The 288,358-nt window shown below is 40.9% G+C and overlaps 1 protein-coding gene, 1 long non-coding RNA gene and 1 pseudogene across 4 annotated transcripts; 2 read left to right on the plus strand and 1 right to left on the minus strand.

Annotated features, from left to right (window-relative positions):
* The first annotated feature begins 42,070 nt into the window (after window positions 1–42,070).
* Wdr72 (WD repeat domain 72) lies at window positions 42,071–225,302 on the plus strand. Of its 3 annotated transcripts, none has more exons than XM_039081139.2 (20): window positions 42,071–42,441; window positions 63,594–63,773; window positions 68,734–68,840; window positions 72,295–72,373; window positions 73,763–73,937; window positions 74,668–74,744; window positions 75,739–75,858; window positions 76,987–77,132; window positions 77,511–77,607; window positions 80,391–80,532; window positions 81,228–81,476; window positions 83,714–83,934; window positions 86,183–86,378; window positions 106,207–106,409; window positions 136,327–137,141; window positions 139,691–139,782; window positions 143,575–143,654; window positions 144,904–145,099; window positions 216,023–216,127; window positions 221,806–225,302. In XM_039081139.2, the coding sequence occupies exons 2-20, from the start codon at window positions 63,621–63,623 to the stop codon at window positions 221,859–221,861; spliced, it is 3,309 nt and encodes a 1,102-aa protein (XP_038937067.1). In that variant the 5' UTR covers window positions 42,071–42,441; window positions 63,594–63,620; the 3' UTR covers window positions 221,862–225,302. The 3 variants fall into 3 exon arrangements, with proteins under 3 accessions (XP_038937067.1, XP_063121247.1, NP_001129191.1); NM_001135719.1 differs by lacking the exon at window positions 42,071–42,441 and adding an exon at window positions 78,672–78,677 and having other exon boundaries at window positions 63,621–63,773; window positions 221,806–221,961; XM_063265177.1 differs by lacking the exon at window positions 216,023–216,127.
* Window positions 137,787–145,239, minus strand: LOC120094209 (uncharacterized). Its single transcript, XR_005488308.2, has 4 exons — window positions 145,121–145,239; window positions 144,003–144,120; window positions 140,760–140,858; window positions 137,787–139,772 (listed from the first exon to the last, which is right to left on the minus strand). It is a non-coding gene; the product is annotated as an uncharacterized LOC120094209 (long non-coding RNA).
* Window positions 225,303–240,460: 15,158 nt separating the features above from the next.
* On the plus strand, window positions 240,461–241,343 carry Npm1-ps4 (nucleophosmin 1, pseudogene 4; annotated as a pseudogene).
* The last annotated feature ends 47,015 nt before the right edge of the window (window positions 241,344–288,358 follow it).

The raw sequence follows: 288,358 nt of genomic DNA on the forward strand, positions 1-288,358 counted from the left end.
AGCCCACTCCCACAATCCCCTTCACTGAAACCCACTCCCACAATCCCCTTCACTGAAGCCCACTCCCACAATCCCCTTCACTGAAGCCCACTCCCACAATCCCCTTCACTGAAGCCCATTCCCACAACCCCCTTCAATGAAGCCCACTCTCACAATCCCCTTCACTGAAGCCCACTCCCACAATCCCCTTCACTGAAACCCACTCTCACAATCCCCTTCACTGAAACCCACTCTCACAATCCCCTTCACTGAAGCCCACTCCCACAGTCCCCTTCACTGAAACCCACTCCCACAGTCCCCTTCACTGAAACCCACTCCCACAATCCCCTTCACTGAAACCCACTCCCACAATCCCCTTCACTGAAACCCACTCTCACAATCCCCTTCACTGAAGCCCACTCCCACAATCCCCTTCACTGGAACCCACTCCCACAATCCCCTTCACTGAAACCCACTCTCACAATCCCCTTCACTGAAGCCCACTCCCACAATCCCCTTCACTGGAACCCACTCCCACAATCCCCTTCACTGAAGTCTATTCACACAAGCTCCTTTGCTGAAGGTCACTGTGAGAGAAACTTTTCCCTGGAGAATAAAATTTATCAGGGTCAAAGGGATGTGACATTCAGAAGTTATAAAGCCCTTGCTGCAGACCAGAATGGAATATCTGGGATCCAGAATTTTTTATTTTAGAAGCTGCACTCCTGATTTCAAAACCTGAAGAAAGCACCCAAGAAGACCTCAGCCTACTGCCTCCAATTCATGCACAAAAGCACAGACAGAAAGGATTTGGTCCAGGGTCCAGGGCAGACCTTTGTCAAAGTTTAAAAGAAGTATCAATTACTATGAACATTATAGCTGATAATTGACCCCTAGTAAAATTAAACTTACTTTATGCAACTGATAATAGCATGTTTTATCCAGACCTATTGAAATTTATGGCCCCTTGATAAATACACTGCCATTCTTCCCTGTTAAGAAAACCTGAGCGCCAGTGGTAGAGCGCTGGCCTAGCAAGCGCAAGGCCCTGGGTTCGGTCCTCAGCTCCGGGGGAAAAAAAAAGATTTAAACATCACTGGGGATTTTTGATCAGTCTGTCAAATGTAAGATGTCCAATGAATGACTCTACCTATGATTCAGCATGAGTATAAAATAATCAATTAATTTAATGAGATAAGTGGGTGTGTAAAAAAAAAGTATTACTAAAAAAAAACCCAGTAAGTTCAAAATCCAAAGTAAAGCTCTGTGTATAGGAGAGTTTCTCAATGTTCCTAAGTGAAAAAAATATCAGGAGAAAATGCTGAGGATTTACCATATTGTTTGGGGCACTGAAATGCGATTGAAATCTGTCAGTGAGATGGGGAAAACATTTGCTCAATACAATTCTTACCAAAATAATCTCACTATTTTCAATAATTGTATTTTAGCATTTTACCTTTAAACTGTTCCTACAAATGTATTTTTCATAAAATAAATCATGTTCTTCTATATGACATGCTTTAAATGACACCTGCATTTAACTTTATGGAATGTAAATTTGTTTTTTTAAGATAAGTGTGTATCTCATTAACAATCTTGTTTTTTCACACTCAAAGATTATTTTGTAAATTAAAGAAAGCCTGTGAGGCTCCTGAAACTTCAAGAACATATTGGGTCCTCACATTTTCCAGGCAGTATACAGTAAGTCTGACATACTCTTCCATATCTCTGGATATTGATGTATCACCATTGAAAAGAACACTCTATAACTTCGAGGCCAGCAAACTAAACCAAGTCACCTTAATTGTTGATGTTCCAGATCAGAGGCCTTTGAAAGAACAGTGAATCAGATATCACTCTATGCTAGTAAAGAGGAAAGGGGGTTCTATAAAGCTAAATGATTGTTTTAATTTAGAAATTAACTCTTTATTTTATTTTTGAGAGTAAAATGTGATTCAATTATTTTCCCACTTCTTTTTCTCTTTCTAAACCTTCCTATATCTTTATCCTTGTTCTCTTTCAAATCCCTGACCATCTGGTAGAAATAAAAAGCTGATTTACAACAACAACAACAACAAAAAAGAAAACCTGAGCACAATGACCACTTTTCTGTCATTAGGGAGTCCACGGGGACCTTTCTATCTGCTCTCAGCTGTACACATTATGAACCAGATACACAGGTGGTCTTCTCAAAAATCATATCATTCTTTTAATGAGATAGATTATTATTGAATATGCATACAATTCAACTGGTGTTCATTAGGTATCTACATTAGACACCCCTTAGTATTTCCAAGACCAGCTCATTAATCTTCGTTAATTCAGATGCAAGCTTCAATAAATAAAATCTGCTAAACTTATATGACTTCATTGTGCAGAAAATGTTACACACAATAATAATGTAACAGGCAACTTGAGACACTTCTATGTAGTTTGCCCATTTTTTATTCTTTTTATAAAATTCTCTCTAATTTTTAAAGAATAAATAGATGGCATAGAATGATATGTAAAGCATACCAACTCAGCCTTGGGAGGGAGACAGGAAGCGGTTAATGGACATAGGTTAATGGATGGTGAGATAGAAGGAATTGGATGAAAGTAACAGAAAGGTTAAGTCAAATGTTCCTTTGGAGTTGAGATGGCTCAGTGGTTAAAGCTCTTGTCATGTAAGCATGAGGGCCAGGATGATCTCCAGAACCCAGCAAATATCAGGTGGGCATGGTACCCTACCTGTACTTCCAGCCTTAGAAGGCAGAGACAGGAGCTCCACAGAGCTAGCTTTCTAGGGAGACCAACTGCTCAAGGGTTGGTGGAGAAAGCCTGCTTCAATGGATAAGGTAGAAAGGACAGAAGATGATACCTGACTTGAACCTTGGACTTCCACATGCATGCTCACACAAATGTGTGCCCATACCACGAGAGAACATGTATACAACACACACACACACACACACACACACACACACACACACACACACACACACACACGGGGAAAGAGAAAAAAGGTTAAAAATGCTGACTTGCCAACTATAGTAGACCAGAACCTTGTGTTTTCAACCAAAAGGGAGTGCCATGTTCTTGTCCCTTGTTATTGCTCTAAGAACATCCCAGTCTGTTTCTTCGACTCTGTACAGTACAGTGTGTTGGCTGTCAAGTTCAGAATGGCAGTGAAGAGACAAACTCCTCTTTACCATTAGGAGACAACGAGCGGGCTCCTCCAAGACTGCAGATACAGAGGAGACCAAATGCTTGCCTCACATGCACAGAGCCCTGAGTTCTGGTCTCTGCACCACACAGAAAGGCCTAGAAAGAAGCAAGAATGTCCTGACACAGTCCATCACAGATGCCTGTCTCTTCTGGTACATGTGGAAATGAAGCTATGAAGGGAAATATGGGGCTTCATAACATAGACTGGGGCAGGCGTATACCTTAGGATTAACTTCAAATGACCATGACATATCCAGTTAAGTGTGAATGGCTAGGACCCATGTCGATCTGTACTCAATCCATAGTGTTTCTTATCAGTTTATCATTATTAAAAATTCTATTGATCTGTTGAGAAAAATAGGAAATCTTTGAAATAATTTGATTGGTAGACTCTTGGAGTGTTAAACTATTCGATATGTATATACAGACAGTTTATCTGTTGTTTGTCTGTTAGGGTTTTTTATTTTGATTTTTGTTTGTTTGATTGATTGAGTGATTGATTGATTGAGACAGGGTTTCTTTGTGTAGCCCATGCTGTCCTGGAACTAGCTCTGTAGAGCATTCTGGCCTTGTACTCATAGAGATCTGCCTTCCTTTGCCTTCTGAGTGCTGGGATTAAAGGTATGCAATATCACCACCCAGCTGTCAGGTTTTCTTCTCACCAGTATGTATGTATGTATGTATGTATGCATGCATGTATGCATGTATTTATTCTGTGTGTGTGTGTGTGTGTGTGTGTGTGCCTGATCTAGTGTCATCTGTGTGCCTTAGCATATCTACTGCATATCTACTGAGGTTAGAGGATAATTTATTGGAGTTCATTCTCCTCTTTGCCGCATGTAGGTCCTTTAGTCAAATTCAACTCACTGGACTTGGCATAAAGTGTCTTTGCTCACTAAGCTTTCTGCCATCTGTATTTTTATGGTTGTTTTGTTTTTTATTATTATTGTTTGTTTGTGTGAGGTGGAATCTCATTATGTAGACCAGGCTGGCCTTGATAGAGATAAGTCTTCCCCAGCCTTCAAAGTGTTAGGATTAAAAGTGTGTGCCAACAAACCTAGCCTACTTTTGGTTTGCTTGTACTTTAGCCAGGATCTGTAGCCCAGGCAGACACTGAACTCATGAGCTTCCTGTCTATGCTCTAAGTATTGCTAGTATTATGGTTCCATGCCAAATGCCAGACAAAGGCATTGAAGTTTCTGAAGAGCAGGGTTCAAATACCAAACCCAGTACAATCTGTGGCACATAGTAGGTGTTCTTCAAATGTTTCCTAATGGCAGGATACTAAGTGTTTAACAAAATAGGGAGATTACCTTCTTTTGCATGAATGGACCAGGGCTATGTAGTCACTTGATCACAAACTCGACCTCCCTGAATTCCTTCTCACTCAGGAAAAATGTGGGTGCCTTCTGGTGTTTCACAGAGTTCCAGAGCTTCCTGCCTGGGCAGGGGACTTCTAGGAGGTTTAATCTGGTGTTAGAGTAACTGATGATTGAGGAATGGGGCTGTTGCCTGTGGATTTTACCTTACAGATCTATTGGTGAAGCAGCTAGAATGCAAATGCCTTTACAGGGTCTACAGGAGATGCATTGTGGGTAAGAACTTGTCTTCTTTCTGTGGCTCTGACAAAACATTCTAACTAAAAGCAATTTAGGGCAGGAAAGGATTTATTTGGCTTTCACTTCCAGGTCACATGCATCTTTAAGAGAAGTTGGAGCAGGAACTTGAAGAAGAACCCACAGAGGAACGGTACATACTGGCTTGCCAGACAGGCTCATGCTCAGCCAGCTTTCTTAGATAGACAGGACCACCTTCCCAGGGAATGGTATTATCAACAAACGGGGTGAGCACTTCCAGTTCAATTATCAATCAAATACTCCCCCCACCCCCGCCACATGCCCATGGATCCATCTGATCTGGGCAATCCCTCAATTAAAACCTTCTGTTTGGTGACTCTAGGCTGCATCAAGTCCACAGCTAAAGCAAACTAGAACAGCTGTCTCCAGGATGTCTTCTCACAGACAGGGGTAGCTTCTCCATGGGGTTTGGATGGGAGTTCTAAGACAAGAGCAAACAAAATGTTTGGCTTTATATGTTATCTACCACTTTTTTAAAGAATATTTTTTTAAAAATCCAGTCATAAAAATCAACATTGTTAAAATAAAATTTGAAAGCAAGAAAATGCAGGGCTGGAGAGATGGCAGGTGGTAGTGATTTCCCTGCTGTCATAGAACTTACCCTGGGACCGGAAGCTGAGGTAGAGCCCTTTCGTGCCCACGTTGCCTTTGTAGGAATATTTCATCATGATGACGGAGTGGGTGTGGATCTGGTCTCCGAATCACCACCTAGAATGTGATGCCTAAAGCAGAGGTGGCCAGTTCTGACTGCTAAGGGCAAGCTCCTCCCCCTCACGTAGACTGTGTTGTTTCATGCAATTGTACATTTAATAGCATTTACCAATAAAGCATAATTAAAAACAATCATACAGAGTAATCCCCAGAAGTTTGCCTCCATAGCAATCTTATTGAGATAGATGTGGACAGCCAGTATAATTGGTGTTTGGTTATACAATACAAACAGAAAGGCAAACGAAACAAAACCCCAGGTGGGCAGTATCCATCAGAAGCATCTGACCCTTGAACCCTGGCTTATTCTAGCTATAAAATTGCTCATATAGTTTAGTTTTTTTTCAAGTGCTTTTTAGCTCATTAGATGATTCTGCAAAATAATTTCTCCTACCATACTTAATAATTAATCTAACAAGTATAGAAGAGATATGCAAACTTTTTATTTTAAAACACTGATAATTCTGAAGACAAGGAACTTTCCTCCAATATCCGTTCTCAGTTGACCATTTTTAAATGTCTGGGGCATTAGAACCAAAAGTGAGAGGATTCCAGTAAGTGATTTTTTAATTTATTCTGAGTCATTGGAAAAGGCTTGATGCTTTATCTTACAAGTTCTGCGTTTAAAAGATTCATTCCTTTTATGTTTTTTACATATAAAAATGTATGGTGGCTCTATGGGGCAGAGAAGAAGTGAGAGAGAAAAAGAAGAGCTTCGTTACAAGTCTTCCTGAGAGTGGGAGAGGTTTGGAGTAAGGAGCTAGCTATAAGAACTGAAGAAGGAGATGTCAAGCTTACAGTAGTAACCAATCAGCCTTGCTATGGGCTTGCAATGGCCCCTGCAGGTGGGTGACTCTTAGGCATTCTGTTTTCTGTCACTTTATTTTCTTTTGTCTTGTGTTTTGGTTAGAACTGAACGGATAATAACCACATTGTCTCACTTAAGCAGCTTGGCAATCGAAATGAGGACATTAGCATTTCTAGCTCCCCATTTCTGGGCAGTGGTTATCAGCTGTTCCAATTGCTTTCAAGTAGTCTACAGTGTATAAAATGCTGGGGCTTACAGGAGCAAGCAGAGCTAAGACATATATTTGGATTAATTGGTCAGCAGCATTTAATTCCACAGAGCTGGGAGAGATGGAGACAGTGAGGGTAAAGACAACACCTGCTCCATCCAGCTGCTTCTGGGGTCAAGAAGAGGAGGATGGTCTGATAGAGACCAAGAGGCAGCATCCAGGGGAGGAGAAGACCCAGGAGAGCACAGCATAGCAGGAAGTGAGAGAAGAGAGATTTCCAGAATATTCATTGAAGTCATCTCCAAGCTGTACTCAGTTTGATTTTTGTTTGTTTGGTTTATTTTTCTCTGTTTGGAGTGAGAATGTGTTATGAAGCCCAGTCTAGCATCAAACACATGATCTTTGGGCTGACAGAAGACTTGAAGGCCTATACCAGATATAAGCCATTTATAGGAAAGACAAACAGTTTTAAGACATACGCAATAGCAAATAATTATTTTAAGGAAGAAAGTAAGAAATAAAGGCAAGGAATCTGATTCAAGGGAATTCAATCCTTTTAACTATTAAAGAATAACAATGGACCCTAAGCCTCTAGCTGTACAAGCTCTGAATCCAGAATCAACTATCATATTTGCTTTATATCACTATGATAAGATAGACTTCATGGCCAGTACAACTTATAAAAGACAATCTATAATTTGGGGCTCAAGGTTTCAGAAGGTTAGGGTCCATGACCATCATGCTGGGGAGCCTGGCTGAAGGCAGGCAGGCATGATGCTAGAGCAGTAGCTGAGAGATTACATCTTGATCCATATGCGTTAGGCAGTTAACTGGGAAGGGTGTGGGCTTTGGAAACCTCAAAGCTGCCTCCAATGAGCCACCTCCTCCAACAAGGCCACACCTCCTAATCCTTCCCAAATAGATCCACCAACTGGGGACCAAGTGTTTATTTATTTGTTTACCTATTTATTTACATTTTAATTAACTAATTATTTTATTTATTTACATTCCAAATGTTGTCCCCTTCCTAAACCCCCTCATAGAGTCCTTTCTCCCTCCCCATCCCCTTCATCGATGACAGGTTTTCCCCCACCTGGGGCTTCAGATCTCTACAGGATTAGTTCTCAGTATATCAAATTGACATAAAACTATCCAGTACAGTAGGGGCTAGAGAAGTATTCGCAAATAATCACATTTCTTCGGACAAGGTTTTCAGGATCATCATTGGCATTATCTCTGGGTACCATATTGGAAATGCTTTAGTACTAAGAGATAATTTAAAGTCCTGGAGACATGCAGTCAGGTACCAGTACATTATGGTAAATAACTGTAGAAATAGTTTTTGGTTATTTTACTGATATTTATAAAGTCTCTAAAGCTTTAGATATAAACTATAGTACAAAAATAAATGGTAAAATAGGATGTCTATGATTTGTTTAAAATATTTTAGAGAGAAGCTGAGGCTGAAGAGAGGGCTTCGTGGTTAAAAACACTGACTGCACTTCCAGAAGACCTGGGTTTAGTTCCCAAGACCCATGTGATGGCTCACAACCACCTGTAGTTTCATTTTTCAGGGAAATTGGTGCCCCCTTCTGGCTTTCACAGGCACTGTATACATTTATATGCAGTCAAACATTCATTCTTATGAAATAAAAATGAAAAATCTCTAAAACAATAATCCAGAGTTGGTGACGTGAAAGTCAGTGTATAGAAAATTAAACATTGGGGGCTGGTAAAGGCTCAGTAAGTAAAGATGGTTGCCACAAAACTGTAATGAGCCAAGTCCAATCTGTGGATCCAGGAAGACTAGCAAAGGCTCCATGAAGCTGTTCTTAAACTTCAACACAAGTGTTATAGCACGAGCAGTAATTTCAAATTAATTAAAAAGATTAAGCAGTTGTTAATACGTATCACCGTGGATCAAGTCTATCCTTTCTGGTACATGAGTCCATGTTGAATATTTTAGAATTACCAAAGTTCACACATCACCTTACTTCTTCAAAGGAGAATTATTCAAGAGTGAATAATCTTTATAGCGTTTCCATCTTGGACCTAAGATAATGAATTAAGAACTATATATCGTGTTTAATTTGATAGGCTAGGCTACTGAAAATGAAGACTAATCATGTAACTGTTTTGAACTTAACATTTTTATTTCTGATGTTTTTCCTCAGGTAGAATGTTTTTTTCCCCCCACAAAGACCATCTAAGCAAGCTTTCTCCTACTGCTGCTAAGAGTGGAAATCATGAAAATATATTAATGATTTCATCTGTAGTTTGTAAATATGTCTCCATATAGGCTCATGTTTCTTTATGACTACTTTTTAATTCCAAACTTTACATAATCATATACTGACATTTAAAAAATACTGAAGATATTTATAGGAACTTTTTTTGTAATCCTTGTGTTATTTCCAACAATCCAGGTATCTTTTATTTTCTCAGTGCAAATAGTTCCAATGTGCTTTCCATGCTCATATAAGCTCAAGGACCTTCAAATGTAATGCTAGTTTATTTCATTTTAAGCATTCAGAGTCAAACTGGAAATGATGGCAGCCTGTACCCCATCCCCCCAGCAGCAACACATGGTTCATTTTCTTATTAAAGACATTTTTCTCACTATGCTTCCTTTATTGTTTTTCATGCCCTCTAACCTTAATATGGAGCTGATAACCAGTTAATGGCTTCAGTAAGGTAAGGTAGGACATGGGCGAGTCATTAGAGCTTTGGGGTGTTCTCACGGGCATCATAAAGAACTCATACATGTTTATGACTTTAAAAACTTAATTGAAGAACATGCATCAAAACTGGGGTTACTCTGTATATAAACTTTTTTTAAGGTGTGTATAATTCTTTAATCTCCTTTTAACTAGGAGCGTTGTCTAGCCCTTTTTTGTCCTGCACAACATTAACCCTTCCAGGACCCTGGTTGGTGGTCTTCACAAACGTTCCCTTCCTTCATCACAGATGTATCTGACTGTTGCAGTGTAACATCATGCTGGATATTTCAAGCATGGCTTTCACACAGGCTCTGTGGTATCCCTGTTGGTATGGGTCAGTTTGCACCTATGTCAGGGATACTGAAGTTTCCTCACTTACCTTGCTTATAATTAATAATCAGCCAGTGGGTTAATGTTTTATTCTCCAACACACTTTGACCCAATGGTTTAATGACTTCTTGTTGTTCGTAGTGTTGGGTACAGAACTTGACAAGTAGACAAATGCTCCCTCCAGCCTCTGGGGAGAGTTAGCGTCCTGAAATTGGTGTTATTAAGCTGGTTGAGGTTTCCAGCTTCTGTTAGAACATCTGCATTTTTTTTGGCTAACACCTTTTATGGAAAAGAGCACTCAATCCTTCCCCTCTTAGCTTTGTTTTTATTGTAATGGTATTATTATGAACTTGTGAATTCTTTCTGATCATCAGTGTGTTGTTACTGGTTTTTGCCATTCCACCCTGGAATTCTCCATCCACCCCCCCCCATGCCTTTGAGCTTGTGTCTTTTTGACATCTATGAATTACTTCTTGAGCACTACCATGATGTCTATAACAAGGTGCAGACATTTTTTTTTGTACTTTCTCTGTCACTGCCCTGAAATCCACACCTTTCTATAAAGAGTCCTAGATTCTCTATAGAGAGGAATAATCCTTGTGTGACAAGAATATATCACAGCCATATGTGAAATTGTTGAACAATAGATTAACCAAAAACTGATACCGTGATACTGTGCTTGGATATTGCTGAGTAAGCTGTCATTGCTTCAATCTGTTGTTGAGTTCTGCTGCCACTTTCACATGTGGTATTATGTCCAAGCTCACCAAACTGTAGGCATGATGTGCTGTTTTTTTTTTTTATCAATTATAACTCAAAAAAGCTTAAAGAAAGGGCAAGTAGGAAGGTAGAAGAAAGAAAATAAGGCAGATAGGAAGGAAGGAAAGAAAGAAGGAAGGAAAAAGGAAGGAAGGAAAGAAAGAAGGAAGGAAAGAAGGAAGGAAGGAAGGAAGGAAAGAAAGAAGGAAGGAAAGAAGGAAGGAAGGAAAGAAGGAAGGAAGGAAGGAAGGAAAGAAGGATAGAAAGAAAGGAGGAAAAAGAGTGGTGGTTTGAATAGGTTTGGTCCCCATAACTTCATATCACAGGGAGTGGTACTCTGAGGAGGTGGGATCTGTTGAAGTAGGTGGTGTGGCCTTGTTAGAGGAAGTGTGTCACTGTGGTGGTGGGGGTTTGAAGTCGCATATTTATGTTCCAGTCTGGCCAATGATCAGAGCCTTTCCCTGGCTGCCTTTGCATCAAGATGTAGAACTCTCGGTTCCTGTCTGCCTGGATGCTGCCATGCTTCCTACCATGATGATAACGGACTGAATCTCTGAAACTGTAACTCAGCCCCAGTGAAGTGTTTGCCTTTATAAGCATTGCCTTGGTCATAGTATCTCTTCACAGTAATGAAACCCTTACTAAGACAAGTAAAGGAGGGAGAAAGAGAAGGAGAGAGGAAGGGACCACCACTCCCTTACCCCATCATAAGTATTTGAATAGGTATTATTATTACTTTATGAGACTTTTCTATGGGTCTTATACAAACTGAAGGAAACTAAAAAGACTTTCAGCCTTATTTTGCTTGTACACAGAAAGCACAAGGCATATGATAATTCTACGTAAGTATGAATTGCATATTGTATTACCTCTTTTAATAAAGAACTTGAAATAAACTAACCCTTATCATCTTCTATGAAAACTCAGACAATTCATTTTTAAGAGTTAAACTGTTAAAGAGCAAACTTTGGAAGATAGCAGAAGACATCTGATGCAGACAACAGTTTAAATTTGTCATACACACAGGATGAAAACTCCTAGATAAGATTTTGAAGAAGGGACAATTAAGCACCATAGTGGAGAATTATGATTGCTTGCAGTTGGACATATTATTCAGAAATACAGAGGCAAAAATCACTGAAACACAGGCTTCTCCATTTGGAGATGGTGTAGTGTCTGACTTGATAGTGAAGTTGACCTTTCCACAAATTACCAGCATGTAGAAATTGGTTCTGCTTAGGAGTAAGAGGATCCCTACACGCTTACAAAATGACCAGGTATTTTAGGATTTAAAAAAAATGTTTTGTTATTAAATTATGGTTGGACAAAGAGGCCATGTTAATAACTGTGTCAAAACCACTTCATAGGAGAAAAGTCCACTGCACCATTCAGTTAGCCGGCATGAAATGAAATAGAAAGACCTGGATTGATTTCCACTCCTGCCTTACCAAATCCTGTTTTGAGTCTTAAAATATTGCTGGTTTAGGCATGAACTATCTTAAGCAGCGTGCCCATGGAGGAGCAGTTGGCTCTTTTGTTTAGAGGAATCCTAAAGGCCAGGGTGACATCTGGTGGTCATAGACACATCCTTATGTGAGATGGTATAAATTTCAGCCAATCACGAACTAGGTGAAATTTCATGAAGGCATTTGTATCTTGACTGATGCTGTTTAACCTCCAATATCAGCTATGAAGGTCGATCCTTATAAATGAGGAACCAGATCTTAAGCGATATAAGAGTACAGTTCTCAACATTAATAATGTGACAACCCTTTAATGCAGTTCCTCATGCTGCGATGATCTACAACTATAAAATTATTTTTATTGCTACTTCATAACTGTAATTTTGCTACTGTTACGTAAATATCTGACTTTCGGGATGGTCTTAGGTGAATCTTGTAAGAAGATCATTCAACCCCCAAAGGGTCACCACCCACAGGTTGAGAACCACTGCTAAGGAAAAGGTGTAACTGGAGAAGATGCATACTCTGCCATGCCTAAGGGCAGTGCTTGACAGACACTGTGGTTCCAATTATAATAGTAAATAGATGCTCGTGAAATATTTTTATTTCATTCATTACCTAAATATAAAGACAGTGAAATGAGCAAAAATACAATTTATTTTCTCTGTTCATAAAACTGCCAACAGCTGCTTGTGACTGAAGGTGCATGCTGAGGATATGGAAAGAAAAGTCTATTTGCAGGCAACTGAAGCCCAGTGATGAAAAGAACCTTCTAGGCTGACATCAGAGCTTAGACACATTTCTCTAGGTCCTATGGAGCCTTTGTAGGACCTTAAGCAGAAATCCTCACAACCCACCTGTGACATAAAAACAATCAAGCAGCCTAGAGAGGAATGGGGGAGTTAGAGGAAGAAAGAATGGAAATATAGTACCCATATATGAAACGCTTGGAGGAGGAGGAGCAGGAGGACAAGGGAGAAGAGGAGGAGAAGGAAGCAGGAAGGGGGAAGAAGAAAGAGGAAAGAAGGGGAAGGGAGGAAGAGGAGAAGGAAAGGGAAAGGAGGAAGGGAGGGCGAGGGAAAGGAGGAGGAGCTGAGGCACAAGGAAGAACTCATCTCAAAGGAAAGACAGAAAGTCATACAAAGGAAAATAAGCTCTTGGGGAAAAAAAAAAGAAAATCAAAAGCTTAGATGTCAGGCAGCCAAGAGAATCTAACAATGTTTTGAATGGGAACACCTTACAGGATTTGTTTTCTTCTTGATTCCTTTACAAATAACCTTCATTTCTACCAAAGAAGAGTTTGAAATCCTCAGGAAAAGCTAGAGTTTCTCTTTCTGAGCTAAGAAAAAGAATGTCTAGTACTGTTTCCCCCTCAAGTGGAGACATGGAGGAACTGCACAGATGGACGAGGGTTTTCTCCTCTGTTGTGGTAAAACACACTGTTGTTTGGAAGAAAAAACCCAAAACTAGCTAGAGTAGGCTCAGCTAAGATCGCACTTGCATTGAGAGGCAGAGAAAGAACACAAAGCAGGTGTCTCCTTCAGACTGTGCTGTCCCGTCGGTCCTATCCTCTCACACAGGCTGTAAACTTAGATACAAGGCATCGCTCAAAGAACTTCAGGATCACCACATCAACCCCTAGTTTGCTTTGTTTATAAAGAAAAAAAGTTGTGATCTGGGTTCATTAACTAGACCCAGTGTTTCAATTTCAGTTATTTTGGGACTGACAAGCAGGAATGATAAGTGTCCCATAAGTTTGTAAAAAATGAACAAATTAGTGTTGTAACGATGTTTTTAAAAACAGTTCAGTGTCTATAGAATAGAAATTAAGGACTAATGGACAGGTCCCATCTGAGTCATGTTCACATTTCTTGTGGACAATGGTGGGCAGCTGGGGCAAATGAAGCTACCCTCAAATTGCAGTTTTAAAATGTTTAAGGAAACTTACTGGAAATCAGGAAAAAGTAAAAACTAGATGGACATCGATCTACTCTGGAAAAGCAGGGATTGCACTTAGTCCTATTGAGGGACTATTCTCTCCTTGCCTGGAGACAGTCACTCATTTACATAACAGATAAGCAGTGGACCCCTCAGGCTTTGAAGCAGAGAATGTCAGGTTTCAACACCCAGAGAGCAGCAGGACAGCTTGGAAGGGAGGAGTCACATAGGTGATGACTCCCCAAGTAAGTGACTAATGTCTGGGCAAAATGTTGGCTAATCATCAACTCCAACCCACGGAAAAGGTCCAGAGAGAAAGCACTGAAGCATTGGTTGTAAACCAAACATCTAAAGAAAACTGTCAGCTGTTGATGACAGGGTCACAGACGACATAGTTTGAGCCCAGTGGGGTTAATTATTGGTTGCAATAAAAGTCACTCTTTATGTGTTTGATTTGTATCATTCTGAATGTCAGGGATGCAATCACAGCTCAGTAGATTGACAAGAAGCCAGTGTGTAACCTGCCTTGAGAGAACGTACTGGATAATCCACCAACTTGTGGACCGAGTGGGACTCTCTTGTAGGACTTCTGCGACCATTGCTCATACTTAGCACAAACTCAACAGTAGACACAACACAAATGTATCCTCTCCTTCTCTTATAGGCAAGACATTTGAAATCAGGTTGGCTAGGGAGTTTGGAGGTGGAGCAAGCTCATCTGTATCTGGAGACACAGCTCTCCTAGCTTCCAGATACCTTCCCACCACTATTATCAACTTCTCTCTGACTCAGATCTGCTTCCGCCGCCTTCTCCAGAGGCTGCGCGGTGGTTACCCGGCAAATGTCCTGCCTACAATGCACCCGCTGGACAGTCAACCTGACTTCTTGTACTTAGGAATAAGATCACGTTCTGTCTGCCATTTTTTTCTCATGATCTGATTGTGACTTCCTCTGACCAATGAATAATATTCCTTTGAACTTATTGATCACTGTGTGTAGCAATCTCTCACCTACAGAGGGGTGTCTTGGTTGTGGTTAGATGGGGTGATTATGCTTGAAGTACCTATTTTTTTTAACCCAGTTTAAATGAGCAACGAGTTACAGTTTTTAAGCCATCCACACAGTGCCATGCCGTGATCTGGGCTTGTGATAGACGCACAGCTTCTCTTAACTGCTGCACCATCGCTTCAACCTCAGAAGTTCCGGTTTTAATGAAGTGCAATTTATTCAGCATTTTCATGGACAATATCATCTTGAAAATCATTAATAAATCGAAGAATTTTCTCACCTTGTAGCTACTTTTTAATTTTGTGCTTCATCTTTAGTTCCATGATTCATTTTTGTTACTACTGCAGAAAACATAAGCGTGTGTCTGGACTTTACTTTTTGAGGACCCTGTCCTTGCTTGTTGGGGCCATCTTTGATACTCTGTCAAAGATGAGTTGACAGTATTTGTGGGCTCTGTTTCTGGGTTCTCCTTCTGTTTCATCTATCTATTTACCTGCTCACTAGCAGTCCATGCCATCGTAATCACTGTATGCTCTGACGCAGTACTGAGCTAATTCTTTGGGATCTTTAAGACTGGTTTATTGGTAGTTGCAAAACAAATCACTAGTGCTTTATTTGGAAGGGTACTGAATGTGTCCATTGCATTTTCAAAGAAGGGACAATATTGACGCTCCCTGTTCATGAACATGGAATATCTATTTATTTGCATCTATTTTATTTGCTCCAAGAAAGCTTTTGTTTATTTTTTTACATTAATAGAAATGGCATTATGCTATTAATTTTAAATTTTTGTGTTTCATTGTTCATTTTAGAAAAGCAGTAGACTTTCTTCTATCTTTATTCTTATACCCTTATATCCCATGACCTTGACTTTATCAGTTTTTAGGTTTTTTTTTAATCAATTCATTAAGATTTTGAAAGATAGAGCATCATTTCACGTGAATACTAAAATAATTTTATTTCTCTTATCTTTTATTGAATGTTCTTATGTTATTTTATTCTCTGTGACCGTTATTACAGTATCAAATAAGAATGCCTAAGAGATCATATAAGAGCTTTCATCCCTCTTCGATTGTGGAAAATGCTCAATTTCTCACCAATAAATTTGAGATGAGCCATAGGCTTATAAAATGTTCTATCCTGTGTTCAGAAACCAGTCTAAACTGCCTATGGATAGTTTGTGTTATGGATGAAGACTGAACCTAGCCAAATGCTTCAGCGTCTTTAACAGAATCATCTCACTTATTTTCCTAGGCTGCTGAAGCGGTTGGTACACTGATCGATTCAGTGGTAGTCGCAGATTCACACCCCTGAAGGACTTTCCGTGTGGTCAGAGTGAACCTGTTTAATGTATTCCTGTGATCAACTGCTATTTGTTGGGGACTTTTTTTTTTTGGTAGCTACAATTATGAAATTAGCTGTTGGTTCTCTATGTCTTTCTTGCCTCGGTGTTAATATAATAAAAGGCTGTGAGAATCAGCTAGGAACTGCTCCTGGTGTCTTATCTTTCTGAGGCTGGACAGTGTCCCTGCCATCATTTTTTCTTAAATACTTTGTTGCATTCATTTATAAAACCACCTTAACTGATGTGTTATTTTGAAGGTTATCAATTCTTTGTTTATTTATTTAATTAACAACACCCTATTCAGTGTGTCAGTTTCTCTTTCTTCTTATAGCTTTCAAGTAAGCAACTGAGTTTACCTAAGGTATCAAAACTGTGGACACAAAACTGTTTATAAATCATTTGTTATACACTTAATATTCATGATACCAGTACTAATAATTCTTTCATTTATTATATTAATTTTTCTTCACTCCCTCTTATTAGCTAATCTGACAAGAGTTTTATCTGTAATCAATTCAAAGAATTAGCTGTAGGTATTGTTGGCTTTGTTCCCATATTTGGTTTCTTTGATTTCTACTCTACTATTTAATATTTTCTTTATCGTGTGTAAATATCTCTTATCATGTACTTCCAAATGGAAGCTTAAGTTTAGCTCATATATGTACAAAACATGTTATATTTCTCTCTAAGCCATGTTTTCACTGTATTATATAAAATTCATGAGTTCTCTTTCCATTTACTTTGAAATATTTTCATTTTGAAACTTTTTACTGAAAACATATTACTTAGTATGTGGGAATTAATCTAGAGCTATTTCTGTGAGGTTTTGTCTAGTTTAATTCTGTGTGTGGCTCTGAGATTATACTTTTTATTTTTATATAGTTTAAAGTTTTTATGGTATAGCTTGTCACCTACAACATGATCAATCTTTGTGATTGCCCAATGTGAGCTTCAGAACATTTATTCTGCTATAGTTTAATGAAATATTGTCTAAAAGGCAATTAGACACAGTTGATTGGTAGTATTGGTCAGTTCATTACACACACACACACACACACACACACACACACACACCCCACACTGTTTTTATTTCCCTGGTGGATCTATAAATTCCTGAAAGAGGGTTTCTTCAAATATCTAAAATAGTGATATTCATCCATTTATCCATGGCAACTTTGTCAGGTTTTGCCTTACATATTTTGATGCTCTATTGTTGGTTGTGAGCATATTAAGGATACATACTACATACATACAAATATCCTACAGCCTGCACTAATTCTCCTTGCCATGAATTCTGTTTGGTGACTCTTACAGAGGTTTTCCAGCTCTCTTCTGATTAACATTAGCACGCACATTGGAGCTGTACCTGAAAATCTTACTCACATTTGAATCTATAAATCTCCTCTTGTTTTCACTCCTTCAGTGGAACAGAAGTGGACGTTGGGAATAACGCTATGGATTCTCACTCTGAAATGGGCTGGTTGATCCCTATGCCACATTTTCTGCTCTCTTCTGGATCTTATATTATCTTTAAAACTAGATAATTGATCAGATTCAGCTAAGACTTGTGGGATTGCTATTCTGCAGGACTGCAATGTATTTCTGTTAATAGACACATAATTTGTAGTTCTGTCTTACATTCTATATATGTTTTAAAGACTAGGAGGCTGGTTTGCAACTGTCAGCTTGACCTGCTGTTTTAAATCTCTTTATCAGCAACACACTTAATGGTTTTACTAGTCATGGATGACTCTGGCCCCAGTGCATCAATTCCACAGAAGTTAGGTGACAGAATGCCAGTTTTGCAGTAGCTGCTGCATATATTTACTGAAAAAAATTAATATCTCTTATGAATTCACAACCTGGTAACCTGCAATGCTATTTATACAAGATTATATCACTTAATTTACTAGTTCCAGAATCGATGATATCTCTGCAGCACATCCCCAAGGTGACCAATGAGAGATCGCAATGGTAAGTGCCATTAGGAAGTGATGTGGTTTAGCATAGCCACAGTGTCTCAGTTGATTACCACTGCTTTTCTTTTTCCTAGCTAATGCTATCTCACCTTTGCCCAGTTCACTTTCCTTCCAACGGGCGATGGTGTTCTTGTTAAAAGGACATTTACCCAGCTGTCTGGTTGGGAGCATAGCATGAAGGTCCTTGCCCACAGAGAAATCTGGGATGTTGAGCACACCAGGTTGTCTTTTCAATGGGAAAGAGAAAGAACCTGTTCTTCCACCCAGAAAGTTGAGAATTGGAGTTGGAAGTGATTAGTGACTGGGTGATCTGCATTATCTATTGGGCCAGGCCATATCAAGCTCCTACAAGCAAGACCGGAAATGGCCAGTAATCTAAATGGCCCTTATAGCAAGAGGCTCATACAACCAGGACCAGAGGTGGAAAATAACCCAAATGACCTCTATGCTATCTGTATTACTGAGACCAGGTCAGATCCTTAGGCTCCTAAGCTAGTACCGGTAGCACATCTCTAGAGATCTTCTTGGAAGAAATGACATGTACCCTGAGTTGAGTCTTAATGTAAGTACATTTCCTTGTGCAGTGTATCTCACCGGGAAACTTTTTTCCTAATTATGCTTGGATTAAATACATTGGAAATAAACCACCTCTTATTAGATTCCCTGAAGTCTGATCAAGGTCGACAAAGTCAATCTGCACCACATTTTCATTCTTATCTCTTCACTGGGTTCACTTTCCTGTATGACATGTGTAGGGCCTCATCTAATGGCCTGCTCACCTTTCAATATGGCAGGCTATTCCTATACATTGCATATATTTCCTAGTTGAGATTTAGAATAAGTGATTTCTCCAGGGATACCTACACCCTCAAGATTTACCTCAACCTTTCCTTTACCTCAACCATGAATGCAAGGCAGTTGAGTTATTCACAATAGGCATCAACTAAGATTTGATTCCATCCTGTTGGCTGTGTGCTTTGAACCATACTCAGAGTGCTTACCATGGCAACACGGATCATTACTGAAGGCACTTCTTTGAAGCACAGGTCATGTCTCAGTCAACAATTGTCATTGTTTTAAGATAAAATGTCCCCCACAGGCTTGTGCATTTGAACAGTTGGCACCCAGCTGGTGACTCTACTTAGGAAGGTTATAGAACCTTTAGGTATTTGGCCTTGCTGAAGGAACTGGTTGCTAGGGGAGGATCTTGACAAGTTTTAGCATAGCTCTCACTTCCTGTTCACCATCTTCTCCCTGACTGTGGATATCATGTGATCAGCTGCCTCACACCCCTGCTGTAATTCCTTCCCCGACTCCTGCCCTGACTTCCCTGTCTTGGAAAGATCCAATAGAAATGTAAGTCAGAATAAGCCTTTAGGCCACGAAATAGCTATTGAGAATATCTAGCATTGAGACTTTGGCAAGGTATTTGGTCTTTGCAATGAGAAAGGAAGATCATCCAATGATGTACTTGTTATAGTAGCTTTTCGTGCACTGTGGCTTCACAGTACCAAAACAGTTCTTTGTCTCTGGAAACTCCTTTGGTATAGGATAATTCTGGGGGCTATTCAAGTGTGTAATATTATTCATTCTTCCAACTTCCCGTTTCAAATCTACCTTTCCAATGGCACGCCTCTCCCTATTTAGATCTTCATCTCATTTCAACTCCATGTAACGATCCAACGCTTTCCTGGATGGATGAAATTCTCAATGCTAGATAACTTTTAACATTTGGTAATGTCTGTATTCCCATCGCAATCTAGCACTGTCCCATAATGAGCCCATGGCCTATTCAAAGCACATACACAGCAGCGATTTGTCCTCACCCACCCCTCATCATTTCTGCCCATCCTTTGAACCCTGCTTGTCAGCTATTACTTTGTCAAAGCATTACCCACATCCTTTAAAGCAGAAATTCTTCTTTAGTATTTCTCTTGTGGGACCCTGCCTCAAACAACACCAATAGCAACAGTAACAACAACATACTCAAAAAAATCTAAATAGCAGATTGCTCCACCAGTTTCCCATTCTACAGGAACGATGAGGCTCTTCGGAGTTGGTAGGAGCTAATTACCAAGTTGGGTTGTTATCAGGTGGGGAAGGGAAGAGAGAATCCCAGTCAAATCCAGTTCAGAGTAAGAGTGTAATTTGCAGATTATTTGAGATTCGTTTGATACTGTTTAACAGCTTAGTCAAGCATGTGGTTTGCAGCCAGTGAATATAACCCATTAAAGCCCTTATCTCCAGAAACCAGTAATTTATTCCAATATCCCAATCACCTGTCTTTTTCTTAAGACCATTTGATATTTAGTTATTTCTCTCAAAATAAAACTTAAACTCCTGTTCTGTCCTATAACGTCTTTTTGCACAGGTGTCCCCTTGCTTCTCTTGTCTCCTGAGCTCCAATTCTTTAAAGTTCATTTCATGTTTCTGTCAAACTATACCATGGGCTTCTTCATAAATGTAACACATTTGTCTTTTACACCAAAACTTCATGGATTCTCCTCTTTCCCTGGGAAAAGTGGTGTCTCATTTGTGTGACACCATTTCCTTCTTATAGCTCCTGGACCACTTATCCCTTCAATTCCCAGTGCAACGTCTTACCTTCTGATGGCCATGGTACAGTTCAGAGACCTCTGTCTGCATTCTATCCTGCCCCCAACCATTGCTGTTGGACTTCTGTTTTCTGTCCTGTATTGAAAAGAGCTTTGTGGGGAGAGTCCAAGACTCCTTTCTTAACATTGTATTGTTTGTGATGTCTTGAATTTAACACAACACCTACCACACAGTGCACCTATAGTGTTATACTTTAACTAAGAACTGCCTGTATATTCCTCTTTCCCTCCCCACCCTCCTCTCTCTCTCTCTCTCTCTCTCTCTCTCTCTCTCTCTCTCTCTCTCTGTGTGTGTGTGCATGTGTGCGCGTGTGTGTGTGTGCATGTGTGTGTGTGTGTGTGTGTGTGTGTGTGTGTGTGTGTGTGAGATTCAGACATTTGGATCTAGGCTTGAATTTCTAAGACAACCAAGAGCTAACTAGATTAAGTAATATATGTGATCAAATCTTTGTCTCCCCCACTCCAACACACACACACACTTTTTTTTTTCTTTTTTTGGTGAGGGAAAGACAACGGCATCACTCCTTCTTCCCTTCAAATGATGATACACTGAGTGTGATTTTACAGGTATCTCAGAAAGCCACTCCCACGGAAGGATTTGAAATGTGAGAAATGACATCTGAAGAATATGAGAATTTCCAACCTGAAAAAAATGAGTGGCCCCAATGGAGAAGCAAACCCCAAATCTGAGCTTTAGGATCCACCTCCCAGCTCTGGAAATAGCTGAGCTCCTCTAGTAATTTTTTTCCCTTAAGAAAAGCCTGATGGAAGCATTGTGGAGTCATGGGCCCTGGCACTGAATGTCAGCAGTCACTTCAGGCTCTGAGACAACTCAGAATGCCGCTGGGTGGTGTCTATGAGGCCCTACACCTTTCTAAGTAGCAATTGACAGTTAATGGTTGTCCAAGGAGGGGTCACATTTTCTTCAGTGCTGTAGCCACCAGTGAGTGTCGCTGTGCCAGCAAACAGCCCTGGCTTCCCACTCTACTCATACAAGCAGTCATAATTAACATCAATTCACTAAAAAAAAAAAGTCATAAAAGAAGGAAGAGGATGAACTGGGACAGAGTGTGTGTGTGTGTGTGTGTGTGTGTGTGTGTGTGTGTGTGTGGCTAGTTTGTTCTGTCAACTTGAAGAAAGAGGGTTTCTTAAAGCATATAGTAAATATTTTAAAATAAAATAGAATAAATATTTTTCAATTATCATGTTATTTGCTCCCACAAGGAGGAAGAGAGTAAGACAGTTAGACTCTCATCAGACTCCCCTTCCAGATGAGGATCTGTCTCGTGATGCAAGTTCTGTTACTGCGGGTGAGGATTCACTGCTCTCTCCTTTGAGGGGAAGGGTGGATTGAGCTTGAGTTCTAGTATATGCCATGTTACTCCTGCACAATACCCAAATACCCTCATTTTGATTCTTAATTTCAGTTTAGACATCGACATTGCAGTGTTCCTGTCACAAATCTGCAGTAGCCTCAATTTACTGTCACAAGTTGGTATGGGTAGAAAAGAAAAAAAATCCAAAAATCCCAAACCAGAGTTTGATAATTAAAGTATTCCCCCTCCTCCCCCAAAGAAAGAGAAAATGATACACAGTGATCAGATTGTGCTCCAGCTAAAGAGGCTCTAATATTCTTCTAAGAGATTAATTAATCTTCAATACAGCTGTCCTGTCTTGTGCCAGGTAATGAAGAATAAATAATAAAAAAATAAAACACAAAAGAGGGGCAGGATTGGGAGTTCATAAGATGAGGTTGACCAAGAAGAGATTCTGATGTGCACACTCTTGGTGTGGAAGGAGGCAGATGTCTCAGTGTGCAGGGCACTGGGGAGCTCTTAACAAGTGCACATTGCAATTTTGTCAGTACCTGAAAATGTAATAGGTGTCCATTAACTCTTTGATGAGCAAATAATGAAAGTCTAAACATGTCTTGGTTATCGTATTAGGTATACACAGCCCAAGGGGTAACCCGCCAGAAACTACTGGCTTCTCCAGGCTAACTAGCCAAATTAGGCCAAAAAGCCACCTCTGACAAAATGGGAGTCAGGAAGGACAGAGGTAGGAGGAAGGATGCGCTTAGGGAAATAAGGAGTTGAGGAGAAAACCAGCATAAAAGAGCAGCTGGAGCGTCTCTGTGACATGGCCTCACCTGCATTAGCCATTTACATTTATTACATCCAGAGCTGTGTGGAAGGAATTCTGCCACTCTCTGGTGACCATGGAGATCTCGATTGCTGTCAGTATGTCTTTCCTGGTGGACCACACTGATGTGTCCCACCAGTTGGGGAATCTTGCAGATCAATATACCAAGTATAACCTTCGAGCTGGGCAGATGCAGCTGGGATCCAATAAGAGCGTGCATCCCCAGTTTCTTTCCCCCACCTCCTTGACATCTGTTCCCCTCCTACTACTGTGTGGCCAGAGCTAGCAATACTAATTAGAAGAAGTCAGTGAGTCAGGGTGAAGCAGCTTGTTGTTTCTGTGCTTGGCTTTTCTCTTGATGAAAAATGTAAAGTATTATTTACAATGGCTTTAGAAAACTAAGACTTTGTATATAATACACCCCCGCACACACACATTTATTTTCTCAAGTGCTATCTTGAGTTAGCATGGTGTTTTCTATCTTATTTTTTCTCCCTTAAGGATATCAGCTAGAGGTGTTGTATGCCATACTTATTTTAGATGTATACCTCCATGGCTTAGGCCCAATCTCCTCACTCTAAACACCTTTCCTTATTTTTCAAGTAGGAGTTGGTACTTGTCAGGCTCTCCTCCAAACATTCTATCCTGCACTGGCTAATCCATGAAACCTTTCCAGGACTCTTGTACCCTATTCTGGAAATTTCATAAAAGAAGACACCAGCATCCCAGTTGAAGAGCCTTGCACCAAACTGTAGGACTGGAGTAGGGGGATTCCGATCCAGTCGGGGTATTAGGAGAGATGATTAAAGGTTTGGATTCAATTAACCATGGGCATCATTGCTTCTTGGTTGTTTATTTGTGCTGAATTACTTATGTTTTGCAAACTCTCCTTTTCTCACCTTTAAAATAAGATAATAAGGAGCAATCCTTAGAGTTGTCATGAGAAGTCAGACAGAGCCTCCCTCTATATGGTGTGCCTGTGCTGGTGAACTGAGACAAGGAAGCCATTGCCGGTGTGCAGCATCATGTTATCTGGCTCCTTCACTTCCACCGAGAGAGAGAGAGAGAGAGAGAGAGAGAGAGAGAGAGAGAGAGAGAGAGAATGCTACATTGAAATATTTGTAGCTGAAAGTTGCTCTTTACATAAAATCAGTCAAAGCACACATGTTGCTTCAAGTATGTATTTACATAATCTAAAAGCAATGTGTTAATGGGCCCTTAAATGAAGATATATAAGAATGGATGTGCTTTCTCTGTTTCCCCAGATGCAATCTCATCTGTAACAGAACACCATCTACATACAGCCTTTCTTCCTTTCTGCCTACATTTCCTGTGGACCCCACGGTCTATACCTTTCTAACCTCTTCCCCTGACTTGCTTTCTTTATCCCAGGCCCCAACTCCAGCAAGCACCCACTGCTAACCCAACAGTAGCTCTTTCCAGGGCAACAAACAGGCTGAAGGCAGACCCCACACCTCTCCTACTACTCCAGAAAATCTCATCCCTTTCAAGCCCATCACCAGCTTTAGAGTAGGAAACCCTGTGCTTTCCCCTTCCTATTTGACCCCAATCCTAAGAGATCACAAAGACCTTCTTTACCAACCTCACTTACCCCAACTCATCCCAGTATCCCAGCCTCCAATACCAGCAGGCATTCCTTGTGAACACACTAGTTGAGGCAGGCCAGTAAAACAGGCAACACACAGCCATCACATTCTCCATAAATCCAGAGAGGAAACAGAAACCAAAGAAGAAAACACACACCCAACAGAGACAAAAACAGAAATCAGCACCTAGACCTATAATCAATCATCCCAAACCCAGATGCCTAAACACTAGTGTAAGAACATAATCAAAATGTGTGAATGCTTCACTCCTTCTTTAAATGAGGAAAAAGAATACCCTTGGCAGGGAAGGGAGAGGCAAAGATTAAAACAGAGACTGAAGGAACACCCATTCAGAGCCTGCCCCACATGTGGCCCATACATATACAGCCACCCAATTAGACAAGATGGATGAAGCAAAGAAGTGCAGACCGACAGGAGCCGGATGTAGATCGCTCCTGAGAGACACAGCCAGAATACAGCAAATATAGAGGCGAATGCCAGCAGCAAACCACTGAACTGAGAATAGGTCCCCTATTGAAGGAATCAGAGAAAGAACTGGAAGAGCTTGAAGGGGCTCGAGACCCCAAAAGTACAACAATGCCAAGCAACCAGAGCTTCCAGGGACTAAGCCACTACCTAAAGACTATACATGGACTGACCCTGGACTCTGACCCCATAGGTAGCAATGAATATCCTAGTAAGAGCACCAGTGGAAGGGGAAGCCCTGGGTCCTGCTAAGACTGAACCCCCAGTGAACTAGTCTATGGGGGGAGGGTGGCAATGGGGGGAGGGTTGGGAACACCCATAAGGAAGGGGAGGGGGGAGGGGGATGTTTGCCCGGAAACCGGGAAAGGGAATAACACTCGAAATGTATATAAGAAATACTCAAGTTAATAAAAAAAATATATAACCAAAAAAAAAAAAAAGAACATAATCAAAAACAGACAGGGAAAATGTGTTTGCATTTTCACAGCAGTCCCTGAATACTCCAACATAGCTGAAGCACAAGGAGAACCAACTATATAAACATAATAGAGAAAATGAATAAACAAATGAATTTCAAAGAAATTCAGGAAAACATAAACAAACAATTGGGCAAAATTAGTAAATCCCTTAAAGAAAGCCAAGAAAATAGAAAACAAACAGTGGATAGAAACAAATAAAACCATTCAAGACCTGAAAATGGAAATAGAAGCAATAAAGTACAAACTGAGAAAATTCTAGAAATGAAAAATTAAGAAGCTCAAACAGAAGTAAACTTTACCAAGAGAATACAAGAAATGGGGAAGAGAATCTCACACAATGAAGATATAATAAAGAAATGGATACACTGGTTAAAGAAAATGAATATTAAATCTAAAAAGTCCCTAACACAAAACAACCAGGGAATTATCTGCAACATTATGAAAAGACCAAACCTAAGACTAATAGGAATAGAGGAAGGAGTAGAATCCCAGCTCAAAAACCCAGAAAATATTTTTGACAAAAATCATAGAAGAAAAAATTTTCTAACCTAACAAAAAGAGGGTCTATGATGGTGCAAGAAGCACACAGAACACCACATAGATTGGACCAGAAAAGAAAATCCCCTCACCACATAATACTTAAAACACTAAGCATACAGAACAAAGAAAGAATATTAATAGCTGCAATGGAAAAAGACCAAGAAACATATAGAGGCAGATCTATTAGAATTACACCAAACTTCTCAATAGAGACTCTAAAATCCAGAAAGGCATGGGCAGATGTCTTGCAGACTCTAAGAGACCACAGATGCCAGCCCAGACTACTATGCTTAGCAAAACTTTCAATCACCATAGATGAAGAAAACAGCAAAATTTGAACAATATTCATCTACAAATCTAGCCCTACAGAAAGTGCTAGAAGAAAAACTCCAACCTAAAGAAGTTAACTATACACATGAAAACATAGGAAATAAATAATGTCACACCAGCAAAGTAAAAAAAGAAATACACACACACACACACACACACACACACACACACACACACACACACACACACTCACATACACATACACATGTATCACTACCACCAACAACAAAATAATAGGAATCAACAATCATTGGTCATTAATGTCTCTCGATATTAGTGACCTCAGTTCCTTAATAAAAAGTCACAGACTAACAGACTGAATGTGAAACCAGGATCCATTTTTCTGCTGCATCCAGGAAACAACATCAACACCAAGGATAGACATTATCTCAAGGTAAAGAGCTAGAAAAAGATATTCCAAGCAAATAGACCTAAGAAGCAAGCTGGTGTAGCCATTTTAGTGTCTTACAAAATAGACATCAAACCAAAACCAATCAAAAGAAATAGGAAGGACAGTAGATATTCATCAAAGACAAAATTCCACCAAAATGCCATTTCACTTCTTAACATCTGTATTCCCAAACACAAGGGTACCACCCAAATTTGGAAAAGAAAGACCACTAGAGCTAAATCACATATTGACCCTCACACATTGATCGTGGGAGACTTCAATAGCTCACTCTCACCAACGGACAGGTCATCCATACAAAACCTAAACAGAGAAATACTGGGCCTAACAGATTTTATAAGCCAAATGGACCTAACAGAAATTTACAGACCATTTTACCCAAACACAAAAGAATATACCTCCCTCTCTGCACCTCATAGAACTTTCTCCAAAATTGACCACATACTTGTACACAAAGCAAGTCTTAACAGTGATAAGAAAGTTGAAATAGCTTCTTGTATCCTATCAGACCACTACAGATTAAAGCTAGATATTACAACAAAAACAACAGAAATCTTATAAATGCATGGAAACTGAACAACTTTCTACTGACTTAAAAATGTGTCAAGACAGAAAGATATAAATTCAGTAAAAATGAACATACAACATACCCAAACATATGGGACACAATGAAAGGAGTTCTAAGAGGCAAATTCATAGCACTAAGTGTCTACACTACAAAAAAATGGAGACATTTCATATAGTAACTTAACAGCACACCTGAAAACTCTAGAACAAAAAGAAGTAAGGACACCCAGGAGAAGTAAATAGCAAGAAATAAAGTGAGGGCTGAAATCAATAAAATAGAAACAAAGAGAATAATACAAAAAAAATCAATGAAACAAAGAGATGCCTCTTTAAGAAAATCATCAAGATAGACAAATTCTTACCCAACTAAACTAACTAAAAGGCAGAGAAAGAATATTCAAGTTAACAAAATCAGAAACAAAAGGGAGGACATAAGAGCAAACACTGGGGAAATCCAGAGAGTCACAAGGACATACTTTAAAAACCTGTATTCCACCAAATTAAAAAATCTAAAAAGAAATGCATAATTTTCCTGATATGTACTACCTACCAAAGTAAAATAAACATCAGGTAAACAATTTAAATAAATCTATAGCTTCTAGTGAAATAAAAGCAATTGTTAAAGGTATCTCAACTAAAAAGAATTCTGTGTCTGGTTTTGACACAGAATTCTACCAGACTTCCAATGAAGAGTTAGTGCCAATACTCTTCAAATTATTCCACAAAATAGAAACAGAAGGAACATTGCCGTATTTGTTTTATGAGACCTCAGTTATCCTGATACCCAAACCACATAAATACTCAACAAAGAAAATTAAAGACTATTTTTCTTTGTAAACATAGATGTAAAAAATCTTCAATGAAATACTTGCAAGCTGAATCCAAGAATATGTCAAAAAGGTAATCCACCATGATCAAGTAAGCTTTATCTCAGAGGTGCAGGGATCGTTCAATAGATGAAGATTAGGAAATGTAACCCACCATATAAACAAGCTGAAAGAAAAACAGTACATGATTATCTCACTGAATACAGGAAAAGCCTGTGACAAAAATCCAACACCCCTTTGTGATAAAAGTCATGGAAATATCAGGGATACAAGGAATATACCTAAATGTGATACAGGTAATTTATAACAAGCATATAGTCAACATCAACTTACATGGTAAGAAACTCTAAGCAATTACACTAAAGTCAGCGACAAGGTTGTCTACTTTCTTCATATCTACTCAGTACAGTAATTTAAATCACAGCTATATCAGTAAAACCATTGAAGGAGATCAGAGAAATACAAATTTGAAAGGAAGAAGGCAAAATATTGTTATTTGGAAATGATATGACAGTATACATAAGTGACCCTAAAAATTCCACCAAGGATCTCCTATAGGTGAGAAACATTTTCAGCAAGATAGCTGGATACAAGATTAATTTTAAAAAAGAGAGAGAAAGAAATCAGGGAAATAAGATCTTTTGTAATAAACTCCAATAGTACAAAATATCTTGGGGTAATTCTAACCAAATAAGTGCAAGAATCGTATGGTAAAAACTTCAAGTATTTGAAGAAAGAAATTGAAAAGGGCATCAGAAGACAAGAAGACCTCTCATTCTCATGGATTAGTTAACATAATGAATGTGGTCATACTATCAAAAATAATCTACATATTCAATGCAATCCCCATCAAAATTCCAACACAGCTCTTCATAGGTCTGGAAATGACAGTTACCAACATCAACACCCACCCCACCCCCCGCAGGAAAGATAGCTAAAACAATTCTAATCACCAAAAAACTGCTGTATGAGAAAGGATTCTATCTTCAATAAAAGGTAAAAATGAAAATAAAAAAGACAATTCCTGGGCATGCAAGGAGTTGATGTCAATCTGTTATATTTTGGCTGGCTACTTGAAATAAACTTCAGCTAAGGTCTGTTCTAATTTAGTATTTCACTCTTCCTGGTGTCAGGTGGGCTTTGGATGTATTATCCTGAGTTAAATGGCTGCTTATTTTCTTTTTTCACCTTAAAATAGGGATGTTGGTTTTAATACTAAATATTAAGGTTTAATTTAAATGTCAATAATTAACATCTAATTAAGACAGAATTTAGTGTTCAAATTGATAATACCAATGTCAGTGATGTTTAATAGTTAATATTTGATTTTTAATGACTTCCTTTGTTTATTATCAGATAGTTTTTCAACAACAGACACTGTGCTGTTTATGGAAATACAACTGAGTGTGGCTAAATTTCTGTATACAATCTCTTGAGTGACTTCCAGTTTTAGCTCTGACTCCATGCTCCCCATTGATGCCTGTGACTCAGGCTTTCCATGGCAGCAGCAGGTAGTTACCAAACTGTTTTAGTTGTTCATTATTTCAAATGCCAACTATTTTATGTCTTGGGTTCAGGGGTTGACTGGGGTCAGTAAGGTAGGTCTCCTGTCCTGTGGCTTTGCTTGGACTCTGTCCAGGACACCATCAGGTGGCTGCCCAGGCTTGTGTGGAAGCTTAAAGCAGATGCTGATTTTCTTCTTCTCCCCTCCAGAATCTGGAACTGCTTTGTGACTGCTGAACTGTGAGTGCCAGCATTCGGGAGACCTGACAGGGGATGTTTCACCTGTACCCTGTAGGGACTCCAGCCTTGCTGTGTAAGAAACCTGACTATTAGGTTCCAGAAGAGCACATGGGGTAGTCCCATGGGAAGGAGAGACCCTGAGCTTACTACTAGGCGGCATTTTCAATAATGAACAACTAAAATGCAGGTTAGTAACTACTTGAAGCTGCCATGGAAAACTTAAGCCATGGGTGTCAGTGGGAGCATGGGCCCAGAGCTAGAAGGGGAAGGAACTCACAGAGATTCCAAATGTGGACTTAGCCACACTCAGAGGAGTGGGGTAGGAGTTGGGCAGATGAAAGAATCAGAAGAGAAATTGGGTGAGGAGCTGGGCAGACACCAACCAGAGGCAATGAGGTATTTACTCTGAGGAGCTGATGATATGGAGTTGATCCAATCTGTCTAGAGAGAATTTCTTTTGTACTGCATGGAATACATGTACCTTTCAATAAAAAGCTGATGACCTATTAGCAAAAGGCAGAAAAAGGAAGGTGGGGGTTCCTGTAGAGAGAGATAGGAACGTTGGGAGTTAGTCAGGTGGGGGAGATTAGACATCTGACCTCAGACAAATGAATCTGAGGAGAGGAAACGAGCCACGTGACTGAACTCAGGTTACAACAAACGGGATAATGAGTTGAGGGTTGGTCAGGAAACCAGCCTAGCTTAAGGCCTAGGCATTTGTTATCGATTAACAAACCTCTGAGTCATTATTCCATGGCCTGGGTGGAAAAGCCCTTGGTTACAGATCTGTGGTAGCACAGACTGAATTCACAGAGAGGACCAGGGATCATGGTTTAGTCTCAGCTCTACTGTTGTAATAAATACCTGACCAAGAACAACTTAGGGGAGAAAGGGTTTATTTGTGCTCACCGTTCCTGGGAAGTTTATCACAGCAGGTAAGTCAAGGCAGGAAATTAAAACAGATGATCTTAATCATGCTCAGTCAAAAGCAGTGAAGCCACACATCCATGCTCCCTGCTCACCTAGCTTTCTCTACTACACACTGGCCAAGGCCCCAAACCAGAAATAGTGGCGCCCCATTTCAGGCAGTCTCTCTACATCAGTCAAGGCAATTAAACCAATCTGTCACAGGCATGCCACAAGCCATCATAATGAAGACAGTCTCTCTCTCACTGAGATTGGTTTCCCGGGTGATTCCAGGCTGTGTTAAATGGACGAGTAACCATCACAGATGACAACCAGTGCTATTCTCAAAATGACTATGTGCTGTAGAGTTGCTAGAAAGCCATGCTGAGTCAAAAGCAAAGGGCTTTCAGTTTCATCCAGTCTTATCTGTGTACATGCCCTTCTCTTTAGGTGAGAAAAATATGTCTAAGAGCCCGTTACTGAAACCATCCAAACGTTAGGCTTGTTGCAATCATAAATCCAAGTTCCACGAGAGCACTCAAATTGATTTTTCTCAGGCTCACTGATCAAGAACTAGGCCTCATCCATAGAACACTCTGCTCCTTAACCCTTTCTGAGATATTAATACAATTAACTTCTGGAAATTAACTTCCCTTCATGTCAAAGTGTGCTAGAATCTATGGGGTAGTTTTTCTTCTGAAAACTTCCAGTTGCTACCATTGAAGGAAGCAAGGCTACAATTGTTCATTCCGTCAACAGAGAAGTCATGCCCACTGCAGTCATAACTGTATCTAGAGTGTCTATCCTCTTATACTATCCCCAATAATTAGTCTGCTCCATGAATTCAGAGCAGGGAGAGTAGATTATACTTGAAGAAATTATCCAGCGTTCACCCTTATTAAGACTCGGAATTCTCTCATTTAAAAATGTATTGACTTTTATTTTTTCATTTTTCTTTCAATGTATAAATGTCTACAACATGATGAAAAATGAATTTGATCTTGAAATCAAGTACTAGAAAGATAGTGTGTCTAACTATTACTTTTCACCAAAAATAGGACTGCTGTTCAGTGTTTCTGCTATAGTCAAGAACCTACCATCATTTTTTTTTATTAACGTGAGTATTTCTTATTTACATTTCAAATGTTATTCCCTTTCCCGGTTTCTAGGCCAACATCCCCCTAACTCTTCCCCCTCCCTTTCTATATGGTTGTTCCCCTCCCTATCCTCCCCCCATTACCGCCATCCCCCCAACAATCACCTTCACTGGGGGTTCAGTCTTAGCAGGACCAAGGACTTCCCCTTCCACTGGTGCTCTTACTAGGCTATTCATTGCTACCTATGAGGTTGGAGCTCAGGATCAGTCCATGTATAGTCTTTGGGTAGTAGCTTAGTCCCTGGAAGCTCTGGTTGCTTGGCATTGTTGTTCATATGGGGTCTCGAGCCCCTTCAAGCTCTTCCAGTCCTTTCTCTGATTCCTTCAACAGGGGTCCTGTTCTCAGTTCAGTGGTTTGCTGCTGGCATTCACCTATGTATTTGCTGTATTCTGGCTGTGTCTCTCAGGAGAGATCTACATCCGGTTCCTGTCGGCCTGCACTTCTTTGCTTCATCCATCTTGTCTAATTGGGTGGCTGTATATGTATGGGCCACATGTGGGGAAGGCTCTGAATGGGTGTTCCTTCTGCCTCTGTTTTAATCTTTGCCTCCGTATTCCCTGCCAAGGGTATTCTTGTTCCCCTTTTAAAGAAGGAGTGAAGCATTTGCATTTTGATCATCCGTCTTGAGTTTCATGTGTTCTGTGCATCTAGGGTAGTTCAAGCATTTGGGCTAATAGCCACTTATCAATGAGTGCATACCATGTGTGTTTTTCTGTGATTGGGTTACCTCACTCAGGATGATATTTTCCAGTTCCCTCCATTTGCCTATGAATTTCATAAAGTCATTGTTTTTGATAGCTGAGTAATATTCCATTGTGTAGATGTACCACATTTTCTGTATCCATTCCTCTGTTGAAGAGCATCTGGGTTCTTTCCAGCTTCTGGCTATTATAAATAAGGCTGCTATGAACATAGTGGAGCACGTATCTTTTTTTATATGTTGGGGCATCTTTTGGGTATATGCCCAAGAGAGGTATAGCTGGGTCCTCAGGTAGTTTAATGTCCAATTTTCTGAGGAACCTCCAGACTGATTTCCTGAATGGTTGTACCAGTCTGCAATTCCACCAACAATGGAGGAGTGTTCCTCTTTCTCCACATCCTCGCCAGCATTTGCTGTCACCTGAGTTTTTGATCTTAGCCATTCTCACTGGTGTGAGGTGAAATCTCACACCAGTTGTTTTGATTTGCATTTCCCTTATGACTAAAGATGTTGAACATTTCTTTAGGTGTTTCTCAGCCATTCGGCATTCCTCAGCTGTGAATTCTTTGTTTAGCTCTGAACCTCATTTTTTAATAGGGTTATTTGTCTCCCTGCGGTCTAACTTCTTGAGTTCTTTGTATATTTTGGATATAAGCCCTCTATCTGTCCTACCATCATTTTTAAAAGTCTAACTTACACAGGCTTTTAACTTCTTTAGATATTAGCTCAAGTTTCTTGGGTCTCACTGTCAATTAAAAAAATGTTCACACATGCTCACATGTGTAGCCCCAAAGAGTTCAATTGTTTTGTATCCCCCAAAAATGTTTTTTAAAACTCTGTATTTATCAAAACACCAAATATTCTAGCTACTCAAAAGACTGAGGTAGGAGGATCATGAATTCAAGGCTGGCTAGGTAATTTGCCAAGAGTGCTCCAGATTGAAAAGTAAACATGGGGCTGGGGGTATAGCATAAACAGAAGAGTGTCTACCAAGCATGCATTACGTCTTGACCTATCCTTAGCACAGCACAAAACAACACCAGCAAATACTAAGGTTCCCTCAGTAGATTGCTCCAAGAGTCTGAGATCCTGAGCCAAAGCCACAAATATCTGACAATCTTATAAGATTGTCAGTTTAGGCAATAATTTTGTGTAAACTGTCATTGTTATTTGTTCTATTTATTCTTTTAAATAATGCCAAATAATTGTGTTTCTTCAAAATTTTCGGTGTTAGTGTTCAAGAAGAACACTCAAATGTCTATCAAGTATTTCCTAAAGAGTTGTATATTTTAGGCTATTTCTGCTATTTTTTCTCTCTCTCCTAGAGAAAATCTCCTGCCCTCCCTTGGTTCTCCTAGGTAGATGGCTACTGTCAGGCTTTGATTGCATATCTCAGATTGGATTTTCCCTTCACCATATTCTTACAGGGATTCCCTGAATAAATTTACTTGTTTTTGCTAAAAATGCACATCTTAATCTTCTTTAAAACACATGAATGTAATATAAGTTTTTTCTTACATATTTTAGAAGAAAATGTGTTATGATTGGTTGATAATTTAGCTAGATAATATAGTAGAAAATATTTTTTAAAATCCTGGCCTGGAACTTCTACCTTGCTTTGAACATTGAGTTCCTGGATGAAAGACACACACGGCCTTATATTTTTAATGGGCAGCACAGTAGCTGGGCAGCTGCCTGTCTTCCATGCTGTTAGAATCTACTTTTCTATCAATATCCCCATGTTACAACTTACTATTTACTGTGTTCCGTCTGGGCTGCTCTTAACTCCAGTTGGTCAGCCCTCTGGACCACATTCCCTTGGCCCTTAGCCCATGGAAGCTCTCTATCTCCCTCCTGCATGTTCTTCTTCTTCCACAGTGACTTCTTCCTGCTTCTTCCATCCTCATGGTCCTCTCTCTCCAAGCCCTCGAAACCTCAACCCCTACCTATGTCTCTTCTGCCCAACTATTAGCTGTCAGCATCTTTATTCACCAATTAGGATTAACTTGGGGGACAGGGTCTCAGGGGCTATCTGTAGACTCCAGGTGTTGGGGGAGCCTGCACTTAGCATTACAATAGACAGTAAAAGACAAAACTTCAACAGGATATAGCATTTTATTCTGAAGATTCTTCTTCTCTTCAAGATTGTGTAGGCATCAACGTTTTAGCCTCGCATTCTGTATGGCTGCTGTAAAGAACAATGGCCTTCCACTGCCACTAAGTGACCTTTAGTCTTCTCTCTCTTGTTGACTCTTAGGCCTGTCTTTTCTCTCTAAAAGATTCTAGAAGTTTTTATTATCCACATCACTCTGTAATTTCATAGTAGTGAAGATATAGTATGATTTTTTTGCTTAAAGATTTTTCAGTTATTTTATTCTTTAAAAAGTTCTAATTATGTTTCTTTGTGGCTATGTGTGCTGCAGGTGGACAGGGGCTGTGTGTGCCATGGTTTGCTCATGAAGCTAAGCAGACAACTAGGAGTAGTACACTCTCTTCTTCTACAATGTGGGTCCCATAGATCCAGCTCAAGTATTGGTAGTAAGTGCCCTTCCTGACGGAGACATCTTGCCATCCCCATTTATTTTATTCTTAATGGTAATAATTGGCAAAATAGAACCCGGCAGTTTGTGTTCATTCCCCTACATTTTCTTTGTAATTTTATTTAGAACTTTGAATTATTTTTTGCTGAGACAAGATAGTTATATATCCATGTGGGACAGATTGTGGCATTTCTGTAATGTATACAAGGCTGATGGAGTACTACACATTTCTTCTCTGTACGTATTCCCCACTTTGAGGTGTTGGGAGTTCCAGACACTGTGGTTTACCAACAGTTCAATACCAGGCTAAAGAATCTCAGATCTATGAAATCTTAGAGTTTGGCAACTGTTTGGAACCAGGATCCATAGCAGTCCTCGGTCTCAATGCTAAGGTGAAAATTCACACACACAAACACACACACACACACACACACACACACACACACACACACACACACACACACAATCCTTCAAAGCTTTACAGACAAACCAGAAGATCTCCCCTGAAGAGGAGTTATCTCCTTTCAGGCATGCGTGTAGTTCTGCAGAAGCCAGATCCTACTGCAACAGTGTCTACTGACTCATTGTCACTTTTTGAGAGAGAAGGGGAAAGAAGGGAAGAATGGAGACAGAGTTAGAGGAGATGACAGAGAAACTCCATGTCTATCTGCCCTTCTGTAGGGACAGAATTATGTCAGTCATTTTCAGGTCTCCTATGTGCCTGTGTCTTGCACTTCACAGAGGATTCCCTTGCAGGCAAAATGATCATTGGTTTAAAGATTGTCTGGTTTATTTATAGTTACTTAGCCTATGGCAGGCTAGAATTCACAGATCATTTATCTGACTTTTCTTGAATCCCAAGTATTCTCAGAATTTAAAAAAGGGAGACCCAAGACCCTGCTTTAAAAGACCGAGTTTAATTCCAGACACAGAACTGCAAATGGTTTAACAAAGCAGGTGTGTTTTCCGCTGTCTGCGACCTGTCATCTTGCTATAGCATTCCTTAAAATAGCACTGGTGTGTTGGATATTCTTCGGGGAAATTTATAATTTGTGGGAATAAACACACTCTATTCTCTCTGTTTAGTTCTACACAATTACACGAAATTTTCTTCAGTTTCTAGGAACTCTTCAAAATGCACACACAGTGAAGTCCATCTCTGTTGAAATGTAGTCCTATGAAGAATAGTGACAGACAGATAGCCATGTAGCCAGAAACACATTAAAAGTACAGAAGAGTCTGACTGCCCCAGTTAGTTCACATGTGTGCCAACCACCAACTTGTTCTGTGTCACTGTAGACATATTTTCTCAGAGTAACATAGACGTGGAGTCAGATGCTATGCAGCCTCTTAGGTCTGGTTGGTTTCATTTACAAAGGGCATATGAGGTCCAGACACGTGTCCGTGTGGGTCGGTAACTTGTTCCTATTTATTACTGGGTAGCACTCCAGCCTGCAGACACACTAGACTTGGCTTATTTGCCTGCCTGCTAGAGTTGTTTCTGGAAGAGATGACTCAGTGGCCAAGAGCACTGTCTGTTTCCAGAGGAACCAGGTTTGAATCTCAGCACCCACACAGTGGTTCAGAAATGCCTGTAATTTAAAATCTGGAGGAATCCAATCTGTGTGATCCAGTCCCCTGCACTGGATTCCCTTTTGGAGGATCTTGGTTAAGTTTCCAGCACCCACATAGCAGCTCACAGATACCTAAACATAAACACACATATCCATAAATAAGAATACAAATAATCTTAAAGAAAGGGAAAACAATATATTCCACATTCAACGGGAGGGAGGGGGTTCAAGCTCCTCTGAAGGAGTGCCAAGGAATCTTTGGAAACATACTGAACCACCATGTTGTTGCTTTTTTTTTCTTCAAAACTTGGCCAAAATTACTTCCTCAAGCAATATCTCCAGTCACCTTTAAATTATAATACATGGGAAATAAAATTACCATACACCCAGATAAAGTTCATGAAGCCTGGCAAAAACAAACACAAAACAAAAAAAAAAACGAAAACAAAAACAAAAACAAGAACCCAAGCAAAACAAACAAGCCAAGTCTCAGAGCTTAAATAGAGCGTAAAGCATTCTGGCCTTGTTAACTCCATTTATAAAGTAGAGGGAAAGGGAAGGGGTATCTTTGTAAGTAACTGTGTTGTAGACCCATGCCTGCAGGCACACACATGGGATCCTGACATCTTATGAGGGACAGGGAAGCAATTATGTGTTTGAGACACTCTTTCAAATAAAAAGAGACACAAATGTGAACATATTAGGTAGCCAAAAAGGCCTCTGACATTTAATTTCAACTTTAAAATAATAAATTACTGGGGCTAGAGAGAGATGGTCCAGCAGTTCACTGCACTGAATGCTTTTTGAGGGATCTTGATTTAGTTTCCAGCACCCACCCATGTGTGGAACTCCGGGCCCAGGGGATCTGATGCCTTCTGGTCTTCACAGGTATCACACACGTGTGGTGCCTAGATATATATGCAGTCAAAACAACCATATCCACAAAACAATGCAGTTTCAAATAATAATAATAATAAAATATAATTGAGGAAGGAGTTAGGGGATGAGAAAACTCCCTCTGGGTAGAGTTAATAGTCATTTATCATATCATATTATGAAACATTTTAATCCCAGGGCCGAGAAGGGGAGAATTATTCCACAAACTCATGAAGAAACAATAAAGAGACAAAGCCACATCCAACAGTGATCACCTTGATGTAGCGATTCTGTTGCTGAAATCTTCTCTAAGACAATATCCAACACAGCACACTTTATGCAAAAACTAAAAGCCAATGTCCAGCAAGCAGAAAGCAGCCCTACCACAGTCTATCGGTTTAGTAGTTTTACACCATCATGAAGGATGAGGAGACAAAGACAACCCGGATGTAAAGTAACCCTTCTGGTTGGCATATTTTGGAATATTCTTCTCTCCTTCCTAGTCTGTATATTTCTTTTAATGCACTGCCTTTTAGAAAATCAGTTGATAGCAAGGGTCAATGAGATGGTTCAGCAGGCAAAGGTGCTTGCTGCCAATCCTGACAACCTGACTTCAGTCTCGAGGACCCATGTGGTGTATGGAGGGAACAGACTCCTGAAAGTCATTCTCTGACCCCTATATGCACATCCCTGTGCATGTGCACACACAAATAAATGAATATTAAATAAATAAAGGTGGCACAATGTACTTAATACTAAAAATATACCCAAGTGAATGTTTCCAAGAAAATTTAGGGAAATCTTGAAATGTTCATATGAAAGAGAAATAATATTGTTTATCACATGGACCATGGTTCAGAACTTATCGAGCTGTACCTTAGTTATGATATCTTAAACGAGGAGTCAGAAATCAGGAGAGAAGAGGAGGGCATGCTATGACGAGAGCCACACAGTACTGTGTCATGAGCACAGACTTACATTCAGCCCAAGGCCTGAGCAAACAGTGTGATCATAGTAGGGACTTTCACTTTTACTGTGGGGGTAGGGGCTCTTCACCCACCAATCAGGCCTGCGAACTGCTTTGAACCAACCATCTGTAGAGGCAGTCATAGATAAATTACGTGCATATCAAATAAGACAGTTTGTTCTGTTGGTTGCTAACTACTGAGAAAATTTTGACCCTAATCTTCCAACCTCTCAAATGTTGGAGAGGAGAGGTCTCTTTTAGGGAAGCTTCAGCAGTTCTTCAGAGTAGATCAAGAAGAACTAGAGGCAAAAGAGAAGTCTATTCCCAGAGAGGCTAGAAGCAGGGTTGTGTGATGGTTTGGGCTGAGCTCGAGAGCCAAGAAGGGACACAGAAGTCTAATTAAAATATGGTAACCTGAAAGAAATAGATCCTATTTTCAAAATTGGTCAGTCAGTACAAAAATATCCAGTTAACCATTTATGGTAGAACAAATGGTGGTTTGGAGAACTCTTGTCCAGCCTGCTCATGAATCATCTAGAACAGCATCAGCCACACTTCCTCAAGCCTTTCGGGAAGGTGCTCCCTGCAAACTCTCTAGAACACAGTTTTACAGGTTTCTTTGCATTTTTCTGTTGCTGCCTTCCAGGGTCACAGGGTTCAGATAAATCCAACACTGTCACCAGCTATACTCGTAGAAATGCTACTAAACAGGCTGGGTGTGGTAGCAGTACAAGCTTGACATCTCAGCTTGAAGGTTCAGATTGGAGGGACCTGAGTTTGAGACCAGACTGGGCTACTAAAGAAGCTCTTGTTTCAAATGAAGGGGAAAGAGCAACAGACCAGTCATGGAAGCAGGACTGGGAATGGGAGCGAGACACAATGGAGTCATGTGATAAACCCCTGGAAACCAGACTTCGAAGACCAGCATCAGGTTGCCAATCCGAGCACTGCATACGCTTATATACAGTATTTGAGCCAATCCCAAGCCTCTAAATCCTTGGTCAATTACATCTCCCCATGCCGTAACTCAGGTGGGGGAGGAGCATCATCACCTGTTAGGACTTCAGTGAAAGATGGGAAGGCAGTGGAAGCAGCCACTACTCTGGCCTCCTTTAGGTTTTTTGCTGTCTCACGGGTGTCCCGAGAGCCATCTTAGATCTAATGCCATGCATGGCAGATCAGGACCCTGAGGAGTCCCAGGAGTCTGTGCTGCCTCATTTTCCATCCCACTTTTTCCTTCACAAGTTGAGTTCCGCATCCCCCACAGGTCCCCCTTCTGTTTTTATTTCAAGGCTAAGGACTTCCCAGAGGAGCAACTTGGTGCACAATTGTTGAGTCTTGAAAGTTTGAGGGACAGGAAATGTCCCATTTATCCCCTACATAGACCCATTGATAAGTGTCTGTTGGAGTTCTCCTTTGGAGGGCAGTGAAGGGAAAGCATACTGGACTGGAAATCCCAACTATCAGGGAGAAAAATGGAAGGATTCTTAACAGCAGCCCACAGCATACCAGTGATATGGTATACCATGATAGTACACACCGATAGGAAAAGGTATATGGCCATATTTCACGTCCTTCCGGAGACATTCTCTGTGCCTGGTTTACAAGAGCCTTGAGGTTGCTCCAGTCACCATGTTGTTAGCTGGGGATGACCTTGCCACTGGCATTGTCACTGTGGGCCTCCTTCTGTCCTTCGGTAGGCCGTCAGGAGAGTGCTGCTCTGTGACTGGTAGTTACCTCTCCTCTTCCTCATCTGACTCATTCAGTGAGAGGTTCTGCAAGGCTGTCCTCAGGGACTCCATCAGCTCCATCTAGACCTTCCACGGTCCTGGGCTTGATGAATCTGACAGGGATGCAACTAGGCTTATCTGATCTATCTGGAAAACCACAAACTCTACACCCACAGTTAGCAGACAGGTTGAGCCCTTCCAGGTCTGATCTATAGGGTCTCTCAAATAGACCAAGGGCAAAGGTATATTGGCAGCATAGCTCCCAGTGTTTACATGAAGGGGAAAGACCATGTTTGCCAACATTTTAAAAATTTATCCTGGGGTCAAGTTCCCATGATGCTACATTTTTACAATACTTTTTTTCAACCCCAAAGCTTCTCCTCTCTAGACCCTGTTCACTGTTGGTTTTGAAAGCAGCATGAACTAGGCACTGGACCTAATAGAGTAAGACCCAGAACAGCAGGCTGGTATATAAAACCCCAGGTTACTAGGACTGATTCCTTACTAAGCAACTAAGTCCTGAGTTGTTCCCGCACTCAGATCCCTGTGAAAACTACAGCCTCTGCCCGGGAGGTTGAAGGGAGTTTCAGGGACCAGGCATATGTGAACATGTGAAGTTCCTAACTTCCATGCATACGTAGGCGTCAGAACTTGTGATGGAAAGTCACTGGGGCTTTGAAGAGAGGAGACTGGGGTTCTTGCCAGTGACTGGCATGACTTCCTTCACCAAGGATTGAGGTATCTACTGTGGGCTCCATATCCTGTTTAGGGCCACAGTCTGGCAGAGGACGCCAAGTGAGGGAAGTGGCAATAGGCTACGGTAACTGTTAGGATACAAAAGAAGGAATTCTGTGAATGGCCAGTGGGACAGCATCCTCTGGGAGGGGAAGTGAGGCTCCGGTTGGGGCAAAATAGGCAGCTACCAAGGCAGCAGAGAAAGCAAGAGCAGATATGGGGACAGCAAGGTCCTTGCTAGGGGGTCTATAACCTTGGAATCAGTCGTCCTGGGCAGGACACCATGTCCTGAAGCACTTGAGGAGCCAGACATTATTGAGTGGGGTGGGGGTGGGGCACTAAAACCTCTCTGCACCTATTTGGAGGGGTCTTCTAATCCAGAGACCTCATGTTTGAAGGATGAAAGATCTAGGTGACCCCAGAATGGCAGAGGGCTCCTCCCTTTTTTTCCAATCCACCTGTTAATTAAAGTACTTGTGACCACCTTCATAGCCAAAGCTCAGAGGGATACTGGTTAGGAGACTGAAACTCCTATCTCTCTCTCTCTCTCTCTCTCTCTCTCTCTCTCTCTCTCTCTCTCTCTCTCTCTCTCTCTCTCTCTCTCTCTCTCTCTCTCTGTGTGTGTGTGTGTGTGTGTGTGTGTGTGTGTATTTTGAGACAAGGTCTCCCATAGCCTGGAGCATGGGGATTCAGCTAGGTTGCTGGCCTCAGGGATTAGCCTGTTTGCCCCTCCCCAGAACTGGTATTGCCTTCAAGTCAGGCATTTTTACTGGCTTCAGGACCCATACTTGGGAGGTGAGCATTTTACTGCCTGAGCTTTTTTCTTAGCCCTCTTGACAGTGCAACCCCGTTCTCCAGGCTCACAGGGAAACTCCCACCCCTCATCAAAGTTCTTAGTGCCCTGGCACCTGGGCCCCTAGCTCTGGCTGCAGAGTCTCAGAGTCAGAGGCAGGCAAGTCTAATGCAGGAGGGCGGTGGGAAGCAGGCGGGATCAGAGCCAGTTGGGCCAGCCCCGGTCTGGGCGGGGGCAGGCAGAGGCTGGTGGAGGCGGATCCGGACTTGAGGCCTGACGCCGGCCCTGTCACCTGTGGGTTTGGTTCAGCTCCGGGAAGGCGCCGGCGCCTCCCTCAATGGAAATCTGAATATCCGTGGTGGTGGGCTGCGGTCAGCTGCTTGTAGGTCCCCCACTTTGGGTTCTGCTGGGGAACTGCTCCCGGATGCTTTGGGAGACTTGCTTTTCCCTTCCTGTGGAGAGAGTTTCTCGGACTTTACAACTAGCTCCGCAGCAGGAGGAAGGACCCGGTGGAGGTGAGCTCTTACTGGCTGTGACAGCTGAAGGCTGCTGCCAACACAGGGCTAAGGAAAGCCCCTGCTCCCTCCTGTCGCCAAGACAGCCAAGAAGACCTGTTCAGTCAATCTCTTGTAAGTTTGGACCAGGGAGAGGCTGGAGCACAAGTAGGTGGGGGATGCCTGTTCTAAGAGAACTGGGTAAGGTGACTTGCTAGCAAGACTCCCTCCAGGGCAGTGATTCCAGTCCAGCAGGAATCATTCCTTCCAGCTCGTTTGTGTACTGTTAACAATGGTCTGCACTGAGCCCGGCTCTGCCTTAAAATCTTTCTTCCTCCTCCTGGAGGTCATCTGTCCAAGGAGTTCAAGGTCAGTTATTGGATACTAGGCCAATTTGGGGGAATATATTTCAGCTGAGGTAAACATTTTGAATCTTTCATCTCTCTTTTCTGTCTGCCTCTGCCCCTGTGCGCATAGAAGGTTTTGGCTTTCTCTATCTTCCCAACTCTTGCCCCCGCCTTTAAGTTGTACTTTCCCTATACAATATTTTTTTATTAATTCTTTGAAAAATTTATATGTGCATACAATTATTTGCATCATTCATATTCACTTCCACCCTGTCCCCTAACTCCACCCAAATCCACTTATACCATGGCACTCCCCCTTCCCCACATCAAGTTGGTTTTTGTTGTTGTCCTTGTTGTTTTGTTTTTAAATAATCCAGAGTCCGATTTGTGCTGCCCATTTAGCATGAGTTAGAGCCCTCCACTGAAGCATGGTCCATCTAGCAGGGCCACACCCTTAAAACTGCCCCTTCCTGTCCTTTAAGTCATCAGCTGTTGGTAGCTCCTGAGCAAGGGGTGGGGGCCTGTGAGCCCCTCCTTACTTTCTAGGAATCTCAAGAACCTGGAAGAGGAAAATAAGCTCTTTTTCTAACAAGTGCTATGCATACTTGGAGATCTTCTTCTTCTCCCTCTCCCTCTCACCTCTCCCTCTCCCTCTCACCTCTCCCTCTCACCTCTCCCTCTCCCTCTCACCTCTCCCTCTCCCTCTACCTCTCCCTCTGTCCATCTCCTGTTCCTGTTCCTTCATTTCCTTTAAGTCCTTTAGTACTAACATCCCTCGAAAGAGTATTCAAGAATAAACTAAGGGAGAAGGGAAGTGGACCTCCCTATGACACTCTAAAAGGAGGATGGATGATTTTAAAAACCACAGAAGTTCATATTATAGAATATAGAATATTGCTACTTCTTTAGAACATTTGTAAATTGGAACTTCTTTCTCAAGATAATGTCAGCTTCCAGGCTTCACCATATGTAAAGGAGCTTCTACTGTCTTTAACTAAGAGGGGACATAAGAAATCTGGGAGTCTGGTGTCTCACTGAGAAAGAGTATGTTTAAATTCTGAGATATTTTGAGGTACCTTGAAAGTATTGGTGTGGGGCATTCCAGGGTTTTTAGGCTGCTGCTTTCAGTTATCCCAACAGCTTGACGATTTGCTTATTTCTGTTAAATAATAATAATAATAATAATAATAATAACAATAATAATCATATAATGCTTACAGTCACTCACAGTGGCAGCCCCTGTAACTGCTCTGCCAGCTCACTGTAGGTGGGACTTCTCTGAATCACTTTTTAAATGTAGTTATTTTTTTAAACCCATTTTTAAGATATTCTACTAGGCAGAATCAGAGGGCAGAGGTTACAAGTGGACAAGTGGGAAGCTGGTAGAAACAATTGAACTGTGTTCTGAATTTTAGTTACAGCTCAATCTTGAAGTCCCAGTGAGTCCCTTATTGATTCTGTAGTCTCCAAAAGTCCTCCATGTGGTGTGTGTGTGTGTGTGTGTGTGTGTGTGTGTGTGTGTGTGTGTGTGCGCTGTGTGCACATGAACACACTTGAGTGCAGCCTCCACCCCTGGCACGTTTCCCCCGCTCCCACACCACATTTTCTCTTAATTTTCAGGATGTGGACTTAGCAGGAAGAATATTTGAACTCTTCTTAGCATGCTGATACTTATATCTAGAGGTGGGGAGCACTGCTCTGCAGAATTTGGACTGTGGACTTTCCTCTTGGTTCCAGAAAGTGTTCTGGCATTCTGGACATCTTGGCAGCTGACTAAGAGCATGAAGTTCAGGACTGGTGGGACCTTAGACAGACTACTTTCGCTCTACATGTCTCATTTCCTATGTCTCGAGCAGTTAATACTCTAGGATATTGTGCAGAGTATTGAAGGAATGCCTAACACGAACAGTACAAGGGCCGCAGTCAGTACTCATTCAACAAATGGGAGTAATTTCTTCAATGTTCTTTTTCTTACAATTGAGAGCATTTACTGCTCTTCCAGAGGATCAAAGTTCAGCTCCCAGCACACAAGTCAGGCAACTCATAACTGCTGCCCATACGACCAGCACCAACGGTTCTCACACTCTCTTTAGGTCTTCATACACACATGGCATACATGGCTACACATACACATATATGTAAGAATATTTTTTAAAAGGAGACCAAGAACGTATTAGCTGGCATAATTTGGAATAAAGTCTAAAATTATGTTTACTATTATTGCTACTCTCCTTTTCTCTGAACACTCGTAGGCTGTCCTTTAACCAGGGTGTGTGTGCCCTTAGTCTGAAATGTGAGGAAGGCCCTCCCACTCTGCATGCGAGCTCTCTTATCACAAAAATAATCTGCATTCCAACCTGATCCTGATGATATCTCTAGTCCGAGCTCTACTCATGGTTTCCTTCTGAGCTATTTAAGTGAATGTTAGGAAAAAATGTTATGGAAGAGGTATTGGGGATAGATTTATTCTTTTGGAGCACAAAACGCTAACTGGATTTTTTGAAAAGAAGCTCTTATAGAATCTTACCATCTTGATTTCTTCTTGGTATTATTAGCTTTCAAAATTACTTTTTAAATACAGAAGTCTTTCCCTTTAAATTCTAACACGTATACACAGAGTTCATTCCCTCTCTCCCAAACGTTGGGCAAGCTGGCTGAATCAATGAATGCCTAGAATCGCCCCTTTCTGCCTCTTAAATTCAAAGACTACATAAATTCAAAGAGTTTTGTTACAGTGCCCTGCAAAGTGTGGAAAAATTCTACGGACTGTGTAGGTATCCACTAGACAGAAAAAGGAATTTAATTACTTTAGATTTTGTTCGCTGTAGAGAAAAATTGTTCTACATGGTGCAGATTAGCCCTGTTGGTTACTGAAAGCCTAGAGCAGGTGAGGTCTCCATTCCCATCAAAGCATAATTACCTGGCATAAGATATTAGGTAAAAACAAATTTTGGTGGGGGCGGGATTCATTCCCTTTCTTTATTTTCTTTGATTTAGTCAATTAACTTGAACACTGGTTCATTGTGCTGATGATATACATAAGGTTCAGACAGAATCAAGTGGAGGTCCCGTCAAGCTGCTTAGCTTAAGTGTAAATGTCCTTGGAGTCCTCATCTACGTTCTGATTCCTGGACTCATCCTGAGAGGTTCAACCCGGTGGGAAGCTCCAGGCATCTTTATTTGAACAGAATTCGAAGGAGATGCTGAACTCATGGAAAGCATCATTTTGTAAATGTGGTACACTTGCGTGTGTGTGTGTGTGTGTGTGTGTGTGTGTGTGTGTGTGTGTACTGGTGCCTGTGTGGAGGAGGCTAGACATCAACATCAGCTGTCTTCCCTGATTGCCTTTCACTTTCTCACTGAACCTGGAACTTGCTAATAAGACCAGGCTGGCTGGCTCGAGAGCCTTAGGAGTGAGGCTGCCTGTCTCTACCTCTCCGGCACTGGGAATATAAGCATACTGCTATTCCCAGCATTTTAAAAGTGGGTGGGTTCAGAAAACCAAACTCAGATCTCTGTGTGCTTGCATGGTAAATAAACACTTTAATAAATGAGCCAGGTCTCCCGATTCTCCTCTTCCTCCCCCTCCTGCTCTTCCCCCCCCTCCTCTCTAGCATATCTGAGACTCTGTTACATATAGGCATACATCATACGAGTGTGCATACATGCACGTGCACATGTGTATGGAGACCAGAAATCAGCGTCAGGTTGATTTTTTTATGTTTCTTCCTGTCTTATATTTTGAGGCAGGGTTTTTCGCTGAGACCAGACCTCACTAATTATCTAGTCTGGCTGAACAGGGTTTGCCTTAGTGTGATCCCTTTTTTCTATTTTTTTTTTCTTTTCTTTTTTTCGGAGCTGGGGACCGAACCCAGGGCTTTGTGCTTGCTAGGCAAGCGGTCTCCCACTGAGCTAAGTCCCCAACCCCTCTTTTTTCTAGTTTTAATACTAGAGAAAGTGTCACCCAAAAGAGTTTTCTCTGAGCACTTGCAGACAAAGGTTCTTAGGCTGTCAGGAATTGCAATAGGCGAATGAGTTCAGGACTGGGAAGGTGGGGCTCAGCTTAGTTATCGAGTATTTTATTAGATTGATCCATATTTTCTCTCAACGCTAGCTATAAAAGCTCATGTCAGTATTTGACTTGGCCCTTCCCCTGAGACTCCTCCTCATTCCCCATGTAGGCAAATTCACCCAGTGTCCAACATCCCATGTGTCTTTTGGAAACCAGGCTGCAGTTCTTATCCCTCAGGGGACACAGGTTCCATGAGCTGTAAGCATCTCAGGGGAATGGGGTGTCTCCTCTCAGTGTTTGGTAGACTACGAGTCAGGTGCTTCATAAGGGTGCACTGGGGTGACTCAGCTCCCACTTTAAACATGACGATAGAATCCAATTAGCTTTACTTTTTGTGACACACTTTGTTGTGTTCTCTTCTTACAGCTGAGAGAAACCTTAAACAATCCTCCATGCCTGCTTTTGAAGAAACATGGTATATCCAATTATAATCATCATTTCAGAGTTAAGAAGGGACTTTCTTGATTGCCATGGTTTTCTCCCCTTTCCATTTAAGAGAAACAAAGAAGGATTCTAAGCAGCCTTACCGTGCCCTGGATGCAGAGGGAATCAATTGCTTGTCCTGTGGTCCCAGAAGGGCAGGATTTGGAGAATTCTGTTTACCTACACGTCTGTTTTCTATTGACAAAAACTCTTGACAGGGAGAGTTTCTGTTTTTCTTTTTATTATTTTATTTTTTATTTTTCCCAGTGAAAGAAAGCAAGTCAGAATGACCCTTGAATTGCTAATACCTGCGACCCGGAGAAGGAGCAAATTATTTTCTGGCCTCCGTGTTGCTGTGTACAGAACACGTGTTCTGAGTAGCTGCTGTTTTTCACGGCCTCTTTTGCCAGCTGAGGTGCAACATAAACTATTTTAATTAATACCGTGTCACCAAAAGGGATTGAGGTAGCCAATTGAATTCTGCCAAGATAGAGTCTTTTGATGAAAACATATCTTTATTGATTGAGGATGAAAAAAAAATCATTCTTAAAATGAAATCCAGAGGAAAAAAATCACGTCCCTCAGAGAAAATTTCTGAGTGGCAGGCTGAGATTAACATCATAAAATTGAATTTGTGCTTCAAGCCTTTGATGTAATCAGCAGCTGGGAGATGGCGCTGCCCTAGCTGTGTGCCCTCCGATTATTGTGGAGAATGAAATAAGGGTTTCTGGTGTCCCTCCTCCAAGAAATACAAACAAGGTATTACTAGGTAGTTTCTTGCTAGTTAAAATGGGTTGGATCGATTCGAGGCCTCTTAGGCCCTCATTGGCCCATGAACTGTAGGAGTTGAGCATTTATTTCTGCCCCAGGGACAGAATTTGTGGCTGTTGCTAGAATGACTTCTTTGGTCAGTAGGAACCCAGTAGAGCAGAGCAAAGGCGTTGGTCCTCCTAAGCCAGGGTCTGCTTTGGAACAGGAAGAAGCTGGGGAAGGTTAGAAAGCAACATAGTCCTGGGTCTGGGTGCGGTCAGTCTGAGGGCTCCTAACTGGAAGGCGTGTCCTGTGTGGACATTATCTCAGAGTTTCCAGAACTTCTATAGATGCCAGTCACTTCAACAGGTTTGCTCCCGGTTTTTTTGTTTAGACCCTGGACTTTGAAAGACCCACAGTCCACACTTTTGACTCCGTGTGTATAAACAATTGTATCTGTAGATTTAAGTACAAAACCGTCTTGGCAGATTCACCCTCAGACTAAAGAGTAACTTGAACCTCAGCCTCCCTGTGGCTGAGCTCAAGCTGTTTGTTTTGTGTTGTTTCCTTTTCCACAGGTTTACTCATGTGGACTATAAATGGGGGAGATGTTATTCTAACCCACACCCTCAATCTCTTTGAGATGTGGGATGGGCTTTGAGGTCAGACAGACATAGGATATAATCATTTCTCACCAGGGAATTCAGCTTTGCCAAGCCTCTTTCCCCACAGATAATTACTAAAGGGCAGGTACGCAGATGAGGTAGGGAAGATGGTGTTGAGCCAGTAGCTGGCATCTGTAAGTGGGATCTGTAAGGTTTCCTCATGACTGAGAAGGGGAGGAAAAGCCGGGTGAAGTTTGCATGTGTTGTCAAAGAAGGAGACACGAGAAGAGTCGAGGCCAAGGAGATTCCATGTCATAAAGTGATAACATGAGGAACATAAAAAGGAAATGAGCTGTCTGATTTATAACAGAAATCCCAAAGAGGTAAGAAAGACTTTCTAAAGGTGCTCGCTGCCAAGATAGAGAGCCTGAGTTCAATCCCCAGGACTGACTTGGTGGAAGGGGAGAGCCAACTCTCACAAATTGTCTTCAGACTTTACATGTATGCACACACACACACACACACACACACACACACACACACACATATATATATACTAGAGAGAGGGACACAGACACACACAGAAGCTCTGGGTAGTCAGAGACAGGCAGAAAGAAGTTTGGAGTTAGACCTTCAGCCAAATTATCGTCAGTGAGCTCTGTGTCAGCAAAAGACCTGATCTCAAAGAAAAAGGTCTATGGCACCTGAGGAATGACAGCTGACATTGTCCTGTGGCTTCCACAGGCAAGAGAATAAAAAGAGACCCCCACTCAGAATTACATGCATCAGGTATTTCAGTAAGACAAGGTTCCTTTGTGTTATAATCTTCCAGTCCTGTATCTCCATGTGCTCACCCTCCTGCAAGCATCCTGGGCTTCTGTTGGTATATGCATGCAGTACAAGAGATGGACTTAAAGCCAGGTTCTCATCCTTTGGGCCACAACCCCTTAGGAGGGGTCCTCTATGACCATTGAAAAACATAGATATCTACACTATGATTCATAACAGTAACAAAATCAGTTACAAAGTGGCAACTGAAATAAATTTATGGTTGGGGGCGCATCACAACATAAGGAACTGGATTAAAGGATCACGGCATTAGGAAGATTGAGAACCACTGGCTTAAAGGGTTATGTACAGCCTAGTCCTGGCCACCTCACTGACAGAAAGTACCAAAATCACAGGTGCTGGAGGCGTCTCTAAACAGACCTGCTCCCCTATAGGCAGCCGGCTGCTCTCTGCCTTCTCTGGAGGAAGAAGGGACAGACTCGGAGGCAGTGAACTCACATTCATTATTGGCTTTTGTGCAACTGGGAGGGAAAAATGTGGCGCAAGAGTCAAGGCTAATAGACAACTGAGCCTCGGGAAAACGTTTTTTTTGTCCAGGTAGAGCCAGGAGTAGGAGACTAGCTCCTGTCAACTTTAGGAAAGATGCCGGTGTCAATGATAGCCCTACCTGCAGGTGATCGTGCCAGCTGATATCACGCTGCTCCTTAGCTGCTGCTGTGATTTCTAGAAGGCAGATAGCCTGTGCTTCATTAACCTGGACTAGACACAATGGTGGGCACACGCTTTGTTACAGCCAGACAAGGTGGAAATGATTCTCAGCAGATAAGCACGATCTGGGCTTTGGACCTAGCTGTTATCCTCCTGTGGAAACCCCACCCCCAGGTCACTCCTGGCCCCGCCCCTGTTTCCCTACAGGCTCCTGCTTTTGCCTAAACATGGTGTCAGACATCCCTGAAGGATGCAGGGCACCTTTCTCCTCAGACACAGGCATGGTGTTGGTGGTTTGTGAGGGCCTTAGACTCTCTCATGGAAATTCCTACAGTGCAGCAAAGCCTCTGGCACACCGAGGGTATTCAGTAAGTATTTTTGAAGTAAATGCAAACAAATTTTGGTAAGGGGCGGGTAGAGAGAAGAGAGGCCAGTTGGAGAGAAAAAGTAAGGATTAATAAGGCAGGCACTGAGGTAGCAGAAAATGAAAGTTGATATAAAAACAAGGAAGTCGTTATAAAAGCTTAGCATGGCAGACTTAGAAAAAAATCAAGTAAGGTAAAACTGGGGAGTGTTGAAATGGCAAGAAAAGGCTCACGCGTTAGAGGACTTTGCTTTGCTTGTTAGATGACATTAAGGATCCGAAGCAAACACAGTTAGGGTGTTAGGACACATGGATATCCTTTGTGTTGGTAGAATTTCAACACATTTGCTTATACTTTTTAAAGTATGTGTTTATGAGCATATTCATGAAAGAGCAGATTTTCAGAGAGTCCAGAAGAGGGCATTGGATCCTCAGGAACTAAATTCTACTTTGTAATTATAATTAACTAAATTATATGAACTGTCTAACATAGGTGCTAGGAATCGAAATCGAACTTGGATCCTTTGCAACAGCAGTACACCTCTGACCCATCCCTTCAGCCCCTGCAGTGGGATTTTAAAGAGGCAAAGGGAGCTCAACACAATGGCCAAAAATTGCTTTTGTAATCCCAGAACCTGGGAGGAGGAGGCAGGAGGATCATAAGTTCAGGGTCATCCTCAGCTCTATAGATAGTTGAAGGCAGCCTTGAGTTATGAGAGACATTGTCAAGAAACTAGGCTGACGTGACTGCTGAAGGAAAGGATTTCACTATCACAGTGCACTGTAGCCACGTGTCCAGTAGCACGCAACAAACATATCTGTGTTAACGGATGCTGGTTTATTGGGCATTTTCAAAAATAAAACCAGCACATGCAATGTCACAATTCTGGGGACACTTATGAGTCCCAAGGATATGCCTATGTAATGCATTGTATTTATTTTTTTTAACACAAATGACAGTTTATTTCACACAGAGTTGTGGAGTCGAGGGGAGCAGCATCGAAATGATGTTAACCCCACCTTGGTGATGGGTGGGAACATATCAGAGGAGGAGGTCCCATTGCCAAACAGGAAGCAGAGATTTATTTTTACACAGATCAGTTTAATAATTTCCCATGTGTCAACCTAAGCAAATACGCTGGGCAGGTTGTTTTCTGTATTGTTCTTGGATCTGAGAAAAAAAAAAACATCTGACTCAACGCTGAAATAGGTTTGTAGAATTCACAGGCACGAAAAAAACAACGGCTTTGCCAACAACACGAGTGCACATTTTAAGTTAACCACAAGGTGACTCAGTATCGAGAGCAGAGAGTTTGCTTTTCCTCTTTCCACTCTCTGCAGCCCAACCCAACAATCGCATATGTGTAGCCCTCAGTAAGTTTTAAACTCGGGGACTATAGTTCTCTGAATTGTTCCCAGACTGAATAGATGTGAAATAGCCTGCCACTCACAAAGGGCTTCCTTGAGCATCTCGAGTTTCTTTTCCCACGCTAACGCCCATCTCTCTTACAGTGACTGCCTGAAACGCACTTGGCTGTTTAGTTTTCTTAGTGCTGTGGCCACACAGCGTAACAAGAAGCAGTTGGAGTGTGCAGAAGTCTGTGGAGTGGGAACTAAGCTGTAATCTTCAGCTGTCCAACAACTGGGGGCTATTCCCCGGTTGGCTTGCTTTACTATATGGTCTGGGTCATGAGTATTGCAGTTGCAGAAATTAATGTACAATATCTGCTTAAGTCCTCCCTTGATCTCTGAGTGACTTTAGCATTGCCACTACCTTCTAAGGTAATAAAGTAATGTCTTCCTAAAACATTATTACTTTTTTTCCCAAAGAGTTCCTAGTTGGCAGGCGTACAGGGTTTTTTTTTTTCCCAATTTTTTTAATTGAAAATAGAATTTTTCAGACAATGTATTTTGATTGCATTTTCAAATCACACTACTCCTCTCAGAGTCTCCCATCCAGATCCACACCCTTTCTATCTCTATTTAAAAACAAACAAACAGACGTCTAAGGTATAATAATAAAATAAAAGAAGGCTAGAATAGGACTGATCAACCAAACAAGAAAAAGAACCAAAGAAAAAGCGCAAGAAACACATGGAGATGCAGAGACACACGTTTACACACTTGGGAATTGCACAAATACCTAACCATGGGGGATCTTTCCATCTTCTGAAATCTTCAGTTTCTTTCTTTAATGCCTTAAAGTTTGATTGTGTATGTCTTTCATTTGCTTGGTTTTAGTTACCCCAAGATGTTTTATATTTTTGAGGTTATTGGGAAAGATGCTGTTTTTCAAATTGTTTGCTCTTTGTATACCAAAAGACTACCTTTTTTTTGTGTGCCAATTTTGCTGAAAACATTTATCAGATGTAGGAGTTTCCTGGTGAAAATTTTAAGGTCATTACGATATCATATCATCTGCAAATGAGGATACTTTGACTTTTTTTTTTTTTGGTATGTACTTCCTGTTTGTATTCCCCTGATCTCTTTATGTTGTCTTATCGATCTAGTTAAGACTTCAAGTATTACCCTGAATAGGTATGGAGAGAGTGCACAACCTTGCCTTGTTCCTGATCTTGGTGGAATGGCTTTTGAGTTTCTCTTCATTTAAGCTGATGTTGGCTACAGGCTTGCTGTAAATTGCTTTTATTATGTCTTAAAGTTTTCTAAGTGGCAGCTAATCATTTACTTGTATTGGCAAGGAGCTTGGCTTAATGTTGGCTAAGGGTTAATTTGGAAGTAGTTATGCTTCTAAGAGTAGAGAACAGGATCTTACTTCTGGGGGTAAAACACGGGATTGTGTGTGTGTGTGTGTGTGTGTATGTGTGTGTGTGTGTTGTAATGTGTATGTGTGTGGTACTCTTATTTGCTTTGGACATCCTTCAACTTAGTAGATACATTTATTCTTGTTGTTGTTTTGCCTTATCTAATATTCAAGAAATCTTTTGCTTGGGACCCTCTGTAAGGAGGCAGGTTTTGGAAGACACACTTCTGTGAGGACCATGCCAAGTACAGAGGAGATCTCAGGTTCCCATGGGTCCAGGTTGCTTCGTAGCCTCTGTGGTTAAAGTTGTTGTCACATGGTAAGGCTCAAGCAGATGGCAGGGCTATGTAGATGCTCTGTTTTTCTGTTGCTTTCTTTAGTTTCCTTTGCTTCATTTTCCAGTATGAATCTGGACTTTGCCACCAACCAACCAGCTGTGTGACAGTGCCAGCCTCTTTCTTTCTGTTGCACGCTTCTGTTCTTTTGAGGTTTATAAAGGCAACTTTGTGCACAATAACTAGAATGATTTCTTTTTAAATAAAATTACTGTATTATAATTAACCCACAAATGAAAACATCCCACTGATAAAGAGAGCCACTCAAACACTTGACCAGTTCCAAACTCTGTACAGATAAAATAGCCTCACTGGATTCATAGAGTTCTATACTTTCACTAATAATTATTGTTTTATTCACCTATCCATCACAAAGGGGTGGGGTGACAATTGAAACTAGAAAAGAAATATTAGCTTTATATCCACTTTCATGATTCTTGTGAACCAAACCCATTTAAAGAGTGCAATTCAATGAATTTTAAGACTGCAATTCCCTTAATCTCCACCTAAACTCAACACCTATAAAGAAAGCTCGTTTCTGGCTTAAAGCTGACCAAGTTATCTCTTTTGATAACTTAAAAAAAAGACTCTTGAAGTGATCCATGACTGTGGGGTTTAGAGAGACCCAGTGTTGTTCTCCTTCACTTAGCAGAGGCACTCCCAGAAGCCACACTGCTCAGACCCGAGACTCCAGCTCACGTCATCACTGATGCATTCTTCCCTCACAGGTGTTTTCCTTTGCTCAGGAGGCTATTATGAAAATTCATACCTTGTGCCACAGGACTTTCTTTGGTAATTCTTTTCTTGACTGTCCTCAGCCAAAGGGTCTAGACTGGTCTGTCTGTGAGTCTGGGTGTGTCCCCCAAACAAAGCTATTTATGATTAAGTTAGCAACCCTAGGTCCAGTAGACACCAATAGCAGACCTAGGTGTTCGTCATGCTAATCCCTATGCTGGTCTCAGGTCAGAAAGGTAAGAACAAATTGTGAGGGAAAATGATAACAGTCAATGAAGCGGAGCTGTAATGTCATTCCTTAGGACTATCTGGCACTGTGTTTATAGAGAAAGAATTTGAAGAGAGTCCAACTTTAAGAGCAGTAGATGCTGTATGAAAGTTGTGCTAAATAAAGGGTCTTGTTGCTTGCTTGGCTTGTCTTCCTTCCTTCCTTCCTTCCTTCTTTCCTTCCTTCCTTCCTTCCTCCTTCCCTCCCTCCCTCCCCTCTCCCCCTCCCCCTCTCCCTCTCTGTTTTCCTTTCTTTCAATATCAAAGGAATTTTTCCTTGGTCGGTTAGTAAGACTTTCTGATAAGAAAGTCTGGGTCCTGTGCATTCTGTAGAGTTTTTTAGGAGACTTAGTTTTGGTTCTGGCTCAAATGCTCTTTACCCGGGTTACCTTGACTAAGTGACTAACTTTCCAGAAGTTTGTTATTTTTATCTGAAATGGAAGAGGTGCTTGTTACCTCCAATACCGTTGTCTTCAGCTCAGGATTATCAGAAGCCCTCAGAGACTTAGGCAACAAGTTATATTTCGTCTTTAAGCAACCAGTAAATACTTTATAAGCATGTTTCTCATAAAGAGTAGTAATCATTTTTTAGTGTTATCACTTTCAGGGTTTTGAATAAGTCAAATTAGTGGTTGATTTTAAGAGTCAACTTGCCACAACCTACAATTGCCTGAGAAGAAGCTTCAGCTGAGAAACTTTCTAGATCAGGTTGTTCTATGGGCGTGTATGAAGGGGACTGTCTGGATCATTAATTGATAAAGAAGGGGGCAGATCCACTGTGGGTGGCATCATTCTCTAGGCAGGCATCCTGACTATATGGATAGAAGAAATGTAGGCAAGAGTAAGCAGGCAGCAGACAGTATGGGTGTATTTGCTTCTCTTTGTTCTTGACTGTGGCCTTGACTTCCCCTCAATGATCAACTGTAAACTGGAATTATAAGTGAAATCAATTCTCTTCTTCCATAAGTTGCTTTTGGTTAGGATGTTTTATCACAGCAAAAAGAAAAAACTAGAAAACAACACTTTTATGAAAAAAGTTATTTATCTGAAATTCACTTTCAACTAGCTAGCTTGTGATTTTATTTATTAAACATTGCAGGCGTAATTTTCTCCCCAGTAGTTGATTAGCACGCCATCCTAGAAATTAAAATTAATGATAATGAATTGGATGTTGTCATAGCCAAAGGTCCTAGATATACCCACAATGTGTCTTAGAAATAAGTAGCCGTGCCAAAAGTAAGCACAGGGACTCTACTACTGGCAAAACTATTGTTAGCCAGCCATGATACATTCTCCAGCCACAGAGAAAATGATAGTGATTCCTTGCCTTTGTCATTCATTCAGTAGACATACTGAGAACAAACTATAAATGAGGCCGACAATGGTATTTTATATAGAAATGATTAACCCAGTGTCAATTTTCAAAGGTAAAATTTCCCAATTTTATGAGTGAGAAAAACAAGGCTTCAAGGTTAGTTACCTTACCCCTGAGACAGAAGAGGAAGAGGCCTAGAAGAATGTCACTCATTCTATCTTCTTGCTTCTTTTCTTTCTCAAGAAAACATGTTTTCATTGAAAATGATAGAGGTGACAATGTCCTAGGTACACACCTGATATATCTGTTCTTTTTGGCAAAATGTAGGCTGAGAGTAATCATTTTCCTCTGAGAGCGTACCCTCCCAGACCAAGAGAAACTATATTATTTTTACTGTTCTTCTTCATTAGTTTGATGAGAGTTTACCTCCATAAATTTATCTCTTATTTTTCATGTACACATGAGTATGTGAGCACATGTGCCTATGTATGTGTGTGTGTGTAAGTGTGTATGGGTACATGTGTGTGTGTGTGTGTGTGTGTGTGTGTGTGTGTGTGCGCGCTCGTGTGTTCACACATGTGCTGGTACACAGAAGCTGAAGCAGAGAGTCAGGTCCCCTGGAGCTGACAGTACAGGTGGTTGTGAGCTGACCTACTTGGATCGGAGGAACCAAAATTGGGTCCTCTGAAAAGGGCAAGTGCTCGGATCCACTAAGCCATGTTTCTAGCTCTCAACCACTACCTCTTAAAGTCTCTTCCCCACTGTCTAGATTGAATATCAATACTTCAGAAATATTTCGCTGGGCTGGAGAGATGGCTCAGCTGTTAAAGAGTAGGCTCACAACTAAAACTATGAGAAATCTATAGGGAATGTCAGGCAGGGTGCTAGAGCGAGGACAAACCAACGACTCACAATTTCCCAGGTGTTTCCTGCTTGATGGCAGAGACCAGCTTTGCAAAATGCCCAGGAGGCACCCATTGTTAGAACAGGCAGAGCACTGTTAGGTTTTTTTTTTTTTTTTTTTTTCGGAGCTGGGGACCGAACCCAGGGCCTTGTGCTTGCTAGGCAAGCGCTCTACCACTGAGCTAAATCCCCAACCCCCACTGTTAGGTTTTACTTAGAGTGAATCTGAGTCCATGCTGAGAGTTCCTGCAGCTGTCATCAGCTGCCAGCATAACTGTGTGACCAGAAGGCTGGATTCTTACAGACAGCTACATCTTCCCAAACTCTGCTTGAATGCTCTACGTTTTCACATTATTACTGCACTGGGTCATGGTTTACGCTAGTTAGTGCTTTCCATCCTTTGAATGCACAGGTTAGAGAGTTTTGACTTCTTCCCCAACCTTGTCTCCACCTTTCCTGAGTGACATAGGCTGGGCACACTGCCGGGAGGCTGCTCTTCAGTTATACCAGAGTAGAGCCCTATCTCTGGGATCCGCAGAACAGTTCTGTGATCTGGCTGCAAAGGTAGACATGCCTCCTCCATCTGCAGGAGTCATCTGATATGCTGATCCTGGACGCCAAGCTGCCCCACTGTTTAAGGGTGTTGAAAAGAAATGCTCGAAATACCCAGAGTCTCGATGATCTCCTTGCACAGGGCTGAAGCAGCGGTAGACATGGTAGACAAAGAAAGTGAAAACCCACTCCCCGACCGAATGGCTGGTTTCTCAGTCCCAGTAGATGACAGGAGAAAATTCAGGAAGATGTGGGACAGATGTCCAAACAGCAGCCATATGGGTAAAGGGGTACAGGGAGGACCCAGGGACTCCTAGCCTCATGCCCCTTTCAACCTGATGGGATGGAGCCAAATTTATCTTATCTTATCTTATCTTATCTTATCTTATCTTATCTTATCTTACCTTACCTTTTCTTTCCTTTCCTTTCCTTTCCTTTCCTTTCCTTATCTATCTATCTATCTATCTATCTATCTATCTATCTATCTATCTATCTATCTATCTATCTATCTATTTCCCCTTTCTCTGTGGCTTGGCCTTCTGGCTTTCCTTGAGGTTCCGTTATCTGTTAGTGGCAGGGAATGAGGTCCATTCTCCTGGATGACCATCAGTATCCTCATTACAGCATTTTTTCATAGAAAGTAAAACTAGTCACAATTCAGGACTTAAATGGTTCAAAACCATTTGCAAGTGAAAGTCTCGCAATCTTCTCTTATTCAAGAACAAAATGCTGAAAATGTAGAAGTGAACAGGTTTGGCTTTATTAAGCACAGAAAGTGGGACATCTGAAGATTGTATCAAAAGCGACATTCTGCTCTTGTTTGACATGTAGCTGACATGTATATTTAACTGTAATTTTAGAAGTAAAATTGAATGATGTTTTTAATGTCATATATATTGTATTTTTAGACCTAATTAAATTGTATCAAATCCACCATTATAATAGGCCATTTAACTATTAAATATAAAATATTCTTAGATTTTATTTATTTTATTTCATATGCATGATTGTTTTCTTACATGTATCTGTGCATCATATGTGTATACCTGGTGCCTGCTGAGGTCAGAATATGGCATCATACCCCATAGAACTGGATTAAGGATGGTGGTGAACTACGGGGTAGGTGCTTAGAATTATGAAGTATGGATCCTCTAAAAAGCAACAAGAGTTCTTATCCACTGAGTCTTCTCTTTAGTGCCTGGACTTTTGCCATTGAGAAGCAACACAATCATATGTCTATCCACACGCACCCGTGTGTGTATGAAACATGACTATTGAAGATTGGAGCTAACTCCCAAAGAAAGATTGATAGCATTAGGCTCTTTCTGAGGCTAACACATGCTCTCAAGTGCTTAGCACAGTTGCTGCATGGTAAAGCCTCTTTGGGAAAACAATGGTGCCAGTGTGTGTGTGTGTGTGTGTGTGTGTGTGTGTGTGTGTGTGTGTGTGTGTGTGCGGGGTTATTCATTTCCAGGAATATTCTGTCCACCAGCTATGACCATTCTGGAGACCTCAGGAAAGATAAGCTGTGATATCTGAGTCAGTTACAGTCAAACATTTGAGAGGAAGTCATTTTGCAGTCACTTAAGACTAGGAAGTTTTGTGTGTATTTGGTTGTTTACATGCTTGTTCAGTATCTATACTGATCATGTCACACGATAATGATTACATTATTTATGTAAGTTATATTGCATAATGCCAAGCTCTAGGATATACTTGTTACTGTGAATAAAGATTGGAAAGAAGGAAATTTTACTTACCCCTTTTAAAGTCTGTAATATCCTGTCTGAAGCTGCACCTCTTTTAAAATTCCTGTGTTGTTTTGTTTTATTCTTTTGTTGTTGTTTTTTTTTGTTGTTCTACAAAAGAAGTATGTGTTTCAAACTGTACTTAAGTAGCTCAGATTTAGAATTCATTAAAGGAGAAATATGAGTCCATATTAGTTTCAAACATCCCCAAATATTACTAGGCATTCAAATTAGAGATATAATCATTATAAGCTAAGAGGTGTGAAATGGTGGTTTGTAAACCTCAATTCCAAAGGTTTTAAACTTGTCTTGACTTAATTATTTGAAATAGAATACGCAAACGTCTTTCTAGTTTATACACACTAAAATCAAATTGTTGTGGGATGCACTCAAGATGTTTGGTACCCAAACAATAAAGTTTGGTTTATTAGAACTGATTGAATAACGCCATTGCCTCACATACCCAAGACCCTGGACCGCAGTGCTTAAAGGTTTTCCTTGGTCAGTGATTTTCTGAGATATATAAGGTGCCTCAAGTGACATCCTGAGATATATATGGGACCTCTTACATATTGACAGTAAAATTTCAACTTTATGGAGTCACTTAAAAATTTGACTGAAAATAATTGGAAGTCCCAATGGGTCCCCAGTTTTCCATTACTTTTGTCTCAAGTGCAGTTCCTTCAACCTGTGAACTGTAAAATGGGCTGCCATTTTATTTAAGACACTTTAGGTAGGGTCTGGAGATGCTCATCAGTTGAGTAGGTAATATTCTTGTAGAGAATCAGAGTTTGGTTCCCGGCACCTGTGTCACAGGCTTCTCTACTCAGCTGCAGGAGATTGATGCCCTCTCTTCTGGACTCCACAGACACTGTACACGTGTGCACATACCCACACGGGACACACCACACCACACACACACACACACACACACACACACACACACGATTAAAAATAAAATGCATTTTAAAATGTAAATTATGCTGACCCTATATGTTTTCCCACATCAACATGTATTATGCATTAATTAGTCTTGCAACATGACAGCCTCACTTCACTGATTTTTCCGGTACCCTGAGACTGCTATATGATGTGTAGTCCAGACAGTCAATTCTTCTATCAATGCATGCAGGTGATTCATGTACCCATATTAAACTCATCCAATCCAGAATTTAATATCTTCTTTGAAAATAATTTTACTGAGCTATCTATGATTTTTATGTAAGGTTATTGATTATTTAACCTAAACAATTAACTTTAGCTGTATCTGCTATCTGACTTAATTTTTTCTTTCCCCAAAATCATTTGGTATAACTTTTTTTCAAATAACTGCATATGATTCATAGATTATTATTATTTTTATAATACATTGTAAATATAGAGTAACATATTTACTCTATATTGATTTCTTCTGAATCTTTGTGCCTATTTAGCTTTTCTTATACATAAAATTTTACTTTTGCTATTTAACTCATGTTTTCTATTATTTTTCCTTTTAAATGCATGCATTTAAGGTTATAATATTCCATCTAGTAGGGAAGCCTAAATTTGTCAGACTCATTATACAAGTCTTCATTGTTATTGAACCTCAATAATATCTAATTGTTATTATGTTTCCGTGGTTGGTCAAGGACCATTTAAGATACATTGTTTCTATTACAAATATTTATAGATGAAATAAATACATTGTGTTCTCTGTATTAAGGGTATTAGAGGAAATGCAACTCAAAAATATTAAGTTTGGGGCAAATATTGTTTCCTGTAGAGTATTACCTATTTCTACTAAATGGTGTACTTAATAGTTGAATAGTGGGATGTTCCGATCTCTAACAGTGGCATTATTTATAACCCATATTTTCAACATTATACCAGTTTTATCTGGTAGTCCTCACTCATCTTTCATTTCCAGCCTTGGCATGTTAATGTCTTAGGAAGCTTTTGAAGGTAGGCTATGTTCTGAGATAGCCTCGGTTCAGTGGTCAAGAGCACTGACTGCAGAGGACCCAGTTCCATTCCCAGGACCCACATGGTGTTTCACTACCATGGGTAACTCTGATCCTAGGGGATCCAATGCCTTCTTCTAGTCTCCCCAGGCACTAGACACACACGGTGCATAGACACTCATGCAGAAAAAACACTATTACACAAAAACTAAAAACATTTATAAAAACGAATCTCTGCCTTTTTCACAGCTACTTTCTTCCATGTGCTTTTACTGTAATTTCTGGGACGTTTAAATGTGAATTTAAATTTAATTTAGCATTTTCTCTTTCCTATGCTGTTTCTTTCCTCTTGAGCTTTTCTTTTCTATTTGATCAATACTTATTTCTTTTTGATGTAACACATGTTTGTTTCTTTCCATATGCTGTCATAATTCCTGCCTAAAGATTTCATCAGTATCCTTTCTGTCAGAGCAAGTTATCAGGAATCTCCTTCCTCATTTTTCCTTGCTTTTTTGTTTCCCTCTATCATGTCAGTCAACACTCATCTTTATTACTATGCTGTCCTGCTTTTCTTTCTGCTGCTATGATAGAGACCATGACCAAAAGCAAGGAAAGCAAGGGTTTATCTGTCTCAGAAGTTACCACTGAGAGAAGCCAGAGCAAGAACTCCAAATGAAGCAGAGACAAGAGCCATGAAAATCAGTTGGCTACTCTGCTCCCATAGCTTGCTCCTGCTGACTTGACCCACAAGGCTTGCTCAGTCTAATTTCATGTACAACTCAGAACCATCTGTCCAGAGGAGGTATTACTGCCCACAGCAGGCTGAGCCCTCATGCACCAACCAATCAGCAATCAAGACAATCCTCATGACATAACACAGTCAAGTTCATCTGGGCAACCCTTCAGTTGTTTGTACTTACTGCACCCATGAATGTGAGGAAAGCTCTTTCCTAGTGAGCTGGATCCCCAAACTTTAAATTCCTGAAGTGGTTGGGGGAGGAAGAGGGAAAAGAGGGGGAGGGAGAGAGGGGGGAGCTAGGAAAGGAGAGGAGGGGGATAGGGGCAGGGGAAGAGGGAGAGGGAGAGGGGAGGGGGCAGAGAGAGAGGGAGAGAGAGGGGGAGAGGGAGAGGAGGAGTGGAAGAGAGGGGAAAAGGGAAGGGGAGAGGGAGAGGGAGGGAGAGAGGGAGAGAGTGAGGTAGAGGGAGAGGGAGGGGGAGGGGGAGGGAAGGAGAGGGAGGGGGAGGGGGAGGGGGGAGGAGGGAGAATAAATAAGAATTAAGTAGTCCAGGCTGAGCTTTAACTAGTGTCCTCCTGCCTCAGGTTCTCAAGCTGTTGGATTGTACATTTGTGTTACAAGGCTTGGCTACATCTATTTGGTTTTGTTTGCTTTTTTTTGTTTTTGTTTTTTTTTTTTAGGTTTTAAAGCCTTTGTTCATTTAATAATTTCTAACAGTTTATTTGTTCTTTCTACGGTGAATTTTAGATCAGTCACTTATTTTTAGTCCCCAGGCACCCTAATTGCTCATGGTTTATTATTTTCTTGGCTGTGTTATAACTTTCTGTTATGAACTTTTTTATGATTATTGATATTATTCCTTAAGAATTCTGTTCAGACTTGGTTTGTTACAGTATTTTCCAGAAACCCCCCCCCCAAGGAAACAAACAAAATGCAACTTTAATGAAATATAATGGACACACAAAAATACTTTAATGAATATGTAGTAAATATATACATTAAAGTGTAAGTTTTCTTAGATGTGCATATTCATAAATCCTCCACCAGAGTTCAGTCAATGGACGTGTTCACCACCCTCAAAGCTATCAGCATGAGGGGACTACAGAGATTACTCGTCCGTTAAAGATGCCACATTGCTCTTGCAGAGAGAGGATCAGAGTTCAGTTTGCAACTCCCCAGTCAGGCGCTTGTAACTTTTGCTCGGAGGAATTCAGCACCCTGCTCTGGCCCCAGAGACGCTGCACTCATGTGCACAGATTTGCCTGCATACATTTAATTACAAATAAGATAAATCTTAAATTAGAAGAAAAAAATCTCTCATGTTCCCCCATGGGTCCTCACTCCCTCCTGTTGCTTCTTCCTGTTTGCAAGGCTTCACTGCCCTGATCTCTGCTTTTAGTTACTATGTATTAATATGAACTTCTAGTATCTTACCCAGAGGATCATACAGCATTGTTCTTTTTAGATGCCTGATAGTTTCAAATAATTGTTTTGGGATTCGCTTAGCGAGGGTCAATGAGCCATTCGTTTGGTTGAGGAATAGTGTCCCACTGTGTAGATGTGTCTCTGCTTCTTTGTCTGGTCACCTATTCATTGGCATTTGGCTTGTTTCCAGCGTTTAGCTATTGTGAGTAAGGCTGTACATGTGGTAATCTTCCTATAAACACACCTTTTTCTCCTGTTGAATAAGATGTAGAGTGGAAGGGCTGAGTCATGGAGCAACTATGTATCTGGCTTTGCAAGAAATGGCCACAGTGACTTCCATCACAGGTTCACAAATGCAGTTGATCTGGATCTCACTATGCAGCTGAAGCCAACCTTGAACTTGTGACAAAACTCCTTGCTCAGCTTTGCATTGCTGGAATTATGGATGTAAGTTTCCCCGATTTTAAGGAAGATAACCTTGTACATCTTTTTTTTTTTTTATTAGTTCCTCTCTATCTGATTTTCATCTAACATGAGGAGTGCTCTGCAGGCTGTGGCCCTCTGGGGAAGAAAAGCTCCTCCCCACAGCATCACGGCTATCATGATCACAGATGACCAGCGAACCATAGTGACCGGGAGTCAAGAGGGCCAGCTCTGTCTCTGGAGCCTCTCGCCTGAACTGAAGGTGGGTAAAGTCACAGGTATTAAAGGTGCCCACTCGGCTTCTGAGACCTACAGTCATGGTGGAAGCCTTGCAAGACATTGGGAAAGGTGTTCGTTATGGGTCAAATGAAAACTATGAATAGTGTTAATAATATCAGCTGCCAGCTAAGTATTATCACCGTTTAGGCTGCACCAAGTTTTACTGTTTTCTATTCTGAATTACATGCACGAGTAAGTGAGCTATAGATGCTTAAGTATGGTTCTAAAGAATAATGGCCCATTAATATAAACAAAGGCACTCCTGAAAGCCACTATTAACGAAATGAGTAATATCTTAATTATCTGGACATTTCTGATGGGTTAACCTTCTTGCTACTCTTTGGAGTCTCTGCTTTGTGATGATTTTTTTTAACAGACCACATCAAAACCCCTACATTCAATTTACTGTTGTCATCCTCTGACTTCAGAACCTGGCTTCACCTAGTATTGGCCCCATCGATTAGTAATTAATTGTTTCTGTCCCAAGTCATAAACATTTAACATATTGGAATAGATATTTGCTTAACTCTAGCAGTCTCTAGGCCCAATTTGAACAATTAAACTAAATGATGTACTTAAAGTGTACTGCCCTCATGAAGAAGCCTTTTAAAGATCAAAACTATTTTGAGCCATTAAAGTCTGTCACTTTTAAACCTAAATTAACAATTAATTGTAATTCTATTTTATAGTGTAATTAATTAATGCCTCCTGTCACTGAACACTTCTACTAGAGGAGTGCAGAGAGCTGCAGAGCAGAGGAGTTCAGCTCAATGTTTATGAACACTTTTGGAGGGGGTGGATAGCACTATATAGCAGATATGCTTCAGAAATGGTGGTCATGCAAATACAAAAATGTGTGTTCTCTTATCATTTAAACTCGGTCTCCTTAACAGCCTAAAAACTCTTGCTAATATTTATAAAATCTTTTTTATTATATTACTTTCCGGCTGAAGGGTTGCCTAGCAATCCAAAGAAATTTGAATTCCTGTTACCCTACTCTTTCTGTAGGTTTCTGGTGGCCATTGGGTGTTTGGTTGCCGAGCACTCTGAGCGTGTATTAACAGCTAGCTTGATTTAGTTCATACTTGAGGGAGGACACCTGTGCTGCTGGCTCAGGAAGTTGCAGTATAAGAGAGACGGGACTTGGCAAATGAAGCCACCGTGTGAAGATCCCAAGTAGACAATAGTTAGCCCATGGTGTTTCTTTAGGAGCAAGTTATCTTCTTGGGGTTAGAGCGGAAGTTCTTAACAAGAGGCTAGCTTACCTCATGAAGGACATTTGGTGATATTTTCAGACACTTGGTTGTCAAAAGTCGGAATCAGGGAGATACCACTGGCCCTTAGTATTTCCCGTTGGTGTCTTGAAGGGCATATGACTATCTAGAACAAAGGATTTCCCAACCCAAAGCCTGTCATACCAATATTGAAGAAATCAACATTACAGCTATGGAATGAAACTGAGATCATCAAGGCGGGAGAAGCAGCTCATTTTATTTAAGGCAATACCCACCCTGCACCTGCAGGAAGGTGGAGAGAGCCCTGATGCTGGATTCAGGAATGAACTGTGGTGAAAGAGAGATGAGCTAGGAGAGGAGATTAGGTTTGGCCATGGAGATGGCCAGGAAAGGGTTTTATGAATCATCTGGAATGAGCTGAGCTGGAGTTGGACAGGCCTTTAATTCTAGATGAGAATAAATTGAGTAGAACAAATAGGATACATTATGATTCTATGATTTTGATGACGGTGTACTCGCATGAGTGGCACTACTCAGAACTTACATTTTCATGCAAGGCTTACTTTGTAAGTCCACGGTCATCGTGGTTGGGAGCATAGCAGTAGGCAGGCAGGCAGGCATGGCAGTGTGGCAATAGCTAAGAGCTCACATCTGTCTGACCCACAGGCAGGAAGCAGAAAGAGAAAGAGCAAGACTCAAAGCCCACCCTTCAGTAACACACTCCTACCAAGGCCACACCTCCTAATTTTTTCTAAACAGATCCTCTGAGCATCAAATATGCAAGCATATGAGCTGATGAAGAACATCTCATGCAAACCATCTCAGAAAGGCAATGCAGTTCACTTCTGACACTTGCTCTTCTGTGGATTTTCTCTGGGGGATAGAGTGTTGGTGGTGTACCTGGAGTTGATATGGCTTTTAATTGGTTGGAATGTGTTGACAGTCGCATGGTTGTACTCCCCGGTACGGTGTCTAGGTACAAGGGTGTGTTGTTTTCTGAGTTGTAATCTAAAATTTTCAGAAACAATGTAAAGCTAGAATTTATTAAGTAATATTAATAAACTAGAAGATGTTTTAGCATACCAATTTTAGTATGACAAGAGATCTTTTAAAAATAATTATGTTCATGGTAGATATAAAGGAAACCATATTAGATAGATATGCTTGGTTACCAGCCTTTGTGCATATTACATAGTTTGGACAAAGAAGTGAACATTGATTCATGTGGAATATAGATATTTTATTATTTATAAGACAGTTTTCAAATTATTTATGGGTCTACTATGCTTATCCATCCTTTAGTAAGGCATTATACATTTTCTTTAGAAAATGATTGTTTTTATTTTGGAATATTTTAATATGTGTATATTGTGTATATGTATGTGTATATTTCTTCAGTATGCACACATGAGTGCAGGTGCCCATAGAGGCCACTAGAGAATACACAATCCCCTGAAGCTTGAGTTACAAGTGAGTCTGAGCTCCTGTAGGTGCTGGGAACCAAATTCAGATCCTTCACAAGGACGCTTATCTGCTGAGCCATCTCACCACTGTGTTTTCTGCTCTATAATTTTGATTTTCAGAATCTTTTTTCACAAAATATGAATATACCTTTTATTTCAGACATGAGATGATAAAAGAGTAAGCACTTAAGGCTACACTTTCAAAATGCTCACAGGGAAGTGACACATTAACATTGTAAATAAGCATGTGGTTGGTTCTCTTCTGTAGAAAAGTTTGTTCTATTATTTTTGAGGAAGGCAGTCATCCTCAGGGCAGTTTGCAATAGAAATTTAAAAAAGTGTTCATTGAAATCTGAAGCTAAAGAACAAAATATTAAAGTCATGATGTTTAATAGTAAAACATGATGAGAAATTCAAACATGTCACAGTTTCCCAAATGTAATATTTGTCATGATAAAAAACAATTCAGTGCTTTATTTTTAAAAGAAGTTTAAAGTTGGCAGCTAAAGTAGAGTTCAGTATCATGCATGACAAGGTCACATCTACTGAAGGTACCTGACAAGAAGGTACAGGGTTCCTCCTTCCTCACACAAGATCTGCCACCATCACTGTGTGTCCCAGTGGGATCCTGTTGGTATGATAAATAACATGACAAAGACAACTTAGGGAAGGAACGTGAATATTTAGCTTATACTTCCAGATAACCGTTCATTAATGGGGAAAGTTGAGGCAGGAACTGAAGGCAGGAACTCAATCAGAGGCTGTGGAGGAACACTGATTCATAACTTTCTTCCCATGGCTTGCTACCTGCTTTCTCATCTAGCCCAGGCCCACCTGCCTAGGAACAGTACCACCCACAGTGGGTTGGACCTAGGAACAGCACCACCCACAGTGGGTTGGGCCTGGGAACAGTACCACCCACAGTGGGTTGGACCTAGGAACAGCACCTCCCATAGTGGGTTGGACCTAGGAACAGTACCTCCCACAGTGGGTTGGACCTAGGCACAGCACCTCCCATAGTGGGTTGGGCCTAGGAACAGTACCTCCCACAGTGGGTTGGACCTAGGAACAGCACCTCCCATAGTGGGTTGGGCCTAGGAACAGTACCTCCCACAGTGGGTTGGGCCCTACTACCTCAATCTTCAATCAACCTTCAGGTCAACCTGATTGAGGCAAGTCTTTGGATGAGATCCCCTCTTACCAGGTGACTCTAGGTTTGTGTCACGTTAATGACTAATACTAACCATGACACTATGTCATCCTGAAGTGGCATACTGGGCAGAGCAATGGACTGAAACCTTATGATTACTGACTCATCCTATAGTGCCTATGGATGGGCATTCTATGGGCTTATGTGGACTGACATTTGTTTGCAATTTGTCACATGACACAGAATTATTTCATTGTCCCAGAAGTCCCTGCTTTCCCAAACCCTTGATGAGCATTAATGGTTTTACTTCCCTGGTTCTATCTTGACTCAAACGTCACAAAATTGGAGTCATACAGCAGTGGTCTTTCCAGGGTGGCTTCTTTCATTTACACAACAACACACACAGATCTCTACCTGTCTGTTCAGCTTAGCTGCACATCTCTTTTCAGAGTCAGCTGATATCTCATTGTTTGCCTACAGTTCTGTAGTTTATATTCTACTAAGGGGCGGCTTGGTTGCATTCCCATTTTTTAATAATCCTGAGCAAAAGTGTTATAAATGGACGTATGTTTTTGTGAGGATGCTACTTTTCAATTTGTCTGGGAGAATCAATGAATGTCACTCCTGGGTTGGGGATAACCTCAAGCATATGATCCTCCTGCCTTAGCCTACCAAGTGCTGGAGTTACAGGCATTCAGTATCACAGGCCACACAAAATCCTTGTCCCCACAGGGGAGGTCACAGGGCGGGGATTTCTGGGCATGAGAAGAAACACTGGTGCTGAATTATATGTATTCAAAACTGAGATGTTGAGGGAGTAGCCTCCTCATCATCTAAGTTTCATGATGAAGCCCCTATAAAACAAAAGAATTAAGGACAGCACTTCCCTTCATCTCCTGTTTTCCTCATCTGTGGGTGTCGACGCCCTATATATCCAGCTTAGCTGAAACATGTGCACATAAAATATCTTAGCATAAAAATTTTCCTAATTAGAATATGCAAATGTGCTATCATGTATTATTATTATTATTGTTGTTGTTGTTATTGTTCCTGGAAGTTTAGAGTTGTTGAAAACCTCACTTTTAACATTTTCAGATTTCCGCTAAAGAACTTCTCTTTGGTCATTCTGCTTCGGTGACATGTTTGGCAAGAGCAAGAGACTTCTCCAAACAACCCTATGTCGTGAGTGCTGCTGAGAATGGGTGAGTGAGAGGTGCCCGCCTTTACCTTTGTCTCCATTCCCTTCCTTTGTAAAGCTAAAAAGGAACAGAGGGAAGATGCACCTGTGGGCAAAGTGCTTGTCCCCAAATGTGAATTCCCGTGTTAGAATCCCAGCAACCACGATAAAAGCTATAACCCCACAGCTGAGGAGTGCGTATTGCGTCAGGAGATCTGGAGGCTGCTCTCTGGCCAGTCTAGCCAAATTGATGAGCCCCAGATGTCATGGGAGACCAGGAGAGAGCAATCTAGACAAACACCCAATGCTGACCTCTGACCCCCAAGCACTTCATGCCTGGTGTGGTATTGAACACCTGTAACTCTAGCACTCCAGACGCTAAAGCAGGAGGATCGCATGTTGAAGGTCATCCTGAACCCAGGAAATGATATTCATTGCTGTTCTCCCACAGGAATCGAAAAGTAGCACCCACACAAAACCTACACACAGTTGGTCATCCACTCTCCATGTTCAACCCCATATGTGTGTGCACACACAAACACAGAGATATTCACGATAAAGTGGAGTGTGTCTGAGGAATACAGAGAGTGTGGACCTCTGTCCTCCACACATGCGAAAAGAAAGCAGACAATAAGATAGTCGGACTGACTTTTGGCAAACTAGTAATCTCGATTATATGATAGGACCAAGCTTTATATAGTTACATTGCAATGATTATCAGACAATCAGAAAAAAAAAAGACCAAAGGAAACATAGAAGAAAACGAGATTGGGAAAGATGGTTGTAAAAAAAGATAATAGATTAGGTAAATATTTTAAAAGAAAATGGGTGGGAAATATTTGTCAGGTGTGTACTAACCAAATGAGGTTGTTATGGATATTAAAATGTATATTAATAAATGTACAGAGTTAATGCAACATGGTTAATTAAAATTGTAAAGCCCAAAGCCTTGGTATAGGTAGAGAGGATTTCCATATGTTATGAGAAGTTCTGGTCACCAGTGGCTGAGCTGTAGGCAAGTGTCTGAAGTCAGAATGGAGACAGCTGGGGATGTATGAGACAGAGAATAAGTTGGGAATCTTACATGTGAATAGACCATTCATTGACAGAGAACCAACAAGGGAAGAAGCTGTTTCCCAAGGCTTGTGAACTTGACGTTCCCAGACGTCACACAGACGAGAACATCTTCAGGCAGGTGGGTATCTTGAGCTCCAATGAGAATTCTTAGCTCACCAAGCACAGAGACAGTAATAAAGAATTAGGAGTAGATAACTTTCAGAGGAAATAGGAAACAAGAAAAGAGAGTCCAGATGTGGGGCTGGAGAGATGGCTCAGCAGTGCAGGATGCTTCCTGCTCTTCCGGAGGACTCAACCTCAGATCCCAGCCCCCACATGAAGGCTCATGACTGCCTGTCACTCTGACCCCAGAGGACCTGGTACCCTCCGCGGGGCTCTCTGAGTGTTATACTCACATGTGCATATACATTACACGCCCCCCACATACACATAAATAAAAACAAGATAAATCTTTTAAAACTGATTTTTAGAGATACCAGCTTAAAAATAAACTTACCTCAAAATGTATCAGATTACCAAGAGCTTTTAAAAAACACACGTGTAGTATCTGATAACAGCCATGGAGTGAGAACTGCTAGGATCACTTTTTAAATATGTTGATATGAGGAAGGACAGCGCTAAACTACATTACTGTGTTATTTTATGTCATTGACTACTTAGAATTCAATTTCTTTACCTTTGATTTCTATATCCTTCATTTCCCATTTAGATATAAGTGGTTTTATTCCTGGGATATATATTTTTAATTTCTATTTTTCTCTTATTTTTTTCTGCATACACACAAATGCAGGTATGTGTTTGTGGACATGCAAATTTTTCCTCCTGGTTTGTAAAGAGCTCTTTGGGACGCAGTTAGCTAAACAAAGGGAAGGTCTAGAATATTTTCTTCTGATTCTAGGGCGCACCTGTGTACCTTGCGTTTATGGTATTTTGGAATGAGCATCCTTTGTTGGGGAGACTTGTGCACTGCCAGGGGGTTGTGGCACTTCTGTTCTCTGTCCACTAGATGTCAGGAGCGTGTTCTTGGTGGCAAGGATGTTGTTCCTGGAAAGTGGTTGATAGTGGGGAACCAAAACCACTCGTGTTTCAGAATGACTGGTTTAGAATATTGACTACTCATGCTCTCTTTGCAAAACAAACCCCTGAAAATCTTCAAATGTATGCGATACTTGATAGCATTAATCTGCACTGATCTGTATTTTTTTAAAAATTTTTACCTCAAATATCACCAGAAATCATCGTTATCATGGCCTCCCTCTCAGTCTAAAGATATTGTTCAACAACATTAGTTCCTGATGATTTCATTTCTGTATCTTAGCTTTAAAAATGATTTTTATATTGTTTCACATTTCCTAAGTGACACGAAACATCCACAAGTACATGGGAAGATTTGGCTTTAATGATGTGCTGTTTATAAAATATGAAACTTTTTCTGTGTCTGGAGAGATGGCTCTGCAGCATTTCCCATAACACTCACAAAGCTTGTTTTTCTTCTCGTGTGTGTGTGTGTGTTCCAGAAAGGAAATTGTTAAGAAATGGGGTTTATGTTTGTTGAATAATGAATACATTGAACATGTACTGAAGTTTCTAAACCCAAAGACCATTATGCTGTGTTGCAACACTGATTCTGCTGCTTTGGTTACTGAACAGAGATCTCTAGGTTTAAATTACCTGGCGCTTCTCACAGCTTCGTTGTACAGACTGTGTCTATGTCTTCACAATGTGAATTAAAACAAGAAATCCTAAAAAAATAATGAGGGCTTTTTTTTCAAATATCAAGTGTTAAGACTTGTTTATTTCAGAATTTCAAATCATGAGAAAAAAAATCAAAGAAACTGGATCAGTGGTGACCAAAAGTGGCCTCTTGGTGGTGCTGTTTGTTTCCATGAGAGATGTGTGTGTTGAGAGAGAGAGAGAGAGAGAGACAGAGAGAGAGACAGAGACAGACAGAGAAACAGAGATACTGGCAGGGAGACAGAGACAGGGAGACACAGAGAGAGGAGAAATCTTGCAAACAGATATGATATGTATCTTCCTCAGAATATGTAGTTTGAGCTCAGTGAAAGAAACTGTTTTGAATGATGCTATTTCCATGAAAAGACCAGGAGAGACCATGGTCCTGTCCCTCTGGAAGGCCACGATGGCTGAATTCCCACAATTCAGTGTTAGCCAGAATAGCCCTAAAGCAAAGCCTGCAGGCTGTAGGCAGGGAATCATTGCCCAAACAAAATGATAATCCTGCTAATGACCCCGCATTTTCCTGCCCAGTAATCTGTAACAAAAGCTACATGAACGATCAGGTGGAGCCTAAGTGCCTCGCTAAAGAAAAACTTGGAGGCACAAAACTTATTCCAGCCAATTGTGTGGAAACGGGAGAGAATAACATGGGGTTTCTGTTCCAGGGAGATGTGTCTGTGGGATGTGAGCAGTGGCCAGTGTGTGGAGAAGACCACCCTTCCTTACAGGCATACTGCCATCTGCGTAAGTGCATGCCCTCCAGGACACTGGAGATGCTAAAACGTAACTTATGTAGTGTTTTCTAGCTATCTGAGCACTTAATATCTTTGGAGAATATCCTTTTCTTGCATTTTCTATTTTTTTTCTCCATGGTGGAAAAGTATCACCAGTGGTTATCTGTTTTCTTGGCCTTCCTCTCAGTCTAAAGATACTGTTCAACAGCATTTGTCCCTGGCTACTTCATCCTGATTCTTATCTTTAAAAAAGATTTTTATATTGTTTCACGTTTCCTAAGTGACACAAAACATCCACAAGTACATGGGAAGATTTGGCTTTAATGATGTGCTTTTTATAAAACGTGAAACCTGTTCTGGGTCTGAAGAGATAGCTCTGGGGTTAAGCCCTTTCACTACTCTTCCAGAGGACCCGAATTTGGTTCACCACATAGAAATCCTGCCTCTGACAGCAGCTCCAGGGGATGCCCTGCCCTCTACCGCCCTCTACAGGCGGTGCACTCACGGACACATGCCTGACCCCTCATTGATGCACACATGCTCATAATTAAAATCGTAAAAATCTTAAGAAAGTCGTACAGCTCATGCTGCATTTAAAAATTTAACTAGTTCTTCTGGTGGATTTATTTGTTTCTTTCTTTCTTTTTTTAAATTTGTAAACAACAAAGAAACCTAGTTATACTTTCTATAATTTTCAATTCAGAGTCTTTCTGTTTCCCCCAACATTGGAGGTAGAATCCAGAACTTCGCCTGATCTCTACCTTAGCCACACTTTCTGATTTTTAAAGTAGGTTCTGGGTATTGAAGGACAGCTTACAAATGAAGGGGTAATTTTACCACCCCTACGACTTTATATTTTTTTGTATTGTTCGTGCTGCTGGTTCCTCATACAGCAATACTCATCTACTCTCTCCTCTTCTCCTGGGACCAGAGCCCAGCTGCAGAGCTCAGGGGTGAGGTAGAATGTATAACCTGGTCTTAAGTAAAACATACTTCCAAAATGTATTTGGTATAAGAATACTTGCCCAGTATTTTTTTTAATGCTTTCATTTTTTGCCAGTTTTTAGCAGCTCTACTGGGGTAGAGAGCTGAGTTCATTATTGTTCAGCTCTGAATAACATTGTAGAAATAATATACCTATCACTGTCCAATGATTTATAGTGTTTCTTTTTAAAAGAACTCTCCTTTTACCTGGGGCATGGGAAGGGGTTGAAGCTAAGCTGAAAAGTCAACATGACAGAAATCTGGGGTTAATGAAAGGGAATTGGAGGTGTTACCTAGATCAGTGGGTTCATCAAGGAGAGGCTGACTGGAATTCAATTGAGAGGTCTTTCCACAGCTAGCATGGTGTGAATGCTATCCATCTCTGAGGTGCCGTTCTTGGAATTCCATCCCATAGTACTACCACTGCTCCTTCCGGATGACTGGCGAGGGCTGGCTGCTGTGCTGTGGGGAGTATCAAGACGTTCTCGTCCTCGATGCTGGGACTCTGGCCGTCCTGCACACCTTTTCCTCTTCACAGTCTCCCGATTGGATGAAATGCATGTGCATTGTTCACTCTGTGAGGATTCAAGGTAAAGGTGGGCGTCCGTCTCAGTGTCTAAGAAGGTGCAGCGGCTGGTGAGATGCTACTGAAACTGTCAAGTTAGAGCTGAGGTCACTGCTGGTGTTTACCTTGTCCTGGGGGAAGCTCTTAGAGCCATGGCAGGGGAAAGCCAGATCTCCTCCACTAGTGGGTCAAGTTATTAGGAAGCCAGCAGGAGCTGAAGACACACAAAAGAGAATCTGTTTCTATGACCCAGTTCTTAGTTCTGCTTACTGAGAAGGACAGGCAGTTGGGCTGTTTGTGTGTTGTCTCTGACTTCCCTTCTTCCTTCCCTGCTCCTTGTTCCCTTCCCATCCCCTTCTCTTCTCCTCTCCCTCTCTTCCCTCCCTCCATCCCTCCCCGCCTCTGTGTGTGTGGGGGGGTAGCAGTGGGACACCTTTTCTTTTTCTGGAAATACCACTGAAACTCAGTTTCTGTAGATAGTAATGCCCGAGTGAAATGGGAATTGGTTTTACATTCCCATCTGTAACAGGTTCAACACAACCATTGCCTGACAAGTTCCATGACTCTTTTTAGCTGAATTCTGCATACACACAGGGCATTAGAACCTGGATTCAAATCTTCCCTTTTACAAAAATCAAGCTAAGTATATTTTGCCAACCCAGTCCTGTGCAATCTTTGAGTGACTATGAGGTAATACTGACAACATCCTGGTCCACTGGCTGGCAGCTCCTATGTGACCTTCCTTCTCTTCACAGAAGATTCTCTCTTGGTTGTATCGGTAACCGGTGAGCTCAAAGTGTGGGACCTCTCTTCGTCCATCAACAGCATTCAGGTTGGCTTGGAAACCACTCGTTTTTGTTGTTGTTGTTGTTTGTTTGTTTGTTTTGTTTTTTAAATTATTTCAATCACTATTCATTGAAAATTTCAAACCATAAGAGTGATGCCTATTCACAGCTGAAGGTTTAAATGGTATCTTTCTAGGGGTAGGCACCAAGGCATTTGAATTGTGTCCTTCCAGCCAGGACTCCATACATAATATAAATAGATTTATTTACACACACACACACACACACACACACACACACACACACACACTCACACACAGGGGAGGGGTAGGGAAAGAAAAAGATTATATTTTTAATTTAAAATATGAGAGTAGACATTGCTTTATCTCCTCCCACTAGGACTCTTCTAGGGTATAGGAGGGTGACTTTCCTGAGGCATAGCCACCTGGCCCCTAACATCAGACCAGAGACAAAGTAAGGCACAAAAGGGGAAGGAAACACAGGATATGTTAGGCTTCCCAGCACAGTCTGTGGCAGTTTCTTCATTGAGGATCTGAGATATTGTGTTGCTTGGCACTCATTAGACACCCCCACACCACCCAGCACTATCAGAAGTTTACAGAAGAGTTTGCTGCCCATTGTTGTCTATGCCTGCCTTTTTTCATAGCCCATCTCGTATTGTTTCCTTGTGGTTTCAGTCATTAAGACACTACCAGTTTGGGTTGTTATTGTTTGTGAATTTTTATGCCCTTCCCTTTCTGCTCTGGCTGAAAGAAAGTAACTTTATGTACTCACCACTCACTGTGGTTCCTTGTAGAATGGTGTTTGGTTGATTATCAATAATAAGTCCTTGAATCTTAAGGGTATTTGTGCACATAGCTTCTTTATATAGTAGTGTTTAGGTCAAAACATGGGAAAGGAAGCTTGGATGCTTTCCCCTGACTAATGATAGGAAGGAGCTCTGTCACATATGAGGGCTGTGCCTTTTGTTTATGCAGATATCTCCTGGGTTTTGTATTAAGATCTTTTTTGCTCTTAAAGGAGAAGCAAGATGTCTATGAAAAAGAATCCAAGTTTCTTGACTCCTTCAACTGTCAGACAATACGCTTTTGCACGTACACAGAGAGACTCCTGTTGGTGGTGTTTTCTAAGTGTTGGAAGGTAAAGTACCAGTGATAATACAATTGCAATGTTTTTCTTCTAACCGTGAAAATATGATTTAAATATTGGGGGAAAACCCTTAATGTAATGACGTTAAGACATGGAACGGTCTTTTATTCCTGTCTTACTGCTGTGCGTTCCATTTCTTTGCTCCCTAAGATAGTAAATGTGAACCAATCCATTCTAGTTTATCAATCACAAACAAATAATGATGAAGATCATTCCCCTGGACTGGAGAAATGTCTTGGTGCTTAAGAGCACCAGTTCCTCTTGCAGAAGACCGGGTTCTGTTCCTGGCACCCACATAGCAGCTTACAAATGTCTGTGACTTCCCAGGGATCTTACGTTCTCTTCTGGCCTCTTCAGGAATTCGTGCGTGTGATACATACATGCAAACAAACACTCATACACATAAAATAAAAAAAATCATTAAAAAGAGAAAAGAATCTTCAAATCATTTTTCAAAACAATGTCTGCCTTTACTATTTAGAAGGCTAGTATTTGCTACAAATAAAGATGAACCATAATTCTGGATTGCTTTTCTGTTGAGTCACTACCATGTTTTTAGGGAACATTTATTCTTTTCTCATGACTCTATTCTGTCATTTCTCTGAGAGTAAAACAAAGATCATCCAATGGCAGCTTGATTTTCTTTAATGTTTCACATAACTGCTATTGGAAGTCTATCTGACTTGGGCTATGATAATACATTGTTGCCAAATATTTAAAATCCTCAAGCTAGCTAAGGCTTCCTACTACACAGACATCTCACACATAAGGAATTTTTAAGTGCTATTCTGAGACTATTCATGTGGGAAGAATAAAGCTATTTTAAAATGTACAATTTGGCTTCCCATGCTTAACAGACACACGGCGAAATAAGCCAGCCAGATACCTTTATCCACTGCAACCTCCCTTAGGTTAAACATGGAAGGATACGTCCTGTGAAATATAAGAAAATTACATTTTATCTTCATCCACGAGTACAGTATGTATGTGCTTAACATGTAATAGGCTGTAGCATTAATTCCATCATCTCCATAGTCTTTGTGATCATAACTCACAGCTAATCTTACAGGCGCACTCTATTTCCGGTCTTTATTAATTTACGGTTGCACTGTCTTGCAGATTTATGACTATTGTGACTTTTCCCTTCTGTGGACTGAAGTTAGTAGAGACGGGCAATTCTTTGCTGGGGGAGAGGTGCTGGCTGCCCACAGGATCCTTGTTTGGACAGAAGACGGTCACAGTTATATCTATCAGCTGTTGAACAGGTGGGCTCAGATGGGAACAGCGTTCAGAACATTCAGGTAGAAAATGAACTTGGGGAGGTTTATTATGGAAAACCCTCTGCATGCAGCCCCTGATCAAAACCCAGAACAAAACAACTTTGGCACTGGAAGATTTCCTCTGGGCTTGCCAGGCGCCTGCCTTTGTACGGCACAGCAGGGGATGAAGGCATGAGATTAGCCATGTAGAACCTGTACAGCTGATGCGGGGCTTTCAAAAAGTCACTCGTAATTATTAACCCAACAATTTCTAACTGGAGTTCAGAAACTCGAGCGAACAGTGCCATCCGGCTTTTGAAAGTGGAAGTGGGGAAGGAAGCAAATGAAAGACCCTAAATCTTGTTTATAATTTTCTCCATGTAGTGGGCTTTCCAAATGCATGTGCCCCGCCGATGGAGGCGTCCTGAAGGGGACCGTCTACCCTCACTTACTCTGCTCCACTTCTGTGGAGGAAAATAAGGTAAGGCAGGAGGAGTGGCCTCAAACCGGCTTCTTGCTTTGGAATAGACTCAGGCTTGCAAAAAAAAAAAAAAAAAAAAAATGAAATCAAAGCATCAGATCAAGTTGTTAATGAGAAAATCAACTTTGAGTGTTAATGGCTCCCAAAGAGAAAGTGTCATCCGTAAGAATTGTTGATTGATACAACAATGCCTGTTCATTATAGGAAAATTACAAGTGTGGAGGAAAATAAAGAAGATATTAAAATTCTGATTTCACCACCATAAATATTGACTGTTTGCCCACTTCAACTGTTGAAAAGTCTGCAGGACTGGTATGAGTAACACGTACATACCCTTTGCCTACATGCACCAGTTACTGGGATTTTATTTTATGGATTCTCTCATACACATAATACACACATCCCATGTTTTTCCTTTGATCTATTCCATAGCACCTTAACATTTTGATATACCTGCTCCAATTCTGAACCTTTATGAAAATGGTTTTTAGATTTAAAAAACAAAACAAAAACCCCCAAACGTAACTATACACCCAGATCATTTTCACGTGTACTTAGCTGTTCTTTGTAGACTATATTTTTCTTCAAACATCTGTAATTAAGGTTTCCAGCAGATGCTTGTGAATATAATTGCGAGCTTCCTACTTGGCTTAATGATACTTTTGACAGTTAACCACATCTGAGATCTAAGTAACTGTTTTATTCCAGGGTTGTTACTCAAAATGATTTTTAACCTGTAGACTCAGTCATCAGTTAATTACCCAAAAAGGTGCTTCGTGAAGAGGAAGAGCTTTATGTGACACATCAAGCATGAGAGCACTCAGCTGTGTGCAGAATAATGATTTGATTAATTAGGCAGCAGAGCTCTGGGAAACCCCAAAGCCATGATGCCCTGCGAATATTTTGCTGAAAAAAAAAAACTTGGTTAAAAATCTCTCAGCCAAAACTGAGAACCCTGGGTGCTGCTAGGGCAGGAAAAAAAAACCCAAACCAAAAAGCACACCAACAACAAAACCTTTAAAATGACAGCGTGCATCAGGAATATTTCTAAAGTCCTCCATGAGAAGCAGGTGAAGCCTTGTCACAAGCAAGCTGTGGTTCATTCAGAAAGGCATTTTTGTTACTCTGAAGAGCCTGCTGTTTGCTCCCCTTTGGCCTCAGAATGAAGTTTTACCAACGAAATTTTCCACAGAAACCAAATGTCACTCAGAAATTCCTACCCTAACAAGCAAATAGCAAAACTATATAAAACCATTGTTTTAAAATTGGAACGCTGGGGCTGGAAAGATGGCTTAGCAGTTAAGAGCACTGGCTGATCTTCTAGAGGACCTGGGATTAATTCCCTGCATGCTCATGGTGGCTCACAGCCGTCTGTAACCCCAATTCTAGAGGACCCGATGTCCTCTCCTGGTTTCCACAGGAAGGGAACACACACGGTACACAGATATATATATATATATATATATATATATATATATATATATATATATATATATATGCAAGTAAACACTTATATGCATAAAAGAAAACATTTTTAAATGAAAAGTTATCTGGCTTTGTCTCTCCAAGTATGAACACAAAAACAGATGGTTCATTTTCCAATAATTCTTCTTCAGATATCCAAGTTTCTCTGTCCCTCACATCATATTTTAAGTATAAGAAGTAACTAGAAGCTAGTGAACCATAGACAGAATAATCTCAGTTTAAGATTTTGATCACAGTAAACCAAGAGGAGAGCATTCTGCAACAACATGGCACTGGCCAGGGTCAGTGTTTGGAGTTCCACCATGAAATTCTGTCTGCTATTTCAGCATCATTGAGGGCTCTCATTGGTTCCTACTGTGAACCTATCTACTGATGGGTTTGTGGTGCACCCTGCAAGTCTCAGATGAAAGAGGGCTGCAGGTCCAACGTGGGCAGTTGTGTACAAAACAAAAATAATGATGGCAGAGGTCACTAAGATGTATTTCAGCTTTATCGTTTACAAGCACATACAATGCCTCACGACTTCAGCTGCCATTAGGAGGCCATTTTGAAACTGACATTTGGAGAGATTACTTTCAAGGATTTAAACTTGGGAGTTTTAATCTTATAATAGGTCTGATTATGAGTTCTTAGAGCCAATAGCTGGTTAATAGTTCTGGAAAAGGATACTGAGGACTGTATATATGAATATGTGTGTGTGTGTGTGTGTGTGTGTGTGTGTTGTATTATTTTAACTGCAATAACACTGAAGCAACTGAGAGAGACTAGACCTGTTTGGTGAGCTGTATCATAATGAACACACAGGATTTTGACTAAGATTCTTACACTCAAGGTTGTTTTCTCCAACCGTGGTTAATTCAAGCCCTTTCTCTAGCTTTCTTCACATGTAAGCTAAAGACCACAACAGCACAAACTCATAGCCTTGGAGTTTTTTAATTGATGATATTTCTTTTTTATACTAAACATGTATCCAGTCCTTATTGCTAAGGCTTTCATGAAGGAAAACACACACACACACACACACACACACACACACACACACACACACACACACGGTTAGGTACTTGTGTCATTTCTCTGATGCTTAGCAAGTGATCTTATTTCCCTTATTTTTAATAGAGGCTTTTGTTTATTTTTAACTTTAAGTCACAGATTATTTCATTTAATTCACTTGAAATTTTTGAAACATTGCCAAATCATTTTAAAAGTCTTGGTTCAGTTTTGAAGAGTTACTTCTCTCTTCCCAGTGGTCAGGACATTGATTATTACCTGACCCAGGCTCATGGTTTATTTTTCAGAGCCTGCATTTCGTCATGGGCTACATGAATGAACGGAAAGAACCTTTTTACAAGGTACTTTTCTCTGGAGAAGTCTCAGGAAGAATCACGTTGTGGCATATCCCAGATGTTCCTATATCTAAGTTTGATGGTTCTCCTAGAGGTAAGGCAGTTTTGTTCCCCCTCCCCCATCTCATTTTAATATGGTGTCTCATTAGGTACACAAGCTGCCTTTGAACTCAAACTCATAGAGTTCTGCCAGCTTCTGTCTGCCAAATACAGAGATTAAAGGTGTGTCCCCTATGCCCCGCTTGCCACTTTCCATGTGTTTTACTTAATTTAAACTATGTGTATATGTTTGTTGTGAATATGCACACATTAGGGCAGGTTCCTACAGAAGCCATTGGTGTCTGAGCCTCTTTGGAGCTAGGGTTACAAGAAGTTGTGAGCTATATAATGTGGGTCCTGGGGACTGAACTTGGGTCCTCTGAGCCATCTGTCTAGCCCCAACAGTTTCAGTTGCTAATCTTATTTTCTGAAAAGTAACTTGTACAGACACCAATATTGAAACAGATATAATTAAAGTTTGGGGATCTAATGCACAAATGCAACCAACATAATTCAAATGAACTTCAGTTGAACATCCCAAGATATAGCTATCTGTTTATGTCTGTCTATCTATCTATCTATCTATCTATCTATCTATCTATCTATCTATCTATCTATCTATCTATGGTCTGAATGTGACTGAACTTTTCCAATGGGTTCATACTTCTAAAGAAATGATATCTTTACGTATTTTTCCTATCTATTGTAAATAAATAGACCAACTTTTCCCTGTACATGTGTTCCTTTCAGAAATACCAATAACTACCACCTGGACTCTTCAGGATAACTTTGATAAGCATCAAATGGTGTCACAGAGCATCGCAGACCATTTCTCTGGGTCCAGAGATGAGGTGGGAGAGACAGTCACCATCACCTCATCAGAGTACGTTCCAAATCTTGATAAACTCATCTGTGGCTGTGAGGATGGGACCATTTTCATAACTAAGGCTCTGAATGCTGCCAAAGCTGGACTTCTAGAAGGGGGCTCTTTATTGAAAGGTGATTGACTTTTTCTTTTCCCTATTTACCTAATTTATCTGATCTTCAACAAGCTATACAAACATGATTCAGAGATCTCAGACCTTTGCTGGCAATTGCAGATAAACTTGTATATAATTTAATACCAAATTAAGCCTGAACATGGGGTTTGCGAGGACTCAGTCAGAGAGGTGTACTGCTCCACCAGAAGTTTCGCTCCCCACTTTAGTTCCAACTTTGGCTTCTACCAAAGGCCACTGTGCATCCTAGTGTCACAGTACTTCCTGAAACTGTGTGTGTGTGTAAGTACGTGTATACGGGGATGTGCGAGCACACGGACATACTAGCACACTGTGTGCAGTCCTTTACTTACATTAGTAAAATCGATGCCATGCTGAGTCATTATTAAATAAATATTAATGAAATAGTTTTGCTGCTCATTATTCACGAGCTCATTTTAAGTAACAAGTAGTAATCAGAGTTTAAGTTGAAAACCTTTCTGTTAATCAGTGCTGGGGTTTTCCAACCTCTGGCTACTATGGAAGATTTGGAATTGATTATCCTTGAATGACTACATCAATATTAGTTTGTGATTTTGATTTTGGAAATTAAGCTCTCTAAAGGACTTATCTCAGTATATACATGAGTATCCAATAATCACCTGTGAAATTGCAAGTGTGCACCTGAAGATTGACCGCCTTTTACATTTTTAAACATTTAAATCTTTACTAATGAGGAATAAAATGGCATTTTCCTGTATTTATTTGTATGTCCTTGTTAATGAAGTTAATAATAAGAACACAGACTCTGTGCATTGTGACAATTAATACCTACTTATTTAAATAAGTGTTATTATTCAATGAGTTGTCATATAAGGGGAGGGAAAGTAGAAGGGCATGGAGATTTTTGAATATGTAGTAAAAATTGTATGGTTTTGGATTTTGTTTTTTCTTTTTCCTTTGTGTGTGTTGGGGGTTATACTTAGGGCATTATGAGTGCTAGATAAGCATTTTACTATGAAATTTCACAAATTAACTTCCATTTTCTTCTTCTGCAGTACTGGAAATCAAACACATCCTAAATTTCATTGTTTCGTTTCGTTTTCCTTATTCTTTTTACACATTTCTTTTCTCAATTAGAATGTTCTCTTCTAGTCCCCATTCTGATTTTCAGCACACTTAGGTACTCACTGGGTCTGTGATTGACAGCTAAACAGTAAACAGCAAGGACTCTGGGAGAGATAATAAGTAGAAAAATGGCTGCCATTAAAAGTCAGAGAAACTGGCGACTGTAGACATTTTAATCTGGACCAATTTATCCCAATATCAAGAAAATAAACAGAAATTTACACTTGACGGGCAGCTTCTGAACAGACACTCATTACTGCCTGCTGAGGCCAGAAGATGAAACAAAACAAAATGACAGAACTTTGAGATTCCTTTTCGGTTTGAATAAAGAGACTGGCAAATGGTTTTCTCTAATGGTGGGAACGTGAATAGCAATGGAGGGAGCGGGAGGAGCTAGAGGCAAGAGAAGCAGGTTGCCAGCAGGCTCAGTTCTACTTCAGGTCTTGTTTGAAACCATGCGCCCAGGTACCCACTACCCACGTGTCCATGTGCTTCCCTGGGGCCAGGCATGTGCTGAGAATGTATTCATTTCACTCTACAGTTTGTCCCAAGCAAGGGTGGTTGTTAGTACCCGTATCTTAGAGAGGTGGGTAGAATGTGCGAGTCAGAAGAAAGGGTCAAAAGGATCGATGTGTCCGGGTCTGTGGCGGCACGTGTAGGAAGTGATTGTTCACAGGTAAAGGGGAAGATTCCTGGAGCAGCTAAGATTAAACACTGTGCCCAGCTTTTGACACGAGGAGTTGCATGACCTATTCGAGCCTGGGATACCTTACCTGTAAACAACGAGAAAGAAGTAGAACTTGATAATCTCAAACATCTTTCGTAGCGAAACGTCCTGTGATATTTGCTTTTCTTTTCTGTTAAGTTTAACTTGGCCGTTCATGTGACGAGGGAGTATGTGACTAGTCCCCTCATGTTATAGAATGTCAACAACCATCAGCAAACAGGAGACTTGAACAACCTAGCTTTCTGTCTCGCTCAAAACTTGGTCTAGCTTCTGATGAGGAACGTTGCTTTTGAGATGGCCTACTAAGGCTGCTCGTCAATCTTCTCAGCCAGCTGCGTCCGTATGGTAAAAATGCATGACCTGGAAAATAATTTTGTGCTCTTTGGTGTCTGACCGCTTTCCAGATTCCCCGTGCCACACCCTTCTCAGAGGTCATCGCCACAGTGTGACTTCATTACTTTACCCTCACAGTCTTGCTTCAAAATTAGACCAAAGTTGGATGGTGTCTGGAGATCGGGGCTCCTATGTGATCCTGTGGGATATTTTTACTGAGGAAATTCTGCACACATTCTTTTTGGAAGCTGGTCCAGTAACAAGACTTTTGATGTCACCAGAGAACTTGAAAGTAAGTAAACAGGAAGAGTAACACGTGGTATAAAAAAGCAAATGGCAACAAAACCTGCATTCCCAGAAGTAATCGAACAGAGCACAAAGAACAAATACACATTCTGTCAGCCCACAGTTAGCCAATTTTGCCAACCTTGCCTTTAACTCTGCAATACAAATTTTAATTTTACTATAGTGTGTCACACCAACCATGTTTTTAAAGTAAACACTGGGTCACTTACAGCTTTATAAAAAAAATCCTCTTAATTACCTACTAAGTCGTCATTTTTTTCCTCCCTAGTTCTATCTTAATTTTTCGTATGGAATTTTAAAGTAAATTCAAAGGTTGTGCAGAAACAAGTCAAAGAACATAGGGATACATAAATACAGATTCAGCTTTTGTTTCCTATTAAGTACTGAATGAGCATTTGAGAAATGTTGAGCTTGTGGGCACCATCTGCTTTGTTAGAGGACATGACATCGTGATAGTTCCTGTCTTTTCGAGAGATGTCAACTTAAATCCAGTTCACAAAGAGTTACATGTTAGACCGTGAATTGGATTTTAGGGGGAAAGTATGTGGCAAGGTGTTTGGTACGTTAGGTTGGCTAATAAAATCACATCCATATGGGTACACTTGGAGACATCGATGCTGTATGTTGGTGATAAGATGTGAAACATGTTTCTTGGTCACAAAGGGTTAAATTAAACAGTGAAATGCTGCTCTAGAAACCGTGGAATATATTTTATTCCAAGGCTCTCTGCTATTCCTACATGGTTTATTCTGCATCCCCTCCATCTTTTTTCCCTCTGAATTATTTCAGCTTCACCGGTTTAGGACGCAGTGTTGGATTGACCTTGTGTGGGCCATATCATGTATGCTCATTCATAGTCATATGATTTATATTCTTGTGACTGTGTGTGTGGTATGTGGTGTGTGTGTGTGTGTGTGTGTGTGTGTGGTATATGGTGTGTGTGTGTGTATGTTTGTGTGTGTGTGTGTGTGTGTGTTTGCATGTGTGTGTGCTGGGTTTTGTTTATGGTGTGGTATGTATGTGTGTGCTTTTGTGTGTGTGCGTATGTATATACGTGTGTGTCTCCGTGTATGTGCCAGGTTTGTGTTTATGGTGTGGTGTGCATGTGTGGGTTTGTGTGTATGTATATAGTTCATATATGTGTTGTATATGTGTACACATGTGTGTGCCTGTGTGTGGATCTGTTTGCATGTCTGGGTATGTGTGTTTGTGCATGCATGTGTGTGTGTGTGTGTGTGTGTGTGTGTTTCTGCATATTCTAGAAGCTGTGGAATATACCTGTGTTCTGTAAAACAGGATGTCTGGAGAGCCATGACACCTGACCCGTTCTGAAGTCTAGGCTCCATCTATATCATATCTGCCATTTTGTAATTTCTTTCCTCCATAGGATTTCTTTAGTTCCCTTAGAATTGGAGAAGAAAACTTGCTCTCCACTGCCCCCACAGAGTGATTAGCCATCAGTTACCCTGGAGCTGTCATTCTGGATGGCTCAGCAGCCCCCCATGTGGTACTAAAGATTGAGTTTGGGCCTATGTGCATGCTGGAAAAATGTCCTTTATTACTACATCCCCAGGTCACTCATTAAACTTAATTCTTTTTTCATTTTATCTACTAGTTGCCCATGTTGGGTGGTGAAGCTGACCACTGGTGACTTTGGCAACTGTCTGGAGGAGCACTGTCTTATGAACCTCTTTCTGTCCTTGTGAGAAGGCACCTTCAGCAGGAGCATCTGATGCTGCCCTGGTTTAGATTATGTCTACACTAAGTTTCCTGTTTGGATTAGAATCTGGAGTTCTGGGAACTGTACCAAATCACATTTTGAGGCTTTAAGTGGGAAATCTCAGCTCTCAATACCCTTGGGCCCAAGTTTGTGACCACAAATAGCTTCTTTTTGTGGTGACAAATGAGTTCTGGGGTTTATTGTGTTCTGTGCCATTTCCGACATCAGCACTGGCTGCTGAATTTGCTGAGTAATGGGGCCCTTCTCTCTCTTACAAGAGGATCTGGCTGTTCCCTTTCCCCTTCACTTCTGCCTTCACACCTTCCTGGTGGGCTGGTGCGTTTAAACTCTGCTCTGTATCTACAGCTGATCCATGTGTGCCCTGTGAGTAGTTCTGTGCAATGCAGAGACTCACTTTTGTGAATGCCGGGGAAGAACAGTGCAGGGAGAGTTAACTCCCTCATCAGGGTAGTATGTGACGTCTCACTTAAGTCAGCCTGTTGTGTTTCTACAGCGAAGCGATGGTCAGATCCTCTGCTGTGTGTGTGGTGACCATTCTGTTGCTCTCCTTCACCTGGAAGGGAGACGGTGCCTCCTGCGTGCCCGGAAGCACCTTTTCCCTGTGAGGACGATCAGATGGCACCCAGTCGAGAACTTTCTCATTGTTGGTTGTACAGATGACTCTGTCTACATCTGGGAAATTGAAACAGGTAAGCAGAAAAGTGAGCCCTGTTTTTCTGTTGTCTATGGTGTGCCAGCGTTTGTCCAGAAGGAAAGTTCCATAATTCACTCAGTGATGACTCAGTTGTTTTACCTTTAGGTTTGGGCTACATTTATAGCTTTGGTGGAAGTGTAGGAAATAAAACATAGTGGCCTAAGTCAGATCCTGACCAGCTGATGATTAGCTGACAGGGCAGCGCTCAGGAATGAGCCGGATATTTCTGGAAGCTATAAATAAAAACATAAGTTATCTACTTTAATTATTAACAAGAGAGAAATTTAGTGTCCTACTGGTCTCAAATTATCATTAAATTCTGCCTTCTTCAGCATAGTCACCAACTCAGCAACATTTTGAGCTAATTGATGATCAGTAATAATGGAATATAATTAATTATAAAAACTCCAACAAAACTTGAGTCAGGGAAACTGAAGACTAAGCAGTTCAACTGAACTTTTTGATTCTGCACCATAGAGCTTGCGGGTTTGGAACGTTGAAGGGGTTTTCTTTTTCCATCCAAGTTTGATTAGAGGTCTGAAGAAAGAATAATCCATTTCAGAAAAGACTGGGAACATACCAAATAAAGGAGTTGTAATTACTGACTATGAGTTAGAGGGGCTCTCTCGGGAGTGTGTTCCACAGAATCTACAGCACGGTTGTTATTGATCAAACAGTGCTGGTTTGTGTTGGGTGTTGTTTATAGACTGGGTAGGTCCTAATATAGTTTAGACTTATACTTTGCCAAAGTAATTGCAGTTTTTTCTCTGTGTATATACTTGTGTATCACGCACATTTAGTACTGGAGGAGGCCGGAGGAGGGCATTGTATCCCCAGGGATTGGAGTTCTAGTTGTAAGCTATCACATGGATGCTGGAAATCGAAATAAGGTCCCCTGCAAGGCAGCCAATGCTCTTCACTCCTGAGCCATCTTTTCAGCTCAAATTTAGAAAAATTTAAAAATCTGTATATAATCTATAGATCTGAGAGATAGTTAAATATGGTGGGTAGAAAAGGCTCTGAAGCATTGACTGCCTCTAGGACCTGTTAGGGAAGAAATTTCTGGCCATGGGCAAATCACTTGGCTTGTCTGCAAGACAATTCCTTTGTCTGTGGAGTAGATATAACAATACAGGATTAGATTAAATATTTCTCATATTGGAAAGCAGCAGTAAGTCATTAGTAATATTAACTAGACCATCATCATCATCATTATCATCACCATCACAGACTATAGTAGATTTTAACTTCCTCTGTAAAGCCCTTACCTGTAAAACACAAGTGCTTACTCTTTTATGCAGTTTTTCCATTTAATTTTCATAGATAATAGAATTGAGAACAAATAAAGAATTATGTCGTCCCTCACAAAGGTTCATGGTTCTACTATATAAGCTGAGCCAAACAATCCACCTCACTATCAGAACGCACATGCTATAAATCCTCTCTAGCTCCTTACTGTTACACATGATTCCATGCCAATAAACAGATGCCTATATTCCAATTCTAGTTCTAGCAGGAAGATGAATTCCACTCATTTATAAAATGATGAGAAATTCACAAATATTTGCAAGTGTGTGGGAAGGGGTGAGGGAGCAGGCTAAGGGTGAGGGGTGAGTGATGAGTTCCTTAACACATGAGCATGGGCACCCTCAGGGATCTCTCTCTCTTCCTCTTCCTGTCCTGCCAAACGAAGCAGAAAGAACCAGGATTCAACTGAGAACCAGGAAGTCCAGAGGATGCTCTAGCAAGACATGCAAGGTGGAAGGAGGAAGAGGACGATGCCATTCTCGTCCTCTTACAATCGTCTTCATTGTTTAATCTCACTAGACATCAGAGGTGAAAGACTGGTTCTCGACATCCGTCTCAGTGAGCATGGAACAGGATACAGGAGATAGGAACAGATGGGCTGGGCTGTCCAGTGGGTAATGATTCGTGTAGTGGCTGTCACTGGTGGGACATATTTGAACTCAGGAGTCTCCTAGAATTGGCTACAAATACCGTTTCTGTAGAAGTGTTGTGTCAAATAAGCGAATATAATCAAAATCAAATGGATCAAATAATTTCCTGCCAAATTAACCTATGGAGTGTTCGTTCTGAATGAGGTTATTTACCTGTGTTAACTATGTTGGTATCCTTAAAAAGAGAATCGACTCAATCTAAGTACTATTACTTATATATTTGTCTGAGTCTTCATATGGTCATCAGACTTCCGACTTCCTTTAAACTAAGTTTACTTCATTTCTTTTAGCCTTGTGCCTGGTATCAATTTTCTGGAGGGGTGCCTTTAATTCCTTATCCCTTTTTTTAGGGGGGTGCTTAAGGGTGCCTTTCTTTTTTTCAGGTCTATGCATACTTACAGTTATGAGTATGGGTATTTTGCCTGCATATATATCAGTGTACCCCATGTCTGTGGATGCTAGATCTCCTGGAATTAGTGTTACACGTGCTTTTGAGCTGCCGTGAAGTGCCGAGAGTCAAACCCAGGTCCTCTAGAAGAGCAGACAGTGCTCCTAACATCTGGGCCATCTCTCCAGCCCCATTTGCTTAATATTTAAAGGACTATCTTTTCCTTCCCTAGCTGGCGATCAAGCTGGCTAAGGTGGTACCACCTTCTTTATCATACTTTAATTTTTAGTCTTCTTATATAAAAGTGAAAAGAAAATCCGGAGTCAGAAATATTTTTCACATGTATTTTCATAATGTTAGGGAGTAGAAAATCCTGGCTAAGACCAAAACTGGTTAAGAGGAGCCTAAGAAATAGAATACACCCACTCACTGATGCCCCCAGCACACAGCTAAACGAGCTAGTGAATGGATGGATGAGTAGTAAGTAGTGTTCCTGGGCCTCAGAGGCTGAGGGCCTGAGGTCTCAGCTTCAACCCTTCTTGCCTCGCTGCTGCCTGGTTGTAAGCGGCCCCGAGATTTCTGCTCCACATATCCCACAGGGTCCTGAAGCTGGTGGTGCCTCCTCAGAGGGAGGACAATGCCTTTCCTACTCTCAGTTTTTCTGGGCCTTTGTCCCCTTGCCTGTGGCCGTGCAATTCACTCAACAGGGTTTGAAACACATGACTGGATGTGTTCTTTGTTCAGTACCCGGCCTTCTCTACACACAAAGAAGGAATCAATGGACAGAAGTGAGTCAGACATTTCCCAGCACCTGCACACGTCCAGAGCCCAGAGTAGGGGGAAATAGCCTGTATCAGTGGGATAGGAAATGAAGGAAAACGGCCTAGAAAGGAAAGGCATTCTAGAGCTACACCCCCGTGCCGCTTTCATGCTGAAACTGTATGCGGTCTTTCTTTCTGTGACAGGTGGCATGGTTGGATGCATGTCTGGGTGATGCTCTTGGGCTAAAGGTGGGCAAGCTCACCTCATGGATGACCAACAGAAGGGGTTGTTGGTTAGCACTGAAGGCTCTTGTTCTGGCTGAGGGCAGAGCTAAAGCATCGAGTGCTGAGAGCTTCCAGTTTTCCTTATTGATCTACTGGATGTCCCGTGATGTTTAGGCCTGATTAGGAAGGGGAAAAATTGGAGATGTCATTTTGATTAATATTTGTGCTCCCACAGCGTGTTTGGCACTGAGGAGTCTGGGCCTCACTGCCGCATGGCTGACACAATAGGAGTAATACATTACCGATTCTTCCCCTGCATGCACACCAGAAATAATTTTCTGCTCTGAGCTAATTATTCCTTTTAGACATTAAGTTTAGTGTGTTTCGTGTTTACAGTAACAAGTTTGCAGGGCAGAAACCTATACATTGAATTTCTTATGTGCCGTTAATGTAATGGTTATTTTTGCTCCTGAATGTTTTCTGCTCGACTCGTGGTGCTGAACACAGTCCTTATCGGGCCACTTAATTATTATTATTATTATTATTATTATTATTATTATTATTATTATTATTTTTTGTGGGAAGAATGAAATCTCATTTGCTGAAAGATAAAACATTTCTTGAAGGGATGGTTCAGTAGTTCTTAGTACAAGACTGAATTGTAAATATTTAGTTTTGGGGCCTTATGATTTCTTCTATAACTTCTGAACCTGCTCTGATAGCTTCAGAGAAGCTGTATAGAATATTTAGAGCACAGACAAGGCGGTGTTTTAATGAAAACTATTCACAGAACAGGCAACTGTGGATAATTTACCTGTGAGTATACTGATTGTTCTTCTTAACAGATATTGTTAGGTGCCCGATGCATGAGGAAGAGGGCCTGGTGTCTGTTTCCAGAGCCCATGTAAGAAATATCAGGGGGCAGCATATGTCTGGAGAGGTGGAGGCAGGAGGATCCCGGGGGCTTGTTGGCCAGCCATCCAAATCAAATGAGTACATTCCAAGCTCAGTGAGACTCTGTCTCAATAATAAGATGAATAGACATTAAGATGGCTCAGTGGGAAACAGACAGACAGACAGACAGACAGACAAACTAGCAGCCAAGCTGATGCCCTGATTTCAACCATATGGCCCATAGAGTAGAAGAAAGATCAAAGTACAATTTGTTCTTTATACTCCAGGTGTATGCCTTAGTACGCATGCCTCCCAAAACTGTAGAGCCCAACTGTGGAAGACATCCCAAATTAACTCCAGATAGCCACGCCAAACATATTAGTACCTGTGCATGTACATACGTGTACATACACATGAGCAAATGCATCACTCCTGCACATAGCACTTCATTCTTAGTTCAATCAGCCTTGCTGACGGTGGTGGCTTGGGAGTGCTATGTGCTCATTTCACTGGTGAAGAGACCCCCAGCAGAGACAGCCTCTGTGGCTACGCTAGCTGCCAGAGTATCACCTCTGCACAGGGACACATGTCCCATCCTGAACTCTGTGTGTCCCTCACTGTATATCACAAGGTACAGTTCTTGCAGATAGAAGCCAGTGTCCTGCAACCATCAACAGGAGCTGGATAAGGAAAGTCTGGAGAAGAGAGGGAGCGACTGCCAAAGACTGCTCAGTGCTCTTTGGAAGGAAGGTCTCTGGCTGTCTCTCGGAACGTGGCTTTTAATTTACATATAGTTCTAACAGCTCTGGCCTCTGATTTGTCACATGACAGATTAGAAACAGCAGAACATAAGCAGGAGGTGGCTCGTGACAGGCACAGCTGACAGCAGAAAGCACAGCTGACGGGAGACCAATGTGTACCAAGGCTCAAGCAGGCTTCAGAGTTCAGGAAAGGTTGCTAGGAAAAAACAGTGCTGGAATCACTTGTACTATGAATATTACACTTTCTGCCTTATTTTCTCCATATGGACTTATAAGAACTATCTGGAAAATTCTTTTGATGATCAATGATGTTGTCTAATTAGGAGATTTATTTTTATGGTTTCAGTGAAAATAGCAAGAATTATTATTATTAATCATTACTATTATTACTATTATTATTATTATTATTATTAGTAGTAGTAGTAGTAGTAGTAGTAGTAGTAGTAGTACAAAGTTAAGAAAGATTTGGGGCTGGGGGATAGCTCAGTGGTTAAAGCACTTAATGGTGGATAAAGACCCACAAGCAAGAGTTTGAATCCCCAGACACCAAATAACTATCCAGTGAGCATGTCAACTGTCCTGTAATTTGAGCCAGAGACAGTGAATCTCACCCTGCAAACTCCCCAACCCCCACTGCCAGCAAGCTGGCTAGGAAGACTCTCCTTATTGGTTAGTTCTGAATTTGATTGACAGACTCTGTCTCAGAGAATAGAGTGGAAGAATGAGAGAGGAATGTCCCGGATGTCAATCTTAGCTGCACACACAGACATCCACACAGGGAAGCAGACGCCACACACAAACACATGAGAAGTAGAAAAAGAAAACATGTAAGAGATGAGTTGTACCAACTAAAAACAAATAGACCATGTTTTGCAAATGTATCCAACATTTTGTTTTGTAACTGTGTAGAATGAAAGGTATGAGGAATACATGGGGCCCACAGGTTCCCAGGTCAATGGTCATATTACCCCAGTAGTATAGGATCTGTGGTTAAAGTCAAACTTTACCTTATAAGTTTCCCATGTATGGATTTTAGTCCCTCATGGTGCACAATGACTGTTATTGGTATACACATGAAATAAAAGTGTTGAGATGACCCCCGTGACCAACTGTACCACTCTGAGGATAATTTGCTTGGTTTCTTACCAAGGTCACTATTGTCTCGCTAGAGCGGTAAAGCCACAGCTTGCAGAATGCCTTGTCAGCAGAGCTATTGTTTCACGGTCACTGCTCACGTGGTAGAGGTGGGCTCTGAATGGGCAGCGTCCTGACAGTGGCAGTGGCTCCAATGTGTCATTTTCCCAGAGCTGCTTGATTCCGTTGTGGCAGATTGCAGATGGAACCCCCTTGAGATGATTGCTTTCAGAAAAGGAAAATAGGATGCCTTTAAGTGTAGGGCAAGGTTCTCCCATGTCACCTTGTCTGTGGATGTTTCCTTCATCATAATAATTACTGGTGTTATTATCCGATGTCTGTTTTTCTTGTGCAGCCTGGTTTTGAATCTTCACTTTCTCCTCCTTGGCCTTAGTGATCCCAACGACACTGTAGTTTGGAATTGTGTATGTGTGATCATGTGTGCATGGGTAGGAATACAGTTGTGTCTGTGAACTTTGAGATATAGCAACTAAATATTTTCCAACTAAGTTTAAGCTCTTGATGAGGAGGCAGTACCCAAAGGCGCTGAGAACAGTAATGCAAAGAGTCAAATTACCCAGGTTTAAATTTTGTTCTACCACTTCTGTGTGTATGAATATGTGAGTGTGAATGTGTGCATGTATTTCTGTGTGTGTGTGTGTGTGTGTGTTTACACTTACACATTTTAATGGAGTGATTACTTAACTCTGTCTTTTGTCTCTCCTGGCATCTTAATACATTGGGCACATTACTGTGGTGTTTGCAAGACATCTTTAGAACATTTCGTGTGCTCAGAAACAAACGTGAAAATCAATACGATGCCATTCTAATTATAAAAACAAACGCTGCCTACTTATAAAATGGCTTTCATCAGTTAAGCCTTCCTTGCCCCTCCCGCCCTTATTGCATATGTTTGGCAGTTGCTACCTTCCTGGATCTTGCTTTGTAAAGAAAGTTCATGCTGTAATCACTCTCAGCAGTTCCCATTGTCGTGCTGCACTCAGGGATAGAGTACTGGCTGGGGTTGTTGTCACAGATCCACATCGAACGCACAGGGGAGCTCACACTGCAAAACTCAGGTGGCTGCTATCCAGCTTCCTCTCAGTGAGGCGTCTTCTGCCAATGACACTTGGAACCTTAGCGGGGCACTCAGTGGCAGTATGGAGTGGAAAGTAACTCAGAGGAGCCATCTGCCCTCCCCAGGTTTCCCCCTTTCAGTTGGCCTACCTCTTCCCAGCAGCCAGCTGCCGCAGAAATGCTTTGGAAAGCAGTACTCAGTGGTTTGTAATGACTGGTGCTCCTGGGGAGAAAAGCAACTTCTCTGATCTGGCCACAAGATAAAAGACACTGGACTTAACTTCACTAGTCTGGGCACATCAATAATATCCAACATCCACCATTCACCTGTGCTAAGATTAGATGGGGAAGGTCTTCATGTCTCTGGAGTGAACCAAGTGAAAATTAGTCCAGAGGTCAAGTTCTTGCCTTGGTGAGCAGAAGATTGGACTGAGGGGGTTATTGCTGGGTTTGACATTCCATGTTGAAAATAATATTGGTTATTAATCTCTGCCTTGTCGGTAAGATCTGGGTATAGATTGGCCCGCCACCCCCCCTTCCTGCCCCCGTTCTTTGTGCAGACCCAATTCTGATATGTCCGTCCATGCTTAGAGACCTTAGACCTGCTTCGGCACCTAGCAGTGTGAAGCCCCAGGTGCACTAACAGATCTAAGATGCTTAGGGTGGGAAGATGGCTTGTAAGGTATTTGCTGGCAAACTGTGACAGAGTTCAAGAGCAGACGTTATAACTGCAGAAGTCCAGGTGACGGAGGTAAAGGGAGTTAGAGGGACACAGGTAGACAAGTGGGTTCCCGAAATGTCAGCTTCTTGTTCCCAAAGAGCATAAGAAGACAATGGGAGAGTTGGCAGGAAGGCACAGCGGTGGTAATATAAACAGAACCTGTAGAAGGAGAGGGAGAAGACCATGGCCACAGATAAAACACCCAAACCAGATTCCGAGTAGGGAGTTCAAGCCTTGGGCTTCTCCTTACCAGAGGGTTAAAGCTTTCCTTTTCTTTGAAAGTTGGTCTTCTGTTCTCCCCAGTGTTCAATTATTTGTCTCTGCCACGGAAAGAACTCAGGGATCCCCTAGGCAGCTAACAGCACCTTGTTAAAGTAAGGTGAGTGGTATGTAATAATCGGGTCAAATAACAAGAAACAAATCAGTGGTTTTATCCAGTTCAGAACCCATCAGAGACGCCTGGCATACAGGGAGCTATATAGGTCAGAAGTATTTACCATTTCTTTCCCCTATTTTTATCAACCACGTTTAGTGAATCACTTGGGAAAAAAGGTACACTACCTACTAGTAGTATACTGGTAGTAACATGGAATTAATGTCAGAGATAATGAAAATGTTTAAAAGCAAAATGACTTAGGGCCAGATAGATTAGGGTCTTAATCATCCTTTGTGCGAACTATTGACAGATTTGCCAACTGACGACCTCACCTGTCAAGGTCTTTCTTTCAGCCCCCTTTTCTGCATCTGCATCCATTCATCACACAGTTTAAACTAAGTGCCAAATATTCCAGTCCCCTTGGCATGCCAGCCCTGCCATAGGATCACATAAATACCCCGTGACTCACCTTCCCTATCCCTCAGTTTCTTTTCTGGATTGATTTAAGAGCTGAATAACACAGGGGGCTGAGGATATGGCCAGTTGCTAGATTACACAGCATGCATAGAGCCCTGGGTTCTGTCTTCAGCACACATAGACAGGATGTGAGGGTGTATGTCTGTAATCCCAGCATCCAGGAAATGGAGGCAGTAGGCTCAGAAATGCAAGGTAATCCTCAGTTATCTGATGAGTTTGAGGCCAGCCTGGGCTACATGAGACCCTCTCCTAAAATAAAGGGTAGATAATGGTAGATGTAATTATAACGAGAACTGAAGAACAAGGATAAGAAGCAAATGAATAACAGTATTTTACCACTAGCAACAGAGTGTTGCAGAATGAATGCATTGGCATGATTTCCAACCTGTAGTTATTTGTTGAATTCTCCACGGCTTTTTGTATTCAGAGTGAAAGACCGGGGATAGAATTATCTTTTGAAGTTTTGAAAATATAACATAGACAAACGTTTTTATACGTTTATGCTTTTATGCATTTAATTAGTTGCTTCATAAGAAAAATATTGGAGAAGCATCACAGATTTGAGTCTGGGTAGGTATACTATCAGGAGTCCAGGCTATATTGCTTTCCCGCCATGGCATAACAAATAACCTCAAACTTCATAGCTTAAAATCTTTAGTTTAACATCCCACAGTTCTGCAACATAGAGGCACAGTTGAAGGACACTCCCTTCCTGGTTAAATTAAGAGCGTGAACCCTCTGCTTGCAGCAGTAACTTCCTAAGGGCTCATCTAGCAGTTCAAACGGGAGCTGGGGGGTTGCACAGTCAGGAAAGTGAGTGTGGATTTCCAGTTTTCACTTTACAAGCCAGGCACACTGGTATACACCTGTACACCAGCCATCGGGAAATGGGGGCAAGAGCATCCCTGGGGCTTAAATGAACATCCAGCCTAGCCAAATCAGGGAGCCCCAGCTTCAGCCAGAGACCCTGTCTCCAAAAATAAGGATGGAGAAACAACTGAGGAAGAGACTTGAATCTACCTCTGGTTTCTATCTGGAAACACAGACATGCTTGCACACATACACACATACAAACAGGGGAAATAAAAGCTAACAAACAAGAACTGGATTAATTGAAGGGTCTTCTTTTGAGGTCAAGGAATAAGAATGAACATTAATGGGTATTTCACTGCTGTGACATCAAAGTCACAGGGGAGAAGACTGGATAAGGACAGGGACACTGGGGATTATTTATAGAATTCTACCTATTTCCTTGGTGGTTGAGCCCAAGAGTCTGTAAAGACTCCAAGAGTGCATGAATCATGGAACTGAAGGGTGAAAAGTGAAAAGATCACTTTTTGCATACCTGGGTATGGACACGGTGTTGACTTTCACAGGTAGATTCGTGTGGGAGCATTCAATCCTTCCCAATAAACCCATAGTCCACAACCCGACACTCACCCAGTATTTGCCAAAGGGAAGTACTGTTTATAGTCAAAACCCTCCTTTCCTCTCTGCTCTATCCTCCCTCTCTGAATACAAACAGGACAAAACAGAAAAGCCAAGACCCTCTATAGACTTCCCCCTCCACTCAGCACCTTATCCAGGAGAGCACATTTCAATTCAGCTTTTTCCAATATGCTTCATCTTTCCAGGAAAAACTCTAGATCAACCCAGCAAGATAATGACCTAATTACCTCCACTGATGCCAGAAGCAAATACATGATAGACTGGAATGACTTCAGGGCCATTGCAGCCAATAAGTCAGCTACCCTTCAATAAGATGCATGAAGGATAAAATCAAAGATAGTTATTTTAAGATTAAACATAAATATACCTGGTATCAGTGTGCAAGCCATGCAGAGTGAGTTACATTTCCTGTTAGTTAGAAATATGATGGTTTAAATGTTGTGCATAAGATAGGTGACTGTCAATTTAAGCACATAGTGTACTTCTCCTGGGCACCCCTCATCAATTAGTTCATTTAGTTGAAAATTAAAATTTAGCCATAGATAATGTTGCTAACACGTATTTAAGAAGAGGGGGCATTTAGTAAGAAAACAACAGGGAAAATGTGGTTTGGGATTTGCTTACAGTTAGTACTTTATTTGAGTTCAGATACATGGCAGCAATTTGAAGCCTGTATGTCTGTATCTCTTCCCTTTATTCTCTTCAGCCTCTTGGAGCTCTTCTGGAGATCAATGGTCAGGATTCAATGTGGGGGTTGAATGTGTCCCTTTGGTAAATGCCAGGATTTCTGTGAAGGTGCTGGAGGCCGAGGCAGAGCTAGGGTTTAGGTCACAGAGGTCAGACTTTAAAAAAATGTATTCTATGCCCTTAAGGTAGAAAAGGTCGGTGGTAAGCCAACTAACTCCCAGTTTGTTAACAGACTAGGGCGTTTGCATAGTGCAAAAAGGAGTCAAGTCATTGGAGATCTATTTAACAGATGGATTTATTCCATTCTGTGGTAGTTAGATGTGAGAAAGGTGCCTTTATGCCTGGTTTACTATTTTCAGATCTATTCGCCTTCCCCATTCTTCCATTTCTTTCTAGTTAGCTGACTCTAAATCCTGTGCCTCCAGGGCCTACCCTTGGCCAAACTCACCTCGGTTTCGTATTTTGCAGAGTAAGATGCAGTCACTGTGAAATGCTTTTATTAGGGAGGGCCCCTGGGTCAATCTCCATTCACTTCTGTGAGCAAGCCAGCATCATGTACAACTGAAGATAAGTGAGACCGTATCACAGCACAAGCAATGGCAGCTTCCGCCACACAGAGAATCTGATTACCTCTGGCAGCCATCTGTTTGACTTAAATCTGATTGTATGAGTGTGGCTACCAAGTTTGGTAATGAAGCTACTTGTTAAACCTGTTTTGTTCTAGGTATAGTCTCTTTGAAATAGCACCATTCTTAAGCACTGCTCTGTAGGGCATCAGACTCAGATGAGAAATTCCTACTGATGGAGACAAGTCCTAACTCTCTCACGTAATGGTTCGTAATCTTCGCATCAAGCTGTGTTCATGCAAACACATGCCTGTTATCAATCATAACATGTTTCTTTGTAGTAAATTCAGCTAATGTTCTGTGATTTTGCATAATACACAATTGAATGCATCTTTCTTTTTTTTATGAAAGGTGTTGGCTCACAGTGCTCGAGCTTTTGAAGGCTCTGAGAATTTGTTTTCTGTAGTAATTTTATTTCTTTAGTGTTCTTTTAAGGAAGTCACTACTGTCTCAAACTTACAATTTAAGTAAATAAAATGTTTTATACAATGTGATCAAATGGAGTCAACACGGATGACATGGTTTTAATTGAAATTTCATCTCAACCGAAGGTAGAGTCACCTGTATATGATTTTTGTTTAATAATGTGGTTTTTTTGGGGGGTGGGTGGGTGCAGTTAGTGCTAATCTTTAACAGTCCTCATTATTAACTGATAGGGAGAAGGCTTTCTGGCCAGAATTTTTAATATAGTTGAATAATTTAGATCAATGGATTTGTTGATAGTAGGTTTTTGATGCTAGGAAGCAAATATCAGTGCTATTTTAGAATATATTTTATAGAAGACTGAGCATGTTTAAAATTGCACAGAAATTACCAGGGAAGCCACATGGTGAGAACCTCCGGCTCTTTGGAAGAGACTTCCGGTTGAGCAGGGTGGCTTCTTCCTGGTCCGTCTGTGTACGGGGGCAGTGCACTAATGCAGCATGTTCCACCTTCCCTTACCTCTCTGCCTTGCTCTTGTTCTTCTTGTTGCTTGAAGAAAGCCCGACACTTTAGAGTCAGGTCTCCAATGCACATCATAAAGAGATCATTTTTCCTATTCCAAAATGAAGCCAACTGAAAGCTGAATGGCAGGTTGCCTATAAATATCACCAGTTGTAATGTCTCTGTTTATGCCTGTCTTTTAACTACACACTACTTTTCAGGAGGCTGTGCAGAAAGGCTCACAGGTCTGCTCTGGCTTCAAAGGACCCAAGTTCCTCTTTGTGCAAGTCTGTCACTGGAATTTAACCCCAGCCTATCTTATGACTGTTAGGACTTATCTTACACTCTGGACTCTACCTGGAAATGCCCAGGCTATGCATGCAAATGACTATCATTCAACCTGGTGAGTCCATCATAGATACATCTCTGAACCTCCTTTATGTGAGCCCATTAGGTAGTGAGCTAGAGGGAGGTAGAGTGGTATTCTCAGAAGGAGGTGTTTGCCATAAAAATGGAAGGATGTACCTCTCAGCCCACGTACTGGGGCACTGGTCCTTAGGATGGGATGAGAAACAACTGGGAAGTCCAAAGCCCTCCTATTCTCTGCCAAGCTCCTTTGCCTCTCTCTCACCCTCTCCATCCTTGCCTCTCTCTAAGCATTTTTGTACTTTCTCTCCTTTGACCAGCATATCCTGCTCTTTGGCTCATAGAGAAGTGGGGTTGGCTAGTCTGCAGTGGTCATATTAACACAAACTTCAGGCATTCTGAGACTGCCTCTGATCTCCAATTCCAGAGTCTTTGGGTGTTGCAAATGAACTCTGTCGGACCTCTAGCTTGGGTTCTGGAAGTCACCTTTCAGAGTCCCTGCCTCTTCTAAGGCCTGGGCATAGGTTTATAATGACCTTAGTGAGTGCTAATGCCTGTGCAGTGAGATTTAACATTCTCTGATGCTCTCTAGCTGCCCTGTCTGAACAATGGGAACTGTAAGCTATGACTGAAAGATGAGCTAAGAAAAAAGGCAAGCGTGTGTGTGTGTGTGTGTGTGTGTGTGTGTGTGTGTGTGTGTGTGTGTTGGGGGAAGGAACTATGCTTAGAATAAAACATGTAGATCAGAGGTTTGGATTTAATCCCAAGTAGAAAATCCCCCAGTATGCTGCTGGCATATAATCCATTAAAGAGCAATATCAAACCTAAAGACTGGACACTACTCTGATGTACTAAGGATTTAAAAAGCAAGCCAAGGACAAAGAATGTGTTACTAAATTAGTAGAATGTTTACCTACTATATCTAGAGCCCTGGGTTTGATCCCACTCTAGCCCCACTGGGCATAGTAGTACACTGCATGCCTGTAATCACAACACATGGGAGGTAGAAGCATAACATCATGAGTCAAGGCCATCCTTGACTACATAGTGAGCTCAAGTCTCTGCTAAGCTATATGCAAAATTCTTTATTAAGAAAAGCCAAACATAGCATTGTACTATGAGTTAGATTATATATAATCTGGGTTTCAAGGCTATCTGACAAGGTCATCTCTGGGATAGAAGGCAATGGGACCTCAAACAACTGAAATGTTGGTGAATGTCAAAAATATTCCAGAGTAGAGAGGCAAAGTTATTGTAGAGCTCCCAATCAGCTAAATAGGTGTTATCTGTCACATGACATAGGTGTTATCATGGGTCATATTCACTCTATGCTAGAAATTATAAGCACAAGATGTCTAACAAAGAGCCCACTGGCTTTCTGTGGCCCAGGGGAGCTACGAAGGTAGCCCAGCACGAAATTGTAGATGTACTTAGCATTATAAGGTATTTTTGTGATTTTTTTTTTCTAAGTCAGTTGTGTGGTTTTTAGGTGTGAACTTTGTAGATGATCATATCTTCTCTTGTCTCAGGGTCAAGAGCATGAATCAGAAGCCTATAACATTTAAGCTACTTAGTAACCTTGTGAGGTAAAGATTATTATTCTATGGTATGACTAAAGAAAATGAGGTTCAAAAGTCTCCAGTAACTATGGGTGGCATTTTGAATGAAAATAATCCTCTGTAGCCTCACAGTTTTGAACACTTGGTCCTTAGTTGGTAAGACTATTTAGGTAGGTTTAAGGGGTGTGGCCTTGCTGTCAGAAGCACTTCATTGGATTCACGGTTTGAGATTTCAACACATCCTTCAATTGCAAGGATTCTGTCTCTGCTTATGGCTTTTGTTTTCTTCTTTTTTTCTTTTTTAAAAGATTTCTTTTATTTGTTATATAAAAGTACACTGTAAGGTCTTTAGACACACCAGTAGAGAGCATCAGACCTCATTACAGACAGTTGTAAGCCACCATGTGGTTGCTGGGATTTGAACTCAGGGCCTTTGGAAAAGCAGTTAGTCCTCTTAACCACTGTGCCATCCTTCCAGCCCATGGCTTTTGTTTCAAAACACACACTCTGGCTTGCTGTTCCAACCACCTCACCTCTGCACTATCATCATGGACTATTATCTCTCTGGAAATATAAGCCAGAATAAACTCTTTACTCAATAAGTTGCCTTAGTTATGATCTTTTACCACATCAACAAAAAAGTAATTAACACACCATATTGCCTTGAGAGGATGGAGCCAGTATTTGGGGACTTGAGTACACAGCGGCCTGGAGCTAGAAACTTCTCTGTCCCACAAGGATGTGTTCCTGTTCTCATAGTTAGAGGCAAGGGAGAAGGTGCTATCATCTGGACCTGAGAGCCACCTGCGATCAGAAAGGAAACTCTGGCTTAAAAAATGTTGACTGGGGATATTATTATCTGGTGATTTGAGTCAAAAGCAAAGCAGCATATGGCAATGCAAATATGGTTGGAATGGGTACAGGGGGTTAGGCATTAGGCTTCAGGATCCCTGAATATCTTGACTGGTCCTTTGCTTTCTGTGCACTGATCTCGCCTTTATTGTGTGCCAGGATGTTAATTGTTCTAAGCGCTTTTCTGCTGTGATTTTTTTCTCACTGATATACCACAGACTGAAGACATCTTGCCCAAAATTCTTGGTACCAAAAATCTTTCACATTTCTATATCATTTGAACATCTTTAATCTGAAAATCCAAAATCTAATGCCTTTTTAATGCCACGAGTTAAAGAGAATAGCTTAAGTTGAAAAAATATGGAAGAAGTCACATCAATAAATATAAATCAATGTGTGATATTTACTTGAAAATGTTTTTAAAACATTGTCTAGGATGAAGTTTTCAGTTTGTCTGGTTTGGTTTTATGCTGCAAAGTTTAGCTCTGTATTTGAGCTTTCTCAACAACTCACTGTTTAGCCCAGGCTGGCCTCAATATTTTTTTACACGATATAAATTTAGGTATCTTTGACATACCTAAAAAAAAAAAAAAGAGATGGCAGTGGAGAGCTTGACTTTATTCACACACAGCTCTGCACATTTTCTTGTCGTGCCCAAATTGAACCAAGGAAGAGTCTCTCCCTCACATTCTTGATGGAATAGAGTGTAAATCAGTTTGGGTTATCATCAGGTTCACATGGAAAAGCCAAAGTTCTCTTGAAGTTGGAAGTTGAATTAAGTGGTTTATAAACCTTGAGTTTCTAACATTAGGAACCATTGAGTCCTGTCTGCAGCAAAGGCAACAATTAGGCATATGGTAGCTACCTTGTAGAACACTGCCCTCCCTTTCAGGCAGCTCCCATCTTCCTGAGATCAGCGTCATCTTCCTGAGAGCATTTATAATGATGAGGTGTGGGAACTCTTGCTGCAATCCCCTCCCAGATGGAGGGGTTTTGAGTGGGGGAGGTTATTGGCCCAGCAACTGAGTTTCAAGTCACACCTCCCAGACATTTACGTGCAGTTCAGCCCTAACTGCTTCTAGCTTTGAGTTTAGGGTAGGTGCTAGAGTATAGATGCCTGGGAATGTTAACTGAGGAGGACTATGTGTCATGGGGAGCCATCTTCCGTGCTGGGTGCAGATTTCCAAATGCATCTGTCCAAATGAACCATGCTTCCTTCCCATAATGCCCCTATCATTGCTATGTAAATAGACCCAAAACACTCACTGGGGTCTCAAGATAACTTTGGTGGAATGACTTTGATTTGTCATTGTTAGAGGAGGAGGAAGAGGAGGAGGAGGAGAAGGAAGAGGAGGGGATAGATTTGTTTATACCTCTCCAGGAGAAGAATTCTCACAAGAACACACCGATTATCTTCCCTGTGGTCATTCTCTTCTTCCTAGATACCTGTGACAATTTTAAAATGTGCTAAATGTGGTACAAATTCCATGAATTCTGATGAGAAGTGATTTAAAAGGGCTTCTCAATCAGAAGACAGAAGCAATAATAATTCAGTAAGAAATTTTAAAAGAAAGAATTAACTCCCATGATAGGATTTATTATCAAGAAAACAAAATGCCCAATATTTTATTAGATTGGGAAATATTTACTTATGGTAGAATAGAATATTTGTACTTTAGATACTATAGTAAATTAACCTTCAATGTCTCTTGCTTCAGTGATGCCAAGAGGCTTTGAGGGAGTCCTGGACCTAGGGCTAAGCCATTCTTGTTTACTATATGTTGCATTGAATGGTACAGTAAATGAAACAGATTAGATACCTGCGAAAACAGAAGGAGGTGGAAGTCACACACACATGTGTGTAAGCTATAGTTATGGCTGGACAATTCAAGAGTGCTTTGTTAAAAAAAAGTCTAGAATGAAATACACAGATATGTAAACTATGCAGTGTAATGCAGAAGGCTATGTGATTAAAGCACAATAAATTATGTCTCAAGGACCACCAAAGGCCATGCACAGTAGTACACACTTGCATTCTCAACTACCAAAGAGGCTGAGGCAAGAGTATGTCTTGAGCCCAGGAGTATTAAGCCATTTCCAGATAACAAAGGAACACTTAAATTTTTCTGAAAATATTTTATAAATATCATTCTGTGTATCCACAGAAAACTCTTGAGAAGACTATCTATGTTGACACTAATTTGAAAGAGAGAATTCTTATAAAGACAGTGAATTTTCAGACGCCACTTGTTGACAGTATTTCCTTAGTAGTTATGGGACAAGGAAGGTGAGGAAGTTATTTTAGAAGCTCATATTTAGGATGTTTACCTACAAATTTAAAATGATTGCAATGGGGGAACATTGTCAAGAATCCCTGAGACAGAAAATGTTCTTGCAGCTGTAGCATAATGAGCGGTACAAATTTACAGTGCTCAGTTCTAACGAACAGTGAGGGAGTTAACGGGGAGAGAGAGAGACTGAGACTGGATGGAGTGCTTGTTCCTACAATCTTCACACCTAGCTTCCTATGAAAGGGCAGAGTGATCTATATATATAATTTTAGTACCACTTTCCTGGTATAATTAATTTATTTTACCTTTTCTTAATATGATTGGTGAGCATTAATTTTTTTAACACATACTACATTTTCCCCATTTGTGGGAAAGGAATGATATGAAATTAAATCTGTATGATGGCACTGATTAATTGCATTTCTTATTAATTTTGTTCAGTTGCAAATGAGCTTATAAAGAATATGAAGCAGGCATCAAGACTAATCTGCTCAACGAATACGTGATGTTGCATTTTGTAAAGCCAGTTGGCTATTTGTCTATTGTATTCCAATCCTTTCTTTTTGTATATGAGTGCAATGTGCATACATGTATATGGTATGTGTGTACCTGTATATTGGGTCAGAAAACAAAGAAAGCATCAGGTGTCTTCCTTCATTACTCGGCACTTGATTTCTTTGAGGCAGGTCTTCTCTGAACATTAAGCTCACAGGTTTGACTAAGCTGGCAGCCAACAACTTTTCCTCCTGTCTGTCTCTATTCTATGCTTATAGGGACTTGTAAGACTATAAGTGACTAGGGGTTGGGGATTTAGCTCAGTGGTAGAGCGCTTGCCTAGCAAGCGCAAGGCCCTGGGTTCGGTCCCCAGCTCCGAAAAAAAAAAAAGAAAAGAAAAGAAAAGAAAAAAAAAAGACTGTAAGTGACTTATTAATGAGCTCTGGGTTCCAAACTCAGGTCTTTATAATCAGGTAGTACTTTCCTACTAAGTTTTCCAGTCCTCTGAGGGGTGTGTGTGTGTGTGTGTGTGTGTGTGTGTGTGTGTGTGTGTGTGTGGTATATGTGTGTATATTCTTGTATTATAATGAATCTTTGTATTATGTGTATATGTATGTAAATTTTCTTGTGTGGGGGCACATTTATATGTACACTTGGAAGCCAAGTGATGACGTCTTGTATTTTTCTTGCTTGCTCTATGCTTTATTTATTGAAGCAGAGTCTCTCGCTGAATCCAGAGCTCATAATTTGGTTTAATCTAGGCAGGCGATGCAGGAGGCCCGTGTGCCTGACTCTTGCGTGCTGGGATTACAGGTTTCATGTGGGCTGCCTTGCCTACCAGGCATTTACGTGAGTGCTGTGGACCTGAGCTCCAGTCCTCACACTTATATAGTAAGCCTAGGGCATGACCCCAGACCCATACTGGTCAATTTTACATTTTCTCTCTCTTAAAAACAAGATTTACTTTTATTGCTTACATGTATGTGTGTCTGTATGTGTGCATGTATCTGCCTCATGAGTCAGAAAAGAGCATTGGAATCCCTGGAGCTGGAGCTGTAGGTGTTATGAGCCACCATATAGGTCCTGGAAACCCAACCACAGCGCTCTGAAGGAGCAACCAGTGCTCATAACTGATGAACCATCTGCCCAGCTCTCTATGCTCGTTCCTGTTAGCTTAAATTGGACTTGTCAGCACCACTTCTGGAGCTGGATGGATGTCAGAGGGCAGAGGAGATGAATTCCCGTTCTAATAACATAAGAAATAGAAAAGAAAGGCTCCAATGGTAACAAAGTCCAGCAATAAAAACAACATCAAAAGCTGAGGAGCTTTGACTGAGGGCAGATGCGGTCCAAGCCTCTGTGTCCTTAACACCCTTAATCATGTAAGTTGCATGTTACCTATAGAAACACTGCAAACCTGGGAACCCCAGGCGACCACTCCAGAATCACTGTTGTTTGGGAACAGGGACATCAGGAGACAGCACTGAAATATTCCATAGCTGTCCTGTATTGATCACTCTCACACTGAATAATAAGAGGGATTTTAGTTATAGAGACTCTTAGATGGACTTCCGGTTCCACTGGATAAAAGGGGGTGCACTTTCAAGTCCACTGTTATAGTTGATGACAAAATTTAAACTATCTAGACAACGCTCCCAGGCTGGTTCTTTCTGTTGTAAGAAGGCAGGAATGACAGCTTCAAGAATCAAGGTCTTTTTACGAACATGTCACACGAGGTCTGCGTATTCTATTCCAGTATTTTTTGCTTATATTTGTTTGGTGTCTTGAACTTCATTTTCCAGGCACATTGGAAAGGCATGAGACAGGAGAAAGAGCAAGGATTATTCTCAACTGCGGCGATGATGCGCAGCTTGTCAGATCTGAGCCTACGCTGTCAGTGGCCTCAGAGACACACAAGCACAAAAGTGTAGAGCAGAAGTCATCCAACTCCCACCTGCCTGGGCCAGTCCCCTGCCCTGGTCTGCAGCTGGAGTCCTCATGTCAGGTGAGTCTGCGTCTATCCCGTGTTCCACAAGAACACGGCAACTGGGGTAAGAAGCAGTGGGACCCTAACCCCTCTGCACAAGCCATCTGCCCAGTGATGCTGGGGAGAACAGGACAAGGGAGCCTGACTCTAGAGTGAATGTTACCCTTGTGATGACATTTGTGACAGTAGAGCTTATCAAAAATTAAGTTACTATCCCATCAACTTGGTTTTAGGTAGTGATTGTGTTCTGTAGTTCTGATCCATTTTTAATTCTTCAGTTGATTTTGTTTAGTCTCTTTTACTCAGACTTGCAGCTCATTTACACCAGCCTCATTACTTTCCTTTTCTCAGCATGTTATAGTAATTTCATATAGTTCTTTTGGGTTTTTTTTTTTTTCAGAGCTGGGGACCAAACCCAGAGCCTTGTGCTTGCTAGGCAAGCGCTCTACCACTGAGCTAAATCCCCAACCTCATATAGTTCTTTTAAGGTATCATTTTCCATTTTTATCCATCATGCTATCTTCTTAGTATTTTGACCTGTGCTTTGGTATATATGGGCATACTTAGAATTTTTTCGTGTAAATATTTTTTCATAATATTATTCAATATATTTTCATAGTTGTAAGGGCCACTTCATGTTTGATTGTTTTTATTGGTGACATAAATTATTTTCTTTTTAATAATTTATATATACATTTCCAGTAACATGTTCGAACCTAAACATGATTTTAGAAAATCAGAGTAGGGTCTTGAGAGGTTGCTCAGTGGTCAAGAGCTCTTGCTGCCCTTCCAGAGGTCCCATAGTTCGATCCTAATATCCACACAGTCCTCACAGCTGTGTGTAGCTCCAGGGACCCGATACCTGTGTCTTTCTTGGGCACTTGCTCTCACATGCATATACATATGTGTAGACATACATGCATATACATAATTGAAAACTGCCTAAATAAAATAATGTCATAATTATTTGAGTGAGCATGTAGAAATTAAGGTTTCTAAACCAGGATTTGTGTATTATTTCCATTTCCTGTTATTTCCATCTTCTTAGTAAAGACAGCACAGATCCCATTTTTATCTTGTGTGTACATTTATATTAAAAGCAGAAGATGTCTTGTCATTCATCAAGGTGACAGAAGCCAAGCCACACATTTGAGCTTCCATACCAACCTTGCAGGTTTAGGGACCTGACTTAGATATTGTCTCAGTCCAGTACTTGGTAGCTTTTGAGATCTGAGATGGTAATTGGACACCTAATAAGTTTGTTACCGCAACAGTGTTGACGTGCTAAACAGTGAGAAGTATGACTGGAATCATACTTCACTGCTTGAACATCCAGTCTCAAAGTGCAAAGCTGGATGATTCTACAGCACAGATATCAATACAGGTCCCCCTGGTCCTTGGGATGCCAGCCTCGGGGTATTGATTGATTCACACTGAGTTCTGAAAATCAGATACAGTCACCTCTCAGCCCACAGGCCAGTACTTCACCAAGTCATGGTTGAAATAGGATGAAAATCTCCTAAAGAGTGTATTTCTCTTTCTACTCTCTCTTTTAAACAACCCACATCAATTTATGTTTTCCCTTTTTAGAAGTTAAGCCTGTGGATAGCAATAGCACGTTCTTTCTACTTTCTCATTGTTTTGAGGTTGCCAAATGTGCTCTTTGTTTTCATTTATTTATTTTGGCCTACTCTATGTGTGTAGACATGGTGTACATGTAGTGTTTATAGAGGCCCAAAGAGGAGATCAGATTTCCTGGAACTGGAGTTACAGATAATTGTAAGACACCATGTGGATGCTGGGAACTGAATGTAGGTCCTCTGAAGAGCAGTGTTCTTAACTACAGAGCAATTGTTCCAGACTTACCTGTTAGCATCCCTAACAGGAAGTCAAGATTTTGGAAGGATTCTTATGTAGCTATAATCGCATTTTGATTGAATCATATGTGGCTCCAACTATCATAACGACACGGACCATTTAGTATAATAAGCGTGCACCGTGGTAGAGTAGGGATTGTTCTGGAATGGTAGATAAGACTTAGGTATCCTTTGACCTGTCTGTTTCAGAGACAGAGGTATAAGGTCTGTGGGGGGAAAAATCACTTTTACTGGGTGCCAGGTTTTCTGGTTGGACTCCCAGAAGGTAGATAAACTGATTGTTGTTCCTTTCTGAAGCTCAGTTACCCTTTAGGTAGTGGTAACAGTGTATACACATTTCATTTTCTATATATAATTTTGTTTCTTTCTTGACTTCAGGAAGCAATAAAATGCCCTGGTATTGTCATCCTACTTGTAGGCTGATGTCCACTCTATTTTCTAGTTGTTGCCCTTTACCGGAGCTGTCTACAATCTGCGGCCTTTGTTCTTTGTAGTGGAGAAGCAAAGGAGACAGAACAGTCACTGCTTTTCCTCTACACACTCCTGCTGTTACTAGATTTGCTGTGGCTGCGGGATCTTGTATTTGTGCTTCTCTTTTGCACCTTGCACGGTTTTGTGCAATGTCTTCATTGTCTGTCAGTCCTGTGTTGTTTTAGGATGTGTTTTAGAGCAGGGTGCTGAGCTCATTTTATCTTAAAGTATGGCATTTCAGAGGTAAACTTGTACATTATTAATATACTTCTGTGTGCATGTGATGTGTATGTGGGAGTCTGGGCACACATGTCCTGATATACATATGAAGTTCAGAGAACAACTTCAGGTGCTGGTCTTTGACACCCACATTGCTGAAGATGAGGTCTCTGTGGCTTGCTGTCATATATGCCATTCCGGGTGGATGTCCTGCAAGCTTCCGGGAATCTCTTACTCTCTTCTCTGCCTCTCTTCTCAACATAGGAGCACAGTGATTATAAATGTCTGATACTGTGCCCGCTTTCCCATGAATTCTGAGGGCTCAAACTTAGTTTTTCATATTTGTAAACGCTCTATCCACTGAGTCATCTCCCAGCTCATAAGCAATTTACTATATAATAAATGCTTCATGAATTTCACAAGGAAAACAATCTTTAATAAGTGCATGAATAATATTCATCCTGTAAGTGGAGAAAATGGAAGCCAACAAGCCTGAGAGTTTTAGGCCATCCAAGATTGCATTGTATCTCTGCTTGTGTTTGTGTATATGTGTTAATGTTAGTGCCTCACAGGCAGACTACTGGACTGCAATGGCATAGACAACTTAGACAGAGCAGAACATTTAGAACTCAATGTTGGCTAATATTTGGACATTTCTAGAATGTTCTATTCAGTTTCTCTTCATGCACTTGGGTTATACATATAAATTGGGAGAGCAGGTTATGAAGAGGACAGAAAATGTTATAAAATCATTTTAAAATGTATCCACTTTGAATTGCTGTAGGTGCAGAAATGGCTGTTAGACAAAGAGAGATCTTTAGGATGAGAGTCAGAGAGTCATAGTCTTAAAGGATTTACAGGATACAATAACCATATTGATGTTGGGAGCTGCTGTTCTTAGATTGGGCAAGAGGATAAAACAGGATAGAATCTATTTAAATAGCAGTGGGAGAAGTTTAACTGTGAGGTGGGGACTAAACTCATTGCTATATGACAGTCATCTTTGCAGCTACATAGTATTTTAAGAAGAAAAGTCCCATTTGTTCATTAGTTAGTTGGTTGGTTTTTGTTTGATGAGTCTATGTGTTCAGTCTTTTTATTGTGCCTATTATCTATAAAATGAGTAAATGGATAAACAGGATTATTTTAATGGACATAACTTATGACATTTGCAATGTCTGAGAACTCTGCTGAACCAAGCAGAACCTGTCTCTCCCTGCTTGCTTTCTTGCTTGTTTGCTTGCTTCCGGTTGTACAGTCTAATGTGGTGACACTGAAATAAAGACGACAGTTTAAGTTGGTGTTTAGAATAAGACCAGAACAAATTGTTAAACACATGCATTTTGGGTCCATGCAATTAAATAAACAATTACCCATTTTTTTGGTTCTGTTGTTTTAAGAGGTCTGCTGGGGGATTTAAGATCACAGATGTGATGTGTTTTATTTGTTAGGACAGTGATGACCATGAAGAAGGTTATGTGAGTCTCTCAGTAAAAATAAGGGAGCGAATGTTTTAGGTCACAGATCAGATCTTTGCCTAGGTTTCTTCTAAGCTCTGCTGTTGAGTGGAGGGTATTCAGGGAGACCTGACATTACAGTAACAGGTGGTGGCCCAGACGTGATATACTGCCTGTAGCTTGCTGACCTACGGTCTAGGAGTCGTCTTTTCACTGGAAGGTTAGGAGGTATCGGGAGGTCATGAAAGGAATCTGCAACTCCTCTTCCTTCCATGTCTGAAATTTTAATAAAGTCATTTATTTCCATTCCATATTTTAGTGTGTATGTATGTCCTTACTTATGTTTATATGATGTGATGTAAATTAGAATAATTTACATCAATATATTATATTCTATTCTTGAATAGAAAACAATTCTTTTATGTACTGGGGACACCATCTTTTGTTAAGTAAACAAACAACCAAATAATAACCAAAACACCCTGCAAATGATGATTTCCAGTAAAATTGAGTATTTGTGTGTGTGTGTGTATGTGTAAGTTGAGGGGTGTGTGTGTGTATGTGTGTGTGTGTGTGTGTGTGTGTGTGTGTGTGTGTGTGTGTGTAATAGAATGTTAGGAGCAAGCATGTCCCATTACAGGAAGCCTGTGGTTTACCCGCACTTATCCTGCAGCCTTACCTAGCCATTCTCCCAGGGACATTAAAACTTTTGTCCCAATATTGAGACATATCCCACAGGTGACCAGGGTTCTAAGCTGTCACTAAGCCAAATGGCTTACAGTGGGGTGAGTCTTTCTTCCTCAAGAGAGATGTAAGCAGTGCCTGGCTCCACAGAGCCCCATGAGTTTTCTAGAGCGTGTGCTTACTCTTGTTTAGACCCTGACATTTGGTGGCTCCCAGTGTCTCCACAGAGAAGGAGATGTGAACTTTAATGGCGTATGCCACATGGTGCTCATGGGCTCCTAGATCTCTCTGCTTTGAGTGTGGTACCTGTGTTAGTATGTGACTTTGATTGTGCTTGCAGTGTTTTCTTGCCTTTGGAGGTGAAAGGTTGAAGTTAGGTGTCATCCCCAATCACTCTCCACCTTATCTTTTGATATAAGGGCTTTATTGAACTTGGACTTGGATGTCTTGGCTAGACTGACTTCCATTCAGCCCTGGGGATCCCCTTGTCGCTGCCTTCCCAGTGCTGGGATTACTCACCCAGCTTTTACATGGGTTCTCAGGATGAAATTCAGGTCTTTGGGCCAGAGATAATAGTGCACACTGTTAAAGCTAGCACCAAGAAAGCAGAGGGAGGTAGATCTCTTCAGTTTCTGGCCATCTTGGTCCACATGGTGAATTCCAGGTCAGCCAAGGCTACATAGTGAGATGCTTCACAAAATAATAAAATGTTCTTAAATCTTACACGGTAAATACTTGACTGACTAAACCATCTTTCCCAACCTCCATTAGAGAATTTTAAATCGTGCACTTGTGGATTAACCTAAACATGTAAGGTTGGTTGTAAATACAGACTGCATTTGCATTCTCATCCCAGTTGATGCTTTTGTGCTGTTTAACCTTTATCTGACGTCAGTGTGATAGCTCACATAACTCACTGAGAAACTTTATCCAAGTCTTCTCTTGCAAAATAGAAATGGCCACTTGCTAGGCTTTCAGTCAAAGACTGAATCCTGCTATTTAACACCTTATTAAAATGAAAAGTTCATTTTTTATTTGTTTTTTATTTTTTTTTCCGGAGCTGGGGACCGAACCCAGGGCCTTGCGCTTCCTAGGTAAGCGCTCTACCACTGAGCTAAATCCCCAGCCCTCATTTTTTATTAATTCCTTAAGTTCGTCCTTATGGGTATGTGCACACGAGTGCAGGTGCCCGTGGAAGCCAGAAAAGGGCATAGACCCTGGAGCCAGAGCTACAGGTAGTTGTAAGTCACCTGATGTAGATGCTGGGGACTTCTGAAAGGGCAGTGTGTGCTGTCATCCACTGAGGCGAATGGCCAATGTGAAAAGCTACTTTTGGGTTTTTTGTTTTTGTTTTTGTTGTGTTGTTGTTGTTGTTGTGGTTGTGGTTGTGGTTGTTGTTGTTGTGGTTGTTGTTGTGGTTGTTATTGTTGTGGTTGTGGTTGTGGTTGTTGTTGTTGTCGTTGTTGTTGTTGTTGTGGTGGTGGTTGTGGTTGTTGTTGTGGTTGTGGTTGTTGTTGTTGTGGTTGTGGTTGTTGTTGTTGTGGTTGTGGTTGTGGTTGTGGTTGTGGTTGTGGTTGTTGTTGTGGTTGTGGTTGTTGTTGTTGTGGTTGTGGTTGTGGTTGTTGTGGTGGTGGTTGTGGTTGTGGTTGTTGTTGTGGTTGTGGTTGTGGTTGTGGTTGTTGTTGTTGTGGTGGTGGTTGTGGTTGTTGTTGTGGTTGTGGTTGTTGTTGTGGTTGTTGTGGTTGTGGCTGTGGTTGTTGTGGTTGTGGTTGTGGTTGTGGTTGTTGTGGTTGTGGTTGTGGTTGTTGTGGTTGTGGTTGTTGTTGTTGTTGTGGTTGTGGTTGTTGTTGTGGTTGTGGTTGTGGTTGTTGTTGTGGTTGTGGTTGTTGTTGTTGTGGTGGTGGTTGTGGTTGTGGTTGTTGTTGTGGTTGTGGTTGTGGTTGTTGTTGTTGTGGTGGTGGTTGTGGTTGTTGTTGTGGTTGTGGTTGTTGTTGTTGTGGTTGTGGTTGTGGTTGTTGTTGTGGTTGTGGTTGTTGTTGTTGTGGTGGTGGTTGTGGTTGTGGTTGTTGTTGTGGTTGTGGTTGTGGTTGTTGTTGTTGTGGTGGTGGTTGTTGTTGTGGTTGTGGTTGTTATTGTTGTTGCTTTATGTTTCATGACACATGAAATAACCAAAACACAAAAATAACCAAAGAGAACAAAATAGTGGTACTTGAAAGTCTCACCTGTAGATTTACATGTAAACCAAATTAAAGCTCACGAGAGAGTATTACTATTAACATTAGTACTAACACTATTAGTATTATTAGTAAAACTCCATTTTTATTTAAATATTCAGTTATGAAAATTGCATTGCATTAGAAGAGAGCAAATAGTATTTGTTTGAAAATAATTGCATTACATAAAAATAAAGGGCTGGAAAGACTGCTTAGCAGTTAAGCAAACTTGCTGCTCTTGCAGAAGACCTGAGTTTCGTTTCTAGCGCCATGTCGGACAGCTCACAACTGCCTGTAACTGCAAATCCAGGGCATTCCCAGGCACCGCAGCTATGCAGCCTATACACACATATACATAATCAAAACTATAATTAAAATATATTCCTTCTCACCTCTTTGGAAGGTAATTTGGATGGTTTCCCTTTTGATAGTTGATCAAGGTCTGAGTATCATAGAAAACATCGTATAATTCTGTAAGAAAATAGAGTTGTTATTAAACATTCAAAACATTCAATTCTGTAAGTTTAGTGTTCTGGTTTTTAAATATTTAAATGTTTTAAATATTTCACTTTATTTAATCTCTAGTGACAACACAGGGACTGGCTGGTAACACCCCAGCACCTCAGTCAGCACAGGAAAACCTGTCAGAGTGGTGGCTTGTCATGGTAATTTGCTTTTTGATTCATATGTGAAACAATGGATATTTTTGACAGTTAACCGTTTCTCAGAAAGTTCTGCAAGGTGAACGGAAAGCTTCCGTAACTGATAATGCTTTCAAAACAAATTAACTGCTTTATGTAAAAATGTCCTACCACTCATTTAGTGGTATAAATTTAGACTTTATTTTTATTTTTTCATTCAGAAAGTTGCCTCAGTCACAAGAAAAACTATTATTCACAGCTTTGTTTCTAAACCTACCTCAGGAGGTCCAGTCCCCATAGAAAGAATAAGCTTGGTGAAGTGACTCCAGCTGCCGGCCTCCTGCACAGGAGCCACCCTGATTTTCCTCAGAGGACTTCAAAGACTGGCTCAAATCTAAACATTCGTCAGCCATGTAAATCAGGGTTACAAAAGGAAAAAGCGCCTATTTCATGGTGCACGGCTGGCGAGAGCCCAGCTTTGTGCTGCACGTGCCGGGGAGGAGGGGTGCCAGCCACTGAAGGGCACTGCTTCTTCCCCTGTGACAAATGCAGTTAATGCTCGATCCATATTAATGTCGTCACGTTCCCTTGATGTATTTAAACAGATTTTAATTATTTGCAGCATTCCGAAGCCCAAGATATATCGCCTCATAGTTCTTCAAAGAAAGCTTGTTTAATGTGTGAACGTAAAACCTCTCATCAAAATGGAACTTTGATACTGGCCTCAGTCACTGCCACAGGTTATTCATCCAGTCAGCAATTTGTGTGGCAAAGTGCCATTTGAATAGCGCATTGTTGGGGGACTTACGGTCCACTTGACAAGGGCTCTTTCTCTAAATAGTACAATTTGACTCCAGCTGTTAGAGATTGCCTTTGACAGCAGCCACACAGAACGGAGACTCGCTGCTGAAAAAAGAAAATCAATATCAGCTTCTTGCTCCTTGGAACCTGTTCTTTTCTCTTCTGTGGACCTATCAACGGTCAACGAGGGCGGGGACATCTAAGCTTAAGTATTGTTTTAAATGCAACCCACTTTGAGTTTCCAGTTAAGACTTGCCGTGGACGGTACCAAGGTAGAATTTTAGGATATGATTTCTACACCCTGGGTCCTCTTGAGTCCCAGTGACAGAGCAATTGAATCTGGAGTCTCTGTACTCTGAAGAAAAGAGTTACTGTTAAAAACAGACAGAAGTGTGGGTGATGTTACAGAGACAGATCAATGACTTTTCATGTTTTCTTGTCACTGTGTCCTCTTCATTATTTCCTCCCTTCTCTCTGTGTGTAGATTTTTTTTTGTTTTGATATATATGTATGTATGGCACAAATAAGCATATATATATATATATATATATATATATATATATATATATATATGGCAGAATCTTTTGTTGCTCATGGCAACACCAACAGATGTTGACAGTGTTGTGCTCCCAAAGAGTAGCCGTGCAGGTTTGGAGACTTTTCCAGCACTATTTTTTTAAAGCATACAAGGTTGCTATGATACCTGACTGACAGTAATAGCTATTGAATCTCTTAATTCCAATAACTCCACATGAGGACCCCTCTCCCTCTCTCCCTCTCTCCCTCTCTCCCTCTCTCCCTCTTTGATTGGGTCTCTCTATTATTTCCTCTTTGATCGGGCGTCTCTCTTATTACTAGACATTATGTTTAACATACAGCAGAGAAAGTAAAATTGCATCCTCGAGATGAGGGGGAAAAAAGTCTTAGGGTAAAATCTTGAACCATAAAACCTTTCAAGTTATAAAAACCTTTACTGACTATTGATCTCCCAGGATTGCAGATACAATTTGTTTAAATTATTTCTTGCTTTGACTGTATGTGATTTTGGATTTTTATTGGTATTTCCCTGAGATGTCGTAAGTCTTCATCTAAGGTGTGTTGAGTGGAATCTGGAAGAGCTGTCATTTTTAACACAGAACGTGCCAGTGTGGTGTGTCCTTTCTCAAATGCCTTTTCATCCTGGTCGGCAGGAACAGCTGTTGTCTTATTAATGGTCAACTCTGCCTTTACTGAGTCTTCGGCTGCAATAGCAACTGAAAATTCATAAAGCTGATGATCCAATTGTGAACAAAGACCTTTAAGGCTGACTCAAGGTCAACATTATTGTTTTTATAATTGCTGATAGGTAGTCCTGATTTCTCCCAGAGAAGGCCTTTGCTCAGCCTTGATTTCTTCCTATGTTATCTCTTTTGTTAATTCTCATGGAAGAGTTTTCAATGAATAAACGTTATACTACCTCCTAGTGCTCTGTGCAGCCAGAATCTACTTCATGACCCTTCCCTGCACAGCACCCCATCAGCCCTTTTGGGGATGTGGAGCTCTGGGATCTTTAAAGCATTCTGGAACTAAATTCTTTCTATATTTACCAATAACTTATTTGTGTATCGGGTTGTATGTCAGGGTATGGAGTGGGTGGCAGAGGAATCAATCCAGAAACATTGACAAGAAATAAGTGAATCAGGCATTCCATTTTATGTTTAGCTTAATTAAGAAAGATCATCAACATGACTTACTACATGTGTTTTTAAAATTTGCCTTTATTGACATGAATACTTCAATAGGTCTTAAGAGCACCTGAATTCTATGATCATGAACATGCTGTCCTAAGCTATCTATGATAGCTTAAGAATATTTTCTTCACTGCTTTCTTAGCTTCTTTCATTCCTCTTTTTTTTTAGTTCTAAATTTATTTTCTTAAAACAAAGAAAAAATATGGATTTTTCAAATTTTGGTCATTCCTTGCTCTTCAACCTCACTGAGAAAGCTGATATCTTGCTAAAGTAAAATAATCTCCCTAAGAGGGTCAGATTTGTCCTATTTGAGCAATTTGTTTCTGGTGGTGGAGTTCCTTGAAATAAAATTATTGTCTTTGTTAGGAATACCCTCTTTGTACATTATATTAATTTCTAGTATCCTGGATACTAGCTTTGAGAATAAAAAGGGAAATTATAGAAATTCAGATGCTGGGTTAACTTAAAGAATTTAGAGCAGGAGAGGGAAGAAGAATAAAATCTCTCTCTTTGAAAGCTGCCTGTGTCACTTGTTGACTGAGAACACCCTCTGGGCCCATTTAAGGAAACACAACAGGCTAATGCTGGCATCGGTGACATATGCTGATGCCTTCTCTAAGAGCGGAAAATGCAAAAATGTTACAAGAAGGAGATCTCGGGACATTTATTCTTGTGGACTATTTCCTCTGGGCTATTAAAACAAAATGAATTAAACCTTTAGCTTGTTTATTGATGCTAAGAGTCTGAATGTGTTTCATTAAAATCACAGCCAGCTAGCATTCCTAACTGTCTTTTCAGGATCAGGCTTTCACAGTGGCATCCTGGAAGTGCCCTCAGTTCTGTGAAGTGACCGCTTGAACCTAGTTAGCTTCTCTGCAAACAACCGCCTTTATCCTCAATGTAAAGAGCCTGCAGAACCCTTTCCATCAATTATCACTACATCTCATGGGATGAGCATCAGGGACTTTCTTTTCCTGTGTACATAATTTTATACACAAACAGGTCTGAACACTATATGGTTTTTGTTGATAGTGGTGGGCCTTCCCAACCCCCATTGTTAAAGACATGCTTTTCCAAAAGCCATTAACAAAGTGTACGAAATACAAAGCCCTGGTTAGCCCCATTACTTTCTTCCTTGTATCCTTCAAGGTCTCTTGTCATTATACAAAATTTGGCTCTCTCCATTTTGTGTTCAGTAGCAAATACTTTGTTTTCCTTTGTCTAGCCCCTCTACCAAACTTAGTTTTGTAACTCCCAGAGTCTGGCATTGACCATTTGGCTGTTTCTGGAATACAGAGAGAAAACTGGCCCTGGTTTCCTATGAGATCATCTAGAGGACTGAGAGGTTATAATCCTTGGTTGATACAAGTGCCCAAATCTAAATGTTCCTCTGGGTCGAGAGTGTCTACAGAGTTTACTGTATCATGGGATTGTCCACCAAAGACCATCTTCAATTCACAGTAAAAGTCAAGTTTGAGGGTGATTTAAAAAAAGAGACAGACTTTAGGGCCCCATAGCATATTTTAACCCCCTTTGTGCTTTTAATTTTCACATAAACTAAGGGTTATTTTAAATAACCCTTAGTTAAGATAATTTGGTTATGATAATTCCACTCATTGCTGTTACTTTTGCCCTGACTTAGATAACCTATCTTTCCGTCTTAGTCAAGAGCAGTTAGAACCAGAGACAAGCATGCAATGAAGAGCTGTGAGTGCTCTCACTGCACACAGACCTCCCACAGGCGGGGCACTGGCCCTGCAGCTGGACATTTCATGTGCTTCCCTCAATATTCCACATTTAATTTTGGGACTAGGTTGTTGGGTTTTAAAGCATTACATTTCTTTAGATAATCACAATTCCAGTATAACCCCAGTTTTGTTTTACGACAGGATCTCACTAAGAGGTGCTGACTACCATGAAACTCACCCCATAGACCAGGCTGGCTTTGAACTCACTGTAATCCTCTTGCTTCTGCCTCCCAAGTCAAGGAATTAGAGGTGTGCACCACCGTGTCTGCTTTGTAAAAAAAAAATGCAATCATTAAAATCCACCTGGCCTTCTCTCATGAATATGTTAGAAAGGATTTGGATGCTTAGTGTGTCTGACTCTAAAATGATTGCATAATAAATGGGTAACACCTTTATAGAAACACGCAGAAAGTATAATGACAGCAAGTGCCACAATCTGCTGGCTTAATAAACTTTAAAAGTTTATTTGATAATGGTATTGAAATCATGAGTATTTGACACACAGGCATCCAGGGGCTTTTTTTTTTAGATAAGATTCAAATAGCAGTCCTCTCATAAGACTCAGATAGACAAAGGGTAGCATGGTTAAAATGGCTTCATTCACCATCAAACTTTATGGTATCGCCGCCATTTACCTGTCTGTCAATCTCAGGCTCATTTCTCCTAGTCACAGAGTTATCTAAAATAATCACTCAGACATAGCCTGAGGATTATATTATATACCACGAGTCCTCTTCTTCCCTTGGATAATTACTTTTCAAGCCTGCCCCTTAATATAAACCCCCCAAAGCTATCAGTCATCTAATCAACAGGTTTGCAATAATATTAAGAAATGGATGTATGATAAATACGAAGAGGCTTATTTATGCTTCATTTCCCAAATGCAGGAACTTGGGGTAAGCCTTCAACCCTTCAGCAGCAGCTTGTTGCTCTGGTAGTTGGTTTGGAAACTGCTTAATGCTCCACTCATCAGAGCACAGGAGAGAGAGAGAGAGAGAGAGAGAGAGAGAGAGAGAGAGAGAGAGAGAGAGAGAGAGCGCAAGCTGATTATACTCAGTATATACCACTCTAAATATTTGCAGATTTCTTTTCTCTTTGTGTGGGATAGGTTCTGAGTCTTGGGAGACTTCAAGCCTTAAAGGATTTTCTCTTCTTCATGTCCATTGGGATCCAGGGAATGAGGCTGCCCTGTAATTTTCAGGAGGCTGACTCTCTTCCATGTATTGGCATTGCTGACTCTAGTCTTTATGTGACTCTTCCTAGCAAAGGACATTTGCTCCCAATGGCCTCTTTTGCCTTCTCAAATTCTACCTGGTTAATAAGCACAGGTCAGCTCATTGCCTAATTACTTGTATTTATACTATTCTCCCAAGTAGGCCTTGAGCTCCCTGGTATATACTTGGTATACACTTTGTAGTAGGGTTAGTAAGACAGAAAATTCATTCTTCAGATACCCATTGAATACCTACTGTGTGCACCACACCACAGACACTAGTAATTTCAACAAGAGCCTGGACTCATGCCGATTACATGCAGAGGAAAGAAATAGACCATAACTTAAAAGAAAAGGCCAGGGGCCGGAAAAATGACTTGGTGATTAAAAGCACTAGCTGCTCTTCCAGAGGACTGGGAGTTGAGTGTTTAGTATGAATTTGGCTAAAGCTATGAAATGATGGACAGGGATGGTAGAACCAGATTTGAGGCGATACAGGAGGCAACCTGGGCCATGGAGGAGCCTCCGCTCTCTAGAGCACAGGTCACAGCAGCCATAAATCATGATAGGTACATTTTTCTGTGGGGAACAAATCTAAAAGATAAGAATATAAATGTTAATTAGATGTGAATACAACCAGAGGTGGTCCTACCATCTGTGTCCATCACTTCATAGTTTTAGCCAAATTCATACTCAACACTCAACTCCCTGAGCTTCAGAAGAGTGCCTACTACTCTTAACCACTGAGCTAGTGTGTAGAGTAAGGAGCCATGATAAATAGCTTCCTCTCCTTCCTTCAGGAAAATCGGTCCTGTTAGAATCTGGACTTGGCCTTTTGCTACACTTATTACTAATTATTACTGAGTAATGCTAACTAGACAGAATTCTTTGCAGTGGATTCTGGAGCTTGTTCAGTTGACTGTGGTAAAATTTTCCTTCCCATTGATGGATAGCATACACCACCCCAGCTTTAGGCTAACATGACTTTATACCTGGATTCTGTGGAGATGATTATTTTAGGCCTCTTTTAAGTACAACCACACCATGTTCTTTCTGTTTGGCTTTTGTTATTCAGCATTATGTCCACAGGGTCATGAATTTTGGGGGTAAGTTTTTGTTTTGTTTGTTTAGTCATCTGTTGCAGAATTTCTGTCTAGGGATGAATATTATTTCGTCACAGCTATTTAAACTGTTTTTCATCATCCTTTCATCTGTCAATGGAAATCTAGGTTTTTTCAGCTCTCTTATTATGAATAACACTGCACTGGACCTTCATGCCTCTTTGAATTCTTGGTTTTGCTCTCTGGTCAGTATCTAGATGTGGAATTTCTTGGTTATGTGCTAATCCTAGGTTGTTGGGTTTTTTTTTTTTAACATTTTTTGTGTGTGTGTGTGTGTGTGTGTGTGTGTGTGTGTGTGTGTGTGTACCACAACACATGTCTGGAGATCAGAAGACAATTTATGGGAGCCAATTGTCTCCTTCTACCATGTTCATCCCAAATATTTACTTCAGGTCATCAGTTGCTTGACAATAAGTGTCTTTATCTGCTGGGTCATCTCAGTGATCCACCATGAGTTTTAATAATCATAAGAACTTGGGTATTGTTTTTATTTGATTTTGAATTACAGTACACTAGGATTCATTTCTCCACACTCTCATTGTAGAGGAATTTTATTGCAGAACATGGCTGCTCTGATCACGTCCAAAGACCTTCTAGGTCTGTGTGATTCAGGCGGAATGCAGATATGCCACACATCTTTAATCTCTCTGGCTAGAAGATAGACAAGTCTGTAATATACAGATTTAATCCCAAGCCATGCCATCTAATTGTGGGACAAAGTGATGAATCAGAGAAAGATTTGAAGGATAAGATATGCCCAACTCTTACAAGAACAGCACAGAAAGAAGCTATTAGAGGATCACAGACTGAGTGGAGTTCTGTCAGTTCTGTTCAATTTGTTGAGCTCTGTGCAGTGGAAGTGAGTCAGTCAGTTGGGAGTGAATGCAGTAGAGTGCAGTCCAGTGCAGTGCAGGGGAGCTGGGTTCCTTCATACAGTTCAGTGCAGGTCAGCAGAGGCAGTTGAAGCCAGAAAATAATGAACCAGAAGATTAGAACATATTGCCCAAGTTATTATGAGTGAAGCCAAGCAATTCAGTCAGAAGCCTAGAGAAGCAAGTTTTAAATAGTCAGCTTGGACAGGAGTTTAGGCCATAACAGCTGAGTTGAACCAGCCAGCTAGAGTAATAGTTTCTGATTTTAACAGCTAAGCTACCTCTTCAGTGCCAGGTCTTTATATAAATATACACATGTCACTTCAAAGAGAAGAAGCACTTAGTGAAAATATTGTCCCTGTTCTATTCAGTGGTAAATCAGTTCTGGTTGGCTTTTATTTTTTTCCCTGTCTAGACCTACATCCTTTCTGATCTTTTAGCCAATTACCAGCTTATTGGGCTGGCGTTTATAAAGTGTTACTGTGATGCCACTGACTAAAGTGTCAAGGTTGCAAGCAAAGGTGTTTGTAGTGAGCCCCATCAGCATGCACATAGCATATGCTTTTTAATTAGTGTCCATCCCTAGAGGCTGAGTTCCCAGTAATTCAGCAACATACGCTTGTCATCTTAATTGACAATTATATACTGAGCACGAGGTAAAAAGAAATCAAAGGAAACAGTCGCTGTTTAAGGAGTGTGCCTGAGACAAGTATCTATTTTGCCACTTAAGATTGAATTTATTAAGAATTAATAAAAGTGCTTTTTTTTAAAAAAAATATATAAGTGCCATACTATTTATTTCATTATTAACTACAGAATAAGCCAAAGCTGAGTTATAAAACATCTAATTCAAACAGTTGTAGGGAGAGTGACTTTGGCTTTTTGGGTAATTTTTAAAGGAAGCCCAAAGTATTCTGTGTGCTCATAAGCATACTGGCCTTTCCACTAGGGCCCTTCAGTGTTGGGTTGATTGAATAAAAGGCTGTGTGGGTTTGAAATTGCTGCCAGAACTATCTTGGCTGTCTTCTGTCTGTCTGTCTTTTCATCTCTCTATTGATACCAAATTGGATAAGAAGAACCCAAATCTCATTAGCTTAAACAACCCCAGTTTGTTTCTTGTTTCTTGTTTTCAGCAGTCTGCCCTTGGCTCACTATTCTGCAAGCAGGCTAAGGAGGCGGGGGAAGCAGTTGGATGGGGACTTTAAGACTTAAAGACGTCCCAGTGACCAGGCACACGATCATTTCCAAAAAATTTCTATCTATAAGAACCTAGAGCCTTTCCCTGAAGAGGGTACCTTTCCCTCCAAAGAGGCATTGCCACAGATGTTGGCTGTTTTCCCTTTAGAGTTTTTCTGAGACATTGAAACCTGAGAGCTGGTCACTCCCATCCCAGAGGTGAGGACACCAGGGCTGTTGTTCATTGCATAAGGGGAGTGGATTTTTTTCTCTAACCTGTTAACTCCCGGAAGTGAGCCCAGATATTCCCCCTGGCCTCTTGGTGCTCTCATTTCTCATCTTCCTTCTCTTCCCTTCTAAAATGCTCCCTCACCTTGGCCTTCAAAGGTTGTTGAAAACTGTTGAGTACTTTTTGCCTTTAAATCCACCATAAATGGAGGGTAGGATGCAGCTTAGCAGCAGAGCATTTTCCCAGCGTGAATGAAGCGCTTTGTCGATCTGCAGTCTAATAAAAGAAACAAACATCAAAAGAAATCAATTTATATGTACATATTGTTTCTTATTTGGTGCGATATTTACTTATGTTACTAAGTTTTGTTGACTACTGAGATATTAGAGATACAACAGGACACTGGTAGCATAATTTTTAGAAATACAAAATGTGGAAATAAAAACTTTTAAATCATTCATTTATATTCTTGTTATTGGGCCACTGGTTCATTTCTCATTTACTACACAAATCTGAACAGAAACAAAATTTCAACCTGCAAGCACAACTTATTTTTATTTTTATTGGTGTCTTGCCTCTGTGTGCTTGGTCTCTCAGTGTCTTAGTTAGGGTTTTACTGCTGTGATCAGACACCATGACCAAAGCAACTCTTATAAGAACAACATTTAATTGGGGCTGGCTTACAGGTTTAGGGGTTCAGTCCATTATTATGAAGGCTGGAAACATGGCAGCATACAGTAAGGAGTGGTGCAGGAGGAACTGGGAGTTCTACATCTTCATCTGAAGGCTGCTAGCAGAATACTGGCTTCTAGGCAGATAGGATGGGGGTCTTAAAGCCCACATCCGCAAGGCCACACCTACTCCAACAAAGCCACACCTTCTGATAGTGCCACTCCCTGGGCCGAGCATATACAAACCATCACACAGAGGATAGAACAGGGTGTCAGATCTTCTGGAACTGGAGTTACAGACAGTGGTGAATGGTGTTACAGGTACTGGAAATTGAACCCAGGTCCTCTGCACGAGTGAGAGCAGATGGTTCTCCTAACTCTGAGCCTTCTCTCCAGACTCATTAACCTAAACGTTTAGAAGAAAACACTTTTTCAGTTATTAAAATGATTCATATGTGGTAAGAATTAATTGTAAGTTATTTATGTGTGTGTACACACATGTGGAGATGATGCTGTATCTTCCTGAATGGCTCTCCAGCTTTCTTTTCTGAGACAGGGTCAGTGAGCCTGAAGCTTTGGCTAGACTTCCTTAGGCTCTATTTGGACTGACTGGCCATCAAGCACCTCGGTTCTACCTCTCTGCACTGCCCCAGCTCTTGGGCTACAAGCCCACACCACCATGCCCGGTTTTTATATGGATATTCAGATTCCAAACTCAGGTCTTTGTGTTAATTTTGAAAGCGCTTTACACACAGAGACGTCTTCCCAGCCATCAGTCATATGTTATGAGTGACACAGAAGCATTCATTATTTTTCGGAAGTAAATTAATGGCCTAACGCCTCTGAGTTCGTGTGGCAAGGCATCCAGGTTGGCTGAGACAGTCGTGACTTGTACCTGTGGCTCCAAGTGGTCATGAAGGGCTCACTATTCCACTCTAAGAAGTTGTCTGATCCGAACAATAAATAACACACTCATTTTATTTAAAGGAGATAGCTTCTAAGTGAAGAAAAATATATCAAAATATAGCCCAAGGTTAAACTATCAATTTAAAAATATTCAAACAACCATGATGGTAAACTCACATGAACACATCAAAAAGTCACAGAAAAGAGAATATTTATTAGTTTTCCTTGTATGTTCAGAGAAGCAAAAATACTAGTCACTTTTGAGAAGGTCAGCGATACAGGACAAGAAACATTATGCAAGAGGCAAACTAGAACATCCACCCTTGATTTCACATGTACACTTTACTGTGGAGTGACATCCTCCACCCACCATTAACGAAAGCAATAGGCACAGAAAACAGTGCCTTACATTTCAAAATTAGCTGTTGTATTCATTGAAAGACAGTCAACTCAGCATCTTATAGATTTTTTTTTACTATTTCTCAGACTTAAATTATAAAGATAATTTAAAGAGAAACAAGCCATCTTTTCTATTAGCTGGGGTGAGATTATAGACTTTTAGACTGGGGGTAGGGTAGAAACAGGCTCATAAACCAGTTTGAAGCCTGAGACACAATTTCATTTATCTTTATATTCTAAGCTTTATAGTGTCTCGGAAAGTGTCCATCTGTTCGGCTGAGATTGCTGCAATAGCGAGTGGTCAGGAAGACTTAGTAGAGAGAGGTCAAAGGAGCCTCTTGACCCCGAGGAACGTGCCAAGGCAATTGGAGCGTCAGGGCTGATACATAGAGAGATACAGTTGGCCGAAGCAGGCTGTCTTTTAATTGGTAATGATAGTGAGGTTACACAGGGAAGTCATTGGCGAAAGAAAACAAAAAGTGTCCAATATAGTAATTTATTACCAGGCAGTGTGATCTCGAGTGCTGAGCTGGGTTCCCCCGTCGTGGTGATAGAAAGGAAAAATGTACGGCAGCACTTAGCTGAAAATGGATGCCCTGCTGGTACCTGGGATTGCCCGTGCCATTAGTTTGATAATATTGCCTTTGCTGTGAGTTTAGTTCCCCACACGCTCTGTGCATCAGCCGCAGTGCAGCCTTTCTCCTTTGTCTGCGGCTCCCTCAGCCAGTCAGGCTGGCCGCCACCTGACCAGATGGATCCAAATGATTTTACTGCCAACAACAACAGTAACCCAGGGCTCTGACTGTCTCAAAGAACGGCTGACACTTTCATTTGCACCTTCTTGTTTGAGTGACACATGGATGGCGTTCACTGTGATTGGCCCAGTGACGGTCCCCGGATTTTTCATCTTTGTAAGACGAGCTCTTCAGCAGCAGCGGATCCCCACCTGCTACGGTGTCCGGTGAACTCAACCCACTTGTTATAAATGTACTTGGTTCGGGAAGAGTAAACTCTTTTGCTAACCTTTTAAATTTAGGAGTTTATCTTTAAAAGTCCCTTTAAAAGTGATACCAGTTGCTGACAGTAAAAACAATGTTCTCCCAAAGAAATATAAATGAGTTCTTTTGGAGAGCTAATTTTTTTAAATAAAAGTAATTTTATGTGCATGGATATATTGCCTACATGTGGGTCTGTCTGCATACCATGTGTGTGCCTACAAAGAATTGGAGTTACAGACAGTTGTGAGCTATCGTGTGGATATGGTGATCCAACTCAGCTCTTCTGCAGGAGCACCAAGCGCTCTTAACCACTAGGCCGTGTCTCCAGCACCTATAAAAATGTCCTAATGTTCAAAATTGTATTGTTGAACAATATAGCACCAACAATGGGCACTAAAGAGATCATCCAAATTGCTAGTACAAACATGGTAAAATAAACCTTATTTTAAGTTCGCAATGCTAAATGAGAGCTATAATCTATGCCTCCAGCTTGTGTTTGTGTGAGTAAAGTAGTATCACTATTAAAAGCATGTTAAAATATATAAACATGAACATTTGGAACGTCCTCAAATCTACGTGATGCAGCAAGGATCACTTCATTTCATGGCTGGCAATGCCTTATTTTCCTCAAATTACAATATAAGTTATCCCTAAAATAATTATATCAACTCATTATTAAATTAACACTTGGGATTAAACCCAAAACTTAAATTTGACTTTGATTATGAAGCTAGAATGCTGGCTGCATATCACTATGTACATTTTCAGTGGTTAAAATTGCTGCTATTACATTTAGTTTCCATATGTGATTCTCCATGGAAGTGTCATTGCAGTTCATTTTGAATTGGTGCATTGTTGAAAACTATATTATGTTTTCTCTTTCTAGGTACAGAGAACTACACACATGCATGTACACATGCACACACACACACATACACACACACACACACACACACACACACACACACACACACACTTGGCTTTAGCATAAGCAGACAATAATGCCCAGTTAGGGTTACTATTGGTATGATGAAACACTGTGATAAAAAGAAATTGGGGAGGAAAGGGTTTATTTAACTTTCACAGCCACATCACAGCCTATCACTGATGAAAAGCAGGACAGGAACTCAAGCAGGACAGGAACTGATGCAGAGGCCATGGAGGAATGCTGCTTGCTGGCTTGCTTCTCCTGGCTTTCTCAGCCTGCTTTTTATAGAATCCAGGACCACCTGCCCTGGGGTGGCACCACCCACAATGGGCTGGACCCTCCCATTCCCCTGGTCTTTTGGTTTTGTTTTTTAAAGCAGGATCCCAAATGTTCAATTTTACCAAATGAAGACTCAGGAGCCAGATGGTGGGCAAGAGCCTGCTAGTTCAGAGAAAGCATCCACTTGACCTTCCTCCTTAACCAACATCCCAGAAAGAAAAAAACAAAACAGTTCTTCTCCACATTGTTTTAAAAAAAATCTTCCAACTGACGTTCCTACCGTCTACTTCCTGTGCATCTCTCTATCTGTCCTACTGACTTCCTCTCACTCTAAGTTTTCCCCTATGCTCACGCCTTGCTTGCTCTGACTCTTGACCTGCAGTTGACTTTATTTAATCTTGTTTACAGTAAACAGAAAACTCTTGAATTGAAGGTGTGTGCTAGGGCTGAGTGACACCACAACTAGAAACAGATTTTTCTAGTGTGCAATCGCCGGGTTTACAAATTTTCTGCATTACTCGCTCATCAATCACGAATTAAGAAAACACCCTACAGGCTTGCCTAAAGCCCGATCTTATGAAAGAATTTTCTCTACTGAGGCACCCTCCATACAGATATTTCTAGCTTTTTTCAAATTGACACAGAATGAGCCAACACAAATAATATTATTCTAGAGGTAGATCTGCATAGGCCAAAAGCAAGACTCAGTCAGACTGAACAAAACCTTCTACCAGCAGGCTCTCTCCACTGTCACCTCAGAAATGTCTGATAGGAAGTGTGCCCCAGTTAGGTCTCATCAAGTTAAGAGAGCTTGGTGCTTTAGGCTCTGGAAACAACTGGATACTGAGATTTGTAGGCCAACTGCCTCATGTAGGATAGATGCATGAAAATCTCACACAGTGTGCCTACATTGTGTGAGGGACTACTTGACTTGCTTAGTAAAAGTGTACTTGGTAAACATTTAGTTGTTGTTAGTACATGGATTCATTAACCAATTTATTGATTTGCTAATGAGATGGAGACTAGGCATTCATTATACCCCGTGCCATTAATCTTTGTAGACTAAGGCATTCTGTACCCAATATCTGTATCAAATCTATGTTTTTAGAGCACATGATTCCAAAGTGAAAATTGCATGGAATTTTTTTGACATTGCATAAATGTCATTTCTTACTATATTTATTAGGAATACCTCCTAACTTGTGTTTTATAGCTTAGAGTCTGATAAAAGGGTACTGAAGCCTACAGCAGGGCACCTGAAGATCAGGAGCTTCCATCCAGTCAGACAGATGGTTAGTCTTAGGAAGAGGGTGGAAAGAGGGGAGTCAATGTGAAATCCTTCAGCAGCTACTGGAAATGTGTATTTTAAGGGAGATAGCTGAGTTCCGAGAAGCAGGTGGATCCCGGTGGTAAAAAGCCTTCAGAGACAAGGTGAGACAGGTGAAACAGCATCTGAACTGTACTTGCCATGAAATTTTTATGTGCTTATGTGTATGAAATCAGTTAATGCTTTGATGTATTCGAGGGTGAAGTGGGGAGTGAAATAGGCTTTCCTTTTCCTGGATATCATGTCAGTAACATGTACATTAAGTTGACTTTTCAGGTATGGTTTCTATGTCATTTGAGACTTTCCAAAATACAGAATAGCAGTATTGGTTTTCATATATCACTAATGGACCAGGGCTGAATTTTAGGAGTGAGTGCTTGACAGAATAGAGAAGGCACTGACATTTATGGAGAGGAAGAAAAGCAGCAACAAAACCTGGCTAGCTCTTTAGACCACAGCGCTGGGCTCACCTATGCGATTCGGCTGTGGACTTGATGCTTTCAAGAGGACAGGATAGAAATTTGTAAGGTGGCAGGATATTTGTTTCTTTTCATATGGAATTCAGACCGTGTTACAGATGCAGGTTCTGATCAGTGAATTGATTTAGATTAAAATGGTCCTTTACTTCAGAATAACAATATTTGGCTAGACCAGGGAGATCACTCAGCAATTAAAAGCACTGGTTGCTCTTACAGATGACCTAGGGTTTGGTTCCAAGCACTGGCAGGATGGTGCACACCTGTCTGTAACTTCGGTTTCAGGATATGTGATGCCCTGTCTTGACCTCTGAGGGAACTTCATGTACATGGTTCACATATTTATATACTGGCAAAGCCTAGTGTGATGATGCACATCTGTAACTTCAGCTCTTGGGTAGCAAAAGCAAGAGAATGGCTAATTGAAGACTAGCTGTCGCTGTGTGTGTTGAGACAATGCATGCACACACAAATGCACACATGTATATATATGTATATATTTCATTCATATATATGAAATCAAATAAAACAATACACACACACACACATTAAAACAAAACGTAGTAGACATCCTCATATGTCAACATTATAAATCTGCTCTGCGTAGTTATAGCCACGCCTATAATTCTTCTCTTTGGGAAAATCTTTGATGGGAGAACCTATTTGGGAGTCTAGAATATTATGTAGTAATTACTAGTTTGTACTGTATTTTGATTCTAAGTCCTTTTTTAAAAATTAAATATTACTTCATTTGCCCGATATGATTGCAAATTAACATCCAATTAGTAGTTAAAAGTGAATAGTACTTCCGTAACAGAAGTAGAAAAAGCCTCCCTCCTATGCTACCCACTATATGTCACAATGTGTGAGTCAAATGATTTTAAAGCAGTGATTATCACCCCAAGTGAATATTATACCATTTCACCATTCTACTGTTATTTGGAGTTTTTACATTCTTTTTTAAAGGCAAATATCAATGTTTAATAAAGAGAACCAAATGCAGAGAAAGAAACAAGCTACCTTTATTCAAATATTGTAATGGTAGGCATCCTGGTAAATTTTAATAAATCAAAGATCTAGTGAAAAATGTTTAGCAAAGCAGTTGGAGAAAAATAAAACTTTAATGAAAATATTAGCAATTTGAAAACATATCATTCAATTATAAATAGCCACAAATATAGAAGATGAAAATGTAATAAATAAGCTTGTAAGGGGACCATACAAAACTATATCTAAATAGAAAAGATATTGATTTAATGAAAGTTTGTCATCCCAAAGAGAAAACAGTCTTTTAAAGATGTTTATACTCACAAGTACACGTATGTCCTTATTTACTTACTTTAAAGATTTGTATTTATTTTATATGTTTAAGTGTTTGCCTGGATGTATATATGTGCATACATATGCCGTGTGCATGTAGTGCCTGCAGAGGCAAAACGACATCGTATCCACCCAAACCAGAATTACTAACACTATAAGCTGTAATGTGGGTGCTGGGAACTAAACACCAGGTCTTATGGAAGAGTCAGTTCTCTTAGTCACTGAGCTGTCTCTCAGTGTATTTAATATTGAGAAATTTCAAAGTCTCATTGGTTGGATTTAGGAACGTAAGAATTGCATTATAAACTTTAGAGAAGATAAATATAGGAAATAATCCAAGAAGAAAGCAAACATCAGAACGTTAGATGAGAACCTGTCTATCTCTCCCTATCCATCCATCCAATACATGCTGTGGTTAACAGAGCTATGAGGTTTATGCTTCCTCAAGCACAGATAACTAGACATGTAGAATAAATAAAAAGAGCCCAATTTAAAAAAAAAATCACAGCCTGTACTTTGGAAAAGATGGTGTGTTAAATCAAGAGGGGAAACTTCACAAGTGGCTTTTGTATAATTCATTGTCGTTTTATTTAAGGTATAAAAATTATATTCCTACCTTCCACAAAATATACTTAGGAACTCAAGTTTTCCACACAGATTTCTGTAAAAGTATACAATGTAGTAACAGCTTCAGTAATTGTGCTCTAAGGGTCTTAAGACTGGTAAAACATTAAAGAGATACATTAAAATAATTGTTTTTATGCTTAACACTATCTTAAATACATAACAGAACTGTAGCATAATTTAAAATTTTTAATGACCAACTGGGAACATCTTAGTAAGATATCCAATAGATTTCCAACATGCGTATATACTACAGTTGATAAAGAAATAGTACAATGACAAACTGTACAAAGATGGCCATTTAAGTCACAAGAAAAGTATGGATGGTGTGACAGTTTGCTAGTCAGCTTGACATTTTAAATTTAAGATATCCTGCATATAAGGTATTTACATTACAGTTCATAACAGTGACAGAATTACAGCTATGAGGTAGCAATCAGATAATTTTATGGTTGGTCATCACCATAAAATGAGGAATTGCATTTAAGGGTTGCAGCATGAGGAAGGTTGAGAACCACTCTTCTAGAATCCCCTGGGTAGAGAGTGTCATGAGAAACTGTTTACATTAATTGTCTGTGGACATATATTGTCTTAAGTTAATTGACATGGGAAGACCCAGCCCACTATGGGTGGCACTTTCCCCTAGGCGGGGGATCCCAAGCTGTCTATGTAAGAGTGGAAAAATGGAACTGAGCCCAAGCAAATGATCGTGTGCACCTTTATTTCCTCTCTCTTACCTGTGGATGTGATGTGACCAGCTGTTTGAAATATCTGCCTTGACTTATCACAGTGATGGACCGTGACCTGGAATTGTAAGCAGAAATATACCCATTCTCCTCTAAATTGCTCAGGATTTTTTAATCCCAGCAACAGAAATGAAACTATGATAGCTATTAATTATTTCTCACTGACACCTGGCCACGCACATTTCCTGTTTTCGTGAGAGTGATTGATATGATGACTGGATAATTGCTGTTACACATCTGCATTTGCCAAGCGTCTCTTGCTGGAACGTCTAACAATAGCCCCTTCTCTTTAAGACAAGATATCCTTGTCTCATCATTTTGTAATTCTACTTCAAAGGGTTTTTTAACAAACCAAGAATACATTGATTTGTTTTGAGGGCTAGGATGTTTATATATGGGATACGAAACAAGCATTTATTTGTAGTCTGTGGAAATAGATTTATCAAAACCGTTTGCCTTCTACAATTTCAAATTTGTGATCAGAAAAACTTCAAAAAGAAATACTATGCTTGAGAGTAGCAGGACCAGGAGTGAGAGCTGTCTGAGTAAGACATGGAGTGGACGGGAGCCCAGATGTTTCAAGATTTCCCAAGGAAATCTTAGCAGAGCAACTTTTGACTGACCTGTAATTAGGGTCTTAAATGGGCTGGTGTTTAGAGACATTTGTCTCTCACTTAGGAGACAGTTTCTTAAGTGAATTTCCCTGGCCAGATGGAAGTTAGACATGGGCTTAAGGGAACTGTAAGAACAGGGCTTAATGGCTAGATTTGAAGTCACCAACAATAACAGCATACTTAGCAGTCACAGTAGTAATAGTCTCCTGGCTTTTTTGTTGTTTGTTGTATTTTAGGTTAGATTTTCTTTTCGTGCTTGTATGAGGAGGAGGAGGATGAGAAGGTCTTTATTTCTGTGTCATGGTGTGTGTATGTGAATGTGTAGAGATGAACTGCTCCAGGTGTAAAAAAGTATCTCCTGTGTGCTTTAATTTCATCTGTTCACTCTTATGCCCCAAGGTAGGAATCATCTACTAATTAATTTGTGCAGTTCTTTACCAGCCTAAACTCCTAGTCTTTGCTTGTCTGCTTCTTAAGTTTTGTTCTTAAACTTCTACTGAGGTGCTCTGCTAGGAGATGCATGTTGTGTTAGCCGGCTTTCTTTAATATAACAAAATGCCCGAGACACACTGTTTATAAAGACAGAAGGTTCTTTCTGTTGACTGGGTTCTGTTGTTCCAGTCCATGGTCAGTTGGCCCTGTTGATTTCAGGCATTTGGTAAAATATGATTGTGGAGATGGGGTGGAGCAAACTTAGTCAGCATCTTACAGACAGGAAACAAAGAGACAGGGAAGTGATAGACAGAGCAACAATGTCCCATTTCAATGAACGTGTCCAGTAATCTTGTTTCAGAAGCTGCAGGGCCCTACAAACAGGGCAATAAACTCAGAATCAAGCCCTGTCACATGGCCTTTGGTGGATTCAGAAGTGCGAGTCATATTAAAGCCTTATCAATGAGCACTATTTTCTTTGGCAACAGTGATAGATACACTGATGGATGTTTCAAAATTTATTGTTTAGTATCATAAAGTATAGAATTTTGCAGACATTTTAAAAACTCATAAAAGGAGATGTTAATAAATCCATAACTTTATAATGGGATTACATTTTTAAAAGCTATCAGTCATGCCTGCATATCTCTTGATATGATAACGTGTTTGGCATATCCTTTCTTTAACTGCCACATGATAGATCCTAGGAGTACACCCCCAATGTAATTAGATGAATTGTGCCATAGACCATTTATTGTGCAGCTTATGAACATAAAATATTTTTGTGATGTACATTGTTTTTATATGACCTTATGTATCTTTGAAATTGTCATGTGGGACAAATTAGTTTTAAATAATTTCAATGTTAAATGGTGTATACCATTTTTAAGACTTTTACATATAACACTGCTTCCCATGGAGCAGATACCATGTATATTGGTTCTATGATATATGAAAGCACTTATTTAAAAATATTCCTCTCACAAACACAATTTCTGTCAGTTTGTAAGCTAGTGTCCTAAACATTAGTCCTACTAAATTCCCTAAAAATAATATATAATTTTTAAATCTCTAAATAGAATCCTTATCTGCATTAACAAGAAACTTAAGGAAGTCCCGAGATGCCAAAATCAAAATGGGAATACTATTCCAGGAGACTATAAAGAAAGCTGAAAGTGTGTACCTGGGAACTTAGGCCAATCTTAACCACTCCACAGGTGATTAGAGAGAAGGGACCAATACAGGCCAGGATGAAATGCTGATAACAGCCCAAGTCCATCACCCCTGAGAAACTGCACATGAGGAGAAAATGTGGCCCAAAACTGATGTGTTCCACAAATAAATGAGAAAATGCAGCTCTGTGCCTTGGTTGGCTTCCACTTTAAATGAATGGAGGGAAATAGTTTTGACAGAGAATTGGACACTCTGATGCAGGAGTCAGAATTCATAATGCATGCAGGGGATGAAACACTTAAACGCTTTACAGTGTCCTGTGCATGACAAACAAGCATGTGACCAGTCACATGCTCGAGTTTTCTCTTAAGGAATGTGTCCTCACCCTGTGCCTCTAGGGGCCCTCCGGACAGCATCCAATCCAGTCACCTGCAGTCAAATTCATGCAAAGGACCAGGGAGTCAGGGACAAAATTCAAAAGCAGGGCAACATATAAAATAAGTATGTTATACACATCAGAATATTACTGACAAATGAATCTTACATATATGTGCGCGCGCACACACACACACACACACACACACACACACACACACACACACACACACACCCCTACACACAGATGGAGTGAGTTAAACCAGTTAAACCAGCAGCTGACTTCTGTACTACAAGAAAGGGAGCCAGAGTCTACAGAATAATGCCTTCAAAATGCTCTGAGACAGAAGGAAACAGTTGTGCTCAGCAAAACTGTCTTTCAAGAAAAACATGAGTCTATTGAGAGACTAAACAAAGTTAAAAGTTGACTCTTTAAGAAGAATATCAACATGGAGAAACTTCTAGCAAGAAAAGAAGGGGGGGAGAGAGAGAGAGCGAGAGCGAGAGCGAGAGCGAGAGCGAGAGCGAGAGCGAGAGCGAGAGCGAGAGAGAGAGAGAGAGAGAGAGAATATAAAGACTGACAGTGCTACTGCCAAGGCCAGCTTGTGGTTATCAGATAAAGATAATTGTCAATTTAAACAGTTATTAAAACTATTAAAAGATGTTAGTCGTGATCTAAATAGGTGAGAAACATGTCATGGAACTTGAAATGAATTCTCAGATTTACAGTAAAGCCTCCAAGGCCAAAAGGGAGACCAAAGGAAGGTGACATACTTTGATGTTGTCCTTGTTTTATTTAATGTTATACGATTTTGTGTCTGGTGGTGATAAAATACGTTGATTGATGCCCCAGACAATTAGATCAGTGAGTGGAGGAGAAATTCCTAGATGTCACTGGGACAATTGGATGTCAGGATAGGAGCACATGCAGACGATTCTATATTGCAGGTGGACTCCAAGAGCAAAAACTAAGAGGGGATTAAAGTTTAAAAATTAGGAAAGCTGTAAATTTTGAAAACAATATGTTAGTAACTTTTTTGTTTTCTCTGAGAATGGAATATTTTAAAAAGAGGAAGTGCAAAAATGTACTTTTCCAAATGCTTTTGGAACTGGAGACCACTGATCGTGCATATTCCTGACTTTCACATGAAAGTTTATGTGTTATGGCCCGTTTTCATTGATTGGCACTGTTTTGATAACTTTTATAACTATGACATATACATTTGTCAGTGCCTCTGGGTAGGTCAGCTGAGAATACATGTGAAGTAACAATGGTGTGGAAGACTTCAGCTCCACCAGTCCTGACACCCAAGATGTGCTCAGCTCAGGAATCCAAATGGGGGCAGCTTGTTGATTTTCCTTCCAGGATGATTTACTTTTTATTGATTATTCTAAGTTCAAAGCATAGATAGATAGATGATAGGTAGATAGATTACAGATAATTGATAGATGAATAGATGATAGATGGATGATAAATAGATGGATATAGATAGATATAGATAGATGGATAGATGTTAGACAATTGATAAATATATAGGTAGATGATAGATAGATGGATATAGATGGATATAGATAGATATAGATGGATAGATGATAGATAATTGATAAATGTATAGATAGATGATAAATAGATATGGATACATAGATGGATAGATGATAGATATAGATAGATAGATAAATAGATGATATATATCTGATGATATATATATACATATATATATATATATATATATATATATATATATATATATGGAGAGATAGATGTCTCTGCAGTTAACAGTGTGTACTGCTCTTGCAAAGGACCAGAGTTCATTTCCAAGTACCTGTATGGTGGCTCCAAATTGAGGTCCAAGGGATCTGGCATCCTCTTCAGGTTTCTGTAGACACCACACACACACACACACACACACACACACACACACACACACACACACGTGCACATAAAGTGTTTTCTTTTTAAAGGGACCCTAATCTAGTGCTGCTTTTCTTCACAAGTCTGGTTCTAATTTTTCTCAGGGAAAAATCTTTGAGGAAAGAAAGTTTAAAGTGAATGTCAGAATCTTCACTTTAGAAAGGGAGTTTCATAACTAAATTAAAACCAGTTGTCACAGCTTTCATTATCTTTGACTATAACTATTTCTTTTTCTGCCACAATTACATCATAGAACATTAGTACACATTAAGAACTCTAATACACTTATATCCTTTCCCTCAGGTTGCTGATGCCTCATCAGTCCCAAGACCTTTTAATGTCTTGCCTGTGAAAACAAAATGGAGTCACGTTGGCTTCCATGTTCTCCTGTTTGATCTGGAAAATCTTGTTGAACTACTGCTGCCCACTCCCCTAAGTGATGTTGACCCTTCTGGCTCATTCTATGGAAGTGACATCTTGAGGAGAGCCAAGAGCACAGTAGAGAAGAAGACGCTGACAATAAGAAGAAACAAAGCATCATGTACCTCTCTCCAGGCAGAGGCACAAGCCAAGTCCAGTGGAGAGACCCTGCTTCCCGGAGACAGCACCTGTAAATTCTCAGAGGAGAGCAATGGCATTAAAAGACAAAAGAAAATGAAGAGTTCCAAAAAGGCACGTCCTAAGCCATCCAGGAAGGTTGATGCCAGTCTCACAATAGACATGGCGAAATTGTTTCTGTCTTGCATTTTGCCGTGGGGAGTGGATAAAGAGTTAGACAGCCTCTGCACCAGGCATCTCAGCATCTTAAAGCTGCAGGGCCCTGTGTCTTTGGGACTGGCCTCCAATGAAGACCTCTTCTCGCTGATGCTGCCCGGGTGGGATGCATGCAATACTGAAATGAAGGAGTACTCAGGAGTAAATCTGTGCTCCAGAAAAGTGTTGGACTTGTCAAATAAATATACAACCGCTCTTCTGAACCAGACTGGAATTCCCAGAAGCCTGGAAAATCACTGTGATGCTTTGCAACAATCCGATGCTATAGTGTATTTACTGAGCAGACTCTTTTTAGTTAATAAGTTAGTTAATATGCCTTTGGATTTAGCCTGTGAAACTGACAGGTAAAAGTCTTAGAGAGGCCATTTCTCTCATGCAGACATTAAGGCCGTCATGAGCATTCCCTGGGTTCAACTCTCTTCATCTTTCTTCCTTCTGTTGGGAGATAGAGTTAGAACTGTAATAACTTTTTAAAGTCAGAACCCATTTAAAAATATTTTACTATTAATTCTTTGGGTAGGAGGTTAACTATATGTGTCTATATGTTTTAATATTAATTCGTTTAGGTTAGAGAGATGTCTTCGTGTCACGCAAAACTGAATGCCTGAGACTGAGTCTCCAGTTCCCTCATGAAGGCTGAGTGTGGGATGTATAGGGAGGCAGATCTCTGGAACTGGCTGGCCAGCTATTCTAGAACAGTGAGCTTTGTGGGCAGTGAGAGGACCTGTCTCAAAATATAAGGTCAAAGAAGACACTCAACACTGACCTCTTGCCTCTACATGCATCCATATAGCACACACATGTGAATATACACATAAACACAAAATTAGAAAAATTAGACATAATATTAGTTCGTGCAACAAATATTCATTGAATTCACATGTGCTAGGAAAGCTATAGGGCTAGATGTTTAATATATACATCCATCCAAACATACATATGTACTTACATTTATTTATATACATACATGTACATATTTTGCAGTTCATTTAACATGGTGTGAACTATATATGAACAAAGAATCTTCAAAAGATGCTTATGACGCTTGGAAATGTCATATCTTAACACATATCACAACTTGCGCTTTGCATATTCATGTAGGGGTGGTGCAGTTGTCCTTTAGAGAAGGAAGGCACAGCTCACCAGTAGTGGATGGCAGCTGGAGTTGAATACATCATTGTTGCTATGCTATCCCCTTACATACATGATCACACTTTCATCCTGATGTCATTTGTTTGAATTCAGTATTCACCAAATACTTATTAAAGTGTGTCCACAGGTTATGGCCTACAGAAGATAGAGAAAATGGGTTTTGATTGAGGCAGGGACTCATTCAAATATAAACATTCCTACACATAAGACAAATAAGGACCACTGGAATAACAGAAGGGGCCAAGGTGAAACATGTGGTGTGAATGGTGGGGGTGAGAGGGAGAGACTTACCAGCATGAGGGAAGGCCACACTGCTGGTCAAGAACACTATTTCAACCTGCTTGCTGCAGGGTGGGAGGTCTCTGCAATCTATGTGATAAGCGCTCAGGTCGGCAAGTGTCTGTTGCAGATGGAGAGCTCCTGCTCTCCAGTGCTTCTAGTCTGTGGGGATTCAGACAGATCCCATAGGCTTCTGTGTTCTTCACACCATAGTGCTGCTATGATTCTTAATATCCAGTTTCCTGGCGTTAATGTGGAGAAACAGACATTTGGGGAGTTTCTGCCTCATATGCACAATTTGACTCTACCTTCTTTGGTTGATCTTAAACACCCTAATCCCACCCAGCAAAATTAAGGTAGACTTAAAAGCAACCTTTTGTCTTTCTATAAGTAAACATTTGCATGACAACGAAGTATGCTTAAAATATATTATCAGTCTTGAATCTGAAAACCTAGGAGAGAGACTCCTGCATGCCTTCAGGCTAGCCACGTAGCCTGCCTAGACTTTATTCTCCTCACTTACCAAGTAAGCTGGAGAAGGATTGATGCTAAAAGTTCTTTAAATTCTCAATATCTTGGGCCACTAACACCACCATGTTCCCCCACCATCCTACGATTCCATCAAGTGGATACAGGGCAGAGGTGTGTTCTTAATACAGAATCTGGGGTGGAAAAGCTGCCTGGAGTCCTGTGGGAGGAGCCTAGGGGCTTTCAGCATGCATATAATTAAAGGGTCTTAAAAAGACACCACAAAACTATCAATGCTTCAAAAATACTAGGAGGGGGTGTCTCATGCCTTTAATCCTAATACTCCATTGGGGGCAAAAGCAAAGGCAGGGTGATCTCTGGTCCATATAGGAAGTACCAGGACTACAGAGTGACACCTTATCACAAAACCAAACCAAACATTAACTACCCATTCAAACAAACTCTGGAATAAAGGTGTCAGGATGAGAATTTTTCTAAATATGCTCTTCTGAATTTGATCTACAAATGCCAGGGTAGTATGTTTCATTGAGAAATCAAAATAGTGTATCACTGGATATATCATATCAAATGGCTGTGTCCTCACCAATGGGGTGTGCGACTGTACTGAGTTCTGGAGAAATAGCATCCCTGGCCGTGTGAAGAATAATGGGCTGCACAGAACCTGCTGGTACCTGGGGAGAGTTCCCTGGTGTACATCAACATTGGGATCCTTAAATCAGCACCTTGCTCTGCGGTAGCAAGCCCTCTCCTGTCACGCAGGGCCACAGTTCATTCTGATGGGCTAATATTTATTTGAAGTTCAGCTGAGAATGTAGACAGATCAAAGTTGACAATTAAGTTTAGAAGATGATGCTGAAAATAATTCATGTTTTATCCCTATTTGCTAAGGTAGTTTTGAGCATGCATCTTTGGTTTATTTTTTCTTTACCACACTTTAAAAGTTTTACCTTAAAACTTTTTTTTTTCCTAACAGACCCTTCAAAATGGAGTCTGTACACAATAAGGTGAGATTCCCTGGAAGTGACATCTTGAATCTGTCAAGCTTCTATGGTCACCTAAAAAATGGTAAGAAAGTTAGTGATAAAATATGATCTGGTGCATTTTTTTCTGTAAAATAAAATAATGGTTCTACAACTAGATGGTGGGTAAGTAACACTGCAAAATGCATAGATTGCATCTATGGGTCTCTAGATGCCCAAGTACCTGAGACTTCTCAGTAGACAAAATGGCTGGCTAGTAAAGTCCCATGTGACTTATTAGAAGATTCATTAGCTTTATTATCCCCACTCCATCCCCAAAAGCTACTATCAGAGAGTTCTCTGGCTACTTTAGAATGTTATTTTTATCAGCACAACAACCTCAAATTCTTCTGAGTCATCATCTCAGCCTTTAGATTGTTTTGATGCCAAGTAGCTGATGGATCTCAAATATGCCTCTCCAAGTCTTAGCGTCCCTGGGACCTCTTCCTCAGTCCTGTTGCTCAGGTTCAGAACTTTGATGACATTGTCTCACTTTCTCTTCTTTCAGTCACCCAAAGTATGATGCTTCTGACTACCCAGGGCCACACCCCATGTGTAGCCTTCATCTTGATGTGCTTGTCACCCAAATAGCTACAGTAGTCCCCAAGCACTCCTCCTCCCCTTGCCTTCTATGCACTCTTCCCATGTGAGTTCTTCTCCTCCCCCATCTCTCTCTCTCTCTCTCTCTCTCTCTCTCTCTCTCTCTCTCACACACACACACACACACAACCTCCCAGTGACTTTTTTCACTTAGAATACAAGCTACATCATTCCCTTAATCCAAGGCCCTGCCTAAACTGCACACTCACATCACGTCCTAGTTCAGAGTGAAGTTGCACTTACTATTGCCTCTTTATCCTTGAGCAATGTGACAAGTGGGTCTTACGACCTCTGCATTGGCACTGCCTTTGCCTGGATTGTCCTTTTGCCTACTGTCCACAGGACCCCACTTCCTGTCCTTTCAATCATCTTCATTCTCCAAGTCTTCTTCCGGTGCCCCACCCACTCTCCACAACATCTTACCTCTTCCTATGTTGAACCATTCTCCACGTGTATTTTTCCCTCTCCAACAATGATCTTTTCCATTTATATGTCAGTCTCATTCATCATTATATCTGATGCCTAGAAAGAATTGTGCAATTGTTCTGATTAGTGTATAATGAAGTTTGCAAATGAGTGGACTTAAAGGATGCATACTAACTACAATGATGGTTGAGCTATGAATGAAATGGGAGAGTGGATATTAGGGTCCAGCTTTGTGGCTCACTCTATATATACCCCTGTAGAATGTTTTTTACTTTCATTACATTTCATACAAATGAGAACTCGATTCCTGGCTTGATGCACATGGCACCTCTGAAGCTAAGCAGTGGCTGAGCTGTGACACACAGTGGTCCTACTAGGCTATTAAAAAGAACATTTAAGGTTCTTTCTAGGAGAACTTACTAATAACGTCCAATTATGGGGTCCTGGTATGTTCCAAGAATTCTGTTAATGGTATGCATTTGAAGTCTCGCTTGATGTATTAAAATCCCTTTGCATTAAAAGTGTAAGAAGGTTCCGTTATCCTTGGGGGTAGAATGCATGTCAGGATTCCTAAAAGTTAGGTGGATCAATGACAGTAAAACTGCTGATAACCCAAGAAATGGCATTGGCTTGCAGATCTAGCTCTTCCCTCTAGCTTTCCTTCTCTCTATCAGATGCCTCATTTGCATGGGTAGCCCCTGACCTATTGCTCTCCTTCTTCATATATAGAAGTTCTTAATAGCGTTGCCTCAGTTTACATTTTTGTAGGACTAGGTAAAGGATGTAAATTTAAGTTTAACATGCATGCTTCTGTAAAGATAGAATAGCTAATCATATCCAAGGATCTTCCTGCTTCTCCTGTAGGTCTGCAGCTCAGCAGCCTTGAGAACTAGTGTTACTAATAATATTGGTACTTAGGTTCTATTTGTAACCATTAAGATTAAATTAGAGACTCAAGGAGATGATTGGGTAGGTAAAATGCTTTCTGTTCAATTATGAGGACCTGAGTTCAAATCCCCAGCACCCACCTAAAATGCAGAGATGGCAGCATATGCTTTATAATCCAAGTGCTGACAGCAGGGAGACAAGAGGACCCCTGAAGCGTACTGGCTAGCCAGCCTAGTCAGTCAGTGAGAGGCTCTGTCTCAAAGACTAAAGTAGAGAGTTACTGAGGAAGGCACTTGATGTTCAACTCAGACCTACATAGTTACATATATGTACACATGTTGAAATTAGAGACCCACACAAAAGTTGAAATTAGAGACAAATAGGAAGATATTTTTCCATAATGGAGAGATGGGATGAGTAGAGAGGTACCAGAAAAGACTTACTTCTTGACAATTGATTTTTAAAGCCAAACCCTGGAAAGTGAAATAACACCAGAGTTCTCCTTTTCAAGGCTTGACAGGAACCAGTGCCCACTCCTGTTAGCAGAAATGGTGACTGAGTAATGCTGACAAGGCTGGGATGTTTTCTTTTCATCTTTACCCCCGAAGTTGCAATTAATTCTACGGCTCCCTGACACTGCCAAGAAAAGTTGGCTCTGGTCTCTCTATCATATTAAAATTTTAACATCACATTAAAGCATACTGTGCAATGCCCCACGATGCCAGTAAGTAGTTACAGTTGAGACCAAGACTTAGCTTTGAAGGTGAGTCACAAGGTCAGCAAGATTAGAGACGAAGAGGAGAGACAGATCAAAAGGAAATCTCTTCTGCGGCACTTGAGGAGATGTGGGAAGTGTGTGCGGAATGAGGCTGTTCAAATTCGTATTACGCATTCCTTTAGGAGAAAAGCATAGTAGTGGCCAAGCATTTATTATCAACTTCTTTTATGATCTTAATTTGCTTTATAGCCAGTATATTTCTTCCATCACCATTCTTTGACCACTAATATAATTTTATGGAAATATGCATGTACAGCATAATATGTTTGAAACTTGTTTCTTTATAGGATAATTCATAGAAAATATAATTGATAAACACTAATCTCAATAGCTGTTACTAGAATGTCAAGCATGAATTAATACTTTGATTTTTATAGACAGCTATACTTGCAATTTTCCCATTGGGGAAGCCCTATCATGCTACTCTCTCTTCTCCAGGACTTTAGAGCTGCAGAGTGCCTTAAGTGATTGATATTTTTTTCATTTAGATGATTATACATACATTTTCAATTAATAAAAAGGCACTGTTACTTTTTATTAATTGCTCTTTTATGTGGTGAACTGTTGGTCCCCATATAGATCAATTTAAATAGAACAAGGCCTTTTTTCACAATTGGAACTTTCCCACTGGACTTAAGGCAAGGACAGAACGTGCATTGAAGAGGACAGTCTTAGAACAAATAGTGTCTTACAGACAGCATGAGCAGTAGTATTTTGCCTACTGTTAGGAGACGAATGGCTTGGTAAGGACAAATCAGCAGTCTGATTTTACCTATGATGGCTGCTGACTCTTTGCAAGCCTGAGCTCTTTGTATGAGGACTGGAGAGACAGAAAAATCTGGCATGTTTGTCCTAGCTTGGCAAAGAGGTAGAAACATGACTTAAGTATAAAAATAAGTGTGTTTTGACAAGCGTCTGTGTTTGTCTGAGTGTTCTGTCTGTATCTGAAAGTCCTCTGAGTTATTTTTGCAGTGTCTTACTGGCTGCCCATCCGCATCCTTACAACTGCTAAATCATATTCCTTGAATGCCTGAACCTGAGCATTGGTGTTTGTGAAACAAGCATCCCTAGGTGATATTCATGAAGAGACAGCATCAGGGACTGACCATGGGCTGCATTAATAGAATGTGTACTCTGCATTTCTAGGTAGACATGAGTGTCACACACCTGAGGCTGACCTTTCTCTTTTGAAGCTAATCTCCTGCTGGAGGGACCAATCTGTACAGGTAGGACATCATCCGCCTGCCTTATGTCACCAGAGGAGATTCCCACTACTGAGGTTCACTGAATCTCCATCTTCCCTGAAAACTCAAGTAGGCAGTTATTCTTATCCTGCAAGATGGCTTTCTAGAACATTCTCTTCACCCAGCCTAAGGTAGAGACAGGAGTCTGATAAACCATATTGATGTAGATAAGGATTCAGGATGGTGGGAGCAGGGAAGAGTGGCGGGGCTGGGGGTGTGACCTCAACCTGGAAGAGGTAACCCGTTGTCTGATGGGAATTCTTTATGAAGCAGCATTAGTTATTATTTGTGTTTTGACTTGAATTGGCCTTTTCTGAGGGATTTGCATACATGAAATTGGCTGATTTAGAGAACATCCTTGTACAATGTCCTGTTCACATCTCTTAACTTCTTTGGGCCCTTGATGGTTGCTGGTAGCTCTGAATGTTGCACAAGTTTTCTGCACAATCTGAGGAGGAAAAGGCAAGATCATTAAACACGATAATTTAAAATCTCTCTTAAGTGTCCTTTCAGAATCTCGTATTTTCAAAAGAATGTAATGTTGGTATTTGCACCCAGATTTTTCTTTATTGAATTTTATTTTGTTGTTATTAGTTTAGAGTTTCCCAGATGTGTCGTAAATACTAACAGCTCTCCAGCCTTCCTACCATCCTGTCCACCCTACCTCCTTCCTACAGATCTCCCTCTCATGTTCCTGCCTGTTTTTATGGGTGTGGAGCCTGTTGGAGTCTGTTGGGCTGAGCTGTTGGCACACAACTAAAGTTAGTGATGTCTCTCTCCCAGAATCTACAAATAGCCAATATTGGTGAGGTGAGAGATAAGGCCCCTGACCGATTGTTGATAGGGTAGGTCTGCAATGGGTTCTATGTAGGTAACTATAGTTGATAGTTGTTTTGGTTCTGGGGACTGACACTTTATAGCCCTTCACCCTACCTGTTGGCTCCTACATATGTCACACTTGCTCTTTTGGAACGTTCTCGAGTCTTAGATTAGGGTGGTGTAAATAACTTCTTTAGAGCTGGGTCCACATCTACAGGTTGGGTAGCTATAAGTCTCTGCATTCATTGCTGTTACTCAAAAGGAGAGATGTTTGATGTTACTTTTCCCAGATTGAGATATTATTTATGGAAGAACTCAAATAAAAATTCTGGGCTTTGGATATTTGTTTTTACAAGATTCCTAATAATTTGGGATACTATTGTATAATTCATGAAAATAAAAACTGTCTCAGGTAACTGAAGCAATACAAGCTGCCCTCTTGGCTGAAGTTCAGCAGCACATGAAGAGTCTGAGAGACACACCAGTCAGGAGCCAACCAGATCCAGTGGCCGAGCACAGCATTTGTGAGAGGGTGCAGACCTCGGCCAAGGTGGAGCAGGCCGAAGAATTAGAGCTACAGTGTGTGGGAACGTCTTCACCTCTGAAAAGTAAGTGAGAAGTCTACCTACTTCCTCTCAGCCAAGCTCTCGTAGAACGTGTTGGAGAGCACAAGTTTACAGTGGAGCATGTCCTCATGAGTCCTATCCACTCCATTTCTGACCTAGTCTATTAATAGTTTGTATCATTACTGAGCTACGAAAGAATACCTGGATTCTGTTGTGGTCATAGATACTTCATAGAATGCCTTGAGGACCTATGTTCTAATCTCCACTACCCTCATAGATATCTGGGCTCAACAGTGTGTTCCTATAATCCCAAAGAAAAGGCAGGGCCCCATCATGGCTATCTCACTTCTCATTAGAAAGGAAAACACTAGGTTTCTTGAATGATCTGTACACGGTGGATATGGGAAGCACCAGGAATCAAGGGATGAGGAAATTAAGTAAGGTGTGTTTGAATGCTATGATTTTGCAACTTACTTGTTTCGCAGCATATTCCTATGTTTATGATGGTGTTTATTTTATTGGAGGCTTTAATATTTACCCATCCGTGCTTCAAAGAGGGTGGATCACTTTTATCTGAGTTTGTATTTTCAGACTGAGTATATTCTGATTTTCGTTGAGTTACTTAAATAAGACTTGTATACCAAATACATTTCAGAGTAGGACACTTTTGTGGACATTTATTTATTCTTATTTTATGTCTATAAAAGTTTTGCCTGCATGTATGTCTGTGCATTGTGTACATTCAGTGCCTGAAAACGAAGAGGCCACTGAAACTGGAGTTAGGAAGGTCTATGAGCTGCTATGTGGGTACAGGGAACCAAACTTGGGTCCTCTGCAGGAATAGCCAGCACTCTTAACTGTTAAGCTACCTTTCTAGCCCAGGACTCATTGTTTTAAAAACAGTAGAGATTTCTATTATCAAATGTATTTTGGAAGCTATTGCCCTTTATTCTCATTCTCTCTCTCTCTCTCTCTCTCTCTCTCTCTCTCTCTCTCTCTCTCTCTCTGTGTGTGTGTGTGTGTGTGTGTGTGTGTGTGTGTGTGTGTGTGTGTGTGTGTGCATGCACAAATGTTGAAAGGCCAGAGGGTGATCTCAAGCGTCATTCTGTCCATCTTGTTTTCTGAGGCAGCCTCTCTCCCTAGATCCACTCTGAGGCTAAGCTGGTTGGCAAGCACTCTTCAACGATCATCTTGGCCCTGCTTGCCAGCATTTGGATTACAAACACCTACACATATCCACCCACATGTAGCTTTTCTAGTGGATTCTGGTCATTCTGATTGCATGGCAACTTACCAAGCTACTTCCCAAGGCCTCCCTATACATTTTTTACATTACATATAAATGAGTTGAATAACCTAACCTATTACATTAAATAAAGCATTTAGCACAAAAGTGGAGGCTCTATAGATAAAACTTTAACTTTGAACTCATTAGCTGGATTGGAGTTCTTGTTGAGCTCTGGATCGGGGTGAAGGTGATGCCTCTGAGGTGAAGCGTGAACATAATCGTCCCACAAGCCCCACATTCCAAGGCCTATCTGTAAATTAAATAACAAAATGTGTTTTTGCCTTTTTCTTTACATAGAACCACACACTTTCATGTTTGCCATCCCATGGATTTGTCATGGAAATATCTACTGATGAGGAAATTGGATGGTTCTGCCTTTAAGGGCAGCAAAGGGAGGTAGAAGACTCACTCCATTAAATAAGCCCTGGGGGCCTACTTTCAAGAATGTGCACTTAAGTGGTCTACAGATAGTCTATTTTTTTTTTTTTGGTTCTTTTTTTCGGAGCTGGGGACCGAACCCAGGGCCTTGCGCTTCCTAGGCAAGCGCTCTACCACTGAGCTAAATCCCCAACCCCCAGATAGTCTATTTTTAACTAAACTACTTTCCAGAAAATGGACAAGTGGCATAAGAGTTCCCTATAAGAAATTTTGGATTAAAGATGACACTAGGTAAGCCAACCTTGAAATGATATTGTCAAATTCAAGTTCTGATGAGGGCTCGATACATTCTTCCTTTAATTATTCTTCCTTTAATTATTCCTAATTTTGTACATTTTGTAGTTAATGCAATAATGTCGTACTGTCATGATGTGTGTCATTGATAAACAAATATACATATGTTGGTACATGTTTGAATTTCTCATTCTTCTCTAAGAAAGGATCTCAAATGTAGCATTTACAGGCTCAGCTATGTGGCTAAGACTGATAGTCATTGGTATAGTGCCTTGTCTTCTAAACTTTGAGTCAGTCTTTATACATCATATTATTTATCTTTTGTGTGTTGTATATTAGAATTGGAGGTGTCAGAGAACAAACAGGAGTTCTCCATTGAAGGATACAAATCAGAATTGAATAAGTGTAGGTGTGTGAGGACTTAGAAAAACCCTGCTGTCCGCCATTGTATCAACTTGAAGATATGAGAGTAAGGTACAGGGGGGGACTGTTAAAGCACAAGGAAGAAGTTTACTTATACAGGGATTGAGGGGCAAGAAACTTCCTTAGAGGGAAATATCTCTAGTGGAGACCTGAAGGATCAAGAGGAGCCATCCAAGAATATCATTGAGGTGGGAGAAGTCAGCTGTTAGTTACCATTACAAATGCCACCTGATATACATGATTTTCTTTACAGGAATTTCAGCAAGAGTTCTCTGTCTTTTTAGTTGTCTTCTTTTCAAGTCTCATCATGTCCATAACCTGCCCTCCTTATCCCCAGCCTTCCAGAATAATAGTGGCAGTGATAATGTCCATCACAATAGTACAGTTTAGTATGTTCGAAATTATTTGTGTACTTTAAACCATTTAATCTATTTAGACAGATATATTTTCATACCATTATACAGTGAAGAAAACCAAATCAAACCAAACCCACTATCCAAACTAAGAAACAAACCCTCTGTGATGTATCATGACTAAAGAGAAGCATCCAGAACTCACCACTCACTCTACATTCATAACCAGCATCATACCAGATGAGGAAGAAAAGATGTTCACTTTCATCATTTTTCTTCATTATGGTACTAGAAATTTTACCAAGAGATATCAAGTAAGAGAAAGATGTAAGACTTGCAAACATGAGAGAAAGTGAAGTTATGTCTGTTTTCCAAAAGACTCCACCAAGACTATTAGAACTAATGAATGAATTTAGTACAGTTGCAGGATATTTGTAGGTAAATACAAATATCATAGGTCCTCTATACAACAGTAATAAATTTGCTGCAGAGGAAACAATAAAAGCAAACCAATTAGTGAGCACCAAACTATTCTTACTACTAATTAGTTCATTAGAGTATTGTGTTAATAATCATAATTCCTGGTAATAAACATAAGTAAAAGATATCTGTAATAAAAGTGATGAAACGCTGATTTTAAAACATATATATTAAAACTCTGGAAGGGGCTAGTGAAATCTCAGCAGTTAAGAGCACTGGCTGCTCTTCTGGAGGTCCTGAGTTCTATTCCCAGCAACCACATGGCGGTTCACAACCATCACTAAAGTTTCTGAAACCCTCTTCTGGCATGTAGATGTATATGCAGCAGAGCACTCATACAGTAAATTAAAACAAACAAACAACAAACCAGAAAGACCTCCCATGTTCATGGATAGAAAGAACTAACAAATTATTTAATAAATGGACTTGAGAAAGTTTTTTCAGGCCACGCAGAAGGTAGAAACTGGAGTCCCTTGCTTACCCTGTACAAAAATGAGTTAAGTTAGATTAATGCCCATAGTGTATGATATGACAATCTGAAACCATTACTAAAACAGAGTGTACACATCGGGATACAGGCATGGATGCTGGTCCCAAGATAGGACTCTGAAAGTACAAGAAGCCAAAGTGATCATTGGCAAATGGGATTGTACCAATGTAGACAGCAAAAGGAACCACAGCAAAGATAAAACCTTAGAAAGAAAGAAAAAATGTATAAACTGTTCATATGACAGGATATATGAAAAATCTGAAAATGTAACAAAATAATTAATGTGGTAGAAACATGGGAGAATTATCTGAATACCTTTTGAAAGAAGAAATAAAAATGACCAGTAAATTACAAACATCATTCACTAGCATTAAATGTCAGAGGAATACAAATCTAAACTATAAGATGGCAGGTTTGATCTCACTTAGAATCTCTGACCTCACAAGGCAAAAATAAGAAAGGCTAGGTGACATGTGCAGAGAACAGGGAACTGGTTGACATCAGTGGAGATCTGAACTGGTGCAGCTTTTTCAAAAAATGGTGTGAAAACTCTAAACTAAACGAAAATTAGAATTAACATTTGATTCAGCTATCCCACTCCTGTGTGTAAATTCACAGGAAATGAAATCTTCATCCTATGGAGGACCCTGCATACCCATGTATAGTTATTATAGCCCATGGCCCAATTCATAATTACTATGGTACAGAGTCAGCCGAGGTTGCTATCTGCATGTGAGTGGATGAAGGTGATGTGGGGTACAATGTCCAGAGTGGAATGTTACCCCAACAGTAAATGATCAAATGCTTGGTTTGTGGAAATAGATGGAACACATGGACTTTATAGTAAGTGATATAGAACAGACACCAAAAGACAAATAAACCTTACTTTCTTTCAAATTTAAAAAGCATTTATCAGTCATCCTGAAAGTAGTATAGAGCTACAGAGAGGAGCACTATGAGGGTCAAAAGGAAGGAAGAATGGGGAATGAGCACACTATGCAATATATAAAATGCGGATGCTTCACTCTTTCTTAAAAGGGGGAAGAAAAATACCCATAGGAGGGGATAGGGAGGCAAAGCTTAGAGCAAAGACTGAAGGAATGGCCCTTCAGAGCCTGCCCCACATGTAGCCCATACATATACAGCCACCAAAACTAGATGAGATGGATGAAGCAAAGAAGTGCATGCTGACAGGACCCAGATATAAATCTCTCCTGAGAGACACAACCAGAACATGTCAAATACAGAAGTGAATGCTAGCAGCAAACCACTGAACTGAGAACAGGACCCCTGTTGGAGGAATTAGAGAAAGGATTGAAAGAGCTGAAAGGGCTTGCAACCCCATAAGAACAACAATGCCAAGCAACCAGAGTTTCCAGGGACTAAACCACTGCCCAAAGACTATACATGGACTGACCCTGGGCTCCAACTGCATAGGTAGCAGTGAATAGCCTTATTAGGGGACCAATGGAAGGGGAAGTGCTTGGTTCTGCCAAGGTTGGACCCTCAGTATAGGGGATTGTAGGGGAAAGGTGGTAAGGGGGGATGGATGGGGTGGAGAACACCTTTATAGAATGGGAGGGGGATGGGTTAGGGGGCTGATGGACAGGAAACCAGGAAAGGGAATAACATTTGAAATGTAAATAAGAAATACCCAAATTTTTTTTTAAAAATAGAAAAATAAATAACTAAAAAAGTAAAGGATGAGTTTTTTCCTTTAATAAATATAATTAGTGTTTTTAAAGTATGTGTTTTGTAGTCTTCCCTTCAGAATGATAAAAGAAAAAAAAGGAGAAAGAAAATTCTGCTCAAAGCTGTACTGCCAGTGTGTGCTATAGCTGCACAATTCCCCATATAGTCTGTTTTCCAAGTTTCCAAGTTTGCATGCCATCAGTTTCCAATTCTCCACTCTGATACTCTCCGAGAGAGGCTTTTGTGAGTGAGTGAGTGAGTGAGTGAGTGAGTGAGTGAGTGAGTGAGCGAGCTAGTATGAGAGAGAGAGGGAGGGAGAGAGGGAGAGGGAGAGGGAGAGAGGGAGGGAGGGAGGGAGGGAGGGAGAGAGAGAGAGAGAGAGAGAGAGAGAGAGAGACTGAGACTGACTCTTGGTATTAAGCTATGAAGTATCTTCCACAGGCTTTGGTCCGCAGTGGATGGTACTGTTTTTGGAAGGATGCGGAAACTGTAGAAGAGGGGCTTCTCTGTATCATTGATGTCAGGCCTTATTTTTAGTTCAGCCCCTACTTTGTGTCTACTCATCTTTTTTTAACATCATAAATTTATAATCATAAGCCAGCAAAACCCATCACTTAATAAGACAGAAGAGGAGGAGGATGAGGAAGAAGATAAAGATGATGATGATGACAACGAAAAAGAAAAAGGAGTAGGAGAATGAGGAGTAGGAGGAGGAGGAGGAAGAAGACAATGATGATAATGACAACAAAGAAGAGGAAGGAGGAAGATGAAGAGGAAGAAGAGGAAGGAGAGGAAGAAGGAGGAGGAGGGGGAGAAGGAGGAGGAGGAGAAGGAGGAGGAGAAGCAGAAGCAGAAGCAGAAGCAGAAGCAGAAGCAGAAGCAGAAGCAGAAGCAGAAGCAGAAGCAGAAGCAGAAGCAGAAGCAGAAGCAGAAGCAGTGACAGCTCTAGACCAGATCAGCACATATTAACAACTAATCTACAAAGCATGGAGTGTACCATCATCAGCCATTGCACGTGCAATACACTCAAGTCTAAAGACATTAATTTGGATATAAATTTATGCTTATGTAGATTTAGTGGTTAAAGATCTAAAGAATTTTACTGGAAAGGCCAACTGGTAAATGTTAAAAATAGAGAACTTGTAGCACGAACATGTTAGTTGAAAGGACTAACCAATAGGTATGTGGGAGAAATAGTAAACCTTTATGTGTATGCATTGAAATAGTCAAGAAACCATCTCATTTATATGTCAAGATATTCATGCATAAGATAAGTAAAAAGTTTTTGATATATAGCGTACATCACATATAATTCTTATAGACACTAGAGGTAGTTTGGGCTTAATGTATTCCCTATCTTACTTTTAGTTCCCGACAGAACTGAGACATTGCATTCTTTAGCCTTTGTACCTAGAAGCTCTGTGGAATACTTTTGTTTCTGGCCTCTGTCAATTGTCTTAAAGATTCCACTGACTCTTGAAAGAGAGTTGTTTTGTTTTGTTTTGTTTTATATTGTTTGTCTAAAAGTTGTTTCATTTCTCACAGAGATTGGTGGTTTCCACTTTGTAAATTAAAATCTAGAAATTTAGTCATCTTTTTAAGTTTGAGCCGTCAGAATCCCAACATGGTGCTGCTGTCCAGGGATGGTGTCAAGAACAGTTATGTATTTCTTTGATAATGGTCTGCAAGCACCATAGCATTGATTATTGTCCGCACTCCCATTTACATGTATTGACAAAGAAAAAGTGATCTAGACTCCCCTGCTGAAATCGATGTGTTTTGTGCTATTGTTTTATGGAACCAAGGCTGGCCTCCTGACACAAGTGCTTCAGAAGCAGGGACAGGGCCAATCTGTCCTTTTCTCTCTCAGCACCTAAAGCATTCTGTCACCTAGCAGTCAGTTGGAAGTGTTTATTGAATAGATGAATAAGCGGATGAACAGTGGGAAATTTTGTTCTGAAGATTCAGCCAACTCCTGGTTAGGAAGAAAGAGCAAGATGGGACAATCAGCTGACCTCTGACCTCTGTGCTTCACCTGCCAGGCTTCATTGCACACTGAAGCTTGTTTTACAAAAGGCATCATCCCAGGGACATGCCCAGTACACAGAACAGATCCACACACTCAGGCACACAGGCACACACAGATGCGCATGCACACGCACACACACACACACACACACACACATACACACACACACACCTACCTGAACACAGAGAGACACACACATACACTATACACAGAGAGAAATACATATACATGGACAAGGGCACATATAGAGACACGCATAAGGACACATAGGGACACACATATATGTACAAAAGGACACATGTGGACACACACAAAATGACACATAGATACACATGGACACACACACATACACAAATGAACACACAGAGACGTACACATTCACAAAAGGACAAACATAGACACACACAAAGGGGCACAAATAGAGACACACAAAGAGACATACATAGATATACACACATGCATACACAGACATATACATGGACACAAAAAGACATACACATACAGGGACACACATAGACACACAGGCACACATATAGAGACCCTCACAGAGAAACGCAGGGATACACAGACACACACACAGATGTCTAGATGATCACTCTTCATAGAAGGTTCTCACATGTTTATCAGCCACTATCTGTCTTATACACATTTTGCAAAGATCTGTAGTTTGATAGAACATGGGCCCCAGCCTGGCCTGATTCTCCTCTCGTTCCTCATTAAGGAATCAATGCTGCCATGTGGGTTCCTCAGTGTTCTAATCCTATGTTACGTTCTCCAGGAACTTCTGGCTTATTCTGATCTCTTGCCACTAGTTATCCTTGTGACATAGAACCTTCATAGCCTGGGAGGCCTGGGTCACCTTATAATGGTCTCTTTATGTAGTTAAGGGTGACCTTGCACTATCTGTTTCTCCAGACTTATTTTTATTTAAATTTATAATTTTAAATAATAAATAAAAATGAATTTATATTTATATATTTTATAAAGTATATATCTGTTTATAATGTGTATGCCATGGTTGTGAGGTGTCTGTAAAGGTTGGAAGAGGGTGTGGGTCTCTTGCAGCTGGAGTCATAGATGATTATGAGCCTTCTCATGTGGGTGCTGGAAACCAAACATAGATTCTCTCCAAGAGTGGTAAATGATCTTGACCACCAAACTATCTCCCCAACCCACCCCTACCCACCCTTTTGTTAGGTTGGTACTTCCTATGACATTTGTTAAGTCACTTAAGTCACTGAATGTAATTCTATCAGATAATACTGGTATGGATTCCAGTGTCAGAAAATAACCTTGGTATAACTAAGGGTAAAGTCCCTTGAGACAAAAAGCAGACATTAAGTGAATTTTATATATATTCTGTAGGTAGCACAGTGTGAAGGAACGCAGGCTTAGTTCTAGGGATGGGTCAGCTATAAGGAAATGACTCACTTGTCCCTGTGCCATGGAAACCCTGTTACCATAAGAAAAAGGGTGTCTTTCCCATGAGAAAGTTGAGAATTCCATATTCAATCTTATTTCTACATTTTAAATGTGTGATGATACATTTACCCATTTTCAGCCTTGGAATGATCTAGGGAGGTTCAGAAGGCCTTATAAAGCGTGTGTTTAAAGTTCAGTGTTAGATGCTGATTTTTAACCGTGCCACTTGCAGTTTTGAATGGAGACCCTTCTAAAACGTTGCCCCTCAAGTTTCACTTATCCAGCTTTATCCTAGCAGACAACCTCCCAGTACAGGGCAAGGGATTCTTGTATTGTTGTTGCACATGTGACCCGGTGGCTGATGAGTGGCAGTAGCAGGCATGGTCTGTGAACTCAACTGGAGAACCAAGAAAGGCAAAATGACAAGTTACTTATCTGGAACTAGGAAGAGAACGGAGGTGGCTATTGCAGGATGGCTTCTGTATTCTATCTGTAAGTTCAGGGGCACTTATTCAAATGTGCCTACTTAGTTCAAGAGAACTTTACCTACATAGAGGAAAATACACTGATGGTATCGGAAGGCAGAACTAATACAGATAACACATATTGAGCCTCCTGAGAACAAGGTGCAATATGAAGCTTGCTGACTTGAAGAGATTGGTTTTATATCTTTCCTCTCATTCCCCTCTGCTAATCCTGACCCTTGGCTTCTTTCTGTGCAGTGCCACCCTTAGAAAAAAATCTTTTTAGTAGTCTGAGTGGTAGACACTCTGTATCTGTCCTTCCCCAGTAATACCCAACCAGTTCAGGGAACTTCCTTGTGTCAACTCCTTCTTCCAGGCCCAGATGTTGACTTCCCAACATGACTGTAGTTGTCTCCACCCACAGAAAAGGGGTCTCTCTCCCCACCCACTTGCTCTTTTTCCAATGTCCTCAGACCTCATATACAAGGTCACCATGGAGACCATGTTGCCTAACTAGAAGATAGTCAGTCAACCTGCAGTAGTGGCACATGCCTTTATTTTCATCACTCTGGCGGCAGAGGCAGGTGGATCTCTGTGAGTTTGAGGATAGTCTTGTCTTCATTTGAGTTCCAGGACAGTCATGGATACATAGAGAAACTCTGTCTTGAAAGACTGAAAAAGAAAGGAAAAAGAGAAAAGACAAGAAGTTCCCATATATTAAGCCAAGTCCCCAAAGGATTATAAAATAAAATCCCACAATTTTCAACAGAATTGTGAATTATCACACAATTATGTGCACAAGTGGCAACTTAAGTTTAAAAACTTGATGTCACATTTCCCAATCTGTGAGATGATAGTAAAAATTGGAGGGAAATAATAGACACAGAGAGATAATCTATCTACACATAGGGTCATGTTATATACTCATGATGAGGTATATAATATAATTTGGAGTCATAGCATTCATGACTCCAAATGTTGCTTAGGATAGCCCATTTTTTCATACAGTATCCAATAGTCACTAATATTTAAATTATCTCTATAACTCCATAACCCTTCTTGATATATTCAAGGTATATCACTTTATATATTAATACCAGAATAGAGAGTGACCAAGTTGATCATCCAACTGATAGACCTATTCATACATCTTTTAAGCATATTACCTCTTTAAATATATGTTAGACCCTCTCCATCACAAGCCGTGATGGAACATGATATAGCTTCTGAAAAGCAGATATCTAAGAGCACACAAGGACAGTGTGGTATGAGACATTAAAGTTCTCATCTCTGTGGGTACATAGAAAACCAGTGATTGTCAGAACATGAGTTTTAAGGTCTCAAGCAGGGACAATTGTGTTATTTATGGAACTGTGTTATACTCAACATGAAACTGTACACGTAAACCTTTTATCCAGGCGGAAGACTCATCCTACCCTGAGGTAGGTGACACCTGGCTGCTTACAACTCCAGTTGTCACCTTCAAGATCAGTCCCCAAACAAAATCAAAGACACACTTCTTGGGACAGTGGATAAACAGGGTATCAAGGCCAGCCTTGCAGACTGCAGGTCTCCATTAATAGTCCTCTTTGCCATAGTTTCCATGAAGCTGGTGGGTGTCTTGTTAGGTCTGTATTATGAGGAGAGCTCCTTTGCCCAGGCCCATGTGTACCCTTCTCTGAGAGATGCTACATTCCAGTCTGACTTTGTTCCTCTAATTCCACTTCTGGAAAGACTCAGCAGACACCAGTGGGGAGAACAGGGGATGTTGCAAGCACAGTGATAGAGGCAGACCACCAAGGCCTGACTGGGATGAGAAAAATGTGGCTAGAGCAGAGTGGAGAAAAACAGGACCTGGTGGGCAAAGCATCAACTAGGGAGAACTCAGACATTTCCAGCACTAAGAAACAGGAAACAGAGAAACTCTATTTCAGTTTTGTCAAATTATCCATATGCTGGGTATCTTCCTTGTAAAGTTATACTTATTTATAACTTATTCATGTCCATATTAGTTTATCTTTTTTCTATCTTTGTGAACCTAGGCTTATAGCCTAGTTTAATTCTATTGCTGTGATAAAACAGTTTGGCCAAAAGCAACCTGGGATAGAAAAGTTTGGTTGGGTTATATTTCCAGGTTACTGTCCATCATTGAGAGAAGTCAGGGCAGGAACAAGACAGGAAGCTTTATGTAGGCATGGAGGAACACCTCTTGATGTTGTGAGCTCACAAGCTCACATTTAGCCATCTTTCTATATATCCCAGGAATATTGCCTAGGTATTGTGATGCCATCATGGTCTGGAAACTTGCCCAAGTGTTGTGCTGCCCACAGTGGCCTGGGACCCTCTAGCATCACTTAATAATCAAGACAACTCCTCACATACATGATCACAGAGCAATCTGATCTGGGCAACTTCTCAGTAGAGAGCTTCTTCTCAGGTGACTCTCAGCTGTGTCAAATTGAAAACTAAAGCTGACTAGGACACTCAGAGGCAATATTAGTGCTTCATATGCCATACAAAGAAATATCACATGAAAGAAGGAAATTTTACCTCCTTACTTTTAGACCAAACAATGACCAAAGCTCTTTGTGGTTACCAGAGCACAGATGTCATGAGCAACACTGTCTGTGCATGGCTATGGTTCTTGGCACAAGTCTCTCCTCTTCTATTTGGTGACTACTTCAAATCACTTTGCTAAAGTTTGCCCCAACTTCAGACAGTGATTTCAGTTATCTCTCCTAGCTTCACTTGAGATGTTTATAACTTAGAGACTCCATCAGTGTTCTCTTCCTTCTTTTTAAACTTGTGTAGAAGTTGGGCTCTGTTCTTCCTCCCAGCCCCATGCTCCCAGAATAATACTCAGACTCAAAATATATTTACAAATACCTTGGCCGTATAGCTAAACTCTTCTCTGACTAGAGTCACAACTTACCCCATCTATTGTAACCTACATTCTGCCACGTGGAAGGTTACCTGTGTTTGGGTACCGTCACGCATCTATCACTTCACATCTTCCCTGGGTGGATCTTCCCAAGTAGATATTCCCATGCCTGGCTCTATCCCAGAATCCTTTCTGCCTCTCAGATATCCCACCTCCTATTTCCTGTCTAACACTTAGGCCATAGACTTTCTAATTGACAGGTGATCCATTCACACAATAAAAAAAGATATTCTCTCTACATTTATATAGATGTTATTCATCATTTAAAAAAACAAATACCCTGAATTAAAGCTGAAGTCGTTAATATTCAGATTATTAAGTATTTATCATTTGAAAATTATATTGAAGTATGCAGTTTGGTTTTATTATGTTGATATCCACAAATGGTTTCAATGGTGAACCCCTCTGACCTCTATCTTGAGGCCATGTATTTAGTTGCAGAGTTATTAGACCACCAGCTTTCCTTCTGCCATTGATCTGCGCATTCTTCAATCTGCTGAGGTTGGACAGTCTCATCGGTTTACTTTTTAATCTGACACCCTTGCAGCATGCAACTCTTTCAGAAAGCCAAACCCTGCAACACAGAACTGACTTGCCCCTTCACCTGTGTGTCTGTCTCAGTGGTGTGCCTGGTGCTGTCCATCTGAGGTGTTCGCCCTACAGGAAGAGAGAGAAACCAGCCAATGGCTTTCCTTTTCTGTGGAAAGTGTTTAATGTTGATAGCTGCATTGGAATGAGGTTAGACTTTCCTTGGGGATCTCAGTCTCAAGGTTTCCAAGAAGTGAAGTCAATTCAAAATATTCCCAAAAAAAAAACAAACAAACAAACAAAAAAACAAAATAAAAAAACAAATTCAGTGCTACAACATCTTTATTTACCATTGTTTCCAGTTGACTTATGGTCAAATGATTACCTAGCTTCTCCTGGTCTTGCCAAACACTTCACTTTTTAAAAGTAAAACTTTTAGGGAAATGTTAAAATTGTGTGTGTGTGTGTGTGTGTGTGTGTGTGTGTGTGTGTGTGTGTGTATTTCATTTAATTATCAGTGAAGTGACTCTCTGCCCTTTTTGTTCAGTAGACCATTTAGCGCATGTTTGCCTTCTTGCTAGCTTTCCTATGTTAACCTGACCTGATAGGGCATGGCACGAGACAAGCCTGGCTCCTGGTTGACAATCCTGGAGTTGTGCTTTTTGTCTCTTTGGTTTTTGTTTTGTTTTGTTTTTAAGTATATCTACATCACAGGGCAGGACGGAAAGGATGGGAGCTTTCATTTTGTTTCGTTTTGCTTTGCTTTTGCAAAAGAGTAAGTCTACTGATTGTGTGAAAAGCAAATTTCTCTCTGGATTATCTGTAGTCTCTCCCAAGGAAAACATTCCTGGTTCTCTATTTCCAATGGATCTTTTGAAGTGAAAGCAGCATTTAGAACAGCGAGTTATAATTCTCCTACTGACAGTGGCAACCCGCTGCTAATGTGTTCATGTTTATAAAAGCCCAGTTTATATATTAGTCAAAATTATAGTTTGATGAATGCAATGTTTTCATAAATTGAAGCTAATCATTACATTGGCCCCCACAGTAAATTTGTTTTAAATATTAGTTTATTATATGTGTCGACTTATATTACAAATATTTCCAGTAAGCAAACACAAATCATTTTTATATTTAGCATTTAAAATGTATCTTAACTTGACCATTAAATCATCTATTAAATATTCAATTAAAGTGAGGTTTGATCCTTTTATTTTACTTTATATTTTTAATTCGTGGTCAGGTATTCGGGAAGCAAGCTAGTAAGATGTTCCTGGTGCACAATTTGCTTCATTCCTTGTTCTGTGTATTTTGTCAGAGAATGCCTTAATGTAACAGAAATCAGATTTGGTGTGTATTTTTACACCAAATCAAATTGTGCAGGCGCCACCCTCAGCTTTCTCCAAAACATGATAAAGGATTAGATTCCACCATGGTTTAGCTTAAGAACGCAAGACAGCTCTGGAAGAAGCTTGTGCTGGGAGAGCTGAAGTGTTTACTGGAAACCACACCCCACAACACTCAGTGCAGAACTGGACTGAGTAAGCTTACTGACGTGAGTTCTGACCCCTCCTGGAACACTATAGTATGTGGCATTTCTGGTTATTCTGGAGGCGTAAATCACAAATATAAAAGATGTTGAAAAGATGTAAGAATAGAACTGTGGCACAGGGCTGACTGATTGTGGAAAGCACTTAGAAGCACCCATACGGTGGCCTGGGGAGGGGTAGGCGTCATGAGCTCTCTTTATTACAGTTGGCAGGCTTCCCTTCCCTGCATTCAGGACAGCCCCACTTCCTCTCTCCCCAATCCTCACTGTTCCAAGTTCACAAACCATAATTATAAATTACAACATTTCTAATCTGTTATTTTAAGGTGTAGCATTAATATACATTAATACCTTTTCTCAAATCCAGAAATTTAAAAATAAAATGTCCAGTAAAACTTCATAAGGTTTTTAAAATTGCAAAGTGCCTCAATAGATCACGAGTTCTCATTTTATAGCCGATTCTTGGAGGTAAGAGCTGTTTGCTGTCCTCATAGACATGGCTGCTTAAATATCAGAGGACGGGTGAAGAGATGGCTCTGTGGAAAGGAGTGTTTGCTGCCCTTCCAGAGAACCTGGGTTCAATTTCCAACACCCACATGGGAAGGCTCACAGCCACCTGTAACTCTTTTCCCAGGGGATTCAGTACCCTCCAGCTGCTGTACGCACATGGTACATATAACTCATGTAGGCACATACTCAAAAAATAAATGATGGCCACATACTAAGCAAAACCTACTATTCCATCACTGTGAGGTAAACTAAGTTGTTCCCACTGCTATCTGGGGTTCATTATTTGAGATTGCTTTTTGTTTTCTATATAGCTATAAGTCGAGATTTTGCAAAATACTAAATAAATAGGTACCTATTTGTAACTATAGCTTCCATTTTATCAATGAAAAACAGACATTTCTAAAGACTTCTACCAGTGACTAATGCCCTAGTGTTATTTGAGAAATGATCTAAATTGCCATTTTGAAACTGCCTTCCATCTCTGAACTACCTGTAAAACTGAAACAACAAACACAGAAAACCATGTCTTATTTGCTGAATTTATAATTAGATAATTTTGATCGTTTGTATTTTTTGACATTAGCTTGAAGGTGGGACACATGTCAATGAAGTGTGTGATATGAAATGAGGCAGGGACGGCAGTCTTCTCAGCCTTTGCCCTCCACCCTGAATTTATCCTTTTCGTTGAGGCAGAGTCTCAGGGACAATGGGCCCATGACCACCTTGAACTTTTTGTCCTTTGCCTCCAAACAAACTCTGGGATTAAAGGCTTCACCCAAATATCTGGTTTACATGATGCTGGGGTCAAACTCCAGCCTTTGTGATGTTATGCAACCTCTCTACATTCTGACCCTCAAGTTCATTTTGATGCATAGTTCCAGATACATTGCAAAAAATCTGACTTAACTTGGTAAGCCGAGGCATAGCTCATCAATTGGAGAATTTTGCATGAACAAAATTGCTTTGAACTAATATTTCCACACACACCCAAACACACACACTTCTGTTATCAGTGGTGCATCTTACAAATTAAAAGTACAAACATTAATATAGCATCTACAGGAAAACAATTGTTTGATGTTATAAATCAATATTTATTATTCGAGTTTATCAATAATTAGTGTAAATTTTACATTTTAAAAAATAAAATTACTTAACAACAGGCACAGTAGAAAATTGAAAACATAATTTGATACACACACACACACACACACACACACACACACACACACACATCTCTATAAAAACTGCTGAAAATCCATGCAAGAGTCTGCTCGTTTCTCATACACAAGCCTGAGCCCCTGAGGCAGAAGTGGCAATGTAAGAAATGTTTGTCACTGTCTTATGTCCCCACTTTAGTTGTGCATGAAAACAGAAGGGGCTGGAAGCTGCCTTGATTGTGAGATGCTGGCCATGCAAACTTGATTACCTGACTCCTGGAAGCCATATGAAAATAACCCAGGCCTGTGGTGTGGGCTTGTAACTGCAGCTATGGAAAGGCAAAAATAGGCAGGTACTAACATAATAAGTGACACCAGGCCAAAGGAACAAAAACAGAAGCAAGGTGGACTATGCGTAAGGAATGACACACAAGTTTATCCTCTGGCGACCACATTCAAGCACACACATGTATATGTGCACGTACGGAAAAGAGCTCATGGTGTGATTTAGATAACCATATCCCTTTGGGTGAGCCCCTGCATTCCTCAGCGGTCCTTGGCATTTGTGGATCTTTGCACTGCGTTAGTGCCCGGCTTGTGCCAAGCAAGCTGTCAGCTCGCAGGGAGAGGAGTTCCAGGAAGTTGCTGGGGCCTTTTTCCAATAACACTCTCTGGCATGCAGACTGTGCATGGCTCTTTTGCAAATGGCTATTGCTGTGAGATCATGACGAGATTTCCTAGAATCGCACGCAATTCTTTTCACTAAAACTTCCTACTTCAAAACTTTCTATAAAAATGTAGATTTCCTCCTACCTCCTTCCTGCCACACAAGCATAATAAGTCGGTGTATCCAGCTCCCTCTGCCAAGACATCAAAGAGCTTAAGGCACTTGGAAATAGTGACTTAAAAATCATGATTTAGGGGTTTTGTTTTTATGTTTATTCGCTTGTGGCATGTGTACAGTATGCCAGGGGGCTTGTGTGGAGGACAGCCATGAGAGTCAGTTACCTCCTTCCTCCTCGTGACTGAATTCAGTTTGCCAGACTTGGCAACAAGTGCTTTGGCCACTGAGCCATCTACATTACCTTAAATGCGCATCTTTTTGATATTGGTGTTGTTTTAGGTTTGGGCATTATCTATATTAGATCTCGGTGTAATTGTTCAAATGTTTCATAAACACAGGAGCACTTAACAGTTAATTATCTCTGTAGAGTCTGGGTCATCAGCTGTCACTTTGAGTTCATGGTCAAAATGTAGAGTGCTCTGCCCTCTGAGCAGCTGCCCTAGGTGATCCCAGGACAGGCTAGCCTTTCTGAGCCTTGAGCAGCGCTGAGGGCTGAAAGTCCCTCAGGTTTGGGTAAAACTCATAAGGAAGATGCTTTCCTGTCTTCTTCATTCTCGGGTTTCCGTCTTGTTCCAGCAAGGTTAGCATTTCATTCTAGCCCTTTTGTGGTTGAATCTCTTGTCTTTCTGCACTAAAGAGACCCCCTCTCATCAAATCTGCCCTCATTATCTCTCCTATGTCTCTGGGGTGCAGTGTCTTCTAACAAGTAACTATGGAGACTCACCAGGGGTCAGACCACACGCTACTCAGAGGGACAGAGGTCAGGAACCACTGCTTGCCTACAAAGCAGCAGTGGGCTGGAAGCAGAGTTCATCACCTTGCTCAGCAGCCTCCGGTCTCTCTCAAGGACCCCATAGGTACGGCTAGCCGGGTGTGGTCACAGGAAAGTTCAGGTGTATGAAATTCAGTGTTTATGACATATTCAAGGTTCCCTTGGCCTAGGTGCAACCAATAAATATTAATTGTTAAAATGAATCCTATTGAGTTTGGGTAGTGGTGCATGCCTTTAATACTAACATTTCAGAGGGAGAGGCACACCTGATTTCTATGAGTTCAAGGTCAGCCTGGTCTATAAGTGAGTTCTAGGACAGACTGAGCTAGATTTAAAAAAAAAAAAAAGAAAAAAGGGAAGAAAGGGAGCGGCTTGCTTCCTCTCTTCCCGTCTTTCCTCTCTGTCACTTCTCTTCCCATGCCCCTCCATCTCTCTCTCTCCACATGTTCTCTATCCTACTCTTCTTCTCTCTGTCTCTGTCTCTGCCCCCCCACTCTCTCTCCCTCTGTCTCTGCCTTTCTCTGTCTCTACTCTCACAACTCCCTTCCCATGCCCTAAATAAACTCTATTTTATACTTTTAAAAAAGGGAAGACGGAAAGAAAGGAAGGAAAGACAGAAAGGAAGGAAGGAAGGAAAGACAGAAAGGAAGGAAGGGAGGAAAGACAGAAAGGTAGGAAGGAAGGAAGGAAATGGAGGAGATGGAAGGGAAGGAAAAGAGAAAGGAAAAGAAAAAAAGAAAAGCAATGAACCCTGTGCCTGGGGACTGAGATGGCATGGGGATGAAGAGATGGAAACTATTCAGTTTATTTTAAATTTTGAGTTTTTGGTCATGCATCACTCCACCTTTATCTTCGTGTAAAACACGTCTTGTTAAACTGGTGTACAGGGATCCTTTACCAGCAGCCTTTGGTGCCTCTCTAGTCTCACCTCACCCACTCCCCCTCACCTTCAAGTCTACAACTCACCTAGACATGCGTTGTCTCTGTCTTCATGCTGCCCTGCCACTGGTTAATGTATGTCTTCTGTGTGCCTTCCCAGGAGGCAAGCACTGATCAAGTGCCCTAGTGTACAGCAAGGAGAGATACAGCACCACTGGCTCTACACAGCAGGGCTTAATCACCTCCCTTCTTCCTAGTGTCCCTTGTATCCCAAGCATCTTTTGGGAAGTTTCTTTTGATCTCCAGTATAGATCAAGCGATCTGTCCTGTATCAAACCTCTGGCTATCCCATGTTGCTTTGGCCTGGTGCCTTGTCTCTCTGGAGAAGATCCCATATCTAACTCCTTACAATTATTATACAGTGTTTCCATCAGGTTAAGCTCCTAGAAAATACTCAACAAATGAGTGGACAAATGCTGGGAGATTCTAGAACTGCAATATGCATTTTAAATGACCAACAGTCTACTTCTTAAGCAAAACTTCCCAAGTCTAGTTAGAACAGTGGTTCTCAACCTTCCTAATGCTGCAACCTTTTAAAACACTTCCCTATGTTGTTGTGACCCCCATCCACAAAATTATTTTCAGTGCTGCTTCATAACTATAATTTGGCTACTGTTACAAATCACATGTAAATATTTGTGTTTTCAGATGGTCTTAGGTGGCCACTGAAAAAGGATCATTGGACCCCATAGAGGCCGTGACCCACAGGTTGAGAACCTCTGTGTTAGAAGCAATGTGTGAGGCATTTGGATCAAGTTGGGGGCGGGGAGTGCCATTTATCTGTAATCCCATCATTTAGGAGACTGAAGCAGGAAGGTGGTGAGAGGAAGGCTAGTCAGGACTACACTGCAGATGATATGAAAATCTTTAATATAAATAAGAACTTTCTTCATTAACAAATTTAGTAACAGAAAAACAATACACATATGGAGTATTACAACAGTTTAGGGATTACCTGGGGTACTCATTCTCATACAGTGTTGTTTTTAAGTTATCATACAAAGTAATGGATTTCAGTATGGCATTTTCATATATAAAATGAGAAATATAAACCCTCACTTCAGAATAGAGCACTGGAGACTCCGGGTAGAGAAAGCAAGACAGCCAATTGGGTGACCCAGCAGAGCCGGAATCATCTCCCAATGGCTGTCACATTGATTAAGGAGAGGGGGCCTTTGTACCCTAACAATGTTCCTTCTTCCCTTTCCTTGTGACTGAATAACCAGGAGGGTACAACCTTCCTTGCTAATTGGGTCGTTTCCTTCAGTTGCTTAAGTTTGTCTGATTCTTACCGGAAGACCTTGTGCAGGCAAGCGTGGCTGTTAATACTTTTCTGCTGTAAACTTAGTTATTAACAGCCATACTTGCCTGCAGATGTGACAAAGACATGTGCCTGATAAACTTTAAAATAAAAACCATAAAATGGAGAGATAAATCCACACAAGGGCAGCTGTCCGGCACAGTTTAAGTGAGGGTCTAGTACTTTCTGTTTAATCTATATTTGGACATAAGCTGGCCAGAGGCTCTTTTGAATATCGGCCATTGTTTTATTTCTTACAAAGACTTTGTTCTTATTTGACAGGATGTCATTTTAAGTTTGGCCTGCAAATTATGGAAACAACTGAGTAAGTTGTTTTCCTGTAAGCTGGCCTAGATGGAGATTCTGTAAGTTAAGGATCATTTCTTTAAATTCATCACGAGTTCCCATGTAAAACAGTGTGAAGTCACACAGTCAAATGCCCTCGACCTGGTTTACCAAAAGATACAACTGTGCCCCTGAGCAAGGCCCTTTTAATCTCTGCCTTCTGTAGGACCAAAGGACATGGCAGCGAGTCAGAGTCCCAAAGCCAGGTCTTTGATTGACTGAGATAATGCAGTCCCAGACATGATTTTTTTTTTGATGGACCGAGAATACAGAGATAGAATTTGGAATCGGGTAGGTAAATGGAAAGTTACAATGCCCATCTAGGTTTTTCCTCTCAAATATCAAATATCTTAAATGAACTTTGGAGAGGTGCTGGACCACATTCAATTTGCCATCAGCTTCCTTTAATAAGATTTTGCAGAGCAGGAATTCTTCCTTGCTCATTAAAATGAAAGCCATAAATTTATGAGTCATGCCAATCACATTCCTTGCATAAGAAAGGGCAGCATACCCACGAGCAGCCCAGATCTTCTAAGCCTTTTGGAAGGAATATGAGTTTTTTCTTTTTTTTTTGTAAGGTCAGATGTGCAGTTGTGATACCCATAGACCAGTAGTTCTAAACCTGTGGGTTGTGACACCTTTGAAGGTTGAATGACCCTTTCACTGGTGTACATATCAGATATCCTGCATATCAGATATTTACATTATGATTCATGACACAGCACAATTGTGATCATAAAGTAGTCATGAATATAATTGTATGGTTGGGGGTCACCACAACATTAGGAACTGTATTAGAGTCTCAGCATTGGGAAGGTTCAGAGCCTCTTCTATAGACTACTAAGTCGGGGTGGAGGGGGAGCGAGAGTGGGAGGGTGGGTGCCAACACAAAGGCTTACTCTATCCTCAAGTAGCTAGATCCTGCTTACTTCACATAGTACTTTCCAGAAAACAACCAAACAAGCCCATCTGTTAATAGTTTGTTTCACTGTCAACAGCTCCTCATCTGGTCTCCTTGCCAGCATCCCAAGGGATCTGGAAGAGAGGCGACAGCTGAGACGCCACTTAAGGATGGTTATCATGAAAGGTGAAGGGATGTGTCCACTGACTGGCCTGCCTCCCTACTTTGCAGTCCAGCACTTTGAAAACAATCTAGATGAGGATTCGATATCCGGTACACAAAAGCACAAAACTGTGAAAGGCTACTTCAGGTACCTAATTCAAGTTCAGTCTCAGAAGGGCATGGATGGAACCAGCTTTTAGTTAGGGCCAATCTGTAAATAGTTTATATGCCACACTTCAGGTTCTAGGAAATTTGGGGATACAGAATTTGAGCATTCCTCTATGGGGTTGTTGCTCTAAAGATCCAGGCTATTGTTGTTGTAAAAATATAAAAAGTAAAAAAAGTATCATTGTCTTTTATCCCCCACTAGGTCTATACCACAGTGCCCCAAGGTATCTGCTGGATATCTTAATTCTCAGTCATCAAAGCCTCTCACCCGCTCTGCTCCATCCCATATCACACTGCCAAAGGCCTCTCTGAACCTGGCAGCAATCTCTCTACCTATCTGGTTCCCAAGGCAGGTTTCCATGCCAGAAACACACATCCCAACTCGGTGGTGGCCCAGACCAGCCGCCGCACACTTTCTTACACTTAAATCGCTACATGAAAGAACACACAACACAACCTTTGGCCCAATTGATAAGGTATAATGACCCACCTAAACATACAAAGCCCAAAACACATCCATCCCTTAAAAACATTTGTAACAACCTGTGAAGGTACAGCATGGAATCTTAACGTCACCCGCCATATTCTCCTGTCATGGCTTCTCTCCCTCCTGTCTCTTCTTCCTTTCCATTCCAGTCTCTTCTTCTTCCTTCAAACTTTTCTCCCACCCATCCTTCCTTCTCATCCAATGACAGGCCTCCTTCTATTTTGTACCTGCCTCACCTGTGACATCATCCCACAGCCTATTGTAAGGATGAAAACTGTTCTCTCAAGGGCTCCTGAAATGCCTTCCTCCAATGCTACATGAATGGCTGGAACCCTTTGAGATGGTGGGGTGAGTGAAGCGATCACACAGCACAAGTGTCAGTAATCAGCTCTGTGCTGTGGGCATCTGGACAGCTGCTAACTCACACAGGTCAACGTGTACCCAATTATGGACATCTATACTCAAGTTCAAATCATTTTCCCCTTCTCTAGTTGCAGACACCTGTCTGAAATGCTGAGAGCTTTAAATTATCATAATTGAATTCTGTCACAGGCATGTGAGTGAGCGACCATTTTATTCATGTTATATTAAAACTAAGTTCAGTCCCTCTCCCACAATACATGATTTGCCTACATTAAAAAACAAACCAACAAATACACAGGGGACTGAAGCGATAGAAGGGGAGGGGGAGGGGTTAGGGGGCTGTTGGCCTGGATACCGGGAAAGGGAATAGCAATTGAAATGTAAATAAAAAATACCCAATTTAATAAAGATGGAGGAAAAAAAAAAGAGTGATGACTGCTCTTGCAGAGGACCTGAATTCAATTCCCAGCACCACCCATATCAGGTGATTCACAACCAATTGCATCTCCATATTCAGGGGAAATATAATGTCTACTTCTGGCTACAGCAAGTACTATATTCATGTGCACATACACATTCAGAAGCACACACATACACATAATAATAATGTGATACATACATTGTATATAATGATGCAATTTATAAGGGCTAAGGTTTGCCCTTTAGATACTAACATTCTAAAACTCCAAAGATTTTTCATAGCATAGTTATAAAATTATCTTAGAGGCTATATCTGAGTCTCTAAACTTCTAGGTGTAGATGTTTGTATTAGTGATTGAAGTTTTATTTTCAGAAGAATCATGATTTTATTTCTGTGACAGAGCATGTAGCAAATAGTATTGATTATAGTGTAATACACGAAGTGTCAGCACCTAGATTTAAAATGCCTCCTTGACACATTGCAGAAACTGCCCAGGAATCATTTCTCATGAGCATCAAAGATTAGTCCACATTCACACACGAAGTGCATGCTCACGTGGTCATTTTCAGACACAGTTAGTAGTGGTTCTCCTGCTGGGTTTAGAATGCCTCATACGTTAGTTTTCAGGAGAAAACATATCCACTCCCAAATTCCCTACTTTGATTTTTAAAATGTGTATACATCAGAACACGTGTATCATAGCATAAGCATGTAAGTATGTATATGTTAAACTCTTAGACAACTATGTAAATATATTCTAGGACAATTTCTGCTGCCATATTCCCTCTTTCAATATGCTAGCTGTCTGATCCTACTGAAAATTATTGTTAAGATGCTATGTCCCTCCTACCCACAGACACACTTTCTTATGTTTAATCACAGTGAAAACGCATATGTATCTCCTACAGAAAACGTTTAATTTGTATTCTAGAAGAAGACAAAAGCAGAAAAGAAATGGTTTGTGGTTTATGGAATTTGTTATATAAATCTGGACTATCACTTCACATTAGGGATTATATAATGAAAAGTATTACTTCATGAAAAAAGCAAATATTAAAATTTTCCCTTTAGTGAAAGTTAATAAAAATCAAATGCATTAGAAAGAATCGAATCAGAAAAATGTAAAAGGAAGTTGGGGAGAGGGATCAGTGGATAAAGCACCTGCCCTGAAATCAGGAGGACCTGAGTTCAGATCCCGAAGCATCATGCAAAAACCAGGCAAACATAACAGCTGCCTATAATCCCAGTACTAAAGAGGTGGAGTCAGGGGATTCCCCTTGGGAAACTGGCTGGCTGGACGAGCTAGAATTGGAGAACTCCATGGAGATACCTTCCATCAGTAAATAAGTGTAGAACAATTGAGGAAGTCACCTACTGACAGTCTTTATGTCTCCACATGCACAGATAGGCACCCCAACATGTGCAAAAACACATACACACGTGAATATACACTGCACCCATGCAAACACAGAGAATAAATAAAATGACATTACAAGAAACAAAGAAGATGTGAAATGATGCCTCCCGTTTTTCTCTCTTCTGAGATACGTGTGACCGAGCTCCAGGTTTTCTGAGACTGGGCACTGCCTAACTCTGAAGAGCTGAGAAACACCAAGCAGGAGAACTTCACCCTCTGTGTCATCTGTAACCAAGGCTGATGCCTGTTAACATTGCACAGCCTAGAAATAATGTCCTACTGAATGTCTGTGAGTCTAAGTGAAAAGACATTTAGCAGCCACCAAAGGAAGCAGTCGCTGTCCTGCCTGACCTTGTGCACTCCTGTGAGGCACTTCCTCATCCGGCTGGAATTTTTGTGGAAAGCTCCTCACTGAAACTCTTAAATCAAGTTTGGAGTTTTAACTGGCACTCTTAAAAGCCTTCGAAATCATCGTATTAAGGTACAAAACTAGAATACGTGGTGGTTTTCTTATTCAGATGATGCAGTTTTATTTTTAACTATGTGTGCATCAGGGGGAAGAGGTATGTGTAGTAGGCGTGCAGGTGCGGCCCCAGGCTGGAGGACGGTGTCCTACTCCTGCAGCTTGAGTCACAGGGAGTTGTGCACCGCCTGGTATGGGTGCTGAGAACCAAACTTGGAACCTGGGCAACAACGTTCCCTTAACCACCAGCCATCTCCCTATCCCCTGATACGAATTTTAATCACTTTAAAAAACAGATTATTTCATTAGCCAAGGATGACAAATCAGCTAATATTATTTAAAAATAATAAATGAAGAATAAAATTCCCTGTATTGGAATCTTGACTTGGAATACCTAAACCAACCCTATCCTACCCTTTTCATCCACCATGACTTGGGCTGTGATCAGAATTATGAGCAAAGGAGCTTCAAACAAAAACTTGAGAAGACCGAGGAGCATTGGATTTAAAACATTTCCAAGAAACCTTAGACATAACAGATATTTTAAAAAAAATCTTCAAATGTAAAATTTGGTTTAATAATTGCAACGCTTCTTGGAATTTAACAATTAGTCTGAGTTAAGTATTCATAGCATATACTAGACTATTACTTTCAAGAATGTATTAATAATGTAGCTTTTTATATAAAGTTCAGTGTTTCCCCTTCTACACTGACAATCTCAGCATGTTTACATTCAGGACGGGAGATGTAGCTCAGTTGATAGAGTGCTTGCCTAGGCTGCACAAAGCCCTGGGTTCTAGCCCGGACATGATGGTTCATTCCTGTAATCGCAACACTCTGGAGGTGAAAGCAAGAGAATCAGAAATTGAAGGCTATCCTCAGCTACAGAGCAAATTTGAGGCCAAATTTGAGGCCAGCCTGGGCTACATGAGACCCCGCTGCCAATATATATATATATATTCTATGTTGGTGGGATGATAATTTTCAGTTGGGTGAACCTGGAGGTGGGATTAGATGTGCTGTGTGCCATTATTAGCCATTTCTAAGATGTATTGAATGAACTAAATGAGAAACTCAGCCTTGTCTGTTCGGATCGTACGGGATCTATGGAGACTTTTGGCCTGTAAAAAGCAAGTCTTTTCATTATTCTTTCTGAGGGATCCAAGGAGAGTGGGCCAGCTGGAACTTCTTGGTATGAATCCATCAACTGATTGACAGCACCTACATATTCTTGCCCCAAATATATTGTATGAACAGCATATTGCAGTCTGGGCTGTCTCAGAAAATCTATACTCATTTCTTGATTCCAAATGTGAAGGTCCCCCTTAAACCCAGCCGACTCCTGGAAGGATTTACAGGGAAAATATAACGAGACTGATTTTCTAACACGTGTTGGACACAGCTCACATAAACCTCTGTGCACCCTCTTGTAGATTTATCGAGGTGGCAGGAGAGGATTCTGCCTGCCGACTGCTCAGTATGGTTCTCCTGTTTCTGAGTTATGTCAGGTACACGGGAATCACTCCCAGCCTCTCTCTGGGGACCATAGCTGTTGCCTTTAAATCCTCAATTTGACACTTTTCTGCATGGTTATTAGGGCTTTTAAGAAATGTATCAGGACTCTCAGCCAGTGTAGGGAAGGCGGTTTTCCCGGAGACCATCTCCTAAGCGAGACAGTATCAGTGAGGTGTCTGGTAACTTGTGTGTGGGGAATGTTTTATGAAATGCTGGTTTTTCACAAATGAGGAGAGCGGGGATGAAAAGGCTTTGATGACTTATTTATACAGTTTTTCAGAGACGTTTGTGGGTCTATTTTAAAAATCGCTTTGTGGGATGGCATTTTCTTCTGGTTTTCCTTCCTTCCCTGTCGGTTGGCTTGGTGGTAATTTCTTTCATGCCCCCTGTGTCCTCTGTATGTTCCTCTTTTTGTTCGGTAGGCAAGCCATGCTGGCTGTAGATTATTTAGGTACGGTGGCTGGACACTGATGGTGTCCCATATCTATCTGTTGTATCTACTCTTCTGAGGAGATGAAGTCAAACCTCCAGTCATCCCGGATGGGTACCATTTGATGAGAAACATGCATTTATTCAGCTTGCTTAAAGGCTACCTGGCAAAGAGTTACTGACAGGAACATGGTTGAACCCCAAACAACTCTATCACAAAAAAGTTCTACTCCTATAGAAACTTGTAATTAACCTTTTACTTCTTACACATTCTAGCACTGCCCAAGCCCACTTGCAACTGAAGGAATGGATAGCTGGAATCCCAGGAAAATGTCTCTCAAATCTCCCTTGAGTTTATCAATAGCTCCATGACCATCACTAGAGACCGGGCTACCATGGCATTGTTCTACTGAAGATAAGCACAGCACACACCATCTCTCTACCTCACTATTCTCCTCCCTCTACCCCACCACCACCTAGAGCCAAAAGGTCAACTCACCAGCTCCTCTATTATTTACTTTCCAATGGTAAATCTCCTTGGGCTCCCAGTTCCAGTCTGTGCTGACAGTATTTTCAATCTTTTAACAAATTCTCAAAGTTCCACTTCTGATCATTCTCAAATGTAACAACTTTTCTCCAACACAAACAGGATATTATAATGGTCCAAAGCATTTGTTCTGAATTGCTGTTTCCTCATCTGTGAATCAAAGTGTCCTCATTAGCCTTGACTGTCAACATGGCGCATTTGAGATGAGAACACTCAGTTTGAAGAATTACCTAGATCAGTTGAGCCTATGGCCATGTCTTTCTGAGGCTGTTTTGATTGTTAATTGATGCAGAGGGGCTTAGCAGCCCACTGTGAGTAGTATTAATCCTTGGGCCAGTGATTTTGGAATATGGGGAAAAAACCTACGTATGCATAAACTGGGGCAAGGTGAAAAAAATGCCTTTCTGTGGTATTTGCTTCTGATTTCTTTCTCGAGTTTCTGCTATGACTTCCTTCAATGGTGCTCTGTGATCTGAAGTATAAGTTCAGGTTTCTTTCCTCACTAAACCTCCTTTGGTCAGAGTATTTTATCACAGTAACAGATGGATTTTCTTTTACTGTCAGATATTTATTATATAGTCACAGAAAGCTAATACAATCTATACTGTCTTATGAACTTGAACAAGTCATGAACATCTGAACCTTGGTTTTGTTCTTTTTTGCAAATTCTGAAGGAAGGGATAATGATTGCTATAGAACATTGCTATTTAAGCACTAAAAGATAGCTCTGTGTCTGGCGTGGAATGTATGTGTTCCATAAAAGTTCTGGTTATACCAGCTTACCTCTTCTGAGAACCTGTTCTAATTGCCTGTCTTAAACCCTGCTTTTCCTGGTCCAATACATCCACAACCCACACTGCAATGGGATTTCCAAAGTGTACTTACAATCCTCTCTGAAGAATGCCTTCTAACATTTTCAGTACAAAGGCATGCTCCGTCTTGAAGAATAAGAAAGTTGTACAGGCTTAAATGAGAATGGCTACCATGGGCTTATATATTTCAATGCTTGGTCTATAGTTGGTGGAACTGTTTGGGAAGGATTAGGAGGTGTGGCCTTGGTGGAGGAGGTGTGACACTGGTGGGCTTTAAGGTTTCAAAAGCCCAGGCCATTCACAGTTGCCTTTCACCCTACATTAGTGTTGTTGTCTTGACATGTAAGTGCTCAGCTATCGTGCCAGGCTTTTCAGCATGATAGTCATGGACTGGCCTTCTGAAACTGTTAGTGAGTTCCCAATTAAATGTTTCCTTTCATAAGTTGCTTTAATCATGGTATCTCTGCAGACAAATAGAAAGCAACTAAAACAGAAGCCATCGTTCTTTATCTTGCTAGTCAGATTGCAAATTAGTATGCCTCAGGGGGGACAAATTTTACAAAAACATGTTAAATACTAGACAGTCCCTTGGGATTTAACATATGTATGCATGCTTGAAATGACCCAGATGCAAGTTTATTCTTTGAGAAGTGACTAGTAAGATAATCCATCAAGAGGGTACCAGAGATACAACCCTGGTACATATGATGGCTCATCATCCAAAATACAGGGTCAAAATACGTGTGCAGAATCATGCAACACACACCTTATTCTCATCCTCCCAGAAACAGACATGCCCATAGATGCCAGCACTTCTGATATACCAATTAATCATCTCTGGCACGTCAGACAAAATGAGTTCCCTGTAAGAGGAACTAGGTGAGGTTAGAGGACAGAAGCATGAATTTTAAACTGCAGAAATCTCTTGCACATGTTTTATGCGCACATATTTAAAGGATGGATTACTAAAGGAGATGCAGCATCTTCCCTGGAGGAAGCCCTTAGCTTCTTAAGACCCACCTCTGTCTTTGCCTCCTAAGAGTCTTTAAACCTCCTGCCCCCTGCGTCTACTTCTCTCTCATACAGAATGCTGCTGAGGAAATTCATCTCATATTTCTCATTCTTTTGCCAAGAAAGTACTTGTGATGTTTTTATATTTCCACAGTTACTGCCCAAATCCTTCTTTGGATTTCTAGGGCTAAGCCATTCTTTTTACTGGAAGTCTTTTACCATAAAAGTTTATATTTGATATCAAATGTGTGTATATGTGTGTGTGCGCGTGCGTGCATGCGTGCCTGTATGTATGTATGTATGTATGTATGTATGTATGTATGTATGTATTAAATGAGGCTCTTGAACACACCCTAAAAACACCTTGACTTGCACATTGAACCCAATAATCCCTACCCCCTTTATGGATTGAGAACTTCATACTTGAATAGAATGTATTTTTATGGAGTCCACCCCTTTTCTCCCCTCCAATTCCTTTCCTATCCCCAACACTATGATTTCTTTGCAGTTTCACATGTTCTTTTAAAGTAACAGAGTCCACCCAGTGCTGCCAGTGTGTGTAAGCATGCAGGGCAGTCTTCTGGAGTTGAGTAGCCTCTCAGCAGTTACATGCCTAAGGAAGGCTGACTTTCTTCTTCCCAACAGCCGTCACATCTTCAGCTAGGGGTGGAATTTCCTGATTGCCTTCCCCTGCCATCCTGGAATTTTTGTCTGGTTTGATCTTAAGAAGGTCTTATGTATATAATAACCATCACGCTCATGGTTCATGTGTGCATGTGCCCTGCTGCATCTAAAAAAAAAAACACTGTCTTGCTGTAGACATCTACTACCTCTGCCTTTTACTGTCTTCTTTCTTTTCTAAGATGATCCGAGCCTTGTTAGTTTGTGGCAGGGTCTCACATAGTCCTTGCTGGCTTCAAACTCACTATACAGCCAAGAATGACTTTGACCTTTTAAATCTTCTTCTGATCCTCCTGCCTTGACCTCTCAAGTATGGGGATTAGAAGCATGTGTCTCCACATCTTGTTTTTTCTGGTGCTGGGGATGAAAGTTAGGACTTTAAGCAAACTGTGCCAACAGTCATCTAACATAGCCCCTAAATATTTTTGTTTGTTTGTTTGTTTGTTTTGTAAAATATTGTAGCAGTGAACTTTCACTCTTTGCACCAATTTCTCACTACAGTAGATCCCCTGGAGTCTATGTTAGAGAAGAGACAATGAGTACAAGACTGATGTGCTTTCCCAGAACCTGAAGGTTACTATGGGGTAGTTTTTCTTCCCACTGAAGCTACCATTATACTTCTCTGATATTTCCACACTCATCTGAGCCATTGATAGAACATATGTCTTCTCTGTTTTATTAGCACTATGTATGGAAAATGGTGATGATTTTATACATATTGAAGAATGAATGTCTCTTCCTAGGAAAGACCTTAGATAAACCCCAAAATATTATAAATGTGCACAGCATTATTAAGAATAGCCAAACAACACATATTGTTTTGGTTTAAATATAAAACCCCAAGAAAACAAGCCCTATAGGTATTGTGCAATATTCTTTTAAAGGTTTGTCATTAACCTGGAGAGTTTCTTTAAAGTTGAATTTTGGGCTGGAGAGGTAGCTCAATGTATAAAGGCACTTGCCACCAAGCCTGATGTTCTGAGTTTGATACGCAGGTCCTATATGGTAGAAAGAGAGAACCAACTCCTACAAGTTATCCTCTGACTTCCATGTACATATTATGACAATATGCTCTCCCAAATATATGCAAATAAGAAAAACTGTAACGAGCTTAAATTTTAATTCCAAACCTTTTCATCTTAGCAAAGGAAATGGTATGAAGCAAAACACCCAGTATTTTACATAACACCTTGAGTTCTGAGACTACAGATCATACAACTAGGAACATTACATAGTCAGTTTTAAATTGTTTTAGCTGAAAAAATTTAGGTTCTGAGTTACAGCTGCCATTTTGAGGTTTTTATATTCCTCACAGTTTGTAATTCCTCCCCAAATAAATTTGGCTTCACAGAAACTAATTATCATATTGGATCATTCTAGCCAAGCCAACATGATAACAAATAGACACCTTGTTTATTAAACTCTGCTGCAGATAAAGGTGCCAGAAATAAATTAATGACTGTGGTAACCGCCGGGCTTTCTTGCTTACAAGAAAAATACCTTGACATATTTTTTGACTCTGTGATTGGTCTACATTTCCAGGGTATAAATTAATCTTTAGACGGTCCTAAAAAAAAATATCTTCCCTGGACACTTCACATATACATCAAGTTGGCCGTATTAGCAATTGAATCACAACCCTGTAATTCAGAGGATAGCAACTGCTTATTGTGAGCAGCACAGCAGCTCTTGCTCTCATTTAGGTCAGCCCAGGATTGCTGATACATTGTATGGTACAGGCCGGGAATGATGGATGGCGAGCTCTGATGCCCATTCCTAAGTGATTGGGAAGATTGAAGACACACAGTTCACTTAAGCTTGCTTACTACTACATCAAGTAATCAGTTTGATAGGCAAGCCCCGCTCTGTGTCGTCCCACTGACTGTCTGCGGGAGCAGCATTTCACATCATAAAAAAAATTCTGAAGAATGGTGTTCAGGCTGACGATGCCATGTCTGAATTCATGGTTGACCATGAAGGCTTAACTCATATCTGTGATGGGGGTCACTGATCAGATAAAGGAGGATCTGACTTTCTTCACTGAATAACTCAAAGTGGGCATCACAGAAATTATAAGTGAACAATGAAAATGTGTTTCTTTTAAACTTTACTTAGGCTAGTAACGGAAAGACTGTCAAATGATGTCAGGATTTATGCCTAACTTTCACTTTAAGAAATGAGTCTAGTTGATAACCTGAGAAAGATTATTTTCCAAAGGTCTGACACCCTTAAGATTGACTGAATTGTGGAAACATTTTATGAATCACATCAGACCAAAGTTCACTATGTACAATTAGAACTTTTTTTTTTGGCTATTGCTCTGTGATATAGAAAATTTCACCCTAAAAAATGACGAGGAAAAACTAGGTATATATCTTAAATTGTCTATTTTGCACCAAGGGCATAAATCACCAAGATAAATCCAACAAAATTGCTTTGCCTTCAGTGTAATTTATGACCTCTAGCAAAAATGTTTCGTAGAATAATTAGGTATTTCTTTAGAGGACTAAGTAACTTGGGGAACACAGAGCACAGTGACTTGAAGTGGTTCATTATCATTCCTTTATCTTCTAAACAATGCCATAATGTTTCTCTGAGTTCTAGAATATTCACATAGTCTGTTGTCAGACACTAAGTCTAATTTAGCTTTGTGGAGAAAAGAAAACTCACCTCTATTTATGTACCAGGAAGTTCATGAGGCAGAGGATGAAAGGCATTCCCTACTGAAGTTTTGTGTTTGGTTTTAATGACAATGGTTGATATTATTATCCTCCTGTGCCTTTTCCTGCTTTTATGCATGTTTTCTTTTCACATAAGAGACCCAGAGAACCACTAGATAGCATCGATCACAGTTAATCTAGCCCACTCATTCTCAAAGCTTGATTCTTTCAACCAGCTCAAGTTCTCTGATATAGTAAACCTGTTTTTGCTTTTTTAAGTATGAAGATGACAGACCCTTATTTAAAGTCAATGGTTGGCTAGCCAAGTCAATGGTGTGCATCAGGAAGTGGCCGGATATGGAGAGAAGGACAACCTCAGTCTGGGCCATAATAAAGTAGCTGTTCATCTGTGGTCAGAGAGCACCATGGAAGACCTTAAGTTCCTTTCCTGTATTTTTGCAGAAAACCATTGGTCAGCTTCACATCATCCAGCTCTATCTATCAAGGAACTCAACCACCACCATTCAGTGCTGAAAGCTTTCCTGTTTGGCTCTGTTTTGTTCACAGACAGCTCAATATCTTGTCTGTGGAGCTGTGATGAATGTGCCGTGTATATCTAAGCAGCCTCTTTAACACTGGCTTGCATTTCAACTTGTAATAATTGCATGTATCAAAGGCTTTTTATTTATTTGTAATGATGATCCAAGAGACTTGCTGTCTTTATTTCTCATATCCCTTGATGGCAGTGCTACATGTAATAGCCTGGCAGCAGATTTCTGATGTGGCAGATTGGCTCAATGCAAGAGCTGTCAAGCTCAGAGACCATGTTTGGCAGGATGCCACCTAGAACCAGAGCCCATGCACATTCCCAATGATTCCCCTTCTCTCCTTCTCTCTTTCTAATCACCATGCGTCAGCCCACAGTTTCAGTCATCAGTTTCATGTCTTCGTGCTTCAGAGGGGAAGTTTCCTAATGATTTCATCATCTTGTGTTAAGTGTGGTAATTGAAATTACAAAATTTTATTTGAGCACAATTCCTGGTTTCTACGAAGAGCATCCATTATAGAGTTATTATAGCCAATGAATAACTTCTCGTTTTGAATGAAGGAGGTTCTTTTGGGTCATGTCAGAGGTCAATGATAGAGCAATGAAAGCAAATTCACATTGCAGCTCTCTGTGTATGAATTTTGCTCCCAGATACTGCAGGTGAAAATGAATTTATCAGGGAGGCTAGTATCAAACTGATCTTTAAAAATGATTTTCTATGACTTGATTTTTAATTTTTAACCTTATACAAATATGTATGTGTGCATATTGTGTCAGTGTAGTACCCACAGAGGTCAGGATATGGCATTGGACCCGCCAGAACTGGGATCATGCTTGTTAGTAACCACTGAGAAGGTGCTCTACAAGGGAAGTAAGCCCTTTTAACATCTAAGCCATCTCTCCAACCCCAGAAGTTCATATTCCAGAAGGAAAGCATATACTTTTAAAAAAATTCTTTATACTTTGTCATCATCTAAGGTCATTGGTATGGGGAATGAAGATAGCTGGTTCTGTTCTGGGAAACAGGGGTTGGATATAAATTATACAAGCAAAATTCTTGTCTTTCAATCAAAAGGGGGGAAAGTGCTCTCATCCAAACCAAGAATACAATGCCAAACTGTAAGTCAATACTCACTGAAGGCTGCCATTGCTGTTTAGTTACAGTTCTGTGACCTAAGCACTTCATCTGACCCTGAGTCGTGTATTGAGACATTAACTCAATACTCTGCTCTTTGGCACACGGGAGAGGCCAAAATGAGCAAATGAGGACTTCGTCCATTTTAAGAAAATGTCAAAGCATGAGAATTGGGTGCTGAGACGTCTCAGTAGGTAAAGGTGAAAGGTGATAACTACCACACAGGGCTGACCACTAACCTCTACGTAGACAATGTGGTAAGTACTCGCAGGCCTGAACTAGCACAGAACCACTGGCACACATGAAGGATTTTAAAGAGTAGTATGTTCCTTTGATTACAAAGTCAATCAAAACATTTCATTCTGAAACGATTTCTTTCACCGTTGAGAGTGAAATAAAAGGTACTTGTCATTGATGGCTGTGAGGTAAACTGCAGCAGCAGCTTTGCTCACTGTTTCCATCGTCCAGAATGATCTACAGAAGGTTCTGGAATATTTCCTAGTATCGTCTTCCAACAGTAACTTAGTAGATGTTAACTTTATTGAGTACATAATTCAGAAATCAATCTGCCATTGCTTTGAGAATATGCTTTAACAGATGCTGAATTGCTAAATCATCATGTTGAGAGGTAATCAAATAATCTTTTCTCCTCCTTCTCTGCACCCTTAAGCCATTTCCTCCAAGATCAAAGATGTAGTATCTGGGAAGTGTTATTGAGTAGAGTTGTAGTTGGGCAATGAAATTTGACACACACTGCTTGCCTATGTGCCAATTTTTCAGAACTTGCTTCAGATTTTTAAAAATTTATTTTTCACAATTTCACTCATGTAAAATGACTTTGGTTGAAAAACCTGGTGCCTTCTCTAACCCACGTCTCTTCCTATTGAATCCTTATTTTTGATTATTTATGTTGTGTTTTATATACCACGACCTCAGTTTTCTTCTCATATTTCTAACATTGTGAGATGAGAGAGAACCTATTGGAGCATGCAAAAATCTACTAAGTAACAAGAATAGTCAATGCCAACTTGAGTGTCAGGTATAATGTTTGAAATATGAGCAATTAATGACCTACTCTTCCAAGATAATTACCGTCAAGAGTGAATAAAGCAAACTGCTGTAGACTGTAGGGTAAGTGTTGATGGAGGTGGAACTCCATCATTTGAGGTTTGGGGGAAGACAGTGGACTCAGTTCTATCTGTCCCACTTGTCTGTGGTCCGCTGGGACTGCTACTTCAACGTGTCAAAGCTAAGAATACTTTCCTGTGCACCCATTACTCACTAGAAATCTAACACAGTGGAGTAGATGCTAGCATCCTCACAGTCATTCACCAAGATGGTCGCTATTGTTCACGGTAGCTGTCACAAAGGCAACAGACTGCTTCCTGTCCACCTTCTCACACCATCTGAGCTCTGATTGTTTTCATCATCCACACATAGCAGGATAGAGATCATCTAGCTGTTCACGCTCCTTTACCTCAGGCCAGGAAACATTGTGTACTAAGGACATCTAGGAGACTTGTCTCCTGTGCAGGAAGAGTCCCCAGCTCCAACAGTGATGATGCATTAAGAGATTCTCTACTGTCGGGGCTCAACGAGAGGCCATTACCATGCAACAGTGATCCCCACCACAGGAAGGAATGAGGACTCTTAATGGATGGGGTAGGGATTTGCCATTTGAAACTTTGCTATGGAAGGAAACATCTGGCATGTCTATAGAAATGTGTATTTGTGTGCGTGGGAAACCCTTCCTTTGATGGAGACCAAAGCTTGGAGTACAGTTTCACTCTTGATGTCATTTTGGTTGGCTTCCTTGAACTTCATTTTCTTTATCTAAAATGTGATAGGAGTAATATATATTAATATACAGATCCTTTGAATTGTATTTCTATACAGACATTGGGTACGTCAAATTATCCCATGGCTCATGAGAGCCTTGGAAATTAGTAGGATCCCCTTCACTAAAGGTTGAGGGAACTGGGGCTTTAGAATGGCTGATGCTGCTACATTCCTGTCAGGTCCACGGGACTTGACTCTCATGAGCTCCCCTAGGTCTCCTTCTATAAGATTACACAAGTGTACACACAGATGCCTCTTCTTAACTTCTAAGGTTCATACAGTGTAAGAAAGTGACTGAGCACATCTTTCCAAGCTGTATGGGAGAATATCATTTGGATATTCTCCTCCCTCTCCTCTCCTCTCCTCTCCTCTCCTCTCCTCTCCTCTCCTCTCCTCTCCTCTCCTCTCCTCTCCTCTTCTCTCCTCTCTTCTTCTCTTCCCTCTTTTCCCCACTCTCTTCATCCCCCCTCAGCACCCACTCTGTTTCTCAGACAGACTTTCACTATCTCTACAGGCTGGTCTGTTACTTACTGTGTAAGTTCAGGCTGGACTTGAGTTTGCAGTTCCATCTCAGCACCCAGAGTTCTGCGACTGCGTGGGTGTGTCACCAGGTCCACCTGAATGGGGTTTTTCCAAAAGAAGCAGTGGGATTTTTTTTAAGTGGTTTGAAAGTTCAGGAAAAGTTACTAAACAATGAACATAGCATATCTGCCCCTGCTTATAATAGAGGAAGGAGCTTAGACGCAGTAGTAAGTTAAGAGTCCTCTCTGACTATAGAAACACTGCCTCTTGGCATCTGTGCTCTCTGGAAAGCCCAACATAGTAAGAGCCAATAACATAAATTACCCTGCAAGTGAAGTTTGTTATTCTAGCCAAGTCCAACTTGGCAATAGCCATTGTTTGATTGTTAAAGCCAAATTTCTACTCTCAATAAAACTTACTTTTCTTTCAATCAATTCCAAGTAAAATACTCATTCAATAATTCAATATTGAAACCAGTATTATAGCTGGTTTCAACAAAACCCAATTTCAATATTAAAATATTTATTTTTGATATTATTTAGTATCTAAATTTCCTTCAAGATATTGCATGTGTAAGTATAGTGTGTGTGTGTATATATATATGAGTGTGTGTGTGTGTGTGTGTGTGTGTATATATATATATATATGAGTATGTGTATATGTGTGCATTGTATGTGAGATACATGAATATGTAAAAATTGCATAGACAATGCATGTATGTGTGTGTACTGTGTGATGTATGTGTACTTTCTGTATGTGTAATACATGTATATTGCATGTATCTGTGTATATTTTGTACCTATTTATTATGTGTATAATACATGTGTATATGTTGTGTATGACACCTATATGTGTGTCCTGTGTGATGCATGTATATGTACGTTGTGTGTGATATTGGGTATGTGTGTTGTATGTGATATGCTCACATGTATATATACTCAGCATGCATTATACAAAGAATTTACACTTTACTACAGCCTGTATTTTTGCTGCATTCTGAGGCAGGTTATATAATACCTCTAATAGTCTGTGGACTGGATGAGCCAGAAATTTGATCGTTTAAGAGAACACATTTGAATCACTAGAAATGACTCTTTGTTCTTTCCCAATGCAATTATATTTATTCTTTGAACTTTTATCAGCCTCGGCAGTTTACTAGGCTGGATTCACCAGATAATTGCCAGTGTGGTGCATAGTCGGCCTTTCTCACATGGATGCCTGGGTGATGGGGGTGACAGTTGACGAGCCAGTTCCATCCATCCATACTGAGGGACACCTCTAAGTATCGCCCTGCTGATTTCCAGACCTCAGTTTAGGCAGTCTTTTAGAAACACTTTGGTGAAGTAAAGATTGGGAGGGGTTGGGGGAACTGACTTCATGGCAGCATAAGGAAAAACAGAAAGGAGAGAAACACAGTCCTTTGTTCTGAAACAGTGTCTATCTGTGCGGTCAGCGAATGCTGCAAAGTTCTACGGTTTTAAACACCACCAAACCCCACTTAGCCTCATTGTAAAACTTCTGGAAAAATATTTTCCCTAGGGGATTACACATACATGCACACTCGTATGCTCACATGCGGGGACACACACACACACACACACACACACACACACACACACACACAATGTAATACATGGCAGACTATCATAGAATAAAACAATGGAGAAACATGAATGTGGGCCTCAGCTCGCTTTACTAAATGGTTGAAATAAATTACCTCGTTCCTTCTGTCTTTATTAACTTTGTAAACTCAAGGTGGCAGCCCCTACTGAAGGCGGCCTGAGTCATGTTAGGGAACAAGTGTAAAAGCTCCCATTTGTTCTGCTGAAGAATACTCCATTGAAGGCTGAGAAATGGTTTTTAATAGGCAGAACACTGGGCGATAATCAAATAAATGTCGTCAACATGAAATTTAGGAACATTATTTTCATCAGTTGCATGAGGTGAACAAGCAGGATAAATGCAAGGAATATCAAACTCTGGGTGATTTGTTAGGCCAATGGAGGTCTGAATGAACAGAGAATTTACAGCTAAGAAATGTATTTCTTAATGCCTAAAGAAAGGATAAAAGTGAGAAACAGGCAAGAAACCAAAAGGTGAGACACATGTAAATTAAAACTGGAGAGAAAGACATCTCTTCTGTAATGGCTGCACCTCGCTATAACATTTTGATTTATATATGACGGAAGAAATTCAACTATACATTGTCTTTTGAGAGTTATGGGGAAAAGTGTGATATTATCTTTAATCTGCTTGATTGCCTAGATGAAATTAACTCCAAAGCCAGAGGTCGCTCACCCTGCTTTAGATCTAGTGTGGAATAATTTCTACTGGTCTTCAAAATCTTTAACTGAAGCTACACACAGCCATTTTGACTGAATTCGTTTTGCAGTTCTGACAGATGAGAACAATTGTAATTATTCTTTTGTTTCAGTTTAGAGCACATAGTTTGGTCCATTTGCCTCCCTTGTCCCTCACCCCTTAAAATGCAGTAGCTTCTCCGGAGAATCTCGGTTTTATGCAAGGATACAATTGTTCTATCCTGCTGGAAGACTAGGGGTGGGGAAGTGCTATAGAGCACAGAGGGAAACCTGAGGATATTCAAAATAATTGCCTGTGTGTGCTCATGTGTCCGTGTATGTGCAGGTGTGCCTGCCTGTGAGTGTTCCTGAATGCATGGAGAGGTCAGAGGTCAACGTCAGGTATCTCTCTCTATCACTGTTCACTTATTTTTATGAGTCAGGGTCTCTCCCTGAAACTAGAGTTCAACCACTGGGTCCCAGAAATCCCCCTATCTCTCTATCCCCAGTGTGGGGAATTATAAAACACACCCCATCATGCTTGGCTTATTTAAGTAGATTCTGGGGGATTGAAGCTCAGGTCTCCCTGCTATTGTGGATTTACCAAGAAAGCCTCAGCCTCATCAACACAAGCATTCTTTTAAGCACAGGCTTAGAGAGGATGGGGGCAAAGCTGGCCTTGTTCAGGCAACTTCCTGCTGCTGGGAGATTAGGAGCTTAGACTCACTCTCATGCCTCTCACCTCCACTTTCCTGAGCACCATCTCTCTGTCTCTCTGTCTCTCTGTCTTTCTGTACGTGTCTCTCTCTTTCACTTTATCTCTATCTCTCTGTAAGTTTGTGTCTCTCACTTTCTTTCTCTCTGTCTGTCTCTGTCTCTGTCTCTGTCTCTGTCTCTGTCTCTGTCTCTGTCTCTCTCTCTCTCTCTCTCTCTCTCTCTCTGTCTCCGCCTCCCTTCTCTTCTCTGCACATCTGTCACCTGCTTCTCCTTCCTCTTATCTCTGCTCTGTAGCTCTTCTCTCTCTCTCTCTCTCTCTCTCTCTCTCTCTCTCTCTCTCTCTCTCTCTCTCTCTGGAGCAAGACTCCCTGGCTCCTGGCTCTGTAGTCTCCAACTCTTCTTGATCCTGCTTCACATCCTAACTGACTTAGAGCATAGAAGAGGGAGGAGACCTCAGAAGCTGGCCATGTGATTTATAATACTCCCCCCTTACATCATAGCTCCACAGCTCTGAGTTACTGCTCATCTCAGAGACCGCCCCCCCTACACACCACCCCCACGCTACTCCACCACTTCTTTCTATTTAGTTGCTTGTTTTTTGTTTAAGATCAGACCACAGTTTCTAGCTTAGAACTGCATATATCCCCCCACCTCTGCCACACACACACACACACACACACACACACACACACACACACACACACACACTTCCTTGTGAGGTTAAAATAAAACCACATGTAAAGTGTTTCAGAGGAGCAAAGTGCCCTGCCCCCCACACCACCGCGTGCCTATGGAGTACCATTATATGTTCTACAAGCTGGCAAACGGATTTCCTTTTTTCTGCATTATAGTTCAGCTTGAGTAAGACAGCAATGCTCCATAGTATTATTTAGAACATGACCCCAGCATGCACCCAGGTCAAGTACTTTGTGTTTTAAAAAGCTTGTGACTATAGAAAAACTCAGTGCAGACAACACTGTTTTCTGTAATGGATGGCTAGAGCATGATTAGCAGACTTGTGTATACCAACAGTGTTCCATAGATGTTTATGCAATAAATCAGATTGAATAAGCTTAAAACCAATTGAGCAGCAACTTGCTTTCGGTCTGTTTTCCTTATCTCTGGGACAGAGAGATACGTATGAAGATTTTCCCTTATTGTCAATGTTTTTTTTAAATTTGTAGCAAATAAAAATTCATTCAAAATATTCCTTCCTTGTCTAGTACCCAAGAGGAGATAACACTATTTAACTAACTGACCCTTGGCAAAATCTAGCGGTTGATAAGATTTTAATTTGAATGGTAAAGAAGAACAGAATATCTAGTTGAAAGCTCAGGGGAGACCCAGCAGAATAAATCTAATTAGCTAAATTCCAATTTGACCAAGTTCTGACTTTTTTTTAAAAAAAAAAATTAAGGCAGGTAAACACAAATTAAATGCATTGCACTTGCTTTTAGTCAGGCGTGTCAAAACAGACATATGGGATATTTACTGAGAGGATGTAAACATTTCCCAAGTTGACTTTGTAACAGATGATTACTTTCCAGAAGCAACATGAAAATTTAAATAGCAGAAATGGGTTGTTTAGCTTAAGCTTCACCTCCATTTTTGTTTTCCTGGAAATTTCACGTTATACCTTAGAACCCTGTATTAGTCTGATAAACCTGAATAAAAGTAGCTACTGCAGTCGCTGTCGTTTCATAAACCTTTCCTAATAATAGCCGTATACCGTGTACATCTGAATTCCTTGTCAAAAGTGCATGGGCTGCTTGCTGTAATGAAAGACAGGGGCCACTGTATAATAAGGCAGTCCCCCTCTCATCAGAAAAATAAAATAAAACAAATAGAATCACTTTGCTGATAGTGTACCTGAAATCACGGATCAAAACTGAAGAATTAGAAGGAAACCTCCGTTAGCCGATTGTTAGGCGACTACTGAATGCTGCGCAGATCTAATGGAGGCACGAGGACCTACCAAGCGATGCCTTCAAGGCAGCAATGGAAATATTCCTATAAATATCTCTTCTATGACCTCGCAGGTTGAGGAACATTCTTACCCATGCTCCACCACACTGAAGCCCAGGGCTCAGGCAGGTCATTAGCTGGCTGTCTGCGCAAGTGTCTGCCTTCAGCATCTGCTGAAGGACAGAACACTCTCACCCTGCCAGATTCAGGTCAAGAGGTCAACAGGTCTCATTTATTATTCAAAATTGCTGCCTAACCTTTGATCTGCCAGGTCAAAGGGCTTTGTATTCTAGTTGGTTAGATTTTTTTTAATGATGAAGCCACTATCTTTCCAGATTAAAGAAAAAATGACTTCCCTTCTACTAGGTACCATGATGTTCTCTTTCTCTGGCTACAAAGGTGACTTTTGGAACCAATGGCCACATCTAAGGGAAAGCCTGTAAAGAAAGCCGCTCATTTTAATTGTTTTTGTTCATTATTATTTTCCATCCAATTTCTTGATTTTTAAATGATAGCGATTTGGGATAGTCACAGATGACATGCTTGCAGCTATGATTCAGACACTTCTACTGTCATGGGAGTCAATCCTTTTTGGTGGGCATTGCTATAGCCATGCTATAGTCTGGTTCTTTTCAGAAGAACTACCCATTGTGGTAGAAAAGCATCTGCCTCAAAACAAAAGGGAGAGAAATCAGATGGGCTTGGACTTTTACTGGTTTTTATTTTCTTCATGATTATAACAACCAGACAGACAAACTTGTAACATGTCTGCCGACTCAATCTGTGGGAGAAATCCTGTTTTCTTTAACAATACAAAGATTTTTTTTTCATCACTGAGAACAAAAGGATTTTCTAAGCCCTTAGAAATTGTCTAGATGTCATCTCAGAACCTGAGAGAAGAGCAGTTAAAACGCATTTACAGAGAGCGTATTTGAAATTATGCAAGCATCTAGCCTTCTATTATAAAACTAAACACTAACATTTAATAGGCAATATTGAAAGTCTAGGCTATACCACAGCATATCAGGTCACTGTAAAAATAGATGGTATCAACCTAATGGGCGATTTCATCCTTTGTAAAACAGAAAGTCAAAAGGTCACGTGGGTTCCACCCTGGAATCAGACATATGAGATGTGTCCATGTGCTTTGTGACAATGCCTACAATGAACATCTCTGACAAGCTGGTAAACAAGCAGGCATGCGTGAGCCCAGGAGGTGTCAACATACTACAACGGCTGAACCTTCAACAATAAACTGGAGTGCTCAGCTCCGTCACCAAGAAGATCCACTCTGCATCTCTGAGTATTTACACACAGGGGGTGCACACAGAGGTGCAGGATGGTTCATTTGGAGATAGTCCAAAAATGTCAGGTGACCCTGGAAAACTCTGAACAGCCACACTTCAGCCCTTGCTTTGAGGCTGTTTCCACAGCAGATGGACAAATGATCACTTCACTTCCTCCTGTCTCCACTCCGATCTGACAGGACAGCTTCAGTCAATGGAGGCCAGCTGTTGAGACAGGATGGGGGTGCTGCCTGCTGTGCTTGAGCTTGTCTGTCTTTGGGTGTGTGTGTGTGTGTGTGTGTGTGCATGTACATGTGCACATACACACACATGTATATTCTCAGTCATATTCCGTGTCTCTTTACTTATTACCCTTCATTGTTTCTGCCTCCTTCACTGATGCCTGTTATTGGCTTAGAGGAACCTTCTTTGAGGAAGGTTCTGGTTCCCTGGTTCCTTGTTACTGCTGTTTAAAAGACCTTCCACTTGAATCATATTGTTTCATGCAATGATTCTTATTTCTCAATGGAAATGCTTTTTTACAGAGTGCTAGAACTTTGCTTTTATAGAGAAGTAAATTCATGTAAATATGTATCTCTAGGTTATCTACAGACACAAAATAAACCCAAGGAAGGGGCATACAGGGCTTTCTCTATTTATTTAAATCTCTGATCTGTATACAGCTGTTACTTAAATATAAAAGAGTGGGAGGTGATGGGGGATGTAGACTGGAGCTGTGGAATGAACTGGAGGAAGCAGGAGTTAACATATTCAAATACATTATATGTTGTCCTCAAAGAATTGATAAAATATAATTTAAAAACAGTGCTTTTCGGGGCTGGGGATTTAGCTCAGTGGTAGAGCGCTTACCTAGGAAGCGCAAGGCCCTGGGTTCGGTCCCCAGCTCCGAAAAAAAGAACCAAAAAAAAAAAAAAAAAAAAACCAAAAACAAAAACAGTGCTTTTCTCAGAAAAGAGGCTAGCAGGAGAAGGGAGAACGGGTTTGATAAAAATTTCCCTCTAAGACAGAGGTTCTCAAACTCCGGGTTTCGAATCCTTTTAGCATCAAACAACCTTTTCACAGGGGTTCGCCTAGGACCGTCAGAAAACACCAACATTTATATTATGGCCCATAACAGCAGCAAAATTACACTTATGAAGTAGCAACAGAATAATTTTATGGTTGGGGTCACCACGGCATGAGGACCTGTATTAAAGGGTTGAAAACCACCGCTCTAAACCATATCTCCCACAGTAATAAGAATGATCATGCTGCGCCCTGCTCGAATGAAGACAGTGCATAGACCTCATCAAGCTCTGCTGTGAGCTGTGGGTTCATCCCTCAGACTCTCCAGGTTCGGGTTTCCCAGTCACCACACCTTTTTCTGCCCTGCAACTCTGCTGGTCTTCTTCCTGTGCCTAGGTCTCATCAAGCTGAGAACCCACACACACTTAGGCAGCTAAATGCCATCTAACCTGTTGTGTCCCTGCTGTCACAAATTCATTCACCAGATTTCTACCCATGGAGTTCTTACTTTCAAAGTTGCCTCACTGACTTCCAAGCTTCATGAGTGCGTGCTCATGCCCATGACATACCAGGGCCGAATTTCTGATCACTAATGCTCATGTACAGTTAGCAAGTTTATATTTTTGTATTTATTGTGTGTTTTCTGCTCAGAAGCTAATCTATATAATTATGAAAGACCTGTGTGTGTTATTTTGTACTGCAGGGCTTGTCATATAGTCAGTGCTTAACAAATGCTCCTTGAATTAATGGTTCTATTCTCAGCGTCTCCTCTCCTTCATCCATAGCACTGTCTACTGTTGAGTTCCATCTCCCCAGTGAGGAGCACAAAGTCTTATTATAGTATCATCTCCTGGACTAGGGTAGAAGATGAAAGGGTTCAGGCGAGAAGGTTCATGTACATTTTGTAGTCAGTGTTTTATCGTCAGAAAGAAGAAGAGAATTTTACGTAATAAACCTACAGGCGTATCAAACCTTTTGACTTTGCAGCCTGACATTGTCATTCCCAAAGCTCACACTTGCAAACTACACAGTTGATTTAAATGTTATTGCAAAGAATCTCATAGTGTTTTAGGTAAGTATAAAGTTCTAGTTGGGACCTGTTTATAGTTATTCTGGGGCAAAAAGCTTTCAATGTCATGGTAGACTCTAGCTCAGCTGGTAGTTTGGTACGTCAGCCAAAAATGGTCAAGACTCTGGGCCTGTTGGCTGAATCCAGGGTGTGGCCTGTTTGGTAAATAAAGTTTTATTGGAGCACAGTGATACTCTTTTCCCTCGTATCGAATGCGAATAGCTTCTGTGTCCATACTGCAGTGCCAAGTAGTTAGGACCTGCCCATGTCCTTCCTGACTCATTGTCTGAAATATTGACCATCTTGACCTTTAAGAAGTGGTTTCTCAGTCCCTGGTCAAGATCCATGAGACAGAAAAGCAATTGTAGGGCCTGGATTATGTTCCATCAAATCTGTTTCCTCAACACTTGTCACTGTGGCTTGCCCTGAAGCCCTATACAAAGAGCAATGCCTGGAATGAATGAAGCTTGTTTAGTCGAATTGAACTTCTGACTTGGGGCACTTCCTACTACAGGGAAGATAGCATTGTCTCACTGTGGAAGGTATCTGCATAGATGAGGTAGAACAGGTTAGCCTACGTGGAAAATGTAGCTCTCAGAACCCCAGGGCTTGGGACCAGGTATTTCAGTTTGAGCATGTGTTATAGAAGTTGGCATGATTCAAGAATAAAACAAAGCATTAAGAAATCACCACCATTGTAAATCACAGCCCAGGTGTGAGACTGCACCTTCGGACTGGTTTAACTAAACATTCATATGCTTCTAAAAAGGACCTCTCTTGCCTTTGAAAAAAAATTTCAAATCTACTTTTCTCTAAAAAAAAAAAGCTCTTGTTGGGCAGTCTCTGGACTTATGTATGTGAGCAAGTGTTGCTGTAATTACCTTGAGTTTAGATTTTCTTCACAAAGAAATGGAAACAAGTACGTATTTGTCAGGATTGCTTTAAGGATAAAGGACACAGAACTGAGAGATGACACACAGGTTTTACACAGTGTGATAAACAGTCCAGTCCTCCCTAGAAACTAAATAGCCTCACTTCCATTGTCTACCTCCCATATCACAGTTTCCAAGAGTACTCACCTTAACATCCGCCCTCAGAATGACTTGATCAAGATGTCTTTGTCTTATGTATTAGACTGTCCTATCTGTGAGGACAGCAGCCATGCTTGTTATCATTGTTTCCTCTCTGCAGCAACCTGGGTGGTATTTAATGTTTGAGAGTGCCACCATGTGAGAACAGGAACACATCAAAAGAATTAACTCTGTCTAGGAAAGAGGGAAGAGACATCACCATATGCGTGTGTTTCTAACAGTGCTTACTGAAGTGCTTGTGTTTCTGATCATCGGGGCAGGGCTACTTTCTCTTTTCCTTTGTATTCCCCCAAATTATTTCTAAAGTTTCTTGCCTGTCATCCTCAGCCATTCTGGGTTGGTATTAAGATGAAGCAAACGTCTCAATGTCTTTCTCTCTTAACTCTGGATTTTAAAGTTGTCTTCTCTTGTAGCTGGCTATGATTTATAACCCATTCTAAACAATAGCTCTTCCATTTTTCAGGGATCAGAACGATTTTTTTAAAGATTATAATCCAGATTAAACTCCTCAACAATATGCACTGCGTTCCTGTCAAACTCTATCCTGTTCTCCCCACCTAAATCATTCTGTGATGTGATAACAAAGGCTTCGATGCCTGCTCCAGAGAGTACCCTCAGTTCTTGCTTTCTAACCTTACCCCATTTCCGCTGCCTGTATGAATCAGTAAAGAAGCTTAGCAGAGATTAATTCTTCACCTTGCCTCTTTGGTGACTAACTTCCTCCTTTCAAATTGGCCGACATCGACTGGAATCGTGTGCATGGTCTAGAGGAGCAAGAGGAGTTCTGCCCACTATGTGCTGGACTCATCTTACCACAGCGCTTCCTGCCGACATGCGCACCTCTCACCAATTAGTCTCTGGAGAGAAAACAGCTCTGGTTCTTTCTCTAATGTTAAAAGGCATCCATCCCTCTGAAGTGTTTCTTGGCACAGGTGTGTTTTGAAAGATCTTAGGAATGTTTAGCACAACCATAGTCTACTATACTAAAAGAAAAAGAAAGACATGTGATCATCTGAACACAGCCCCAAAAGACCATCAGCCCTGACCCGGCAAGGAACTCCCCGCCACCCATTTCACACTTCTCATTGCTCACTAGAGGACTAGAGGACGTGGGCTCTCATTCAGTATAGCCTTATGCAACAGAGATGGCAGCTCACAAGAAATCTTGTTAGATTTGAATTTCATTGAACTGTGATGTTGAAGGTGTTCTTTATAGAGATTCTATTGCTAGGGACATTAGTGGGGATTTTTTGTAATAACAGTGTGAATGTTTTGTGTGTATATGAAAGCAACACGTGCTATTATTTCAAGTCAAAGTACCAGTCTTATTCACATTTGTAGATTTCGTATGCGTCTATCGGTATTGTCTCCATTTCTGTCTTAGATTGAGAGAAGGTAAAGTTATTTTACTAGGATTTGCTCTCTCTTTGCTTTCCTTGAGATGGGGTCTGTGAGCTTTATTAAAATGACCATGAAATTGTATGCACACAGATTAGTCAAAACTCCTTCAGTGTGAATAGTACCCTTAGTGGGGTGAGAAACTACTCCTCCCCGTCTTTATTTGATGCTCTTGGGTTTGCCTCCCTCCCTGGGCAGTATCAGGGTGGCCGCTGCTTCCTTGTCATTTATTTAAAGCCTGCCTCTCCTTTTATGTTTAGTCTTCCTTAACAATTTGTGCTTGGTGATTCTGTTTTATCCACCACGGTGTTAGATTTTATTTGTCAGCCAATCTTTCCATCTCTTCCTCCGATAGATGAATTAAATTCTTTGGCATTTACTGATAAAAAATTATATGCTAATATGTGAAGATTCTTTATTAGTATTTAATTCTTTTCCATCTAATTATTTATTCAGTTTATCATCCCCCAAATTTCTATTTCTCTGACTTTGTTTTCAAATGGCCTTGATTTGTTTTTGTTTGTTTGTTTATTGCTGGCTTGTTTCTCTCAATGTCTAGGGAAGGTTGTTTTCTCTTATGATGGTGTTACCTTTCTGTAGACACCTTAGACTTTTGGCAATGTTTTCTGGAAGATGAATAACATGGCACTTTCTTCTCAATATGTAAATGCAGCTGCAAGGATCTTGCCAACTCTCGAGCTTCTGATCCAGTTTTTTTTTTCTTAGCCACTTTTAAGGTACTTAGAAACACATGGGAACTGAGAAAGTTTGATATTTTTGCATGAGTACAAGGGTATCAGTGAAGGAAGTACCTAAACCCTGTAAACTACCAAGCCCAAATTGAGTTTCCACGAAGACCATTTTAGAATTTCTTATCTGACATCAGCATGTCCCTATATCTATTTAATTCCCTTTACTTTTAATTTATTTTTAAAAAGGAGCTGTCAAGAGCAGTTTTCCAATGAGATTCCATATTATCTGGCCAACATTGTCAGAAACTCTCTCTCCTTCCTGCCATATCTAGCACTTTTATAAGAAAAGGGAAAGTTACACATGGCATCAGGCAGAGTTTTATTTGGTCACTACATGCCTGTGCACGCTGTTAAAGAAAGAGGGGTCTCTAAGTATCTCCTACAGTTCTGAAGTCTTGAATGAAGATTCAGATAATAGAACCACTTGAAACAGACACATTGTGCTAGTGTACATTTTATGTATCACTATAATGCAAGCAAAATGAGGTAAAATGTCTTGATATAAATTCTGGACATCACATTGATAATAGCCTACCTTTCTAGACAAACACAGCTATAAAATTGTAATAATGCTTGGCTTACTCAGGCCTCTTACATCTAAGGCATTGTTCTAAGCATTTTTTCTTATTTCATCTGTATTCACCACTAAGCACAATTCTCTTCTGATTCATTGTGTTGGAAAGGAGGAAACTCAGAAGGGCTCGCTGACTTTACAGGGTCACCAGTTCACATGTAAGCCAGGATGCTGCTAGGTTTTGGGTGTTTTCAAAACATAATGGCCAGCACCCATGGCCATTAAGAACAATTTGTTCTTCATCGGAGAAACCTGTTCTCTTTTAGCAGCTGTAAACTTAATAATCACCTCAGTGTTTGCTGCAGAAAACATACGAAATCAAACCAGGCCATTCAAAAAGGAAAAGCAGCCCACTTAACTCTTGAAGCACCGAGTCATACTGTATCATTCAATTAAATCATCAGCCTCAGAAGCTGAATCCCTGTATTACCAAGCACAATCCTCACCAAACAGCCAGACACAATCGAGGGCTTTAAGGATTACAAGTCGCATGATAAAGGATAATGAGCTAGAATTAAGCACAGCAGCACAGAAAGCCAGGGCTGGCATGCTCAGAGTCAGTCAGTTATCTATTCGATTTAATGTGAGATCAAGGAGCTGTGTAGCATGCAATTATGCCACTTCTCATTAAGGAACAGTACAGTGGTGGCTCTCGGGGAAGGTCCACCTCGTGTTCACATCTGTTTAATTGGTTTAGAGGCAGCTCGAACATCTTTGCCTTTGAGCATCTATCTTTGAGGACACTCACAGTTTCTCAAAGCTTCAGGCCAGCACCAGTCACCACAAGGCACCAGCGAAATTTAATCCTCCATTCTGATAGGGCTCAGCTGTTGCTTCTGTATATTTGCTGTTGTTTAAGATTATTGTCTAACGTTGTTAGCTTCAGTGTTGTTAAATGATCTAAATGCAGTGGCTGGAGAGATAGTTCTGTGGTTAAGAAGTCTTGCTGAGCAATCGTGAGGACCAGAGTTCTGATCCCAGAACCCAGGTAAACCTGTTACCCTATGCATGCCTGTAACTTCAGCTCTGAGGGGAATGGGGTCAGTAGGATCCCTGAGGTTTGTTAGCGTCTAGCTTAACCTAGATAAACATCAGCCTTAGACTCCAGGAGAAACTCTGCCTCAAAGGAATATGCAGGGTGATAAAGGAATGTACGTGAGGCCCCCTTGGAGCTTCCATGTGCACACAAATACACACACACACACACACACCCCTTCAAATAACAAATAATTATGAATCAAAATATTTCAATTCATTCTGCCTTCTTGAACACTACCCAATATTCCACTATACTTCTTAAAATAGAAAAGCATTTGACCGTCTTTTTAGTTATTCATCCATCTGGTTATTCTTTTGGTAGCGCTCCCCTATGTGGTAGGTATGGGAGAGCACTTCCTTTCTTCAGATGTAAGTAACCAGCTTGTCAGTTATAGTGTGGTCTTTCACCTAGCTCTTTGGACCTCACTATTGATAGCAAACTAAATTATTTAAGGTTTTCTTTTTTTCTTGATTATAACTTTTATTAAATGTATTCTTAGGTGATTTTTGTCTATGTATATAGGATGTTCTGGTAACTATGGTCCTTGCCCCTTCCTACCTCCCTCCTTAGTGTCACTGTTAATACCACTCCTCTGACTTCCCAACAAGTGTTTTTCCCATATTCATGACCCCAGTTTTATTATGACATGGTCCATTTGTGTGAGCATGGGTTTCAAACACCTACTAGAACCTGGTGGACTTACTCCCCTGAAGCTAGTGACTGGTCCTCCCTCAGAAATAACTAGTAGCTTGGCAGAGAAGGGTAATGCTCTATGTGTTCTTTCCCAGTTCATGACTGACAGTTGATAGGTCCAGTCTTATGCGTTGCCAATGCCGGCAACCTAGGCTGCTCTGAGCTCATGATTGCCATGGCCATTGCAATCTACTGAGAACTTAGCATTTTGTGTGACTTCTTCCTATCTTCTGGAATATTTAGAATGCTCAATTGAACATTTGTCAAACTTAACAACTTCATAGTATTTGAAGAGTAAACTCAGGCCTGAGTAAGTGGTTCTATTGCAAAGTATTTGCCATGCAAGCATGAGGACTTGAGGTAGACCTCAGTACCCAGCATGTAAAAGCCAACACTGTGGCATATGCTTGTAACCCCAGCCCCGGGGAAGTGGACAAAAGAGGATTCCTGAAACTCGCTGGTGAGCCAGCCTAGCTCAAGTGCTGACCTCTGACATCCGCACATGGTGCATGTAACTTCACATATGTTCACATGCAAGTCACACACACACATACACACACACACACACACACACACACACACACACACACCACAGTCTATCCTCTGCTTCCCCTCTTTGCTCCCTGCCCAAAGGGATGTATGTCTCAGATTTGCTCCAGTCAGAAAGCAAACACAGCTAATACACAGCTGCTCCTTCGAGTCAAGCAAGCTTTCTGATTCCATCTGTACCTCAGGATGTGTTCTGAAGATGCCCGCTCTACTATCTGTGAACTGTCTTCCAGCTCAGGTTCATCAAGGACTGCCACTTTAAAAACACACACAGGCAGGCATCCTAGGAGAGGCCATTATAAGCTGCTGCCAGGGGATCTTCTGAAAGATAAATGGAATCTCTGTGAAGTAAATTAGTGTGAACCAGTCAATCTGTGTGTCAGCCGTGAGCCACTTCCATGGATAACTGCCTGGCTGAGTGGAGGCCAGGGCCTGGTGCCATGTGTGGGTCAGCATCTCAGATATGGTTTCACAGGATAAGGGGATTTGGGGGCTTGTTTAGTCATGGGAGAGAGCCAATTTGATCTATGCTTCAGATTGGTCAATGAAATAGACTTCTACAGCATTTTTGTTTCATCCCTCATCCAACTAGGCTGTGTTGGATGAGGGATGAAACTAAGTCAGACAACTTCCTTACGGGGGGAAATAGCTGCCTTCTTCCAGAGAGCTGTGACTCTAGGTCCCCACCATGTTTGACTTAGGCTGGGCCTCCTAGCTAAAATCTTTAGGGTTTCCCCCAATCCTCCCTCCCCCCACAAATCATTAGCAATGAGGAACCCCATAGTTTGGCAAAAACCATTAATCTCAATCTCCTCTCTCTGAGGAACAAATGTGTGATCTTTAATTCATGAAGGCTCTATGCAGAAGCAGGTGACTGTGCCCCATTGCAGATGCCCAGCAGGGGAAATCAAAGTTTGGGTATTGGAAAGTGCAAAACCTCCTACCCTAATCCAAATAACAGTACGTGGGGGAGTCTTTAAAAATAACTTAACTGTGGCTGAAGAGATGGTCCCGTGGTTAAGAGCATCCATCCCTTATGCAGAGCACCTGGGTTCTATTCCAAGCGTTCACATGGTGATGCACAACCACCTGTAATTATAATTCCAGAAAAACTGATGCCCTCTCCTTGCCTCTGAGGAAAACTTCACACAGATGATTCACATACATGCAGACTAAACCATGTACACGTACACACAATAAATTCTACAAAAAACGAACCCATTAAAAAAATTTAGAGACCAATCTGCATTCAAGTCCCTAGAGACATCCTAATTACTGTTTGATATAACTAAATCGTGAGTATCAGTGGCACTTTTATGCAAAAACTCATGTTTCCATAATTGCATATTCCTTTGAAGATTGTAGCCTCCTCTTACATTAAGATCACAAGGATTCATTTTATCTTGTTGAATTATGCCAAGCTATCTTCATTCATTTTTCTTTTATTACATTAATAAAATTTTTATCATCTTACTTCTATAAAATGAAATATCAGTGAGATGATTGAACTTAACATAAAATTGTTAAAAAGTGGATGAACAGAAACTTAGGTCTTATGTTTGGGAAAAATTTCTAAGAACATTTCTTAGTTGCGGAGAAGGTTTTAGTTTTGAAGAAAGAAAAATAAATCTATCTTGAACAGGAACTTGGGCAAAATAATAATAGCTTAGATATTAAATAAATTTCTTTTCTATCTGTAATTATCTTGTTTAGACCCTTTAATACCTACGTTGCTTTGAGAACTATTACATGTAGTACATGTAGGTACTACCACTACAGCATGTATGGAGACAATTATTTAAATTATATACATAATTATTGTAAAATTTAAATTATATGTGTAAATTTAAATTATATTTAAATTATATATACATATATATACATATATATATACATATATATATATACATATATATATATATATACACAGTACTATATGCAGTAGTACACAGGAATGCATCCATGGGTGTTAGTCAGCATGAATCATAGCAATGATCAAACACAACCCTTTAACATTCAAGTGACCCTTTCTTTGAAATAATGAAACAAAAACGGTTTGTCCTGTGGGACTGAAATTTGTTTTATGACTCTATATTATGTTCAGAAGAGTGAAATCCCAGGGGTCAGTTTAACATTTTGATTTATGAGGGTCAGGAAATGAGAACAGCTATGAGTGTTTCTTTGGATTGTACAGAATAAATGTGATTTTTTTTTTTTTTGGCATTGATAGTGTCAACTTTTTCTTGAGAGGCACAAATAAATGTATACTCATCCCAGATGGGGCATAGATCAAAGCGGTGATTCCACTAATGTCCAAATTAACAAATCAATGAGTATACAGGACTTACAGAGCACATAGGTGGGGAACTATTTAGAGGTATGAGGGTGACTCCAAAGACCCATATCAACAAAAAAGATCTCATGCTAGCATCGATAATGACTTTATTGTCACACGGATGGAGTGACTGCCTCAGTTAACCTTTACTGTTCTCTCTACTCTAACATCTCCTTAAAACACATGCATTTGGACAGCGTTATATACAACTGGGAGAGAGAAGTGGTTGCATGCCAGGGAGGATCCAGTGACCATCCCTACCTTCTTTCTTGTGGGGATGTTAAAAAGACTAGGCTTGTAGGTCTTTTGAAGTAGTCACAGTTGGTCCGATGAAGATGTTAATGGATAGTATGCTTAGGGAACAGTGTCCCACAAAAACAACTCTTATTTTCATACTTTGATAGTTATTGGAGAACATTCTTTAAATAAATGATCTTTTGGCTTAGAAGTTTTTCTTAGTATGGTTCACCCAGGCTCTTATATAAAGATCCGATTCTGAAAAGGTAGATTTTCCCAGCCACTGCTGCCTACAATTACACAGTCCCTGGAGAACTAAGCTCATTACACTTGGTACCAGCATTCATTCTCTCTCTCTCTCTCTCTCTCTCTCTCTCTCTCTCTCTCTCTCTCTCTCTCTCTCTCTCTCTGAATTTCCAACTGACTCAGACAAGCTCAGGATGTCAGATAGTGACATTTGGGTCATGCCTCTGATTTCTCTAGCCAGGCCTTCTGATTCCAGCATTAGAGATTCCATTATAGAGAAAAGCGGCCTCAAAGGCAGGATGTGTCTAAAATACCTGGGTGTTCTGTTAGTGTGCCCGAGTGTGGACAAAGGATGGTCTAGATATATAATTTAAGTCAGATAAAGTCCTAATCAATACAGAGCAGGGAGAGGTATATTCGTTGGTGGGTTAATGAAGATTCCATAAAGGAGGTAGAATTTGAGCTAGATCTTCAACGAAGACTGATTTTAATAAACAAAGAGTTGGAGTGACATCTGTCCCCAAGGATCTTCACAAAGGCAGTGGTGCATAAAATGGATGTCATATCTAAGAGACAATGTGTGGTGTCACAATGTTGAAGTATGTGGTATCAAGTTTGAAAGAAAATGCTTGAGAACAGGGTGGACTCCCTCAGAAACCAGCCATTGTTACCTGAGACTGCACTTGGATGGTTTGTAACATTCACAGCTCTGCAATCTCCTGATGTGGCGTGAACAGGGAACATTGCAGTGGATCATGTTCGACATCGGAGCTGAAAGAACAATTGAAGAGAGATATTCAGTTGGGCTATGACAATAGCTATCCCAGAAGATAATGCACAAGGGGAGTATGGTCATAGGAGAAAAATACACTGCAGGCAAGAAATGAGTATTTAGAAGTCAGGGGCAAGACCCTTTGACTTTTGCCTGTGCCCAGAGTTGACCCAGTTCTACACCTTTCTGTACCTAGTCCTGTGGGAGAGAGAGCTGGACTCTCAGAAGTGCAAATAATCCTGAGAGCTCAGGGGAGAGCACCACTTCTGCTCACATTCCTAGACAAAGAGCCTGTCTAGAGCCCTCTGAACACAAGAGCCGAGGAGCAGTAAGGGGCAGGACACTTCCAGTTTCAACCTGTTCCCAGAGTTGACCCAGTCCCATACTTCTTTGTACCCAAATCCCTCAGAGAAGAGAGACAGTCTCTAGGAGTGCTTACAGGAGGGTCAAGCCACTGTCAGAGACAACAAGACCAGCTAACAGCAGACACAATCTGATGGTGAGAGGCAAGTGCAGGAACCTAAGCAACAGAAACCAAGACTGGCATCAGCAGAGCTCAGTTATCCCACAAAAGCAAATATTGGATATCCCAACACACCAGAAAACCAAGATTTGGATTTAAAATCAAATCTCATGTTGATGATAGAGGACTTTAAATAGGACATAAATAACTCCCTTAAAGAAATACAGGACAACACAGGTAAGCAAGTAGAAGCCCTTAAAGAGAAAACACAAAATCCCTTAAAGAATTACAGGAAAACACAACCAAACAGGTGAAGGAATTGAACAAAATAATCCAGGATCTAAACAAGGAAATGGAAACAATTAAGAAATCACAAAGGAGGGACAACCCTGGAGATAGAAAACCTAAGAAAGAGATCAGGAGATATAGATGCAAGCATCACTAACAGAATACAAGAGATTAAAGAGATAATCTCAGAGACAGAAGATACCATAGAAAACATTGACATAACTGTCAAAGAAAATGTAAAATACAAAAATCTCCTAACCCAAAACATCCAGGAAATCCAGGACACAATGAGAAAATCAAACCTAAAGATAATGGGTATTGAAGAGAGGAAAGACTCCCAACTTAAAGGGCCAGTAAATATCTTCAACAAAATTATAGAAGAAAATTCCCTAACCTAAAGAAAGAGATGCCCATAAACATACAAGAAGCCTATAGAACTCCAATAGATTGGACCAGAAAAGAAATTCCTCCTGTCACATAATAGTCAAAACACCAAATGCACAAAACAAAGAATGAATATTAAAAGCAATAAGGGGAAAAGATAAAGTAACATATAAAGATAGTCCTATCAGAATTATACCAGATTTCTCACCAGAGACTATGAAAACAAGAAGTTTCTGGGCAGATATCAAACTACCCTAAGAGAACACAAATGCTACCCCAGGCTACTATATCTAGCAAGACTCTCAATTAATATAGTTGGAGAAACCGAGATATTCCATGACAAAACCAAATTTACACAATATCTTTCAACAAATCCAGCCCTACAAAGGATAATAGATGGAAAACTCCAACACAAGGAGGTAAACTACATCCTGGAGAAAGCAAGAAAGTAATCTAATTTCAATTAACCCAAAAGAAGATAGCCACACAAACATAATTCCACCTCTAACAACAAAAATAACAGGAAACAACAATCATTTGGTCCCTAATATCTCTCAACATCAATGGTCTCAATTCTCAAATAAAAAGCCATAGACTAACAGACTGGACATGTAAAGAGGACCCAGCATTTTACTGCATACAGGAAACACACCTCAGAGACAAAAACAGACACTACCTCAGAGTAAAAGGCTGGAAAACAACTTTCCAAGCAAATGGTCCAAAGAAACAAGCTGGAGTAGTCATTCTAATATTGAATAAAATCGACTTTCAATGAAAGTTATCAAAAAAGATAAGGAAGGACTCTTCATATTCACCAAAAAAAAAATCCACCAAGATGAAATATCAATCCTCAATAACTAAGATCCAAATGCAAGGGCACCTACATTCATAAAAGAAACCTTACTAAAGCTCAAAGCACACATTGCACCTCACATAATAATAGTGGGAGACTTCAACACCCTGCTTTTATCAATGAATAGATCATGGAAACAGAAACTAAACAGAGACATAGAGAAACTAATAAAAGTTATGAACCAAATGGATTTAACAGATATTTATAGAACATTTCATCCTAAAACAAAAAAATATACCTTCTGCTCAGCACCTTATGTTACCCTCTCCGAAACTGATCATATAATCAGTCACAAAACAGGCCTCAACAGATACAAGAAGATTGCAGTAATCCCATGCATCCTATCAGATCTCCGTGGACTAAAGCTGATCTTCAATAACAACAAAAACAACAGAAAGCCCACATACACATGGAAGTTGAACAATGCTCTACTCAGTGATGACTTGGTCAAGGAAGAAATAAAGAAAGAAATTAAAGACTTTTTAGAATTTAATGAAAAATGAAGGCACAGCATACCCAAACTTATGGGACACAATGAAAGCAGTGCTAAGAGGAAAACTCATAGCTCTGAGTGCCTCCAAAAAGCAACTGGGGAGAGCATACACTAGCAGCTTGACGGCATTCCTAAAGGCTCTATAACAAAAAGAAGCAAATTCCCCCAAGAGGAGTAGATGGCAGAAAATAATCAAACTCAGGGCTGAAATCAAGCAAGTAGAAACAAAAAGAACTATACAAAGAATCAACAAAACCAGAAGGTGGTTGTTGAGAAAATAAAAAAGATAGATAAAACCTTAGTCAGACTAACCAGAGGGCACAGAGAGTATCCTAACTAACAAAATCAGAAATGAAAAGGGAGACATAACAACAGAATATGAAGAAATTCAAAAAAATCATCAGATTCTACTACAAAAGCCTATATTCAACAAAACTGGAAAATGGAGGAAATGGACAGTTTTCTAGTCAGATACCAGGTACCAAAGTTAAATCAGCATCAGATAAACTATCTAAACCGTGCTATAACTCCTAAAGAAATAGAAGCAGTTATTAAAAAATCTCCCAACCAAAAAAAGCCCAGGACAAGAAGGTTTTAGTACAGAATTCTATCAGACCTTCATAGAAGACCTCATACCAATACTGTCCAAACTAGTCCATAAAATAGAAACAGAAGAAATACTACCCAATTCTTTCTATGAAGTCACAGTTACACTTATACCTAAACCACACAAAAACCCAGCAAAGAAACAGGACTTTAGACCAAATTCCCTTATGAATATCAATGCAAAAATACTCAATAAAATTCTCTCAAACTGAGTCCAAGAACATATCAAAACAATCATCCATCATGATCAAGTGGCCTTCATCCCTGGGATGCAGGGATGGTTCAATATATGGAAATCCATCAACGTAATCCACTATATAAACAAACTCAAAGAAAAAAATACACATGATCATTTCATTAGATGCTGAGAAAGCATCTGACACAATTCAACACCCCTACATGGTAAAAGTCTTGGAAAGATCAGGAATTCAAGCCCATAACTAAACATAGTAAAAGCAATATACAGCAAACCAGTAGCCAACATCAAACTAAATGGAGAGAAACTTGAAGCAGTCCTACTAAAACCAGGGACTAGACAAAGCTGCCCACTTTCTCTGTACTTATTCAATATAGTTCTCAAAGTCCTAGCCAAAGCAGACAATAAAAGGAGGTCAAAGGATACAAGTTAGAAAGGAAGAAGTCTAACATCACTATTTGCAGATGATATGATAGTATACTTAAGTGACCCCAAAAGTTCCACCAGAGAACTACTAAGCCTGATAAACAACTTCAGCAAAGTGGCTGGATATAAAATTAACTCAAACAAATCAGTAGCCTCCCTCTACTCAGAAGATAAACAGGCTGAGAAAGAAATTAGGGAAATGACATCCTTCACAATAGTCATAAATAACACAAAGTACCTCAGTGTGACTCTAACTAAACCAGTGAAGTATCTGTATGACAAGAACTTCAAGTCTCTGAAGAAAGAAATTGAAGAAGATCTCAGAAGATAGAAAGATCTCCCATAATTGGCAGGATTAATATAGTAAAAATGGCCATTTTGCCAAAAGCAATCTACAGAGTCAACGCAATCCCCATCAAAGTTCCAACTCAATTCTTCATAGAGTTAGAAAGAGCAATTTGGAATAACAAAAAACCCAGGATAGCAAAAACTACCCTCAGCAATAAAAGAACTTCTGGGGAATCTCCATCCTTGACTTCAAGCAGTATTACATACAGAGCAATAGTGGTAAAAACTGTATGGTATTGGTACAGAGACAGAGAGGTAAATCAATGGAATAGAATTGAAGACGCAGAAATGAACCCATACAACTATGGTCACTTGATCTTTGACAAAGGAGCTAAAATCATTCAGTGGAGAAAAGATAGCTTTTTCAACAAATGGGGCTGGTTCAACTGCAGTCAGCATGTAGAAGAATGCAGATCGATCCATTCTTATCACCTGTACAAAGCTGAAGTCCAAGTGGATCAAGGACCTCCAGATACACTCAAACTAATAGAAGAAAAACTAGGGCAGCATCTCAAACACATGGGCATTGGAGAAAATTTCCTGAACAAAACACCAATGGCTTATGCTCGAAGATTAAGAATCGACAAATAGGACCTCATAAAATTGCAAAACTTCTATAAGGCAAAGGACACTGTCATTAGGACAAAATGGCAACAAACAGATTGGAAAAAGATCTTTACCAATCTTACATCTGATAGAGGGCTAATATCCAATATATACAAAGGACTCATGAAGTTAGACTCCAGAGAGTCAAATAACCCTATTAAAAAATGGGGTTCAGAGCTAAACAAAGAATTCACAGCTGAGGAATGCCGAATGGCTGAGAAACACCTAAAGAAATGTTCAACATCTTTAGTCATAAGGGAAATGCAAATCAAAACAACCCTGAGATTTCACCTCACACCAGTGAGAATGGCTAAGATCAAAAACTCAGGTGACAGCAGATGCTGGCAAGGATGTAGAGAAAGAGGAACACTCCTCCATTGTTGGTGGGATTGCAGACTGGTACAACCATTCTGGAAATCAGTCTAGAGGTTCCTCAGAAAATTGGAAATAGTACTACCTGGGGACCCAGCTATTCCACTCCTGGGCATATACCCAAAAGATGCTACAGCATATAACAAGGGCACATGCTCCACTATGTTCATAGCAGCCTCATTTATAATAGCCAGAAGCTGGAAAGAACACAGATGTCATTCAACAGAGGAATGAATACAGAAAATGTGGTACATCTACACAATGGAGTACTACTCAGCTATTAAAAACAATGACTTCATGAAATTCATAGGCAAATGGATGGAACTAGAAAATATCCTGAGTGAGGTAACCTAATTTCTCTCTCTCTCTCTCTCTCTCTCTCTCTCTCTCTCTCTCTCTCTCTCTCTCTCACACACACACACACACACACACACACACACAAATACCACAAATACACATGGTATGCACTCACTAAGTGGATATTAGCCCAAAAGCTCGGATTACCCAAGATACAATCCACAGACCACAGGAAGCTCAAGAAGAAGGACAACCAAGGTGCAGATACTTCAGTCCTTCTTAAAAGGGGGAACAAAATATCCATAGGAGGAGATATGGAGACAAAGTTTGGAGCAGAGTGAAGGAATGGCCATTCAGAGACTGCGCCACCTGGGAATCCAGCCCATAAACCTACAGTCACCAACCCAGACAATATTGCTGATACCAAGAAGTGCATGCTGAGAGGATCCTGATAGAGCTGTCTCCTGAGAGGCTCTGCCAGAGCATGACAAATACAAAGGCAAATGCTAGCAGCCAATCATTGAAGTGAGAATGGGTTCCCCATTGGCAGTGTTAGAGAAAGGATTGAGGGAGCTGAAAGGGCTTGCAACCCCAAAAGAACAACAATACCAACCAACCAGAGCTCCCGGGGAATAAACCACTATCGAAAGAGTATACATGGATAAACCTATGGCTCCAGATACCTATGTAACAGAGGATGGCTTTGTTGGGCACCATGGAGAAGAGAAACCCTTGGTCCTGCCAAGGCTGGACACCCCCCCCCCCCGCCCAGTGTACGGGAATGTCAGGGCAGGGAGGTGGGAAGTGGTGAGTGGTTGAGTAGGAGAACACTCTCATAGAAGAAGGGGGAGGGGAGAAGGGATAGGGGGTTTATGGATAGGAAACTGAGAAAAGGGATAACATTTTAAATGTAAATAATAAAAGATCCAATAAAAAAAGAACTATTTAGAGCATAAATATTTTTCCTTTCAGATTTCCTTCCAGACTTTAATCTAGGTATCATCAGATATTCTCATAGTGATGAATTCTTCTTCTCTATCTCCATTCCTCCCTCCATTCATTGTTATCTGACATTCTTTTTTATGCTAACACCCAACAAGAACACATTGCATTGCAATATTCAAGAGCAAAGGCTTCCTTCTGGGCTCACTAGGTTCTTCTCACAGTCCCCTCTCTCTTGTGTCTCCCATACTGGGCCTATCACAGTCCCCTCTCTCTTGTGTCTCCCATGCTGGGCCTATCACAGTCCCCTCTCTCTTGGGTCTCCCATGCTGGGCCTATCACAGTCCCCTCTCTCTTGGGTCTCCCATGCTGGGCCTATCACAGTCCCCTCTCTCTTGGGTCTCCCATGCTGGGCCTATCACAGTCCCCTCTCTCTTGGGTCTCCCATGCTGGGCCTATCACAGTCCCCTCTCTCTTGGGTCTCCCATGCTGGGCCTATCACAGTCCCCTCTCTCTTGGGTCTCCCATGCTGGGCCTAATGTGTTGTTCATCCTGTCCTGAGAACTCCAACCTGACATCAGTCCTTTACCTGAATTTTTTCTCCCTATGAAACAACATCTCAAAGTCCTATCAAATGACAGCTCACTATTCTGTTTCTTTTAGAAATTTGTAAGATTGCGTTTCCATTGAATGCTTCCCACAACCAAAGTATGTCACAGTGTGTGTGCAACCTGTCTTCTTACTGACTCTGTCTGACTGTGGTTTCTCTAATTCATTAATTCAGTCTAACCTTGGACAACTTGGGGACCCTTTACATCCATATGTTGTCCCAAACAAGATTTTAAAACATAGCAAGGGATGTTTTACCATAAACTAGGAAATTGTTTTATCTAGAAGCATCTGTACAGCTCTTAGCTTTGTTCTCTTTTGTGTTGAGTCCAACTCTTATACATCCTCCTAGATTATAGGGAGCAGTTTCTTTTTGTTCTTTTACATGCTTGCTTTTAAATTCTTTTCCTTGGGCTATGCTTGTCTTATTTTTATTATAGATTATCTTGTATTAAATTGAGACTCTCAGAGATGTATGGTGGTACACATCTGTACTTTTAAAATCTGGGATTACTAAGCAGGAGAGCTATGCGTTCAAGTCCAGTGTGTGCTACATAAAGAGATGTTATCTTAAAAGTAATAATAAGTGTAGTGGGTGCTCTATGCCATTTATTAAGGCCAGTTCTATGTTTTGGGAGTAATAAAATCTTGAGGACATGACTCAAATAGCGTGAGTATGATGCCCCGACTGATTTAAGATAGGAGAATCTGTCTTACTATTTATCTTTTAATAAGTACATGAACATTTAAAACACATGGCATCATTTCATATGTAAAACCATAAAATTGCAGGAGAGCCACCACCTATATTTTTTACATCTAGTGTGAATGCATGTGTGGGAGGCAGGGCATGGGAGAGTGATGCTCATTTCAAATTGGATTGTAATGTAGTTGCAAAGCAGGTTATTGGTATCCAAGCACGTTCCCCCCTTTTAGTAAAATTTCCCACTTTGATATAAAACAAAATTACCGCTGTCAAAGCAATTAAGACTAATGACTCAAAATATTCTAACTTAGACCTCACTTTCCTTTCTGCTTTCTTTCCTTCCTTCCTTCTTCCCTCCCTCCCTTTCTCCCTTCCTTCCTTCCTTCCTTCCTTCCTTCCTTCCTTCCTTTCTTCCTCCCTCCCTCCCTCCCTCTTTTCCTTCCTTCTGTTAAAAAAGGAAAACCAGGTATAGACTAGGTAACATGATTTGATTATTTTCCCTCTCTTTTGTGTTGAGCCCAACTCTCTGAAATGATTAACAATCCGGGACGAGTATCTCCTGAGGTACAGACCAATGTGAGCAGAGGATTGACTAACCTGGGAGCATCCTTCCCATACTGATGGTCCTGCATTAGCTTCAGCCTGGGAGCAGTTGAGGACTTACGGATTTGAGAACTCATGTAATTTTTGCAATTGTCTCTTCCCCCAGTAATCAAGAGGAGGCTCTTTCTGTTATTTTCTCTTAATGGAGAACTGCAGGTTTTGTTATGGTTTAAATTACACTCTGTAGTCCTTAACAAGTTCATATATAAATCATGTTTATCTCTGGTCTCAAATGCTAGCTTGTTTGTTTTGTTGTTTTGTTTTATTTTTATTGAAAGGTCTGCTTTATTTTTCTGACCTTCATTTTCAAAAAAAAAAAAAAAAACCTGAGAAGATTCCTGTAAGTTCCTCCCCGAGTCTCTCTTTCTTCAAGTTGCCAAAATATGAGGGTCTGTTTGTCTTTTCCTTTGGAGTCTATTCTTGCTTTCCAATGCATATTTCCTTATGGTTCTGAACAGCAAGCATAGGTAATGCACTTCTGTATTTACCAGAGGATTTGGTTCTTATGAGAAAAATGACTTTGGACAAACTTAAATTACATGAAGAGAGCAAAAGCAGTTCTCTGTATGCACTTGAAAGCTGTCCACCACCCACACAGTCTGAGGTGGTGGTCTAGGATGAAGCATTGCTGGGTCCTTCTTTTTCTGAAGTGATTATGTCTATTTTGTAGGATGTTGGGACCAAGCCAGGTAATTTGATCAGATTAATTTTAATGTGTGTGTATACATGTATATGCCTGGGTCAGTGCTCGTGTGTGTGTGTGTGTGTGTGTGTGTGTGTTCATGTGCACACACATGTACATGTGACATCTAAAGGACTACCTTAGGTGTCATTCTCAGGAAAACACTGCTTACTTTCTTTTATGCCTTCCTCATACTTTGAGACCCACTCTGTCATTGCCTAGAATTAAAAGGGACTGCTGGCTAGTGAGACCCAGGGAATCCTCCATCTGTGTTTCCTCAGTGCTTGGATTACAAGCACCATGACACTTCTTCTATGTGAGTTAGAATCAAACTTGTTCTTGTCCTTACAAGACAAGGAGTTTACTGAGTTAGCTCTTAGTCCCAGAGTAAATCTTGTTACTTCTAGATGGAGGTCACAAAGACCCCAGTACCCTTGCTTATAGTGGAAAAGCCTTAGAGGTCTTGAAGATTTTCAGGGCCAGTTTCTTTGCTACTTGTTTCCTTAGCGTCCTGCTCAGTGGTTCTCTGAATGAGTAGTTGGCTGATTTTGATAGTTCTTGAACTTCAGAGTTACAATACAGCAAAAGAGCTTCCTGGTCCAATTCCCTCATTCTCTGTAGAAAAGAACTTGAGTCAGGAAAATAAATCCCCAAGTCAAAGGTCACACTAAAGAGTAGAGGTGATATTGGACACTAGACTACAGACATAGGAGAAACATACCTTCCCTTCCCCCGCCCTGTTGCTATATACTGCATCCTTGAGAACCCATGAATTCTTTCCAATTGTGAAACTCTTTATAATCTTTTATCTTGCAATGAGTACATATACTCTTCATAAGTAGTGAAGATTCATATTTCCTGTTTTAAAATATGCAAATAAGGCATCTAATTCAACCTGCTAGTGTTGTGAATAATGAATTATTAGAGACATTTGAATAAATTTGAGCTGTAGCACTAAGTAGAGCCTTGAGGTTTTCTCCTTAAATTACAATTATATTTGATAATTTTTAGCCTTAGAAATTATTATTAGTACTTTACCTGGGTTATATGAGCTGTACCCTTTATTTTATTTTATTTTATTTTATTTATTCATTCATTCATCCATTCATTTTCTATGTGCTTATACGTTTATATCACATGTACACAAGTATCCACAGAGGCCAGAAAAGGGTGTCAGATGCCCCAGAAGCTGAAGTTACAGATGGTTGTGAGGCACCCAAAATGTTCTGGAAGAGCAGCAAGTACTCTTAACTATGAAGCCATCTCTCCAGATCAGTACTGATAAGTAGCTTGTGCCTGTGGTAAGTCTGAAGTGTAGCATTTGCTGGTTGCCAGTCTAACCAAAGTAGCTCATCACTCATATATTCTGGGCAATAGAGAAACTTGTGTTTCTGTGAGGAATAAAATCATGTTTAAAGAAATTAATAAACAATTGCTATTTCTTCCTCAACACTAACCTGACCTTGAATCCCCTGAGCGATCTAATTACGTTTCAGCAAGAATTCCCGCTCAGCCTAATTGGCCAACAATTTGACTATATTCATATATATATGAATATACATGAGTAAATATATAATAAATGATAAAAATATATAAACACTGTATTTATATATTGAATTCAATAAGTATTATACACACCTGGGTATGGATATTGACATGATAGTCAGTAGTCGAAGCATTTTGAAAAGATCATCTTCTTGCCAGTTAAAAAGTATGAGTCTTGAGGTAATTCACACTAGAAAATCATACCCAAGTGACAGTGCATCTCAGGTAGAAAGCTCAGGAGGACAGTGGAACACAGACATCCGACAGTGCTCCAAAGCCTCTTTGTAAACTGAATTTGGAGTTTGTCCAGATGACATTTTCTGTGCTTACAGAATTGCTGCTGGTGCTTAAATTTTCCTTGTTGGTTTTCTTCCTTCTGCTTTAAAATATATTTACACACATTGGTTAAGAGCATGTGCTACTCTTGCAGAATACCTGCGTTTGGCTCCTAACACCCATGACAGTCACTTTACAATTACTTTTAACTCCAGATCTGCTGGCCTCTGCTGGCCTCTGAGAGCACCTATACTCAGATAGCATACCTTCACACCCATATATAATAATAAATACTAGAAATAAAATGCATGAATACTGTTTGCTTCCTGAGCTACCAGGGTTGCACCAACACTTACTTCTATCTGAATTTGGTGTCATTTTTTTCTTCTGTGCCTTTTGTAAGTTATCATTTAGTATATTGTGTAATTCCACTCCATTACTGGAGTGAGAAGAGGTGGGGATTCCCCAGCCGGAGGTGATACATCTCATCTCCAGACTGTGCAAAAAGATTTAGACCAGGGTGTCTGTTCCTGACCTCTAAAACGTGTGTATCATCCATGTTAGCCTTTTGCTGGTGATAGAGTGTTCAATTCACTTGCCCAGCATTTCTTTTTACGAATCACTTGCCTTTAAGTATTCCCCTTATTTCCAAAGAATCTGCACATATGAATGGATCTCTGTGTTACTGTTGTTTTAAGATTTTATTTTTTTATTGGAGAGTGGGGTATGCATGGAAGTGTAGTGCCCAAGGGGACTAGAAGAAGGAGACAGATATCTAGCAGCTGGCTGGGTATGACTCAAAAATACTATGGTGGAGAGCAGTTAAGAAAGGCACATGCTATCAACCTCCAGTCTCCACATGTGTGTTGCATGTTTGTGAATATAAACCTGTACACACACACACACACACACACACACACACACACACACACACACACACGGAGGGGAGTGAGGGACAGAGAGAGAGGGGGAGAGGAAGGTACAAGTACTGACAGTTCTCTTTGCCTGAAAATTTTATTTCTTAGGACCTAGAAATAAACTCATTAAAGGTACCAAAGTCCCACACATTCATATACAGCACATAGACTCCTCTCTGTATCTACTGGCTGGAGATATTGGTAAGATATTCAGGGCATCAGCCTTTTGGTTGTCGATATTTCAAAGCATGTGGTGAGTAAATGGAACAGCCGCCCCTCTGTCAGTGAATGGAATGGACTTCTGTCTTTTAGTGGAGCTCTGTCTAGGAGAAGAGCGTGCCTTTTGGGGCCCCAAGTCTCCAAATGTAGATGGCTTCACAATCCATTCCTGAGAAAATAAACAGCTGATGTTGAGCCGAAGACGAGGCTAGCCATTTGCACAGAATTGATGTCAGCAGCACCTCTCTGCCAAGCTCTGAAAAGCATCTTCAAAAACTAAGGAAAACACCCAAGAACTTTAGTGATGAGCTACAAATGGACTGTGGTATTGATAAGGAAAGGTCGATATGTATAGTGAAAGGATGGCTACTGTGATAAATGGGCCCTCCATCAGTAAAGATCAAATTATTGACTATCTAGGTCAAGGAGAAAAAAAAAACCTGTCTATAGCCACTTCTATAGGTAAGAAGAATTAGCCGACAACAGCAATTCACAAACAGCTCCGAGAGACAAATATGGAGAATTCATTTAAAACATCCCAAGTGGACAACCACATCAAATATGTCTGTTGCATAACATATTTAGTATGCCTTTGGCCATACCTGTGTCTAGGACTTTTTCTTTGGTGTGAATGGCTCCCTTTGGTTATCCCACAATCCCATTCAAGGACAGGTAGGTTAAATCTCACCTGCTTAGTCTTCTACAGCAGAGAACTTCTCTACCCTCCTAAAAGGCATGTCACCCTTAGACATCGGGCTCTAGAGCTCCTGACTAATTTTGCTAGTTGGACATCACCTAGATCACAAGTTGCATGAGGGTCTATTGAAAGTATGTTCACTTCTTTGCCCCTTGTGGTCCAGAAAAGAGCTATGCCCATAATAAGCACCAAATCAATGCGTTTTGATTGCACTGGTTTTGAGTGGTTCATTAGAGGAACCCCAGCCACTCATCATGTCAGAGTTTAATGAGGAAGACACCACAGGAAGTACCCAAAAGGACAATCATAAGGATTAGCCTATCAAACAAACAAACAAACGAAAGGTAGACTGGCAGTAATTAACCTCTCAGAAGCCCGCCATTCCCAACTGACACAGCAGTGTCCCTTCTTCCACAGGACATTGAATTGGATACTCTGTGAACCACCCAGGAAAGGATGGTGAATCATGTGCCACTTTAGATTGAAAGACTAATCTGCCATAAGGAAGGTAGCTGAATAACCTTCTTCAATGTTGACCCTCACAAGAACCAAACTTCTTAGAAATCAGAAGTCAAGGCAGGGGTTGGGGATCTAGCTCAGTGGTAGAGCGCTTGCCTAGGAAGCGCAAGGCCCTGGGTTCGGTCCCCAGCTCCGAAAAAAAGAACCAAAAAAAAAAAAAAAAGAAGTCAAGGCAAAGGGTAGCTACATGATACCTGCTGGACTCAGTGCCCGGAAGTTCTGATCTGACTTTTCTAGCTTTTTGGAATCGTTGGGTAGATCTTCTCATGCTGAATCTAGTCTATCGCCATTCTAACAGTTGTAGGCACTTCTTCATGCCCTCTTCCCATGGAGGTCTCTAATTAACAGTAGCATGTTTTATTGATTAAACGTGTTCTTTGACAATTTCACACAGCAGTACACTGATCTCATACTTCTAACCTCTATCTTTCTTCCCTGCTAATCTTTCTTACACCTATTTCTCTCTCTCTCTCTCTCTCTCTCTCTCTCTCTCTCTCTCTCTCTCTCTCTCTCTCTGTGTGTGTGTGTGTGTGTGTGTCTGTGTGTCTATGTGTGTGTGTGTGAGAGAGAGAGACAGAGATATGGAGAGACAGAGAGAGAGAGAGAGAGAGAGAGAGAGAGAGAGAGAGAGAGAAACTCCCCGAGTTTGACCAGGGCCTCCTATTTGGCTATGGATCAGAATAATCCATTGAATTCCACTGGTGAGTACAAAACTGAGAACAATTGCTTCCCCTTTCCCACACTCAGTCTGGAGCCTGTAGTTCAGGACTAAGGGGTGGGGACCCACTAGAATAGCATTTTTAATAATGTGTGTTTGGTAAAAAGCTATGTTGGAGGAATGACTAAGTGGTTGGGTGTTGAACAGTGTTCAATCATGAAAGAATGTTATCTAGATGAAAAGGACAGTGTACTTGCCCAAACAAATAGAGACACAACTGCATGGGTGTTTAGCAAAAGATTTATCTGTGCGACCCACCCCTTATTGTCAACACCACCATCACTACTTCAGAAGGTTAACAAATAAGATACCTGAAGAAAAAAGCCATGTAAAAAGACTATAAATGTTGACTGGTGTAATAGTTTCTTATAACTCTGCTCTATTTACCTATACCACCTAAATACCTCAAAAAAATCTGTTCAGTTCAAAAATAGTCAACCTGTGTGATTTAAGGAGAGGAAAATTCAATTTAAGGAAGCCACATCGGTGACAATCGGGACACAAAGACATTTTATTTCAGATCACAGACTTGGCCACATGGTATGAAACAGTAGTCTTCTCGTGAATTTAACTGAACACACATCCTCGAAAGCACACATTCTCTTGATTTATGAGGACAGCTAGTCTGGCCTCTCTACTTCAGTCCCTGGTCTGCTCATTCATTTCAGAAATCCTTGGAGAATAATCCCTGTGGCCCAGGCACTGTTGCAGACATAGAAAACGAAGAAAACAGACTTGGCTTATGCTTTGTGGGGGTAGGAGTGGATTTAGAAAATCCAAATGTACAAAATGAAAACATAGGTGTATTTACTTAAAATAGGAGTTTCAGCCTTCCCTTGTGTTTGCTTCTAAAGGCAAGGTTTTCAGGAAGTGGCAACTCCAAAGACTGCCCACCGTTCACAATGCAGCTACTCTCTATGCTCCCAGAGGGCTGCTGACCCTGTCTGCAGGGAATGTGTGACTAGAATTGCTACCAGCCTCTTTTAAAGAGTCACTGCTGGCCTTCAGGTCTGGGTACACAGAGGAGTGGGAGCCCGGAGTGCTGATGTTGCTGATTCCTGCAGGGCTCCAACAGTACACCTTGATGTCACTTATCCAGTGTGTGGAGCAATGCGGGCTCCTGGCTGTGTGGCTCCTTCATGTCCTGAAGGAGGTTTAACAACAGTGACCCTGAGTCTAAGAACATTTTCTATTTGAACTACATAAGTATTTTTGTTTATTGCATTGATTACTTATAAATATGGCATATTATTAAGAGCTGAAGACTATACAGTAGCATGTACTATACAAACATAAGAAGCATAAGATTCTTCTACTTTTGAAAGTATCTCTATATATACTTAAGTGTAAGTATATATACAGGAGTATATTTAATAGTTATATATACATATATACATATAATGTGTGTGTGCATTTGAATTTATATACACACTCAGAAGTATAAAATGTATATGTATGCAAATACACATGTTTATATAAGTATGTAGATATTGTTAGTAGTATGTGTCTGTGTGTATATAAATGAACATTTGTATATATGTCTGAGTTATGTATACATTTAAAAGTATGTGAATATGGGTGTATGTTATATGAGTTATATATTGGTAATGTGTGTTTATGTATAAATATTCTATATAGAAATGCTCAATAGTATATATATGTGTGTGTGTAATTATATATGTGAATGTATATATGTGCAATAAGTAGTGTGTGTATATGTGCAGGTACACATTTGAAGTGTTCACTCAGTAGTTTATGTGTGTATAAATGTATGCATATATAGAGAGAAACAGTGGTATATATATAAATATATATGTGTGTTTACATGCTTATATGAGTGCATATACTCAGTGATGTATACATATGTGTATATGTAAGCATATAAGAGGACATATATGGACAGAGGTGTGCACATGTTTACACTTTTCAGGAATGCATATCCTCAACAATGTGTGTGCATTCGGCTTTACATCAATGGGCGTGACCTGCTCTGTGTGATCAGTGCTCAGCTTGCTCTGTACACTGAATGCCTTCATGCTGAGTAGACCCGTCTTTCCTGGCCGATATTGACTAGAGCAGAGGTAACATGAGAACATGTTGCTTGAGTATGTCATTTACAGCAAGTGTTTCAACCTGTAGAAACTCACAGGTCTTTGAATCTGCATGTTCGAGGAGCTGGTATTGATATTGTGCTTACAGGAAATGTTGGGGCCAGGTGCCAGCTTCCATTTCCAGTTTCTGTTGCTACTTGGGACATGATCTTGTGAAAAGTTTTTGGGTAACCTATCATTACAAACACTGGGCCCTCTTTTCCTCATGGGAAATGCATCCATGCTATACTTGAAGATTTCCTTTGTTTAAGACTTTTTTTGTGCATGCGTTTGGTGCTATGGGTTTGGGTGAGATGAAGAAAGGGCCAGGTGCAAACAAAGAATCCGTTTCTGTGATTGGACCTGCAGAAGGAGCCTCACCATGGGGCAGAGCTGGGCTTCCTAATTGAGTTGGCCGATGCTCTTTGCTCTGTGCCCGCACGCTCTTAATTGACTATATTGTTTTAGATTTATGCATTAAAAATACGATTCCTATTTCGAAAGCATCACTTTGTCACTTTGTAGCTATGTAGCTTTTAAGCCAAAGCCAGAAGCTTATTTTTCTTCTGAGATAAAGTCACGTCTATGGATTTTTCAACTAATTACGCGTCTGCCAATAAATACTTAGAGGATACACTTTATTTCAGTTTATTATTTGTGTTTCCATAGTGTGGCCCGCACTATCTGTGAGTCTGAAATGGTCTAATGATGTTCACTGCTGCTTTTTCATGGCTGTCTTTCTCTCTCTCTCTCTCTCTCTCCTTTCTCTCTTTTTAACAGCTTCAGTCAGTTCGGTCAAGCAAGGCAATGACTTGAACTCGGCAAACTTCCAAGATACAGAGGACATTCTTGACAGATGTGTCTTGGAAGAGTCGGAGAGTGCAGGTGGAAACCATTTAAACATAGTCAAGTATAAAATGATAAATTTGACACAGCTTTGGGGTCCTTGGGAGTGTGTGGGGGAGGACACTGGATGGCTGCTGGCTCTTAGCAGCTGCTCTCTCAAATTAACACCCCCCCAGGAGGTCACAGTGTGGGGCTGTTATCTTTTCCTCTTTCATCAAGAATTCAGTTGGACGAAGTACAAAGACCTTATGACGGAGAAGGGAAGCTGACACCATTAGTTCATTATCAATTCTAAGCTAAACTGCTTAATCCACACAGAAGCTGGAAAAGTAGAGAAATGTTGACATTTCAAATATTTCACATAATGAGATCTAACAAGAGAAAAGGCAGAAATGCAGAGCGATGAGGAGCAGAGAGGAACAAATCGCAGGCCACTAGAATCTCTTTACCTTTCCCTGTTCAAACAGAACTCTGACTGGGAGAAAGGGCTTTAGCAAAACAGGGGTGGGATATAGTCAAACAAAGGGAGGATGATCAGAACCCTTCATCAGGAAGGTAGATTTACTCGGTGCCAAAGTTGCTTGTGTCTCTTTGTGCAAAGAAATGATAGGAAAATGTACCAAAAAAAAAAAAAATAGAACAACTTAACAGGGATTTTTTTTCACTCCGTCTTGATTTAAAGCATGCCCAATTTTAATGAAATTAGTTAATTACAAAGAAAATAGAAAGAAGTTGTTACTAAAAGCTGAATGACATCGTTGGATCACAAAAACTATGAGACGCTAGTATCTACCCTATTAGCATGACGGAAAGAGTCAGCTATCTCTCTCCTGGCTGGACATTTCTTTCCTGTTTTGCATAGCTACAGTGTCCCCTCCACCCTGTGACATCTTTGTGTGCTGATCTTTGTATCATATTTTTGATTCATCCTCTCTGTAGGCTGTCAGCTTAGTTAAGAGATTTCCAAATTGTGTCGCCTTCCCTGACAGGGGGGCAGCTGCAAACAGTCCCCTGATCCTTCCCGGAGGAGAGATACTAAGATTTAATTTTCAGTGAAAGGTGCAGCCTGCAATCTATGTCAGGTCCCCTAAGTCATCTTGGAACCCCAATAGGCCCAGTGGTGACGGCAAGTGTGCACTGCCCCCCCCCCCCACTGCACTAGAATCCCTCAAAAGATGAGCTGCGGCTGCATGCCCGACCCCAGCAATGCTTTACAAAGCATCCTTCGGCATCTTCAGGCACAGAGAGACAGCATCTTTTTATGACAGAAATTGTTAAAGAACAAATTAGCCCCGCTCCCTGACATAACACTCCGAGGAAAATGTCAATTCGTTTCACCTTAAAAAGGAGGGGTGATGGCAATGCCGTCTATACTAAAAATTATTCTTAGATTACTTCTAGTCAGGACTGAAACTGTCTAATTTTGACTTAGGTTTTTAAAGTTCTTGATGAGTGTTTCCCATCAAACATTTTGTCAGGAAGTCAAATCTTCAGAGTCCAGTGTTTACTTAAGCACTCACTGTTTTTAACATTGATGCATCAACGTGATGCCACTTCAGATGTCGAAATAGCTCTGCCGTGCCTTAATACAAGTGGACTGAGAGTAAAATTCAGATATGGCTTTTACCATCTGACAGTTATGAACAAAAGAACATGTCAAAAAAAAGGAAAGAAAAGAAAAGGAAAAAGCAAGAGTAATTTAGGAAATACAGGAGCTGGGGAAAAGTCTGAGAAAATGAGTACCGGTCCATACATCGGGTATCATTAAACTGGTAATAAAGAATGAATTGCTCCGGCTTTTTCCTCTGTCCATCCTTGCATTTTAAGACATCTTACCCTTATAGGCCTAGAAACCTCTGGAGGGTTGGCTACTGGTCTCACTGCCTTCCACTGAGAATTTGTGGCTTGGTTGTCATGGAGACATCGTATTTCTCCAAGAATTGCTCATATTGATCCGTAGCCGGGCGTAAATGGCCAAGCGAGTGTGAGGAAGAAAGGGGGCTGGGCAGTCCTGTAAAATGACCAGGGCTTGTGGGGGCGGAAAGCAGCTCACAGCAAACACTCAGGGGCAAAGAAAGAAGTGCTTTCGTTTCGGTTCGGGGTTTCTCTCGGCACTTTGGACCGTTGTCTTCTTTTGGGACAAACTGAAAGGAACTTGTTAGTTACGTGTCATGTCAGATCCTAGGTGCCTGGTCCTGACCCAGCTGTCAGCCTCCTAGCTCTGTGCAGTTCAGGGACACACAACAAAGAGGTAGTGACATGAATTATTTATTACTCTTCATGTGGATAACATTCTAGGATAAGAAATTAAGACACTTCTGACAGAGGTGCTTGTTTGCGGAGAAAGATTTTGATGAGGCATTAGATTTCCTCAGAGCAGAAGCATCTGATAGACAAAACGTCTCAGAAACGAACCAGGAGAAAGAGAGGAAGTTTCATGTTTCTTATAGGAGTTTAGTGGCATGGAGGGACCGTTTGGAGCTCTGAAATTACAACAATCCAGTCTCCAGTGCCCCCAAATAAACTTCAGAGCCTAAAGTCTCACCAAGTGTAGGGGCGCTAAGGCGATGAACAACTTCCTGGTGGCGTGCACACCTCCGTGTACTGTGTGGAGGTGGCGTAGAGATTGACCATCTTTACTACAGAAGAAACCAAAATTAGGAGCTCTGAAGTGATATTTGCAACACTGAATAAGGGAAGAGTGTCAGTAGCTAAGCTCACAACGATGTGGTGTGGGGAGGAGTGAGCTGAAGTCTGCAGCCATCATTCTTCCTGGTTCCTGTGGAACATCATCCCTCCATCTGAAATCCCCTTGAACATCTTCATGGATGTGCAAAATCACCCGGTTACGAAGCTGAGCCCGCTCAGCCTTCTAGCTGTAATGGATATTGACCTTACGTAGCTTAATGTAATGCTAACTGACTAATATATTTATTACCTCATTTTAAATGAATAGACTAAATGTTTAAGGAGTATTTAGAAAAGAAAAACAGAAATGATTTCTCCATACCAAGAGTTATCACTTCCTCCATTGTTCAGCCAAACACTGTCTTTATTTTTTAAATCTTTTCAAACTAAAACTTTATTCTAGGTTTTACAGCTGCATAACACCGACTTCACCCTCAGTCATAGGCAGAGAGTCGGAAGGACAAGGTGGCATGGAGAACCTGAAATATATTTTTGGAATAGACCTAAAGTTGCTCTCTTAAGTGCTGCTAATTTTTAAAATGCTCTTAGTAAGAATTCTTAACATTTTACATAAAATGACACAAATGACTTCCCAAGTGGAGTTTGAAGACAATAGGTTTATTTTTGATCTGACGTTACTCTCTAACCCCGAGCTGGCCAGAGAGCAGTATTTATAAATGGGCCACTCTGCATATGGGTCACAGCTCAGAGGCCTTGTAGAGCGTGCTCACCTGTTCTCTTGAGGGCTGTACCTTGCCCAGCTTGCCATTCTGATCTTTATTGGTTCAAGCCTTATACCCAGGTGAATGCCTGGAGTCCATTAAGGTTGGCGAAGCACCTGTCTACCAGAGCATTCGTGCTATTTCAACCTTGCTGGTGAACCTAGAGGTCTGGTCTGATGGGGAAAGTAACCCTCGGACATGTCTTTTCTTTGAAATAATTCATCAGCCGTGAGTTTTGGCTCACAGGTGAATTCCACATTTGAGCTTGTGTCTCCGACCCTAGGAAGTCTACCTACTTCTTCCCTGGCATTTATATGTTCCTGAAACCTATGGGGATAACATTGATGTCTAGTAATAGAAGCTCAGAGGCAGCAGCACAAACTTGCAGCTCCCTTTCTGGAATTCTAGGACCATTAGACTTTCTTTCCCTGGCTGTTTAAGGCCTGGCTGCTTCTCAACTTGAAAGCTTTCCCAGAAATGGTTTCAAGCTCATCTAGTTAACATCTGGATAAACCTCAGTGCTCCAGACTGTTTTAGAGAGGGCACCTTTCTTCTCATTTCATACTCATGATGATAAAAATTACGGGGCAATATTTACAGCCTTTGTGCCAATATTAATGAGAGACCTTGGCTTAGAAAATTAACAATCTAACCTCTTAATGTTCTAGGAACATCACATTGAAAAATAACTTCAGGGACTGGGTAGATGGCTCAGTGAGTAAGTGCTTTCCATGCAAGCACAAGAACTTGAGTTTGATCTTTAGCATCTATGTGAAAACAACAGCAACAAACAAAACAAAACAAAACAAAAAAAACCAAAACAGATATATTTCTGGGGAGGTAGAGACAGGGGAATCCCTAGAACATGCCGCCCTGCTAGTCTAACTGAACCAGAGAGCTCCAGGTTCAGTGAGAGGCCCTGTCTTAAAAAGTAGCTTAGAGAATGATAAAGTAAAATAGTCAGTATTAATCTCTGGCCACACACACACACACACACACACACACACACACACACACACATCTACATACAGGTAGTGTCAGTCGAAAATGGTGGACAAGAAAGAGTTTGGAAGTGCAAAAAAATAAAATGCCTTCATTAAGTTTTCACTTCGGTTTCAAAGTAGTTTATAATCAGTGTGTGTTCTGCCATTAATAGAACATTTTAGTGCTTTCTATGTAGCACGTTGTGCATGTGGATCTATATACATCACTGTCAATCAATATTACATTTGCATGAATCTGATGAACAAAACTAGAATTCTCACAGAGGATGATACATTGTGAAAAGCCAAGGTGAGATTTTTTTTCCCCTTTTACTATTCTGCCTCATGAATCACCAGCAAAAACCAGGAATCAAAAAGTAGGACAGCTTCGGGACCGTAGTGTTGGAGGGGCCTGATGATGATGCATGAGGCAGAAAGTGTGGACAGTGAGAGCTGAGCATCGATCATGGCCGCCTAACACACACTTTCGGCTGGGGCTGAAACCTGTTCTAGGGAAAGGGAAGAACACTGTCAGTAATAAAGTAATAAGTTCCTGCTGGTTTGGTTTAGCAATACCAATGTTTTAATTAATTTACCCAAAGAGAAAAATGTAAACATGAGCAGAATAAATTTTAAAGCAACATAACACTGTAGGCTGACTCACAGGAAAACACACACACACACACACACACACACACACACACACACACACACACACACAATATGCAGTACAATATTCATTAAAATGAAGAGCCTACTTTTTAAATTTTGCCAGAAGGAATGAGAGCTACTACTTTAGGGTTGTATTAATAATACAAAAAAAAGAGTTAAAAAAAAGCACACAGCTCCACTTTTTGAATAGTCAAATCAATTCATATTATACCCTCATTTTGTTAGCCTACACAGATAACTGCCGAAATGCTTGAGACACACATGTTTTGATTCTGCGATTCAATCCATACTTCAGCAAATATTTATAAAGCCTGGCACTGTGGTTGTAGATTGCTCTAAGAACAGTTAGGCTGCCTAAAATGTGGGAGAATTTGCCTAGTAAAAACCAAATTCATCATTTTGGAAGATTTTGTGGTTGGGACAATTAAAAGCGATTAGTAATAATGTATAGGATTAAAATGTATATACCTGTTTAATAAGACAGGGATATTGGTTATTATAGGATGCATTTTACCTGAGGGTGAGTGAATTGCAAAAATCACAAGCATTATTCCCTTTCCTCCTTTTGCCCCTTCCCTCCCTCTCCTCTATCTTTCTTTTCTTCTTGTTTCTATATTGCACCGAGTAACCCAGATACCTGCTTTCTTTCTAGGTCAGCCAAGACATCGTCCATGGATAGCGAAGGTGTGCTCCTGCAGGATGTGCTAGATGGATGGAGTCCCGAAAAAGGAATTCAATCTGAATTAACAGAGATGCACAAGCACACTATCTCTTTACCATCAAATAAAAGCAACGTTGTCATTGGTCTGTAGCAGATTCGCTAATATCTCAGCCAAAGTCTATTAAAAATGTTACCACTGATTGAGGATATCCAAATCCTAATTCAAAGCAATGATTGTCTAAGCGAGTCTCCTTCCTCCTCCTTATTTTCTGTCAATATTTGCAACAAAGAACGCCAGCCCACAGGCATAGATTTAACACCATTTCAGATCTTCATCTTCTCAGCTTCTGAATTGCAAGAGCCAAAGGAATTCACAAGACTCTCAATTCACGGTTGCTTCAAGGTATTTAACCCAAAGTGTTACCGATTTTGCCATGTTGAGTTAGGACATATTGTTCTAGTGGGTGCTTCGACTCAGACCAGGCCCTGCAGATCTCATCCTTAAACATGAAATGTCCTTTAGTCAATCTTTGACACCCAGGATCTAGCCTCGTGAGGTCCAATCAGCATGGAACTCTAATGACACAATGGCGAATGTCTTTAATTAAATCTTATTAGCCTCATAGACCTGACCTGGGGGGAGGGGATCCCACTTACAACACAGCAGGGCTCACTCTTTTGTTAGTATAAACATCCGCAGTTCTTTTCCCAGAGAGAAGCTGGGCTAGCAGGAATTCTAAAACTAAAATATGCAAAGCAGCATCCACAGACAGGATGAAAAGCACTCACCTGTTAAAGCAATTTGGATAATGTGCTGTGATTTTTATTGAGTGCTTAATTTATAGAAAACTATCAAAGATTATTAAAGTATATTTAAATGAATAGAAATATGCCCTGATCCATAGAACGATGGAATTAAAGATATATGATATGTACACGTATGTATATGTGCATACAGGTATATACACATATGTATGTGTGTGTGTTGTTCATATAATTTCATACGATTTTAATTCTGCTTTTCTGAGCATCAGCCTCAGATCCTGTGTTAGGATTCAGCAATCAGGGGGAAGGAGAGATTCAAAAGGAGAAATACATCTTCGAACTGACTTGCCCTGTAACCTTTGGGACTTAAAATTAATTATTGAGTTGGAAGAATACATCTAATATGAATATCAAAACCTGTAATGCCTTCAAAGTAGATGAAAATAATCCTTCATGTTTCCTAAAATAGCAGGTCTTTGCATGAAGTCAATTTTGATTTGTACTTAAACTGTAATATGTTGTTAACAGTAATAACCATGGAAACCATTATCTTCTGAACACGTTACCTGTTTGGATATGGCTATAAGTTATCTGAAGCAAGTTAGAAACAAGTCAGGCAGTGGGATAGATTGTGGTTTTCAAGGCCATCACAAGCATTTTGTGTGGCGAAATATTAAATAAGTGTATGTCTTCTAATGGAAAATTTTAATAGTTAAACCCAAGTACATATTCTAAGTCTGGTCTGTTTATTAAAAGTGAGTTTTATTAATTTCATTGATATGACCCATTATTCCCCTTACACAAAACAATAACAACATATCTGAATCGCTGCTGTATTAGCATAATTTCAGATCTAAAGAAACCATTAATAAATCCTTGACAAATATTTCATGGTGTCAGTAGTGCTGGGAAATCAGATATGGTGGAACCTTTACTTAACTATCCAGAGTTTTATGATTCTAGATCACCATAAGTCTGAGGTACTACAAATTCATATTAAATGGCTTCATCATAACTGTTTATCATTTTCTAAAAGCCAACACTACTTAAGAACAACAACACAACAACAGAATGACCCTTTTAAATCCTAAAAAAGAGAGAGTTAGAACTGGATGTGCTCCATCTCATGCTAGTGCTACTCGAGATGCAAATCCATCCCTGGGTCTGTTTGAAAATGCTCCCTCTAAGAGCACTGTCTTATGGCCACATTTTCAGTGATTTCTATTCTAGGAAAATAGCAAGTTGCCACTTGACTAGTTATGCTGGTCCACTTAGCACCACACCTCCCCTGTGGTGAAAAGCTGAGAGTCTGTCTTAGGTCTGTCCCTTAGTGAACACTGGAGTACATTCAATTGTTTGTACTTGGGGTCTTCCTGTTATTGTAATGAATTGTTAGATTAAAAATAATCTTGCCTCTCTTCTCAGCAATCATCTGGTACTATTTATGCCTGTGTACACCTATGTACAGAAATCTCATTCAGGCAAATGCCACATCTCCAGACATGCGTGCCAGGACCCTCCCTACACATTGTGAAGTTGTTCCCAGCGTGGTGCTTTGCCAGTGATACAGAAGATGGAGTCTAGAAAGTGCTTGGTGCCGAAAAAGAGGCTGACCCAGTGTGTCCTGGCAGTGTGGGCTCTCAGAACCTCATTGCCTTGGCCCGTTGTCAGGCTTCCTGGCAGTGCTCATCCAAAGCTCATATATTGGCTTGTGGATGGCAATGCAAACCCTGGAAAACACCCACTAAAAATCAAACATGCAGTATAATAAACATACAGCCCCAAGTGTTCCCCCAATGCTTTAGAAACTAAGCTAATTTCTGGAACATGAGAGATCAGGAAATGACAAGAATAGTAGGCAGGATATTTCCTCAGGGGCTGGCATCTGGGGTCATGTTTATCTCCTTTGTGTGTCCAATTTCCTGCAATTTTAAAATCCCTTTAGTATTATTCAAATCGAAGTTCTTAGAAACTATAGCATTTTTCCTTGATCATGATAATCTAGTTTTTCAGAAAATTAATGTATATGCTGTGTATTTAAACTGGGGTGTCAGAATAGTTTAATTCTAATTGATCTCAATCTTCATTTCACAGAATGGTGTCTTGTAATTTTTAAATTTAATTTCATACAGTTTACTTGATCAGTTATTTCAAGGCATTGCCAGACTCTTTTGTCCTCTACAAAATGGATTCTAGTGTGTATTCAATGTGCTCAAAGTTGCTGTTAACCACATAGTCTCCCCCTATGCAAGCATCTGTACAGTGCTTAGCATTCATTAAGGATTTCCTAAGTTAGCAGTAGTCAAATTTCGACTCGTTAAAAATGTCTTAAATGTTGTCCTCCACACAGTTAAATGCCATCCCTGCCACATTGCAGTGGCTCTTGCCTGGGTCACTTTGGTCAACAAGGAGCTTGCAGACAGCATGGGGAGTAAAAACATAAATAAAATGACCAGTGTCCAAAGGGAGCCTTGCTGCTGGAGACTCCCTTCTGGCTTCCATCCCTTGGATGGAAGGTGGCAGGTGTTATGTCACCTCCTGACTAGAGCAAGGACCAGGTTGAGCCTGCCCTGCCCAGAAGCTCTCTTACCCTTTTTACACTGGTTCTAACTTCCTCAGACCTCATCTTGAAATTTAAGATATCAGATTCCTTTTGTTTTCAGTTCTTTGGATCTGGTAAATATCGCACTAAAAATATTTGTATGATTAATTAAATTTTTTAAGCCATTCCTTTTCTATGGACCTGCTCATTTAGTTTTTAATAAATACACTGTTGCTTGCCAGCCCAGCCCACCCCACCCCAATTGATAGGGATATAAGTGGACTGTGATGGTTGCATCATTTCTACCATGAAAATTATGATGCACAAATGAAAGACAGGAAGGAAGGAAGGAAGGAAGGAAGGAAGGAAGGAAGGAAGGAAGGAGGCATATGAGTACTATGTGAAACTGGTATTCATAGACTACCTGAAATTGTTTACATTGGGGTGTGCGTGCATGCATGCATACGTGCGTGTGTGTGTGATAAAAGAGAAGATTCTTGGTGTCTCGGGTTCTCCCTTTTGACAGTTTCTCTGAATACCTTTACTTTATTGCTGCAGCACATTTTCTGTCATCCATAGGAAAGATCCTTTTTGTCTTCAGTAGCCTGATCCTTAGAAAGGTGGTAGGGATTTTTATTCAAGGACACAAGGTCTTGAACGGCAACGACAAACAGTTCGTATTTAGTACACAGCCAGTCTAAACCTGCAAAGTGCAAATGCCAGCAACATGCCAATATTCATAACGTTATGTAAAAGCAATAATTAGTTGGCACATGGCTCCTAGACCCATCATTTACTCACTTAGCAAGCATTTTAATTGCAATTATCTGCAAAGTCATCAAGCGCCTCTTAGATCCTGACACTGCATATTCTGGGAGAAGGTGTTTTCATGAATCTGAGAGAGAGAGAGAGAGAGAGAGAGAGAGAGAGAGAGAGAGAGAGAGAGAATTTCTGCTATGTTTTGACATACCACGAGCTTCCCGTACATTTTTTTAAGTATTCCCTGTTAATGCTGTAGGGTCAACTGCATTGCCGATCCAAATGAGTCTCTTCCATGTAGGATCAGAACTCTGCTATTTTTGCTCTCTCCTGTGTTGTTTCAGCTTCTGTTCTGTGTTCTAAATTTGGACTATGGGGGTCCAGGACAAAGAGAACTCAGGTCAAGATCATTGTTTTCTACCAGAGGAGGAACCCTGGGTATAAAGTTGCCCTGTGGGGCTGTTTTTATGAAAAGGGCAATTCCCCGAGATCAGCCCCTAATTCAAATAATCAGTGAGTTCCCTCCTCCCTGGTCTAAGTAAAGAATTCATCTTCTTATTTGAGAATTCAAGATAAAGGGGTAGAAATAGATACTCCTTTGTTTGGGATTGGGAAGTGGAGAGATAAATGTGGAGGTCTCCAGGGTATGTTCCCCACACAGCACCAGCTCTCATAGGTCCCCTCTGAGTAGAGTTGATTGGTCGTAGTCTTCTAGCCATGTAGGGGGCAGCAACACCCAAGGTTAGAAAATATCGGTCTCATTCCCTGGCTCTGGTCCAAAACATATTGTAACTGGAAAAAAAAATCCTTGTAGAAGAGAAAGGGCTTAAAGCACAAAGACAAATTCCTCTCCGTCCTCCCCTATCTCTAAAGCACTATTTTAAGGTTATGCTTAAACCCGTTCCCACAACTTGAAGACATCTGTCACTTCTTTCAATACGGAAGTCATATTCTCCTCCTGTTCAGGCTGACAGAATTTGTTTCTGCTTCTATGTTTACTAGAGTCTGATTCCTTTCCCTTTTTCCTGGCTGGAGCCTTTCTCTGAAGCAAACGGAAGGAAACTGCTTTCATCCCCGGCTATCTGCTTCTGGGGAAACAGAGCAAGGCCATCTATGTACATACACATCTGGGGAAGGGGGGCGAAGAACTGGAGAACTGTCTTGAGTAAATGTAGATGGACAAATTAATTTCCCCTGATCTTCCTAATGATAAGTGACTGCACACATCTGTCAAATGAAGGCCACCTCCACACCCAGAAGCCCAAGACACCAGAAAGTGAGGCCAGAGACCCTGCAGCAGCAGTCACATAGGCAAGGAGAGGGTATGGCCTTGCTGTGTGGTTGTGGGCCACATCCCTGAGGAAGCTGTTTACTCAAATGTGCATAAGGATTTGGGGCCGGTGTGCACACTGTTGTGTAAATAAAGTTTGCATTTCCTTATACTACAAAACTGGAGAAAAGGCTGTTCTTCTGTTCCTCATACTTTGGTACAACTCATGCATGTTATAGGAAACAGTTTTGTGAAGGCAGCTTCAGAACATTCCCATTGCATAGACTCAGTATGGACAAAATATCAAGAAAATGCCCACGGTTGCAGGCAGGTGAGCACATGGGCACTGACTCCCAAGGCAAGGAAGGTAAGAGAGCAAAAAGCCAAGGAAACTGTGCATCTCCTCTGGGTTTCCTTTCTCCTTTCTGTTGTTCCTTTGCCCAGTGGTTCTCAACCTGCCCAGGGCAGCAAACTTTTAAAGCAGTTCCTCATGTTGTGGTGTGACCCATAACCATGAAGTTACCTTTGTGGTTACTTCATAACAGCATTTTTTCTAATGTTATGAATCAAAATACAAATATCCATGTTTTTCGACAGTCTTAGGAAACCCCCCTAAGGAGGTCACAACCCACAGGTTAAGAACCACTGGCTCATGTCCTTGATCTCTTCTCTCAATCTATGTAGTTTGATAGAAATATTCTGAAATATAGTATGTTTATCGCAAGCATAGAATGTGGGATAAATGTAGAGAACCTTGGCTACTTGACCTTCCTTTTCTTCTCTTTTCTTAAAGGCCTGTGTGTGTGTGTGTGTGTGTGTGTGTGTGTGTGTGTGTGTGTGTGTGTGTAACTATTGGCATACTGTGGTACCTGTGTGAGGTCAGAGGTGTCAGTCCTCCTTAGAGACAAGGTCTCTTGCTAACCACTGCATGTGCAAGTCTGGCTGGCCCCCACGTTTGAAAAGATTCTCCATTTTCCATCCTCCATAGGAGAGGAGCATTTCCATTACAGACATGTGCCACCATGTCTAGCTTTTTATAGATTCTTGTGACTCGACCTTAGATTTTCATGCTTATATAGCAAATACTTTAGCCCTGGGCCATCGTCTCAGCCTCCTCTTTACTTTCTTACTAGAAAATAGTGATTATACAGTCTCCCACAGTGTCCTGAACCTTATTATGTTCACATGCACATGTGGCCTAAAACTTACAATTATGTGCACCATTTGCATATACTATTATTAATGAATAAAATATTACAATTATTTAAATCAGTATGCATACCAAATGCCTGGTTATTATCATCATTATAGACAGCCAGAATGGCACTCTAGTTCTTGGGTGGGTTTGTTACGCAGATTGGAGTATTTGGCATAAACTGTCATTTTAAAAATGTTTTATGCTAACTGGTCAAAGGTCAAAGGCAGTGTGGCCAAGTTTCAGCAACTGATTTAAAGGCCAAGGATTTCCACAGTATGATGGATACAAAAACAAAACAAAACAAAAAAATCAAATAGTTAATGTTCTGTATCATAAAAGATAATCTTCCAGAAACGCTTACATCTGAGTAGCGTGGATTGTAGTTCATCTAAGGTTGTTTGGAGCAAGTAACTTCCCTCTTATCTTCTGTCAATGCTACATCCTGATGCTAAAATGCACGTCTGAGTGCCTTTCTGTAAGTGTCATGGAAAACAAAGTAAAAACATATGTACCTCTAAAGAGGCATTGAAAACATAGAAAGTCAGAGTGCTGCTGAAAGACATTGGGTAAGGCATGGTGAAAGGATATGCTGACTTCTGCCTTCTCACACAGGGGACTTGTATTGAAAACCACTTCCTGATAAGCTAAACTGGAGCTACTCAGCTGGAAACCCAGTTTAAGTTAGCACTGACATAGAGTCCTGATTTCCTTCAAAGACATCACCCACCAACAGAACACATCTGGAATGGAAGCCTGTCCTTGGGGCCCCTCAGTAATGAGTGGTGAGATATTTCATCACAGCCAGGCTTCTTCTATTCTCTTTTCCTCCCTCTATTTAAGTGGGGGGAAAATAGACCATTTCTGGTTAAAGACCATTTCTGTTGGAGAAAATGAAAACCTAGAGAACAAACACAATCAGGGTGTGGCTCAGTTCTGGACCATATAGTAATAATTACAAAGTGACTATTACTAACAAAAGTTACCCTACTTAAGTGACACCAGAGTCAGTGCCCTTCCCTGTCGGGTCACCTGCCATCCATCCCTCCTCACACAGATTCAGGACTACCTGGAGCTTGAGCTCAGAGTTCCAACCAGAACATTAAGTACGTTATTGTACCAATCTGGTACCAGTAGAGTCTGAACTTCAAAACCCAGATGTCCCCAATACTAAACATCACATACCAGTCAGCTGACACATAATCTCACAGGTTAGGGTAGCAGCAAATAAAGACCTAAATTTCTTACCTAACAAAAGTAAGACGAGAAAGCCTCACAAGAACATCACAGAATTATAGCTCCAGATCTCATCGCAAAAACACAAACATGAATAACTGAAACAATATTCTTTCTCCAAAAACCAAGAATCCCAATTATAATATTCCCCAAGGAAGGCTACTCAACTGAAGAACAAGGTGAGAACTTTAAACAGCAATGAGGGAATTTCATGAAGAGAATAGAGAATGGGGAAGGGGGGGGTTCTCATTATCCTAGCCAAGCCATTTCTGTATATTCCTTCTATTTAGAAAAATGGAGACAAAAACAAAACAGCAATTGGTTACAAGATCATTAGAAATGAAGACAGGATGATCTAAAAGTGGATAAAAATCACACTGTAGAGAATTTCATCTAAAAACTATTGGGGTTTCAAATTACTTATGCAAACAGTGACTTGGAATCTAGCTGGGTTTATGGTTCTGATTGTATATTTCTTTGCTGGGTCAAGATCATAGATGAAGAAATTCCCCAGTCACTGCAATCCCTGAGCTCTCAGCAAAGCCAACCATGAGGTTGTGCTGATCTGCCTGTCTGTCCAGTCTATGCTGTGCTCCCCAAACCAACTTCCATACCAGAGATTTCCCTGTACATCTGACTGGATCTTAATAATTTCCTTTGCTTCCCAATGACTTCTTTTTGCTGTCTCATGAGTGATGTGAGTTACCGGTGACTGGGAACTGGAAACATTTTGAGCAGCAGGCAGCTAAGGATGACTGTCAAATACTGTATGCCTACATTGTTATCTATAGCGCTCAGAAGCCACGTACCTCTCTACTTCCCCAAAAGTTATGAAAACGTTCCCAGAATACACTATTCTAGTTTGTTCTCTTTCTGCTGTGATAAACACAATTCCCAAAAGGAACTGGAAGTGGGAGGAAGCCAGGGCAGTAGCTCAAGGCAGGAACTTGGAGGCAGGAATTAATGTAAAGCAATGGGAGAAATACAGCTTGCTGGCTTGCTCTTCGCAGCTTGTTCAAGTTGCTGTCTTATACCACCAAGACCCAGCAAAGGGACCCCCTACATGATATAGACTCCCCAGCATCAATCATCAGTCGGGAAAATGCCCCAAAGGTCTTACTCACAGCACAATCTGATGGAGGCAATCCCTCAAGTTTAGATTCCTTCTTCCCCGAAGTTTGTGTCAAGTTGGCAACAACTAACCAGCACCAACACAAAACCGTGCACATAAAGCTAGCATCTCTTCCACCTTGCAGGTTATCTTTTGGTTTTATTTAAATAACATATGCATTTTGTATGCTAAATTAGTAAAAATTTAAAAGCTACCATCCCATCAATACTTACTGGATATGATTTGTCTATGACTTTGCATATGGTTTGCTCAGTCCTCATAGACTTTTATGAGGTAGTGTCTTCTCAATGTATAAACAAGGATACAGAAACTCAGAAAAGGTAAGTGATTTAACAAAGGAAACACATCCAGCAGCAGGGTAAAGGTGTTTTCAACCTGCCAGTGTGGTGGATAAGTCCACAGACTCTGCATACAGGCCTTTGGGATTATTCTAGATCTCTTGCAATGACCTGGATTTTTAGTGTTTTTCCATCAGGTTCTATCAGGAGTGAGAGCAGTGCAACTGAAAAAAAGCAGAATCTGGGTGTCTGCTAGGCAGCGTGGCTGGGAGAATCAGCAGCCAGAGTGTTACCACTTTTTAACAATAATTACCAGCAAGTTATTGATTTGATCTAAAATGCAAGAATAGGTACCTGCATTCTTCCAGCATCATATAATCTATATCTTTGTGTCATTTACCTGAAAGGCCCTAGGGAGAGACACTTTGAAAACAGCAGGTTTAGGCTTTTTCTGTTCTACACTGCCTCCTAGGTAGATCACCAAGGCACAGGCAGATGGCAGACACAGTGGATGCCTACCAGGTGCCAACTACTCCACTAATTCTGTTTAGTTTCCTATTGCTGTGATTTTGAGTTATTTTAGCTCATAATTCCAAGTTTGAGTCAGTCAGAATTGGGGGAGGCAAAATAGGAACTCAGCACAGCTAGTCACATCTACAGTCAAAAGCACAGAAACAATGAATGAATACATGCTAGCTTCATACAATTCAGAATTCCCTGCATAGAGAATGGTACCACCCACAGTGGGTAGGTCTCCACATTCTAATTAAAATAAGTATGCTAATCACCACTGACATATGATAGGCCAAACGAATATAGACAAAGTCTCACTGACTAGTGAGACTAGATTGGTGTTGGGTTGACGGTGGTCAATGTTTCTCTGTTCATATTTAGCATTGCAATACCCAAGTTTTGTCAAGTCCAAGCCTCTGGTTTTAGCTGTTCCCTGTGGCCTTTGTGTTCCAATCTATTCCTGTATAATTGAACATGTCTTTCCACCTATGGCTATCCTCCACATTGGGTTCACTGGGTCATTGAGCAGCATGTTCTCGGAGCCCTCAATGTGTTTCTGTGTGCATAAGGGCTTTTGACCAGATAAGTGGCCTTTTGAGTGAGAAAAACTAACTAGAATGAACTTCCCAGCCAGCATACCAAGGTCCTCCCCTGTATTACATCAAGGTCCTTCTGTGATCCTTCGGTGGTATTTCTTGATGAGAAAAGCAATTTAAGGATGATTTCAGCACTTTCAACAAAATTGCCAGCTCAATTGTTGAAGGCAAGAATCGCTCACCCTCAGCACCATTAACATCCTCAGTCAGGTAGTTGTTTCTCTGTACATTGAAGGACATTTAACAGCACCTCTGGCCTCAACTACCAGAAGCCTCAGGTTCTCCCTCAGTTACAGCAATCAAAAATGTCCCAAGACAGTGTCAAATGTCCCTTAGGGAGCCAAATGGCACCTGGTTTGAAAACACACATTGAAGGTGAAAACCTAACTGAAATCTCCAGGCAAACATTTATAATGTGCTTCACTGGGTTTCACTCACTTTGGGGTATACGCTGTCACCTAGGTTCAACCCAAAACCATCCTCTGCTATCTCACTATCGCCTCAGCTAAATTGTTGCTATCTTCATGAGTTCAGCTCTGCCTGCTTGTAAAAGATCATTACAGAAGGACTTGTGTACTGTTGATGTCCCCTCACAGAAGGAGGGCATGGAGAGTCATAGGACTCTCGACTGAGTATTTAGCCACCTCTCCTAAACTATCTGCCATAATTGGACATGGCCTCAGGGAGGGGCTTGAGTTCATAGGTCGTGGAAGATTAGCAGAAGGGGCATTCCACCTATATGACTATAGGAAAGCCATTATCTATGTGGGGTGAAGACCTTACAGTGTGCCTGGTTGGGGTTGTTCACATCATCTATTTCTTCTCACTCAATAAACTTATTGGGTCTACTTTTGGGGAAATCGAACTTTGGGTTGTCATTGGAACCATAGACTGAGGGTAGACATTGCTTAGCCCCACCCTCCAGGGAGAATATAAATTTTCTGAAAAAATGAGAAAGTAATTTTCTATTTTGCCCACATCTCTTCCTTTCTCTAATTTCTATAGCCCGATCCATCAGAGCACATGTCCCTCAGACATAGCTTCACGTACTCCAAACTCACATATTCATCTGCAAGGCCCATCATCTCTTGGACCCCTGGGCTCACAGTGAGATCATTTTTTATTAAAGAATATCTTTCTCTTCTTTCCCCTCCCAGCATGAACTCTCTCTCCAATTATCTTCTATTGGATTCTCTAAGTAGTTCATAACTATGTCTTTGCTGTGTCCCCACGGCAGCTGCCTCAGTTCAGCCCAGCTGTGTTGTTACAGGAACCTCACGATGGTTCTCCTGCTGCCATCTCATCCTGCGTGCTGCTACTAAGACTCACTCTCTGAGATGCAAATCTAGTGTATCTCTCCTTTGGATGCATTCACTACCTTTCTAGCAGAGCCTATGAAACCCTCCATAAAGTACCCTTACTTCCTACTATTGTCCAGTAATAAAGTAGTGGAGATTTTATTTCTTTCTAGAATAAAGGCACAGTAAGAATTTAATGTAGAAATTATAGACATAATTGAATATATCCTGTTGTATTTAAGTAATGGATTGTAGGCCTATAATAGATTTAAGAAAGCAATGTTCTTAGTTTTAGGCTTTTAAACTAGGAGAGATAATAAAATCTCATCATATATTTTGGGTGTGCCAAAATGTCAGACCAATTTTCTTTATAAATGAATATAATTTCTAGTGTTGATTGCCTAACTCATTTTTTTCCAGGTAGTAAAATGTTAGCCTCAACTGAGTCAAAGTTTCTACTCTTTTCACTGGGTAATACCTACATGCCAGGGCTTGGGTATCTGTGTGGACTTTAGTGCACACAAGACAGCGTTCAGAGCAAGAGAGGCAATTGCTTAGCATGAAGTAGCTGATACAAATGAAGACTAACAGAGACATGGTTCATTCTGAAAACATAAGTGTATAAGGTGTCTGTTTATTCAGGGGTGGAACAACTGGCTAAGGAAAATCATTCAAGAATCTCCAATTGTCCCAAAAGGAGATTACAACATTAGACTGACAACCTTCTGTTCACTGAGTTTCCTTCCAACAAACTGCACACCTCCAAACACAGTGGGTGTACCATCAGAACACATGCTAGAATGAATCCACAAAGCAAATACATCTGGACACTTAAAAGAAAATTCTGATTTCTTTTTTATGACACAGTCATGTAAACTCCTTCCTGGATGCCGACCTCAATCACAAAACTGAGAAACAAAAAAGAAATATTTTCTTCTCCTGTTCTGGGCCATCTTGGGTAATAGGGAAACAGTAAAATATTGAGTAGAGTATAGAAAAGGGGGGGGGCATTTATCCTGCTATTCTGACTGCTATTACCAGGAAGTACTATCATTTCTGAACTACTCAACAGAGAATCCATACCAATAAGTAGGAACATTTTTTACAAAAGCAGTATAGTAACACCTGACATGTATACAGCGCCTTCTCTTTGCAGATATCCATACAGGATCCTGGGGTCACTTTATCTATCAAATGTTGAAGTCTTGGAGAGTGCAGTGGTGGCCCTGCTCTGCACGACAAGGTCACACAGTTCCTGGTACACTGCCCTGGGAACCCTGTAGGTAACTGAGCATGTTCTACTCTCAATCTGAAACCCAAAGGTAAACTCTCCATTTGGTTCATGCCTACTTAATTGTGGAGCAGATTTTGTGAAGCTGGAGGACCTTTGTCCAAGTCAGATTTATTCTGCTGTTTCATAATTTGGAGAAGGATATTTCAGAATTAATTTTAAAGTGACAATATAAACAAGAATCACTGCCAATATCTAGTTCCGATATTGTCTCACTGTAGATTTGAGGCAGGTGTGTGTGTGTGTGTGTGTGTGTGTGTGCACATGTGCTTTCACAAATGTTAGTGTTGTATGTACATGTTAGCATCTGTGTGTTTATTCTCACATATGTTTGTGTTGTGTGCACATGTGAATATATATGTTTAATCTCACATATGTATGTACTGTGTGTACATGTGAATATATATATGTTTACTCTCAGATATGTATGTACTTTGGGCACATGTGAATATATATATATATGTTTACTCTCACATATGTATGTACTGTGCACACATATGAGTGTGTGTATTTATTCTCAGCTCAAATGTTTGTGTTGTGTGCACATGTAGAGTGGATATGTGTAGGCCAGAGGTTAATATTGAGTGTCTTCCCCAGTTGCTTCCCTCCTACTATCTCTCTTTCTAAACCTGGAGTTCACTTACTCAGCTGTCCTGGCTGGTCATCAAACCTCAGAGATGTAGTCAGCAAGCCTTGGAGACCTTCCCATGTGTGTTTGCCCAGTGATGGATCTCAGGCATGAACTGCAATATCAGGGGTACTGGGGATTGAACATGGGTTCTCATGCTTCTGTGGCAGTCAACTGATCTGTCCCCTAGTCCCAAGCATTCCTAATTTCATCTTTAATGAAGAGATAGTCATCTTCAAACATGAAGGTGCTAAGAATTACTGGGATATCACAACACACCTCTGAAAGTGACCACTAGTATACTCAGAATTGCATGGGGGATAAAAAAGCACACACTTTCCTTTCCCTTGCACTGAGCATGTGTACAGAAAGCACCCCGTGGCTGCTGATCTTGTTGGATGGGCAGGGGTTGAGAGTGGAGTTGTGCTATTACTTAAGAGAGAGGTTCACTTTCATCATGGTAACGGTATAGATTAGGAGTCAAGGATTTGATTTAATAATCTTTGGGTGTGTCGGATATTTGATGCCTCCAATTAACCCTGTCTACTGAAAGGAAAAAATAACTTCCTGCAGTTTCTCTCACTAAAGACGTGGTGTGTTGAGCAGCATGGTAATAGGGCAGCTTCTGCATACTGTGAGATAGTCCAGCATCAGTCTGGGCAAGACTGTTTGGGAGGACCAGCTGAGGAAGGAAATGACAGAGGAAATAAAAAGATTCAGAAAGCTGGTACAAGAGTCAACAAATGGTAAAGAATGCAAACACTGACACAAACAACCTACTGTGTCATTTCTAGATCAGAGAGATGTAGAAAGTCAATTTAGGGTGAGGACCCAGCCTTTCTGGATAACAGCACAGACATCTAGTTGATCATAATTACCAAGCATGTTAAGTGTCCACCAGGAATGCTTCATTCTCAGATCAGATTAGAAAAACCTCTGTTCAGCAAGCATTTTATTTTTAATGTCTGCTATGGACAAAAGAACTGTGTTCTGTCTCAGCAGTGAAATGCTACAATGACAAGATACAGCTTTATCTTTTAAGCAGGAAGTTCATGCAGACAGATGCAGGTGTGTGGTATAAGACCGGATGAGGGAACACAGCAGAACTCTGGAAACATGAGCTTTGGAATTAGATGATTTTTAGAAGTAACTCTCCCCTTTACCAGCTATTCGGAAACATTTTCATATTAAACTCATGTCATTTAAATCATACAAAACTTAAGTGTTGAAATATTTGAAATATTTTATATCGTATTCTTTCAATTAGATTAGTTTCAAAACTAATATTGAAACTGGAGAGATGGCTCAGTGGTTACGAGCGATGGCTGCTCTTCAAGAGGACTTGAATTTAGTTCCCAGAATCCATGTCGAGCAGTTCACAGCCACCTATAACTCCAGCTCCGGGGATCTAATGACACCTTCTTTTGGACTCTGCAGAAACCTGCACTCACAAGAGTTTACATACTCCCACATGAGACACGTCGTGTCCTGAATCTGATAAACTGATTTAAATCCTGGTAGGTTGGTTGAGAGAACAAATGAAACTGCATCTTTTAAAAGAATCTCTAAGTAGATTTGAAATCTGGAAGATGGCAACAGAGAAACCTATCTGGTGGTCTTGGTAATCAGAAACTAAAGCCCATTATTATGAAGGCATCATAGAAATCAGGGCACTGCTGTTGGCAACCGCAAGTTACTAGCTCTACTTTCTCTGCCACTAAAGGGAGAGCACGGGGAGAATAAAGGCTCTCAGAACAGAGGCTCCCAAGGCCATAGAAATGTTTGCAGAGCTATGTGTGTAAACCTGGACCTCAGCACCCTGCTGCCTCACTGAAGGGAAAATGAGAAACAGTGAAGTACGGTAAAAAGAATTTCTAGTCTGTCTCTTAGGGAATAGACTTCCCATTCAAGTAAGTAACTCTTTTATGATATAGAGAGTGAGAAAAAGGAAGACATAACAGTGCAGCCAGTCTCCAAGGGCAGAAGGTTGTAGAACGATACTGAGATGACTGGTCTTGGGAGGGCAGGAAGCCCCAGGGAAGCATCCAGGAGCCAGAGGGAGGCAATGGATTGCCAGTTGGAAAGCGGTGAGTGGCAGAGGAGAGAGCACCTGTGGACTCTGTTTTATGTTACTGCAGCAAAGACAGCCACAGAGGAAGAAAGCCTGTCTGTGAAAAAGAATGTGGGTTCCAAGATCATAGGGATATGACCTGAGGTCACTAAGTTAATGCAGGGATTCCTGCAGTTACAGCCCATACAGATAAGGGAATTGCATCCCACCCAGAACAAGACAACCTTCTGGAATATTCCAAGCCTGAGGCTTTTTGCACTCATTCACAGGGCCTCTGCAACAGCTGGCATCAGACTTCCTACACTGAACTAGAAGTCCTTTTGATTTTCATCTTCCCTAAGAGTACTCAAATATAGCATGGTCGAGTCTTTGCTATGAGCGAATAATGTTCTCAGTGCTTAGGGAGCATACAGTATGGGCACAGCACAGCAGGATAGAGTGTTGTGGAGAGATACACACCAAACTGCAAATTACAGGGAAGCCAGTGGTTTAAAGAAGCTCCTTTGTATCTACAGAGGAAGGAAATTTTTAAATGGGGAATTGAAAGGGTCAAAAAAAAAAAAAAAGCTAACATTTGATCTGTATCTCCAAACTCCTGTATTTAGAGATGTTATGTTAGTTAAGGTTTTCTAGAGGAACAGTCTGATAGATGATGGACTGCTTTCATATAGATACGATTTATTAGCTTGACTAGGTATTTCAACCCTGGCAGTCTCATATTTGAATATTGAGAATATTTTCTCAGTCTGTAAGGCAGAGTGTCTTAGTAATACCAGCCTGGAGCTTAAGGCCTGGAAGAATTCCTGTGGATCTTCTGGCCTTCAGTCTACATTGAAATCCTTAAGGATCTAGTTTGGACACCAGAGATGGGCTGCTGAAGCCGCAGAATGGATGTCAGTGACAGCAAGAGTGTAAGCAAGCAGGCAAAGGTTACTTCCTTTTCCCTTATCCTTCTACCTGAGTTGTCACCGGAAGGTGCTGCCCACATTTAGAGTGTCTTTCCACTTCAGATAACAAGACCAAGAAAGTCCCTCACCGGAGGGCCTGGTGTATTGCATTTTGGTTGATTCAAGTTCCAGTGAGATTGACAACCAAGATTAGCTGTCCCAGATGCTAACTGGCCAGAGACTCTATATCTGATCACAGCTTACTCCAAACACTTTAACCAGTTAATGAATTGAAAAACTGGAATCTGGAAAGAAGAGAAAACAACAACAACACATTATTTCCATATAGTTTAAGGTACAAACTAGGCAAGTGAGGTAACGGTTCCTCTAGAGGGAAGACAGAGAGGGACAGGGCTCATGAGGGGCAATGCAGAGCTAGAACAAGAACAGGGAATGACAGCAGCAGGGATGGATGATTTGCTTCTCCATGGTAGGCTCCATCTGTCTCCCTAGCTCACAGCTCACACCAAGGGAGGCTGTTGCTAGGGTTCAAAGAGAGGCTGCTGGGAGGCCTCCTACCAGCATGTAAGGAGAGAGCGCTTCCCCAGCAGAAATCTGGGGCTAGCTACCTATAGAATATTTCATTTATTTCCCAAGTGAGGGTGTAGTGAAGCTTCGCTAGAAATATCTTGCACCTCATGTCTGTGTGTGGGTTGCATATAATTCATTTACATATTAAATATCATATTATATTTATTTAACACCTTTCTATTACTGTGACGAAATACACGAGCTCACTTAAAAACTAGAAAGGTTCACATTGGCCTGTGGGGTTGATAGTTTCTTAAGCAGGGGCCATTGCTTTCAGACCCCTGTAAGTTCATGGTGTATGTATGCACAGCAGAGGAAACTGTTTGCCTCACATCGGGAAGCACAGAGAAATGAAATAAGGCCAGTATCCTAAAATCTCCTTTTGAAGTCATGTACCAAATGACCTAAAACTTTCTACCAGCCTTTACCTTTTAATGCTTCTACAGCCTTTTCCAAAATCATGCAAAAGCTGCCTTAAAGACATGGGCTTTGGAGAGTATTTCAGAGTTAGATTACTAAGCAGTCTCCAGATTGATGCATAACAAATACTTGGAATCAGGAGGAAAGATGATCATCTCTGAAGGCTTTCTCTAATAATTGTCAAAACCAGAGATCAAGAGTGGGGGAAGGTATACCCTGCCACAGAAAATGCATCCACACCTGCCCGCTTCTCTTGGCAGAACCTGCCTGATTACTGGCTCTTGCCATTAATCACCTGTCAGGAATTGCCTCTCCCACACCTGACACGGGTACCCTGACAGCTTTTGCCTCCATGCTCCTGAGTGATGGAGGGATGGTTAGGCCTTTTCCATCATGCATTTTGATCACACTGTCATCCCGAGGTGACACACATCTCCTGCCTGGGACTTGGCCCCAAACATGTCAGCCCCAGTGTGATATCCTATGATGGTTGGCTAGAAGATTCCAAAGACAGATTGATGGCAGTCAGGATTTGCTAGGTGTCAGCGCCAGGTCACCTGCTGTGACACATGAGCTGTAGGCTCACACAGAAGTACAGCAGGCAGATGAGACTGGCTGCGTTGGCCTCTTCGGCATAAGGCTGGGCCTAATTGCAAAGGTGCTCAGCTGTGTCTCTTCCAGGGTCAAAGGCAGGTCAGGAGAGGCCAGAATTCTAAAACAGAGGGAAGGCGGAGTTTCTGTCTTGGCACAAATTATTCTGAAAACACTTTGATGGCAGCCTTGGCAAAGAAAGAACTGGAGACAGGAAAGCAGGCTTCTATGACTCAGAGACCAAACATTCTAAGAGAAAGGTAGAGTGGTTAAGCCCAGAAGATCTATGCATGGAGCCCACTTGCATAGGAAGCATGCTTGTCGTCAGTATCATACTCCGAAAACGGTTTTACCCGCAAAGTCAGTAAAATCCTCCCCTGGTAGGAAGTCAAAGCTTCTACCTCTGTCTCACAGCACTCTGATCTTGTCTCAGCATTTCTTACTATTTTCTCCCTCCTTTGCATTTTTAAAGATATTTTTATTAGTCCTTGGAGTGTTTCCATCCTGCATGTCTCTTCTGTGGAACAGCAGGCACTTGTTTTCTGTCTGGCTTCTCTCACACTGAAGTGAACTCCTCCCCCTCATGGAAGACTCGATGGACATGGATATGCACCTCAGAACTACCTTTTCGGTTGTGAACTAAAGGCCGACAAAGACTATCCCTTTAAAGTGGATAATGATGAAATGAGTACCAGTCATCATGAAGAACGGTCAGTGTAGGAGTGGGGGCAAAAGACAAGTTACACGTCGTAGAGGCAGAAGCAGCGAACTATGAAGGCAGTCCAATGAAAGTACCACCGGCTACTGTGAGAATGTCTGCACGACCAACAGTTTCTCTTGAGGGGCTTCAAAACTACACCACCTATGGCCTAAAGGTTGAAGTGTGGCTCAGGGCCTGTGCGCATTAGTGGACAGCACCTAGTAGCTGTAGAGGAAGATGCAGAGTAAGAAGATGAGGATGAGGAAGCTGTAAAACTGTTAGGCATGTCTGGAGAGATCTGCTCCCGGAGGTGGTAACAAGGTTCCACAGAAAAAAGGTAAAACCTGATGAAGAAGATGATAATGAGGATGAGGATGAGGAGGATGATTCTGATGAAGAGGAAACTGAAGAAAAGGTTCCAGTGGAGAAATCTGTACCACAGATTTTGTCTGAATACCACAGCCAAAAAATGCACAAAAAACAAACAAAAATAGAAATGACATAAAGCCATTAACACCAAGATCAAAGGGTCAAGAGTCCTTCAGAGAGCAGGAAAAAAATCCCAAAACACCAAAGGACCTAGTTCTGTAGAAGACATTAAGGCAAAAATGCAAGCAAGTATTGAAAAGGTTCTCTTCCCAAAGTGGAAGCCAACTTCATTAATTATGTGAAGAATTGTTTCCAGATGACTGACCGGGAGGCTATTCAAGATCTGTGGCAACGGAGGAAGTGTCTTTAAGAAAATGGTGTAAACAGTTTGAAATATTCTGTCTTACTTCATTCCTCTAATAATTGATATATGGCTGTCCTTTTTACAGTGCAAAGTGAGAACTTTGCCTACTGAGTTTGATAAATGTTGTCCAGGTTCAATTGCCAAGATTGTGTTGTCTAAAATGCCTGTTTAGTTTTCAAGGATGGAACTCCACCCTTTCCTTGGTTTTAAGTATGTATGGAATATTATGAAAGGACATAGTAATAGCGGTGGTCAGATACGGAAATGGTAGGGAGACAAAAATATACATGTGAAATAAACTCAGTATTTTAATAATAAAAACATATTTTATTAATTCTTTGAGATTTCATACACTGTATTTTGATCATACACATCCCTGACCCCCTTCTCCCAGATCCACTCTTACTCCACACCCACCCAACTTTATCTTATCACTTGATTTTTGTTTTTTGGTTGGTTTGTTTGTTTGTTTGTTTGTTTGTTTGTTTGTTTGTTTGAAATGGGATTTCTCCTGGCTGTCTTTGAACTCTCCTTGTAGACCAGAATGCCCTCGAACTCACAGAAATCCAACCACCTCAGCCTCTCCAGTGCTGGGATTAAAGGAGTGTGCCACTGTGCCTGGCGTAGAAATCTGTTTTGGTTGGGGTCATACTGTTAAAGAAAACTGACTTGCCCTTTCCTTAAGCTCTCAGTTCAACTTTATGTCCTCAGCAAGAGTTAGGTAAGACTTCTTGGCCACCTCTAATCTCCATGATGAGATTTTGTCTAGCTTGATCTTGTGTTTTGAAAATACTGTTTTCCTTGTCGTCACCCACTGCCTCTTACTCTTAAAGACTTCCTGTCCTCTCTATTTATTCTACGGTTCACATTTTGGATTATTATGTCTTCCTTATAGGGTGCTTTCCCAGTCAGACACGGCCATGGTCTATTAGTTACTTTTCTTGCTACTGTAACAAAAATGCCTAAGGAGAGCAACTTAATCAATGAAAAGTTTATGTTGGCTCGTGGTTCGAGGATGCAGTCATTCATGAATAAGTGTGTGGGGCAGCTGGTCACATTGCATTCACAGTAGAAAGTAGTGAGAGATGAGCGCTAGTGTTCAGCTTGCTTTCTCCTTTATATATAACCCAGGATCCCAGCTGAGAGAAGGATGCTACCCAGTTAGGGTAAGTCTTCCCACCTCAGTTAACATAATTTAGAAACTCTCTCATGGACATACCTAGAGACTCATCTCTGGGATAATGCTAGTTCCTGTCATGTTGGCAGTCAAAGTTAACCATCACACTTATCCATTGAGTTTCATTGGGAAGACTGTCCTATAAATCTGTTTTCTAGTCTGTTTTCTGAGTCTGCACTGTCTTCATGACTGCTGTTCAGGAAGTCTTTATGTCCTCAGCTAGGGGTATTTCCCTAGCTGAACCCATCTCTTGTCTATTTTTTACCCTGTCTATATCCCAGCACTGCTCAGGATGACTGGTATGTGTGCTTTGCCTTTAGAACTCCGTCATGTAGCCCACTGCAGACATGCTTTGCAGCCCTGCCTAGATACACAGAACCCAGTTTTTATTCTCAAGGTCACAGTCTCTAGGAAACTCAAAGCATTTCTTGAGTTCGCCTAGTAAACTCTCTAGTTGAAACGCCAGGTCTTTCAAATGCCACAGACAAGAGTAGATACTGATGGAAGGGCTTGGTCCTGACCACAGAAACGTGTGCTGATGTTGCCAAAGCAGTGTATTCTGTGGTCATCTTGAGTAAATTTCACTCTTTCTTGACCACATAGTCTCATTTGAGGGTAATTTCTTCAGATGACTCTCTGGGTTAATGAGGGGACCCCTTTTCCCATCCCCCTGATTTTGTTTGTAGCCAAATGTGTAATTTCTTCTGGTGTCTTACAATTGCTTATTCTGTGTGCTTCCTCACATATTCACTCAAGTACTCATTAATCACTAATTACTTTTACTGATGTTCCCCCCCCACCCTTACTATTGATGTGATGCTAGCATTCTTGGGGACTCAATTTTCTCACCCTTAAAATGGAGCTAAGAAGGCAACTGCAAAGACGGAGTTGTGCATGCATGTTTGCGTGGTCATACTTGAGGATCATGGCTAGCACGTTGTATGGATTTGTTCTTTGTATCTCCAGAAGGAATTACATTTTCCCACCTCCAATCTGTATTGTGTAAGAGCAGCATTTTAATAGTCCCCCAAATACAGATTCCATTGCCTTGCTCTTACCCGGGCTGCTTTCTGCCTAGCCTAGGGAAGAGAATTCTTTGACAAGGCTGCCTGATGAGGAGAAGAGCCTGTCCCTAGCCCATCCTTGGTTTCCACAAAGTCTCTGCTCACTTATTGATCTCCTAAACTGTCCATCATTAGAACATTGATAAACTCCTGTGTTTTTAATTATGATTTCCTACTAAGCTGCAGGGGTAGAGAATTAAAGATGTCAACGGCTTTCAGAAGATAAAATTGAAACATCCCCAAAGTGAGTTTAGATGTGGAGCCAGCATTTCCTGGCACACTGGGAATACCTAAAGACCTGAGGAATTCTTGGAATATTGAACAAGGGAAGAGAAGTGTCAGGACCTAACAGACAGGGAAGCTTGAGCTCAGTTGGCTAGTATTGTTCGGTGCAGTCTTGCTGATCCATATTGTAAATCACTTCTCCCAGGTTCCTCTATAACTGCCTGCTTGGATTTTTCTGCCTCTCCTTGCCTCCCACCTTTGTGTGTAACCTTTCTATTCTCACTGGAAGAATTCTTGTTACTTCTCACTGTCAACAGCATGGAGTCCGTTTTTGTTTTCTTTTGTTTTACCAGGTCTTCAACGTCCTTCAACAACTGAGCCACAAACCACGTTTCCAATGCCCTTTTCAAATGCACCCCACATTCTGCCACCCTGGAGGCTTGCTCTTTCTTGAGTCTGCACAGATCTTTTGAGTTTGCTGGTACTGTCTTTTCTGCCTAGAATGACCTTTTCCTGTTCAAACATGCTGGTTTACTTCTCAAGCCAACACTAGAAGGAATATCCTATCATTGTCCCACTTTACAGTTAAATAAACTGAGATAGAGACTTAAGTGGTTTTGCAGAGACTGTACGTGTCCTGACAAAGTAACTGACCTGAGCCCAGATAGTGAAAGTCTGGAGCCCCTGTCCCTACACTTCAGGCATCTCTTAACCATGGAATTTGACAGAGAGATTGGTGACACACAGGGCAGACTCAAGCTCCCATTTGTCCAATTTATATGTTCCCTTTCTCTTCCCAGAATAATAAATAAAACATTCTACATGTTTCTCCTACCAGGCACATAGATATAATTGTTGGATATATGTATACATGTTATAATATACATGTCCCTAGTTATAGATATACATTTAGCGGTCTCTATTACAGGATGGTGAGAGTTTAGAAATACTCTCATCTCCATCCCTACTCTTCCAGCCAGGTCCAGTTCATGGTGCATGTTGGGCACTTAATCATTATGGAGCTGAATTAAAATGAATTTCCTTGAATGACATGGAAGGCAGCAGTGACAGCTTGGTTATGACTGCTCTCCAGCAGTTCCTAGACACACACTGATAAATGTAAACTCCTTGTCAAAAATGACAGTGTCTGACAAACTGTGTGTGGCAATCATTTCTGACCTGCAATTGTCCCAGCAGGTCTCAAAATGAACTTGAAGTGTTTTTGAGAGAGTCCACCCTTGGTCAAGAACTTCTCCTGAATTGGCTTGGAAAGATCAATTTGGCTTCCTGTCTGATATTTCTTAGTCAATTCTAACAGATACAAGTATCCTTGGCATATGCTAGCTCTTCCAAGGTCCTTTCAATATCAATTGTGAGCCCTTAGATGTTCTCCCTCTTGGTGGTTACTTGGCTTTGAAGAGCCCTCCAAGAAGCCAGAGGGCACACTTCACTGGCACATGAGATTCCTGAGCTCTGGGCTGCTTTGAAGGTACAAAAATCAGGCAAGACACAGCCTCCATACTGTAAATTGTCACAGTCTTGCAGAATGTAGCTATGACGTCAGAATTGTGATGTGCTAGCTTGTAGACATCTAGCATAGGCTGCTCAGAGAAAGAACCCTAGAGATGCTCTATCATTTCAACGTAACTTTGCCAGAGAGGAAACTCTTTGGGTGAATCATCAAACAACCCGGCATAGGAAAAAGGAGGAGTCTAGCCTCGTTCCCTCATTAATTCTACCTCTGAAGAGCTCCTGAATTTGTACGTTAGCATACTATCTCTGGTCTTTGAGAGCAAAGTCCCTGACAAACTTCACTGCCCAATCTCTCTCTCTCTCTCTCTCTCTCTCTCTCTCTCTCTCTCTCTCTCTCTCTCTCTCTCAATGGCACAGATGGCAGAATACTGTTAAATACATAAATTGAATAAACCCAACTAATCATGCCCTTGGAGGAAGATTACCTGCTATAATACACAAAGTCTTGTGATCTGACCCAGCTTCTCCTTCCTCTGACCTGGGTCCTTACATAAACATACAACAACCATATGGGCCCCCCTTTAATGTTTTTTGCCTTGGGAAGTCTTCTTACTTCAGAGCCTGTATATATTACTCTCTCTGCTTGTGTCATAGTCTTGTGTCATGTGATGCTTTCATGGGGTGCTTTGATTCTTTTGCTGTTTTCTTGTTTTAGCTTTTAAGTATTATTCATTGATTCTTTGAACATTTCATGTATATATGATCAAAATACATATATACATATAATATATAATGCACATATGTGTATATAATGTATATACAAATAAGTTAATTAACATGTAATGCATTTTTGTCATATCCACATAACTCCCTCCATAACTACCCCAACATGGCTCCCTTCCATTTCACAGGTCTTGTGCAGGCAACCAGCACAGCTCTGAATTCATGAATGCACTTGTCTTTTCTCCACAGCACATCACAGTGATCGTCCTCATCCTCTGACTCTTTGTTTTCTTTAATGTTTTGGAAGAAATCAGGCTTTATTGGAAGCTCTCTAAGGGCAATGGACTAAACAGTACCAGGAGCTTTGGCAGCCCTCCTGGAATGTTGTAACATTGCTTCACCATGCTGTATCATGTCAATGCTCACATTTGATCTTATTGACTCCTAACCATCATATTTTGTGATTATTATTCTTATATTTATTTGTTGGTAGAAGCAGGTTGCTATTTTCATCTACTCTCCCCACTGGAGCATAAATCACCTAGGAACTTAGATCATGTTGATTGTTCATTAGTATCTGGCACATGACAGGTACTCAAGAAATAAGTATTGAGTGAGTTAAAGAAAAATGCATGGGCTTGGGGACATAGAAGAGACAGTAATTAACTATGACACACTATGGTGGTGAGTGTGTGGGTAGATGGAGGAGGAACTGGACTGAGGAGTATCTTGACTGCCACTCAGAATGGCGACAATGTCATCGATAATCATTGGGATGTCTGAGGAACTATAATGCAGTGGGTGTTTCCACATAGAAAGCACTTTTGAGATTTGTCCAAATTCATCTCCATGAGTAATGTGACCTTGGAATCTGGTTTGAAATTGCTGGGTCCCTGTACTGTGTACTTCTGATTTCTGAAAAGAAGCCATGCATTTTACAACTCCTCTAAACACAAAAAAATCTATTTCCTGTTCTCCAATTACTTACTATATTATTGCTTTTATTTTATTTTATTTTTGTCCTTTAAAGGATAACTCTGGGAAAAAATGGAGTCAGTAGAGAAGTTTCTGATCTTCTTCGTAAAATACTGACAAGAATTTAAGAGGAACTATGATGGTAACACACCATTCTCTGTCTTCTGTTCCCACCTGAAACATAAGAAAGAATTTATATGTAACCACATGTCACTCTCCCACTCTGACAACCTCTCTCCATATTTTATCACCAAACATTGTAAAGTATACAGACATACATGATATAGTGAAAGCTTTATGTTGCCTTCCAAAAAGACTCTATTGCAAAAGAACCAGAAGCTGTCACCCAAGATTTATTTGTACAGAATTGGCTGTAACAGGTAATATATTTGGGATTCTCCCTTGTCCAACCCCCAACTATCTGACCAATGGAGAGCTTTGCATTATTAAAACTGGAAATGTCCTTTTGATAAATCTGTTCAAGTTTGAGCTTTACTTACAAAAGGCATCCACTTCATGTATTTTCTGGGAAAAGCAATATGTTGAATCTGAAAAAGATTCTTTCACTGGGTAATATTAATCAAACAGTAAATCACAGGAGAGACCCTTATGAATGATCTAAACCCAGTCTCTTTCTCTCTTTGAAATATAACCAGGATTGAGTCACTGAGATGTGCTGTCCAAAACTTTGCTTGTTCAAACTAAGACCACAAAATATCTTGTCTAGTCTAATTCCCGGTGAATATAATGTTCTGCAAAGGTTCACTAATATTATCAATACTTTCATTTTTCTACCAAGTTTTCATAGAATTAAATTCAAGGTATTAGAATACTTGGTCTTTAGATTGATTTTAATAATTACCCAGAGTTTATGACCTGAACATTTCCCATATTTTAGTATTCCACATCAGAAACTAAACAGTCCCAACTCTGCCAGTGTCCCTCAATCTGGTACCTAAAGTGAAGATTCATGGCAATTGAGGGAATTTGTTTCAGGAAACTGTATTCATCAGTTAGTTTTGAGCATCATCATCCATCTTTGTTCTTGAATATTGTCCTAGTCAGCTTTACCACTCTTTTTTTTTAATTTTTTATTGACATTTCAAATGTTATCCCATTTCCCAGTTTCCAATCCACAAACCACCTATCTCATCCCCTCCCCCTTCTTCTATGAGGATGTTTGCATTCCCCAACCACCCACCCCTTCCTGCCTCCCTGCCCTGACATTTCCATACACTGTGGGGTGGGGGGGTTGTCCAGCCTCTGTAGGATCAAGGGCTTCTCCTCCCATTGGTGCCCACAAGGCCATCCTCTGATACATATGCAGCTGGAGCTATGGATCTGTCCATGTGTGCTCTTAGGGTAGTGGTTGAGTCCCTGGGAGCTCTGGTTGGTTGGTATTGTTGTTCTTATGGAGTTGCAAGCCCCTTCAGCTCCTTCTACCCTTTCTCTAACTACTCCAATGGGGACCCTGTTCTCAGTTCAATTGTTGGCTGCTAGCATTTGCCTCTGTATTTGTCATGTTCTTGCATAGCCTCTCAGGGGACAGCTATATCAGGTTCCTGTCAGCATGAACTTATGGCATCAGCAATATTGTCTGGGTTTGGTGGCTGGATCCCCAGGTGGGGTAGGTTCTGAATGGCCATTCCTTCAGTCTCTCCTTCAAACTTTGTCTTCATATCTCTTCCTATGAATATTTTTGTTGCCCCTTTCAAGAATGACTGAAACATTTGCACTTTGGCCATCCTTCTTCTTGAGCTTCATATGGGTTATGTATTGTATCTTGGGTAATTCAAGCTTTTGGGCTAATATCACTTATCAATGAGTGCATACCATGTGTGTTTTTCTGTGATTGGGTTACCTCACTCAGGATGATATTTTCTAGTTCCATCCATTTGCCTATGAATTTCATAAAGTCATTGTTTTTGATAGCTGAGTAGTATTCCATTGTGTAGATGTACCACATTTTCTGTATCCATTCCTCTGTTGAAGGACATCTGGGTTCTTTCCAGCTTCTGGCTATTACAAATAAGACTGCTATTAGGACACAATGAAAGCAGTGCTAAGAGGAAAACTCACAGCTCTGAGTGACTCCAAAAAGAAACTGGAGAGTGCATACACCAGCAGCTTGACAGCACACCTAAAAGCTCTAGAACAAAAAGAAGCAAATACGCCCAGGAGGAGTAGACAGCAGGAAATAATCAAACTCAAACTTGAAATTGACCAAGTAAAAACAAAAAGAACTATACAAAGACTCAACAAAATCAGGAGTTGGTTCTTTCAGAAAATCAACAAGATAGATAAACCCTTAGCCAGACTAACCAGAGGGCACAGAGAGTGTATCCAAATCAACAAAATCGGAATGAAAAGGGAGACATAACAACAGAATCTGAGGAAATTTAAAAAAATCATCAGATCCTACTACAAAAGCCTATATTCAACAAAACTGGAAAATCTGGAGGAAATGGACAATTTTCTAGACATATACCAGGTACCAAAGTTAAATCAGGATCAGATAAACCATATAAACAGTCTCGTAACTCCTAAAGTAATAGAAGCAGTTGTTAAAAGTCTCCCAACCAAGAAAAAAAGCCCAGAACCAGATGTGTTTAGTGCAGAATTCTATTAGACCTTCATAGAAGGCAGCTTTTCCATTCTTAACCAGAATCATTTTTGCCACTTCCTAGCATTGCCTGAGAAAGAAGTCTCAATTGAGGGATTGCTCAGATCAAATTGGCCCATGAGAATGGCCTTGATTGCTCGTTGATGTGACAGAGTCCAGCCCACTGTTGGCAGCATCATTCCCCAAGTAGGTCATTGTCTCTATGTGAAACCTAAGCATGCGTGGACTAAGCACTCTTCTTCCATGGTTTCAGCTTCAAGTTTCTCTTGAGTTCCTGTCCTGATTTCTCTACCATGGATGTTGACCCAGAAATATAGGCCAAATAAACCCTTTCCTCTTTAAGTTGCTTTAAGTCAGAGTGTTTTACCACAATATCCTATTTAGTCTCCCCTTCCAGCTAAGCAACACATATGTTTTATTATTACTTTAGAATTCTATGCTACACATGTAAGTAAAGAAACCCAGACCAAAAGAGAGATCCTATGTCTTCTATTCACTGTGTTTGGGTCTCAGTGCACACTGGATCTTGTGGGAGATTGAAGAATGAATTCACAGAGAAAGGCAGGGTTCTAGCTTTGACTACTACAATGTTTTTCTGGGAGGTTTGGACAGCACAGCATTTCCCCCAGATTATCTCACTGTGATTCTAGCAACCTCTAGGAGAGGCTGATACTACAGTAGTGTGAGTCAGGCTGGGGTGGAAAGGTCCAGACTTCACTTTCTACTTTCATTTTTCAAGAGCAAATCTGTTACTGTCAAGTAAGTCTGAAACTCCACTTGGAGATGAAACTGAAATTGAGCTCTGAAAAACCTCCATCGAAGAGCACCAAATTACGTGAGAGTTTATGTTTAAATACCAGACTCTATTTTTATAAAAATCCCCTCTTGGGTGAGGAGGAGACGAGTGCATAGAATCTGGAATGGCTGTCTGGCCCATCCCCCCACCTCCTGTCTGTATCAGTACCCACCCCCCCCCCCAGCAACACAGTAGATCACATTCTACAAACAAGATATGTGTCATCCATGGGGAACCAGAATGCAGGAGCAGTATGAATTTCGGAGATGTCTCCCTTACATTTGCCCTACTTTAAAAAACGGGAGATTTGGAAATGTCAAAAAGTGAGCCAACATTTTACTGAACATGAAGGTCTATAAAGTTAAAAGGAGAGCACTGGTGGGTTTATCAGGAAAGAGCATAGCATGACCATGAGAGAAAGAAATAGTGAGGATGGGCGCTTGAAACCGGATAGAGCTGTATTTTGGATGCTATGTGTATCAAAAGCCTGCCGTCATAAAAAACGAGTTTTGTTTACATGCATAACATTTAATTACTTCTTTATAAAATCTTTTCTTAAGAACCCAAATAACAGGACCCCCGTTGAAGGAATCAGAGAAAGGACTGGAAGAGCTTGAAGGGGCTCGAGACCCCATATGAACAACAATGCCAAGCAACCAGAGCTTCCAGGGACTAAGCCACTACCCAAAGACTATACATGGACTGACCCTGGACTCTGACCTCATAGGTAGCAATGAATAGCCTAGTAAGAGCACCAGTGGAAGGGGAAGCCCTTGGTCCTGCCAAGACTGAACCCCCAGTGAATGTGATTGTTGGGGGGAAGGCAGTAATGGGAGGAAGATGGGGAGGGGAACACCCATAAAGAAGGGGAGGGAGAGGGACAAGGGGGGATGTTGGCCCGGAAACCGGGAAGGGGAATAACAATCAAAATGTAAATAAGAAATACTCAATTTAATAAAGATAAAAAAATTTTAAAAAAAGAACCCAAATATTTAGTTCAACCAGAATACTGATAAGTATTTTTCCTTGATAATATAAAACATGGTGTAGATTCTGACACAAGATGTGTTCCAGGCTACAGATATACAGGAAAGAATAAATGACAGCTTAAATGTGTGCTGTGACACAGGAGAAGGCTGGACAGTCCCCACTTCCTCTCTAGATCCCCTCTCAGCCCTTTTACACTATACCCTGTGTTCTGTGATATCAGAGTACTTACACAGTGCCAACAGCTGCCCTTGCCTCCTGGCTCCCAGTGGGTTCTGTCCATAGGAGGCACTCAGAGACACAGGGATGCAGGGAGTTTCTCCTTCCCCTCAGGGGCCTTCAGTGCTATTAGAAACTGCTTCTTCTGTTTGTTTCTTCAGGGCTGGAGTAACTATACCCACTACCGTCAGACCTTGGGTTTGGCAGAATTTGTTTTCGTAAACCCAGCTGTCTACACTTTGAAAATATCTCCTACATTACACCCATCCCAATTATGTAAGGCGAGCCTGCAGCTTCTCCTTCCAAGTCTTAGAAACCTGGCAATGTCAAGGTTATTTTGTACGAACTGTTTGTTTCCTTTTCTGTTTGTTTTTAATAGACTTTATTTTTAGAAGAGCATTAGGCTTACAGTAAAACTGAAAAGATAGAGGTTTCGCATATACCCCATGCTACATGTTTAGTTTCCCTGAGTTTCAGTGTCCCTCATAGGAATTATGCTATGTTTTCTACACATGGAAAAAGCTAACGACTGATCTTAGACTTAGAGGTTTATAGGAAGTTCAAAGTTTATGTTGTAGAAGAGCTATTTCTACCTACATTGAAATCTGGTGGCAGAGTTTATGTTATGTTATGTTATGTTATGTTATGTTATGTTATGTTCAACATTTATGTTGTAGGAGAGCTATTTCTACCTACATTGAAATCGGGTGGCAGAGTTTAAAGAACCCAAAAGAACACACCCAAACACTGAACCTCTATGCACAAGGAAGGGTCAACACAAGCTAGTTTAGAATATTTCTCTGAGCACATGTTTTGCTTTGAATTCTGGGATCCAAGAATACCTAGAATAAACGAGACCTCACTTCTTGAAGTTGTTCCTTGGGGCTCTCATGCGTGCAGTGACTGGGTAGTTAAACCCCTCCTTGCACATTTCTAGAGCCCCAGAGCTCCTTGCCTCCTGGGGCAACTGGCTGTAATGAGAAACTAGCTTATCATTTCAGAAGCTTTTTCTTCCCTGGAACCCCATTCACAGACCTAGTCTGACTCTGGAGGGTGAGCAGCCCAGAGAGAGGCTAATCTGTTATCCCTCTGACAGCCGTTCCTAGGATGAAGACAGCAGACACATTCATTCCTGCTACATTTTCTCACCTCCAGGCCCAGATCCCTAGGTGCCAGTGAAAGAGGCACGATTCTCTGAACACATACGGTATTTTATTTATCTGTGGACTGAACAGAACATTGTGTTTGAGGCATACTATTCCCAGAATACGCTGGCAATATTCCTTTCTCCATTCCAAGTATGTTTTCATCAGTGCAAACCAAAAGTATATTAGCTAAGCCTAAAAGAAGAAAAAGTCCTGTGACATTTGCTTAACCTTCGAGCAAGAACCCAAAAGTCCAGCCAGACTGACTATTCACTTTCTACCACCTCTGGGTAAAAAAAAAAAAAAAAAAAAAAGTCAACCATCTGTGGGTTTAAAAAATGCATATGCTAACATTCTATTATTCTAAACACTGAGTTTATACCAACCTGGGGGAGGGAAGGATCTGCGTGATAGCTGTGGGAAAACTGCTAAATGTTGCCACAATGAAGCAGGGTCTGAATCCACTTAGACAAAAATATATCCAATAGACCTTTCTAGAAGAGGGAAACTCATGTCTGCCCTAAGGGGCAGAATGCTGTAGTGCTCTCTGTGAATGTCTGGACACGGTCAGGTGATAGATTCTTAGTCTACTATTTTTTATTTGAGTGAGTAAAGACAAAAAAAACCCAACAAAATAAGCCTAATGTTTTATCATGTGACAGTTTTCAGATAGACCTGAACTACATAAGGAGAGTCGAGAGGAGCCTATTGGGCCACTGAAGACAGTTTGTGGTTCCAATAGTGTTTTGGAAGATCAAACAATGGTTTCTGCTAAGATAATGACCACAGTGCTTAGATCATGTATATGCATATGTGTACATGATGTATATGTGTATGTTGATATGCAGGCATGTATATGAAGGTTAAACTACTTAGATTCATTTTCCAGCAGTTTCCTTTGTACCTGACCTCCTTCTACTCCTCTACGATTCTCAATGAACATGATAAGGTTGTCAGCATAGAGATTGTTGTCCCCACTCTGTGAATGATCAATTTGAGTTTCCAAAAGGTAAGACATTTGCTTATCCCTTCATGAAGACTGGAACAGAAATGGGATTCCAGAAACTTCAATATAATGATTTCATGTTTAGGTGGGCAAGTATCAATAGGGACAGGTAGATCTGGGACAGCATTCTAATGTCAAGTTCAAAGTAGTTCCCATTAGACTAACATTATTCTATTTTGGTGCAATGGGAACCATCTGGTAAGAAAATATTCTCCATTGCACAAGCACAAGTAGGTATTGTAATGCTGTGGTAGACAATAGTCAGTTCTTATTTCTCTCTTCCATAGAAAAGAAAAAAGAAAAAAAAACATAAAAATCTTTTTCCATTAAGCTTGTACTGGCCTACATTCTGTATTTGTGATTGTCTTTCTTGTCATTCTGCCCTGGAAGGACAGCTTCCTCCACAGCTTCTTACCACTCACACTGATTGAGGTACCTGCATTCTCTCTGTAGCCTTAGATCTCATACACATTGCTTGGCATCCAATGCTCACTTATAAAGAACAAAAACTATTATCAAAATCAATTGAATTGGAGTCTAGATGTACCTAAGAGTCTTGTCAAGACTCTCTTACTTTTAATGTGGAACTGACCAAACGATGCACAGATCAGCATTTATGTCCACATGCACATTTGATTCTAGCCAAATGTTCTACTTTCATTCCAGTTGCTATGATAAAACATCATGACCACAAGCAATATAGGGGAGAAAAATGTTTATTTGGTTTAACCTTTCATGCCATAGACTTCCTGAGGGAAGTCAGGGCATGAATTTGAAGTATATACTGCAAAGGAAAACTGCTTGTTGATTTGCTTAAAGTCTTATGTTTAGCTAACTTTCTTATACTGCCTGGGACCACCTGCCTAGGGAGCTGTGCCACCCATGGTGGACTTGGCTCTCCTACCTTAATTAATTATCATGATAATCCTCTATAGACTTTTCACAGTCCAGTCTGATCTGGGTGATCTCTCAGTTGAGACTCTTTTCAGGTGATTAATTGGATGCTATGCTCAATTGACTATTAAAGGTAACTATGCCACAAGAGGTAACCCACGCCTGACACTGCCTACATGGCTAGGAGACAGAGACAGGATAGTCCAGGGATCCAGGATAGAAATAAACATGACTGGCAAAAAAAATCAACGAAATGATTCCTAATTATATTCTGCTATACTCATAGATTGGTACCCAGCCCATTTGCATCAGAGGGGCATCACCCAACAACTGATGGGAGTAGATGCAGAGACCCACAGCCAAACACTAAGTGGAACAAGAAAGCCACAGAAGAGAGGAGGAAAGTCTGTAGGAGTCAGAGGCATCGAGGGTACCGTAAAAACATGGGCCACTGAATCAACTAAGCAGGGCTCATAAAGCTCCACAGCAACTGAAGTGACAAACGTTGTCCCTGTATGGGTCTGAGCTAGGTCCTCTGCAAATAACTTTTGGTTGTGTAGCTTAGTTTTCTAGTGGGATTCTAAACAATGAAAAGGGGGAGGGGCGCTGGGTCTCTGACTCTTTTGCCTGCTCTTGGGACTGTTTGCCTCTTACTGGGTTGCCTCATCCATCTGTGATTTGAGGGTTTGTGCCCAGTCTTATTATATCATATTCAGTGGATATCCCTTGGAGGTCCTATCTTCTCTTTTTTCTTTTCTCATTTTCCTTTTCTTCCTCCTTCCTTCCTTCCTTCCTTCCTTCCTTCCTTCCTGAAGGGAAACAGAGAGGAGTTGATATAGGGGAGAGGGGAGGGGGTCTGAAGGACTGGGAAGAGTTGAAGGGGTGGAAACTGTGGTTGAGATGTAATGTATGAGAAAAGAATAAAAGGTCCCTGAGGCCCATTGTCTTTTGGTGGGCATCCCCTAGTGTGGCACCTCTATTTATAATCAAGTCAACCTTTCAGATACCAATGGAATTCTGGTGTCCTGTCTAGATTGCTTCAGATCACGGTCATGATCTGTTAGCTCTTTCAGTTTTCCAATTCATGTCCCAGTGAGTGAAAATATTCAAATCCCTGTTTGCTTACCCAAGAGGACAGGGAGATGACTTATGGGCTACAGTGCACAATATTTCTTCTCTGTACTTTATCTCGACAAATAAGTGCTTATAACTCTGGATTCAAGAAAGGCTGTTTATTCTTCAGAACTGACATCCCATTACACAGAAAACAAAGTATGTATTGGGATTAGTCCCCTAAGCGTCCATCATGTCTTTGGCTATGGATGTCTGTGTGTTTTTCCCTGTCAGTTCCTGACATGTGTGACACACTTTTTTCTACAGAAGATAACAACCTATCATTCTTTTTCTCCCTCGACATTTGACAATCTTCCTCCTACTCACTCACAAAAATAAAGCTCTAGCTCTTTAATAAAACAATAACTAAGAAATTAAAGCTCTTTTAGGATAAAGATGATACATTACCTTTAGAAAACTATCCAGGCAGATATGAAAAGAGGTCATGGATACTCTGAAGTTTCACCAAAGGCAAGAATGTACTAATGTGATTTTAGGGGACCAAGAGGAGTAAGAGGTTGAGGGAAAAGCAAAATAAGAGGTCCACTGACATTTTAAGGGTACCACAGGAAAGCGGCTTCTTTCTTAATAGCCATCAGCAATCCAATCAATCTCTTGGTTATCCCTTCTGTTATATGAACCCAGAGGAAGCAAAGAACATATTTGGCTAAAATTATATGTGGTAGATTTGAGGTCTAGAATGCAGGAAACAGACCATGAAAAAGCAAATGTGTGTTCTGTGGGCAGGCCACCAGCTGGAACTTATATAATGGCTGTCTCTTGTGCATTTCTGGGTCTCAGTGTCTTGAATCCCACCTTGGGGGTTCTCTGAGAGTTTTGTTAATGATCATATCTCTGACTCTGTAGTGCTGGTTACAAGGGGCTCACCATTGTGCCAGGCTTTTACACGAGTGTACTGCCACCTCCAGCGGACCCAGAACTCTGAACTTTTCCAGCATGTACACTCGCTTGCTTATGATCACATATGCATACACACACACACACACACACACACACACACACACACACACACACAACTAAAAATCAGAAATAATAATAAATAATAAAGAGCAGAAAAATTTAAAAGGTATTTAGTCTTTGTTTTTAATATCACCCATACTATGACTTTCAGAGGAAAACTTCTCTGCTCTTACCAATGAAAAGGGGTCCCAATATTCTGAGGAAACCACTTTCATAAAAATGGAACATCTGAGTTTGACGTTCACTTACTTCTTAGTAATTTCACAAGGAGCCCTGAGCATCTACAGTGTCCTGAAGATAGGATGAAGATATATAAACATACTCTTTAATGCATTTATGCTTTAATGCATTTAATGCATTTAGACCTACTCTGGTCATTCATTTCCTTATTGTGAAATAAACACATCTTACCAGGTCATCACTGAGATCAACTTTTACCCTATGTTTGAACTCCCCAAGTTCAAGGAAACTACTCAATAAAGTGTAGGACCCTAACAGAGTCAGAAGTGAAGATGACCTGTTAAAGTTTTGGCAGACAGTTGTTAGCTCACTAATCACAGACATCTCCTGTGGTATCGGCCCAGGCTTCTGTGTCACTAAGATTTAAGGGAAAACACATTCACTTCTTTACACGTACACTGTTGAGTTTGCCTCCTGGCTTGATTTGCCCTTCCTCCTGTTGCTTGAGGGTTGAATTCCTTTCCAGATATATTCAAACCCCAAACAACTCTCTCTTTAGAGACCATGCTGGTGGCAGGCAAAATGAAAAGGTGCTAAAATGAATTGAGTCGTCGACTGGACACATGCACATCCTTCAACCCCAGGCTCCCATCTTCTGAGACGCTCCTGAACCCTGTCAAAGCAGTCTCAAGCATATGTTGTCCCTGCCCACAGGATGTCAGAAGGTTAGCCAGGTGTAGCAGACTATATGGCTATGCTGATGGGGACCAAGCAGTCACATTTTTACCATGTTCATCCCACATTCCGTTCCCTGGAAGTAGCTTCTTTGTTCTGTCTTGGGAAATTTTCTGTCACTTTTGTTTCACTCTGAAAACTCTCATTTTTTAAAAGTACTTTTAAGAAAACCCTTTAAAAGTATGTTTCCTTTTAAAATTTTTCTTGGATAGTTTATGAATTTACACTTCAAATGTTATCCCCTTTTCACCCCTCTCCCATACCCCCTCTGCCCTCCCCATGCTTCTGTGAGAATGCACTCACTCCCACCTACCCACTCCAACCTCAACGTCCTGGCAAAGGTGCTCTACCCCAGACCTTTCTTTTCCAAATTCTTGAGACTGGGTTCCATGGCACAGACCTTCCTCTACTCCTGGAATTTCTCCCAACCTGACTTCAGACTAAACCTCCTTTCTGGAGGTCACAAAACTCTCAGGGCTAGTCAGACCCTAAAGTCAAAGATAAGACCTTGGGGGCTCTGGAACTTGGATTTTAGACATGGTTTTAATACAGAGATATCCAATAAGAGTCAAGAGTGGTATAAAAATTGCATCTCTGGGATCTGTCAGCTTCCCCCACCTCCTGGCCTTGTCCTCTTGCCATGCACACACAGCTTGGAATTGTCCCCTTCAGTTATTGCAAACACTTGATTTAAATAGTATAGGGTGTCACTCAATATTGACTAGATGTAGGCTACTGGGTGATATGCCCCAGTCTCAGTTTCCTCATTTGCCAAAGCAGGTTCAATGGGGCCAAAGGCAGTTGAAATTTTAGCACTTTGGAAACTGAAGCCTTGGGGTCATTAACTGGATACTAGCCAGGGCTACACAGCAAGATCCTATCTCAATGATGATGATTGGTGGTGGTGGTGGTGGTGGTGGTGGTGGTGGTGGTGGTGATGACGATGATGATGATAATGATGATGATGATGATGAATATGAAAGGTTCAGTGAGAAACTCTGTCCCTGTTGGTGAGTGTCCCGAAGCCGAAATGGACAGTGACTGGGTACAGATTGGTTTTGAGTATCAAAGAACAGTAGTATTTCAGCAAAGTGAGATTCGAAGATCTAATTAGCGCTTCCTCACTACTGAGGAACTGGGAAGCCCCAGGAGCATAGAGCAGATTTGATTTCCACCGGGTGTTGGCAGAGCAGTCATTTTAAAGGCCTGGAACACTAAAAGGAATGGCCAGAGTGCAAAAAGCAGATCTGTTAATGTCAGGTTGCTTCCTGTAACTTTCCTTGTAAAAGTGGAAGAGGCTGGCAGCCTCAGGGGACTGGATCTTCTTTGATTAGCTGCTTTGAGGCTACCGTCTTTACAGGGAACAGGGTGTTTGGAACTATGGCTAATATACTGATTTCTTAGTTGGAGCTCACAAGTAAGCAGTTATGTTTTGCTCTGCCACAAAGAGCCTTAGTATATATGATCCTATTGTTATGTTCGTGTTAGGACCCAGTGAAGAAACTCAGTCCAAGTAAACACCCACTCATAAATTTTATTTGACATGTATTTTTCTACCTACCTCCTCTCTGACCAAGTAACAGCATTATCTTTTCTAATGGCAGTTAAAGGCTGGTAGCGAGTAATTCCCTGGCAGGAAGCTGAAGAATATTTTAGATATTGTTATCTAAAAGCACTGGGGAATACTCCACAGGCCTCAGTCATTTGTCCAATATGTGAGCACCATTGGGGGGGGGGCAGAGGCTGAAGATGAGAGAATGTGTCTGAGCCTGTTTGAAGAAGCAATCCCCTTTCTTTTGCAGGTCTCACTCTATGTTCTATTACCCCCTTGATCCAGTTTGCATTGAGAGACGTGTTTTCAGGAGATAGCCACTTGTTGCTGCATCACCTTAGATAAGCAGTGGCCTTCCCTAGAAGAAACCCCCACCCCACCCCAACCCCACCCCCTGAACTGAGTGAATCTGACTTGCAAACACAATTAAGTAAAAAGCTTTTGTAAAAAGCAATTTCTGTATAAAATACGTCCACCAAGAGGAAGGAGAGTTTGGGGGACACAAGAGGTCCAGCAAATAGAAATAATTGCAAGCAAATGAAAACAAGTGAGCAACTGTACATCCTCAAGCAGAAGGTGCTGTTTCCCTGTGAGCCCAGCTGCTTTGGGCTGAGCCGCACAAGTGCAGTTGTATTAGTCTGATGTTCGTATGCAGTTCTTCAAGGAACTGGTACTTAAGGGGTTGGGGAGGTATAGGTGGAAAAAGGAATCTTGAAATTGGCTAACTTGAGGTCATTGTTGGTTAATGTCAATACATTTGTTTGAGGGGCCAGGAAAGGATTTAACCCTCCACTTGATCTGTGGCTGTGCCTGAGGGGCAGTGAAGTCTTGAGGTAGTAGGGGGAGGGAGGTCGTGTTGTGCTCCATCAGTTTGTCCCTGAGACTCTAAGCAGATGCTCCCAGTCCTGTCTTCTTTCTTAGCAGATTTTCTGCCCTGAATCATCACACATGTAAAGCCCTGATACCTTGGATATCTTGAGGGGGCAAAGCAAGAGAGAAGGATGTAATTGTGCCAATTCATCTGGCCAGGAGACTTGGGGCACAATGTCCTTTGGGCAGAATAAATTGTTATTTGGGCTCCTTGTGTTGATCATTTTGGCAGTGGTATCCTGGAGGGACAGATCCAGAGTTGCAGAAAGATGTTTGAGTGCCGGGGGCAGGAAGTCAATTAGTTATAAGACTCTCTGTTCTCATTCGTATTTATACAGGGCAAATTGCCATTAACTCTGCAGTGTGATGAATGGCAAATGGTTTGTATTTTACAGCCTGGTTTCAAAGCTTACAGTGCTCTATATTTTATTATTTTCTCATACATATATAAATAAAAATAATTACCCATCGTGACATGCAGTATTAAAGACATATCTGAATGCTAAATTTATATTAGATAGGTAATAGGAGAGAGAGAAAGAGAGAGAGAGAGAGAGAGAGAGAGAGAGAATTTTGTTTTTCTTTTAGCTTTAAATTTCTTTTTGCATACTTGAAAAGAATGCACAAATTCTTTATTATTTTAGAAGGAAAATGTTTGGTAGAGTTCTTTAAGACCATCTGTCCTTATTTCTAATGATCCTTGCAAACTTGAATTTTTAGTTGTGGTACATCTTTGATATTGACTCAGAACAATTCTCAGATTGAAGGGCTAAGATCTGGAAAACATGCACTCATATATACTATACATATATCTATACGTATGTGTGTGTGTGTGTGTGTGTGTGTGTGTGTGTGTGTGCATGCCCTACCAACATAATTTATTTTCAAGTAGTCATTTTATTTTGGAAATTTATATTTCATTGTCCTCGACCTGTCAGACCACAATAGCCATGTCTTATTATCCAGTTACACCCACTCAAATCCTGCCAAGTTCTGTCCTCCAGACTTGGCCCAAAAGAGATAGAGAGGAGACAGCAGCATGCAGTATAGCGCCTGGTCATTACTTTAGCAGATCAAGGTTGTAAGGGTTGGGGTATTGGGGCTGTGGCCTTCTTATTTTTCTGGTTAATCCTCTCTACCTTAGTCTTCTCCATTCTTTTCTTTTCTTTCTTTTCTTTCTCCCACCCCAGCCCCTGTCTAATAGGAGATCTACTGTGAGGGGGGAGATCATGAAGGCTCTTGATTGTGAGTGAACTCTCTACAGAAGCAAACTGTCCAGACTGTGAAAGGAGAAAAATAAATGTTTCTGTTTCCATGGAATTGAACAAATGTCACCAGTGACTACACAAAGGAGAATGGAGTTGCTCATAGAACTTGGGCTATTTAGTGTGTGTGTGTGTGTGTGTGTGTGTGTGTGTGTGTGTGTGTGTGTTGTGTTGTGTTACTATATGCCTTCCATATACAGTGGATGGAAATAAATGGTATTTGCTTCATATTTTCAATATATGCTGGTATTAGGATCCTTCTTCCCTGGCATGGGCAAGCTGTGCACTCTGGGGTGTATCTTTCTGTGCTGGTCCTGACCTTTCACCTGAGATGCCTTTGCTGTCCTGTGACCCATTCCACCTGTCACTAGAGCATCACTAGAGTTAAATTTTTACAGAGTAAAGAATACATCATTGCAAAGCAAACATTTCTGAGATTTTTTTGCATCTGTGTTAAAATGCAGCTTGGATATTATCAGGATCGTGTATTTACTCTGTGCTGTGTCCCACACAGGTTGTAAATATTTGATAAGTGTTACCTTCTAATTCCTGATAACATTATGAAAGTGCTAAGAAATGTTATGGCCGATAACCTCATTCTGAGCCTGCGATTCACATTTACCATGTAGGGTTATTGATTGACTAGAACAAAATGATTTTGTTTTCAGGGAAACAAAGTCTCTCAGAGGCCACATTCAAACTTTCCCTTCATTTAATTGTACATTTTCCAAGGACGAAGATAAGATTTTTTTTTCCTGCTGTCTCACAAGAAGGTCAAACTGGGTCTACGTAGACCAAATATTTATGACATGCCTGAGTGTGCAGCTCCCTAATGACAAATGTGTGATGATGTGACACAGGGAAAGATTTTTTTTGCGACAGTAATGTTGACTGTCTGAGTTGTGCATTTACTTAAGCTGTGTTGCTGGGAAGCAAGAACCTGGTTCTTCCTGAAGAGACACATTTCCCAGTGAGTGAGGTCACACTCGGAGGCATACACTCCAAGCTCAGCACAGCCAGGTACAAAGGCACCATAGAACCAGAAAGAATAGGCCATTCTTGTACAAGCCTGAGAGAGCTTCATTCCAAGCCTTTGTTTGCATCAAATAAATACATTTATTAAATAAAGCATCAAATAATTGGCCCGTGGGTGTGACTCAATCAGTAGAATGTTTGCCTCACATGCAGTCAGCCCTGAGTTCTGTTACCAGCGATATGATCATAAATCAGATATGGCGGTGCATACCTGTAATGGCGCACTTGGGAGGTGGGGGCGGAGGATCCAGAGTTCAAATCTATCTTCAGCTGTACAGAGAGTGAGAAGCCAACTTAGGCTATATAAGACTGTCTGAAAAAATCAGAAAAATATCAAATAATAAGTCGAAATTTGATAGGAGAATACTTTAAAAATCTGTACACTATACCTGTAGTTGGTTTATAGAAAGATAAAAAAAATTCATTTGCACGCTACCAACATGCAAAATGTCAGTTATCATAAGAAGCAGCAACTAAGAGAACCACGAGGGAGGCTGGAAAATCTGTGTGGTGTTCTTTTCTGTCTCTTTACTGCTTACAGCAAGTGCGTCTCACTCAGTGAAAGTTCAAAGATCTAAGCTACCTTTGATACTTAGAGATGCCAGCATACAGATCTGATAAAATTTTCATTTTCAAATTTCATGTATACATGTCATAAGGATTACACACACACACACACACACACACACACACACACACATACACACACACATCTGTTCCCTGAAGCTGTTGCTTCCATTTTTTTTTAAAAAGAAAGATGTGTTTTCTTTCTCCTGATTTCAAAAGCCTTAGGAGCAAAACAATGCCTTGATTTCATTTGCGGTGAGCTCCTAGCATGTCCTGTAGTGTTTTTGAGTAACTGGAAACCTGTTCTTGCTACAGTGCCATGCTTTCGGCTCCCTGCAGCAGGCAGGGATCATGTCATGTTTCTGCCCTAAGAGCCAGATGTGTGAGAGGCAAATCAATAACATTGAAGCATTTAACAAACCAGGTAATGCAGGATTCCTGATAGTCCCCAGATATGAGCACCCCAAGTCCCTTCTATCTCTCCCTATTTAATAGTTCTGTGACACTGTGTGTGGAGGGACTTGAAACATGACTGCTTCAGAAGCCACTGGGCTTCGCAATCTGGGGAGATGAGGTCCTAGATCAGGAGAGATTTCACAAGGACCAGGCTGTAGCCAAAGACAAACACTGAACCACCTCATCAGTGTTGGATGAAGTGCAGCTGGCAAAATGGCAATTCCAAACAGCAGAAGGAGCTCAAAGTACAAAGCCAGGCCAGATGCCTTCTTCTACCACAGCAGGCACAGGGGCCCTTTAGTCTCAAGCTTGCCAAAATGATTATAGTGGATATTTATCAGGCAAAAAATGGATTGTGTCCTTCATGATTTGCTTTGATTTTTAATCTCTGGAAACTTTGCAGTGAAGGAAAGCAAATTGTGAAAAGAGTTACACAATTTATTCTTTGTCACCAAGTAAATAACAGCATAGCAGTTCAAATGTAGACTCTTCTGTCTCCAATAAATAAATGTAGCTAGTATACCTTCCGATGAAGCTTCCTCATCTGTGAAAGCTGACTGAAAATGAGAATGTCTCTAAACTTTGCAGTTCTATGCCAGCAGGATGACTTCCATGGGTAAAGGTGTTTGCTACCACACTTGACAACTTGTATGTGACATGTGGGACCCATGTGGTGGAAGGAGAGAGCCAACTTTTTGAACCTCCACCATGGACTGTGCCATACGCATCACACACACACACACACACACACACACACACACACACACACAAATACATGAAATAGAAATAACTTAAAACACAATAAGCTCAGACCCTCTAAGAATGCAGAATTTACTTATCATAGAGACTTCACCTCAGAGAATGGCCAATCTATTCAGCCAATAATACCCAAAAAGGAAAATTAGAGACTATAATACCAATAAACACTTGAAAGGCGAATGGTGAATTATATACAAGCATGGGGGAAAACATTGATAAATGAAATAATTAGCACTGGAAAATAAGTTAGGATGCAGCCTGGAAAGGAAGAAAGACCTTTCTCGTTACAGTATGAGTGAGGCTGTTCCCTAGCATTCAGGAGGACCTTCCATAAATATCTATAATACTCTACAATAGGTTCTGGCTATGATACCCCTAATGCCAATTTTTTGAGCAATTTTAAACTACTTCATTCTGTAGAATAGAAAAAGTAATAAGGCCAGTTTCTTGAAGGACTGATAGGATAATGGCAGATCATAGACATTATAGGGCTTTGAAGAACAAAACACAAAAGGCAAAAAAACGCACTGTGCTTAGTTGGCATACAAGGCTAGGACTGGAGTAAGGAGGACACCAGGAGAATGTAATGTACAGAAAGACCCACCCAAACAGAGAACAGGGCTTCCAGATACAAATCCACTGTTTCACTTGCTTTACCCTCATTATGGAGTTGGGACAGTAAGAGGGCAAATAGGTTTCTGTAGGATCCTAACAAAGAGAAGGTGAATGATAACACAGGAAGGCACAAAGAAGTGATTTGGGAGCCAGTGAGATGGTAAGAATCGTGGAACAATTCTTCAGGTACTGGAGGAGGAATATTCTCATAACTTGAGCATATAATGTTGCAGTTTGGCTGGACTTTAGAACACAAGTCACCTGGCTCGATAGAGGTTCAAGTTGCTCTATTTCATGTAGGATAGAAAGAACAATCCATGTGATTGCATGGTGTGTCAATTATGTTTCTGTTGCTATGTTGTTGTTGTTGTTGTTTTTGTACAAAGCATCTTTAGAGAGATAGGGGATATTTTGGCTTATAATTCCAGAAAGGATGCAGCCCATCATGCTGTAGATAGCATGACAGCAAGAAGATAAGACTAGATTGGCTTTTAGGAAGATAACTAACAACTTTTCATCCCACCCCTCACCCCGACACAAACACAAGGAGCTGAGAGAAAGAATGAACAGGGAGTGAGGCCAGACTACAATACTTCAAAGACCACTTCAGTGACTCACTTCCTCTGACAAGGCTCCATTTTCTAAAAGTTTCATACCCTTCCTAAACAGTGTCACCAATTGGAAACCAAGTGCTCAAATATATGAGACTACAAGGTGCATTTCTCATTCAACCCAAAACACTTGTCAGCTATTAAAATCATGAAGGTACGAAGTTGATGAAGAATTGACAATGAACACTGTGAAATAATCACAACAGAAAGGGACCTAGTACTGAAGAGTTTTTTGTTGTCATCCAAATGTCCAGCTATGAAATGAAGAGGAAGCATTGAGGGGAGCTGGGACTTTAGTGCAGGGATACTTGAGCATAAGTTTTGAGCAAAGTTAATCTGAAAATTATATGCTATCAAAGATGTCAGTGTTATGTGACACTTTCCCTAGGGAGACAAAAACAAAAAAAACTACAAACAACAGAGAGAGAAACAACACACAAAAGTATGGATACCTCTAAAGTCCAACTTAGTGAACCAATGATTTTGGGGGTGGATTACTTACAAGAGTATGGGTAAGAGATTACTTACATGAACAAAATGACTCAAAGACATCTGTGTCACAAAAGTCCACCTCAGCATGGGTAATGGTTATGGAATGCTGGCTCCCTGAAGCTCACTGCACAGCTTTCAGGCAGGTGGACATGCTGGAAGGTGTCTTTTTCTGATAGCTCAGTTAGTCTGAGCATTTTCCACGCAGTTTCAGGAACTTCCTGAACTTACTGAATTGTTCAGCTTCTGACTCAATGAGCTTCCCTACAGGGAGCATCTTGTGCCTTAAACAGCTACTCTACCCCCACCCCCCACATTTGAGATGGAAGGTTTAGTATTTGAAACAAATTTCCACATAACAGTCAAGAGTCCACAGAGCTAAAGAAGAACACAACTTTCATTCTGTTATGGATAACTTAAATTGTGTAAACCAATGCATATTATCCACTGTCCTGTTTGCCTCAAAAAAAAGCCACAGATTTTTTTTTTATTTTATGGATATTAAAAGATCCTTCAAAATCTGCATCTTAACTGAACTTTCTTTTTTTTTCTCTTTTCTTTTTTTCGGAGCTGGGAACCGAACCCAGGGCCTTGGGCTTGCTAGGCAAGCGCTCTACCACTGAGCTAAATCCCCAACCCCTTAACTGAACTTTCTAATTAAACAATTTATCCAGTCTCATACTTCTCCACACCATGCCTTTCTTATTTGTTATTTAAACATGGCTTGAGTCATCTCTTACTTTTTTTCTTCTTCTTCTGCATTTTGGTCCGTGGGGAAAGTCACAGCATCCTAGAGGAACAGTCATATTGAAGATATTTTATGCTAATGTAAGCCATATTCTTTCTAGTCCATTCTATCAGAAATGTAGCATAACTAAGGAGACTTTTGCTGAATCTGAAGCAGATTCCTAGAAAACAAGCAGTCATTGATCTATTTTATTGATGTGCTTTTACTAACCGACAGGAAGTGCTCTTTGAACGCCTCTCCCACCCATTCCACTCCAATAAGTCTCTGAGTTTGATCATTTACAACACATGGTCTCTGCTGCTGTCTGGTCAGTGTGAGCTTCACAGCCACGGGAATTAGTGGGCACAGCTAGCAGAGTATCCTTAAGAGGAAGCAGTGTTCTCCTGACTTGGGTTTATATCCGACCTGGCTCAACCTCTCGTTGGGAAGAGTGGATGGGAAATGGGCCAGGAGAGGAATTCTTTGGACTCTTCTTACTGTTTAAAGAGGGGGCTGGTGAGGTGACTCAGTAGGTAAAGGGTCTTGTTGCCCATTGAGGACCTGAGTTAGATCCATGAAACCTGCACTGTGGAGGAAGAGAACCAACTCTTTTAAGTTGAACTCCGAGCTTCACATGTGTGCACCTGCACATGTCATTGTGAGAACAAGTATACCGACACACAAACACACACGTGTAAACGAAAAAAATGTTATGAGAAGTCCTAAAAATAATAAAAACAACTTAAGCTTATCTTTAGATAAATTTAAGACAACCACACACCTATCCAAAGCATGTGAAAAAGCACATTTTGAAGAAAATGTTATCAAGTTATTGGTGAGAAGGTATCCTGCCCTAACCTCCGTTGGAGCCAGGGGGTTGAATGCAAACTGTCCATGCAGGCATCTGTATTTGAACATTTGATCACCAGCTGATTATGCTCTTGGACACTGTGGAAACTTCAGAAGTTGTGACCTTGCTGGACAAAGTAGGTCCCTAGGGGCATGGTCCTGGTCCCAGTTCTAACCTGGCTTTCTTTTCCTTTCTGGTTTGTAGAGTCTGAGCAGTTGGCCTCACCGTCTTGTGTCAGCAGTCACCAGCCACTCTGTGCCGTGCCTTCCCTGCCACAGTGGACAAACATGAGATGAAATAAACCTCCTTTAAGTCACTCCCTGTCAGGTATTCAGTTATAACAGTGAGAGGCATAGCTGGCACAGATGCCATTAGCATCAGGCATTGTCTAGAGATGGCTTGGTGACTCTCTGGAAATAATAGCATAAGGTGTTTTGAAGTCCAGAAGGGCAGCACAGACCACTGCTGTCAGGAACAGGGTGATTTGGGCTTTTCATAGCTAAAAATGCTAAAACATCTGCTGGCTCTTCAGTGCCCAGTGAACTACCTTACACACAAGGAAGTGTGGTACTAAACATTTCTCCTTCAGTCACAGAGGGTTTCGACCTAGTTATATATATTTTTTCTGTTAAATTGTTTGTCTGTTTGTTCATTTACTGTTTTGTGAGAGAGCTCGGCCTGATCTGGAACTTTCTATGTAGACCAGGCTGGCCTTGAAATTCACAGAGATCTACCTGCCTTTGCCTCCTAAGTGCTGGGATGAAAGGTGTATACCACCATGCTCTGCCTTTGAAATTGTGTGTGTGTGTGTGTGTGTGTGTGTGTGTGTGTGTGTGTGTTTGTGTGTGTGTGTGTCAGAGTACATGTGGAGAAGATTAGAGGACAACTTTGTAGTCAGCTCTCTCCTTTCACCTTTGCATAGGTTCCAAGGTTTGAATGGAAGTTAGATTGCAGGGCATATGAAGCAAAACATACCAGCCAGTTTCAACTGGTATATTTTCATGAGCTTGGAAGGTTGTTTATCACCATCACCACCAACATCATCACCACCATCATTATCACCACCACCACCATCATCATCATTATTATCACTACCACCACAACCATCATCATCAACAACAACAACAACACTAACAACAATAGTTCTATAATATATATCCCATGCATGACCATGACTACGAGAATTCCTCAGCCTGGATTTCTTTGGTTAGTTTCTCCTTTCAGTTTTGTACGCACTCTCCTTCCCAAACAACAATATTCATTCTATAGCGTTTACAAACGGTTGGATCATTTAAAATATTTGAACCTCTGCCAGAATTCTGTCTGCTGCTTCCTGGGACGCAGCCTTGGCAAGAGTGAACACAGTTTCAGTTTCCCACATTCTCATGTGAGAGAGAAGAAGCTCTCTTGGGAAAGGGAAGATTGTACATAGGGTCCCCAACAACCTGGGTCCAACACTCCTACGTACTGGGTGACCATGGTAGGGACATCACTGAGAGGCCGGCCTGAAATAAAAATGGCACTTTTACAGCCGTGGATGTGTTTGTCCAAGGAACACTTAATCATTCTGAAGGTCCCCCTCCCACCCCCTTGTCTGAAGTAAGCTGCATTTTGTAACTGTAGAGTTCTGCTAATGTACACTTCTGCCGGGAAGCTTCCCAGGGTGGGGCACAAAGGATGCTAAGTGGTGGGGGGGAAATAGGGAGAGAGCCATTAACACTGCAGCAGTGAGGTCAGATGGGAGGCCGCCTTTTGTTTGCAGGATCCAAATTAAGACTCAGCTTCTCCACTTTCCCTTCTGCCTTCTACCTAAACACACTCTTGGGTCATCTCAGGCTGGTCACATCTTTTGACAATTAGCCACCCATTAACAGGATGATTGAAAAGGAGCCAGCGTGGTTTACACATAAAGTGCTTACTCTTTTCCAGGAAGGACACGTGTCTACAGTTTTCATTAATGCTTTGGCAGATTCGTACACAAAATAAAATACTTATACTCCTGGAAAGGGAAGCGAGTGTGGGGGTGGGGGGAGAAAATGAAAGGACAAAAATAACCCATGGAGGAGTTTTAATCTTCTTTCTTTTTTTTGTAAGCATGACTTTGGGGGGGGAAGGGGGTGCTCTCTCGCTTCTGTCTTCTCTACCTTTGTAGCCGGTATTACCAGCCGTTTTACTTGTACTTGGCTGTTATTATCTGGGTGATGGCCATGACATGTTGATCATATACGGCAGTGAGAGAATTGATTTCCCTCAACAGAAATGCTTCCAATTTTCCCAGGGCCATAATTTTATGTCCACAACAAAATAAAAGGGTCATTTTCCTTAAGATGAGGGGAATTGAAATCTTTGATAAAAGCTATGGTAAATGTTGTACCTTTGATTGTGGAAACTGCAGTTTTCACAAACATCTGGCCTGTCTGATTTGGGGGTGTGGGCTCGGGGCAGGAGAAAGGGTTTTGAAATCTAAGAATTTTTTTTCCCTTTAAGGAGTTGGATCTGCTTTAAGAAAGCTCTGAGTCCCACAGCTTCCTTCGCTCTGAGGGCTTACAGTCCCATTAGAGGGATGTTGCTTTTAGCTACCTTCCAGACAAAAAGGCTACAAAGAGCAGAGTGGCCTAGATGGTGAACGTGCAAAGACCTGTGCAGGCCCTCGGTGCAGAGCGAGCCTGTCACAAAATACACTCACACGCAAGCTTACAGATGTCACTGCACAGGCAAATATGTCGTATACCACAACAGGGTGACAATGGGGGGATGGCTAAGGACAAGCTGACTTTGCACAAGGCTCAAGGAAAGTAAAAAACAGGCTGGGTCCTGACCAGGGTCCTCATGGCTACACTGTTTGGTTAGCAGGCTTTGCCCAACTTGTTGGAACCAATTTCCCAGTAGCTGGTGGAGCAACATTTACCAGCAAATATTTAGAATCCAAGAACTTTGCTTTGCCCTGAATCCACACAGGAGGTCCAACTCAGAGTTCTGTAGCCAAAGAGCTGAGGTTTGAATTTACCTCTGAGTAGCAGAACCTGTTCATAGAGCGGCTAAGGCACAGGAGAGAAGGCAAAAAGTCGACTGCTCTTGATTTTTTTTAACTTTTCAACATTTTCTTTTTTGTATTTGTGTGTATACACAACTCATGTACAGGTGCTCATAGAGGCTAAAATAGGACATTGATTCCTCCAGAGCTAGAGTCACAGGCAGTTTCGAGTCGCCTGAATTGCACCCTCCAGAAGAGTAGTACTCGAATTTACCCTGAACCACCTCTCCAACCCATGTCCTGCTTCTAAGTGGCAAATCCCTGAATGAAAGGAAATTGATGCTAATACAATTTTTTTCATGTAGATTAAATTAAATTAACACAACATATAGAAATAGTGACTTTTATGTCAGCTTTATAGCCAAAAGGAGGGACGAATATTCATTTGTTAGAAAAGAAATCCCAAAATGAGTAATTTGAAAATATTTTTCTGAAAAAAAAACATTAAAATATGAGAAAAGTATAGTAGAATTTCTCAAAGCAATTCTCCAAGGGAAATACAATTGGTTCTTATCTTTTTTTCTTCTATCTACAAAAGTACAGTTTGGAATTTCCTGCACTGGGTCTATTTAATTGTTCTATGTGCATCTCATGGTTCCATTGATCTCCTCCATTCATCTGGGAAGACCTGATGTCAATAAGGAACTCCAAAGTGAAATGGAAATGAACAGATCATATTATCAAAGTTATGAGTTAACAGTGGGGATCAGTAAACTATGAGCTGGAGGCCAAATCCAGCCTAGTCCAGGTTTTAGTATGGTCTGGACATAGAAGAATGATTTCTTTCTTTCCTTCCTTCCTTCTTTCTTTCTTTCTTTCTTTCTTTCTTTCTTTCTTTCTTTCTTTCTTCCTTCCTTTTGTATTCGTTTTTGTTATTTGTTGAAAGAAATCAAGCGAAGGCACTTCATCATGTGTAGGAATCATTTGAGATTCAGATTTCAGTGTGGCCCATAAGTTGGTGGACACACCAGCTGCTGGCTCAGTCTCTTATCCTCCCCAGCTGCTTTATCTGAAGATGAACTCCTTGGGCAGTTGAGACTGAAGCACACACATCATCTTCAGTACATGTGTTGACTATAATCTTTCTTGTCTTGCCTGACTGATTTCTAAGATATATTTTTAATTGTGTGGATGCGTCTGTGTCTCTGTATGTGTATGGGCATGCGATCACAGGCGCCCTCAGAGGCCAGAGGTGTAGCATCCTCTGGAGCTGCAGCCACAGGCAGTTACAGGCCATCCCACTCAGGTGCTAAGAACCAACCTCTGGTCCATGATGTCACCTCTCTCCGGTCCCCTGGCCAGCTTCTTATGTGGGTGCTGGAATGGAAACTTAGGTTCTCATGCTTGCACAGCTTTACTGACTCAACTAACTGCTAAACCTCCTCAAAATCTTTACTTCCTGCTTCTTATTTTGCTATTACCTGCAGGAAAGGTGCATTATATAATTTCTGCAAAAATGTTTTGTGTGTGAGTTATCCTAGAAACATGCCCATACCATCCTTTGATAAGGGGATGAACTTTATGTCTTACTACGGGTAAACCTAATGAGAGTCTTAGTTCCCGTGTCACAGTTTGGATGGAGTGGGGCTTCAGTAGAACCGTACAACCGTGGTACAAATAATGTTTCATATTCTCTGAGGACTCAAGCTTGGAAAGTGAGAGGCATTTTCAAGGACACCCTTCAAATAATAGGAATTCTTAGAGTGCTTAGAAATGTCTGAACACAGAAAAAAAATCTAAGTACTTGTGCTTGCCAGCTAAGAGCGCTTGTGCTCTTCCATTCAGTGGTTTGGGGAACAGAATAAAAGAACTCCCCTCAGTTTCTTGGCATATATGCTCTGCAGATGTTGTTTGGATGGCAGCAATTAAAAGGCACTCTGAGGACACAGGATCAGGCAGTGTGGCAGAAGAGCCAGGTCAGTGCACTCATGTGAATAGCCCCACCTCTTCCATGTTCATACCCTTGCATTTAGAATAGTAGTCATGAATTGGAGTAACTTGGCTGCCTCATTAACATGTGGTCTGATCTAGGTAAATCAATTTGGAGGATGTCAGTGTATTTAATCTTTCCCAAGGGTGAGTTGTGGCTTTTCCAATTTGTTGACCTTCCAGCTATGCCCAGAAGAGCCTCCACATGTCATCTACACAACCACATCGAGCCTGTCTTGTGCATTGGCATATCTACTGTGTGAACCAGGGGGAAGACTGAGTCACTTTACGGTTACTCTGACAAGCACCTTGGATCGGTTAGTGTATACTGGAGCACTAAGGAAAATGAGGGTTGACTGTGTGGACGTCACATCCCATCACACGGACAGCATGTATCACTGGAGAAGCAGCACTGCTCATTGCTGGCATTGGATGGGTGAGCCTCCCTACTCAAACTGTGATTCCTACAGGTCAGCCTCTCTGGAGAGATGCTCAGTGGATAAGAGCGCATTGTTACTCTTGGAGAAGACCTGAGTCCAGTCCCCACTGCCAACATGGCAGTTCACAGCCATCTGCAACTCCAGTTCCAGGGGACCTGGTGCCCCCTTTTGGCCTCCACAGGCATGTGCACTCACATGTGCCCACACACTGAGACAGATACATACACACATACATGTGATTAAGATCAATAAAATAAACCTTAAAAAATAAAGTAAGAGCAAGCAAGTAAGATTGCAATTTGTCTTTAGGGAAGTGGGTTATAAGGAAATGTGATTAGGGAGGTCAGGTGGGTCTTTCAGGACCTGTCCTGAATTTGTTATTTTAAGCAGTGGGTTTTGCCTGAGTGGCCATCTCTACTAAGGAAAAACATCTAGAATGCCATGAGCTTGGGCACCTGTAGTAATCACTGGGCGGTGCCCCCACCCCCAGTCTCCTCTCACCTTACTACCTGTGTCCTTGCCTCTCTCAGAATGTTTTCTCAAGTTAGCTCTCATTATAGACTGATAATCTCTGCAGAGGAAAGCCTCATCCATGGATATAGAAGTGAGGGAAAGAAAGGGAGGAAAAACACTGAGCAAAATTCTTTACTATGTCTTAGAACCTTCGCTTTGTATATATGCACTAAATCTTTCCAGTTGCACAGTGCCGTGGACATTTCTAAATATTATATATCCGTGAACACTACTTTCAATGAGAAAACAGATTTTTATTGTACGGAATTTAGAAAATATCGGATTAAAATTTCTTACAATCAGCAAGCTAACACACTTTCATGCAAGTCAAAGACAGTGAAACTAATAGGATGGGACAATGTTAGAGGTAGCACAGGTCAGGGCTGGGGGGACGGCTCACCTGGTAAAGCAATTGTGTAAGTGTGAAGTCCCAAGTTAGGGTCCCCAGGTCTGTGTGAAAAGCCAGGTATGATCTCAAGTGCCTGTAATCCTAGCTTTAAAGAAGAGTTGGGAGAATCACAGCAGTTTGCTGTCCAACCAGCCTAGTTAATCAGTGAGCTATGGGTTCATTAAGAGACCCTGTCTCAAAAATTAGATGGGGTGTGAATGAGAAAGAACCCAAAGTTGTTCTCTTGCCTCCACATACACACAATTTGTGCACACTCATACACACACACACACACACACACACACACACACACACATTAAAAATAAAATGAAAAAAAATGAAAGGAGGCAGCAGTGTGGATCTTACTTTTCTAACTAAAATATTTTCAAAATATAGAATATAGCCAGGTCTAGACTGCCAAAACAGCTCATTAGTTAAAGTCACTTCCTTTCCTGTCTAAAGACCAGATTTCAACTACTAGGACCCATGTTTTCTAGTCTCCACATGTATATAGTAGCACACACCTCCCAACCTACTGTACACAAAACAAATAAATAAACGTGCTAGTCCTTTTAGTATGGACAGTCCTAAGCCCTTAGAAATGTCATTGTGTTTAAAGTGTCATGCGCCCGTGCGTCTCATACATATGTAGGTTTCTTAAAAGTCCTGAAAATCAATCCTGCTATTAATAATGAATACACTTACTTTTAAGCTCCAATGAGGGCTAAAGAGATGATTTAGCAATAACAGTGCAAGCAAGAGGGTCTGAGTTCAAGTCTCCAGTGCCCATGGAAAAGCTGCACATGCGCACTCACACACACACACACACACACAAACACATCATATATACACACAAATACACAAACAAGTGCTAATAATCTTTCTTGTCATCTATCAAGCACATAGCACGTATTCCATGAAAGTCAAGGAAATGTTTCTAGGGTTTATGGCTCTCTTCCACTGTTCATTCTATCAGCAAAGGGACTACCATCAATCTCACAATTAGTTTAATCAGAAAGACTCTCTTGAAGTGTCTTGGTTATTTCTTTTCCCTTGGTGGTAGGACACAAAACTGTAGTCAGTGTTTTTCACAACAATTGGAGTGGGTGGTGCAAGGAAGAGGCTTCCTCCACTCTCCAGGAGGCCTGAGGTTTCAGGCTTGGTCATAGTGATCTGTGAGTGGGTTCCTTGCCTCTCTTGCTGGTGGCAAGGTTGAGGTGTTTCAGGAAACATACACACCTGTGTGACTTCAACTTGCGCCAGAAGAGGATCCCTGGAATTGCAAGGAAGGTTGAGAATGGTTTAATATTGAAGTGATAATAGATTGAAGCCTCTTGTCCATAAGCCCTGGAATGCCGAACACAGGTTATCAATCTGAATAAACAATATGAACTACCTAACAAATGTGCATGATGATGTTATTAAATCAAAGTCTGTCTCCAGTTAGAATGCATGAGGATCTCTCAAATGGGTAATGACAATAAAAATGGAGAGAAGGGATTTAGAAATAGAATTATATATTTAGTTGATTCTGCAAAAATGCCTGGGGCTTGGAGAGTAAAATAGATAGACGCCTCCCTTTAGGTGTTTACAAGCTGGTTGCTGATAAGTGACGAAAGACAATTGAGTAGCTGGTGACATGAGAAAGAGCAGAGGTAACTGCAGGTTGATCCACAAAAGAGAAGCCCTTCTCGATGATGAGCCAAGGTGGCAGGATGCGAAATAGAGTGGGACTTTTCAGAAAAGTAATGGCCTAGATTACATCTGAAGGGCACGCAGTAGCATCAGATAAAGAGGAAGGTGAGAGACAGAGTTATTGTGTGGGAGAATGGCACGAAAAAACCTTGGAGTGAGTGACACTCATGTCAAAATTCATTTGGAAAAACAAGAGTGGTTCAGTACAACTTTGGAAAGCAGGCTTTTGGGGAGAAGGAATGGTCTGTGTCAGGTAAGTGGGGGGACACTGCCTGGATGAGTAGAGCTACTCATCAAGACTGTGAATGGACTGACTACGAACAGTGAGAAACCACAGGAGTTTTTTTTTTTTTTAAAGCCACAGTGTCCTGTATTTCAGATTGGGTTTGTTAGGTTTGAGGACCAGTTAGAGGCAGAATAATTGGAGATCAGACATAATCCAAAGGAAGGTGTTCTTTTGTGACTGGGTTACCTCCCTCAGGATGATATTTTCTAGTTCTACCCATTTGCCTAAGAATTTCATGAATCATTGTCTTTAATAGCTGAGTAGTACTCCATTGTGTAAATGTACCACATTTTCTGTATCCATTCGTCTTTCCTACTTTTTTGTTTATTGAGATCTCATTCTGTGGCTCAAGCTAACCTCAAACTCTCAGCAATTTTCCTACTTTAGCCTCCTGAGTGTGGAGCCACCATGCCTGGTTTATCTCTTTATGGTCAATCTTACCTTGTGTTTAGTTATATGTCATATAAAAAAATGCAGAGTGTGGTGTGGTGTGTGTGTGTGTGTGTGTGTGTGTGTGTGTGTGTGTGTGTGTGTGTGTGTGTGTACGTGAGTGCTTTGAGCATGTGGAGGTCAGAGGACAGCTTGCATGGGCCTATTCTCAGTAGTGATGATGTGGCTGGAGAGACATGAATGAGTTTCAGATATAGTTAGGAAGGAAACTTGAAAGGACACAGATTGGTGATATGTAACAGTCAGTTAAGAAATATAGAGCCACATGGATAGAAAACAATAAAGGCATCTGTCTGTCTGTCTGCCTATCTATCTATCTATCTATCTATCTATCTATCTATCTATCTATCTATCTATCTATTTTCCTACCTACTTACCTACCTACCAACCTACCTACCTACCTACCTACCTACCTACCTACCTACCTACCTCTGTATCCATTTTATGTTCAAGGCTATCAATGCCCCTGGAAAGAATTATATGGTCATGAGTTTTGGGACACATTGGGTGTGGTTAGAGAGTTGCACTGGGTTCAGGGTCTGAGAACAGAGCAGAATACCTTACTAGGCCCTGGGCATTCTGTGTATGAGCTGAGATAGATGGATGAGCAGAGCAGGCCAGGATCAGGGATGATGTGATGGAAGAGATGTTTGGCTTCAAATATTATTAGGTTTTAATAGATGCTTTAATACTTGGAGGATCAAAACAATCTAAATTTATTGCCTTATAGTGATAGATGTCACAAGTGCAAAAATGGAACTCACATGGCTAAAATCAATGTGTTGGCAGGGTTGTATTTTTTCTTGAAGCTCCAAGGGAGATTCGAGTTCATTGCCTTTTCCAGATTCTAGATGATGCCCTCATTTCTTGGCATGTGGACCTATTCCAATAATGGCATCATTCCAAACTCTGGTTCCATCATTTCATCTCATCTCCTCTCCTCTCCCTTTCTTGCCTCCTTTTACCCTTATAAAGATGCCTGTGCTTATATTGGGCCCACTACTTAATCTCATCTCAATATCTTTAATTAGTCCTGTGCCATTATTTTTTCTGTTATGGAGATCAAACATCTAACAAGAACAACCAAGGATGGGAGTATTTATTTGGAGTCACAGACTAAGGTACAGTCCATGTTGGGGAAGGCATGAGACATGGGCAGCTGGCTACACTGGGTCGGAGGTAAATCAGAATTCTTTACCTTTTTGGTCAGTCTAGGACCCAGCCTGTGAAAAGAAATCACAGGCATGTCTCCAAGTGTGATGTCTCTAAGATGATTCCAAATCCTGTCAAGTTGACAATGAAGATAGACCTTCACTGCTCACACCCGCAAAGTGTCTTTTGCTAAGTGACTTAACATAACCACAGATGACAAGGACATAAGCAGACATCAGTATGAGGGAGAGCATTATACTGCCATCTGAGAGAACATAAAGAGCCCTATTAGGCTAAGGAGTAGAGCTGCATACAGTAGGAGAGTTACAGAACTCTCAGTTTCTACAGGACTTCTAGGGGAGGTCAGGTGAAGTGGACACAGGAATTTTATATCCTCAAATCATAAATCAGAAACAAATATTCTCCAAAAGTTGTAGGAGAGTCCTGAACAAAGCAAACAAGAATTCAAAGCTCTGGCAATGCTAGGAGGTCATATCCATCTCCTTAGAAAAGTTTTAAATGGGTTCTACTCATGGTATTTACTCATTCATTTGACAAATACTTGCTGAGAACATAGCCATAGTGAGTTGGGTAGAGATGAAAATGATCCTACAAAAAGGGTGGTAAGGCGTGAACAAAGAAAAGAATTGGATGTGATCTGGAGCCTGCTGCAGGGGCACTGGGGACAGACACTCTTACTAACAAATGTTCCTTAAATCATTTCTTCCATCTCACCAGCCATTTACTACTGAATTTACTCTTTAGAAGTTTCTGATAGGTGATTTGTTCTTATATTGGGCCACATGCACATAAAATTTTCTTCCAAAAAAATAAACTGAGACAAAAATTATATGGGAGAGTACTCGGGAGTTACCTTTGGTATATTCTGATCTTAGAAATGTAAATAGTGACAGAATAAGGGATACATGCTAAAGCTGGGGACACAGAGTTGACACTATAAGGATTGTATTGAAACCCAAGACCAGGGAAATGCTCACACAGAAAGATTTTGTAAGATGAAGGCTTGCGCATGAGAATTGAAGATGCTCTGTGGGAAAACATAGTCAGAGTCTGGAAGAGAGCTAGAGAAGAGAAGCACCAAGGTGCCAACTGCTAGAGAAAGTCTCTTCAAAGGTTCAGAGGATAGGCAGTTGTAGTGAAGAGCTGCGGTTCTTTGGACCTTGAGGGGAGCCAGTAACCAGAAAGAAAATTATTACTACACTTGTAAGCCTGGTTCACAGACGGAGACACTTAAGCAGATTCCTTGAAGATGGCATGATCACAAATACAGATAAATATAGTCTTCTTTGAAGACAGTGGTGACATCAGATAGAATATTGTAGTTCATCATGCTCCATGCTTTTATGGTTATTTGTATGACATCTTTGTAGGCTGAACATGTAAAGTCCCCCCAAAATCCTATGTGTTAAAAGATTCCCAAAAGGGACTCTTAGGAGAGGGACCTCTTGTGTGCACTCAAAAGTGAAGGTAGAACATAGGTCTCTTCCTGGTTTCCATCCTTGCTACAAAATAAGTTGTTAGCTTTACCACGCTCTCCCTGTCTTGTGTTGCCTTACCACAGGCCCCAACAACAGGGCCACCTGATCATGAGCTGCTTTAGTTATCATGCTATTGCTGTGTTAAAAATCATGACCATGAAACTCAAGAAGGATGACCAAAATGCGAATGCTTCACTCCTTCTTTAAAAGGGGAAAAAGAATACCCTTGGGAGGGAATAGGGAGGCAAAGTTTAGAACAGAGGCAGAAGGAACATACATTCAGAGCCTGCCCCACATGTGGCCCATACATATACAGCCACCCAATTAGATAAGATGGATGAAGCAAAGAAGTGCAGGCCGACAGGAGCCGGATGTAGATCTCTCCTGAGAGACACAGCCAGAATACAGCAAATACATAGGCGAATGCCATTATTAAACCACTGAACTGAGAACGGGACCCCCGTTGAAGAAATCAGAGAAAGGACTGAAAGAGCTTGAAGGGGCTTGAGACCCCATATGAACAACAATGCCAACCAACCAGAGCTTCCAGGGACTAAGCCACTACCCAAAGACTATACATGGACTGACCCTGGGCTCCAACCTCATAGGTAGCAATGAATATCCTAGTAAGATCACCAGTGGAAGGGGAAGCCCTTGGTCCTGCCAAGATTGAACCCCCAGTGAACGTGACTGTTGGGGGGAGGGCGGTAATGGGGGGAGGATGGGGAGGGGAACACCCATATCGAAGGGGAGGGGGAGGGATTAGGGGGATGTTGACCCAGAAACTGGGAAAGGGAATAACAATCAAAATGTGAATAAGAAATACCCAAGTTAATAAAGATGAAAAAAAGAAAGAAAATTAAAAAAAAATCATGACAAGAAGTAACCTATAAAAGGAAGAGTACCTTTGGACTTTTGGTTCCAAGGTTAAGTATCCATAATGGCAGGGAAGCTGGCAAGAAGCAGCAGGCATGAAAGGCGGGAACAGGAAGCTGAGAGCTCACATCTCAACCACACACATGAAGCAGAAATAATATGAAACTATCAGAAGGCTTTTAATCTCAAAGCCTGCCCCCAGTGGTGTACTTCCTCCACCTAAACCTCTCAAAACAAAGCCACTCTCTGGGGACTAAGAATTCAAAGGCCTAAGACGGTGCGTGTGTGTGTGTGTGGGGGGGGTGGTATTTCTATTTCAAACCACCATTGAAGACTTAAATCAAGACAGCTTACAGATAACTGGCTGAAACTTCCAACATGTTGATGCAATCTTAACCTTATAACTGTCTAAGTTGATTGTATCAAATACGATACGTACAGTAACAGACCACTAACATGGGTATGATTACACATGACACAGAATTTAAGTATATTTTACTTAAACTAAAAAGTTCTGTGGCCTTAACCTCTGTAGGAGAATGTCTGGCCAACTGCCCTAATAGTTAGAAAGACTCACTCAAAAGGGGGACCTGATGGGTGTAAGAAGAGAAATGAAAAGGTGTGGGCTGGGCTGGGGCTTTGTGTATTTTGTCCATGGTTTTGTTATGCAACCCAGAAGCCTGACACTTAGCCTCTTGCTTAGAAAATCTGTCATCAGTCAGATCCCGGGAACTGCAACAGAAAGACAAGGATACCACATAAGGTAGAACCGAAGAATCTAGTGTTGCTGAGCTCAACCTGACCCTGAGATCAAGACAGCTTACATGTAATGACATGAGATCAAGACAGCTTACATGTAATGGCATCACGGGCCTGACACTGAGTTGGGTTCCCTCACTCGTTTGACATTTGCAAAGGCCACAGCCTTCACCACAGATGAAGGCCGGCCAAGGAAGTCTTCCTGAATTCTAAGTCCCACACCATTGTCTCTGGCACTGGAGCGATCACAGGATACAAAGCCTTCTCCACGGCCCTGGGGAACTGGGAACTGGCAGAATGAAGGCGAGAAAGCACCCATTAAAGAGATGACTAATTACTGCACAAACAGGATGATGAATAAGGAAGTGGATAAGAAGATGCACAAGGCCTCTCACAGAGGAGTCTGATACATTCGTGATGATCACCAGGACTCTGGAAGTGGAATTACACAGGTGGGCAGATCCAAGTTCAAGGATATCCTTGAATGGACAGACACTCAGGTGCTACTAGGGTACAGATAGAGACCAGGGAATGAATAGGACATGAAAATGGTCTCTTCCATCCGATAAGACATGAATCCACATCTGTGCACATCCCTCACTTCCTGGCATCATAGGCTGAAACAGTATGAGGAAGAGGAGAGAGTTAACCCAGGGGCAAGAGTTCTATCACATGATGCTGAATTAAGAAATGTAACAACTAGGGCTAAACAATTTTTTACGAATAAACACAATTTATTTTATGGATAATGAAAGTATAGATTAAAACTATATATTACCAAGACAGTTAATAAATAATTTTCCTTCAACAAAGAATTTTTTTATGCTGTCTGACACCTGAAAGGCCGTCTTATTTCATCTTGGGGAATTCCAGGCAGATTGTCCATTTATCATGTTAAAAAGTGATGGGAAAAGTTTTTTAAATTCATTGTTGAGATGTAAGAGACCATTTAGTCATATTCTTTTTAATGCTTTAATTTTAAATGTTTATTTTTATCAATTCTTTGAGACTTTCATGCATATTCATGCATGGGGAGCTAATTCTATTCTACCTAGACTTCTTCTTCAACTTCTTCCAGACGTACTTCCAACCCCTGCTACCTCAATTTCATGTACTCTTTTTTTTTTATTTTAATTACCTGAGAGTCCAATTTATGCAGCCCATATACTTCTGGGTATGAGGCCATCCACTGCAGCATAGTCAACCTATCAGGGGCCACAGTCTTGTGTCTACAGGTTCACTTGAAGGCAAGAAGATGGCAGCAAAACCCCTGGAGCTAGAGTTACAGGTAACTGGGAGTCACCTGATATGAGTCGCTGAGAACTGAACTCAGGTCTTCTCTAAGAGCAGTAAGCACTCTTAACCACTGTCCCATCTCTCCAACTTCAAACTCTTGTTGTTGTTATTACTATTACTATTATTTACACTTTCTGGATTGGGGCTTGCATGCCACAGTGCATCTGAGGAGGTCCGAGGAAAACTTGGACCGTCGATTCCCCTGCTTTTCCCACGTAAGCCCCACGGGTCAACCTCGGGGTTATCAGGTTTGGCATCAAGTGCCCTGACTGGCTGAGCCATTTTACAGGCCTCAGATTTTTGAATAGCTGAATCACAGTGTTCACATTTGTAAATGCTGTTTTAGACAAAGCTAGAGTGGGGTTTACCCATGTCTCCCCCTTATCGTCTTTGCCAATCCTTTTGTTTTCTTCAGGAGCAGAAGCAGCAGCACTGTGCAGCACTGTGGCTCAATACTTTTTCAGGATTTCAAAGACACGTCTTCTTTACTGGCTTGCTGTATAACTTTGCTGCAGACAACTCAAGTCCCCAAGCCTGGATTTATTCCCCGGTAGAAATGACACTACCACAGGCCTTCTCCCAGAGTACTATGGAAATGAAGGGAGACAATGGAGTACTTAGCACAAGGCTGGAGATACAATGGTTGTTCAACAAATTGCAACAATGGTAACCATTCTTGCTGTTTTATTAGCTAATATTACAGTGCAACAGAAAGAAAACCGAGCCAGAGAACGAACGGACTGAGGCTCCAATTCCCAATGGCGCACCTCTGCCGTGTTAACGCTGATGGCTGTTCAGATGAGTATAATGATATGAATACCAGCAGATTCTCCTGAGCTTAATGTATAAATGGATAATATGAATAACTCTATAAAACATTCAACAGAGATATATGTAAAAAGAATTAAAATGGATACATTGTGCTTCTAGTTCTGTTTTTAGAACCAGCGTAGGGGCAAATAAAGCATATCAGTTAACCCCCACCTAACTGCTGTAATTTACAAACCCTCAAACCAATTGAATGATTCTGTCTTAAGTCAACCCTGGATTTTCTTTTTATTTTTACAAAAAAATTAGCTTTGAAGTTGCATTTTATTTAATTGCCTATTGATAATATAATAAAGCTCAGTGGATCTTTTTCAATACCTACTATGTGCCATGCATAATCTGGCAGTCAATGCTGGCTGTGGAGAGTGAGGACCCCTGAAGTATAGCTCTTGTAATAATTCGCAGTGACATTGACCTTGTAATGAATGTGCTTCCGTGGAGTCGTCTATTAAAAGACTATTATGATACTTATCTCCTATGCAAAGGAACTATAAATTGGTTTGAATGCTCAGCTTCACTCAGGAAAAACACGACTAAGCAAAAGGCTGGGCATTGTGTCATTCCTGCGTCTGCTGCCATGCTTAATAGATGCAAAGTACGAACCCCTGAATTATGCATTTGCCAGCAATGCTGCCCCAGAGCAAGGTACTATTGGAAGCAGGCCCAGCTAAGGGCAGCAGGAAAAAAATGCCCGATATTGAAAGCCCATGAGAAGAGGACAGCTAGGAAGCCCAGAGCAGCATGTCTTGAGGCAGTGTCCACTAATAACTCCGGCCACTGGTCAGGACCCAGTACTGTAACCAACCGAATGTGCTGAGAAAGAACGCTAAGAAAGGGTATCACAGGAAATGAACATAAACAAAGACTTCACGGAAGGGTGACTCATCAAATGTAAGCCACCAGCGTGTGTGATAGAACAGGAAGCATCTCTGCTTTGTTTAGCAAGCTTTAGGGATGGAAATCTAACACAAACAGCACTGACAACTGCTCTACAATTTCCAAAGTGCCTACCCACAAACCATCACTTTTACTTTCTACGGGTGCAAAGACTCCTCCGTCTTTGAATGTGTCTACATTTCAGGGCCTTTTCTTCCCATTCTTGGGTTTGACACTGATACAAATGCTTGTATTTGCCAGTATTCCTTCCTCATAGCGATGATGTGTCTCTGCCTTCCGGTTAGGGTCATGGACTTTTACTCATGTCAGCAGACAAATTCACAGTGCTTAAATAGAGACCATCCTAGGGCTTCAGCCTTGGTATCTGTTCCCTTTCTGATGCCCCAGAGTGGTACAATCCAGTTCCCTGAAGCCTTCCAAATTCTTAGGCCAAATGGACCTTACCATTGCCTCATGAAATCTAAGAATCTTCCTCCATGATGCTACTGATTGGTCTGTCAGCAACATTGTGAGTGGCCCCATCAAAGGTTCCCTGGTTTCCAAAGGAAGCCCATTTCAGCAGAAAATATCTTCCTGAAGGATCACGTCAGATGATATTTCTTATCTGCCGTGCTTTTCTTTCAGTGGACACCATGGGCAGAAGCTAGGGCTCCTTCACCTGATTGTAGATAAAACACTGCTCCAAGTAGTGGGGTGCAGCATTGAAAACACTGTGAGTCCCAAGTCAACTCGCAGAATTGCTGTGGCTTCCATCTGGATTACAGTGTAAGATTCTTACAACAGGGGTAAGAGAGGCCATTTAGAGTGAGATTGAGTCTTCGAAACAAGGTCTCATTGGACATGAAAGCTATTTATCCTTTAGGTAGTTTCAGTTTCTGAACTTGGAACCATCCTATAGATGCCAAGGGAGCCGAACTGAGATATTTATATACAGCCTTGTTCATTTAGCTCAAAGGGCTCTGTAAGAATAAGGCCAAACTCTAGGAGCTAGAGCTCTGGGCCCACGTGAAAGAAGCGTCTTTTCCATCAGGACCTGATAGACATGATGACTTATGCTTCAAGCTGATGCTTAGATGAGATGATGTGGAAACCTTGGAGGAAAGCTATGAGCTAAGGCCACAAGGCAGGTTATATTCTATTTGGTACTTTTACAATTTGAACCCAAAGTTCTCCCAAGGAATAAAAGAGATGTGCTCTTGCCTCTTGATTCTGACTGAAGTTGCTTTGTGCAAACAGAGTAAGGTATGGCCATGCTCTGTGACAGTCAAGGATAATCTATTTGGAAGGCATGTTCATCTAGAGCATATGCCATCATGCTGGAGGGAAGCCCAAATGACCAGGTAAAGAACACATAGAGAGGCTGCCACAGGAAGGAGTAAGGATAGCTCAAGATGTGCCAGCTAAAGCCATATACAGCAGAGATAATTGTCTACCCACAATCTGCCCAAACCCAAGATACACGTACAAGTATATTGTTCTTGTTTTTGAGCCACTAATTTCAAAGAGTAACTTACAAGTAACACTGAATCACCAGAAGAGACAAGCAATCTTATATACATTGAGTGGATGGGGTCCTCCAATAGGACGAGATCAACCCTTGAATTGGGGCAGCAATTTGCATGAGAAACAGGCATGTACTAGTAGATGAAATTCTGTATGTGGTGGAGCCTTACCACATGATGTAGCCTTATGTCAAGGGCAGAAATCCAATGCATTAATTAACTGTAGACCCCTGGATCTTGGGTGATTCACCCAAACTCTGAGATCATGATACTATTCAGCTCAAAGGAAACACCCCTGAAGTTAGAATCTTGTGCTAGATTTTATGTTGCTATTTGGTTATATGCAACCAAATAACCCATTCCAACACGTGACTGTGAGCAGACATGGGGTTTGTGTCTATGCTACATGTTTCACACCCACCCTGCTAAAAGGAGAAGAAGCTATTGTTTGGTTTGTTGATTCTTCGGAAATACTTCACCTTCACTCTTCGTCTAGGGACCTTTCACCAAGACAAGTGCCACAAGATGAAAGCAGACGCAGTTCTTGCAACACCCACAAAGAACATGGGAGAAGTGTGTGTGCATTTTCATGCCGAAATAAAGTTGTGGAAAAGCACAAGATCTACTCTGCTTGGCAGGTGTCTCCCAAATTGACCGAACATCCAAATTGTCCAGAATTCTTGCAGCTCTCATCCTTTCCCAGCCAAGACCTACATTTGCAGACACAAGCAATATTTTCAACATGCTCATCATGTAGATTTAATGCCTGGAAACAATGTATGACATTGCACTGGAAATTTGTGAAATAAAAGAAAGGTAGGAGACTGGTTAAATGGCTTGTCAAAGATGAAACAGGAGGTCTGAGCATCCCCACTGGGTGGAGAAAGTCCTCACACTCCTGTATATGCTTTATCATGCACTGAATTACTCTCCAAATAAAATAAATTTGACTTCTCCAGGCTGTGTGGCCTCAGCTGATAGACAGAAAGCAGCACCCACATTCCGGGGTTTCATTTTTCCTCCTGTACCAACCCCTCTTTATCCCCTATGTTCTTACTATTAATTTCTTTTGCACACTCTAGACCTTCTCCCTAAAAGATAGATCTTTCTGATTTTTTTCCTCTAAATTGATCATTTTGATGTCAGCTCACTTTGGAATCTGTGATTAGTAAATATAATAAATCACCAGTAGTGGGCTCGCTTTTGTAGGCCTGAGGTTTTGATACATTAGTTATTCCTACTCGGGAAAATTATAACTCTGATTGGATTCAACTTCTAAATCTCCGTGGGAAATGAGTCGGTTGGGAATCTCACATTATGTTTTGTAATATAGAGCTCAAAACACTGAAAAGGGTTAAAGGCACCTGCTAACTTTCCAAGAACACGTTTTAAACATTTCCTTCCTAGCCTGTCCACCAAGCCAGAGGTATTTCTCACAGTTTAAATCTGGTTGGTTTTGACCATTCTGTGCCTCATGAAAATTTCAAGGCACAGGCTCAAGAGACTCCATCTCTTTGTTTGAAGCTTGTGGATGACCGGAATCATTTCTTAGAGGTGTGCCCTGGGATTGGCAGGTCATCTGTCTCTTTGTCCTCATCTATCTATCTTCCCCCAAAAGGGTCTTTCAGCAGATGGAGTTAACAAACTGCACATAAAGCAAAACCTAGATGTTTATATATTCCAACTCTGTTGTTTACACAATTTGTGTGTGTGTGTGTGTTTGTCTGTGATGAGGAGTGTCCTCTCAGAGATGTGAGGGGTGGGCACAGGCATGTTGACATGAATTCCTCTCTGGGATCACACACAGGCTCACATTAGAAGCAGCAGGAGGGTGTTCAGGGGAGAGAATTTCAGGACACTGTACTGAATCTGAGCCAAGGGTCATGACCTTGCCTATTGATTCAGTCTCTCTAATTTCCACAGCTTGCAGAGGCCTGCTCTTCCAGCCTGCTGCTGTACATTAGAACAGAAATCCATACACAGCCATGTTCATCCAAGCACAGGAAGAAACTAAATTAAATGTTAAAAAACAATCTGAGACTAGACTTGGAGACAATTCATCATGGTCCTAGATGCCAGGCAGGTGGGATGGCCAAGGATTCCTTGGCCGGCAGACCCCCACTTGGGACATGGAAGCCTGGGTGACTCATTTGTCAGTGGTACCTCAGAGAGTCAGGAAACACACAGCGGTCAGCTCTTTTGGATGCAACCTTTTTTTCCCCTCTAAAATGAGATATTATACATCTGAGTAGGGTAGCTGGAGCAGAAGGAATAAGGAGAAAAGAACAGAATTCCTTAAGAATAACATGTTTGAGATAGCAGATACCAAATTCCTCAGAGCTGGTAAGGCTCTACTCGCCGCTGGTCAGATCTGTGCTAGAGGGAGAAGAGTGTCTCCTGAGAATGAAAGGTTTGTTTCTGGGTGATAGGAGGCCAGAAACATAGCACTTCTGACACCTCAAAGTGAAGCTGGAGCATGAAGGTGTTGGAAATCTGACACCCTGATGTTCTAGACACCCAAAGGTTCTCTTTCCCTCTGGTGACTTCACCCTAAATGGACAGAGCAGAAGGCAGTGTGTCTCAAGGTGTGCCAGCTGATACCCATAGTGCCTCCCCGGCCTTTCCAGCTGCTTTCACTTATAGTGGACATGATGCTCCTGCCATTTATCCACCACTCAATTATTGATTAGTCTAAAATGTTTAACCTGAGGGAAGGATCACGAATGGCAGGTTGTTCTGCCAGGAGCCATGGCAAATCCAGGGAAGCAGTCCTCAAAAGGAAGTATCCCAGGAAATCTTATGTGGAAGAACAGAAAGGCAGAGAAGTGGGGCCTCTTCTCTGAAAGCCTGTCCCTGTATTTCAGTGGCTTGCAGCAAGGATGGTTTAGAAGCTAATAGGTTTGCACCATGCAAGAAAAGCAGAGACCTTCTATCAGAACAGATTCAGGAGCCCTGCTCCACTCGGGTAGACTCAGCTCACCCTACATACCAAAGAAGTGGGGGTAGGGATGGGTCTATAGATCAAGGTATTATTTCTATGCTAATGTCTTACTGGGCTATTCTGGAGAGTTTCTGAGGGAGGGGGTAGGAGTGAAAACAATGGGCAGAAACATAAATCTGTAAATAAATTCAGGTTGATCTAGAAAGTGAGAACTAAAAGATGAAGGCAGGAAATTAGATCTACAGGCTTAGTCCCAAGACAACAGGGTCTACTAAAGCAGACAGGTCCGCAGATTTGAGTGTGTGCTGTCATTCAAAAGTCTGAATTTTGTGACCTGCCTCTATGAGTTATAAGTATAGATTATAATAGCTTCTGAGTAATGTCATGATGAGCATTAAATGAGATGATGTAGCCACATGCCTTTCATTAGAGCTGGGCACATGATAAGCAC

The sequence above is a fragment of the Rattus norvegicus genome, chromosome 8, assembly GCF_036323735.1.
Source record: "Rattus norvegicus strain BN/NHsdMcwi chromosome 8, GRCr8, whole genome shotgun sequence".
NCBI lineage: Eukaryota > Metazoa > Chordata > Mammalia > Rodentia > Muridae > Rattus > Rattus norvegicus.

What these genes read in the sequence shown, in the direction of transcription:
- Wdr72 (NM_001135719.1), top strand. Translation starts at nt 63,621, where the DNA reads ATGAGGAGTGCTCTGCAGGCTGTGGCCCTCTGGGGAAGAAAAGCTCCT. An exon ending in CATCTGGGAAATTGAAACAG is followed by an intron (nt 86,379 to 106,206) that starts GTAAGCAGAAAA and finishes TTCATTTTCCAG; the next exon opens with GCACATTGGAAAGGCATGAG. An exon ending in GGAGGGACCAATCTGTACAG is followed by an intron (nt 143,655 to 144,903) that starts GTAGGACATCAT and finishes AAACTGTCTCAG; the next exon opens with GTAACTGAAGCAATACAAGC.